Source organism: Aedes aegypti, chromosome 3 (genome assembly GCF_002204515.2).
Source record: "Aedes aegypti strain LVP_AGWG chromosome 3, AaegL5.0 Primary Assembly, whole genome shotgun sequence".
Classification (NCBI taxonomy): Eukaryota; Metazoa; Arthropoda; class Insecta; order Diptera; family Culicidae; genus Aedes; species Aedes aegypti.
This window is the reverse complement of record NC_035109.1, coordinates 204,808,737-205,071,746: the sequence shown is the minus strand read 5'-3', so window position 1 is coordinate 205,071,746 and position 263,010 is coordinate 204,808,737. Positions and strand designations below refer to the sequence as shown.

Genomic DNA, 263,010 nt, shown 5'->3' with positions numbered 1-263,010 from the left:
TAGCTGATGAATCTCGAGTTGAAAAAGTTGCAACAATGTTGTACTCTGTAATTGTCATGACAATTTTGCTTTTAATTGTGTCCTTATCCGCAACAGTTGCGACAAACGGTTATGAGCGTGCTTGTTTTGTTGTTTGTTTTTCGTCTATCTTGATGACAATTTGATTCACTGGGCAGGTACGAAGATACTCTATGCCCTGGGAAGTCGAGAAAATTTCCAACCCGAAAAGATCCTCGACTGGTGGGATTCGAACCCACGACCCTCAGCTTGATCTTGCTGAATAGCTGCGCGTTTACCGCTATCTGGGCCTTGAATAATTTTCTTCTTCTTCTTCTTTCTGGCGTTACGTCCCAACTGACAAAGCCTGCTTCTCAGCTTAGTGTTCTTAAGAGCACTTCCACAGTTATTATAATATGTTGAAATGAGAAAATTTATTAGTTATAATATAGTTTTTTGTTAGTAATGAATACTCACAAAAGACAAGCATATTTTAACCACTTATTTTTGTTGGTATCGAGGTCATTTCCAGTGATATGACTTGTAAAATACAATTGTATAACAGCAAGCTATATTAGTTGAAATATAGTTATTTGCAAGTAATTGAACTAACAGAAAACATTTGTATTTCAAACTTTGTATGTTCTCAAATTAGAACGAACCCAACAACATGCCTAGCGTAGTGAACTCTAAAAAAATGACAAACAAAATGTTTGGAATTTATATTGCTACTGAAACCCAAACGAAAATTCCAAGTGATGAAATCGATGATCTCCATAAATATGTCAAATCACAGAAACATTGGGCAAATGCGTTATAATCAGCATTGAGAGTCTTATTTTCAATGCGGCTTAAGGTGAAGATGAATCGAAGCCAAACCTCAAATTTTCAAGAGCACGGATCTGGAAAACCAAACACCCGTTTGAGCTGAAAACCTAATCGATTGGTCACCACCAGCTAGTGACCAATCGATTAAGTTTTCAGCTTAAACGGATGTTTGGTTCTCCTGATCCGTGCTCTTGAAAATTTGAACTTTGGCTTCGATTTATCTTCACCTTAAGATACATGGTGCAATTTTTCGTTTCACCCTCACATAATTCATGCGCCAGTGAAGTAATTAAAAAAGAAAATACTAAATCGTCAGAATTGTAGTTTTTTTCGTTTTATTTGTTTTGGTTTACAAAGAAAACAATATGGCACGAGCATACAGTGCCGTTGAAAAATGTTTAGACAGCTTATATTACCAGCACAAATTTATGTTTCAATAAATAGATACTGGTTCATCGTACGATATAAATCCGAAGTAATAAAAAAAAAAACAAATAACTGAAAATTGCCCTGTTACATTATATTTATAATAATGTCTCTTATTAAGATCACCGAGTTCACATCCATTACCTCAAGTCTTCGCTGCCATAGGTTAATATATTTAACCAGTAGTGTAGTATGTATTTTCTAACTCTACTAGTCCAGCTTTAATTTGAATATTTGTTATCATAACGCTCTATTTATGTCCTGACAACAATCTAATTCGACGTTTATAAAAGAGCTTATAATATACATCAATAATACACCTTATGAGCATGTTTGAAATTTTCTCTCAAATAGGCTATTATTATGTATTGCGATTGCTGTTATAACACGAAAATAACTAAATTAGAGCATACTTACAATGAATAGAAATCAATCATAACATCAAAATAATATTTGTTTGTAAATATTGCAGTTGAAGGACGCAATCATTGCAGTAACTCGTATGTTTTAATGCATTGAGAGCGAGAATAATCAAGCAAGCCATAGATGAATTTGCGGCTTTCAGAAAAATAAATGAAACCAAACACTTAACAAGGCTGCTGGCGGACTGCTGGGAAATAAATGGACCATAGTGATGCGGCTGCAGAAAAACATGATTGAAGCTAAGTTCTATCTTTGAATGTGAGACAAACTGAGAAAGTGCGACTAAAGCAAAACACTTGTATATCAATTAAATGTCGGGGTTTCTGGAAAAATGTTCACGCTAGCCGTCAAGCAACAGTCACTAGAACTTCCATTCACACTCAGCCTGGTTCAATATGTCCGCATCCAGCAGTTCTGGCCAAACGTTAAAACTCCAGCAGGTCATTAGAATGCTTCAAAAAGATGCTGTGTTCTATAAACTGTGGAGTTTTTACCAGCTGATAGTGAGCTTAAATTGTGACCGCAAGATCGTTTATGAAGTGAACATTGGTAGACGGGAGTAAACAACAATTGCGAAGGTCGAAAAGAAAAAAATCGGTCATGACAATGTAGCTTCAAGATGATGTTTGATTTTTGTTGACGATCATTTTAAAATACATCTCTAGAGCTTATTTGTGATTAATATTTAGAAGAAAGAATACAAAACAAATGAAGTTATATAAACGTTCAAGGAGCTATAATTTTACGTAGATAGCTTGTCAATCTTTGATTCAATGTTTGGACATATTATGTTTTGAGAATACTAATTTAAGACTTAAACATCACACAAGCTGTCACGGTATTCGCATATAATACACTTATACAACATCATTTACTATCTGTTGAATAGAAAGATGTTTTTGGTGTTACTTGGGTAACTGAGAGCTTTCTATGCCAATTGACCATTTTTGCATGTGTATATCGTGTGGCAGGTACGATGATACTTTATGCCCTGGGAAGTCGAGAAAATTTCCAACCCGAAAAGATCCTCGACCGGTGGGATTCGAACCCACGACCCTCACAGCTTGGTCTTGCTGAATAGCTGCGCGTTTACCGCTACGGCTATCTGGGCCCCTTGACTAATTTTATGAGTTGTTAATATATCTTGAACATATAGCATCGAAGATGCTGACAAGAAAGTAATAGATTCCAGTTCATCGTTCTTCCAAAGTTAACTGGCACTAAAAAACTTGGCAGCTAACAATATGCACAGAACTGGTTGGAGAAAACAATGCTGGGCATGAGAAAATGGAAAAAAAATCACTCGCCTGTTGGACTTTATGTTTGACTAACTTATTAGCATAAATGTTCATAGATCCCATGTTCTCTTCAAGTAGGCAATAAACACGATTTGCTTGATCTGCTTTGTCATTTTGATGACCAGTTGAACTTAATGGTCTGAACATCACTCAAATAATTTATTACAGTTATATGTTAACGCTCATATAGAATCAAATTCCATGAAGTTGTCAGTGCTAAATTAACACCGTTTTATTATCAGCTAGTTAAAATCCATTTACGATTCCTGCGCTAACAAAGCCGTATTGCTGTTGACAGTCGTCTTTTAATTGAAAATATTTTAAAGCTTCTACCAATAATGGATACATGATTGCATGCATATGTTGTAACCACATTTCATCCCATCCGGGATCAAGGCTGCTTCATACCCTAATTCATGGAACAACTTGATTTGTCATACAGTTATAAAAGTGGTCCGTTGTCGAATGGCCGTCAACGAAGTTTGCTTGATAACTTGCAACGAACTCATTTACTACAGATTATAAACGACAGAAGATGATTTAGTAACACAATTTTCAGCTGTCATTTAGAATGGCGATCGATCGGAAGTTTCAACACTTTTAGGTACCTCGGGGCCTTCCTAAGCCGAGTGGTTAGAGTCCGCGGCTACAAAGCAAAGCCATGCTGAAAGTGTCTAGGTTCAATTCCCGGTCGGTCCAGGATATTTTCGTAATGGAAATTCCCTTGACTTCCCTGGGTGTAGAGTATCATCCTACCTGGCACACATATGTACGAATGCGAAAATGGCAACTTTGGCAAAGATTTGATTGCTTATCGTTCTTAATACTAGCTCACCATCCTGTCACTGAAAACTAATCTTGCACCTTTTCAAATTGTATCACTTTTCGGGGAAAAGGGTCATTCGGGGAAATGACATTTGGGCAAAAGTAGGACAATCCCAAAATTCACATTTTTTCGCGTGACGCAATTAATCGACAACCCGTACGTAATTAATGGATATTGCTTACATACATTCAAAAGATGCGTCCACTTCCACGATGAAGGACTCCTATCTGATGGTTACTGGAATTGCCTAAGCTGTCCGGCAGTGATTAGTTAGCACCGATGGAATGTCGCTCACATGGATAGATTTATCATTGATTTATGTAAATCAACTGCCTCCGTTGATAACGTAACTCGACACCATTTGTTCTGCCGCAATGAGGAGCAAATATGTACAGACAATTGATTACCTTTTGTGGTGATACACTCTACTAGCTTCATTGATATCTCTAAGCCGGTAATTGATTAGAAGGTGTTGCCGGTTAAATAATGCTGAATAATTCATAGCGTGCGCTGAACATGCTCGACACAACGTTGGGTAGATCATGCAATTAACGGATTTCATTGCATTTGTTTAGGGTAATTCATTTCTACCATCCTTAGAATCACAACTATATAAAATTAATTACGTCATAGGATTTCGATGATGCTGTACATTATGGAAGCGTTTGAAGAAGCTTGTCCTTTGCAGTCTATAAAGATCACAAAAAGGACGCCAATGAAGCATTCCGATCTGACTAGACTGGGGTGACCATATCCCGGAGATTCAAATTCAGAACATTTGGCAATTTTACATTATTTCGGTGCAAATTTAATTTTGTCTCAAATTCTGGACATGACTCAAATTCCTAACAGCGATTTCAAACATTTTTTCTCAATTTTTAATGTAGAGGGCTTGAAATGTAGGATCTTAAGAAACTTCTAATTAGCGGATATGAGCATAAGTGCAAATTCTTAAATATAACCAGCCTTTTTCTAAGACTATCTGTTACTTTTCAGAGGACACTAGACTGTGTTGACTTTTGATTTTATTAGGTATCTGACAAGTATTTTTGCAAGATTATTGTTTGCGGATAGTTTTTATTGAACTTTTCGTGATAGTTTGTCAAAGATCTCGCTAGAAATGCGTTGGTGATCCAATGGCTACCGCTTCTGCTTCATAAGCAGAAGGTCATGGGTTCAATCCCAGGCCCGTCCCTTTCCTCGTACTTTTTAGTTGTTATATTTCACTTGCTTCTGTCTTCTACTCCTAATATATCACAGTTGATCTATCACAGTTCATAGCATTTGCTAGAACCCAAGACGGACCAATACAAATCGTTTCCCTACAGTTTCCATTCTTCCATCACTACACTGAAATGAATTTTATTGTAGAAACTACTGAATCCATGGTAAAATTAAGAACTGCACCAACGATTTTCAACCGACTACATTAATCTGTTAACTCTACCAAAACATAGTCAACATCACTACACAAGAAAATTACTTCTGTTGATTTAACCAGAGTGGTAGTATTTTTGACTAGAAACATTCTTAATTTGAGAAGTTTTGACCACACTGTGTTGTACGGTGGGTGTCACGGATTGAAATACAATGCTTTGTAGTGGATTCTACTATAAACATAGTCAAATTTACTGCACAGCTCAGTGATTTTCACCAGATTATAGTAAACTCAACAGATTTTTGTAGTCGGTTGAAAATCGTTGGTGCAGTTCTTAATTCTACCATGGATTCGGTAGATTATACAACAAAATTTGTTTGCGTGTATTGCACGCTTTTCCTTACGCCTGATACATAGGCAGTCTGCTAACCAAACCGCAAGCCTCTCTGTCATAAAATTTATACCAGCCCTTACACCTTCCGTCATGAACTGGCGTAGACGCAGTGGTGTATACGGTCTACTGTGGGAGCCAGTTTAATGCATCATCACTCATCATCACTCATTATCATCCCACTTCCTCTCATTGGTCAGTATTCTGACGTGACAGACGCCACACTGAGGGTGTACGTTAGTCCCAAGCAGTCATCTGATTGGTTCCTTGTGTAAGTGCAGTTGATCTGGCGATACTGGAGTAGCAATCACGGGCGGCCAATTAAGCTTAAGCTCAAGCTCATAATTTGTCAAAGATCTCGCTAGAAATTCATTAAGAGTCCTACAAAAAATCAATCAATGTTTTTGGGCAAACAGGAGATCGATAATGTTTTCAAAATGATTATGAGAGGAATTCGTTGAAGATCTTTCCAGAAACTCATGGAGTGCGAGATACTCAGGGGTCGTGCTCTCTTTGTTTAATTTTGTAACAACCAAACAACCAAAGGGTTGCAGTGATAATACGCCCAACATAGGAAAAAAAAAAACACCACTGAAATTAAAAATTGTGCTTTTTGAGAACATCTTCAATGAGTGCAGCAAACGTACTGCTGTGATCAGTAAGATACGCATCCCAAACTTTCTATGCAGCTAAAGCCGGGTTCTGAACCACAAAACTCAATATGGATTTTGAGATAGATACGTTTTGAACATTCTTACTGTGTTTCGATATTAGGATAGCTTTTTCTTATTCGTAATATCTTAGATATTCCAAAGTATTCGTCAAGCACGAAAAAGCAGGACAAATCTTGAAATATCAAAAATATATCAGGACACTTCAAACGAAGCTCATAATCAAGACATGTCCTGCTAAATCAGGACAGATGGTAACCCTAGACTAGACTCAGGAAACAATGCAGAAGTAATTTGGAACAGACGCCGTTTAAATGGATCAGAGTCGTTCAAGCCGTCTCGCAAGGCTCATAAGAATGCTCTTCGTTCTGCTGAATGTTCAGACCTTTGTAGAAATGCTTCCAGTTTGAGTGAAGTTAGTTGGGGGTCGTCCATAAATGACGTAGCTTTTTAGGGGGGAGGGGGGTCTTCGCGAATTTGTGACGATGTGTGACGAGGGGGAGGGAGGGGTCCTAGCTAGTGGACGTAGCATTCTAAATCACTTTGGTGAAATAAGAGGCGCTGAAAAATGACATACAATTATTTTTTATCAAACTTTTTTTTTACCTATCCCTTTCGGGACGGACCATATTTGAGTGATTATTTCAAAATTTACCTTATAAACTCATCATCTCGTAGAACAAAACTTTCTTTATTTTGGCTATTCTATCAATCTATGAACTTTTTAGGGTCAAATTCAGACCAGCACAATTGTGCTGGTCCGTCCCCAAGGCGGTCGATGTTCGAAAAAAATAAAATATTTTTTTATTTTCTTTTTAAATTGTTCCAGTCATACTTTTTTGAAAAATTTTGGACCCGTATTTTTTATTTCGTCATTAGGGTGCTCTTTCGTGGAATAGGGTGAACCAAAAATTCAGAAATAATTTTGTTTTTTTTATGTGCATTAAAATTAAAAAAAAAATACTTTAATTACATGTGATTGATATAGATGATTTTTTTTATAAATGGATCGAAAACAATGTACGAGATATGAAAATACTTCATATTCTCTCTAAGATTCGAAGCATTAGGTGACGATGACGTTTATCGCTTTAATTCAAGAACTAGTCTACGACATAGAAAAATGGGTAAACATACATGTGTGAAAACTTATTGTCTCAACCAAACCATCTTGGTTATGCTATGTTTGTTTATATCCTCAAAAATAGTATACGATTTTTTTCTCAAAAGTAATTTATGGAATAAAAATTAAAATTGAAAATAATTATAAAGCTTCGAATTGTTTAGTGGAATACTTATAAATAAATGAAAACCGAATTTAGTACTGTGCCATTTAATTCCACTAGAGTTTGTATCTTTTGACAGGTACGCGTAATTTGACCTATAAGGACTATAAGGCCGTTATCAGAGTCATGTACTAGACTCGAAAAGTAAGTTTATTTTTTTAGAGACACTTGGACCCTTGCCCGACAGCTTGGAAGTTGATTACCAAGACGCATTTTTAAGCGCAAATAATTTCCATCAAATTTCTTCTTCTTTATGACGTTACAGAAGCCTGCTTCTCAACTACTCATGAGAACTTCCACAGTTATTAACTGACAGCTCTCTTTGTCAATCGACCAATTTTGCATGTGTATATCGTGTGACAGGTACGATCATACTCTTCGCTCAGGGGAGTCGAGAAAATTTCCTTAGCGAAAAGATCCTCGACCGTCTGGACTCTAACCTACGACCCTCAGCATGGTCTTGCTGAGTTTACTATTATGGCTACCTAGCCTCAATATCAAATTTACTTAATTTTATTTTTTGCTTGCAATTTAATTTACGTCATTATAATATTAGTTTTAAGTACTTGGTAGGAGTGATAGAACTAAAACGGATAGCTAACATATAACAAGGGAATTCAAAAACCCTTTTAAAAACGCATTGTCAAAATCAGGTCATTAACCATATTAAAGCATGAATTTGCTCTTTGAAATTGTTACATATATTTCAGATATTTGAAAAATTACATGAAACAATCAATTTTTTTTTTCGAATGTATTCTATTATTTGGAAATTATCAGATTTGAAAATAAATAAACTGACAATGCTTTTAATAAGACAATCCATACGACAGCTGCGATCAGCAGGCTTTTTTGTTTGCCATGAATTTTTAAAGTTGCACAATCGGTGTGACCGTTAGATTACAAAGGAAAATGTAAAGCTCTGAGGGACGATTCAAATATGACGTCCATTGCTTTTCGGGATTTCTAGACACCCCCCCCTCCCCCATCTTTCACGCTTTTTGAATACCTATTTTTTTAACACCTAATCACACTTTCATTGACCCCCCCCCCCTCCTCTAAATGATGAACGTAATTTTTTAATTACCCCTGACCATACTCGTAAGTTTTGTTTTCCTTTTCGTTTCGGTTACATGGGTACTTCTAGCTGTCAACCCTACCATGGAAAGTTTCCTGGTAAGCATTATGTACGATTATGACCTTCGAAGGGAGCATCAAACGAATCAACGAACTAGCATGCAACGCCAAATGGCACAGTTCCTGACAAAAAAAAAACCGAGCTGAAGCGGGAATTTAGCCCACACTTCTTTGATCGATGCAGCTAGTTATTTTGCAACACTATACACACGGCAATGAAGTCCAGATTTTGTTGTTTTTTATTTATCTTTACCGCCTGAGGCGGAATTCAATTAAGTGCAGATTTTAATTTTTAATATATCAGTCTCAACAATAATCTAGGCTCGAGAACTTCATGTATTGCTTTATAGTTTAGTTGAGTATTTCATAGTACTGCAAAAGCTTAAAGTTTGCCAGTTTAAAACGCATTTCGTAAATCAACATAATAAACAATATTTTTGCAAGTAAGCATGGGCTGCATACAACAATAGTACGCCATTTAAAAGACTCTGCAGTTCAGAAGCAAATAGTAAGTAAAGGTTTTAAGCTCCAACTTCATAAATATTATAGCAGATATTGAACCAGCATGCATTGTAGAACACCGAAATGGATTATCGATTCAACATGGTATTGACAGATTATCAAAGCAAAAGGACATTCAAATATTACGTCCATTGTTTTTAAGTCTATCTAAATCCTTCTTATGCTCACTATCACGCTTTTTCCCAAGCCCTTAGTACATGCACTGTCACACATTCGTACACCCCCACTCCCCAAAATGATAGACGTAATTTTTGAACGTTCCCCAAAAATTTTACTGCTTCTTAAACTTTGCTATAGGCGATTTAAGACAATAAATGTGATTCCCAATCTATTTCAAATATGGACTTATAAAAAAAAGGTTTTAAACCAAAGCTATGGTTTTCTGTTACATAGTTTTTGTACGGTACATATTTTTTATAATTTGTATGTAATCACTCATTCATGTTCCAATACTATATTATGCACTATTGTGGACATTAGAACCAGATTCAACCACTTAACTTGATCATAATACTGAAAATGAAAATTGGTAGTCCTCAACGAACATCGACCGGGTAAGGGCCGGCACCAGCACAGTTGTGCTGGTCTCACTTTGTCTCTCCAGAAATTTTTGCTGTGTGAATCAATTCACATTTGGTCTTCACCATTTCAAAGAATGACTCTTTCACTCTCGATTAGTATCTGTGCATACCTAGAAAAAACGAATAGTTGAAAAGTTGCGACAGATAAAACTTTTTCAATTCTTACGATGTTTGTTTACATTTTGTTTACCCTGAGCTGGTGTTTTCTAAACAAGATGTAAACAAAAGTTTTTGCGCTTAATTACAAGTATCAATGATAATTCAATAATCGAAATCAAAAAAGTTTGGTAAAACAATAATTTATTGGCTTAAAGAATCATTCAATGTCATGTCAATGTCGATTCAGCTTCATAACATTCATATGACAAGATTGAAGAAAATCTAAGAAATTTTAGATTTTCTTGATGAATGCCATCAACTTACTTTTACTTTTGCTGGCTCTATGTCCTTCAAGACATGACCTGCGCCACAATGTTTCGCTAACTAACTCGGTCCATAGCTGCTATGATGAAATGCGATCAAACAAATTTCTTTAAAGCTTCAAATAATCATGTAAACATTATATTTTATTTATGTCCTTTTAAATTAATTTATAAATAAATAAATTAAAAGTTAAATAAATTAATTAAAAATCAATGCTTTTACGACTTGGATCACTTTGTTATTTTTTTATTCAGATTTTCTGACAAAGCTTTAAGAAACATATGTTCGTTCTTGCTAATATAACATTAAAACAAGATACAGTGAATCCACAATTAAGAATCACCCACAATTTATGAATCAGCTGCCTTTAAATGACAAAATAACAGTAAAAAATAGCACAAAACATCACGGAAACATTTTCGCTTATAATTTATTTTGAGTAAAATTGTTTAAGTGATGTTTTGTGTTGATTTTTGTTGTTATTTTGTCATTTAAAGGCAGCTGATTCATAAATTGTGGACGATTCTTAATTGTGGATCCACTGTATTTATTCCGTGATTTTTGCTTTGAATGTTGCAGAAGATCTTCACCCTATCAACTCATCAATTTGTTTTGATCAATCAATAATCAATAATCTTGATGAAATAGCCTGGACAATAGATTCGAGTGTTATCGAAATTGTTCTATCATTCAATTTTCTTAAAAACTCGGTAATTTGAAGAAAGATTAGTTTCATTATATAATTTTTTCATATAGGTTGTGCAAGATTATTTCAGTATGGGGAACGATAATGAAGTTTAGCTGACATATTAATAAAGATGAATAACTTGTATAATAATCGCTAAGCTTCCAAATATTATAAGTGTAATATTTTAGATATCTGGCCACTGATTGCTGAATCGAATTGCATTTGGATAATAATGATGAATATCCATTTCAAATTAAGATGTTTCAATAATGTTGATCATTTTCCATACAATCTATTTCCTAACAAAGAATAATTTAAAAACAATCTATTTTATTCGTTATTGGTAGGTTCATCAAACCAATTAGAGATTATTTTTTTTTTCTACATTTTCAGTTGTAAACTAGTTTTTTGTGGTAACAACAGCAAAAGTAGTACAATTCAGCCAACATCTTTAGTTTATTCAAAACTATTTTGCAAATTACTCTTGAGCGCTACTGTATATCAAACAATTATCCGTTAGATTATCCTTACGTTTCAGTCAGTAATTAATATCAAATTTTGTATTGAACTTCTGAATTCCAATTTTTTGTTTTGACCCAATTGTTAAGGAAAACAAATTAATAAATGAGAGGGGGGGGGGTTGCTTGATATGCTACGTATTTTCCAAGGGGGGTATCAGCATTTGTGACGAAATGCTACGAGGGGGGAGGGGGGGTGTAAAAATCAGTGAAAAAATGCTACGTCATTTATGGACGGCCCCTTGGTTGAATTAAATCATTCCAAAACCTAAGGCCTTTTTGAGGCGCTTTTCGAACACATTGTGGTATGGAGCTACATGCTCTCATTTCGTTTATGCAATTTTCGCTCTTCAAGGGAACTATTTCATCACATTTTCCTCCCAGTTGACGAGGATCGTACCTCAGGAGCCGGCCTTCTGCTATCTGATACATGAAACAAATCTCAAGGATAATCACAGATAAATGAAATAAGCTTATTTGTATTATGTTTTTAATAACACCAATTCCAGGGACTACAATGAGGCATTATGCGTAGTCATTCATTACGACCAATTACATTGTATAGTCTGAACGCAAGCCTTCATTTTTCGTCGGAATTTCCGTTCGATACCTATCGGTGGCATTGAAGCAGACAAGAAGTGGTGGCTTCTTTCATTGAATGCTTCATAATAATACGCGGACCTACATTAGCGCCAATCGAAACGTGAGTACACATTGAATGGCCAATTGGCGGTTAAACAAACAGATCAGCGGGTGGTAATTTGTCGCACGTAAATGATTCTGATTTTATGGCCAGTTTATATGGCATACCTCTTGCCTGCGCAGTGCCAACGCCATAAAAATAGTCTTATATTAATAAAAATATCAATTTACATATGAATGTTTCCGTACACGGACTTGGAGTCATTGGTGCTTGTTCGGTTGTACTTTCTGTCGAAATAAATTCAGCGGGAGAGCTTCCTCCAAACAACACCTCAACTGCAGTTAGCTCCAGATGATGCCTTTCTTAAATGCGTTTGCTGTTGATGTCTATTTGGACAAATAAATTACAGTTCAAACGAATATATTTAATAATAATGTACTTAAGGTATTCAATGGTATCTTTGGTACTGAGTGGTGTTCTAAAAAATAAATCTAGGCTTCCGGAAATGTTCCCATGTCATATGGACACAATAGCTTCAATATTATTTGGATTATTTAAATTGAACTTATTTTTTTTAGAAAGGCTTCAGATAATTGCCAAAAAAAAACATTTATTATAATTTGAATTTTTTCCTTCCCTAAAAAGTGGTTTTTATTATTTATTCTTTATTCTTTATTTGGTATAATTCAACTGACTTGATGTAAGTCTTATTGAATAACTTAATCTAATGATGAAACAAAACGTATATAAATCGAACAACTACAAATCTTTTCACTGCACAAAACTAAAAACAATCGTTTAAACCGAATTACAACAAATACAAACAATCGGAGATTAATTTGAGCTACTACATACAGAGAAATAAGGAACGAATGATTTGCTAGGCTTCCAGGTATTATTCCTACGTACAAATTCTCTATATCGTACATTTCTAGGTCACGTTGTAGGGGTTAAAGCGCGCAATTTCAATTCCGAAGGTAATATAACTTTGAATGAAATGATGTCCAAATTCAAATGCGATTTCCATTTTGACACCAACTTTGTAACGTTAATGCGTTCGGGATCCAATAAACCAAGCGCACGAGCTACCATCCATTGTATGTCACGCTCTGTGCAACTGCTGTTGATGTTTGTTAGCAGAAGAGAGAAATTATCTCCGTCATCTGAGTATCGACTTCCATCCTCTTTCGTAGTAGTATCTTCTTCTTCGCATGCTGTTCCGTTGAATATCGTTGAACGTGACGTACGTAGACTGTAGACACTCAGAGTTGGTGGCTGATCTCGCAGGTACAGTTTTTGTAATCGTAGCAATAGTGTCGATGATACTGGCTACTGCAATTTTCAACTCATTCACTTCTTCGTCGATCGTTTTTGTTTGCGTCGTAGCGACAATTTCTGATGAATGATCATTTTTTCTTAGCATGAAATCATCCATACAACCGTCGCACATCCAAAGAACGTTGCGTGAAAGATCCTTGATAGTCTTCCAGTGAATACCGCGTAGTCCAACACAGATGCAATGGAATGAGCCGGCACAATTTCCTTTGCAAACAACGAAGCAGTCGTCATTTGATTCGATTCTCTGAGAGCATTTCAGACAATTGTTTTCATCCTCCATGGCGAAAAAGCGAGAACGTTTCTTAGTTAGGAAATATTACTGATAATTCCAACGATTTTTAGTTATTATTGTGTTGATTGATACGTTCCAAAAATGCAACAAACTCTAACGAATCAACTAATATACACGAGAACATTTAAACCGACGTATGAACACATCAATTTCGCAATTAAAGCAGAGCAACAACAACAGCAACGATAAGGTGCCAACAACCAAAAACTGATTTGGTTGTTGGCACCTTATCGTTGGTTGGTATGGTTTTAAATCTGTCACTAAACGTGGCAAAAATAGCAGAAAGGACGTTTCTCCGGAATTCATCGCTTTCTTCCATTTCACCGGCTAATGATGATAAATGCATCGAAATGAGCAATCAGTTCGATGCTTTAGACAAATTTTACGAACACCAAATCGAAGCAGCCTCTAGCCCAGGCTCTATGGTTCAAGTGAGGAAACAAAGAGTGCCGCCTATCGTAGTTAGTTGTTCCGAATTTGGGGGATTTAGGCAGGAGATCTTGATCTCCATTAGGGGAATCAAGGTTTCCTTCCAAAGCGCAAAGAAAGGAGACTATCGCGTTTTGCCGGAAACTCTTAAAGATAGCGAACTTCTTCTCAAACATCTTGAAGAGAAGAAACACATTTTTTACATATGGCGACAATACTGCACGTTTGTTCAAGGTCATCTTGCAAGATCTCTCAAGGTGACTCAAGTCCAAGTACCTAATCATTATGAAGAAGACATCCCAATCAGGCATTCGTCGGAAATGACCTTCTCAAAAATATTGTTTATTTCGCTTTACCAAAAGTGATCTAAATAATATTAACATTTCCAGAAACCTGGATAAAATTTCCAGAACCCCACTCAGTGCCGTCGGTGCCAAAAGTAGGGTCATGGTACCAACAATTTCCGCATAGATGCTAAATGCATGATTTGTGGAGGTTCATCTCAAGCTAAAGACGTCTGTCCTGTGAAGGAAAATATCAACAAATTTGTATGCGCAAATTTCGGGGGCAATCATAAGTCTAACTTTTGGGATTGCCTTTCGCGTAAACGAATCGTAGAGGCGCGTACCAGATAAACGGCAACTTTTTGCGTAGCCAGAATTTCCCAGGCAGAATCTCCAACAATTCTCATTTTTTAGTTAACCCACCGTCAGTCGCCCTAGTGTACTGAGTAAACGCACTTTGCGAAAAGCCAAAAAATACGTTGAAAATCCCTTCAAATTGATCAGGATCACGATTACCTAGAAAGTTGACGTCTGTGTTGAGTAGGTGAGTAAGTGAAATTCTACTACCAGATGGCGCTAGTGAGCATGCTGTATTCTAATCGCGGCAATCTCAGGATAGCGATATTATAGCAAGATGGTGTTTTCAGCAAAACTGTTCAGTAGATCAAGGATTAAACATGTGATGTGCCGTTTGATTAGGAATTCTTCCACAACACAGTGCTAGTGATTATGCATTTTTTTCAAAAGCAGATATTTCAGTATCCTGATTAAGAAAATAAAATAAGATTAGAAAGATGATGTGTTTGATGAAGTTGTTTTGTACATCGTGGGCCAACGTGTGAGGGGTGAAATATACTTAAAATTCTTTCACATTCAATTTAAAATGCAGTGGGCTGCTAGATTTCAAATACTTCCATCAGGCTGCACTAGAGGTCCTGATTCAATTTTTTTTAGTACAGAACCTCGAATTCCCGATTATATTAAAACTTTACGTCTCCGTCAAAATTATGCAGTAAGCAAAGTGCTGACATGTTATGAGGAATTATATTTGAAATTACGTAATTCGGCGCCAGTGAGCATTTTATTTTCTGAACATCTTATGATGCTGATCATATCGGCTATGAGTGCACGTTTTCTCATATGTTAAAATATTTCGCTACCAGTGAATTAATAGGCAAGCACAACATAAAATGAGAGATATAAGGTTCATTCTCGTTCAAAGTCTAGTGTCAAATTTATATTTTATTATTTAGCCCATTAAACGAACTTCTGATTAATACATTAATTATGTTTGCGCGAAAAGACTTTGTAAAACGCACAGCAGTTCTCCTCACATAAGACGCACTATATCTACGCGGTTTACAGGTAGAATGATCTCGGAAATTCTCATGATACGGTGAACCGGGTAAATGGAGATCCGTACACACTAACATTATGTCTCCGACCTCAGCGAAACATTTCGCCAGGAACCCAAAAACTAATTTTTAAAATCGAATCTCGGAACATATTCTACCGAGATGTCGGCAAACCGAATTCTTCACAACATAAGTACTGTTCGATTTTGATAACATTCGTTTTCGACCCCAATGCAAAGGATTTCCTAAATATATTATGATATAGCATTAATTATGAACAATATATATATATATATATATATATATATATATATATAACAAAACAAATGTTGTAGGATGATGTTCTATTTCAATATCTAAATAATTTGACTACAAGATCAAAAAGATCGTTCAATTTCGGCATTGTTTGGGAGTAACGTGGCTCACCCTGAACTACACCCCTGAAATCGTTTGATGAGCGGGAGCCTTCGTTATTCTCTCATTTTAGCATTGGCAATTAAAAACTGTATTTCTTTTTTTTACACAAGCGAGAGTAATAATTGGTTATTCGGTCCAAACGGGTGTCTATCCCATATCATATTTTAACATGTTAATTTAAGAGTCCTGTAGATATGTTTCGGTTACAAATAAATGTAGATATGTGTATAGTTTCCGTAAAATATATGTTACGTGTATTACTGGAATTTAAGGAATATGGTCCTAAACGCTGGAATCAACGGGTAGGAACCATGGCTTCTATGGAATCGAAACGAAGTCTTCCCCCACCTCCTACGATCACCTAATCCCATTCGTGTTGGGGGATTGACTGCCCTACTACAATCCACTTCAAGGAAACGCCAACCCATTGGCTCTCCCCCAACACTAGGTAATCGGGATCCTGAGATATCTGTGTTCGAAAAATGTCATGCTCACTAGCGCCACCTGATGAAAGGATTTCGAATTGAATAGATCATGACATATTAGTCCTTAAACTACTAAACAACTTTGCCGAAAACACAATCTTTCTAAAAAATCGGGATCCTGAGATATTCATGATTGATATATTTTATACTCACTTGCGCCATCTGATGGCAAAATTTCAAGTTAGATGTTAGTCCATGACTTACTAAACAACTTTGTCGAAGACCGCATCTTTCTAGGTAGTCAGGATCCTGCGAGATATCTGTGTTTGAAAAATTACATGCTCACTAGCGCCAACTGGTGACAGAACTCCGAAACAAGCGGCCTATTACATGTTAGTCCTTGACCTATTGAACAACTTTGCCGAAGACACCATCTTGCTAAAATTTCTAGATCCTGAGATATTTGTGCTCGAGTTGTTGCATTGCGAAATGTCCACTTCATCGGTTCCCCCGGGGCACAATCCGATGGCCACTGGAAGGTGAGGCTGTTTTCAACGTTTCATTTGTCCACTGACCAATTGGTACAGTTGAACTGAAGAAATTTGCCGAAGACATCAATACTCTATCTTGCCTAATTTAAGATTTACAATCAAAATTGTTCCGCGTGTACTCAGTACACGATGCGACCGCTGGTGTAACTTGTTTTTGAGCGACTGACGGAAGGTTAATGAACGTTATCTTAACCTTTCGGTTGTCGCGCGAATGTTTGTAATACGAGTAGTCACGCGTTGTAGATTGTACAACACCCTTGGTTTTCATGTTCAACATGAAATATCTCGCGTTCTAGTTTAAATATAGAAAAATCATCTTTGGCAAAGTTTTTAAGACGATCAGGAGGTTGTCATTTAGATACGGAATTCCGTTACCAGGCAGCGCTAATGTGCATGAAAGTTTCAGTTTGTAAATATCTCAGGAGCCTGACCACTTAGAAAGATGGCGTCTTCGGCAAAGTTGTTCAGTAGCTCAAGGGCTATCATTGTTTGAGCTAGTTGATTCAAAATTTTGCCACAAGGTGCTGCTAGTGAGCATGAAACTTTTGCTTTGCAGATATCTCAGGAGCCTGAACACTTAGTAAGATGTCGTTTTCGGCAGAGTTATCATTATTCTAGCTAATGTTGCCACCAGGCATGCTCACAAGCATCACCTGGTCTCGAATTTCTTGGCTCAAATAATGATAGCCCTTGAGCTACTGAACAACTTTACCGAAGACGCCATCTTTCAAAGTGGTCAGGAGACTGAGATATCCGTTCGATAGCTTCACGCTCACTAGCGCCGCCTGGCGGCAACATCTCGAATTTTTTGGTTCAAATAATGATAGGCCTTGAGGTATTGAACAACTTTGTCGAAGACGCCAACTTTCTAAATGGACAAGCTTCTGAGATATCGGTAAAACGAAAGTGAAAGTTTCATGCTCCTAGTGCCACCTAGTGGTCAAATCAGGTTGCAATCTACGATAGCAAATTACCATAAAATAATAATTACCTAAAGAACTAATAATGTGAATTTCAACCCATTTTTTGCCACTAGTTGGAAGTGTTGCGAGTAGATCAATTGTAGTAACCTACGACACTTCAATACTAGCAACGGTTAGACCTAGCAACGATTGTTTAGTTGATGTAATTAGAAAATAAATGTTTCTTACCTCTTCAGACTACAGCCAATACAGACGTGTTTTTCTACAACTCTCAACTGGTTATGGGCCCAGGATTTTGGCCATAGCCTGAAGAAAAGTTAACAAGCGTGAAGAGTTCTGAAGTGTCCGAAAATGGTTCTTCCGAGGGATGATCCAAATTCTCAAGGCGGCGGTAGAAGTACTGGCGGAGGAACGGCAGGGACCGGTCAAGGTGATGGAGCAACTACCAGTGGAGGCAGTGTGCGGCCAGCAGCTCCGGTTCGATCGTTTGGGAACATCCAAATTCTCAAGGCGGCGGTAGAAGTACTGGCGGAGGAACGGCAGGGACCGGTCAAGGTGATGGAGCAACTACCAGTGGAGGCAGTGTGCGGCCAGCAGCTCCGGTTCGATCGTTTGGGAACGCAGTAAGTCTTCCGGCCATGGAGAAATTAAAAGGACGTCAGAATTACGCTTCGTGGTCCTTCGCAATGAAGATGATCCTGATACGTGAAGGTACATGGCGCGCAGTGAAGCCTGCTGAAGACCAGAACGTGGATCCAGAGATGTGCGAACGGGCGTTTGCGACCATATGTTTAGCCCTGGAAAAGCAGAACTACAGTTTGGTCAAGACAGCGAAGACAGCCCGAGAAGCCTGGGAGAAGCTGCAGCAAGCTTTCCAAGACAACGGACTGATCCGAAGGTTTGGACTTCTCGACAAGCTAACATCCGTCAAGCTAGAAGAGTGTGAAACTGTTGAAGATTACGTGGACCAGCTGGTGACAACATCGAACGATTTGTGCGAGATTGGATTTGAAGTCAACGACCAGTGGCTTGCGTCCTTGCTGCTCAAAGGACTTCCTGAGTACTATAATCCGATGATCATGGGACTGCAGGCATCCGGGATCAACCTCACAGCTGACGTAGTCAAGACGAAGATCATTCAAGACGTAAAGTGGCCGTTGAAAAGTTCCGGTGTGGGTGGCGCTCTGTACACGAAACCGAAATCGAAGCATTCAAAGGTGGACAAGAAGAGCGGATTGTGTTTCACCTGCAACAAGCCTGGACATTTCGCTTCAAATTGTCCTCAGAAGTCATCAAAACCCAAAGGTAAGGCATTGTGTGCAACATTGGTCGTTGGAACTGGTAGCGAAGACTGCTGGTATTTTGACTCTGGAGCGACGGCACATATGACGAGATCAAAAGATGGATTTGTGAAGCAAGTGGATTGGGTACATCCAATTGACACCGCTAGCAGCCATAGCATCAAGTCTGTTGCAAAAGGTACGGTCCAACTGGAGTTGGATGAAGGCCCGATTGAAGTTAAAGAAGTCTTGATGGTTCCGGAGTTTTCGGCGAATCTTCTGTCTATCAGCAAAATCTGTGAGAAGGATATGACGGTATTATTCAAGGCCGGTGGATGCAAGGTACGCGACGAGAACGGCGACATCGTTGTAACCGGAATTCAGCAAGATGGCATGTACAAGCTGATTACGAAGAAATCCCCGAAAGCGTTCTTGATGACCGATATGGAACTGTGGCATCGTAGACTTGGACATCTGAATAAGCAGTTCATGGGCAAGCTAACAACGTTGGTCGATGGATTGGAGATACGAATAACGGACATGGACGATTGCATCGCGTGTGCGCAAGGTAAGCACTGCCGAGATTCTTTTCATTCTAGTGCTTCACGTGCGACCGATCAACTGGACTTGGTGCACTCCGACGTGTGCGGTCCGATTGAGGTGCCATCGATCGGCGGAAGTCGTTATTTCGTTACGTTCGTTGACGACGCGAGCCACAAGGTGTTCCTGTATTTCATCGAGTCCAAGAGCCAAGTGAAGGAGGTTTACGAGCAGTTCAAAGCAATGGTCGAGCGACAGTCCGGACGAAAACTCAAAGTTTTGTGCACGGACAACGGAACCGAGTATGTGAATTCGTCATTGGAGAAGGTCATGCAACGGGATGGCGTGGTTCACCAAACAACGTGTCCATATTCTCCAGAACAAAATGGGACAGCCGAGCGTATGAACCGTACGCTGGTCGAGAAAGCGAGATCGATGCTGAACGACGCAGGACTTTCGAAGAAGTTCTGGGCGGAAGCCGTATCAACCGCGGCGTATCTGGTGAACAGAAGTTTTACTCGAGCCGTAGATGGAAAGACACCAGAGGAAGCTTGGAGCCAAAAGAAGCCGAACTTGAAGCATCTACGTGTGTTTGGTTCCCGAGTAATGGTGCACTGTCCGAAGCAGAAACGACAAAAGTTTGACCCGAAATCCGTTGAAGGCATCTTTGTGGGATACGGTGAACGTTCAAAAGGATTCCGAGTATTCAATCCAGCAAGAAATGATGTGATCGTTAGTCGTGACGTGGTGTTCATCAACGAAGGGCGTCCGATAACCTCGACAGCAACTGAGGACCGAAGCCAACCGGTAGAATTCATGGAGCTACATTCTTGGTTGGACATGGAGGAGAATCAAGCCAACGACGCTGGTGAATCCGATGATGTAGTGCTACCTGGTCCCAGCACCGAAGAATCGCCCGTGCTTGCCATCGCGCTCCCACCGCAATCAGAAAGATCAGCTGCAGAGCAGCAAGGATTGAGGCGCAGCGGTCGGGAGCGCCAACCCACAGGCAAGTATACAGATTTTGTTTGTCTTAGTTCGACTTCTGGTTCCGATGATCTTACAGAACCAATTGAGGCGTTTCCCGGTCAAGCACAACCCGGATCAACTGATGACCCGATCAGCTACGCGGAGGTTCTACAACGGTCGGATCGAAATCGATGGCTGGAAGCTATGCGAGAGGAACTAGAGGCGCTGGACAAGAACGAGACGTGGGAGCTGACAGAATTACCAAAGGGCAAGAAGGCGATACGAAACAAGTGGATCTTCAAAACAAAGTACGGGTCCGACGGAAATGTGGATCGATTCAAGGCTCGATTGGTGGTGAAGGGCTGTTCCCAACGTTATGGTATCGATTACGAGGAGGTGTACGCGCCAGTGGTTCGTTACTCAACAATAAGATACCTCATGGCCCTAGCAGTGGAACACGATTTGGAGATAGAACAAATGGACGCCGTAACCGCTTTCCTTCAAGGGAAGTTGAAAGACGAGGAAATCTACATGGATCAACCTGAAGGCTTCATCAAGGATCCATCGAAGGTGTGCAAGTTGAAAAAGGCACTATACGGTTTGAAGCAATCAAGCCGCATATGGAATCTTCAACTAGACGAAGCATTGCGAAAATTTGGTTTGCAGCGGTCGGAAATTGATCCCTGTTTGTACTTCAAGAAAGAAGGCGGACGAATGATGTTTGTGACGATATATGTGGACGATTTTCTCCTGTTCACAAATGATCAAGCTTTGAAGAAGAAATTGAAGGCATTTCTGAATAGTCGCTTCAAGATGAAGGATTTGGGAGAAGCGAAGCTGTGCCTAGGACTCCGGATAACTCGCGACCGGAAGAATGGAAAGCTCTGGCTGGATCAGAAGCAGTACCTGAAAGATGTTTTGGAACGATTTAGCATGGCAAACTGTAATTCTGTATCAACCCCGGCCTATCCTTCAGCAAAATTGGACAAGACTATGTGCCCATCTGACCCAGAAGAAGTACGAGAGATGCAGACGGTTCCTTACAAAGAAGCGGTAGGTTCCCTGATGTACGCGGCGTACGCTACAAGGCCGGATATAGCGTTTGCTGTGAATACGGTGAGCAAGTTCAGCAACAACCCTGGACGTCGACACTGGGAGGCGGTGAAACGCATAATACGGTACCTGAAGGGGACAATGGACCATCGTTTGCAGTTTTCGAAGCAGAGCAATCCGGATTTGACAGGTTACTCGGATGCGGATTGGGGAGGAGATGCGGAAGAGCGAAAATCGACTACTGGTTACGTTTTTACCAAGATGGGAGGAGCCATATCCTGGAACTCCAAGCGGCAAGACGTTGTGGCTTTGTCTACGTGCGAGGCCGAATATATTGCGCTATCGAGGACGGCGCAGGAAGCACTCTGGTGGCAGCAGCTACTCAAGCAGCTGGACGATCAACAGGTGGTGCCGATCATGTGCGACAACCAGTCGGCGATCTGTGTAGCGAAAAACCAAGGCTTCAACCCGAAGACGAAACATATTGCGATTCGTTACCATTTTGTCCGAGACACGCTCAATCGAGGAGAAGTTACATTGGATTACGTTCCCACGAAGCAGCAACCGGCAGATGGACTAACAAAACCTTTAACTAAGCAGAATCACGAACAGTTCAAGAAGATGCTTGGTGTCGTATCGTAGGTTAAGGAGGAGTGTTGCGAGTAGATCAATTGTAGTAACCTACGACACTTCAATACTAGCAACGGTTAGACCTAGCAACGGTTGTTTAGTTGATGTAATTAGAAAATAAATGTTTCTTACCTCTTCAGACTACAGCCAATACAGACGTGTTTTTCTACAACTCTCAACTGGAAGAAATACGTGAATTGTAGGTAGTATTGAATTCTTATTACACCATGCATTAATTTCTAAATATGAATTTCCTAATCAGATCCTAAAACACAAGCATACCCACTTCATCCGAATAGTTTGGTTAATTTGAGAAATGTACCGAGTTTTAAATTTTAACACCCATTGGTATGAAACCAAAACTAACTTACACAAATAAATTCCAGCTTTGAAGCTTCCTTTGATGCCAGCAAAGAGGTGTTATACTCTATCCCAAACGAAGATTTCCCATCAACAATTCTTCAAAGAATTCAAGGTGCAGTTGGAGTACGTGTTATAACAAACATTCTGCTGAGGAATGAATCCCACACCTGTGTGTGATCGACCTAACAACGCCGACAACTTAGTGCAGTGCGATCGATACGATGGCCACTTTTCCTGTGCGGATGTGGGCGATTCGATTGCCGACCCATGTCGGAGTTTCACCTGTGCGAGGTGCATCGAAAACGACGAAGCCCGGCTGACACTCAAGCACCAGCAACTAGAGTCCGAGAAGCAAAACCGTTTAAAACAGCCTGAGGATGCGGAGAGATTTCTGAGATTTAGACGAGAAGTTGAAGCTGATTTTGCTAAGCTAAGATTCGCAGCCTTCGAAGCTTATCTGCAAAAAGAGGAAAAGAACCGCTCTACACGAAGCAGAGCGAGCTCTAGGGTGAGTTCCATAGTAATTTGTGCAAATACCAGAAAGTGGATTGGTTCCATTGTCCCGGACGAAGGAGTAGCCACTGACGTCAACTCGCTTCCGTGTGGCATCGATGCAATATCCAGAGAACCTACCCAGTTCGCAGTTGGGACAAGTAGATCCCATATCGACAAGTCTTGGAGACGGTTTCTTCCCACGCAAACGTCGTAATTGGAGAAGAAGGATTACGATCCGAAGCAGTAATTTACGAATCTACATGCAGCGTTCAGATCCAGAGTGAGATGCCAGGAAATCCAATCAACACGATACTGGATGCACAAAGAACCAGTTCTAAGGCGATGCGAGCGTTTTTTTTCTGTTCGGGACATAAACCACTGCGACCAATATTTGATCTATTGTATATATCCCGTGTCCTTTGTATAGTGCATGTCGTGTTACTTTGTCACTATTGAGAAGTGATAAAGTACCTATTTGGTTTTTTTTACAGTTGTCATTCCTATCTTGATCACAGGAAAGGATTATAATTGAAAGTTTCCGCTTTTTAAACTCTTCGAAGAATGTGGTGGGGACACTCTCCGCAGGCGCGCCCCTTTATCAGTCAAAATCGGATCCCTTGATAAAGTCAAGAAGTGACACCGATATTGTCCATGCATCAGAATCCTAGTCCTTGCTTCTTCAAACTAGAGAACTAAATAAATAAAAGATTAGAAAACAAATTGTTGATTTCGATTCATTTTTCCCTAGTCTCAAGGTCATTCTCGGCCACAGGAAAACCGAGACTTGTCGCTTTTAACAAGGTTTAAAATGTAACAAAGACTAATAGTGTTCCTTTGATTACTATAGCATCCTGTCCTCTTCGTTTGAAGCAATCATAACTAGGATTCATTGGTAGATCTTTACCCGATAACGCACTCGCGTTATGGGCCGATGGCGAGCGTAGTACACAGTCAAATGCAGAATCCGGCGCTTACATCGACCGAGGTTGGATCTGCTGTCCAGCCCGAATTTGTATACCATTCGTACTGGCGATGTCCATGCTGTTGCATCCAGTAGTGCCGTTAAATCTACGAGCACCCAGGTGAGCGATAATATTAGCGTCTCAAATGTAAGATAAAACCGATTTCCGAAGGCGCCGAAACAACAAACTGAAAATGTATCTGACTCTGTGACTCAGCTAGGAGCCAGATTCAGGGACAACAGTTTAATTCAGTGAGTATATCAGAGTCAGGTATCCCAACACCTTCTTCCCTGTAGAGTTCCACGAATAAATGAACTGCCTCCACTGTCGAATGTATCGAAACAATTAGGGCAAGTGCAGTGGTATAAGTCAAAATTGTGAAACCAAATCCTAGGTATCAGCTCGAAGTGAATACGTTTGAGTGTGGTTCGCCAAGAGCAGCAATCGTTCGCAAGAAGAAAATCGCCAAAACTTCAGCCGGCGTCACAGCACCAGTTTGTCGGAAGGAGCGACTCTGAAGCAGCAGCCATTCGTTGGAGGAAATCCGTCGTATTGTACCAGAAAAAGCACGTTACAATGCGGACCACCACAGCAGCAGCAGCTTGCGAACCCACCTGTATTGCTAGCAACGCAGAGATTGATGTAAACTTTAAAGCCAAATACGTTCCAATCAACAGAAAGAGTCCCAAGGTTTCGAAAGCTTTACCTTCAACCCATTAGCCTATTCCAAACAGCTGGGGTAACAGTTGTGGATACAATGATGCTGATAATTTAGCTAGACTTCAAAAACGTCTCCTCGGTCATGCCACTATGCGGCGGCAACATACAAAATGGTGATCAAAAATTTGTTTTTTGGTTTTCTGCATTGATAGTAGTCTAGTAAGTTTAGCATAACATTAGTCGTATTTATGTATTTTCATCGCATCCGGAGAGTGTAGCTAGTGTTTAACCAGTAATGAACTACGTATTCCTGAACAATGGACTGATGCACGAGTTCATAAATTTGACGTTAGAGCGGAGCCGAATTCACTCGTTGCCATGGTCACGTAAATAACACGGCACCGCTCAAACGTCAGATAGTGAACTCGTGCACTGGTCCATAAACTAGACTGTTTGTTTTCAATGGACGAATGCACGAGCTCATTAATTTGACGCTTAATCGGTGCCAAATTCATTCGTTTCCATGGTCACGTAAATAACACGGCACCGCTCAAACGTCAACCAGTGACCTCGTGCATCGGTCCAGTGTAGGCAGAGGACTGGCACGGCTGTCATCCTGCATACATTTCGGCTCTTCCTCACATCGTTTTTGGTACTTCGCGTTTTGGTACCCACATTCTGGTCGGTTTGCCCTAATTTGCTCCTGATTTTCGAGTATACGGCTCATGCGCTGCTAGTGCTAGTTTCTGGCAATTAAATATATTACGTTGAATCGTCGTATTTGACGACGCATTTCCTCTTTTAGACATTTTGTTGCATGTTTTACGCATCAGTGAAGTATCATTGATGGCTCCTTTCCAAAATATCATATGTTTTGTAAGTCCCAAAAGCATCAACACAAAGACACTGCACGTTGAATCAATGTTGGGTAGCTGATTATTGGCTCATTTCACCCCCCTGATTGTAGGGGCAGTTCAAATGCAAATCAAAATTAGAATACACGGGAAAAAATTATGTGGTAAAAATTACTATTTTAGCTGACTACGCCCATTCTTGAAACTACCATGGAATTTCAGACCAATTTACTATGTTTACGGTACATCCCACCAATTACTGGTAAATTTGACAGAAATAATTTGCAACAATCTGATTTCGACAACAGACATGGTAAAAACAAGCGCATTTCTGGTCTGCTGAAAATTGCCGGTGCGAGTGCTTAAGTTAACCCCCTAAAATGGTAGTTTTTACCGCACTTTTTTTTTTGCGTGTAGGGTTGCTGTGCATAAAATCAAATAGGAGAGGTGAAGTTGGAAGCCCCCCCTCCCCTTCTAGCCAAGATTAAGTGGTCTTTTTTTTTTTGGCTTGGAAATATAAACAAGGTTATCGTGAAACAGTGATGCATTTTGAACTGAACGTGAGTCAAAAGTGAACTGAACGCGTTCTAATTTTGCACGAGAACTTAGTAAGCATTGAATCCTCGTGCAAGATTCTGCACCTGCTCATGAACGGCTCTCGTTCACTTCAAAATGCACAATGAAGCTGAAAAAAAAACTATCAGAAAAAAACTTCCGCATTGAAATATGTCGTGTATCTACCATGACGACAGTTTTCATTTCACGTTCAATTTTCAGCTCGCACGGGTTCAAATTTTTAAATAGGGTCCTAAAGCCCTGTCCCAATTTTAGTGCCAAACACATAAGTTTAGGTCAAAAACATATGTTTACTCAATTTTCTAATGTTTTCCGATGGTTTAAGCCCAAAAAACATTTTTTAAGTTTTTTCTAAATTTTGTCACACCCTTTGGTTTAAACTCAAATTTTGGGTGTATTTTGTTTTCCGTGTCCCTTCCGAAATGTCAGAAAAGAACAACCCCGGTGTTAAAAAGTTGAGCCCCTGTAGTATTTTTGTCGACTAAGCGAACGTCAAACATGATCTCAAGTGTCAAGCTTCATTTATGGATCCAATTTTTAAATTAAAGTTTCAATATGATTTATCCGATATTTGAGCGGGAAAAAAATGCTAAAATAGTTGCAGTAACATGCTCTTTCGTAATATTAAATGAAAACAAGATTTCATTAAACATTTTAGGACCCTATTGTTCATTTTTCAAGCCTACTTGATCAATGAGAATATATATCAAGGTGTGGAAGAAGAAGCGATGGCTATGTATTAGTAAAGAGAAAAAACGTAAACAAAAATAACTACGTCATTATTTTACACGGCATTTTATGGGAGCTCACTCGCTTGTAGTAGTGAAACATTTTGCACCGTACATGGATGTCACGCACACTAAATGTCTTTTCCACACCTCGGTATATATTCTCATTGCCACTTGATCCCTCGTTCAAACGTTTGAACTGGAACGCAAACTGAACGCGTTCAAATGCAACACTGTCGTGAAATCATTGAAAACTTTTTAGTTCAGTTGGGTAGATACATTTTCTATTAGTCTATTAGTCCATCTTTACCACGCGTAATGAGTTAATTAATTTAATAACCATGCGGATTGGATTACCAAATAGCTCAATATAAACGTCAATTTATATGTAATAAAATTGCATGCACTATCATGGTATTATAAGAAAATAATACGTTTGTTCCAGAAATGTTAAAAACAACATCGAACTTGGTCTGTCCCACGTTACTAATTAACGCATGTCAGTCTCGCGCCTTGTGTGATAAGGTTTTGTGACAAATAGTGTTGATAAGGAAGTCAAGTAAGGGGAATATACTTATCCACAATTGTTGCCGTAACCCAGAGTGTTCAGAAAATAAAATCTCCGATACACTTTGACGGACCGTTCTATTCAGCCAAATGAGCTATTAGATATCCTTGGATCGTCTTCCTCGTACTTGCAGCGACGTCGACTTTCCACGCTTTGGCGAATATAGCCGGTTTGCTCTCGTGAATCCAATGCCCAGAGCATCGTGTTAAGACGAATTCGATCTTTTTTTTAGAGATTTTGAGCCCGCAGTTCATTATACACAAACAATCCACAATCGACAAGCTTTACTTGGTGCGATAAGAAATGCTTGTTGGCGTTGTATCTCGCATTCAATTCTTTTTTTGTTCTCTTGCGTTTTTTGACGAATTCATCAACGGCCGTATAACTCCCGTCTGAATCCATTTCATCAGCATCCGTCGCATATTCAGTGTCCTCCAACGATTTCAAATAGCTTACCCAATACTACGTCTTCGGTGGAAACTGAAATCTGCTGTCGCCACCAGCATTGCGGTCACAGCCGTCCTTCTCGTCGAAGCCAGCGAAGTTGTTTTCAGGACCCGCGTCATTGTCCAATGGGTCGCCATCGGCCAAATTCCACTCATCCTCGGAACTATCAGAAGTACCATAATTTTTCAAATTATAAAGAGCAGACAAATGTCTAAATTTAGCGACTTTGAATGCGGACACTAAACTGTCAAAACAACAATTTAAATGTGAAGACTGATGCATCATTGTAAGCACTGATACTGTTATGCGTTTATTCTCGCAAATTCAAGAGCAAATAAACGCATATCAGTCACGCGTACATTTCCCCGTATATTAACTAAATATTAGAGAAAATAATACACAAAATGTATGTAATACAGTAATCAATAGTTCATCGCACCATTTGAGTGCAAATTTGGGTGTGAAAACATTGCATTTTTAATTTAATTGGAGTAAATAAAGCATAAAAGTGTTCACGACTTCTATCGCGTTTTTCTTAGGTTCGCTGTTTTGCTAGTGGGACTGGTATGCATTTATGGGCAGTAAGCGTGTCTTTTGAACGCCAAAATATCATCTAGTCCGGTCTGTCTAAACACCGACTATAAGAAATGATAGTTTTCGGTCTGTTTTAATCCATTTTGACAAAAATAATAATTAAGTGTGTAACACTTTTAAGACTTTGACATTTAACAGTTCCATCTTTCAAGCAGTGTCTGATATGTACTTTTGACGTTGGATAACGTCCTTCGGCAACATATGGGGGTACAATTTCAAAAAACGAAAAATTGAGCATGTAACGAAAAATGGTCAGGTTTTGACCGCTAATAACTCAGTCAGTTGTCGATAGATTTTCAATATTTATACATCAATCGATCGGAAATTTATCTACGCATCGATTCAAATGGAGGACACTATCGATTATTGGCAACAAACTATTGAAAAATCGTAAAATGTTGACCCCTTTCTTATCTAACCAATCACGTTCAAGCACATTTTTGGGTTCCGCTTCCCACTATAAAAGCGCACCGGTCCTGCTTCTTCCCTCAGTCTTCTTTTTGCGGTCGGACTGTTTACACGGTCGGGCGAGTCATTTTCGCTTTGCGTTTGCTCCCGCCGTCACAGTTCAATTTGTGTCGTCGGAAGAGGAAGACGCAAGGTTGATTTGCGGCGGCGATGACGATGGCTTGGGCGCTTCTCCGAGCAGCGAACTACTGCCGCTTGGAAAAACGTCCAAGCCGTCGTCATCGCCGCCGCAAATTTATCCGCGCTTGCAGATTTCGACTTTGAATTCAGCATCGGTGGTCAAGAAGCAAGCCCGCTAGGAACGAAATACCACAGGCCCTCTGAGTTGCTGATCCGAGGAGCTGCTTCTAATCGAGCGTCGGACTTGTGAAATCGCTCAAGATTTTAAAAGTAAGCATCGTTTGCAGATTTGGACTTATGCCCGGTAATCAACAATCCGTTGCTCTTGTGCGCCATCCACGTCACGTCATTTAGCTGGTTCGTCGTATAAGCAAAGCGGCGCTTTTCAGGGCCATCAAATGTGTTGAAAAGAGTTGAAAGAATAATATTTTCGACCTTTTTACATCTTATATTTCTCAATCAATCTCACAGCTTCATACAAAATTTAATTTGTCAGGAATAATTGATGGGGCCCAGATAGCCGTAGCGGTAAACGCGCAGCTATTCAGCAAGACCAAGCTGAGGGTCGTGGGTTCGAATCCCACCGGTCGAGGATCTTTTCGGGTTGGAAATTTTCTCGACTTCCCAGGGCATAGAGTATCTTCGTACCTGCCACACGATATACGCATGTAAAAATGGTCATTGGCATAGTAAGCTCTCAGTTAATAACTGTGGAAGTGCTCATAAGAACACTAAGCTGAGAAGCAGGCTTTGTCCCAGTGGGGACGTAACGCCAGAAAGAAGAAGAAGAAGAATTGATGGCACGACAATTTGATATTGTATTCGTGGACGCTGCTGCAGTGCCGTCACAACATTTCACAACGATTGTAAAATAGAGTGGCATTTCCAACAGCTTCTTAGACTTGCCATATTTTATGAGAACATATGTAACAAAATTGCGACATATTTAGAATGCTTCTGAAAAGAAATTCTCATTGAACAATTTTCATCATTTTGGCACCCATGGATCAGAAATTTTCCTTCATACAAAAGAAAACTATTGATTATCAATAGCTAACCATTGAATATTAGGAATTTTTCTACGAATCGACTCCAATAATTAAAACTATTGATTTTCATGAATAAACTATTGAAAAATCGATAAATATCAAGGCATGTCTTTTTTTCCATAGAAAATTTTTCTTGTGTATTCCTAGCACAGACATCATTGCTCGATATCTTAGCCACTTTAGTCATGCAAAGGGAAACGCCCCTTTCGGCCTTCTTCTTACTCCTCTTTATTCTATCGTGTTCAGTCGAAACTAACCAAGCTTCAATGAGCCCCGCGCACATCAGTCAATCGTCGACCAGCAACCGGAGAAGGACTCCTATCGGAATAAATTTTACACATTCGTCGCTGCCGCTGCTTCTGCTCTTGTTTATTCCCAACCCAAGCTAAATGCTGCGGGTTCCGTGGAATCGCTCATCATGGCCATGGGCATCCAGCTAGACCATCAAATTCGTGGAGAACTCGTCTAGAAACCTTGAAAATTGCCGTTGGAGGAGTGAGCAAACCAACGAAAACAACGAAGCACAAAATTACCGACCGCATTTCGATTTAATCGTCTTCGGTAATCTTTTGCTGTGTTTCTGTCTAACAATGGATTGACAACCCAGTACGATCGACGGTGACTAGCCCCAACCGTCCTTTTCAGGACGACCATTTCATTTTGAAAGAGTTGTGAGAATTTTCTACCGTGAAGAGTGACATTACTGGTGATTGGATGTGATTGATTCAGATTTTGGTCAATAATTTGCATGTAATTATTTATCACGGCTAAATAATGCTTCTCAAGAATCACAGTGTCAAGAAATAAAATTCCCATTGTGCGCGCAGTCAAGTAAATCGCGAACGGCACTTGAATCACGGTTTGCCTCGCAATTAGTGATGATTGAATGATGCCGTTGTCGTCGTCGCATGCTAGAGCGATCAGTATCAACTTGGCGAACAAAGAGCTAAAACTTATCAGCAACAGCTTTGTTGACGTTTTGATTTGGTAAGAAATTGTCGATCGAATCGAAATACACACACAGAGAAGACTGCAAAAATGCTACCGCCGGCCGACCCGAGCGACGGGAACCTAGATAAAACTTTGTTTGCCATTTATCTCCGTTGAAAACTTATCATTCGAAATTACAATTAATAACTAAATATTAATTATTCAATAGTGGCCCTGTAAAGGGTTGTTGTTTGAAATTGTGCTTAAATGCAATTTAAGCGCCTTCGCCACGGATACGACGAGTCAGCTGGATGTACTTCGGCATAATGGTGACACGCTTGGCGTGGATCGCGTACAGGTTGGTATCCTCAAACAAACCTCTGGAATCGCAGATCGGTCTGAAGGTGACACGGGAGACCGTGTTATTTTCCCTATCTTTTGTCTCACTCTAACAATTATCATCAAAATTTGCAGAAGCAAATCTCTAGTTTCAGTGAACCGATGAAGGTAATTTCAACATCGATTTGAGCAAAGAGGAGAACACAGAGTTAGCGGACTTCATGGACAAGAGCCTCAACCTCAAACTGGCTTCGGAATCCACTAAAGCAACCAATCTTAGTGGATCATGAATGGACCTAACGTTCAACCGGTATATTTGTTTGGAGAGCAAAAGTTACCGCTTCATCTTCCATCGACCGGTTCTATCGGTGTTGAAGTGTTAACCGGACCAACCAAATAATAACACTCAATGTCCATAATAGATCAGAATTGACATGCAAGAAATAGTTTGAAAATTGATTAGATTTTTTGTCAGTACCTAGAAATCTTTCATAAGTTTGTGACGGTCCTAAATCAGGAAATAGAAGAAGCTAACGTTATCCAACGTCAACTTGGCGGTCGTATCTCGAAAACAACCTCTTACTTTTTTCAACTGCGTACTGCGATCAAAGAAAAATGCTTTTCTTGAGCATTTCTTGCAAGAAATTTCCCACGCATCGAGATAGGCGATTACTTACTCTGTGTTCCCATTGCATAGAATATCCAATGTAGAAACATTGAAACAAATGTCGACTGAAATTATTATTAATTTTTGACAAAAATCGTTGAAATCTTCTATTGCTTCGATTGATGCGTTTTACATCTAGGTTATGTTGGGATAAGTTGTGATATATTGTAAGCGTTTATTTTTTATAGAAGCAGATCAAATTAACTCAACAGTAAACATTCTGAAGGCAAATGAAAAGTAATATGTTGTTAACAAAATGCTAAAAAAAGCTTAATTTAGTTTTATCAAATAACTATGATACTGTTATCTAGCATATAACACCTAGATATAAAAAATAATGTAATGTTTGAAATGATACTAATAAAGGAATTAAAAAAAAAATCAAACTTAATTCGCTCTCTTCCCCTGCTAGCCAAGTCGACCACATGGCCTATGTCTTATGTGACCCTTAAAATGTCATGTAACGTAGTAGTAATATGCACATACAGTACAGGTTTATAATGCATGAAGCAGCTGAAACAATAAAATAGGAGTTGTAAATCCACACGGTCAGCTGTTTTTTTTTGCTCAAATTAAGCTTTAATTAGGAACACGCCCTACATTTAGGATTTTATTGAATGGTAAGCCCTCGGAAGCACGAGCCATTTTGCGGCTAAATAGGTACGGACCGAATCGTCACATCTATCATTATTGCACAAAAGCATGAATAGCATCACTCAGGGCGGAATTCCTTCCGCCCGAAAGGACAAACACTGCGGCAAAGGCCAAGAAATGAAGCTTGACGAATTTAAGCAGACAATAGAATATTCATGTCCCGAGAAGGGACTCCGTTATTTTTTGCTAGACAGGAGAAAAATAGGAACAGAAAGCAATGCCGACAACAATTGCGCCAGGCGGCAGAGATAGACGATTCATACCGGTTGACTTTTGTCCGGTCAGAGGCAATCGGAAGCTGTAAATTAAGTTGTACCGAGCGAGAGCGCTTGTCTCTGTACTAATCGGCGTTAAACATTGGCGTATTACAAATGGAACATAGAAGTATTGCGAATGGCGAACATGAAAATGATTAAACATGAAAATGATAAAATGCAAGAGAAGAAATGTTATTGCAACCAACATTTTATTATTGCTTTCCGCTACTGAGTACAAAGTGAGCAGCCTAACCTGGAATTTTCAAGAGCACAAATCTAGAGAACCATACAACCGTTTGTGTTGAAAATTTCACTCACTGGTCACTCGCTGATGGTGACCAATAGATCACATTTTCAGCGTGAACGATTGTTAGGTTCGGTTGATCTGTGTTCTAGAAAAATCGATATTTGGCTTCGATGCATCTTCACTATTTACTTTCGGCTAATGCACAAAGTTAAAATACAAAATTCACAGTCGTTTGATGCTTCTTTCGTGAGATTTGCGCCTTCAAACTTTGGGCACCCATTATTGAATTTGTGTTCCAATCTGTTTCACCTTAAACGCCTATGGTTATACTACATGTACGTAGGTGGCCTTGTAGATAGCTTCTCTTAGCCAGAACAGACAAATAAAAGCTGAATAGTTTTGTGAGCCTGATTGAGTAGCGTATACAGTAGCCAGCCAGCCACCTCAGTCAGTTGGACGTTTTATCACATCTGCGCTCTTAATTGATTTATCACAGCCGGGCAATAAAAACAGTATAAGAGTCACGCTCGGTGGTCGGTTGATGTGATGAAGAGAACTACCAAAAGCGATACACATTTTATCACTCGTTAAATAGTGATTATCGCTTAGTTCCGCTTGTCGTCCTTGGTCTAATATCCGACATGGAATTGATTTTGGCATTAGCAAAAGAGACAAACGGCAAAATTGAAGACCATGCTAATCAAATCCGTCACGATGGTGCTGTCATGCCAGACGCTGAGCAAATTTGTGGGGTTTATTTATCGAAGCATCTGCATTTTGGAACGTGTTCCATCGGTGGGGGTGACAATTTATTGAAACTACATACATATATCCAATTCGCTAGTGGTTTCAGTCGTTTGGTATTTGGAAATCCTTCATATTTCTTCGAATGGGCTAATACATACTCTGAACATATCTTAGCAAATACAAATTTAAAATGACATTAAAATTAGGGATTTGGAAAAAGTAGCTAATTATAAATAGAGCATTAAAAGAGCATAACATAGGGTCGGTGTTCCCTTAGTGGACAGTCCTCTATAGTCGCACTAGTGGCTTTTTAAGGCCGTTTTGCTATAAATCTTTTCAAAATAATTTTTGACATGATGGTCAGGAGCAATCTATCTAAGTACCATTGATACACAGCTTGATTTTGTTCAGAAAATGATCGAAAAAATTAGTTTTGCTTAAAATTTTAGCTCCCTTGAGCCTATAGTAAACCTATTGTTCCTATAGTAGCACTACTGAGAGAAACTATTTTTTATTATACGAAATAATTGATGAATTAATAACTTTTTTTACGTCAAACGAAAGCTTTTTATACACATATTGTAGGAAAAATATAAAAATTTTATAAAAATATGGTTTTGATTAGTATTTTGCCAACGCCGTGATGCTTGTGCTACTATAGGAACAGAAATTAGAAATAGTGCTACTATAGGTACATGTATTCCTATAGTGGCACAAGCGATAATAAATACAAACATATGAGTTTTCGTAGTTTTCATATTTTTCCCACAAAACCAAGATAAAAAGCTTTCAGATGATGTAAAAATAATTATGCTAGCTTTATTTTTCGATTTTATATGAATATTTGTTCTTAGCTATGCGGCTAATGGTACATCGACCCTAACACCTTTTTAATTGATTATTGTATTGGACTAGCACAGTGGTCCTCAGCCTTACTGATTACACGGGCCATCTTAACGCTTTCAAAATAAGTCGCGGGCCGCAAGATTTATAAGGATTAATTTTCACAGCTTTCAATGGGATTGCAAAAAAGAATACTATTTCTATGAAAACGGATAATACATTTCTGGGAACTTTATGATCAAAGCAGAGGGGTATGGACGCAAAGATTTAAGTGACAATGCTAAGTTGTTAATGAATTATGTTAGCTAATGTAAAAGAATTAATGATGAAAAAACTCACCTTAAAATACTTTTTAAAAGCTAGCAACAGAGCTTTCAAATTCGATCAACATGTCACTTACCGTATTGGACAATGCATTTGCAATTTTTTTCGATTATTAATACAATATGGTCTACTGTAGAGGTTTTCATGTAAATTTTGTATGGATCGATTAATATCAAATTTAAATATAACTTGAATTTCAACATTTATTTGTAAGTTTTTTTTTCTTTTACAAGTTAAAAGCAATAACGGTAAATTTTTCGACAAATTTCAATATTTACACAAATCAAAATATTGACGGAATAGATTGATAGTATCTTCAACAAAGTTGTACTTATAGATGAGTTTAACAATTATGCTGAAGATACTTGTATAGGTTTCTTATATTTTTAGACACATCGTTTGAACTTTTCACGAAACTCACTTCAATCGTATTGATATTATTTTTGATATCTTTGTATTCAATTTTTAAATGCTTAAAAATATACGTTGACACTTACACATGCTGTGTAAATTTTATGCATAGCGGGCTATAAATAACTGAGATTTATCCCACAAAAGTAGACAATTTTGTATGGTAGATTGAAAAAGTTGCAAATGTATTGTTCAATACTGTACATTTCTTTGCGTTTGGGATCCTCAACCATTCAAAAAGCAATCCATATTTAAATATTTTGAATTACATAATTTTCAAAGATTTACAGAAATAGGAGACATTTTTGAAGTCAAAAAAAAAATATTTCTTTGAAAAAAAAAAACCCGCGTTCCGCGGTTACCTCTGCAAGACCAAGATCCTGGTTCAATTTTGTGAACTTAAATATGTTCAGCACAAAGATTTGCAGAGATTTGAAGACTTTTTGCAGGCCCTTAGCCTTCCTTTCAAGATTCTAAAAAAAATAGTTGATCCTTTCAAAGTCAATTTCATATTACTCCTTATGCCATGAAGATGGATGAACGCAGAAACATTTTGCATGATTTCAATGACTGACTTTCCAAGAACAAAGTTGCAAGAGCAAAGAATTAAACACCAGCATTAATAAAAATTATAACATGCGGGCCACATCACATTAACATTCAAAATCCATTCGCGGGCCGCACAAAACCTTCTTGAGGGCCGCATGCGGCCCGCGGGCCGCAGTTTGGTGACCACTGGACTAGCATATCCATCGTTGCTAGCCTTTACAGCACTGGGTGCCGACATCGAAGTTTGAAAATTTTGTATCTGATTGGGAAGTTCGATCGATTTTGACAAAATTTTCAGGACAAATCACAAATAAGTTATAGTTTTGATTCATGCATTGAAAATTTCTGATTCGGTGATGGTTTTGGACTTAGGTCCGAATTTCTTGGGTTACCTAGGGGTATTTTGAAATGGATATGATGTGGAAATTCAAGAAACCGTATCAATAATATTAATCGAACGATTGCGGAGTAACAGATCATGAGCATAGATGACCGTACAATTCCTAGTTGTTACTCCGTGATTGACCACAACAATCGAAGTTGCACAGAAATTTAATGAATGGGGCTTGGGATTAGCTTACCATTCTTCAATGTGCACAAATCGAGAGCTCAAATTTAAAAGTCAATAACGGCGCCGGCCACGTCCTTGGGATCATCGGGGAAAGGAAGGAATGTTAGTTAGACAACCGTTGTTACTAGAGACCGAGCATACCTCTGTATCTTCACAGTTGTTATGGAAAGGATATTGGGTTAGTGGGATAAGGAAGATCTGGGAGTCACCATATATACCATATATATAATCACACCTAACCGGCTTCGCGATATAATTTGATAATCGCATTGTACGCATAACAAATGTTCATCACTCGTCCACGCGGGAGCAAGTGACGCGATCAATAGATCAATCACTACTAACGATTCGCGGCGCTTTTTCATTTCGCTACTCGACCGACGCGCGACATGTTTGATCCTGCCTTCATCACTCGCCCCCGCAGGAGCAAGCGTCAAGGTTGAAGGGTCAAACAGAACTCCGAACGATTGCGGGGTAACAGAGTTTTGAAACTTCGAAGTCGACACCCAGTAGTGTAAAGGATAGCCACGTAAGGCATCGTACACAAATTACGTAACACACGAAGGGGAGAGAGGGAGTTCAAGATTCCGTTACTTATTTTTACAATAGGGGAAGGGGGGTTCTGGCTACCGTTACGTAACAAATTTTCGTGATTGAAAAAAATCAAACTTTCATACCGGAGAAAACGCTTTTACTGGACGAGGAAAGGAGATTTGTTATATTAAACAAAACATAATGTTTTCGCAGGGCAAGATTCTGTTTCCATCACGCCAATCAGTCATGAAACGGCCTACTTTCCTGCACTGAAGTATGCAGTTCGGGAATAGCCATTATGCAACTGAAAACAGTGCTGTAATGATTCATTACGCAACGCTTATTATTAAAAGTTGTTGCATCTGAGAACCAGAACAAATCAAATGTGAATTTACAATATTATTTTTTTTATAATTTTAATACCAGAGAAAATTTCAAAAAACTTTTCGGTGGAATAATTAAACTTTTCTCTGGCCATTTTGACAAGTGTAAGCTAGGAATGGAAAAAAGTTAAAGGAAAACAACATTTGAGGATATTGAAACTTTATCAAATTCGCATAAGCAGTCTGCCAATATACGATAGTAATGCATGATCCACTTACCCCATCCCATAAGGGGGAAGTGTACCATGGCCAACATACAGGTCGGACTCGATTATCCGGAGTATCGTTTTTTTTTTCACTCCGGGTAATCAAATCCTCCGGATAATCGAATCACAAAAAGATAATTTAAAATTTGCGATAAAATAACTTGAATTTTTTTTTTCGTTGTTTTATTTATATGATGCAGTGGCGTAGCCAGAAAAAAAATTCTAGGAGCATAAGGGATCTTTAAAAGAACAAATCTCGAAAACTTATTCTAACAGACTCAAGTCAAAAAAGTATACAAACTTACTTTATCGATTCTACGTGTTTCGCAGACGAAATTCTACACGTCGCGCTCTGAACCAACTCGATTTTTCACTTTTAAAACGTTTAATTTCCGGATTTACAAAACGACGAAAGTAAGATTCTCAACTTTCGCAACCTAACCACTACTTTCGCCGCCCCGCTGTATGGAGAGACAAAGTGACTTAACCACGAATCAAAACAAAACACTACTTGAGCCGATTTTACACTGGTAGAAAAACGTCGAAAGTAACTGAATAAATCGGCTTATCATTTTGTAATATTTTTTTTTGTGGGAAATAACAGGAACTCCCTAGTATTTGAACGCGAGCTTAATGTATGCAAAATTTAAGCGATGTACACGGCGAAAAAAATTTAAAAAGTTGATTAATTTTAAAACAGTTTTAAAAGACAGGTTGTGATTCTTCTGAATTAATTTTCTCAAAACCATATGAAAGTTACTTACGTCGATTTGAAAAAGTAATCGAGAAATGTTTTTGACCTTTTTCAAACCCCCGCTTTTCTACCTACGTCAAAAACTGCTAAGTCATTCATATTGTATATTGCAATACTTAATTATTTCAAATTTATGCATTAAAACTGAAAAAAAGAATATCAAAAAACATATTCCAGATTATCGAGTCTATGGTTACCATCCGTCCTGATTTAGCAGGACATGTCCTGATTTTGAGTTTCTTTTGAGGTGTCCTGATTTATTTTTTATATTTAAAGATTTGTCCTGCTTTTTCTGCTTGGCGAATAACGTGAGATGTTACAGATATTTCGAAAAAAAATCTTAATACCAAAAAATAGTAATAATTTTTAAATTGCATCTATCAAAATAATTATGTTGAATTTTGTGGTTAATAAACCGGCTTCAGCTGCATAAAAATTTTGGGATGCGTTTCATACACCTTCGGGTTCTGTCGACGTTTGACGATTCTGATGTTGTTCATATTAACATAAGCTATCGGTTTTTGTGTTTTCACAGAATTCTGTCACTACCAGAATAAAGAGATCTTCTTCGAAACTCCGATTATTCTTTTAAGCGCAAATGGTAGCAATCATGAGAGCATAAAACCGTATCCTACCTTTGTGAAATATTTTAATGCATCGCAACGAGGCATGCTCTCATTATTTTGCCATTTTTTTTATTATGCTTGGCGCGAAAAATTCTCGCGCCGACTTTCTTAAAAAATCGCTTGTAGATCGCCGCAGGTACTTCAAATCGTTTTGATGTCATCTGCGTGATCATGCCTTGGACAATCAGGAATAATCGCGCAGAATGCACCCCACAGACGCTCAGACGGTATAACCAACATTGACTGCGCCCCCAAGTTAGTCAAACCGATTTATGTTGCTGCAACCGTTTGACCGACTATCAAAGTTCGTTGCAGCAACACCATAATTCTTCTCATGTTTGAATGCTCTCAGCAAGTGAATATTTGATTGTTATTATTTTCGATTTCTGTGGCTGTGGGGGTGAATATTTCTACCTCAATAATCGTAGTGAGGAAGAGCAAAACTTTTGTACTATGTATTCCACCAGATTTTTTTTTTCCTGGGATTCTACCAGGAATTTTATCAACAATTCGTCTAGAAATTTATGCACAGATTTACCCTGAAATTCCTCCGGGGAAAATTCTTAAGGCAGATGGCTTTCTTCCAGAGATTCCTTCAAAGGTTCCTCTATTAATTATTCAGGATTTTCTCCACTGATTCCTTCAAAGATCAACAAAATCCTCAAGTGCATTCTTTAGTAATTTTTCAGAGTTTAATCAAAGGCTGGCTCCAAGAATTCTTCCAGAGATTGATAGAAGAAATTCTTCAAAGATTCCTTAAGGAATTCCACTTAAAGTTAAATCCAAGGATTCTATCATTATTCGGGAATCACATAACGAATTCTTTCAGATATTTCTTAATAAATATATCACCAATAATTCTCACAAGGATTTCACCAGAACTTTTTTCAGGACATCTCCTTAAATTCTACCAGCAGTTGCTTTAGAAATTCCAAAAGGAATTTCTTCAGCGATTCTTTATTTTTTCTAAAGGGATTAATGCAAAAACTTTCCAAGGGATTTAATCAGTGATTCATCCAATGCTTCTTACAAGAATTCCACCAAAATATCCTCCAAAGATTTCCAGGAATTCATCTAGCTAAACTTCAAGAATTTCCATTTAGATTCTATAAGGTTTTTTTTTCCGCGATTCCACCAGGAATATCTCTAGAAATTCTTAGAGAGATTAGTCAGTGAACTTCTTCAGGGAATACCCTGATGATTCCTTCAAGGATTTCACAGTAAATTGTTCACAAATTTTTCAAAAAAAAAAAAAAAAAAAAATAAGAATCTTCAAGGGATTTAACCTGAAGACATTTAGAGAAATGCTTTGTTTAATCCTCTTTGGAAATATCAGTGGAATCCCTGGAAGAATAATCTTTTGGAATTTTGTAGCTGCCTTCATAATGGAATACCTAGAGTAGAAAAGGGAAGAATTTATAGTTCAATCCTTCGTCGAATTCCTGGTCGATTATCTCGCGGAAATATTGGTGGTTTTTTAGAAAAAAAAAACTTGTTAGCTTGTGGAATTTATTTGGTTAATACCCTGCATGAATTTCTGATAAACCTAAAAAATTCTAAGAAGGGAAATCCTAGTCAAACCATTGAAGTATTTTCTGGTAGAAGTTCTGACGAAGCTGTAGTAGATTTTTCTGGTGGAAATTCTAGCTAAACTCTGGTGACATTCCCAGTGTTCACCTTGGAAGAACTCTTGACGAAATTCATTTAAAAATGGTGAAATAATTAGAGAAATTACTGATGAAGTCTATGAAGAAACTACTGATGGAGTTTTTATAGGATCATTAGAGATTATCATAATGGAACCTTTGGCGGATTTTTTTCCAGAATGTTTTGGAAGAACCTCTAGAGGATTTTTTGAATTCCCGGTAAAATCACTGGAACATATTGGTGAATTCTTAGTGAAATCCCCATGAGAATTTCAGCTGAAATCCTGCCGAATTTTCCAGAAGAAAATCATGGAAAATTACCTGGGCAAATTCCAGATGCAATCCATGGATGAACCTCTGATAGTATTCTTAGAGAAATCCCTGAAGGATTTTTAGTTGGAATCCTTAGAGATAATCCTAGCGGAATTTTCGAAGGAATTCCTGGTGGAATCAATGGAGGAATCCCTGAAGTAGATCCTTTTTTGACTCCTAGGAGGAACTCCTCATAGAGTCACTGGAGGATGTACTGGGGGGTTCCCAAATTACTTGGGAAATCTTTGGGACATTTTTGGTAAAATTGCTGGATGAAATCCTGAAAATCCCCAAGAATCCCTGGAGATGTTCCGCGAGAAATTTTCATGAGATATTCCGGAAGGAATTTCTAGAGTAATTCTGGTGATAGAATCCTTATATGAAATTTCTGGTAAAATCTCATGAGGAATTCCTGATAACCCATGACGATTCTAGGAGATATTAATTTCTTGAGGCATCCCTTGAATAATTCCGGGAGGACTCATTTGAAGAATTCCTGGACGAATCCCTTGAAGAATTCTCTCAAAAAAAAAAAAAAAAGCCCTGAAGGAAAATTCTGATACAATCCATTCATAAATTCCGGGAGGAATCCGTAGCAAATAGCCTGTTGAAAACTAGAGTAACCATAGAGATATTCCTGAAGGAAGCTTTAGAAGAATTCCTGATAGAATTTCTAACAGAACTTCTGATGGAATCTCAGAAGCTGTTCGTGATGGAGTCCCAGGAGGATTTTGTAATGGAATCTAAGAAGTATTTCAAAAGGAATCCATGGAAGAACTTCTGATGGAATCCCTGTGAAACTTCTTATGGAATTTATTGAAAAACTCCTGATGAAATCCAAAGAGAAACTTTTGATGGAATCCTCGGAAGAACTACTGACGTAATCCCTGGTGTAATTTATCATAGAATCCCCAGAGAAGCTTTTGATAGAATTCCTGTAGCAATACCAGGTAGACTTACTGAAGGATCTCCAAAAGGAATTATATAGAAACAACTCAAGAGCGTGCATTTAATAGATCACTATGGCACCGATACTGCGTAAATTCAAGCATTTTGACTTTCCACCCATCTCCATCGGCAGTTCATGGGACGTCGAAGCTTCAATTTGACATGATGACGTCGGTGTTCGTGCAACATCCCTACAGACGGTACGATCGGTTCGTCGAACATTTGGCTCCACCCACCGGTGGTTTGAGCAAAATCAAACTCGTTTGATTTTGGCCAACCGATTCGTCAACCGTTAAATTGGTTTCACAAACTGTCAAATTGGTTCGTCAAACAGCATCACACACGGTCAAACATAACACCAACATGAGCATCAACCTGGGGGGCGGAGTCAATGTTGGTCAAACCGTCTGAGCGTCTGTGGGGTGGGACACCAAAACGATTTGAAGTACCTGCGGCGATCTACACGCATTTTATTGTGCATTCAGATTAACTTTAGACCGAAGTTCATAAGAGAAATGAAATATCACCGAAAGTTCGCCGAAGTTCGGCGTCGGCATTCTACCGAAGTGCTACGCCGACAAAGGCAATCCTTATGCGTCGGCGAAGCACCAAATTAGAATGCCGACGCCGAACTTCGCCGAAGTTTTGACTGCCGAACTTTTAATTGTCACTCGAATTGTCAATAAAAGGGTTTTTAAGATCGCCGTCGCGATAAATAATCGCGCAATGCACAGTAACTCAATGAAATTTCAAATCGATTGCTGCCATCATTGAAGACGTTCTGGAAAGGCACAATCTACACTACAATTTCAGTGAAGTTTTTTCCTGTGTTGGGTGTTTACTAAAGAGATTTTCAGCAGATTCTATGTGAAAACATGATTCAAAGAATTCAAGTGGAATTTTTTTGAACGGTCTTTAATAAATCTATGAAATATACTTTTGACATTCTTAGGCTTTTGTTTTTTGGCATTCTTTGTGATTTCCTAGCGGGATCTTGACCAGACCTTGAGCAGTTTACTGTTAGAATCATCGGGAAACTTCTGGCGAGATTGTTGCAGGATTTCCTAGACTGAATGTTGTGGGACCCTCGATAGATTCTTAAAGGATTCCTGCCCAGGTAACCAATAAGCATTTGAATAAGCCACAGATCAGACTGCAAATAACATTTGATATGCTTAATGCCCTATTGAAGCAGTTTGACTGCATAGCTCTACAAAATTCTACATAGGAACTGAGAAACTATGTTTACAGCTATTATTTCTAATTAGTAGCAATATTTCTGATTTGAGTGTAATAATTATCCTGCTCCAGAGGTTTACACAGGAGAAATTAACAAAATGATGGTTTAAATACGGCATCAAATCAGCGCTGCTCATCATATCACATATGGCACATACTGGAGCGCGGTAGAACAAAATAATGATGCCGTCGGGTTTACGTACGAATCGCAGTCGTTATTCGAAGCAAAAGATATACAATCAAATGATTGACAGCGTGCACAAGAAAACCTTTTTACCTAATTTTTGAGTTGACTTTACCCAATATTAAGTATATCGATTATTCTCTCAACCCAAAATCTCTCGGTATTCTCTCTCTTCCAATGTTGTCAAAAATAGAGAGAGCTGCACCTACTCAATGGGGGTAGTTTGGCCCAATAAGCCAAATTTGGGAAAAATGCATTATTCTCAAGCTTGGGTTGAATTAACTCAATTTTGCGTTGAATCAAACCAAATTTAAGTAAATTTTGCTTATGGCTTTAAAGGCAAAGTACCTAATGGAGGCCATGGAAATTTAGTCAAATTTGGGTTGTTGGGCTCAACTACGGCTTTGCGTTGAAACAACTCAAATTTGAGTAGATCTGCGTTGCCGTGTGCGGACGCGGGAGAAGCAATGTAGAAATGGGAGAAGTGGTGAAACTAGCTTAGAGATGACTTCTTCAAAATACCTTGTCAACATGTAATATGTTTCAGAAATACATTTGAGAAATATAAATTCATGAAAAGTTTCACAAATATAAGCATTTTTTAACATATTTTCGTCAAATTTTCAAACCACAACAACAAAAAAGCCCCACGTGGCCCCACTTTTCTTTCTTCGGGACAATGAAACTTATGTTCTTGACTAGTCGTATACAAAAAATTAGCTGCTACCATCTGCCGTTTCATGAGTTATCCTGGATTTTGTAAAACACTATTTTTAGACTGTTTTTATTAAAAACATAATTAAATCTGAAAATTTTGCTAGTGAATGATGTAAATTTACTTTGTTACAGTTAAGCCTTTGATACTTGATGACAAAATATTTTTTAACATTTTTTTGTATGAAAAAATGGTCAAAATCGATTTTTTGACTGTTTTTACTAAATTGTCATATATCGTAATCCACGTCAGTGATAGAAAGTAAGTGTCTTCTGAAGAAATGTCAAAAATGCCTCAATGAACAACTTTACAGAAGAAAGTTTTTTTTTTGCTAGGACGCTCCTATCAAAAGATAAAACTGATCTAGATCAGTTTTCACTTATCTAGATCAAATCTGAATGTGTCGAAATATAGTACAAGTTATTCTAAAACACTTTGTCGAAGACACCAAACCTCTAGGGTGCATATCTAGAGTACTAGAGGTTTTGGCCGTCGAAAACAGCGATCTGCCCCAGTGTACCTCGTGGCTTGCAAGCGCACGGGCGCACTGTACATTTTTCTTGAGATGTGTCTCAATGCGGTCTCATGCACTTCGTCACATGTGCTGTTTAAAATTCAGCGCAATAATTGAAATGATGACAACATTTTTCAACAAGGATCGAAGTTGTAACTCTCGGATCGCGAACCTTCGACCATATTATGACCTGCAAAAAGAGGCGAAAATAGTTCTAGAGGCTCTTCGTGGGGCCCAGATAGCCGTAGCGGTAAACGCGCAGCTATTCAGCAAGACCAAGCTGAGGGTCGTGAGTTCGAATCCCACCGGTCGAGGACCTTTTCGGGTTGTAAATTTTCTCGACTTCCCAGGGCATAGAGTATCTTCGTACCTGCCACACGATATACGCATGCAAAAATGGTCATTGGCATAGTAAACTCTCAGTTAATAACTGTGGAAGTGCTCATTAGAACACTAAGCTGAGAAGCAGGCTATTTTAAATAATTTTAAAACTATTTTTCACCATGGACCGATGCACGAGTTCACTAATTTGACGTTTGAGCGGTGCCGAATTCACTGGTTTCCATGGTCACATAAATAACACGGCACTGTTTAAACGTCAAGTAGTGAACCCGTGCATAGGTCCATTGGTACACTGGTCCTTTAGTTGAGGTAAATTTTTAATGTGTGTTCTTTTAGTTGCGGTATCCGTTGTTTTCTTATGGGACTTCCATTATAGGAACCCTTTGCCGCAACTATTGATACAAGTGAGAAAAGTTTAAGCAGTTTTGGTGGTATATCATTAATTTTGAAGCAATTTAAACGATGTTTTCAGCTATTTCGTGTTCCGGTAAATGGTCCTACAGGGTAATGGTTTTCCAGTAAATGGTTCATTCTGGTAAATGGTTTTCCGGTAAATGGTCTTCCGGTAAATTGCATTCCGAGTAATGTCGGAGTCATACCTTTGACAACGAGAATCATAATATTTTTGAATCTTCGGTAGTGTCATCTATAATCATGGACCTATGCAAGGGTTCACTATTTGACGTTTTAGCGGTACCGTGTTATTTATGTTACCATGGAAACCAGTGAATTCGGCACCGCTCAAACGTCAAATTAGTGAACTCGTGCATCGGCCTATAGGAATCATTGTTTCGGAAAGTTGAGCAATTTATGTTAGAATAAAAAACAAATTTTGGCAAAAACTTAAGTTCTTGTATATAAGAAAGGGATGGTACACAAATTATGTCACGCCAAATTTCGACATCTTCGACCACCTCCCCCCTCCCTTGTCACGCTTTTTGTATGAGTCCTCTAAAAATTTTGTAAGGCTTGTCGCGCTATGCCGGACTCTCTCCCCCCCTCCTTGGAGCGTGACATAATTTGTGTACGAGTGAATCACAATTCATGCATAGGAAATATGTCAACGAAAAATGTTGATTCGATCTTTCTACCACAAGGGTCATTCCGAAAAATGCTACCTTGGTTTACGGTAAAACAATGGAAGATATGGTCGAGATCTGTTTCTATGACATTCGGATAAATAATGAATAGCAATTGATTTTTTTTTTGAGTTATTGTCGTTCATATTATAATTTATTGTTAAATAATCTTGTTATTTTCAAGTGTACTCATAAATTAAAATTAAACCTTTAATCAGTTTATTTTGATACATTTTATTAAAAAAAATATAATGTTTTGTCATTTTGTTCAAATACTACCTTCCGTACTTACCAAGAACTTACTCGCTAAAATCGATATCAACCGTATTTATTTATTAATTATCAAAAGAAACCGAAGATTTTGTTCTTAACCGAATGCTTCATATAATGATATACATTTATAACAATGCAAATTCTATAAGAGCTCGTTTCCTCACAACACAGTGCTTGTCTCTATTGCCATCTTTCGCACGTATAAACAAAGCCGGTGGAAAATACACGGAAAACAAAAGCCCGGTTGCGCTTCGAGGAAACTTAGAATAATTAGCCTATGTATAGGAGAAATGTCAGAAACTGACGGCTCTACATACTGAATTTCGAAAAAGTTAAAACTGGCTATTCCACTGCTGCTGTTGGACCGTTTCCGGAAAAGAAATGATGAGAACATGCTGCTATGATACAACTAATGACAAAATGGATACAGCTCATTTATTTTTTGTACATACATGGCAAAATTAGGATTAGTTTGATTTCCGTTCGATCCGGCGATTACAAATTTTTACAACGATGCAGCGTTTCCGAAGTGCTTCAGATAGTGGCGCTTAACTGAATAACTGTACAAATCTTAAACAAATGACTTATTTCGTTACGTCTAGCGGAATGTGTTGAAACAAAAATATACTGCAATTTTTGCTGGCATAGATTGACTGAATAGTTAGAATAGTTTAATGAAGTTTGAATCGTTCACGAAAACACACATGATGAAGAAAACGTTTAACGATTGTGGTTATAACGGTGGTTTCATTCTGCGGATGGTGTCAAAGATGTAGAAGATGCAAAACGATTGAGGGTGACTCACAGAAATCTTAGAGCATCTCCAGCAGCGCTCTGCTGGAGATACTCTTAGTAACGCAATTTGTGAAGTACGCAAAACGTTTTGCTTCTCCTAATCTTCGTTCACACGCTTGCCAAACATTTACTAAAAATGGGTATATCCTAACGGAGAGTATTGTGTTTTTTGAGGGGTTTCTTTTTCTATACTTTTGGCAGTTTAATGTTTAACGTAAACAACATTCACTATTGTCGGTTATATTCCTAACTTTGTGCTTCGTGATTGGGACCGTGATTTACGGTGAAACGGGTTGGCCGATCGGGTAGTTTTAAAACTAATTTTTAATACTTTTACAGTTGCGTCGACTTTCAATACGGGATAGAACAACACATGCTTCAGAACATACAAATTTTGCGTTTCATTTAGGATAGGATATACTTATTGGTTCACTAGACTTCTTTTCCTGACAATCAAGTAGCTATACGGTTCCAAATGTTTACGGTGGCTATAATTTTATATGGGGGCGTTAATAAATTATGTTTTCCAGGATTACGGCGTTTCACTGGAGCTTTTAGCGAGATTCATATTTTATTTGAGATTTGGGTATGCTCAGTATTTTTGCGGTTCGACTTTATGCAGTGGATTTGCGTATTAATTTTTGTTTTTGTATTTTATGAAACTTGAGTCTATTGAGTTTACGATTTTTGTGTGTTATGATAATTGTAAATAGCGTTTTTGTTGGTTTGCGCTCTAAACATGTTCGCATAAATACACATACTAACGTTCATTATTAAGTCACATTTTTTTGTGCAAGTTTTCATTAACAAGGATTATTGTTGAAGTTATCGTTAGTTTTTTGCTGGCTTTTTCAAGAACTCTTCAAAACGCAATTGCGTTAAATTATGCATGATTCGCACAAAATATGGGTTTTCAGCCTTATTTTGTATGAATCGTACTAAATTTTGCGCAACCTCGTTTGAGAGTAAATTGATGGAATGAAATCGATTTTGGAAAATTCAAAAATCAAGCCTCAATAACTGTTGGTAAATGGCACGATGATGATTGGTTAAACTAGAACTCATTTTGTTAACGCCAATCAATAGAATATTTACAATCAAAGACCCGAAAACAAAGTTTGTAAACATTTTGCGCTTAAAAGTTTTCAAATGCCGATGAACATTTCGACACCTATCTGCATACAATTTCTCCAAAATGCAACGTAGTCAAACATGTTTTAACGAATTTTAAAATACTTAAAAGTGGTCGTTCTTATACCTCAAGCTATTCGCAAATGAAGCTGTCGGAGATAATTCCAAAATGTTAATAATAAAACGTAATCAAGTCGTGGATCCGTAGTCTAAAATGTTGCCGAAATAATATTTTTTGGATAATTAAGGCCGGTGTCAGGGATTTTGAACATCCAAAAAAATCGAATTAACAAAATAGGGCGTAGCGGAAAAGGTACAGAGGTTTTACGTAATATTTCATCGAATCCTTCTTGAAAACCGTTTTGACTTTTTTTTCAGAAGGTTAAATTTTTGCCACTTCTTTTCTGATATTTCAAAAGGTAGACGGAAAACATATTTGAGTTTAAGTCTTTGAATGCGGTACGAACTCAAAAAAAAAAAACGAAAGGAAATGTTATTGGATGAACCAATACAAAACATGTTTTCGTTCAGAAAATGAAATAGGGACTTAGAACCCTACAGGTTCTGCCTCCTTGGTGGAAATCCTGGCTACGCCCTTGGCGTTTATTGCAATTTGCAGTCAGGGTTCTTCGAATTGCTCATCATGAAACATAAAAAGGACAACTTAAAAAATAACATTACAGAATCGCAAACATCCGTTTGATGCTTGGGACTTTTGTTGGGCAAGAAACAATGGGGATTGCATCAAAAGTATCGTCTGTTACTCAACGTTTTGGCTTTGGATTCCTATGATGTATTTGTTTTGCTAAATGTTTCTACAATGTTGTACAAATATACACTGATTAAGGCATCTAAAAGCTCAGCGATTCCTAATCCATGTTCATGTGATCTACGGTTCCTAAATGCGGTTTCGCGATTCTCTGCAATGTGCGCTTTGCGAACACGAACACATTGCTGCCATTGTTATGTTTGCGCTATTAGCGGCTCCTAACTGCGTTCTGCTTGTATGTGTTTGTGTGTATGTTGTCAGTCATTTCACAATTAATACTTTTGAGACAATTAGCGGCAACATTAAAGAAAAATGTTTGGCAATTGCATTTGATATATAATTGTTTAATAAACCTCTAGGATGCATTGATGCTTAGTTTCAATTTAATTCTAATAAAGCTTTCCCGGTTTTGTAACATTCTAATACAAAAGTAATCCATCTCAAGCAATCTGTCACGGACACACACGGCTAATTGAGATGACAGAGAGAGATAAAGGTGACCCGGAGCCTGGAATGTGCAGGGTCGATGCTGCGAGCGATCTAGTTGGCCGTGCACATCCCGTGGCTTCCGGTTTCACGATAGAGAGAGAGAGTGAGGGGGGTATTTTTTGCACAAAGTCGTTTTGTAGCAGTCGTTAAAAACTGGACGCAGTAGGCGTTGTCCTTCCGTAGCCCAGCTTGCTATTCCTATTATCGTGATGATGACGATGAGGGTGTCTGTTGCTGCTATTGTTGCTACTGCTGCCGCCGCTACTGCTAGTATTGCTACTCCCATTCAAGATAAGCTTCTGTTTGTTAGTTTTCCCGTGTCGCTTCGATGGCTTCACTTGCTTCTTTGTGCTTGCGACTTTGGTTGGTTTTTGGGTTGTAGTGTGCACATCGTTGCTCATAGATGGCGTGGAGGCGGCTGCCCTGTGGGATGGCACCGATGCAAGCAGGAACGGTCGCAATTGGCGCCCGTTTTGGCCCGTTGTTGAAGAAGGAGGTAGCTGCGAAGGTGAAGCTCCCTGATCGGCGAGATTCTGTGATCGATGTGAGTTGAATTTGCCACCACGTGCCCGTTTCTGGTCACCCATGCCGTGTTTGTGCCGGTGCGGATGGGGAGCAGCTTTCGCCGAACCGGTGCCTTTGCTAGTATTGTTGCTGCTACTGCTGTTGCTTTCGAAAAAGTCGGACGCGTTGGAACGTTGGAAATTGTAGCACTTTTCGTCTATGTGACGCTTCTGCTTGTAGTTGATTGGCTTACCGCTGCCGACAAAACCGAGGTACTTTGTCTGACTGATAACCGATTGGTAACGAAAGTATCCTCGCTTGAGGGATTCGGAGAAGTGGCAACGTGGACGATTTGCAATTGTATTGTTTTTGATTTTCTGGAAAGAGAAGGAAAAAACAAAGAAATCGCATATAATTCAATGCATTGTACCTTATTCTTCATATGAAATCATCTCGCCTACACAGCGTGAAACGTTTTCACACTCATTTTTACAACTTGGTTGGTCCTCGCACACATCCAGTTGAATGCAATTCGCAACATTGTGTCATTTTTACCTGCAAAGGCCTTGATGGGACAGGAAAGAATGTCCTTTTTTTGTTTCAATTTGGTTTTGTCTGTCTTTCTACGAGGGCTGCTACTAATTACGCTCCTAGCCCAAGTGACACGTTATCTATCACAAAAGATTAATACCGAAGCGAGAGTCGTCGGGCCTGGTCTAGAGTGACATCAGATTTATGACCTAATTTCTAGAAAAATAGTGATCCTTTTTGTCTTTCAGTGGAATCGGCTGCCATGGAGACAAAGGGGAAGTCATGTTTTGCGTCATTAGAGGCATTCGTGCTTGATGGCAGCGAAATCTTATAAACTTTAAAGTAGTTTATTTAACTAAATTATTTGTGCTTATCAAATCGAAAAAAAAACAGTTACATGTTCTTTCAAACTACCGTCAAAAGGGTAGGGTTACCTTCCAAAAACGTGAAAATAGTTATGCTTATCATCATCATACTTGTTTACGGCGGATAGAACCTTCGATCGAATATATTCGTTCGAATATATTCGATTTTGGCCCACTCGATTTTGCTGGCGTAAACAGGAATGCAAAACGGTTTTCGATCGTAAAAGCATTCGAATGCAATCCAGAATAGAGGTGTATATTGCTGTGTGCGTTTGAAATGCAAATATCAAATGCGGGAACACCAAATGCGGTAAGATTTTTCATAAGCAATGCGATGCCAAGGATTGATTTTTCTTGCTAGGGTGGCGGTGATTTATATAATCGTTGCTAGGTGTCCTTTGATTGTTTTGTGTTACCGCATTTGAAGGACGTTTAGTCAAAATTTGCATCTCAAATGCAAACAGCAATATTTCTACCATTTCTACCGATTCAAAAAGTTTCATTTCAATGATGATTTGCTGTTAACTAGATAAGAATGAATTTCCATACAGGCATATAAAGATATCAAAGTGTGCTTTGCTAGCACCGTATGCTTGCTGTGTTTTAAAAACGATTCCAGGGTACGGAAAATTTTGAAACTTCAGATTCTGGCTCAAATTTTAACGTGGAATTAGGATATGTTAAAACCTGACATTTTTATAACGCCATCGAAAATTTCGTTTATATATGGCAGATTGATTTTTTTTTTTATAATTTGAACCATTCTAATCGACATACTAAAGAATTTATTATTTTTGACAGGTAAGACATAAATATTAGTTGAATATGGAGCAAAAGGCTAAGCAATTTGTTGTAGTCAGAACGTCTGCCAAACGTATCCCATGGCGCAACACCTATGAGAGGTCGTAGAGTTCTCTGCACCTTTCTTAAGTATAGGTGTTCAATTTATCATTCCTTCCCATTCCTCAGCATTCGTAAGGACGTGGCCATGACAGCTCTCAACTGTTGGATGATGCGTCAATCTTGTCTAAGAGTCAAGGTAAGTCCTAAATCTTTGACTTTGGTAACGGACGGGGAGGAGGCAACCCTCATACAACGGTTTAGTACTGTACAACCAACGAATTTGTGCGAATTGCATAATGCTAATACTAAAAGGTAAGCAATTTGTTGTGTAACTTTGGCCGAAGCTTGTCAAATCTACCACTTTAGCAACGTAATGTTAGTTTTACATCTTCTCATAAGTACTATTTTATTCATTCATTCATTTATTCAAGTTTTGTAAAAGGTATTGGAGCTTTTTGAATACAGTGGGATTCCGATTTTGGTATGCCCCATATTTGGCACTCCCCGATTTATGCAACAAAATGGATCCGTTTTTATCAACATATATGAATACGACCAACTTTTTTTTGTAAATATCATAGTGTCTTTTGTTTTAGTCATTTGTAGCGAGTCGTGAAGTTAACGCTTACTGCATTCTAGAGCTCAATCTTCGTAGAAATTTCCCCAAATTGTACTGCGCATTCGAGATGTTCATGTGTTCACAACGCTTCATAAAGCCATTAATCTTCATAAGTACCTCAACAAGAGTTCCAACATCTTTTCTCGAGCATTTACGCTGTTTGCCCAGCTCACTAGAGTCTGCCGGTAAGTTTTAACTTTAATAAAACATTTTTTCCTAAAGTTAGGAACAGCTCGTTTGAACAAAGCACAAAGCAGTCTATGACTCACACAGAGTTTCAATCATAAATTTAGTCTCGCTATTCTTATTATTGTGGAATTACATGCATTGCGTATGTAACTTTATGAGAAATGTTAAGTTGTTTCATGTCATTCACATAAGTTTTAAAAGTTTCAATATATAATCAATAACTTTGACAATAGCTAAAGAACTGGATGACCAACCAGCTAATTCTATGCGACCGGTTTATAACGCCACCATGTTAAATGCGAGCAAAGTTTGAACTACACTTTGTTCTCAATAAGATCATTAAATATTCAGATCAATCATTGCGATGAAGATGATTGTTGGCCACATAATATAATCAAAATGTTATTTACGAAATCCTGGTGATCTGGGTATAGGAGTTTTCTAACTGGATTCAGGTGCCTCTGCACGGTATCGTATATTATTATACTGGGCTTTTGTGAGTTTTCAGCTGATTATTGAGGATACTGCGCGGAAGCTGGGTATTCCCTGGGAGGGAGAAACCAATACAATATTTCTGTACGTCATAGTGAGCCGGGATTCCGCTGTCACGAACTGTCACTGTGAGCCCAGAACTCAAACATTGGACTAACATGGAAAAAGCGCGTAACTGATTAAAACACATTTTCGCATTTCATCAAAAGTGACAAAAATTGAATGAAAATCAATTCATGCACATAATGCATGTAATGTCACGTGAGCACCTTTCATCTGATTGAATATAAAGTATTGAAAAACGCATGGTTTTACTTTTTCCAATGAAAATTAATATTTGGTGCATAGAAAACTGTGGCCCTTTTTCCATGTTTGTCAGGAAAGATCGAAAGTACACAACAAAAGAAAACTAGCGATTTTCCCCAAGCCTGCCTTGATTGTTGTTGGCAAGCTGGACTTATCTTGCAGTTCAAACAAACATTGTTCTATATTTCGTGTGTAGTATCGGTGCCTCCCTCCCAGGGTATTCCTATAGGGTATTATGGATTTTTGCGAGATCCTGAGAGTGTACAATTAATTATTGGTTATGCTGCGCGAAATTTGGCGATTCCTGGTCAACTCCTAAGATTTCAAAGGCGTCCTGTAAATTTCTAGAGGAATACTGTAGATTTCTCATTGTATGTTGAGTGTTTCTGGCAGAATCTTGAGAATTCTGAATAAGTGTCCAGCTGAATTCAGAAATTGTTAGCGGTAGTCTGGCAAGTGCTGTAAGACTTTAAGAATTTCCATCGGAGACTTGAGAACTTTCAGCAATATATTGCAGCGGATTTTAAAAACTCCAAGTGATATCCTCAAAATTCCTCGAGAGCTTTTGGGCAGATGTCAATTCTCATTTTAATCCAAAGCAAAATCTTGAGAACTTATTGACAAGATCCTTGTAAGTTACTTTAGAGCTCTAGTGGGCTTTTGTGGACTCCTTACAAACACCTGAAGATTTTTATCGGGCTCTTTGAGTTTTATAGCGGGATCCAGTGAATTTCCGTTGAATTTATGTAGTTGACATAAGATTAACTTCTTACATACAAATAAAATCGATTCAAATTGAATTGATAGGAACTTTGTTTATGTGTTGTACAAAATTACGGGCTACAGTCATTAATACGGCTTGCGACATGTTTTTTTTTCTATCTTTATTAACGAGATTTTTAGCCCTGGGCTAGTTCATCTCGGGACCAACGGCTTTACTTCCCTTCCGAAGGAAGTCGTCACTCTAACTTGTTTGTCAATGACTATCTTGGGGATGGGATTCGATCCCAGGTCCTCGGCGTGAGAGGCGTGTGTTCTAACTACTACACCAGGTCCGTCCCCTTGCGACATGTTGAGTACCACGGTTCTATACCAAAATTTATTCTTGATTTAGGGTTGGGAGACTTTATTTTGGGTGTAGTCACAATTTTTAGGTTGTCATAGGGCGAAATTCTAACAAAAATGCTGTTTTTCATATGTTTTTGGATCTCAACTTTTTCGAACAACTATCGTTTAGGCATCGATTTCTTAGTCTTGAACGCGCGTTTGAGCAAGATATCTCCACGGGGAGTGGCGGGGAGCGATTTGTACGGTATAAAGAAGCTCTTCTTCAAATATTTGAAGTACCTACGACAATAAGTAATAATTAAATAAGGTTAACGGCACTTGAATATAAATTTGCATCTGAAGATGTTGAATCTATATGAGAATAAATTATTGACGAGAAAAAATATGCTGAAACCAAAATTTGCACGGGTTTTGGTGAAAATTGATTAGTTGAGTTTTAGAGCAAAAAATTAGGTTTTTGGACATGTGCAGCTATATAATGTCTGAACATGTAGAAAAACATGTTTATTTTTAACTTCTCGTACGTATTCTCAATTATCTGACATAGTAGATGATTGTTTGACTATGTTTTTCAACTAGAAACTAAGTTTAGAAATGGGGTTTTTGCCAGTTATTTGAAAATCTGGACCAATGTGCCCCGTAGACTTCTAGTTCAGCATAGAATGTGCCGATCAACCCCCACATGCCCTACTTCCGGCCGGCCGCATCGATACACCACACTTTACACCCACACCACACTCAGTAAGTTAAATAAAAAAATAAAAGAAATTAAGTGCGTGTTACTTGAACCCTTGACGAGCTTAAGCCGACCCTAAGATCCAGGTCCCTCCGACCGGCCGGGTAACAGAGAAATCTTCCGTTTTTGCAAGTATGAAGAAAAAATATCCAAACTTTTTTGCAATCTACTACAGATGACACGCAGCGCAGGCGAAAAGGCGACTGTAACGTATTTTTAGCACTATGGGGCCAGCGCAGACAGATGTTCAAGTTAGAATCAGTAACTTGTGTAAAAAACATGGCCGTCACAAATCTCCAAGTGGCAATAAACTAACAGAATGGTTTATTTTAAGTACATTTACTCAGATCAGGTGAAATATTTACAATCCTTTGATGTTTATACAAATTACCCACTAAAATCAAACCTCATTTAAGAACTCCTCAAGACGATTTATTTTTTTTGAACAAACCCACAAACATATTCACTTACCATGCCTCTGATTTTCCAGTTTTTGTCGAAACATAAGTACATATTGGTTTCGTTGCGACGTATGGCTACTCCTATAGTAAAATTGCTTTGCTTTAATAGAAACGGCTCTATGACATAAGTTTCTGAAATAAAAAGAGAGAAAGAGAGGAAATTTATGAAAAGTCTGAAAATTACAATCCGAAAGAATATCATATGCTCTGCAGTTGCAGTGGGAATGTCTGTCTCCTTCGTCACTGACACTCTTTGCCCCAGCTCATTAAGTTGTCTAAAATAATAAATCCTAGAACTAATCACCCTAGAGTTCTCGTAAATCTGTAGCATTAAGCTCAAATGCCCAGTTCAGTCGGTTCAATGCAAAACCTATGCACCAGTCGTTTGTACATTTTACGATTTCCATGTTTCCATAATGCCAAAAGGTTTTCCAAACGCGGCGATCGAAGGAAGCCGCAAAGCCCCGTCAGAGGGCGATGATTGGTGGTAATAAAGCCTAATACGCAATCGCACGTGATTGTTTCATAAAAGCGCACATTTGAAGCCCGTAGTAGAGTTGGTGATTTGGTGAAATACCTGCTGCACACATAAAACAAAACAAACAAACACAAAAACGTTGAAACCCCCATCGCCAATAGGTTGCCTTTTGAGGTTATTTATAGTTATTTATTGTTGTTTGCCAATGCCATAAACCACGCCTTTCGAGGGGACAACCGCGCGATCGCGCCCGAAGAGCGTAGCCAAGCCTGCTGCGATGCGTCTTCCGCCTTCGCCTCGGTTTGCATCCACATGCAGGGAGGTAATTTGGTCGCAGTGTGCATTGATAAGTGCGAGCTCTAATAGGCGCTGCTGCCAAAGTGAGCGAGGGGTTCCCACCTTTCGAGAGCTGTGGACAATACAAGCGCCGCAGGTATAAGGTTTGTTTGGAGAAAGATTACCCGGACTGTTCTAGCTGAGAAAGTGGCGAGACATGTTTCACTAAAACGAAAAGATGAACTATTGCTGTCGGAAGGAATGTTTAGAACGGCTTATTTCGCAACACGTGTGGAGCATCAAAGATAACATAATGGTAAAGTTTAACGATGAGCATACCTAATACAGCATGTTCCTGCTTTTAAAGAAAAACCATGCATGATTTGCTCTAAATAATATTATGTGCAGTATTAGAATGGGTAGAGTTAATAGCTGTAACATATTTTTTTTTTATTTTACAGTGCAATACAATGATGGCTTGGTTTGAAACGTCTCTTCTCTAGATCTCCTTGTTCTCCTATAAGAACGTGTGATTTATACGTATTTCGCAGAGGACTTTCCTTCTGCAAACATGGAGCGTCTCCGAAACAGCGTCTGTTCGTCGTGTTAGGGGCGGCTGATCATCGTCCGAGTGGCCATTCGAACATTTAGGGAGAATGGTCCTCCGGAAATCTATGGGGTTGGTGTCAGGCTCTGCAAGCCAACCATAAAAATACTTCAGCACAGAAACGTACAACGGAACAGAATAATCGGCAATAACACCACTGCGACGAAAGTGGCCTAGCGATTGGAAACTCGGTATGTGGAATTGCAAATCTCTCAACTTCATCGGAAGTACACGCATACTCTCCGATGTACTGATGGTTCGCGATTTCCGAATCGTAGCGCTGCAAGAGGTGTGCTGGACAGGAGCAATGGTACAAACGTTTTATACCACTACCAGGGCTGTGGGAACACATGTGAGCTGGGAACAGCTTTTGAAGTGATGGGTAATATGCAAAGGCGCGTGATGCAGACGCCCGCTTTGGTACAATCTAGTGCAACTGAAACAACCAGGTGTCGCCAATGCGTATGGGCAGCATCTTAAGGCAGCGTTGCCGGATGGGAGCAAGCTCGATTGAGTCCCTCTTGAGGACGGCTAGAGGACAGTCAAAGCAGCCATTAATGACGCTGCCCAAAGCATTGCTGAATTCGTGGGACGAAATTAAAAAAAAAAACGATTGGTTGGACGAGGAGTGCCAGGAGGTTTTGGAGGAGAAGAATGCAGTTCAGGCTGCAATGCTATTCCTGGACGAAAAGCGCCGCCTGAAAGAAGTGTAATGTCAAGAGATGAAGTTTCTGTACCGTACTAAAGAAACGCGGAAGTTCTATCAGAAGCTTAACGTATCCCGCAAAAGCTTCATGCCGTGAACTGAAATGTGCAGGGATAAGGATGGGAGCACCTTGACGGGCGGATGCGAGGTGATCGAAAGATGAAAGCAGCACTATGATGAACAACTGAATGGCACAGAGAATAGGCGGTCAGGACAGCGAAGGTTATTGCTACGTCAGCGGACTGTAGAAACCAACCAGTTCCCACGATGGGAGAAGTTAAAGATGCAAAAGAACAACAAGGCCGAATGGTTTCGAAGCCGAACTCATCAAGATGAGCCCGGAGAGGTTGGCCGCTTGTCTGCATCGGCTGATAGTCAGAATCTGGGAACAGCTGCCGGAGAAGTGGAAGCAAGGCGTTATATGCCCTATCTACAAAAAGGGCGACATACTGGAATGTGAAAACTATCGTGCAATCACTATCCTAAACGCCACCTACAATGTGCTATTCCAGATTATCTTTCGTCGTCTATCATCTATAGCAAACGAGTTCATAGGAAGTTATCAAGCAGATTTTATTGACTGCCGCTCGACAACGGACCAGATCTTTTCGCACCAGTTCTACATCGATTTCTATGCGGCATACGACAGTATTGATCATGTAGAGCTATGGAAAATCATGGACGAGAACAGCTTCCCTGGGAAGCTCACAAGATTGATTAGAGCAACGATAGGCGGTGTGCAAAACTGCGTGAAGATCTCGGGCGAACTCTTTAGTTCGTTCGAGTGTCGCCGGGGACTACGACAGGGCGTTGGACTTTTGTGCCTGCTGTTCAATATTGCGCTTGAAGACTAGGCTCATTGTTTGAAGGCAATTTGATACAGAAAGCGAACAAAGTTTTGGAATTCTGGTGAAGGTGGTTCAACACCTGCTTCAATCTTGAAAGCCTCTCATTACAGTTGAGTTATTAATTCATACGACGATGCGGAAAAGTAGGCATTTGCGTGATGAAAATATCTTACTACGATGAATAGCAAAACATATATTTTAAAGGTGTAAATGGCTGACGAGTTGACCTAAAAGGACAGTTCACTGAGGACAACCATTCTCCAGGCGGGAGAATAATTAAAATGTGAATCTCACAGGAAATGATATAATTTCCGCTTAGTGTACGGGAGTGATTGTCATCATTGCCTATCAAAGCCCGGACGACATGCCAGGTGAGATCCGTCATTCATTCGCACCGGCAGTTGATTGGATTGAGCAAGTGAGTGAAGGTACTGACCGAAGTGTAACGCAATCAGTCGTGCGCGCGCTCTGCGGAAGCCGAGATCCCTGTCTTAATGATGATGTTCGATATACAAATTAATTATGTTGAAATTGATATTGCTGATTTTAATCTGCGTTTCGAAATTGCTGAGAAATGTAGTAAATTATATTCCAATTAAAATAACTGAGAGAGTCGAGCGGGAGATTGTACGCGTGTGCTTAAGTCAACGCAACAGGCAATGGCAAGCGCCTCAAGAGGAGCCGCAGACGGGGACACGTGCCATTAAAAGATATGCAATCAAATGATGCTTTAAATTGAGTATTGATAATCTCTTCCCATATATGCGGCTGTTGCGGATTGAATACATTAAGAAGCCGGGAAAGAATAGGAGAAGGCAAAGATACGAAAAAAGACGGAGCTGTCGCAAGTCGTTGCCGCCGACTGCCGCATCAGCTGCCTTGAGAGCGGAACGTCTTCTTGGGAGCCTTTTAACGATTTACTGTGATATTCATATTAAATTTGAATGTCGTAAACCTTACGAAACATTATCAGCAAGTCGTATTATGATGTAGTTGGGGCATTCCCAACTGAAATAGAGCTTAGTGTTCCGATGGGCATTTCCACAGCTTGCTAAGAGCTTTTTTCGCCAATGACACGATTTTGGCTTCCATACACTATGTGGCAGGTGCGATTTCTGTGATGATATATTTTCTCTGAAAATCAATGCCTACTAATTTATGATCAATTGAAATTTCATGCTCCAGGCTTACTTTGATGTCGAAATATGTTCGCTGTCAATGTTGATCTTGACTCGAGTTTTACACGCAGGGGCTTGTCTGTCCACGATGTACAATTCTCTATAAAACATTAAATTTGTACGAATTGACCACATTGCTATCTCAACATGCCAGCCACACAATCCTCTTCAACCATCGCTCCATCCGTATGACAAGTAGGAATGAAGTTTTTTATATTGGCTTCACCTATTGTTTGACATATTCTCCATATAATCTGGCCTAACAGCATTATGAGCCTGAGCAGCTACAAATGATAATCTGCAAATTGATGCTAATTGTTTAATTTATTGGAAATTTTAATGGATGTTTGATTTTATCTGCCTCACGCGGAACGGTAAGCTGGCTGGATGCGGTTTTGCACGCTAGGCCACGTTTTTGCTGTTTTATTCTCCATGCTGGTTGGATGGACGACGACGACAACGATCCGTCCTCTCTCGTCTGGGATTTGTGCAGCAGTTCTGGGATTTTGATGCGGTGCGCGAGATGTGGTCAAGATTGTTATCTCTGTTTTTCCTCCCGCTGAGTTTTCCCAACCGGCATATCCTGTATCGATGGTGCAGCAGACGTCCGATGGGCCGTTGTCGTTGTCGTCATTTTGCCGGCCGCTGCAACGGAACGTCGATAGTCTATATAATCATAGTGCACCGGGAAGAATGAGCGGGAAGGCATACCAAGATTGGATGGGTGCATTCCTCCAGTCGTGAGACCTCTTTTGAGGCTGTGTATGATAAATTCAACATTATGGTATCTCTAAAATTTGTGGAATGCAAAGCAATAAACCGAACACTGTGGAACAGGTTCATTTGAACTGAATTTAGTCAACGGAACGGTTTCTTCTTTATTGATTTCCAATACAAAATGAAAGGAGCAATTAATAGTGGGAAATTTGAACCTTTTATGAATCATAAGGATCAATTGCTTAGTACCGATAGAATATGGAGAGGATATTTCTAAATAAATCAAATTTATTTTTCAGTGTTGCCTCAATCGAAAGTTTCCTTTGTCATCTTGAGCATTTGCTCTACTATTCATTGAAAGCTACTATATTAAACATAAATTTAGACAAAAACAAAATTTAAATCCTTAAGGCTCTCTCAGCCTTCTATTTCCAGCAACCAGGGATAAATGAATCTTGTCCAACTGAGTATGGACCCTTAGTAAGGAACGCCATAGGGATGGTACACAAATTATGTCACGCTAAATTTCAACTTTTTCGACCCCCTCCCCCCCTTTATCACACTTTTTGTATGAGTCCTCCGGCTAAGGCTTGTCACGCTTGGCTCAACCCCCTCCCCCCTTTGGAGCGTGACGTCATTTGTGCATGACCCCATATTATTTCGTACCATAAGTGTCTATTAAAATCCTTGGATTTCAAACTTGATATTTAATCATTTATTCTTAGCTTGATAATTATTGTTCCAGAGAGGGAAAGGTAAACTTCTACGAGATGACTTGATTGTATTCGAATAATTCTTGTATTATCTATGATATTTTCATAGATTCTTAGCAAATCTTACAAGAAACTCTTCAGTAACCAAGTATTCAATTAGAAACTAATATTTAATTACAAATTCACAAAAATCTGCAAAGAATGCATCAATACTTATTTCAGCACGATCTCTCAAGATCAAACTGAACATTTCTTTGAAGAATCGCTTAGGATCTTACAAGGGTTACGCCAAGGTTGTTACCAAGAAATCGTCGAGGATCTCATTAGAATTTTACAAGGTTGTTGAGATACACGAAGGTTCTCCCACCAGCTAACTTGATACTTGATGGGCACAATTCACTACACACAATCTTCATTAGAGCCAGTACCCAATCATGCTAAGACCTCCTCTACTGCAAACAGTCACCGTGTGCGTAGCCTGCTTCATGCCTGTCATGAAGTCTACATGGACTTGCCTGGTCTATCAATATAATTGTAAGACTGACATTATCTAGCTCTTGACATACTTATTACAACCCATGATTCGTACTACCCGGTAGATATCAATTTATTTATTTTTTACCATCGAGTAATGTTCTCAGCACCTTACACTCAAAAACCTAAAACGCTTTCCGATTGACCTCCAACGTCTAGAGCAATCGAAGTCTTAGTGGTTTCAACTTGATGAAGATAATTCTACATATTTTGTAAGCCCTGTAGCCAGTTAGCAGCCAGTTCTCCAGTATAGAATTTAATGTAGGCTAAAATATTAACGTCCCATAAAAAAATATAAAATTTCCATAAAAAATGCAAAATTTGCCAGTAAAGTAACAAGGGTAAAATCAACATAAAAGTTAAAAATTTACATAAAAAAATAAAGAAGTACATAGAAAAAACAAAATTTTCCATAAATAAAAAAATTTTGAGCAATAAATAGATTCAAAAATGCAGTAGAATCGACAATAATCTCACTAAAAAATATCGAATTTTACATTTAAAAACCTCAAAATGTCCCTATTTTCTTTACAAAAAGCAAGAAATAATTATAAATTTTCCACAAAAAAAGCCAAAATTTGCAATAAATAAATAATAATTCGCCCACAATAAATTAAAAATTTCCATTCAAAAAATCAAAAAGAGCAATAGAAGTAAATGCAAAGTTTCATTAAACAAACCCAACCGAGCAATTGCATTTTAGAGTTCGATAATTAATTACGTAAGAATTTAGGGGAGGGGAGAGTGGGGAGATTGGCCGGGTTTGAAAAAATATTTCTTGCAATATAGAAAAAAATAATGTTTCATACAAAAAATCATACATGGGGGGGAGGCGAGGTTTCGAAAAATCACAAAAAAAGGTTTTTTAATACACCCCTTCGTTAGGGGCTACAATTTTAATTATTTCGGCAAAGTTTATAAATTATCGAACTCTAAAATGCAATTACTACATCTACATACGACGACTAATTAGCTCCAATTGTGAAAACAATGCTTCAGATTGACTGAAAATTTATGAAATCCATTACACACATTATTACTCATTATTGGAAAATTACGTTATTTTTATGGAAAGTTTTACTTAAATATTGGAATTTTCTAAAACATTTTCATGTATTGATTGTCATTTTGAATTGCTCAGTTGGGTTTGTTTATTGCAAATTTGCATTTATTGCTATTGCCTTTTTTGATTTTTTGAATGGAAATTTTTGATTTATTGTGGGCGAATTATTATTTATTTATTGCAAATTTTGGCTTTTTTTGTGGAAAATTTATAATTATTTCTTGCTTTTTGTGAAAAAATAGGGACATTTTGAGGTTTTTATATGTAAAATTCGATATTTTTTAGTGAGATTATTGTCAATTCTACTGCATTTTTGAATCTATTTATTGCTCAAATTTTTTTTATATATGGAAAATTTTGTTTTTTCTATGCACTTTTTAATATTTTTATGTAAATTTTTAACTTTTCTGTTGATTTTACCCTTGTTTCTTTACTGGCAAATTTTGCATTTTTTATGGAAATTTTATATTTTTTATGGAACGATTAATTGTCTGCCATTTAATGTAGCTGCAAACTTGTGTGCTTGTGAAAATCGGCCGGTAGCTGTATAGTTACAATGTAGTCTGTTAGCATGTTACCTCCACGATCATTGCACATGACGGAAGACGGCGCTGTTTCTTTCCGCACGTCATTGGCAGTTTCGTACAATTTTCACATATCACTCTGTTCCTTTCTGTTTTACCCTGCAATGACATCATCTACCTTCCTTCTGATCGAGCTCGTTAACGCGCACTGTCACAAGGTCTCATTCATTTCAGAAAACGTAGCCCTTTGTGATGAAGTAGTGATCGTGGGCGACTTTAATCTGTCGAACATTATTTGGAAACAAACACATAGTGGATTCTGCTGTCCCGATCATGAAGCTTCTTCGTTTCATACCGGAACCATGAGGCGACTCGATGGCTACAGCAACTCGAGTTTGTTTCAAATCGCTCACTAAATAGTGAAACTCGTTCTTCATCATCCTTCCCTTCTGGTCATGTTCGAAAAAAAAGACGCACCATGATTACGTCGTTGCTCCAACCGCTGTATTGTACGACTTCCGAAGAGCAGATCAACGTGGAATCGAAGAAGTGCTTTCACAGTTGAACTAGGAGCATATTGTGCAGCATTTGTGGGCTTCATGGCCGTGCGGTTAGTGTCGTCAGGCAATGAGCGCATTGTGTCATGGGGTGTGGGTTCGATTTCCGCTGCAGCCATTGAAACTTTTCGTCAGGAATGTTTCACGGCTGTACCATTGGAGCATGCTTGTCCGTTGTCCAGTGTTAAGTTACAGTCTGTGCAGCTAAATGGCTGAAGACGGTGTCCGTGTCTTTTTATTCTGGACGCTGAAGATGTAAATATCGCTTCACAAACTCTATCACATGCCTTGGCTTATGTTATCTACAGGCACGTTATGAAGAAGACAATCCGGGAAAGTTCTCGTATTCCATGGATGTCAAGAGAACTGCGGTCATTAAAAATTGCCAAAAAAATACGCTTTCAAGAAATTTGTACTACGCACGCTTCCACTAAAACAACACTGCGTGAGGCGCAGGAGTACAAGCGCCTTAGTCAATTTATCTACCAGAGAGGAATCTAACGCAGGGGGGTGAAATGAGCCAATAATTAGCTACCCATCATTGATTCAACATGGCGTCCAGTGTATTTGTTTTGATTCTTTTGGGACAGGCAAAACATATGATTTTTTGGATAGGAGACATCAATGATACCTAACTGATGCATAAAACATTCAACAAAATGTTGAAACGAGGAAGAGCGTTATTAAATACGACGATTCAACGTAATATATTTAATAGCGTTAGCGTAGTTTACGACGATTCAACGTAATATATTTAATTGCCAGAAACTAGCACTAGCAGCACATGAGCCGTATACTCGACAATCAGGAGCAAGTTAGGGCAAACCGACCAGAAAGTGGGTACCAAAACGCAAAGTACCAAAAACGATGTGAGGCAGAGCAGAAAATGTATGCAGGATGACAGTCGGGTCAGTCCTCTGATCTAACGCAAAATCAAAACGCATCCGAAGTTGTTCTGGAATTACGTCCAGTGCTGGGAATGGTAATAGTAGTAGGCTTGAGTTTTTGCAAAAATCACGTGGCTCTTCTAATACAGTAGTTCAAAATAGTGAATCTCATCAAGTAGTCTATGTTGGGTACATGAATTTTCTAAATCATTAGTATCATTGAAGGCTGGAAATGCAGCGGGAAATAGAACATTTTTCTACAGTAGTTTTGAGTCGCCTTTAGCAACGGGTGTTCTGATGATCAAATCTCGCTTGCTGCAAAGAATGTTTCGCTATCGAGTCAGACGCTCGGTATTGTGAAAATGACCGATGATACGATATCTCAAGCCGCTTTGCGACTTAGGACCACATTTAATCCGGGACCCGACGGAGTTCCGGCAGCCTTTCTCAAAAATCATATAGCAGTGCTTCTCCCTGCATTACGTCGTGTTTTCCAGCTCTCTATTTTGAGCGGGACATTTCCGACTTACTGGTAATGTTCTCAAATGCTTCCAGTTTACAAGAAGGGAAATAAACGCGATATCAACAATTACCGTGGCATCACCTCACTTAGCGCTGTTCCGGTATTGCTCAAGCTAATTGTGATGGAACCGATGATGTCACACTGCAAACAACTTCTAAGCGTTGGCCAGCATGGGTTCACCGAAGGTCGTTCTACAACAACCAACCTGCTATTTTTGACATCATTTATCACCGACACCATGGCTGAGCGGCTCCAGATTGATGTAAACTACACCAACCTCTCTGCTGTTTTCGACAACATGAACCATGCCATCGCTATTGCAAAACTCTACAGGTTTGGTATTGGCGGTAACCTCCTTAACTGGTTCCGCTCATATCTCACCGATCAACAACTCGTGGTTACTATAGGAGATTGTCAATCAACCAGTTTTTGTGTGTCATCCGAAATCCCACAGGGCAGTCATCTTGGACCTCTTGTATTTTTGCTCTATTTTGATGATGTGAATACGCTAGTTAAAAGCTCACGTTTAATCTTATGTAGATTACCTTGAGATCTAACTGAAAATTCGATCTGCAACGACTGTTCATTTCTTCAGACTTGATGCTTTGGCTAGTTGGTGTACGTTAAATCGGATGGTGATCAACCCGGCAAAATGTTCCATCCTAACATTCATGCAAAAGAAACAGCCTTCAATTATGAATTCCTTGGAACGACTCTCAAACTTGTAAACCACGTGAAAGCTTCCAGAGCACTCGGTATTATGTACAGAATCGCCAAAAACTTTTCGGATGTGTATTGCCTGAAGTCGCTATATTGCTCGATCAAGAGATCTACGCTAGAGTATTGCTCTACCGTTTACAGTCTACGGTATAACAACGGGGTAGACCGAATAGAGTCAATCCAACGCCGTTTTCTTCGCTTTGCTTTACGTAGTCTGCCTTGAGTAGAGCCGTATCGACTTCCAAGCCGTTGTCAACTATTCAACCTCGAACCTCGATTTGCGAGTTCGTAGGAATGTCGGTAGAGGCTTGGTAATTACCGATGTAATACTAGGCAGGATCAAATGTAAAGTGAATACTCGAGATTGTTAACCTGAATGCCCGTCCTCGACTCCTGTGAAACAATGGAATGTTAAGATTTCCTCAACGCCATACTAATTATGGATCGGACAACGCTCTTAGTGGATTGCAGCTTGGTTAAACACGCATGTGGCTTGTGAATTTGACTTCCATCTGTCCCGCAATGTCCTTCGACGAAAATTTTCTGTTGTGTACGCTGACGAAGATGCCTGATTTATCCTGTTTTTTTTTAATTTCCAACCTTTTTGGGGCAATATTATGCCTGTTGATGTAGGGGAAGGGGTGGTAAAATTAACACCTTAAGGATATCATCTTGTTTCTGATAGAAAAATGAGGAATATGTATGGTTTTATCGCACAAGATCAAAAACAGGGATGTTAGCTAAAGCAGGAACATGAATCCAGACCAAAATAGCTAAATTTTAACATATTTTTATCGCTAGCAAAAAACAATTGAAATGTTAATTTTACCTGCACTATGTGGGTAAAATGAACAGCTGTTGGTGGTAAAATGAACATCATGCAAAAAACGTGAGCAAAACTAATATTTTTAACAATTTTCGCTGCATTCCCGAAAATATATCTATAAATAATTGTAACCCATTCTAAAAAAAAAATGTAAAACTTTCAGATTTGACATCACATCACAACGATATTCACATCACTGAAAAACCTCAAGACCTCCGCGCCAATAGTTACGTCCGCTCCAATTTTCAAACGTGGTTTTCTAAAATCTTAGTTTTCGTTGATATTTTCACTTCAATTGACCTCCGTATCAATCCGAACACTCGGATTTATGCTCTAAATCGTCCGTGCGTGATAAAAAATCATTGAAATTTAATTTTTCTCGGTAAAAGGCACGGTGTTCATTTTGCAACCCCTGTTCATTTTACCACCACTTCCCCTATATATCCAACAAACAATCATCCTTATACTGATTGTTTTTTTTTTCTGAAGTGAGTTCTTGATTCGTCTGCTCTCGCCTCTTTGTGCCACAACACTATTCTGAAAGAACAGAATTCTTTCATAATTAAATTTTTTTCTTTGACTTCGCTGAGTATATGCTGATATTGACGCCGGAAACGCCAAACCCAACTTCACTAGAAGTTTCAGAGCCATCCGTGTAGATGAGCTCGTTGCCATTCAGTTTAGTTTTTATGAGTTCGTTAAAGCGCGGTACGACTGTATGGGGATTCAAGTTTTCTTCAGTTGGTCTGTTCAGTGACCATAAGATTCTAGGTGGAGAAAAATCCCACACTTTGTCTTCGACTTAGTGGACTGTGGGTACCGGAGGAAAGATTTGGTTGGCAACCTGCTGAAGGAGTTTGTTTGCCTCTTTGATGAGGAACACTTTCACGTCATCCCCGGTAATCTTTTCTGAAAACTAACTGCTTTAGAGCACACAGTTATTGCGTAAATGTATCGAAGGGAGCATGTCGGCCACGGCATACGTGAATACCGATGGTATACAAGGAAGGAGCCTAAGGACGCTTCGGATGCAACGGTTGAAGACTAATGATAGTTCGTTGATTACGCTGTCAGAGCTTCTACATAGTAGTTCGGGGCTGTAGAGTAATCTACTGCAAACGATTGCTTATGGGACACGCAATCCCATATCTCGGTTCGTTGTAGTGTGTTTCCTGGTCATGATTCGTAACAGGTTGAGCCTACTTTTGCATTGCTTTTTAATCAGGTTGCAGTAAAACTTAAATTCAGATGCCGGTTTCAATATATTGCAAGTACGCGGATCGTAGCTTCGTAAGGAATATTTACTCCGTCGATGTTATGAGGATGCTTTATAGCGAGATAGTTTCCTGAACACATATGACACAACTGATTCTTGAATGATGATAGTTCAAAACCATTTGATACTGCCTAGGCATGCACATCCTCGATTGCGCTTTGAAGTTTCCCACGGACCTAGGTGGGTTTATGTTCTGCTATCATCCGCAAATACGAAAATGAAGACATCTTTTGACTCCGTTCATTGCGATGAGGAAAAGAGTTACTTCCAGCATGGATTCCAATTTCCTTTGGGAAAATCCGAGAAAGTTTCGGATGAAGGTAAATGTGTTACCCGTAAATGTAAACGCCAATACCCCAGCTGACCAGTGTTCTCAGCATCCCCGGGGTCTAAGTGCGATTGTACGCCTTTGAAAGATCCAGCGTCGCCAGGTACACGTGGAGATGATTCGAGGGCGTCGTCTAAAACTTGACCCAGAGTAGCGAAGTAAGTCCTTATACCACAACCTTGACGAAATGCATAATGCCGGTGGAGGTCGTTATCTCGAATGAATTGAGTTAGTCTTTGGTGACCATACGCTCCATTAATTTACTGCCACAATTTGTCAGGGGAATGGGTCGATATCCACTCGGTTCAGTACGAATTGAATCCTTTTTGGGAACAGAGATGACTAGACTGTGACGCCATGGAGCAGGAAAGGTTCCGTCTATCCAAATTTGATTCTAATTTTTCAGCAAGATCTTTTTGTCGATGGGCGGAACGTAATGAAGAAGTGGATATCCAATTTCGTCAGGTCCCGTCGATAAGTGCTGGATATTGAAACGCATCGGTTTTCCAGCCAAGTTCAAATTTTACTGGCATACGACCCACGAAAATTCACCAAGGACCTGACCAGGAAGCAGAATTCAATCACATCTGCATCTAGGGTTCAACAAGGACTAGGAAATCTGTCAGAAAATCAAGGAACATTGCTAAATGTCAGCCATCGAAAATCCGTTCACATTAGAATCTTAGTATGTAGAAGGTTACATTAGAAATATACTAAGCATTATAGCCCTTTGAAACTGTCCGTCGTATGTAAACTGAATTTGATTATCCCCGAAAGTATATTCCTTAATGTACGCTTACGTCCTTATTGATCTCTTTTGGAGGCGTGTGGGTTTGATTCCCGGTCGGTCCAGGATCTTTTAGTAATGGAATTTTCCTTGACTCCCAGGGAAGTCATAAAGTATCATCGATCTACGAATGCAAAAATGGCAACTTTGGCAAAGAAAACTCCCAGTTAATAACTGTGGAAGTGCTCTCTGAACTGAACATTAAGCAGAGTAAAATGCTTTATTCCATCGAGGACGTAATGCCAAGAAGAAGAAGAAGAAGTTAGCCAAAAATAAATTGATTTAAAAAAGTGCAATAAAGATGGTTAGATCTGACAGGTATGAGTGATTGTCTGTTACTAGCGTTGTATGGAAAACAATTTCAGGACACAATTTGTCATTCCAAATGCTTACCGAACTCGACGAGACTGTAAACTAGTACGGTTCACCAATCACTGCATGAGTAAGTGGATGTTTTTCAGAATTTGTCCCAATGCAGAGTCTGCCCACGTATTTGCCCTCGTTGCATCAGCTTTGGAAAGCTCGTATGGCTCGGGTTTGAGTTTCACATAATTAACCAGAAATCCCGCCGTTTCCAGCATGATGTCTCTCTTCTCGGGCATGCGAGCACGGCATATTTATGAACGTTTCACGTAGTTGTCGTAAAAATCGTACACACATCTCCGATTAGCTTACACACTGGGCCACGAAGGTCCCCTCTCTCTCGTAATCCCACTGAGTCGGTCTTTATAAAAATTAAATTCAATTAAATCGAGAACTGAAATTCATAAATACAACTGAGAATAAATGAAGTGCCGCGCAGGAGGGAGCTTTTAATGCCTTCCAATGTTATTATTACTTGTTGTTATTATCGCATCCTTGTCGACGTCATGTTCGCATTCCATGCTCCATCATCTCATTGCATTTATGAAGACCGGGTAAAAAGCGTCGTCCGCACAAAGCACGTTCACGCCTGAGCTTATGCGCCCAGTCAGTCAACCGCCCAACAATCATTTTTACGGCTTGTTATATGCAACGTAGCAACCCTGGGTGGAAAAGTTGCTCACTTTCACACAGCCCCAATTACTCTCCGCGTGTAAGAAAAGGAGGCGTTGAGCGAATTAATTGATGTCTAAATCTGGACAAAAAATGTTGCAGCTTAAAGGTCAATCAAAGCAACCAATTAAACCGGTTGATTTTTATTGTATGAATGCAAGCCTACTGCGATCCGAGATTGACTTCTCCCGTGGCTCTTCTTCCGTGTTCCTTTAGCTTACAATATTTGTATAAAACCTTGTGGTAAGCAATGAATGAAGAACTACCAAAAGGAAGATACAAATATATCTACGTAGCTATTCTATTTGTACATGTTGGAAGTTAATATCCGCTTTCAAAAAGGGCTTCCTCCTTCCTCTAGCTCTAGAAGGATGATTAGGTGCTGTCGAATTGGAAAAGGATTTTCGAAGGAAATGAACTTTGCTTGCCATGGTTGACAAACTGAGCGTCAGACCTTTGACACGACGTATTATGTAGAATCAATCGTTTGCCCCGGGATTATTTATTCATTGAGGATACGACACAAAAGTGGGAAGTTGTTCGCTTGAGCGTTTAGCCTTCAACCTATTTCACTCCGATGAGCCTGCTGGGGACCTTGGTAGAGCTCAAATTCCGCGATGACTGTTGCAATTTGACTTGTAATTGCAGATAAATGCTTCATCCAGAAGCATGTGCTGTGAATGCAACAATGCACCAACCCGAACCGAAACAGCTCCGTTAGAAGCACACACCACAATACCAATGATCGGCGGCTGTGAAGATGACTTCAGCTTCCTCTTGGCCTTGCATCGTCATCATAGAAATACCGTTGAAGGCTACCCCACACCGCATGGGCGATTGACATAAAAGCCCTCATCCTTTAATTACACTTCTAATCGCATATTCAAGATGAGCATCACATACTCACTACTTGGACTGGCACTTGGGACCGCATGTGCACTAGGGCGGTTCAAATTTCAAAAATGTTTGAAAAATCTATCTTCCATATATTTTGTTACATTCGTTATGGTGTAAATAGAGCTTCACAAAATGTTAAGGCATTTTGGTGAAGGTTTGAAGGTGGATCATAGCCTTTGAAAATATATAAAAATATTTATATGAGAAAATAAAAAAAAATGCTCCATATTTTAACTGATGTTATCACACCAATAAAAATATGGGACTTTTGTCTATTGGTGTAACGAAAGTATTGAAAAACATATCACAAAAAAAAATATAAATTGATAATCTGGCCACATTTTTTTTCTCAGGCTCAAGCGCCATTAGGTATAACAGAGCCGAATGCATTTGTTTTTTGCTTACAAAATCACATTTGCTATTTAACGTTCGATGTTAGTTTTGGGAAATCGTAAAACTCGTGGTTTGGTCGAGGCTAGGGAGTACAATGATTTTCGGGGAAGGATAGGATTTAGAGGATGCTCGTTGACGTTCAGCAGCGTAATGTAGTGTTTCGTGTTGTTGCTGCAGGTCAACTGTAAGGTGGACATGACAACCTGTACAATCAACCGTATTCCGAGAACACAGACAGACATAGGCGGACAGACGAAAACCAAAGGGAGGACGTGGCAACATTGTTGCGATTTTGTCATTGTCCATCGTTTGTTTAGTTTCTAACCTGACCAGAATACCTTTTTTTACATTGAACAATGCGAGATTAATTAGGATTTTATAAGGAAAATCCGGACTTTTTAACTTGAAATGCAATTTCTCAGGATTGACACAAAACACCGTGGGGAGTTAAGTATTTTGACGATGCAAATATTTTATTTTTATAAAAAAAACGCTCATTCGACGAAAAATAGAGTTTTAAAATTAAAAATATGTATAGTTCGCAACACTGTATCAAACAAATATATTTTTTAGGCTTTTTTAACGACTTCTTTCAAAAACGCCGAAGGTTATGTCTTACTATGTCTTTAAAATCCTACCCTGAACCATCCTAATGGTCACATATGCATGTAGCCTCCTTGCAGGCCAGATGAATGAGATGAGTGTAGTAGCGAGTAAAGGGTGAGTAGAAAAATGTGCGAGATGATCTTCTCTTCTCGTTGCGTTGAGTAAGACCACCACCGGGTTCAATGGCCCTTGAAATCTGATAAAAAGCCGCGCGATACGAGTGCTTTGGAAACAACACTTTAACACCATCCACCGTAGCCCTCCTCGGTGAATGCCGCGCGGTGAAGTATTATTACCTACTTTATTATTATGTGCATCGCCATGATTTTTATCACTATGTGTGTTATGAGTTCGATCCGACGCGAGCTGCACATTGATTGTCCCATATTAAGTTTATTTGAATACTTGTCGATAACTAACTGTACAATGGTATCGGAGATCTGAGAATTTATGACGTTCAATGAATGCAAGTTTAAATAATTATTTGATACTAGTTGTCCCGGCATACTTTGTACTGCCCAGTAGGATTTGTAGTAGGCCATGGAAAATCTCTACACAAAATGTCAAATTTGTGTTTCTGGTTTTCCAACTTTCCCGGTAAGTTTTTCGCATATATTATTTCATACAAACATGTCAAAAACCTTGAGGAACGCAACTGCGAAAAAATCTCGAGCCATTTCGTGACATACAAACACAATTCCAGTTTTATTTATATAGATAATTATTCACGATTTGGGTCCATTAGCAGTCGTTTTCCGGTAAAAGTTTTTGTAATAAGTACAACAGTAAAGCCCTGGGAGAGAGAAACCAATACAAAATTTCTGTACGTCACAGTGAGCCGAGATTTTGCTGTCATGAAATGTCACTGTGAGCCCGGATCTCAAACAATGGGCAAACATGATAAAAGCGCGTAATTAGCCAAATATATATTTTGGCATTTCATCAAAAGTAACAAAAATCGAATCAGAATCAATTAATGTACATTCAATAGTAACGTCACGAGAGCACCGTTTATTCTAATTGAATGTAACGTACTGGAATGAGGCTCTTTTCACTGTTTTAAATAAAACTGAAAATTAAACTCATAGAAAACTGTGGCCCTTTTTCAATGTTTGTCCAGAGAGATCGAAGGTACACAACAAATGAAAACTACCGATTTTCACCAAGCCTGCCTTGATTGTCGTTGGCAAACCGGAGTTCTCTTGCAGTTTGGAAAAAAAATGTATCAAATTTTATGTGTAGTATCTGTGCCTCTCTCACAGGTAAAGCCCTTCCCTTCCTTCCTTTCCCTTCATTTACAACGAGGCTTGCTTATCGGTTTAGAAATTTTACGCCAAAAAGCAGATTTTCGATATTTTTGAAATATCTATTGTTTTTTTTATACTTTTATACTACGAAGATCTGATATGTGCAACATCATTTTTTGTGGATATTTAAGAAATGTAATCATATTTACGTGTTAAAGAAGCCTCAATCCTTTGGAAATGAAATGAGGCGCATTATCCCGATTTACCCAAATTGTTGTACACGCCATAAGGAATACTCGGACTGTTCAACGATAGGTGAGGTTTTTAGCCGTTCAACATTAGGCGAATTGCCCTATATATTTAGTTCCCATTCATAAACTTGAGATTTGCTTCCGCAATGTCTTGATGACACTTGTTAAAATGAGACTAAAAATAGGCAATGGTCTTATCCACTGGTGTACTAAACTTACTCGGTCGAAGAATTTTGACACTAGAGCGGGTCCAGATCACGTGGCGATCATACGGGAGCGTGCCCCGCTCAAGTGTCACAATTCTCAGACCGAGTGAATTTAGTACATCGGTGGATTAGACCATCCCGCATGGCCTCAGGGTTCAGCTTAACACAAAAAAAAATCAATTCCGAAACAATGATAACAAGAAAACACAGGCCAGAATTGACTTATCCATCGGTGTACTAAATTCACTCGGTCCAATAATTGTGAATTGTGCTTAACACTTTAGTGGAGCACGCTTCAATATGCTCTCCACGCGTTCTGACATCGTTCTAGTAAAACGATTATTGGACCGAGAGAATTTAGTACATCGGTGGATGAGACCATAGTCGACGAAGACCACTTATACGCAAACGAACTTGCAATCTGAAACTTGGGACGCTTACTGCAGGTTATCTTCATTGGAGACATTAGAATTCCCTCTGATGTACTAAAGATCCGCGGGATCGGTATACTACACAGCTAAAAATATGTTGTAAATTTAAGTTTATTTTCATGCACATATTTGGAGCATCAAAATAAACCTAAATTTCAACGACCAATCAATTATTTTTCGATCAAATTCACTTCAAATTTACACGATCATGTAATATTCAGCCATTTCTAGTTGAAAATTGAATGTATATTCATTTAAATTTACATGATGCTGTAACAACACACAAATTTGATTTATTTTTACTGCAAATGGTGTGTCTGTGTGATCATGAAAAGATCTTCGATCTGTGGGTTGGAGCCCACGACCTTCACCTGAATTGCTGCGCGTTTACCGCTACGGCTGTCTGGGTCCCAAGCGCGAAGTATTCAATCAACAACAAAAAACTCAGTTCTGCTTATGGAACCTCTGCGTAACCTACTATAATTTACAATACATATTATCTACATTGAATTGAGTTTAGTATCATCTACCATACACACTAAGCTCTTACGGTGAATTTCACCGTAATCTCAACAGCTAAACAGTTCGGTGAAATAAAACACCATAACTTCGTCGGAATTTAACGGATTACGGTGATTTTTTACCGAATACTGTAAAAATTTACCATTAATTTATTTTACCGAACTGTTCAGCTGTTGAAATTTCACAGGAATCCGTAAAATAAATTAAGTGTGTAGGGAACCAAATTTTTACTCAATACGGTCCTTAAGCCATGTCCTAATTTTAGTACCAAACGCTTTATTTGAGGTCAGAAACACATGTTTACTCCATTTTCAAATGGTTTTCGTTAGTTTAAGTCCAAAAACATTTTTAACATTTTATGTGAGATTTTTTTACACACTTTGGTTTAAACTCAAAATTTGGTTATATTTTGTTTTCCGTGCCCTTCCCGAAATGTCAACCCCAGTGTTACGCGAAGAAATCAGACTACCCAAAAATAAGTTCTTTTTACTTAAATTTGGGTAAACTGGAGACGCACCGACCCAGCGTCGAAGCTCAATAGAATAAGCCAAATTTGGGTTCTTTCGAGTTTACCTAACGTGAAGTTGTTTTAACGATCAACGCTCCGTCATCGTAATCATCGTCATCATCGAAACTTCAAAAGCAGTTTTTATGTTCAAAACTGAAAATTATTCGATGAACATGTGTTCACTGTGTTGCAGTTGGAGAATTGAATACAGTGAACACATTTTCCAGTAAATTTACTTGATTTTGAACGAAAAAACTGCTTTTGAAAATTCCAAAATTGATGACGGATCCTGCCCCCTTAACCCATCACGGACACTTCGAAAGCTAACGCTGGGTAGATTTTTTTGGACTGAGTTGTTTGTTTTGCGCTGTCCAATGGAAACAACCTAATGATAGGTATATATATGTTAACCCAAATTTGGGTTATCCCACGGAAGAGCCGAATTGCGTCAAAAGAAGTCAAAGTTGGGTTGATTTGCGGCTCGGTGCTGTGGCATTTTTGTCGACAAAGTGAATGTCAAACACGATCAAAAGTGTCAAGGTTCATATTTGGAAACATTTTCTAAAATTAAAGTTTTAAAATGTTACAGCTTGAAAAATGCTAAAGTAGTTGCAAGAACATGCTCTTTAGTATTATCAAATAAAAAGAAGAATTCATCAAACATTTAGGACCCAAAAGGCCAAGAATTAGTACTTTCCTCCTATAAAAAACGAACAAATCAAATAAAAGAAAAGTGCACACACCCACTCGTGTATCGAAAAAGCAGCGGCAGGTCAAATCATTGACATAATTCCAATGTGAAGGCCCTCTACGGTTTCAGATCACCCGATATCCATCCCTCTCTCAGTGAAATCTCGCTGACGCATTTAAGCTACCCGGCTACACTCACTCCCGAACGAACATCAGACGCATTGACAGCCGGGACAAGTCCATCCACTAACCTAACCGAACCGACTCGGCACGGCACTCGCTCATTGATATCGTCCGAGCGAGACTAATTGGCTTGATTTGACGCAAGATTTCCAATTCACGCCGACAAACGGACACGTATATGGGCAGACACCTTGCTTCCTTTCAACTCGAGCCTCAGGGTAGCTCAGATCGTAGATCTTGGGAGTTTTTATTGCCCTCCTTAGATCATTCACATAGTGACAGTATCAATGAGTTTGTTTATTGAAGTGTCAATTCGAGCCGGGGATTATGGTTCATTATGAGAAAAATGTAACACATTTGTAGCTGTTGATTTCGGTGAGCGGGAGCATAACCCGATGCGGATTACAATTTGATGACGCTGATCAAGTGATTGCATGGATAGGGAAGAGATTTGAACGCGTAATAATGGCGTAAGTTTGGGAGATGTTCATTAGCAGAAGCGTTAAACGCCGCCTACTACGACTTTCACTTTTGTCTACAGAAAATTTAATTAATTCCAAATCATCGCCTGCTAAGCACGTTTCAATGACCGAATAGGTACGAATGAGACATCTTCGTTTAAGGTTTTGTGCTCATATAACCTCTCATAAGACTCGGGGAGCCGATAGTCCATCACGCACCTCCACTGCATTACTACACCATTATTTTGTTTATTTATGGACAAAGTCGTCGTGTTTATTTGCTCGTTTTTTATTGACTTTAGTTCTCCGATTTGGTGTATGACCGAACTTTTTTTCCTTTGATAAAGTGTGTTTTCCTTTTATTTAGACTGTTTCGTCTCACGAATGACCGTCTAAGCATGTGAAGCCTTGCCCTCTGCAATGGATGTTCATTTTTTGTGGCGATTGTAAACACATTCTAAAGTAGTCGTGGAACAGGTTGTCGCAGTGATTGAACCGACAGAAGCAATCACATCGCACCTGCCCCTCTTCAGCGTCTTCGTACGTTCATATATCGGAGGAGACGTAACTTGAACCGGTGCCCCAGCTTGGTGCCAGACCACTCGAGTTTCTTCTGTGATGGCCAATTCGCTTCTTTATCCGATATCAGCGAAGCTAATTTTATTAATTAATGTCATTTTATGGGATCCGCTACACGGAAAGTTCCATACCCACTGTCGGTACTCTCGTTTAGGTGTATGAATTATTATATCGGCTTTTTAACGGCCAACCGGGAATGCTTGCACAGCGGTAAAAGGATTTCACACGAGTTTACATGAAATAAGAATGCCGACCGAGCGACGCGATCAATGAGCAGTTGGTTAGCAAAAGCGTTGCCGCTACCTTTACAGAAGCGCCCAGCACACGATCCGGTTTGCATCCGTGCCGCGTCATCCGAAGCGTAATCAATTTGGGCTTCGAGTTTTCCCATTAACAACGCTTGATAATGCACGGGACTAAATTTTCAACGGTCGCTTAGTAGGCTAAAACTGTTTTTATATGGCTTACTTCGATCCGTCCGCCTGGGTTAACATTCTCCTCGTCCGCGTAAAGTTTGTTGCGTTTGCTCACTAAATGGAGTCATAACAAACATGATGGAACTCAACTGATAACGACAATTGTAAATTAGATTTTGGCCTAAGAATGTGAGAAAAGAAAGGAATAGCGTATCTCACCGCTGCCAATTATGATATCTTAACAATTAACGTCCACTACGAATGGAGTATGAAGGTTCACAACTATGTAAGTTGTTTTACTGTACGTGACCGTTGGGTAAATATGGGTGGCACTGAACCGTTTGCAGGCCAATGAACAATATTAATTACTATTGGGTAGCAATCCCTTTCACGACGAATGCCTGGATCCGTACAAGTTCAAACCATACTACAAACCTAAAGCTTATAAATGCAAACAAACACACATTTCGTTTCGTCGAAGCTTCCCAAGATTTACGATTCTTGTCGTGGACCCATAACATCGCTTTAGGATAGATATCGATCGGTCCAAAGAACAAATGGTTTTCTGTATTGTTGCGACGCGATCCAGATAGTCAGCGATCTATAAGCAGATCGAATGTTCAGATCGATCTAATTTTGAGCAGCAATGTAAGAAATCATGCTGCAAAATACGCTTATCTGATCGACTCATCTAGTATGCCATGGGTTTCTCCGCACGAATCGAACACGGTGATGGCCTACTGCCTCAGCCGCCTTCTTCGGTTTCTGTCACTCTTGGCTTGAAAGGTTTTCGATGTCAATGTGTGAGAAATTCGAAAGACAAAAAAAAAAAAACATTATTTATCGAACTCAATGACTCAGTGGGGATTGTGGGATGCATGCTCCTTCCCAACCCCCCCCCGTTGCGACGTGACAACGACGGTGTCGCATTAATGCATACATGAGCATTTCTTTTTCGGAAGGGCCAAACCAACATATCTTCCCTGTGTCACAGTATTCCAATTCGGTATGGTGTGTCGTCGTCGCCGCGTTAGCAATCGTGATGGAAATTTATTGACGTAGGTGGAATGATGGATCAAGTAAGGGGTTAAAGCGATTTGTTTTCAATGTGTGACAATTCTAAGCCGAGCCGAAACTAATGCTCGTTTGATTTCACTTTCGATGTGGAAAAATCTTCGTAATCCACAAATTGGTGGAGATCGACCGGAATAGTCGACTTTTCGATATTGATTTCGAGCAGTTTAACAGCAGTCATGGGAATAATTGTTCGGTGTTGGGTCATTAAGCCAAATTTCGTCAGACCGAATGGGTCATTAGGCTGCATGTGTTATTGGAATGAATGGATTAAAAACAAAGAAAGAATCGCCTATAAGAAAAGAAGGAAACATAATTGTTAATTCCTAAAAGTTTCGGCCTAATATTTCATTCGGTCTAACGAACTTTGGCCTAACAAATATGGGCCCAACGAACTTTGGCCTATGTCGGTTATTGGTGGTCAATTACGATCTGCAGATAGACTAGATGGGGACCATCAACGCGTTTTTTCAGGACTAGCTATAGGAGCCGGAGGATGACAGCTCATACTCCTGAACAATCACAATCAAGGAAGTCGATTCTGAAATGCCAACATGGACACCGCACCGAAGAAGCTTGGACTTATCCAATTGAAGGACGATCCATGTATATACTACTGGATCTGAGCAAGAAAGATCTTATTCGTCGCGATCAAGATGGACGTTTGTATTTTCTGGTTCAGACTCAAGTAATTATGGCGGTAATTCCGCATTTTATTATTTTACTAATTTTAGCCATTAAAATTGTTTTGATCATAGATCATTCCAATAAAATAACTGTTTTCCGTACATTTGTTGGCCCTCAACTTTTGAAACAAAAATTATCATTCAGGAAAATTTGGGCAGGTAGAATCTCCTTCCATTGATTCCTTAGTCTTGAGAACGCGTTTGAGCAAGATATCTCTGCTAGGAGTGACAGGGAGTGATTTTTAGGGTGTGAACCGTTTCACCGATCCGTTCAACTTTTAGTTAAAATTTGACAGCTTGATAGTTATTTCCCCTCCGGTTAAAAATAACCCTGCTCTGGAGCATGGTCAACCTTGACAGTTCGAAAGTTAGTTTCTGCTCCCGTGAATTTGAGAATAACTAACCATCAGTCAACTTTTTTCTGAAATAACTACTCGACTGTCAAAGCTCAAATGGGTCGACCGCGAAGTTCTGTTTAACCATTTAAGGGGAAAATAACTACTATCGAAGTGTCAAATTTTAATTAAAAGTTACACGAATCGGTGAAACGGTTCACACCCTTAGAGTATAAAGAAGATCTTCTGTAATTATTCGAAGTTCTTAATGCTAAATTCATTTCAAAGCTTACTACAAAATAGATTGCTTTTCATGTTTACACTAAATCAAATCAGATTTTTCCGAATGTTTTTCTCTTAAATTAAGGGTAGCCACACATCATACGAAAACTCTCAGGTTATCTCATAGAGCACTAAACTGAAAAGCAGGCTCTGTCCCAGTGGAGACATAATGCCAAGAAAAAAAAAGAAGACGCTCAAAAACCTGTAAATTTCATTGACGGTTTTATGTTATAGATTTTACACAAACCATAATATCTTTCAATCAAGAATTAATACATTTTATCAAATACATCCCTGTCAGATTTCTGTTCGACAAAAATAATCCTGTGGTTTCTTGGATTGTTGCAGGTCAAGCCTTTCCTCGCCGTTCGCTGCATCGAAAGCGTTATGAAGCATACTCTTAGTTAAGGCTTACATAATATTACAATATGTCAACCAAGAGATGCAAGAGATACCTCCAAGCAGGACCTGCATCAATGGAGAACATAATTAATATCGTATAATTTTATAATTCAATTTACTAAACACCAAACGATCATAAATCAAAAAAACTGTGTGCCGATACATTGTGTAGGTTAATTGGATGGAAAAGCAAACACCGAAATGTGAATGCCACTGCGCCCATTCGCCATGAGAGATGACTTACGACGGCAGCCTAACTTTGGCTCCAAATATTGAACACAATTTGATGAATGATTAATGACAACATTTCTTTCCTATCGTCTTCGAACGAGAAAATTACCAGATCTCTACGGACGAGTGTGGAACCCGTACCGCTCTGTACGTCAACCCGTTAAGCGTAATGTATTTAAATGTATTCAATATTTTAATATCGCCTGGTATGTCAAAGAGATGGCGCCAAAATAAATAAAAAAGATAAATAAAATTTGCCCCTTCCCGTGTCATCCCGTGCTGCTTTGGGCCCCACACGAGCTCACGAGAATGTGTCAGTCAGCCCCGATGGATGCGCGCACTTTACCCTGTCCACAGACACCTGGTCCAGAGCGTCAGCTTCATCCGACGTCCACTTTGGTCCAAGCAAGCGGTTTGTGCACATGCTTTCCGTTGACTGACCTGCTCGGCTCATCACGCATCACAGCAGGCTTTGAATATTCAATAGCCAACACAAACTATGGACGCTAGATTTGTGTGATGATCGATTCTCATCCTCCTTCACACATGCTCCTTTTCTTCATTTACATCTTTTTCAATAAAATAGGTGATAATGAAATTATTATTACACTATCATCGAACACAAGCAGTGCACTGCTTCCTACGGGTTAGTCCACGACAGGCACAGAACAGGTTGAAATTCCTGGGATACCTACGGACAGCCGAAGCTCATATTTCAAAATATTTATCAATGTTATTATTTACGAACCGGTTCCGGATGAACTCTGAAATCCCTACGTAGTCAGCTTGCCCAGAGGTGAGAAATATTCCTGAGATTGGCAGAGATGGCTACTTTGTTTGCTCAGACAATGTATGGGTTTTTCATAAAGTTTTCTGAACAAACTCTCAGGTTATCCTTTGCCAAACTGTCATAACTCGAATCTGGAACAATTCGAACATGTTCTTTCCAATCATATTTTCATGACAACTGTTTTCTTTTTCTCTTTTTATCAATACATTAAGTAATGATAAGAGAAGTCATGAAACAGATCGTGCTCCTTCTAAGGAAGTTAACCCAGACTCCTACAAAACTCAAGAGTCATGAGGTAATATTAGCGACTATAAAATAAAGCCATGTTGTGGTCAGACTTATTATACCGATTATTTTAGAAAACCACTCATGTTTCTACACAGGACGATCAATTCGTCTATGTTATAGATTCTCTACAATTAAAAGCTGTGAAAATATGAATTCTTACTTTTCAAAAAGCCACTGTTCGGAATATGAGTCATTTTCGGAATTTGAAACCAAACTGTATTACCGTGCCTGCCTCATGACACACGAATGAAAGAAATTGCAACTTTGGCTTAGAAACTAGACATTAAATCGATCTATAGCTTGCCTCTAAATAGGGGGTTTGAAAAAGTTCATGCTAGTCCAAGTTGAAGGTGGTGGAGGTTAATAAAATGTCAACGTGAGATCTAATTAGTCATTTGAGCTTTAAGCAATCAATCAAGCGTTCAACCATATAATTATTCATGAGCTCTGGTATCTGTTCTTCCTTTAAATAGATCTTTTGAAAAATAAACAAAATATATTCAGAATCATTATGTTTGCATAGATTTTTTTTTTGTTTCAATTAGATACCGACGTTTTTTTTTAAATATAAAAATTGGTCTTTTGTTTTCCTGCTACAAGTTTGATTGTTTGCAGATGACTTTTTTTTCAGAAATTACGATTTGTATAAAGGCATTTGGTGGGTATTTTGCGTTACGTTGCGTGGAAACGGGGTGTTTCATAGATTGCAAGTTATAGAGAGTTTGTTGGATAATGTTAGAGCGAAAAGACGCACTTTTCGTAATTAAAGAGTTTTTGTAAGCCAGCATTTCTTTTGATTCGGCGGCCAAACACCATTAGCGTCACGACACCAGCCACGGGCTGAAAATCTCCCTAATAAAGCTAATAAAAATAATAATAATAGATTGCAAACTAAAAACTGGCATGTTAGTCACTTTATCATTTTTTCCAATTGTTCATGAAAACTTTTTTTGATCTAATAGCTATCCAATTGGGAGTCAGAAATGAAAAGTCATGACAATTTTTGAAATGACATTTTATTTTTCAACTGCGTACTACGATCAAAGAAAAATGCCCTTATTGACCATTTCTTGCAAGAAATTTCCCACGCATCGAGGTAGGCTATCAGCGGCTCACTGACACCTAGAGGACTGGCACGGCTGTCATCCTGCATACATTTCGGCTCTTCCTCACATCGTTTTTGGTACTTCGCGTTTTGGTACCCGCTTTCTGGTCGGTTTGCTCTAACTTGCTCCTGATTTTCGAGTACACGGCTCATCAGCTGCTAGTGCTAGTTTCTGGCAATTAAATATATTGCGTTGAATCATCGTATATGATGACGCTTTTCCTCTTTTCGACATTTTGTTGAATGTTTTACGCAAATCTTTTACCCAAAAAATCATGTTTTGTCAGTCCCAAAAGAAACAAAACAAAGACACTGGACATCATGTTGAATCAATGTTGGGTAGCTAATTATTGGCTCATTTCACTTCCCTGCTGACGCCCTCATAGATGTCAAGGAGTTGGTTTAGGATTATAAGCGAGTGATGCGATTGAATTGAAATTTAGTGTATATTTTGTAATTGGTTGTAAGTGTGAATGTGATGTTTCTATCATCGTTGGGACTGACCCAGCTAAGAAAGTTGATGTCACTCCATGGGCGTTTGTCATTCAGTAATGGGGTACAATGAGCTTTGATTTGAGCGCCATCACCTGCTCTCATTTACAGTATACACAGAGCCCAGAGAATAAGCAGTGTGATTGGAACAAACTCACCAAATCCGTTCATTTGCCTTAACGTCCAGTAATGTTACATTTCTAATGTATCATGAAATTCACCAAGTAAAAATAAACCATACATAGATTACACTAGAAGTTAAATTTATTATTTCGGAAAAACTTGCCTATCAACACGCCGTCGAAAAAAAAACCATTTAATTCCACTACAGTTTGTATCCTTTGACAGATACTCGTATTTCGACCTCATCTGCCATCTTCAGTGTTGTGTACTAGTTCAAAAACCACTTATACAAACTTAAAATAGGGAATGCAACTGTATTGGCATTGTCCAATCTGGTGGAATCTTCAGCTAATATTGGCAGGACTCCATTTAAATTCGTCGAGTTTTCCTTCCATTGACGGTATTGTATGGCAAAGAACGAAAATCTCTGTAATTATTAACGATATGAATAAAAATAGGCATGATAAACATCTACAAACCTCTTGTTCATGCTAAGAATGATTCAGTATTTTTGAATGAATTACAAAATGTTCGACTGTAATTGAATAAGAATCTCAAGAAGTTGAAAAAATCTGTTTGCTAAGTAAAATTAAGGGATAATTTAGAACACATTTATTAGAGAAAATCAAAAATCACTATCACCAAATTTTCTTAAAATGCACTTTAAGATATGCTTATTCAAGTAACGGGAAAAGTTTTTGATTTCACTTGCGCCATTTTGAAATATTACGCTTGGAAAAGTGGGTGAAAAAACTACAAAAACGCTCATATCTTTTCATATGAAAATTTTAGAGGTATGACGTCTTCAGAGAAAATGTGTATTTTGCTCATATTTAGTAGGCCTGAAAAATTGATATTTTCGTTAGTATTGAGGAAAAACCATAAAGTTCTAAAGTGACATTTATCAGATTTAGAGTGACCTATCAGATATAGAAAAAAAAATGAAAAATGATGTACTACAAAGTTTTCATATTTTCTATAATCTTCAATATTGTAGAACATTTTGCTGCGCTATCTTTTGAAATAAACAAAGTTTGAGAGCGAATTTCGAAAGCTATAAAATTTGGCGCTTAGGACACTTTTGCATATAACGCGTCTTGACCAGACAAACAAATGTTCAGAAGACACCAAAACCCTATCTCTTATGTTTTTCAAGTTATTAATTTATTCCACTTAATTTCGTTCCGTGGACCAATGTGCACTGGGTGCACATCGAGATAGGGAGATAAGAAGAATACCGACATATGGGGAGGGAAATTGTATGCAGAATGAAGGGACTGAAGAAATCACCGACATAGGGAGAGATATTGAGATACAGCACATCGAGATGTGGAGAATCGACTGTCCTTCAAAAATATATTTTGAAAAGTCCACGTTGACATTTAGTGGAGGGAGGTAAGGGTTAACTAAATGTTAACACTTGTTCACGTGAATGGGAGAGGAGGTCCGAAAACGAAGTTATGTCCTTTTGGTACTGGAAGGCTCTTTACTTAATTTGAGAAAATGACATAAAATTTAACATAAAAACTTAAAAAATAATTTGAAGAGTTGTTTGTGAATATAGAACAACGATCATATATCCATTAGAACTAAAGCTCCTCTGAAACCTTCAAAGAGGCTCAATTAAATTTATCTTAGTTTTACTAACTTCTCACGCTTTAACCTACCAAAGTGTGGTTATCAGTAACAGTTTGACAGGTTCGTGTCTACTTTGAAAACACTATTTTTTTTACTGATTTTCAGCAATTAGGTTTGCTTAACAAATCTTAACAAAACATTGCTGAATCTGTTTAGTATGTATAGTTAACTTTTCTGTACATGATATTCTCTATCTCGATATTTCCCCTAACGGAATGCGCGGTTTCTTCAATCTAGCATACCTTGATTCCTCTGTAAGTTGATATCTGTCTAACTTGATCTTCCCTCGATGCTATCTGTTTCAGTTGTCCATGCCTCTGTTCCTCGATATTTTCTTTAAAAGTTGCAAATATTCATTTTCATTCAAATTTCATTAATTTGATTATTTATTTTTTTTCATAATGAGGAAAAAGTGATGCCTAGGTAAATGTGTTAAAATTTTACTTTTTTCACGTTAAAAATACTAATTCAAAAGTATTTTGTCAAAATAATGAAAAGTTAAAAAATTGAAAAATATGTGTTCTGTATCTTGATACCTCGAGGGCCCCGAGTTAGGGAGAGTTGGCTGTATCAAAACTCTTGAACGGAGAAAAACGCCAAAGTTCGAGTTTCCATAGCAACTCACACAAAAAGCATTTTGAAAGAGTAAAATATGACGATATTTTTCCATAATTCAAACTCATCAAAGAACCTTTAACAAAAACCACGCATTGAATTTCCAAGAACACAAATCTGGTGAACCAAAAAGTGTTTTGCTCTGAAAATATGATCGATTGGTTGCCAAAAGAGAGTGAGGCTAAGGCATGTATGGTTTTCATGAATTAATGATCTTAAAAATTCAGAATGTAATTACAATGAATCACCTCTTAACCATAAGTATAAGCGAGAGACAGACATAAATAGAAAATTCTAGTAGTAACGTTACAATTCCTTCGGAAATAATCATAGATTTTCAATTACATTAAGAGATTCTATTTGAATTCGAGCAATAAACATTGGCACTAGTAAATTGTCATTGAATCAAGCGAAAGCATCATATCCATATGTAATCATTGATACTTAGTCTGATACATTAAGCTAATCATATCTGAAGGTCACCGCTCTGATCTTGCGTCAGAGAAATTTCTCTGCTGATTGTCCTGCGTGTACATGCAATAAAGTACAATTATTATTGCGCATTAAGCGCCACAATGAGAACAGAGATTTTCAGTACCACCCATGAATATTCATGGTCGCCGTTCTTGCTTCCCATGTTCAATTAAGTCAACAACATCTAATTCCTCCAACGCACTCCGACCCGAGTGAACATTTTTTCGTGTGTTTATTCGCTACTTGTGTTGACTCAATTCATTTTATAGAAGCACTCTCTTCAATAAAGAAAATGCATCGCAGTAGGCACCGGACTTGTATGTTCCGGACAATCTTCGCCGCCTGCTCTGACCCTGATGATGATGGCTCTGAATATGAAAAGGAGATATTATTTATGCCTCCTAGATGTGGCACTCGTGCGTCGTTGGAAAGTCATTCATGATGGCTATGGGGCATAATGGTAATATCGAATCCGACAGCTCACCGCATATTTTGCCACCCAGCTAGCTGTGTGGCCAAAGCGGAGCGACCAGTAAGCATTTGGAACGATTTCAAAGGAATATTACCAAAGCGCCATCAAAACTATGTTAAAAATCAATTTCTATCAGCTTAATAATCTATAAAAGTCACATATATCAAAGATTTTATAGGAATTTCATTTAGAAGCACATTGTATGAGTTTTCGCTGCTTGTGAGCAGTAGAAAAAAGAATAATCGATTTCGTCCCGTTTCGACGACCTGACGACTGTCTGCTCTGCGGCATCTTTCGTTGGAAAATGAGAAAAGAATTCTGATGATGTGATAGACATGAGGAGTGCAGCAGCCGCCGCCGTTGCAGCATATGGTTCCCCACTAATTCGAGAACCGAGAATAATCCGTTGCAGACCATTAGCTGCATCACCGCCAGCAGTCCGTATCGTAGATGAGTCACATCGTCTCCGAGCTAGAATTTCAGTGGTCCTTCGCACCAACCATCGAACTATCGACAGCAGCAAAAAGGTATGGTGCCTATCGGTCATAGAAAAAGTCGTCGAACCGGTATGCTGTCATAACACCTTGCACGATTGGACTTTTTGGATGATACTATGTACATATATACGAGTTGCGACGCGCTTCCCAAGCTGGCTTACTGGCTGGCCTGGTGGGAAATTCAGCTTGTTTTTTCCTTGCCCACTATGCTGTTGAAATGCCTAATGTATGCACATTCATGTAAATATGTACGAGCTGTACATGCTGCGCAAACGGTTCGAGATTCGAGTTCCTCATCTACGGCCCAGCAAACAGCGGGAAACTCTTCGCTTAGACGAATTGTATACGCGAACTGGAACCAGAGTTGCAGTCGCAGTCTTGTTTGGCTCATGAAAAGATAGCAGAAACGCCTACGAGTGAAAAATAAACACCAATTAAAACGCGTTTTATTTTGTAAAATCCATCCCACTTTTCAGTTTTCGCGAATGGCAGTAAGCGACGACGACAATCACGGTCCACGACGACGCAAAAGGGGGGTGTAGCGCAGCAAGCTATGAGAAACTGGCAATAAGCTAGAGCTGCGCGCGCCGTAAACGAAAGTTGAAACTGTCTATGTAAGCGCATTGGACATGTGAGGTTATGATATGCGAAACAAGTAGGAGAAAATAAGATAAACAGCGAAAATCGAGCCGACTTTCCATCATAAGAGCTGCGTGAACAATGTTCAACATGCCTTCTGAAATGTGCGCCCAGTTATCCAGTAATGCCCATTGCAAGCAATGGCTGACATGAGGCAGAGGTCAGGCCCTCTGTGCGCGAATCAGGCTGCCTGTCAGTTGGCTACCACGCGTGATGATGCGCACGCTGCTTGCAATGCGGGGCGTCTTGGGAAAATTTCACGCGATCATGCACAGCAAATTGCGCTTCGTGTTTGATTTAACACGTGAGCGGTAGGGCAGGATTAATTAAATATTGGGAATAGCAGGCCACGCAATCTCGCACTCACTTGCTGCTGTGGGAATGCGATTGCGATGACATTGATTTTTCTTCGGCTACGGTTGAATAATCGGTATGGTCTTTGGATTTATTGGATGAGATAATACGTTTTAATGATCATTAATTTATATAACAAATTTTGAATTGTAGATTTGTGAGATTGGCATGATCTACTTTGATTTTTGGCGATGATAAACCCGTTATAAACCATCGTCATAGCCTACTGAGTTCACAGCATTTCAATAACCGTTTCGGAAACATCTTGAAACGATGTTCCTGAATCAGTCAGGAAACATAATAAATCAAAAAAAGGCAGCTGATGGTGAACTTTTCAATTAGAGCTTTGTGGTCGGAGTTATCATTGATCACAAACCGAACATTTTAGATTGCATCTGCGTGTTTTAGAGTTCACGTTTGGGTGCATCCTTTTGACTCGCTTTGCGTCCGGTGATGGGTATCTGCACTATGGAATGTTGTACGGTTCTTCCGAAATATGTTTGTACCAGCAGTGCGCTTGCTGTTACGGCATCGCGCGTCTGCGAGGGTGCGGGATCCATTTTAATTTATCATTAAGGTCATTAAATTAATTGAAACTGCTTCCACTAACCGTTTCTTTATAGAAAAAGAATGCGCTTCGCGTTATGGTCGATGCGCGGCGATTTGCTTGTGTGGTGAGCAGACGGCGGTGGCGACATTTCGTCGCACATTTTCGGGTTTTATGGTGGCCTGACCCTAGCGCCTTGAAAAAATAAGGAGGCAATGAAGACATTTGGGTGTTTTATAGTTCGCTTGCTCCAAGATGGACAAACATATGCGGCCAAATTAGGTCTAGGGCAATTCACACGGCGTTTAATTGATTTTGGGTTCGGGATCGACAATTATCTTCACTCGTTGATCTCTCACGGTGGTTTTGGTCGTAAATCATCACTCGGCGCATGTTGAGCTCTTTCGTTTCCTAGGGTTCGTTTCCTTGGATTATGCTGGTGAACTCTTTGGCTTTGAACCACCGAGAATTGCAAGACTCGCTCTTTACTGGGGAAAGAGCATTGGCTTTTTAGTTAAAAGACATCATTTCACCCGATCAAATGCCCATCTCCAATGTTTCAATCATCTGCTTGGTACCGTAAATCGGGGTAGCATTGATCATTTTCTTTTATTTTATCTCTCATTTGTAAATGTTATCATTGCTTGTTTTATATACAGAAAATATCGAAAATACATCGATATAGTACTTTTTTTAACAGTTTGTTAAGGACCATGAACCTGGAACTGCATAGGGATGACGTGAACGATCCATCCAGCTTCCTTTTTACTAACGCCAAGGGCCGTCCAAAGTTAGTTCACTTTCTGGTAGAGATCACATCACCCTTTTGCTCTTTATTATTTTTTTTTTCTTTTAAGCTAAGTATGATGTTCCGCTCAAGAAAAGTAAACATTTCTGCTCAAGAAATTGTCAAGAAATTTTCTACAGTGAGCTCCATTTGAATTGACGTTTCTTTTCAACTGCATACTGCGAACAAAGAAAAATGCTTTACTTGAGCATTTCTTGCAAGAAATTTCACATGCATCTAGATAGGCCATTACTTTTCTGTTGAAGTGCATACTTCACTTTAGTCTGCATGACGGGGTTGGTGAACTTATGGCTATCGCTTCTGCTTCATGAGCAGAAGCTCATAGGTTTAATGTCAGTCCCGTCCCTTTTCTCGTACTTTGTAGTTGTATCTTTCACTTGCTTCTATCTTCCACTCTTAATCTATTATTATTCATTCATAGCAAACGCTAGAACCACAGATGGACAAGAAACCATTTCCCTATGGACCGATGCACGAGTTCACTATTTGACGTTTTAGCAGTGCCGTGTTAACCATAGGAACAAGTGAATTCGGCACCGCTTAAACATCAAATTAGTGAACTCGTGCATTGATCTATGCTTCCATGGACCAATGCATGCGTTCACTCGTTGACGTTTGAGCGGTGCTGTTATTTACGTGACCATGGAAACAAGTGAATTCGGCACCGCTCAAGCGTCAAAATAGTGAACTCGTGCATTGGTTCACAGCCCATTGTACTGTGACGTCATCAGAAATTTGCTCTCGGACGAGTGAAAGTTCGGAAAAACTGAAAACAACGGTACCTGCACCTGTTAATGCTAGCAGGTAGTGGTACCGCTGTTTTCAGATTTTCTCGAAGAACAAAAGAGAGAGAGAGAATTTAGCTGTGAAATGAAAATTATAACACGCCTTTCCTTAAGCCTGATACACATAGGCAGTCTGCTAACACAAATAAAAACATCTTTGCCACACAGTTAAACATAATGAATAATACACGTCATGTAAACTTGATTTATGCGATGTAAACATGACGTCATGTAAATTTAACCCTCTAATACCCAACCCCGCCTTTAGACGGGGTACACTTTGGAATTTTGTGTATTTTTTCGTAGCTCGGAAATTACAATGATTTTATTTTTGGCCAAAACTCTGACTCATAACACGCATATAAGAAAAGTGTTTTTATGATTTTTGAAACTTTTTTGTATTATTGAAAATTGTTTGAAACATTGTATTCTTATATAACCTACAAATGCCTGGGATTCATTTAACGTGTATTATAAAAAATCGTACCTTTTATATTTTTCTACGATCAACCTATCACAGAAGAAGAGCCTGATGGTATTGAAATGATTTCAAATCTGTTTTTCCGTTAGTTACACGGAAAATAAAAAATGTTTCAGAAAAAAATTAAAAAAATCATATTTTCAAAAGTATAGTAAAAACTCAAATTTTTATTATTGTCAAAAATCAGTCACCAAAAGGGGCTTCAAGAAAAAATTGAAAAGGATAGGGATGTTCAAAAATAAAAATAATAAAAATCAAAAACCAAAATTCATAAATTTGCGAAGAAAAATAAATCATTGCCCAAATCGTGTTTAGAATGATTTTAGATAACGAAAAATAATATTTAGATCGAAAACAAAAATTTGGGTATTAGAGGGTTAAGTCTGAAATCATGCAAAAATGTGTTATGTGTCATGTAATCACACAGAACCCAGCTGGATTACATGACATATAATTGAAGTGTACATGACATATCATGGAAGTGCATGATGCATGATATTCCACGCTCCAATTATGTGCATTATATATCTCAAAAATTTACACGTTTCGTTCGAACTGTGCATGTCTTTCCCCCAACCCATACACTCCCGCATGAACTGTCCTAGATGCAGTCGGACTCCACAGTCTCATTGGTCTGTATTCTGACGTGGCAGGCGCCATTGTTGCCAAAAATAGTAGATCATCACCACTTATACACTGAAGGTGTCTGATAGTCCTAAGTAGTCATCTGGTTGGTTCCTTGTGTAAGTGCAGCTGATCTGGCGATACTGGAATAGCAACCGCGGGCGGTCAATCAAGCTCAAGCTCTCTCTTTGAGAACCTTTGATGCTTTATGGTTAACCGGCGCATGGAAAGGTTGGCAGCATATGACCGAATAGTTGGAGTCACTACATGAAGAGTTGAGACGTGTGTTCCAAAAACCGATATTATTCCTGGTAAATTGTGTTATGTTCTTCGTCTCCAAAACTCTGCAACGTCAACAGGTTATGGGCGACCAAAGTTAAGAAGTTGCGGCTCACGGAATTTAGAAATTGGCAGGTAAAGGCCACGATGTATGGCAATTCCGCGTTCAAGCCTCTTGGGAGTTGGTGAACGTATGGAACGCTATCGTAAAGAATGTACCCGAAACGCCTGCTGCAACGAACGAGGCTGTTCCATGAGACGGGCAGGAAGGCTAAAGCGATGGGCTTCGCAGCAGACGAGTACCTAGGCTGCATTTGGCACACGGGTACAGAGAAAACAATGTGGAAAAATCTCGAGGATACCTTTGCGAAGAAATCAGCAGGTAGGCAGACCCCTATCAGGAAGCAAATTGCAATATTACACCTAGACGATAGCGCCTCGTGTTTTCGGACTTATCTGCTGGAGTTTGAAGATAGATTTATCAGTTACGCATGGCGGGATCGAAGTTGGAAGAAAGTGACGTCTGCTCGTCTCTGGCACTTCCGGAATCATACGAAATTATCAATGGTAAATGACATTCTTGTAGAAAAAGAGAGCATCTGAAGAAAGATTACAAGAAAGTAAGAAAAATGCAAATGCGACAAGTACTTCTAGACCATTGATGTTCATGAAGGACCGTGCAGTTGCTAAGCGAGACAGCGTCGGGAAGATCGTGTTCAAGTTGGACTCTGGATCGATTGACCATCTCGTGAACCAGAAATCGTATTTAGAATCTGTTTAGTCAGTACAATTGCAATTCCTTGAAGCCATACAGGTAAGAGAAATCGTCAGATAAAGTAATCTTGGTCCGTTGCATGTGAAGGACGTTTTGTATGTGCCAAATCTACGGGATAATTCTATGTCAGTAAAGTTGTTAGCAAAAGCAGGAGTCAAGGTGGTGTTTAACTGGCAATTGGCAACGTTGAAGCTAAATGGGAAATCCTTTGCGACAGCATAGGCAACTTGTATGAACTTGGAATTGAAGTTCCGGAGAAAGAAGCGAATTTGTGCAGTTCAGAAGCAGCAAATCTGTTCATCGATGGTTTAGGTCATCTGTCTGACAATGGTATGAAGATGAGGTGCGAGAAGATTTGGCCAAAGGACTGAACTTTAAGCCTCAAAAGTTCCAATTATGTGAAGCTTGCATTCAAGGAAAGATGTGCCAAGAATCATTTGACGGAAAGCGCGAAAGAGCAACGAGGCCACTTGGAAGAATCCATTCGGATGTCTGTGGATCGATAGAGCCTGCGTCGTGGGATGGTCACCGATATTTTATCAGTTTTATCGACAACTAGTCACACTTTGCGATGAACTTACCGAAGAAGAAGTCTTAAGTTATTGAAAAATTTCAAGAGTACGAAGCGATAGTAAAAGCTCTGCTTATTGACCTGAGGATACCTACTTTGATGTGGGGAGTAGCAGTTCGGGAGCGCAAGTTTCCGAGTAAGTTGCTGGATAATTTAACTGGTTTTGATTCAACTTCTGTTGGCTCTCCACAGTGTATCAAGAATATCGCAAGGAGAGTTAATCTCGATCATTGGGTGGACGCTGTACACAACAAACTGAAATCGATGAAGGCAAATCGTGTGTGGCAACTGATGGAACGACAACCAGGTGTCAGGCTCTTGAAATCCAAATGGTTATTCCGATTGAAAGAAAACGAATCAATTCGACACAAAGCAAGGTTAGTGGTGAAAGATTTTCTGCGACGTACTGGCATCGATTATGAAGAAACGTTTACTCCTGTGGCTCGTTTGGCAACGTTACGTGTGATGCTCGCCGTGGTCGTACGATATGGTGTCATCTACATCAAATGGATGTGAAGACGGCCTTTCTCCATGGCAAACTGAAGGAAGAGCTGTACATGAAGGTACCGGATGGAGCGAATGCAGCGCCAGGAACAGTATGCAAGCTACTGAGGTCAATGTACGGTCTGAAATAGTATCCACGATGCTGAAACTCAATACGGAGTTTCTGAAGCTACGTTTTTCAAAATCCAAAAAATATGATTGCGTGTACACTTCAACAAACGAGAACGACGAAGTCGATTTGGTACTATATGTATACGATTTACTTATCATTGGCAGAAACATTCGAATCATTGAAAACTTGAAGCAACAATTGTCCGGTGAGTTCAAAATGTCGAATTGCGACCAAGCGAAGTTTTTCCTTGGTATTAGATTGGATTACGACCTCAGAGATGTCAGAGAGTTTTACCGTAAGTTACCTTGGACGTTACCAGCAGAACCCTGTGGATCATCATTGGCAGGCCTAAAAGCGCGTTGTGAGATACCTGAAGGGCACTAGCGAGCTAGGTTTGCTCTACAAACGAAACGAATCATCAACTCCGTAAGATCGAAAATTCGTATCTGGCTTTGTCTTCAAGGTGTTCGAATTAACCATATCGTGGGCAAGCAGAAAACAAGTGACCGTATCTACTTCTTCGAATGAAGCAGAATATGTTGCTCTCAGCTCTGCAGTAAGGGAAGAGATTTGGTTGGGCAATCTCCTGGCAGATTTGAAATGCAAATCAACAGCAGCAGCAATACCAATATTTTCAGATAATCGTGGCTGTATCGGAGTGGCAAGTATCATGGAGTAAGTTGTACCTAGCAACTAGGTTTGTTACAACATTTTCTTATTCTTGTTTCAACCATCAATCGCATCAGACGTGAGACGTGTGTTCCAATAAACGTTATTGTTCCTGGTAAATCGTGTCTTGTTCTTCGTCTCCAAAGCTCTGAAACATCAACATGAAGGTTGAAACTGCTTCTGACCCCGGAAGACCCCGTGCCTAAGTTCCAAGCTGCTGGTATTAGCCAACGGCAGCTTCCGGAGTGGGCACCAAACGTCTCTTTTGTTTCCGGGATTCAGGGCGTTATTGGATGGGGGAATTTTCGGCGGGAAGTCCTAAAACAAAGTTTGTCAGCAATTACCTTGTATTGTCTCTTCTGGGGGTCGTCGCACAGTGGAGTGAGGGTACACGGCGGGCGGATGATGACAGACGACCCTGGGGGTGTGGCTGAAGAGTGGCCGATAATGTTGTCAGACGCTGGCCGAGTGAACACTCTGCGAAGCACTATCAAGGCCGTCCAGGTTGACCGTGGAGCGATAAAAAAATGGTTGGAGAGCCGAATAACGTTACGGACTTGATCGGGGAGCACAGTCCAACGGAGATCCGTCCACGTGTCTTGGAGCTGCTTTCCGAAAACGGCCGAAGGGTGGCCAGGTAATTCCCACGGAAACTGGCAAAAAATCCGTTGATAGTGTCGGTGAACGGCTTGGAAGATGCCGGGATAATACCCAAGAGTGGTTAATGACGGCACACGACGAAGCCACTGGAAGCGTGGAACGGCTTAACGTCGGTAATTGGCCCGCCTTCAAACCGTAACAAACGTGGTGCAGTTTCGATCGAAAATGAACGGTCCTTCCTTCTTCTAGCCTTTTCGAGGAGGCTTTACGGGCTTGGAGGAAACTCGAAGCACTAACGCACCGGATATGTGCGATTCTATTCGTCACTACTTCTTAAAACGCGCAACATTTGGGATTGTCTTATATCTCCTTCTGTAGGCTGGAACAAGCTTTTGACGACTGATCCCGAGCCATCTCACACATCGCACTCTTAGCCCCAATCGTCCGATCTTCTCTTCCAAAACGCTCATTCTCAGTATTTCCGCCCATTTCACCACCCACTTCAGACGATTGCTTAAATTCATCACCCAAGATGTCCAACGGGTGGCATGAGGTCAACTCGCCGACGCCCTATCATTTAAATTGAACGTTAATATTTGGTTCTCTATCCCCATTCTTTTCATTAAGTTACCATTCGGTAACAAGGTTATTATCAACTTGATGGAAATTTTTGGATTACATGATATTAAATGTCTCGCGGTCTAGGCCTAAGAGAGCTCTTTCGATGTTGCGTATGCCACAAACCCCTCTATCTTCCATACGTCCCGCTTCATCGCTGCTCCTTGTTATTCACATCCGTATAGTTATGAACTCCCATACCAAGCCACATGTTGTAGTTCTAATGTAGGGCCCCCAACCAGCTATATTGTTTTAGTAAAGAACGACGAACTGATCGCAACAATCTTTAACGTTGCTGTGAAAGCAGAAGTCCGAGAAAATTCAGATATGTTTAGGACCGCGCTATAGAAATGTATCGACGATCAGGCAAGCCAAGATATTCTACAGCCTGTTCGGTACAGTCAGCAAAGTGTTACAACGAGTAACTTCTGAAGAGTTGGGGGGGTCCGTAGCCTTGAGGTTACGCTTTCGCTTCATAAGCGGAAGGTCATGGATTCAATTCCCAGCCCCTCCACAAAAAAACCCGTCCAGCCACCAGAAGACGCCGCACGGAGGACCGTGCTTAGGGGGAGCACAACCATCCTCCGTCAGTATCAGATGATGACTGAGACAAACTGACCCTCTTCGTAGGCAGCTAGCCTCAAATGACTTAGGAACACAGCAAAAGAACCACCGCAAGAGCAAAGGACTTATGGCTTATGGAAATCGATTGGACTTGAACAGCAGAGCTCTCTCCTACCTGATCGGTGTGAGAGTAAGAGAGTAGAAGAGAGTGAAAGCAGATGTAAAAATAGATAAGTTTAAAATAGATCTGTATCGGTATAGTAGATACAGATGAACTGATTCCGGCACAGTAGTGGCCACAAGCACGGAGTGCCTTAAAAAAAAAAAAAAAAAAAAAACTTCTGAAGCCAGCAAGCGGTAATTGATACTTGGGGCGCCCGACTTTTAGTAATGCTTCTCCCGGATTTGCAGGATCGACTTTGGCACTTGACCGACCAATATCGAGTCAACTATTGGTACAGTCTGCACAAAATTGATCAGCGACCACAAACGAAGAGAGGAAGATATGTGCTTGAGCTTCAGATGTAAATAGATCATATGCAGCAAGGTGGTCAAGAGGAAGTGCTTGATAGCACAATAGCCTCTTCGACGAAGTTATACCAAGAGGTAGTTCCGGAAGGAATGGCAGAGGCTCTGTCTTTATTAGGATGTTAAGCCGGATAAATGAAGAAATATATATATATATATATATTTTTCTATCTTTATTAACGAGATTTTTAGCCCTGGGCTAGTTCATCTCGGGACCAACGGCTTTACTTTCCTTCCGAAGGAAGTCGTCACTGAAATTTTTTATGTGACTATCTCGGGATGGGATTCGATCCCAGGTCCTCGGCGTGAGAGGCGTGTGTTCTAACCACTACACCAGGTCCGTCCCCAAAGAAATATATGCTCCTCCTAGAATATCAATGTCGCAGCTTTGATAATGTAATTCAATAGACAAAAAGAAGAATGGCTTTTTTGATTACAATTTTCAGCAGCCAAGTGGCGAAATTAATTGAAGTCTCATCTGCTACGGATCATCATACATGCGGTTACCATCAAAACGCCATATATAGGTGTCATACAAATATGAATGGCAGTTTGTATACGTAAGTTATCATATGAATATATACTTCCATTTGTCAGAATATTAAACTTGCCATGCCCTACATACATCCAGTAATGGGAAGTACGTCTCCCATCTCAAAATCAGATCTCATAAATCTTCTCGCTCTACGAATACCGCCAAAGCGTCAAAGATCGTTTTTTTATTGTTACCAATATCTGAAATTCATATCCTATTGCTACACCGATGATAGATCAACATAACATGTTTTCCTCTGACCACCAAATTAAGTCATAAAAAGCTAGCCCCAAGCTGGGAGAAGATCTCAAAAGGCGTCAAAAATGTGTTATGGTAGCGAAATGTGGCGGAGAAAGCCTCTCTGGATGTAGTTGATGATGCTGATGATGATGCGTGGGTCTTCCTATGGACTTCGGCAGGCACATTGTCTCTACAAAAATGACCTTGCCGGCGGAAATTTCGGGTTTTGAAACCAACCTGGAAGATGAATCTCTCCCTAACACGTATGCTCCAAATAACAGCACGGTTTGTTTACTGTGCGTGGGCACTTCATAGCATCGCGCGTTTCTGTTTTGTGACATTTTGGACAAGATAAATGCATTTTATAGCTATTGAAGGAATGCTGCTGCGTTGGTTGATGCGTACGCGCGCGCAGACTTGGCCATTACAGCATACCGCAGTCAGCGTTTGACGATCAAACTACCGAACGACGATTTATCCCTCAATCTAAGATGTAACGTGTCGTCGTCGCACACAGAACCCGATCCCGCAAATGCGGAAGAAAAGTGTTAAACATTTCGTCTTTATTTAATTGCCGGTTTGTCGTATCTCGCGTACCACCGGCAGAATAATGACAGGGAGAAAGGTGTAGGCGAGAAACCGAGAAGCCATTATCTGAGTTTTATCTGTTTATAATTGATTTCGTTAAGAAACTACCTCCTACGTCAATCTCTCTGACTGATGTCTTAATTTCTTTCACCACTTATTGTCTTCTTCTCACAGAACGTTGTGAGGCCATGGTAGATTGCCCATTTCGTCACGGGATGATTTTATGCCGCAGCAGCAGAGGTGTGAAGAAAAGGCAGTCTGGATTTACACTCTTCCTCATAGTTTTGCTACATGCTGTAAAACAACCAATTTGTAGCGAAGAAAAACCACAAACAACAGCAACAGCAGCAGTGCTTTGAAGATCGGCCGAACTGCAAACTGATTTGCATATTTCACATAATTAGACCTGCCCCGAACCAGCTGAGAGGTTCCGGTGCAAATATGATTTGTTTTTGTAGAACGATTCCTAGAAACCTGTTATTGGGAAGGGATCAGGGCGAATGGTGTGAGAATGGCTAGGTACGCACTTGTCTTTTGCATTTTAAGGTCTGACTTTTCGTTTTTATTTCACACCTGTTTCAACTTTTTTTTACAGTAAAAATAAATAATAGGAAGGTCCGAAGAATGAGATTTTTTGCATATATCGCAAATTCTGTTTAGTTCATTGAGCCAGCTCAATGGAGCTGTTTCTATTTCAAAACAGGTACCAAACACCTAATGAAAACATCATTAACTTTGGTAAAAATTTTAGAGATTTTTCATCTTCTTTCTGGCGTAACGTTCCAACTAGGACAGAGACTGCTTCACTGTGTAATTTTTGCTCTTTTTCCCCATCATGAACCGGAAGGGATATATGAGTTCATTAATGCTGTTTTGCATCATATTTTGAATTTTCACAATATTTCGATTCCTTTTCGAAAATGTATTTGCTCTCATGAATCCAGTGCGATAAATTGATTAAATATCAATTTAACGTAACATTTTTGGAAAATTTTAAAAGCAATCACTTCATTACTTATTAGCATAGCATTATCATTCGCTCTGTATAGCATTTGAGTTCTTTTCGATAGTCCATAATTGGTACCGTTAAGTTGATCACTTTTAAGCGATTCTGTTGTATAAAATCGGATGGGATGTAATTACTAACATCCAGATAGTTTTTAAACCAGCACTGGTCGAAAAAAGAAAATTTTGGCAAAATCCTATAATAATATCAAAAATAATTGTTAGAAATCAAAAATTTAAGTTTTTGATTCCGGGGTGAAGTTGATCAACTACTATACATAAAAGCATAACTGTCCCATATGGGTTTTCGAACCAACATCTTTTTTCGTCCCAACATTTATGTTTTAATATATACTTTACTGTGCATATAAAAATTAACACACTTTGTTTGAAAATATTGTGGAAAAATATGAAGTTGGTGTAGTCCCATATTGGAAAAATAAAGGCATAACAGTCTCTATATGAACTTCCAACCCCAATAGCAACCACGAAACATGATTTATGTTCAAGTTTATATTTTTTGCTGATCAATAGAAGCAAAAGTAGTTATCTGTGTGGTGATGCTAAATGAATACAGCATGCAGAAATGTACTGGAAAATTATAAACATTTGTATGAGAAGACGCAACATGAAACTTTGAATGCTATTTTCTCAATGCCTACTAATTCCATATGGGACAGTTATGCTTTTATGGGCAGTGTGATAGGTTTCTAAAACCAAAGAGATATGCTATTCACTAAATATGGGATTACTGAATCTAAATCAAGTGTCAAAAATCTTGCATCTTGTTGATTGATTGGTAAATTGTAAAATTTAATTTTGTGTTTTACAGAATACACCACATTTAACGCCATTGAAAATGGCAATCTGTTCCCGAAAAGAACTTATTTTTTCTTTGTAATTGTCTTTTTAACCTCAATTAAATTTGGAAATGATTCAAGAAAACAAATCTGAAATGAATGAGACAGTTTATGTGTGAGAACATGGTGTGTTGGATTGTGATACTTTTCCCCGAATGTCGTTTCCCCGAACGCCAGTTCCCCGAACGGCCCTTTTCCCCGAAAGTCATTTCTCCGAATGAACCGTTTCCCCAAAAAGTTCAAAAAGATACAAGAATAGTTTTCAGTGTTAGGGTGGCGAACTAGTAAGAGCGATGAGCAAATAAAAGAAGGATATTCTGTTATTCTTGACACAAATAATTATGGAAAAAGCCAACCTTTCGTCTTCATCCCTCTAAATCTTTTAGTAAAGAAACCCCGATTGAGTGTTATTTACGTTCCAAAATTTCATATTTAAACTTGCCCCGGTGTACCCTAGCCCGTTTTAACTCGTCTTAGGATGAACCAAGCGAATAAATTTTCCCTCCCAAAACCGAAATAAGCGTAGTTAACGGGATTAAACTAATAACTAGAAGCGATGAATACGGCACCATAAGCTGATTTCGGATGAATACATAATGGGTGCGGTTTTGTTTAGACAAACACTTTTGAGCAGGACACCATTCTCCGTTCGAAAATATTTGGCCCTTATGTTGTGTTGATTTCCTGCCTTTGTGAGTTTATCAAGCTGCCATGAAGATTGTTATACCTGGCACTTTCCCTAACGCTTCTATTTGGGACTGATCACGTTCCGACTGTCGAAAAATGAACAGTAACAGTTTGATTTTAGCTACGGGATTCGGGAAGCCAGAAGCAAACTGTATGGTGGTACATTCCCTCAGGTAGAAGAAGAAAGTTCTACTGATTGTGAAAAAAGTGCTTAGCATGCCGAAGCCTGACCGTAAGCCAAAAACAAAACCGGAACACCACCGGAGCGGAGCTGGAAAGGAGCACGCAAATTAATCCTCCGGGATTTTGTCGGGCAAATTGAATTATAATGTGGAAAATCGCTTTCACCACCTTGGGAGTTGAATGTAGTCGGCCGTAGTCGGATAGGCACTCGTCTTGGTGAATTGTTAACAGGGTGCCCCATTGTAATATGCACAATTCTCAGTTACTGCTTAATTGGAGTTTTTATGTTTTTTTTCTGGATGGCATTTGTTATGCCAAATTGGCAGACATTTGAAGTAATACTCTAATCAATTCATCCATAGATTCCTATTCTGATTGGTTGTGAAATATTTTTCAGTAATTCATATGGGTTTTTTTCAACAAACTTAGAAAAATCGATATAATTTACATTACATATGTTCGACATATTAAAGCGAGTAAAACAACGTAAATTAAAGGTGCAAATGATTATCTATCACATTGATCACATATATTTTTAAATTTATGTCATTTTATTTTTAAGGCTGGTTTGCTACTGACAAAAAAATGGTCCAGAAAGTCATATTTTTCTGATCGCAGTACGCAGTTTAGAAGAAATGTCATTTCCAAGGGGGATCTAAGTAGGTAATTTCTTGACCCGTTCAGTCAAGGAATTTCTTTAAACATGAAATTTACGTCATGTGTACTTAATATTAGTTTTTTCATAGTGTATAGGAATTCATACAAAAAAAAAATCATCTTTAGATTCTTCTATGAGTATTTCCTACTGAAATTTTTCATTCTTGGAAATGCTTCCAAAAAACGTTCAAGAATTCATTCAGGATTTTCAAGTTTTTCTTCAAGAGTCACGTCACGAGTTTTGAGCAGTGTTTTTAGGATATCTTCAACATACACATCTGGGAATTCTTCCGAAGATTACTCCTAAACCCCCAAATAATTTTCACCGGTGATTTCTGGAATCTACTCAAGGATTCGAAAATAGACAATTTTTGCGAGAACTACTTAATTTATGTTCCCAAATAAAATTGAGAAAAACAAACAGAGGAATTCTTATCGGATATGTTAAATAAATTCTCAGAGATATCCATGGATATTTTTTTTATCGAGAATTATTGAAGAAAACCATTGTATTAATATTGATGTTATTCAGCCCTAAAGAAATTTCAAACAATCAATGGATCGGGTTTTACTTGAACAGTGAGAGGGGTACCAGTACTCTTTGTATTCAAATTTTGTTTAACTTTATCGCTTGTTAGATTTTTTTTCAGGTTGGGAACCACTATTGTTCCCAACCACCCAGGGTTTGTCCTGGGCCTCAGGGTCGATTTGCTGGCTCCAAGAGGAAATTGAGGTGATGGTCGGAGTAACTTCCTTTTTAAAAACTCAAAACGTAGTCCTACGTCAAAATCCTTTGTCAAGGTGGACCAAATACAAAAGAAAAGGAGGCGAAAATAGGGCTCAGCTCTAAAATTAAATGAGGTAGAAATTTCTTAAAGCATAATTTCGATTTCTATAATTTCGGTATTTCTTTTATAAAGGAAATAATGTTTGGGAATCTGGAATAAAGATATCACACACCTTTAGCATCTCGACGCAGCGGTTGCTCTTCTTCGGTCGGCTTGCTTCGGCGCCTACCAGCGCGGACGGAACCTTGTCCATGAACCCGTCAACTCCTCTTCACTCCAGGAAAAGGTGGCATGTCCGTCGGGGCGTATAGGGGCCATGTGGGGAATAGATTTCGGGACCTTCTCTGGGCTAGGGTGGCCGCCTGTCGTGCAGCGATGGGAGGGAGTGATTCACTGGACCGGGGTGAAAACCAGTCGGCCGGATCAGCTTCTTCAATCACCAAATCAATTTGCGAGAGATCTGGAGCCACGATCGGGTCTGGCCAGCAGGATTGCGCTAGCACGCCAGCGTTTTCACCAGGTACTCCTTTTTTCAGATCAGCACCACTTAGAGGTCTTCGACACTGAACACTTAACTAAAGTGCATTCTATGTTTTTTTTTTTTCAATTCAGTTTTGATTACAGTTAAGTTCCTTTTTTCGCTTATTAATAAATTCAAATTCCTATTTCCTAATTTAAACTACCGTAATCCGGGGTAACATTGATCAGTTTTTATGATATTTCTTAAATATCCAATTCAAAAATGCAAATGTTCTGAGTTTTATATTTTTAAAACAAGTACTGCCACCCATAGCTCGTGACTATATACTGTATTTTGTTTTTTGAAAGATTTAAGCATGTTTACAAAACTGTTTTATGTGATTTTTTTGTTTAGCTGATATGGGGTAACATTGATCATCCATGTAAACAACGTTCGGTAATATTGAAAATGTCGTTACTTACTCAAATCATGGCCCCTGAAGCCGAATATGATGTCCAAACACTTACATCTCATTTAAATTTTGAGTTATTTTAAAATTAAAAACACCTCGAACAGCGGAATACGCCTAAAGGTAGGTAATTTCCTAAGGGAATTCTACATTCTTAACAGTAATTCGTTAATGTTGCCTAATTGAACATACTTATAAAAGTTTCGACAGCAGAATCGTTTTTGGCGATGCCATTTTTAGTAAGAACCGCATTTTTCTTGCTCATATCGCTTGTAGAACTTATGTGAGACATGAATCTTCGGTAGTGTCATCCTTAACCATGGAAATCATTGTTTCGCAAACTTGACAAATTTACGCATATAATTAATGCAATTTTTGCAAAAATCCTAATTTTTAATAGCTCATAAATATAATAAAGAGAAGCAACATTCATGCTTTGGACACGTTTCATCAATAAATGATGATACCAACTTATTACGAGATGAGTCATTTCGATCAATGTTACCCCGCTGATCAATGATACCCCGGATTACGGTACCTTAATTATTTTCAAGAGAACAACAGAGTACTATTTACAAGAAAAAAATATTTACAAAAAAAATGTATCCTTTTTGGGAGGTAACACGCTGATTAAAACACACAACGAATATCAACAGAACCAAATTTTATTAAAATAATCGCAGAAATGATAACTTTCCAAAGTTCCTTGGGGGAGCGACGCATATCCATAACCCACGTTAATTTCTCAGGCTATAACATTTTTATCGTATTCTTATATTAACTCTTCGGAACAATACATTAATGAGAGTAGGTTATCTAAAAATGAAGCAATTTGCTGCAGCCGTCTTTGAGTATTTAGGTTCCTGGTACTATGGCGAAACTTCAAAAACCATCATATCGAAATTTTCAAATAACTCCAAGAATATTTAACCGATTTGTATGATTTTTTCAGAGTAGCTTCTTATTTCCTGGTATTTTACAATCTTAATTTTATTTTTATTTTGATAAATTATATAAAAAAGGCCGTTAAAGAGTTTTTATATGTAGAGAATATCGGCCCCCAAAGCTCATTGGAATATCTACAAAACCAGATCACCAATGATTAATATATACACGGATCCTTAAACTTAAATTTTTTTTTTGCAAAACGGGTTTAGAAATGACGTAAAAGTATTGAGAAACAAAAAAGTTATCGCGATTTGGATGCGGTAAAAATGAAGCTGCTGGTAGAATGGTTAAGAGATGTTTGCAAGACTCATAAAAAAATCATCAATTAAAATCTCTGTGAGTTTTTATGAAAATTCTTTCAACAATCCCTGGATAAAGACTAAGAATTGTTCTAAATAAAATCTTCTAAAACGTCATAGAAGAGCTTCGCTGAAAAACACTATATATGTTTGAAGAAATTTCGGGTGAAACCTCTGAACATCACAAGAATTCTAGCTGGGATTGCATCAATGAAAAGCCTAGTAAGCATAACATGAATTATTTCTGAAGGAATTTTCAAAAAAATCTTAGTAGAAATTCAAGAAAAATTGGCTGTCAGAATTTCTTAAGAAATCCCCTGAAGGATTCCATGAAGGAAGACTTGGAACATCTTTTGTAGAAATAGATAGGCGTCATGTTTGTAGTGTACTTGAGAGGTGAAGGGGTTCCCGGAGACATAGCTGCAGGAATTCTGAAAGTGCCATAATGGAATTGCCACAAGAATTCGTAAAAATAAATACTAAAAAAATAATGAGAAATTTCTTGAAGGAAGCTTGGAAGAAATTTTTAGAAATATCTCTAAGAGAATCCAATTAGACGAATAGTTAAAGGATTTTCCTTGCAAAAGTTCTGAAACAAATATCTGTTAGAACAATGGACAATTACTTGCAATTGCAATTCTGATGCGAATCATAGGAGAAATTCATGAAAGAAACCTTCAAGAGTTATCAGAAGAAAACCTTCGAGAATTCCTTATCACTTTGAACTCTTGAAGAAATTCAAGTAGGACCTAGAAAAAATTAACATGAAACTCCGGAGTAATCCCCGCAGATGTTCCTGGCAGAATTTTTGGAGAAATCTTTAAAGGAACTCCTAAAAAAATATTAGAAGAATTACTGAAGGGATTCCTAACGAAATTCCTCAATGAATCCTGAATGATTTCTTATAAAAACCGAGGTCAAAGGCGAATCCTGTGAGGAACACCTGGAAAACTATTGCGTACTTCGCTCAATATGAACAAAAGTTCTAGAGTGCAGAAAAAGTGTGGTGAAAGAACACGTTTGCATCGGATCATATTTCGGACATGTTCGGTGCACTTGTTCCTTGAACTACAAGGAACAAGTGCAACGAAGACACAATCTCGATTCGACGAAACCCTGAGCTGCTATCATACTTTGAAGAAGCGTGCACACTTTTGTGACGGTCCAACTTTGGTTGAAATCGACAATACATCAAGGCCTTTTATGATTGTGATTCATTTTATGAATATGAGTCACTATTTTTGTTAATTTGACGTTTGAGCGGTGCCGAATTCACGGAAACCAGGTCACATAAATAACACGGCACCGCTAAAAAATCAAATAGTGAACCCGTGCATAGGTCCATAGAACCAGCTAAAATTTATAGCACATTCGAATAATATACCTGGTTGTTACAATTATCCTAATCCTTTCTGATAGGGATTAGATTTTGGAAGGGCCTTGCATGAAACCAATAGGAATTTCACCACGATCTCTTAGTGTGCTCTCATTAAAGAATCTTCCAAGTATACGTTGAAGTCATTTTCAAGTTTTTTTTTTGCAAATTATTAAGGTTTGTTTGAAAATTTACCTAAAAGAAGCTACTCGCCAGAAATTTATCAAAAGTTTTTTAATTATTAATCAAAGTGCTTCACTATCGATACCTACATGAATTTCTTTAGATATAAAGACTGGAACGCGCAAAAATTGGACAACTTCAAATTGATGTGTTTCTATTAAAAAATCATTTAAGGTTCAAGAATCCATCTTTCAATCATCAGCAATCATCAAAAATGAAAAACCATTTTTTTTGTTCAAATGTAAAGAAATCATCGTAAAATCTATCATTGCAATCCAGATAGCAAGTATAATGCAATGATAGATTTTCTTGAACATTGCTTGGGTTTTGAGAAAAAAAACCTAACCTGTAAAACGATGATGGTTATTTTCCTCTTGAACAAAGCCTGAAATGCTGCATGCAAAGTTGAGCGTATGTATATTATACGCTATGGTTGCTATGATGAGTTTTCACCTTTTGCTCTTTAGTTACTAAAATGACGTCCAAATAAGAAGAACATCGTGTCAAATTTTGCTCGCGCTGCGTAAAAATCCGACGTTCTTGCACACAACGTATGTGATGACGGATTTCAAGAAGCTTCCAGGACAGGAGTTTTAAACCACATCAAAAAAGGGAAAGCGGTCAAAATTTTCAAAACCATCAAAATTTCGAAATTCCCGAAACAATAACTCGTCCGGCATGCCATATGCTCGTGTGGCTTAAAAAGTGACATTTTCATCACTGCGGGAACCATCAATCAATGGGATCTACGTCTAGGAGTGCCTCAAAAAGTGGCTACTACCATTCCTGAAGCAACATAACCTGTGGTGTTCTGGCCAGATTTCGCGTGCTCCCACTATGGGAAAAAACGCAATCGAGTGGGACGAAGCGAAAAACGTGACTTTGGAACCCAAAGACCACAACCCTTTTAACAGCCCAGAACTCCATCTAATCGAACGGAATTGAGCCTTGGTCAGATGGAGTTTCAAAACAACAAATAGATACATGGAAAACGAGCAGCAGTTCAAATCACACTGGCATTCGGCGGCGAATAAGGTCGATGAGACCACTGTCGAAATTTTATGAAAAGGGTTCACCTCAAGGCACAGCAGTTCGGATTAGGCAAACCAAAAAAATAAACGATCATTTTTGCTTTAAATATATGAGTTAAGTTACCAAAAAAAAAAAAAAAAAAATATAGGAAGGTTTTTGTATTATGAATTTTGACTATAGGATACGATTTTTTGTCGATCAATTTTTGCATGTTCCAGTCTTTACTGGAGACATGTCTTTAGAATTTACACGACGAATTCACCTAGAAATTGTTCCAGAAACGAATGGATAAATATGTTCCTCAAAAAATTGGAGAGTTAGGAAATCAAAAGAATATCTGGAAAAAATTGATGAATGCAGATATTCTTGGATTTTTCCTAAAAAAAAATATCAGGAGAAGTACTAGAATGAATCATAAGTGGAATTTATGGAATGAGTTCCTCTAAAGTTAGCTCTAAATGGTTTATTTGCAATATATAGTTGTTTTGCTTGTAAGATCGTCGAAACCTTGAAGAACTCTGGAGTATTAATTGACACCAAGAATAATCGAAGAAGCTGCTCATGCCGCAATTATATCATTATTAAATTTGAGTTTTCTTCGCATATCACAAAATTATTTTTTTCGTCGGCCAGGAGGAGCAGTGGCCGCTTGTTTACGCTGTGTTTACGCTTGAGCATAGAACAGGAATGCAACGTGACAAACATACTAAATGGAACCTGGGAGGGAGAAACCAATACTAAATTTCTGTACGTCATAGTGAGCCGAGATTCCGCTGTCACGAACTGTCACTGTGAGCCCAGATCTCAAACATTGGACTAACATGGAAAAAGCGCGTAACTGATTAAAACACATTTTCGCATTTCATCAAAAGTGACAAAAATTGAATGAAAATCAATTCATGCACAAAATGTAAGTAATGTCACGTGAGCATCTTCCAACTGATTGAATATAAAGCATTGAAAAACGCATCGTTTTACTTTTTCCAATGAAAATTATTATTTATTGCATAGAAAACTGTGGCCCTTTTTCCATGTTTGCGGTTTTCCCCAGGCCTGCCTTGATTGTTGTTGGCAAGCTGGAGTTATCTTGCAGTTCAAACAAACGTTGTTCTATATTTCGTGTGTAGTATCGGTGCCTCCCTCCCAGAATGGAACCATTAGCTAGTTAGCCTACTTTGATCTCTGAGTAACCTTTGTAATTATAAATTAAAACTATGTAAAAGTAAGTTGTTCAAAATGGAATATTGCCTAAACTTATTCCATTTATTTTATTTTTTTTTTCTGCCGGCACAGCCTGTAGAGGTGTCCTCAGATGCAGCAGAAAAGCATTCTCCTCCCCTCGAATGTCCCCGACCCGATGAACCGAACCATTAGACATCCATAGAACGAGCTTCGACTGTCAGGTTAAGTATGATTAATTTAAAATATGACGAGAGTGCGGCCGAGTTGTAAGTGAGGAAATCAGTGTGAGGTGCCCTTTTCCGTACGAAAGCAACAGAAGACGCGCAAAAGAATGTTTGCGGTTTAGGAGTTTAACAGTCAGTCAATTTGTTTATGAGATGATGATGTTGGGGTGTTAATTTTTTCCCTTTTCTCGTGCTGTTCGCTTTTGCCATCGGTAGGAAGCCGTTGAAATCTTTCGCACCACAGAAGTACAATAGATTCACCCATCATCGCCCGGAGGAAAAGGTTATAACTTAATCTCTGGAAGCTGTGGTGATGTTTCTATTTCTCATAATAAATAACCTAGCGATGGCGTTTTGCTTTACTGGTTTTGAGCCTGTTGTACAATTACTTTCCAATTCTGTCGTGTCTGCGAGCAGGCAGCATGGTTTGCCTCTTGCCGGTAGAGAAAAGCGATAAAAAGACACAATTTATTTCTCTTAATACCTATTCACGTACTGTCAGACGATGACCTTTCTTGCTAGCGACGTGACATCCATGTAGGCTGTGAAATGATTAATGGACTTATTGCGTCAAGTGGCGGTTAGAGAATCCGTTCCAATTATCGAAAATCGTTTTGTTGGGCACAAATTAATGGATGTCATCCAAATCCATTTCTAATAGGGCATCTCACACACGTAACAACACACGGAGGCACAGAAGGCCTAAGTGCTTTGCATATGTGAGACAAACCATCTGCTCGGTAGGTGAGGTTGAAAAATGAGCTCTATTTTATGGTATGTGCACGTGACAACGTTGAATGTCATCTTCGGTGTGACTCGGGGCTACCGATTATGGGTTTGGAAAAGGGGATCCACAGAACAAATCATAAGCTTTTATAATGAAAGTATATAGTAAAAAGACTATCTGACATAGTTGATGTTAGGATAATTGAGAAATTTGCCCTTCTCTTCTCAGTTACATTTGACCGTAATAATTAGTCGCCTGTCCTACAGATTGAGAGTCCCAGTCCTGGTTTTTGCAACTCCAGGCATCACTTCCAGACTTCCTCCAGAGCGCATTCCTGTTGCAATATAATTTGTATTAATTGGTAGGCGTTCGAGTTTGGCCAATTTTCAACCAGCGATGCCTCCTCTGGACTTCATCATCTCGCATATTTCATCAAACATGCCCTGTGAAGTTGAGCCGGCAGCATCCACTACCACACGCTAGCGAAAAATCTACACGGGAGTTACCCTAAAATATGCCCTTTGAGAAAGCAGCGAGGAACCCAAGCAGGCCGCCGCATAACAACAAGAATAATAAAATTATTGAGATGGCATGATCTGCGATGATCTTTCGGAATGAACGGAGAAAATTAAGAGGTTAAACTGTTCGAGCTTTGATCAAGATTTTAGATACGTGACCGGTGCATCATGCATATATGTATGCAGCACGCCTTGGCTCGATTGCAACCAATGATGACGATGCATGTCTGCTGCTGCCTCCGACGTATCCATCTACGCTGCACGTTGATTTCATTAGTCTCCATTAACCCTCACCGCCGCCCGTTAGACTTGGGGCGTTCGAAGAACAACCTTCTCTCTAGCCAAAAGTAGCCTTTTACGATGCATTTTTACCGTTCCCGCAAATGTACACAATCGTCCGACAGTAATTCGATGAACAGCGATCTCAGTAGGCCTTGGCTAGACTTGTGTAGTGCCGCGTTCGGTCCCATCGCAGTAATCGGCGACTTATCAAAGTCTATTTCATCTTTTTTATTATTATAACTCAACCTGTAGTCTGTGTTGTAAGCCCCTCCGACTTCGTAAATATAACTGCACGGTATTTGTTTTTTACCTTTTTTCAGCTGATTGTAAAAAAGGCTGGAATGCTATAAACAAACATGGCACCGTACATCACCGGCCGACAAACACCTACCCCCACTTCAACCAAAGCAGGCGGTCATTTTTTTTTGCCTGCTGCTTCTTTAGAGTCCAGACCTGTTCTCCACTTCAATCTTGCCTTAGAACTGCGTCAACCAAAGCTTCCAATGTTTGACTTTCGTCGAAAACAATTACTAGGAAAACATAATTTTGCTAAACGATCAAACAGAACAGGCCATGCGGTCCCGATCGTGTGTGTGGCGATCAAACGTGGATCCATGTCGTAATTTAAAACTTTTCTTTTCGATTTGGTGCTCAGCCATAACTAATAACTGCAGGTGCCGAGTCATTCACGCCCTTTCAAGCGGAACCAGGTAAAAGGATATCCAGCAGAATGATCGGCCTCGCCATGTTTATGGAAAACATTATTCCCTAGAAGAGCTTCACCGTCTTCCGAATGTTTGTCTTTTCACTGGTTGCTTTGATCACCGGACCAAAATGACCACCAAATCACCATGGCTGACGATGATGACTGAACACTTTCGAGGGTGTCCTAGGAAATCGAACGTATCGATCATACTTTGGCGTGGCTATTGATTGGAGTTCGAGAGGAATGTCAAAATTTTATTGTTTGATTTGGAAGAAAACAAAAAATGACCATAGCTAATGGGAATAAGTGGCGCCTGGTAGTCAAGTGTTGGTTGTTGGTTGAATCCGTGAAAAAATAGCAGTCAGCCGTTAACTGTGAAGAGTTTTTGTTAGTGAAGTGATTTAATTGAGACCTGAAGGTTTTCTGGGATCTGGAAGAATTTGTTGCTGGTATAAATTTATACAGTCAAACCATCATAAGTCGTTATCTGAAGGGATCATCGACTCATGAAAATAGCGAGTCATGGAACAGGAATCCTTCGGAAAGCTGTTTCACGGGACCATCATAGTAATCATGATTTTTTTAGTATGAGTCAATATCGAGTCATGGAACATCGACTCATGGAGGTTATACTGTAGTTCGGTATACTGTACTAGTTGGCATACAAAAGTGTTTAACTCGCGAAGGAAGTCACTCTAGTCGATGTAAGAAGAACTCAAATGATGGCATTGGAAATCGCACTGAAAGTTACGCTTTCTGACCACCGTCAGAACCACCATGCCTGTTGTGATCGAAAAGCGAGGTTTTTTCACCAGTGTTGTACAAAATACAACAGCGCGATGACTGAAGTGTTAAATTTGGTTTTCATGGCTACCTTGATGGTCCCTTGGATCGCAGTTGCACTGGTTTTGTGTTTTCTTTAACTCAATATCAATATTCAATATCGAGCTATGGAGAATTTACTGTACAATGATAAAGTTACACCTTCAGCATGGTTTTGCTTTATAGCCGCGGACTCTAACCACTCGACTAAGGAAGTCTCCTTTTCTCCTTCAGTGCGTTCAATTCACGCCTCGTTCTGATGTGGACTGCCGTGTTTCAACCTTCAAAGATCTTGAAACGTATCGGAAATCGAACTCATACACCTTCAGCATCACTTTGCTTTTTTGTCGCAGATGTTACCACATGGCTAAGAAAAACCCCAAACAACAACTCACCGTCATCATTTTCACATATATCACGGTCACGTACACGTGCCACTGCACTCCAAACACAGCAGCGATAATAAACTAATTAATGCGTTTCTTCTCCTATCTGGATGGGATAATAAACTTCACTAATAGTGCTGATGATGACAATGATATAGCCTACTGGTAGCTCAATCCGCCCGCGGCTTAATTAGATGCTGTCTGGGAGTTAAAATTTGATCACTTTCATGCGTGCTAAAGGTAAACATCTCTATCTCGCTCACTCCCGTCGCTGTTGTAGGAACTGGTGCTCGCACGGAGTTGCCATAGAGACCACTAATTTGTATGCTATCTTAGATGGAAAACCACGTGATAAATGCTTCCCACCCGTAAAGTGTTTTATTGCCGTGAAGTGACGCGTACGAAAACAAACAATCCAAGCAAGCCGTGACTGTGATTCAATCCCAGTAGGCAGCGGTCCCAGCGCTTCCTCTGTCTGTCGCCGAAAAGGGAGTCTCGTGTATTGCGCAAGAATCAGACCGATTTGGAACGACGCTCTCAAGACCACCAAGTATGTCTCCCAGCAGCGAACATCTCATCGGCGATGAATAACACAATTAACGCCAATACTTTGATTGCAATACGGGCCCGAAGGATGTTTTTTCTCACGCAACGCGTGGTGATCGGCAACACTCTCCGGGATCGCGTGTCAAAATTGGCACAGACTACACCGACCAGGCCGACAAAGCCGACGCTGCTGCAGCTGTGTGGGGCTCTCGTTTTCGGCAAAACTTCCCAGAAAGTGCGGATTCCCAAAATTGCAGACATTTCATTAGACACACATCCCGGCACGGAGGTTTCACGGAGCAGGTGGCCGTCGTGGTGTTCGGCCGAAAACTGTTGGGTCGAATGAGTTTGAGGGATTACAAGCTCTTTTGAAAATAGGGTATTAAAACCCAATCTTTTGCACCAAATGGTTTAAATTACGCCTGTAATAAATATTTACTTAGTTTTTAAATGTTGTGTATTAGCTAATGTTGGAAGAACATATTCTTTTGTTTTTTTTTCGAAATAATTCCACAACCCTAGACGTAAAATCATGTTTTGTGGAATGGTTTTATTGTTTATTATTGTTATTAATTTTATTGTAAATCATCGGACTTATGAGTTTAAATGATAATTACCTGAGACGAGACTCGCGAAGACGGTCTTCTTTTTCTGTGATTGCTGAGTTTGTTTCTTATTCCACTTTGTGTTTATATCAATTATGCGCATGCTGTTCAAATCCTCATATGAACTTCTCAGCAAAAAATGATTGAGTTTGCATCACATCGAATCATAGATAGCCGTTTGAGTGAAATTTCATGCCAGCAAACGTAGCAGCCATTAGAAATAATTAATCTTCTGCTTAGATTTATCAGCAACTTTGGAAAAAACTGCTCCGCCGACTGAGGTTTTTAATAACAGTTTACTTTGAACACAATACTTTTCACTTTTTCAGCCATAAAAACGGTGGGCTGCATTTGACGTTTCGTGAGAGGTGAAACTGGGCTGCATATGACGTTGATATTTTTCCTCTTTGCGAGTCTCTCTCAGATAATTACAACTAACAATACATTATCGCCCACAGTCAAAAAGTGAGTATCATACAAGTCGTAATAGCTTAAGCCCAAGTAAAAATGGCACAAAAGTCAAAACTAAAAGAAGCAGTTTTCTCCTTTTAAAACAACAAATAGAATAAAATAAAAACACACATCCGTTCTATTTGGCAAATAAAAGAGCTATATGTTTTTATTTTCTTTGATTGGTCTATTCAGTTTTGACTTTTGCACCATTTTTACTTGGGTCTTAATTTAATTGATGAACCGTTGAGCGGTACAAGTAACATTGGTAGCTGAAGAACAGTTTATTCAGCTAAAAAGAGGCTGTAAAAACTGCATCTTAGCTGAATAAGCTGTTACTCAGCTACCAATGTTACTTGGGAGGTTTACCGCATTCGTATTCCTCTCCTGCTATTGAAAAAGTCCTTGACATGGCAGAAATAGGCTCGTTGCAACCTGAGACGAGACTCGCGAAGACGGTCTTCTTTTTCTGTGATTGCTGAGTTTTTTTCTTATTCCACTTTGTGTTTATACCAATTATGCGCAAGCCGTTCAAACCCTCACATGAAGCTCTCAGCAAAAAATGAATGAGTTTGCATCACATCGAATCTTAAAAAGCCGTTTGAGTGAAATTTCATGCCAGCAAACGTAGCAGACATTAGAAATAATTAATCTTCTGCTTAGATTTATCAGCAACTTTGGAAAAATCTACTCCACCGATTGAGGTTTTCAATAACAGTTTACTTTGAACACAATACTTTTCACTTTTTCAGCCATAAAAACGGTGGGCTGCATTTGACGTTTCGTGAGAGGGGAATCTGGGCTGCATATGACGTTGATATTTTTCGTCTTCGCGAGTCTCTCTCAGGTTGCAACTGAAGGTGGTGTGATGAAATCGATGTTGGATCACAGCAGTGCAGTGTTGCTAGTCCATTTGGAGACGCAAAAATCGATTCGGGATAGCAACCTGGAGTGTTAAGCTCGTTGCCGATAATTATAGCTGCAGTTGTAACCTGTGCAATTTGAAGCCGGCGTTCCAACGTATCCAGCTTACGTAATTCACACCTATTCGGATAGGGAGGTAGATTTACAGGGTCACGCCATGATACTTCTCAGCGTAAGCTGGATGAACCGTTTCTGTACACTCTCAATTTTCAAACTCCAAATGAGTGGATTTAATCAAACCATGCCTTAAGTGAAGGTAAGCGAACACGTGTCGAAGTTCGATCCAAGAGCGCTAAAGCCGTGATAATACGGGAACCACACTATGGGTGGTGGGTGGATCTTTCGCTACACATTGATCATCATTGATCCATACACGTGCGTCGACGACTAGCATTAGTGAAGTGCCCTTTCGTCGCCACGTGCATGATCGCATGAATCGTAAAGGTCCACAAGTCTCCGATCCTGAGCCAGAAGGCTTGGAGCTCAAACTTGCGTCGTTAGTGTGTACCATCACTTGTCGATCGACCCATCAGAAGTCGTCCAGCTCGTTAAGCATCAACGACCCGTAGTCGAAATTCGGCACCACAGAAGTCGACGAGGTTCCTGCTGCCGGTCTGTAGCCGTGGTCCAAGTTCCAAACCACTTCCTGGCACTCCAGCAGTCGACAAGGGTCCTGCTGCCAGTCAGAAACCACAACCAATAGTCGAGCCAGCAGTATTCCGGCAACACAGCAGTCGACGAGGTTCCTGCTGCCGACCGGTGCTGGTACCAAGCGTTTCGACCCGTCCCACCCTATCAGTGGTTGACGACAGTGCCAGAACCGGTGCTCCCTTCTGGCATCCCGATCGGCGAACCGGGTGTATCAGTTCAGAGCCTTCAGTTGCCAACGATTTTTAGTTTTTATTCATTGATGATTGAGTTAGCTGGGTCAACTCCTTTGTTGGTGCTTAAGCGGAAATTGTTTAAGGTATCGGTCAAACCGGTTCGAACATGCAAGCTGGGGTGTTTTCTGCATACTTTAGGGATCAAAACTTCCATTTCGTCAATCAGCTTAGTGAGCAACGCTCTTTTTTGTTTTGGAATGTAATGTAACGGAACCTGGCCGTCTGATTTTGACAAATTGTGATCTCGTATAATATCGATTGGTATCGTATCGGCCGGATGAGGGCTCTTACGTTAAGTTCTCATTATGTCACTTCTTCTTGAAGTGCAGATCGGAGCGGATTTACAACTAAGCTAATTATCACGTATGGCGAAATAGGGAACCATTATGTCCATAACTGGTACACCTATCCTAGATGTTGATTTTCACAAAAAGCTTGAGTACGTTACTAGGGATTCCCAACAACTAGGAGTTACATGGTTACAAAGGCGATTGCTTACTATTCCAACACCCTCTCTTAATTGACCAATCCTACCCCTTTGTACAACTTCGTATGAATCAAATCGCCGGATAGCGTTGTACAAGAGCAAGTCCTTCACATGGTTGGTCGACTACATATCTCACACCAGCTCGTTCGCATGATGTTTGGTCGCATCCTTTGGTCGAAACACTCACAGCGGATTCACTCCACTTGAAATACCTCCAGTTCATGTTCATCTCATCCAAACGCAGCTCGTCAACTATATTTGCCATACCCAAACAAAACAGGGAGATCTGCAGAAACGAATTCGCCAAAAAATTGTCTGTAATCGATGAGATAATTGTAAAACTTACCGAGGTGCTGGCGCTTCCGTCCGCTATGCCTCTACGACAATTCACTAGGTATTTTGCGTCTTTCTTTGCGAAGGGATAGAATCTTTTTTTTTTCGGTACTTCATTTTTTTCACTATCGCCTTCGTTGGTGTCATCTACGCTACATTGTTGGTAATTTTCCCCTCTTGCTCGAAAGTACGCTCCAAATATCGCTTCAAGCTTGCGAGCACCAACCAAAGGGTCTGCACACTCCATAATAAGCTCGCTTCAATTGCCGGCTGTCCCTCACTTGCATTACTTTGAACGGTTCGGGACTCTGCCTCACCTCACAACTTTTGCTTCGATTTCTCCAAACAACAGCTTGAGCTCATACCAATTTCTTCGGAGTTGGCCATCCTTCTTCAACATAGCCACGCTACCAGAAAACAGCACATCAATTCCGGCATTGGTCATCTTTTTCGCAGATATCTGGTTTTCGTTCTTATCAGGAATGAAGAGCACTTTCTCGGCAACTTCTATTTCCACTTTACGTCGCAACTTCTTCAAAACGGAAAATACAGTCTTGTCGCACACAAGATGGTCACTGCATCTAGAATCCAGCTGGAATACAATGTTTCTTTGCCTCTGCTCCGCATCATTTGCGTCAGCCATGAAACTGACGACGTCCTTTATCGCTGAATCGGCTTTATGCACACGGCAATCCTTTTTCATGTGTCCACAACATTTGTGACACTTACTGTTGAACTTCGGGAATTTCTTCCTAATTATTGTTTGGCTCGTAACGGACTTCTTCGCATACGTCACTTCTTAACTGGTCCACATCTCCTTAGCGGTCGAACAATTTCGAGACACTTGTCCGATAGGCATCCTACCAGGAGTGCTTTTGAGATCCGGTTCTTTTCTTGAAACTTGATTTTCTCGGTTTCTGCTTCCGGAGCCACTCCGGAGAGAATTTACTGCAAGGTCTTTATTTCGCCTTGCTTGTCGCAAACCACGTGACAATTAGTAGGTTTATAATCTAAAACATTGTAAATCGCTCTATTACAGATATATAGACCCACCCAGAATAAATAGGAAGGCAAATTTAAATAGAAGTCTTATTTACTACAATTGTAAATTTTGCACCTTATCGGACGCGACGATTTGTAATTGTCGCCGGTGAAACTAACGCCAAAATCGCCGCCAGCCAACCAGCCACTGCGAATTTGCCGTTTCACCAGTCTTACCAACACAGAATAATTGGGAATGTACATCTAAATAGAAATAATTTTCACTAATAACGAGCTCTGTACTAAGCTCGATAATGTAATTAAATGTGGAACCAACTGAAAACAAGCCGCAGCCACCTGCGTGCACCGCCTGCTACGAGCTTCATAATATTTGGATATTAAAAATTGGTATACATTTTGTAACTTTGAAATGCATCTTAAATAATTTCCTTTTAACAAGGTATAAATTAAGAATTGTATGTGTTTGAGTAAGATTGTACATTGTTCGTCGGTTCAGAAAAATAATTTTCGTTGCAATTCCCACTCGACCCAAACGGCCCAAACCCCTGAGCACAATGGATCGCCGCACGCGATGCTTTCGTAAACATACACAGCCAACGACACGGATCACTTTCCGAACTTAATGACTTAATGTTTTAACACCATTTCCTTATCACTACCGCGGCAAATTAAAATGTTTCAGTGCTACGTTATACGCTCCTAGCCGAGAGGACGGGATTTCTTCGGTATGGGCGACGTTGTGTGGCGCGCTACAGATTTTTGGTTTTTATCGAATGCCCCGTATTTAGAGTGTCAATCGTTATTTTCATAATCGGTCCACTCCATTTGATATTTTCCATTTTCCTAATGACGGTTATATTATAATCCTCCTGAGTGACGAACATCAATTCTGATGCAACGCCTTCGTTGAGCTAATAAGTGAATCATCTTCTAAATGGTTTCAAACGCAATGATAGCGGTGACGCTATGCATACGGCAAGTAATATGGGACTTGAGTGAAACTTTTTTCTTGATTGCTAGATCAAGAAGATTACAGTACTACTGCATTTCAAACTTATAGAAACCACGAACCTTCCTGTCCATGGATTGGCATCCGACCATTGAAAAAGAAAAGGAGACTAAACCATATCGGAAGCAGCATACGGTTCATAAAAAACTTTTTATGTGGATTTTGCTATACTATACGCTTTCTTTCATATTTTATCCGGCGGCGATGCTCTTTTGCATCTCCTCCCCGCCGGTTGACACTCTCTGTCTGGACTACGAACTGGGAAGCATCGTGTGGAAAAGCAAGCCATGCTAAATGCAGAGAGCAAAGGCAACAAGCCAATATTGATAATGATAGTTATAACACCCCGAGACCGGGCGAAGTGAGCGGAACTTCTCATCGCTCTTTCGGACCACCGGAGAAGGAACCTTTTTTGCTCCCATAAAATTTCATATCTTAATTGGTTTGAACTTGATAACTTCTTTTTCGGACTTGGCGGTGGTTAAATTTCCATAAAATTTCGTATGGTAGACCCATTCCTAGGAACTTGCAAAGTGTTGTTTGCGCCGTCTAGCACGTGAGATACGATTCGATTGAGTGAAGAGAGCGAAAAAAAAATGATTTGTCATCTACACAGATATCAGGTACCTAAACGACACGCTTAGTGTCATTAACATTTATATGTGCAGTCATGCGTTTGATTGATGTCAGGAGCGTGCATCTGCTATCATTTCGTACCTGGTATCAAAAGCGAAGTGCCTTCCAAAAATATTCGAAAACATGATTACAATACTTACGTGGAGGACCACTTTGTCCGTTGTCGTCGGCAGAGACAGTGCCATTTTTTGCTGTTCGGACAAACTTTGATGAGCAGGCCGATTGAAGATATACGTTTCCGGGTGTTGCTCCCGCAATCATCACCACCTGAGAAGTAGAGCAAAAGAAGGAAATACGATATTACATTAGAGCTGATAAGCGATTTGACAATTTTTTGAGCTACCTAGTGTGAGTATCAGAACTAGCTATCTTCAAAATCTATACTTCGATGTTAACTAGCTACATCGCCAACAAAAAACAACGCCTGCTATGACGTCAATCTCAGCCAATGGAATCCCCGCTGAGCATTTGTTTACAATAACTTTGAAAACTTCACCTCGCTGTCGAAGGACATTAAACTTGGTGTCACCAAATTGCGCCTTCAAAGATAGATAGCATATCGTTACAGAAAAAGATTGACATCCGACAAGCCTCGAAGCGCTTTGTATCTTTTATTTTTATTGTCCGGAGACTCGGTGGTCAGAATGTTACCGGTCAACTCCTGTCATCATTGATTTATTTAATTTACCATTTTGCTATAATTGCTGGAGATTTCCAGGTGAATCACCGGAGAATGAGAACCTATTCATTCACAGTCATGCCGTCATGGGCATGAGCAATTTGTAGGGGGAACATTTTGAGGCTTATTTATCAGAAGTTCCTATCATGTGAACACTTCCACAATTATTAGCTTAGAGCTTTTATGCCGAAGTTACAATTTTTGCATGCGTATATCGTGCGATGGACACGATTATTCTATGCCACGGAAAATCAAGAAAATTTCCATTACGAGAAGATCCTGGACCGACCAGAAATGCTCAAGGGACAGACTTGATGGTGCAATCACATACTGAGACAGGTGCATTTTACTTAGACTTGCGGTTGTTAACCATCACTACCTCAGTCTGATTGAAGGTGACTTCAATGCTAGGCCAATGCCAGAGGTTACAACCTACTGGAGGTTGTGCAACGAGGGTTCCGTTAGCACATTTTGGAAAGACGGACGGGAGTCAATTATAGACCTAAAATTTTTTAGCCATCACTGGCGGGCAAAATGAACTGGAGGTTAAGCGAAGAGTTCACCCAAAGCGATCACCTGGGGATACTCTACAGGATTGGCCAGCGGATATATGAAAGATGTAACTGTATGAAATGTTAAAGATCGCTCTTGTTTTATAGCTTGCTGTGCTGTTTTTCATAAATGCTTTATTAGCCCTAAAGCCCAAAAGGGGAACTAATTGGCTAGTAGTCCACTAGCTCATGTCCTCTTTTATCCTAGATTGCTGCTATCTCATGGATTGCCTTGCAAAATCCTACGCTAGAGAAAATAAACTACAGTCATCTCTCCCTTACTCGATATTGAAGGGATCATCGAGCTAGGGAGGTATCGACTTACAGAACACAAAACCAGTGCATCTGCAATCCAAGGGACCATCGAGTTAGCCATGAAAACCAAATTTTACTATGGTTCTCTAACTCGATATCGAGATACGGAATATCGAGTAAGGGAGAGTTAACTGTATTTCTTCTTCTTCTTCTTTCTGGCGTTACGTCCCAACTGGGACAAAGCCTGCTTCTCAGATTAGTGTTCTTATGAGCACTTCCAAAGTTATTAACTGAGAGCCGATTGACCATTTTTGCATGTGTATATCGTGTGGCAGGTACGAAGATACTCTATGCCCTGGGAATCGAGAAAATTTCTTTTACGAAAAGATCCTCGACCAGCGGGATTCGAACCCACGACCCTCAGCATGGTCATGCTGAATAGCTGCGCGTTTACCGCTACGGCTATCTGGGCCCCAAGTTGACTGTATATCCATTCATGAAATCGGGCGGAAGTGAGTACGAACAATAATCACCAAACGCGTCCATCGGAAAAATCACCAACATTCGACGACAATATCGTTAACACACAGTAGGCATCGAGAGCTAAAATGCGAATGAAAATCAGATGTAGGAAGGCACCCAGACGACCACCGGCCACATTATTGCCACTCTTGGCAGCCCTTGGGCAGCAAATGTACACAACTTGGCGGTGGCGGCGGCGGAGTAAATAAAAATACAGTATGTAACTGTTATATTTCACACATCCCTCGTTGTTTCTGGTGCCGCGTGGTACACTGAAACCGAACGAGCCATCCACATCCCCTGATGGATGTTCAGAGCGAGATGTGATGATGTGTTTCTGGATGTGTTTATGGAGTGCAATTGGTGGTTATTAGGGGCCTGGTCAGATGCTGGAATTTGTCCATGCATTTGTTTCTTTTCTGCTTTATTGTGAATTTGGGTAGAACAGTATCAAAAGCAACCAACCAAATTAATTGCTAAATTTTTATGATGTATCCTGCAACATTGACTAGGGAAGCAAAACTATCAAAGAAGGCTTAATGACTGTTGTTCTGTGTTGTACAACTGCAGATTAGTGGCCGAAATCTAGTTTGCTGTGACTGGTATTGATATAAGGTAAAAAGGTGTAATACGGAAAAACTGCTCTATCGCAGTAGCAAATGCAGCACTTCTAAAGTTTTCTATGTCAATGTGTTGCTTACTTAGTTGGCCATGCTCTGCACGCAACTTTCTCTTTCCAAGTTGCTTCAAAAAAGTGTACACGATTTTTTTTGTGAACGGTCCCAATGCTTACGTTTCAAAACAACCCGGGTAATATGCCCCTCCCATAGGAAAAAGGTCCACGGCATTGTAGAAATGTTTCCAAGAAAATTCCACCACCTACAAATCTTAAAAGGGTCCATTAGCAGTCGTCTTCCGGTAAAAGTTTTTGTATCAAGTACAATAGTAAAGAATGGGCTTCATCCCCCCTGAGGCTTGTTTATCAAAAGCAAAATTTTAAACCAAGAACCTGATTTTCGATATTTTTAGAATTTCTATTGATTGTTCGTACTTCTCAAAGAACATATATGCGCAACATCATTTTTTCGCGAATATTTAAGATATGTAATCATATTTACGTGTGAAAGAAGCCTCAATCCCGTGAAAATGAAGAGGGGCGTATTGCACCGTTGGGGCTTATTACACCGAGTTACCCTACGTTTATGTCAATTATAACAGTGATCTAGACTTTTATGTTTACCAGAACAGACCAAAACTAGTAAAAGTCAATACGCTACATTAAAAATGACAAAGATAATTTATAATTAAAAATGATATTGAAAATACTAGCACAAAATATTAATATTATATAGTCAACAAAACCCATGCAATTTTTGAGATGTTCCTCTGATTTATTTTTAATGTTGTGCGTTTATTGTACTACCAAAATTGATTGTATTTCACTTTTCAACAGTCACATACTTAGATTAGACAGTGCTATTTGACAATTTACTGACTCCGAACAACAAAAGTTTAGTATTCATATTCCATTACTCTAGAAATAATGGAAGAATAATGCACTTACTAGACCCCTTTGGTTGAGAGGATTTACCCATAAAAATCGCCAACAAAAGTGAAATAGTTTGTAGCTATGGTTGGTAGGTACTCGTGTCGCGAATAACCGACAGCTTAACGACAGCGACGACGGTTGGTGGAAACTCAAACAAGATATTTATTTGCCAAGCTTTAACTTCGGCGCCACAATCGATCAGTTCCAATGGTCTGCGTTATGTTTTTATGTATATTTTCTTACTCATTAAATTGACGATTTGTTTGCTAATCACATCAAACACGTTCTTGCACTCCCGACCTGTTCTGTATTCTCACCTTAGCAGCCTAAGGCCGACTGCATGGACGACGAACGAACGATCGAAGGAGGCTGGTTGCTGCTCGGCGTTGGTGGGCTTCTCAGTCAAAGTCAAACAGCGACAGGCATCGATGGCAAGTGTCAAAATGGTTGCCTTCGTCCACCTATTTATGTACAAAAGGTCAACTCATTCATTTAACGCGAGTTTGAAAGCGAAAAGTCAACACGTTTGTTTCTGAACATTCCAAGGAACGCCATTCGTATATACGCATGCTGCTGCAGAAGGCAACGATATACGATTGCGAGCTCTACTGCTGCCAAAGTGCTCCTGAATGCTGCCTTCTTGGTGCATTAGGGACACCTCGCTTTGCAACAGATACACTCGGGTGAAAGATTTGTGGTCAGCGTGTGGTTTTAATTTATTCGAACAAGATCACCATCAGCTATGAATAAAGCGTGTTGGTAGAGGAGTAACATTTTCATACAAAACTAAAAATATTCTTAATTGGGTAATCATTCCAATAGAATAATATCTATTGTCAGGTTTTCATATAAACGATCAAATTATGCAATGCATTTATAAATATCCAAACGTCAGAACTATTTTTCTTTATTCTAAATTACATAAATTGTCTACTACACAGAAAAAAATCCGTTCTCGTATCCGTGAACAACAGACGTGGACTCGTCAACAAGCAAAAATACACCGTGAACTAGATCATGTTTATGCGTAAACATGATGGTAGTTCATGGTGTATTTTTGACAGTTCACGTTTTCCAGTACTCTTTTTTGGGTGTGTAAATATGTATTGTCAATTCAACTACACACCCTAAGAGTTTAGAATCGAAAAGGATCTTAGTAAGCGTTTGCAGGTGGTTCCAAGGAATCGAGAGTTTGAGGTGAAGCTCAGCATGTGCCTCGTCTTACAGAAACACACCGAAGTGCATTCACGCTAACATCAAAGTACCCTTTAAATAGGTACCATGTACCATTACTATAATCTCTATGAAAATGTCAGAAAAAGAGTATTTTACAATGACATTTAAAAGGGTACTTTAGCCTCATCATAGAGTATTCTCTCTCGTAAAAATAATGGGTAAATAGTATACATGGTAACTTGGTTCCATGAACATCGCCATTTTAAGATTTTGTTTCGCTTCTCGTTAGGAATTAATGAAAAAATGTTGCAAAGTGGAAGACACACTGTTTTACTGTACAAATACGTAAATAATATTGATGCTTTTTTCCGAAATGATGATTTTTACAAATCACTTCTTTTTTGCAGATCACTGTCATACTGTCCGTTTCAGGAATTCCCGTGGGCAAAGTTGTCATCTTCCGGCCGGTTCCAAGGAGCAAGTTTGGTGTATACCAACATCTTCAGTTGGCTTTTGGTGAATCGCGCAATTAGAACATATTTTGTAATTCGTGGATAATAAATGTATTATATAGTATTTACAAATATTCTATATAAGTATATTTTCTTTTTTTCTCTCTGAATTCCTAATCTCAATCTGCGGATATATTCATTAAAAAGTGAGGTTTTAAAACCCATTTTCATTTTGAAGACCAAAAGTGAAAAATACCCATTATTTGAAGTTCGAAGCGAATACTCTTTAATGAGTAAGTCGACTTTACTCTTTTAATGGGTTAAGCCACTTTTCTCGAAAATGGGTACTTTTTTACTCATTAATGGGTACTTTGATGCTAGCGTGTTGAAAGTGCCTAAAATTGGATCCATCTCCATGTGGAACCGTCCATATACCACGTAAAGACTGAACATTCCACGCTAGTCCACGAAGAAAGGGGAAATTGAATGTCCACCTGGACATTGTTTATTGGACAGACGATAAACTCAAATCATTTCAAGCATAGACATAGACATAGACTAACTATGCTATGGAACACTAAATTAAGTAACCATGCGTCTCCACCACTTTAGAACACTACACATACTTGTGTTGCATTTTACGTCAAATCAAATAAAAAAAATCTGCATCGTTTGTAAGTCTGAGAAAAACTGTGATGTGGATTATTTGTTTAATAAACTTCGCTAAGCTTCAGCTAAGTTAATTTGTGGCGTTGTGTACAAATCACCAGATGTCAGTGTTTCAATGCTGCCGTGTTATTTTTGTGACCATGGTAACGAGTGGATTCGGCATCACTGAAACGTCAAATTAGTGAACTCGGTGTCGGTTCATAGGTAATTGCGTTGCATTGCATAGTAAAGCCTGATTTGCTGCTGATAAGGAATCGCTGTAGATACTTCTCGCCGATTCCTTGTAGAAATTTTCTACAGCGAATCCCGGTTGAACTGAAATTTCTTTTCAACTGCGTACTGCGATCAGAAAAAAGAGTGCTTCCTTGATCGATTCCTCACAGGAATTTTCCCTGCATCAAGATAGGCCAAAAATTACTTTTCAGCAATGAATCATGCTTAAAGGCCGGTTTGCTACTGACAAGAAAAGGAATCGCCTATCTCGATGCGTGGAAAATTTCTCCCAAGAAATGGTCAAGAAAATCACTTTTTTCTGATCGCAGTACGCAGTTGAGAAGAAATGTCGATTGTGCGATATTTGCCAGAAAACCATTCGCCAGAAAACTATTCGCCAGAATGACATCTGCCAGAAAACCATTCGCCAGAATGTACCATTTGCCAGAAAACCATTTGCCAGAATGTACCATTCGCCAGAAAGTACCATTCCCCAGAATAATTTTTCTTGTCGATTTTGATCATGAAATATCTTGGAATCCAGAGATTGCCGTCACAATATTCGACTTGTGCCACTTTTCACATGTTCAAAAGCACTAAAATGAACGAATAGTATGGTAACTATCTCGTTCTTCTCATTTTAAAATTTCTGCTAGTGCACAGAGCGAAGACAATATAACACTGTTATTCTACATCTCTTGCGAGATTTTTTGGCTATGAGGTTTTAATACAATATTCTAAGCTGTTTTACCTAGTTTTAAGAATATTTCACCGCGAGCTGTTCTTTATCAGAATATTGTATTGTACAGAATTTCTCCTACAACTACCTGATAGTTTTTGATTTTCAATGGACAGTTTATTGGGGTTGTGCTACTTTGTCCCGAATATCGATACCCCGAATGTCGTTTCCCTGAAAACCACTTCCCTGAATACCCCGTTTTCTCAAGGAAATAGGTTCCTCGAAAATGTTATGGCACTCATAATTATCAGAACTTATTGATTATTTCAGACTGATGAACGGTTTATATGAAATGCACCCTTCTTTTTTGATCAGCGGTTCTTTAAAGTTTCTCCGAACTCAGCATTTTTTCTTGTTTTCTTTATCGTTCTTTCTAGTTCACCACTCTGTCTCTGAAGATTGTTCCTTATCCGTTTTGAACTGCATCTATTTTGGGGCCGTCCATGAACCACGTGGTCGTTCAAGAGGGAGTAGAAGTGGGTGATTCTATCATAATACCACGATCCATACAAATTTTGGGTCATTTCGGGAGAATGGATTGCAGGAAAAATTGTAATTCGGGTATCTGGCGTTCGGGGAAATGATATTTGTGGGAACAACATTCGGGTAAAAATAGACCAAAAGGTTTTTATTAATAATGGTCACCTAAATATCAGTACATGAAAAAATATTCAAAAATGTGTATTTGCTTACCGCTACTTGACATAGTTTTTGGCAAATAAGAATTCTTCATTCCCCATACATAGAATGTTCTTCTTGATTTTACAACTGTCTTATTTGTCTAAAAGCTCCTGAAAGTTGTTATAGTAAATGTAACTTTGGTTTGCGAATGGAGGCATTCATTACTTCATCGAACGGACGGCACAAATAGATGCAACGTATATCGAAATCTTGTAAATATCCAATAAACTAGCTCTTAAGAAGCAACAACACTTTTAAGAACAGCTTATGATGAATAGAAGGGAGCACCACTTGTGAAATATTCCAAACCATAATCCCTTAAAACTTAATAATAATAAAAAAAAACATTTAATTGAAACTGATAAAACAGAGAGATGGAATTTAATAATTATAAAATAGCATAATCTCATGCTATAACATCTGTAGAATGATAGTTGTAACGTATATTGAAAAGAAGCAACAAAACTTTGAAGAACAGCTTATACTGAAAAGAAGGGCGAACCGCTTGTGAAGCCTTTCAAACCATAATAACATTTTACAGGGACAACATACATTAAAAAAACTTACTTTACTATCCGTCATGCTAAATATCCATTCTTTACATCAGTAAGCAGTATCTTTCATACATAGAGTAAAGTGGGGCAAAAGTTCGAGTGGGGTAAGAGTTTCTTTTTAAGATTTCTAGCTCAATTCGAAACAAATTTTATAAATGTCATGGTGGTTCGAATGCTATTTAAGTAAGAGACTTTCAATCCAAATATCATAAAAATCGATTGAGATTTGGAAAAGTTATTGCTATTTGTTGTTTTTCGACGTGAACATTGTAATTTTTGGTCAAACTTTCGTTGCATGGAACCAATTGAAGATAAAATCTTTTTCAATATTTTATGTAAGGGCGTTTCTAGGCCTATCATAAGGTTGCTTTGAGGTGTATTAGTTTTTGCATAATTGCTTGAAAACAATTTTTGGCCCATAGTGGGGCAAAAGTTCGAATCAGCGGGGTAAAAGTTCGACCCATGTGTAAAATCACGGAAAAAAATTTCAAATTGCCTAAAATCCACATATGATCTTCAAATTTAGTTAAATTTGTCTGATCATGTGAAAACTGTCTCCAAAATTTTACATTTCCACTTAGTTTTGCGAAAAACTGCTATTTTTGAGTATATTACAATCAACCCGATTTTGGGCAATTTTTTGATGAAAATTTAGTGTGTATTTTTCGTCAAACTTAAGTTTACGGCTGGTGTAAAGTATGCCTGTCATAAAAGGATCTATATTTTGTGTTTTAGCCAGCGAACTTTTGCCCCACACTAGATTCGAACTCTTGCCCCACCGGTGGGGCAAAAGTTCGAATAAGACAATCAATTTTGAAACTGTTATAACTAAAAATGGGTAAATATTTTGACACAAGTTTGTTCAGCAAAATTATAGCCAATATGTTGAAAGTTCACTGTATGGTATTTGTTTTGTTATAACTGCTATTGTTTTCCTGGAAACTTTGATTATACCACTAAGGTCGAACTTTTGCCCCACCTTACTCTAGTGAAGCAGCTTTTAATGAATGCAATAGTTATTCTACTGTATATTTTTTTCTTTCTAGTTCCACGGGCCCCCAGTATTAAGTGTTGCTTTTTCAATTCATATTCATAAAACTTCAAATATTGCTGTTGATCGCGTTGAATGCTCAAGAAATCAATGTTTTTTTTATTATATGTACCTAGCCCAACAATTAGAATATGGATATTCAAAGCTGGCTCACTAAGTCAACGGTAGGCTATGTCCAAGAGACCCTGTACTTTTTTGAGTATATTAACCAAAATAATCTCACACATTTTTTTTAATGTTCTACAATTGCAAACTTGTTTCAACTGAAAAAAAAAAATAAAAAATAATCTAGGGGATGGTCAATTCTGGGGAATGGTACATTCTGGCGAATGGTTTTCTGGCGAATGGTACTTTCTGGCAAATGGTTTTCTGGCATATGGTACTTTCTGGCGAATGTCATTCTGGCGAATAGTTTTCTAGCGAATGGTTTTCTGGCAAATATCGCACAATCGAAATGTCACTTCAAAGGGGGCTCTCTGTAGGAAATTTCTTGACCCTTTCAGTCAAGTTGACTGAATTGGTCAAGAAATTTCCTACAGGGAGCTCCATTTGAAATGACATTTCTTCTCAACTGCGTACTGCGATCAGAAAAATGTGATTTTCTGGACCATTTCTGGGAAGAAATTTCCCACGCATCGAGATAGGCGATTTCTTTTCTTGTCAGTAGCAAACCAGCCTTAAAGCCGGAGTTTTTGTAGATTACTTACTGAAAGCTATCATGTTGGTTGCTTTACCACTCTTATTCCAATTGCTCATGGAAGCCTATTTTGGAAGGAATAGCTGTCCACAGGACCAACTAACAATTTTAGCGCTATAAGCCAAGATTATTTGCTTTCGGCTGTATAACAGTTGAATTGAAGCAGCGAACGCAGCAACAAATGAAAGGGCCGAAAATATAGCCATTAGCGTAATACAGCTGTAACGCAAATGTTTTGCAGCAACAAATCTCAGCTGAATAAATTTCACTAAGCTGTAATTCAACATTGTCAAAGGTAGCAACCTAATGTTGTGGAATCATCAATAAGTGACAATATGATTTTTTATGCTGTTCAATGAATAATTAAGAAGCGCTTTGTCGTTTGTTATACAGCGAATGTACAGCAGTAAGCTGAAAACCAACAACTTGTGTTTCAGCAGTTTTCAACGAGAAACACCAAAACATCATGTTTTTCGTGTGGGCAAACGGGACATTTCTCCAATTCTCGTGAATGTGTCCTGCTCGAGGTCGTCCATGTCGTCGATGTCAACAGCTGGGCCATTACGAGGTTGTCTGCAGAAAACGTAATGAGGCGTAGCGTGTAATTGAAGTAACCTAAGATAGTTCCTACCAACAAAGATTGTTAATAGCTTGTAAATAGATAAAAAATAAATTCATTACATGTTCAGACATTGCAAACTCAACACGCAGTTATCTCCACTGCAAGTGGTTATGGGCCCAGGCAGTTAGAAATCTGAAGATCTGAAGTTAACGAGAAGTTACATAAGAAAATGGTTCTCCCAAGAGACAACGAACGCAACCCAAGTGGACGGAAGTGAAAGTACAAGGACGACATCTGTGTATCCCGGAGCAGCTGCAGGAGGCAGTGGGCGTTCTGGTGCGAATGGGCGTGCCTTTGGAAACCCAGTGAACCTACCGACCATTGAAAGATTGCGAGGGCGTCAAAACTACACATCATGGGCGTTGTTCACGAAACAAAAACCACGGCAACCCAAGACAGAGAAGAAGTATGGAGCGTGTTTTACGTGCAAGAAAGTCGGACACTTTGCTGCGAATTGTCCCCAGAAGTCGGGTGCTTCTAAGTTCAAGAGAAGTGCTCTGTGTGCAATGCTGACCGTAGAAAGCGGTAAAGAAGATGCTTGGTACTTCGACGCAGCAAGTTCGCATATGACGAGGAGTTGGGACATTTTTTCAATGCAAGAAGGCCTGGTGCACTCGATTAGCACAGCCAACAACCAATCGATCGCGTCAGTTGCCAAAGGTAAGGTGGAACTCGAACTTGAAGAAGGGCCATTTTTTTCTGTAAATAAAATCTGCAGAAAAGGCCAAACGATGGTTTTCAATGCGGAAAGGTGTGAAGTCCGGGATAACGGAGGTAATGCCATCACGTCTGGAACCGCAGTAGATGGACTGTATTGTTTGAACCAAAAGAAACCCCATAAATCCTTCCTGACGGTTGAAGCAGCAATATGGCACAAGAGACTCGGTCATTTGAATCAACAAGGTATGTACAAATTGTCAACGATGGTAGATGGAATTGAGCTCAAGAAAGAAGCTAAGCTGGAATGCGTATCGTGTATCAAAGGTAAACAGGCGAGAGATTCGTTTTCTTCAAGTTCCTCTAGAGCAAAAGGCCTGCTGCATCTCGTACATGCGGACGTGTGTGGACCCGTTGAAATACCTTCAATTGGAGGAAGCCGTTATTTTCCTACTTTTACGGACGATGCAAGTAGAAAGGTATTCGTGTACTTCTTGGAAGCGAAAGGTCGAAGCGTACGAGGATTTCAAATCGATGGCGGAGCGTCAATCTGGTCGAAAACTGAAAATCCTGCGGACCGACAACGGAACAACGTTCGTAAATTCGAGAATGAGAAGCAGTATGAAGCGTGATGGAGTTGTTCATCAGACATCGTGTTCGTACACGCCCGAACAAAACGGAGCCGCGAATCAAATGAACCGGACTCTCGTTGAACAAGCAAGATCGATGTTATCCGATGCCAGACTACCGAAGAAAATTTGGGCGGAGGCTGTTTCGACGGCAGCTTATTTAATCAACCGATGTCCAACTAGATCGCTGGAAGCAATTACACCAGAAGAGGCGTGGTCCCAAAGGAAGCCGAATCTTCAACACCTCAAAGTATTCGGATCGAAGGCAATGTGTCATGTTCCAAAACAGAAGCGGAGGAAATTCGACTACAAATCAGCAGAAGGAATCTTCATCGGATATGCCAAGAATTCAAAAGAATACAGAATATATGACCTTAAGCTGAAAGATGTTATCATTAGTCGAGATGTGGTAATAGTGAGCAAAGGGCAGTTTGCAACGTTTTCTTCGTTGGCGTGTGAGCAGCAACCATTTGAGTTCATGGAACTTTACACTTGGATCGAGCAAGAAGAGCAGATTGAAGTTGAAGCCAACGGAACTACCTCCGAGGTTCAACACGACGATCAGGCAAGCTGTATCGACTTCGTTGGTCATCAAGATGGAACGCCTGATCTTGCGCTCCCACCGCAATTTACAAGACCAGCTGAACAGCAGCAAGGGGTGAGGCGTAGCGGTCGGGAGCGCTCATTTCCATGTTTGTTATAGTCAAAATGCTGCCCCAGATTTTTACCAACAGTTGGATATGGCGACTGATTATGATGACCCAAAAACAGTGGCTGAGGCGTTAGAGCGAGATGACCACATGTTCTGGGTGGAAGCAATGAAGGAAGAAATTAAAGCTCTGAAGCAGAATGAAACTTAGGAATTGACCGATTTACCACCTGGCAGGAAGGCAATTCGATCAAAATGGATTTTTAAAACCAATCGTGGAGCTTATGGCAAGGTTGATAGGCACAAGGCGCGGCTCTTAGTAAAGGGATGTTCGCAACAGCCCGGAGTCGACTTCACCGAAGTCTCTTCTCCGGTTGTACGGTATTCCACAGTACGTTGCCTTCTAGCTTTGACAGTGCAGTTCAACTTGGACATCGATCAAGGAGGACGAATGACGTTTGTAACTGTATATGTAGATGATTTTTTGATATTTACAAATGATGCTGAGATGAAGAGTAACCTGAAATCTTTCTTGAACAGTCGATTCAAAATGAAGGATATAGGCGAAGCAACATTGTGTTTGGGACTTAGAATAACAAGAGATCGAAAAAGAAGCAAGATTTTCGTAGACCAGCAAAATTATATTGAAGACATTTTGAACCGTTTCAACATGATAAATTGTAATCCCGTGACAACCCCTGCGGACTCAAGTTTGAAGCTTGATAAAACCATGAGCCCCAATAATCCCGAAGAAGGAAAAGCGATGAAAGATGTTCCGTTCAAGGAGGCAGTTGGTTCCCTTTTGTACGCGGCTCAAGCAACTAGGCCGGATATTGCGTATGCGGTCAATATGGTAAGCCAATATTGCAGTGATCCAGGACAATGACACTGGGAAGCTGTGAAACGTATTCTGAGGTATCGCACTTGAAAAAGGATGCGACTGCAGCAACATCATATAAACCAAAAATGAGGAACAGAGTCATGAAGCAGAGGTTATACAAGAGAAGATTTATGGAAATAAAACGTGTTTAGAAAAATCTGTAGATGTCGGAAGAAATATGGAAATTAAGAGGTAAGAATGACAGGTAGAATATAAGCAGAATTAAAAACGCACAAAGCGAGTGACAACTGAACGGAAGATATACCGAGATAATATTGCTCATTGAAATCATTAAAGTAAGAGACGATTGTAGGATAATGAAGCGTTGTAGGTAATGAAGCGAGTATGATCGAGGTAGGCGAAGACTTAGTTTAGTTAGTTAGTGACTGTTATTGCGGCGCTCATTTTAAATCCACATCCAGCGGCGGTGGTAACGCGCAGAAGATATGCGCGCAATTCAAACGCAATGTCAAAATTCAAGTAGGCTTGGATTTTTTCGTTCCTCAAGGACGCAAATCTTTCAAATTTGCTAAATCTGAAACAATTGGTGGTTTTCATTATCACTGCGACGGCATATCGGGTATCTGGGTGGCATAGTACCGGCCGAGCCAGCTACGGAATCACGTAAAAATCTAACACGCAGAACAACAAAAGCCATATTTATCTAGTTTTCGCAATAACAAAACACTTTTACCACTTTGAAAAACCTTTGCAAGAATATTTGGAATTGCTATAACAAAATCAGCCTATTTTATTTTTCACCAGCCGAATTTAAAATTCGAGGAACCCAAGGAAGAACCGATATCAATGTGACAGAAAATTCAAAACGCAGCCGCCCGCGCACGGCTTGCTGCGATCTGCATCGATCCATAGGTAACTGCACTTATAAAATCAATAATGCTTACCAATCGTCTGTTGGAGCGCATTAGTGATCACGATTTTATCTGTGTATTTGAAGTATTCTCCTCTAAAGCAAGATAATTCTTAGATGAGAAGTTTAAATTTCTGCTTTTTTCGGCCTTACGTCACAACTGGACTAATGTTTTTGAGGAGCACTTTCACAACTATTAATAGAATGTCTGCTTTGCCAACTAAACTTTGTAGAAAAATCAATAATTCAACAATTTGCCATGCCATTTAAGCTGAAGTTCATACATACAGCAGTTAATTGTAAACAGCTAATAGGTTTGACATGCCAAATGACCCTCAAAATGACGCCGCAAGTGTTCAATTTAGAATTGCCCCTTTAAGGCAATCTTCCTTCAAGCACTAGCGGCAATCGCCGACCCTTCATATCGATCATAATTTACTGTCAGCAGCACCGGGGCAGTTAAGCTTTTCCAGGAATTTTATGTTAAAGATATTGACAACTGTTTGGAAGAACCATGCACGCTTAGACAACTTGCAGATGATGCTGTGGTCTCTATGAAGGGTCCACGAGCGGAAATCCTGCAAAGACCATTGCAAAATTCCCTTGATAATCTATCCACTTGGGCTAGAAACTTAGGGATCGAGTTTGCTCCGCAAAAAACTCAACTGGTTGTATTTTCTAGGAAGCGGAATCCTGCCCAACTGAAGCTTAAGCTTTTGGGAACAGACATCGACCAGTCTTTGACTTCAAAATACCTTGGGGTCTGGTTTGATTCAAAAGGCACTTGGCGAACCCATATTAGGCATTTAACGGAAAAATGCCAACAAAGGATCAATTTTCTACGAACAATTACCGGAACATGGTGGGGTGCTCACCCGGAAGACCTCATAAAACTCTATAAAACAACAATTCTCTCTGTTCTAGAGTATGGCTCTTTCTGTTTTCTCTCAGCAGCAAACTGCCACCTGATTAAATTGGAACGAATTCAATATCGTTGTTTGCGTATCGCCTTAGGGTGTATGCACTCAACACATAATGCGAGCCTAGAGGTTCTGGCAGGGGTTTTACCGCTACAGAACCGATTCTGGGAGCTCTCGCTAAGAATACTGATTAAGTGTGGAGTGAGCAACACACTCGTTATCGAAAATTTCGAAGAATTGCTCAAACTGAATGCTCAGTCAAAATTCATGAGAGTTTATCTCTACTACATGTCATCTGACATTAGCCTTCCATGTTACAACCCCCCACGTGTACGCTTCACCAATGACAGTTCCTCTGTTGAATATGATCTATCCATGAAACAAGCTATTCATGGAATTCCAGATCAACTTCGATGTATTACTATCCCACGTATTTTTAACGCAAAGTACCAGAATGTCGATTCCTACAGGAGATATTTCACTGACGGGTCCCGTATAAATGGATCCACTGGCTTCGGTGTCTTCAATGAAAACTCTTCCGCCTTCCGAAAACTTCAGGAACCTTGCACGGTTTATGTTGCTGAGCTGGCAGCAATCAACTTCGCTTTGGGGATGATCTCAAACATGCCCGCAGACCACTTCTTCATCTTCTCGGATAGTCTCAGTTCTATTGAGGCTCTCCGATCGATGAAACCTGTAAAGCATGCATCTTACTTTCTTACAAAAATAAGAGAGCAGATGTGTGCACTGGTCGAAAGATCATATAAGATTACCTTTGTATGGGTCCCCTCACATTGCTTAATTTATGGCAATGAGAAGGCGGACTCTCTCGCAAAGGTGGGCGCTGAGGAAGGTGAGATTTATGATAGACGAATTTCACACGATGAATTTTTTCATTTAGTACGTCAAAATTCTCTTCACGGTTGGCAAAGCGATTGGCTAAATGACCAACTGGGACGGTGGTTACATTCCATAATTCCTAGAGTTTCCTTGCGAGCCTGGTGGAAAGGTTTGGACATAAGTCGAGATTTCATTCGCGTGATGTCAAGACTTATGGCCAACCATTACTCGCTAGATGCACATCTACATAGGATTAACCTCGCGCTGAGCAATATTTGTAGTAGGTGTGGTTCCGGTTATGATGACATCGATCACGTAGTTTGGCAGTGCCCGGATATGGACGCCTCCAGAGCGCAACTTTTGGATACCCTTGCGGCCCGAGGTAGACAACCCTATGTTCCAGTTAGAGATGTGTTGGGCACCCGCGATTTCACTTATATGGTCGCAATTTACGATTTCCTTCGCTTGTCTTGTATAAAAGTTTAATTCTCTTGTGTTCTCTTCTCCAGTTTTTTTTTCTCTGTGTTGTCCCTTTTGTGTTGGATTGAGGATCCTGGCCATCCGGCAGACGAATACCGGCAAGAAATTGGTACCAACGCCATGACACGATAATAGAGCTACCACGCTATACCTCCCGGATGAGCTGCAGAGAACCCTAAACCCAATCCTTACCATGTCCTTCCCTTTCAAAATTGTGACCATTAACCTCGAGTTGCCACGAGTACCCTGGCTCCATCCCATACTAACTTTGGTAATGAAAATGTAAATAAATTGTAAATAGTACAAAAATGAACTTCGGCTCCGTAAAGCGTTACGCGCATTTGAGCCCCAAATAAACGAACTAGTAAAAAAAAAAAAGCTTTTCCAGGAACGAGAGTAATGTTACATTGTGGTTGCGCTTTTTGAAATTCAAGATAAGTTCAAATCGGTTGCGCCATCATTGGGTTCAGGTTCTGTCGTTCTGCTGCTCGCGGTCATTCGAGGCCAAACTACACCTTAACCAGCGAGTGCACACAGACGGGTAACTAGAACGAATTCGTGGCCAAAATTTCGAATTTGGAAAAGTTAGATTTCTAATTTTGCTCTAATTTTGATCATAGTTGATAGTATATCGCAACTTGTGTCACCAATTTCCGAAAACCAAAACTATTTCTCATCTGTTGCAAGCAAATCCATAATCATCAAAAATGAACTCAATCCATTGATCATCAAAAATGAACTCAAAAACAGATTGTCTGTAACGGCAAATAACTTTGGCAATGATTGATTTAAATTACTCCTGTGTGAAGCGCCCCAATAGCCCGATATGTGTGCCGTGTGCTGTCGTCGATCGCCGCTCTTTACTCCTTTTCCACGGCATATTTAGAGTGTGTAAATCACATTTTCAAATACATTTCCTCCATTCCTCCGTTCGGTTCTGTTTATGCATGATGTTTTGTAAAACAAAACGACAGTTAGGGTTCATTCAAATATTACGTAACGCAAAATTTGTCAATTTTATACCCCCTCCCACCCCCACGTAACAGCTTTTGTATGGAAAATTTTAAATTTTTGTATGGACCGTAACACTATGTAAGACCCCCTCCCTCCCCCTGTTGCGTTACGTAATATTTGAACGGCCCCTTATATGTTCCGATTCTTCCAATCGCGCTAAAAGCGAAACCATCTTGCTCGACGACAACTTGCTGGAAGCCCGAGAGCGCAAGCAAAGTTGCAATCTCACTTGGCAAAGGTTTATTTATGTTTATAGAAAGGTGTTTAGACTTTTGCCGACCGCATCGGTGCCCACCTCATCACCTCTTCGTATCCTAATTTGCCATACAACTTCGAACAGATGTATTGTTGTATTGAACACTGCATCACAGACAAACTGATGTAACACTGATGAAATTTGCATCGACCATGCGTTTAACGATCAATTCGCGTATCGTTTGAGTTTGACGTTTAACACTAGCGCCTCCTTCACGCCCTCTTGCGCATAACGCTATGAAGTGGGCGATGGATTTTAAAGGAAAATGTTCCAAGTGTTAAGTCTGTTTATCTGTGACTACATGTTATGAGATCAAAATAATCCAAATTGGATAAACTTTGCCCGACACATGTTCGAGGCCTACTGTGATTAGAGGTTGTCGAGTGAGGCCGCACTAAGGCTACTTTGTCACTCTCAAAGAAGCTTTGTTCCTCTTCGAGTGCTAAAAGCGCATTTCTTAGAAAGGGTTGGCATTCCGGCCGATCATGACACGGCATATTTCTATTTTCATTAATAAAATATATTCACGTTGGGCCCGTTGTTAAATATTTTATCACCTTGCCCCTGGACAGAAGTTGGCAAACACATCAGTGCGACAACACACACGTTCATCAGAGTAAGCGGCGTGGTGTCGCGTCAGTAGCAATAGCCTGCTTGGCACGAACCACTCTCCGGCTGTTTGACCGATCGAGTGTAGGTTAGGTATTGATGAGCGCTTGCGAAATCACACACTGTCCGTCTACTAAAGAGTGTATTAATTTAATATTACCTCACAAACGATCGTCTCCGATGGGCTGTTTAATTAGTGCCGCATGATTCCATAAATAAGTTGGTTAATTAAGCTGACGTTCAACTATCTATCAAGAAACAGCTTCTCGTTTGCACATTCGGTAAACTACGCAGCCTGAAGATAACTCATTCATTCAAATCATGTTGGTTATTGGTATTTTACAGAACTAATCTGGGGCAAGTATTTGCCATTCACCTTCAATGACAGTTATCGCCAAACTGGTGACAATTCAGCTGATTGCTTATCGAATTGGGTTTCTTCCATTCATGCTACTGAAACGGTAGCTTAAAAGGGTCAGTGAACAGAAATGATCAGGAGAACATGAAGACAATTGAATAACGAATTATCTAATCGCGTGTAGCACGTTGCTTATAGGTTTCGAACGATATTTTGGGGCTTACTGAGTGTGCGGAATTCTGTGATTCCAAAACAAACAAATCGTGAATGATTGATGTTGGCTTCAATGCCGATTTTGATTTTGACGTCGTTTAAAATTGTATTTTCCACAATATATTATCTCTTTTTGAACGTTTTTTTAAGTGCGATTACCCATTGAACTATAAACAGCCAAACCGCATTGACTTAATATTAGAAAGGTGAGTGACCCATATGGAAAGATAATAACGGATTAGAAACCTTCTGCGAAACATAACCTTTAGTTTTGCAGAATCAACTTCGCTCAGTACCATACATGATTCACTAATATCCGGCAACTCATTTTAGGACTGTTTTCCCATGATCCCTATAGGTATTGCTCTAAAAGGTCGATCCATTTGGCTCACCGCACTTATGTATGTCTTGTATCAGTCGTATTTAACTCTGGAGTTGACACATCGTCCTTGCCTGGCGAACTGATGTAGCTGTCTTCCGCTTCTACGCTTTGTTCATCGTAGTGCTTGTCTTACCTTTCAATAATCTTCCGCACGTCCGTTTGGAAACCGCCATCCTTATGTGCAAAATTGTTATCTGTATCTCTGCGCCTTTCATCCCCTCACGCTTCCACTCGCTTTTTTCGTTGCTGCTATTTTTTACCAGTTAAGTGCCGAAGTGGATACACATTTTTTTTCAAATCGACTGTTAGTTTGCGGCTCTAGAGTCTAGCTTGACAATCCATTGCACGTTTCTAGACTTTTTCCACAGATAATACTCAACATATTTGGCAAGGGTGATGCATATAGGAGTTCCCAACCAATGCGCATACTCCCTCAGATGTAACGCGCTTATCACGCACTTGTGATTTGCTGCCTTCGCTTCTGTTTGTATCGTTCCACATTTTGATTGGTACCTTGCTGCAGCATCATCGCCCGCGCTGCATTCTTCTCGTCCAACCAACCGTTTCGTCGATTTCCTTCCACGAACCCAATGGCACCTTCCGATGCGTTGTTAATGGCTGCTTTGACACTACTCCAGCAGTCCTCAAGAGGAGCTTCGGTGAGCTCTCATCATCCGGCAACGCTGCTTCAAGGCTTTGCGTGTAATCAGTTGCGACTTCGGGTAGCTTGAGTCGCTCCAGATTGTACCGTGAGGGGCGCCGGTACCGAATGTTGCTCACAACGGAAAGTCTTTGGCGGACTTTAACCATTAAAAGGTAGTAGTCAATGTTGGCGCTTCGATAGGTTCTATAGGCACGATATAGTTCGTCGATTATATCCGAGAAGTGTTGTCCATCAATCGATTTATGATTGCGATGATCTCCAGGTATACCGATACAGGAGACTGTGCTGGAAATAGGTACTACGTATGACCATGTTCTTGGAGGCGGCGAAATCAATTAGTCTAAGGCCTTTTTTGATCGTAAGTTGGTGAGTGCTGAAGTTTCCTATGATCGGTCTGAATTCCTCCTCCTGACCAACCTGAGCATTGAGATCTCTGATAACGATTTTGACGTCATGGCTTGGGCAGTTGTCGTATTTACGTTCCAGTTGCGCGTAGAAAGCGTCCTTATCGTCATCGTCACTTGCTAGGTAAGGGCTGTACACGTTGATTATATTAATATTAAAGAAACGGCCTTTGATCCTCAAGTTGCATATTCTATTGCCGAATGGCCACCACCCAATCACGCGCCTTTGCTTTTCGCCTATCACGATAAAAGCTGTGCCCAGTTTGTGTATGTTGCTGCTGCTCTGGTAGATAAAGTAACCATTCCTATACGTATGTACCGTCGACCCTTTCCAGCAAACCTCCAGTATCGCTACGATGCCCTTCTTGCGGACCCTCAATAAGTCGGAAAGAATGCGGATGCTTCCTAAGAAATTGAGAGACTCACAGTTCCATGATCCGAGTTACCAATCGTTAGTTCGTTTTCGATGCTTGGATCTATGCCGATTGTTCTGGTGCGAAGTTACATTGCATGCTTCCTGTGCTGATTTTTTACGGCTGGCTTGTAAGGTATGCATCAGCCCTCAGTAGGCAGCAGGACGATGATCAGTTGCTCCTAACTGAAGGACAGACGCTGTTTTCAGCCACCCCAAACATGGAAAAGAGACGCTCTGATGAGCTACACCGTCCGAAGAAGATGACGACAAGTAGCATTAGTTAACAATGTTAGAAATGTTACTTTTTTGCCACCTGGCGAATAATTGGTCGTAGTCAGTGCCAAACTTCTGACTAAAGTCTTGCGCTACCGGTCTCCCTTTGTAATACGTCACTAGTTCATGTTCATCTAGCTTCCATTTATATAGCCACTTGGAAACAACAACCTTTCGTCCTCCAACGGTCTTGGTTGAATTCTGACGATGTGATTCCATCTCCTTCTCCATGGCTGTGGACTATTCACCGACTCATTGTACGTGGTCGGTTCAGCAACCAGGTTCACGTTGCCGTTTCACGGTACCACTGTGGCACCATTATTGGACCGGTCGGATCTCCGTACAATGGTTTCATTCAAGTCTTCCTGAACGGACACGGGGCAAGAAATGAAATCGTTATCACCCGACATTCCGTTCTCATCGTCTTCATCTTCAGGATGTTGCTTCTACGGACTCTTGATGCACTGTTGCCATAGTGCAGTGGAAGCGTGCTGGGCTTATAAACTGATAGCAGAGTTTATAATTGAAACTACGCTACGGTTAGTAATGCTACCTTCAGACTAGAGTTGATATTACATAATATAGGCTCTCTTGATATCAGAAACCTACATCTAGTTTTCACTGAAAATAAAAAGTACGGCGTTTGATATCAAGGTAGCCTATATTACGTAATATCAGCTCTAGTCTGAACCTGAGAGAGACTCGCGAAGAGGAAAAATATCAACGTCATATGCAGCTCGCCGTTTTTATGGCTGAAAAAGTGAAAAGTATTGTATTCAAAATAAACTGTTATTAAAAATCTCAGTCGACGGAGCAGTTTTTGCCAAAGTTGCTAATAAATCTAAACACAAGATAAGTTATTGCTAATGTCTGCTAAGTTAGCTGGCATGAAATTTCACTTAAAAGGCTGTTTATGATTCGGTGTGATGCATACGCAATCATTTTTTGCTGAGAGTTTCATGTGACGGTATGAACGGCTTGCGCATGATTGGTATAAACCTGGGAGGGAGAAACCAATACAAAATTTCTGTACGTCATAGTGAGCCGGGATTCCGCTGTCACGAACTGTCACTGTGAGCCCAGATCTCAAACATTGGACTAACATTGAAAAAGCGCGTAACTGATTAAAACACATTTTCGCATTTCATCAAAAGTGACAAAAATTGAATGAAAATCAATTCATGCACATAATGCAAGTAATGTCACGTGAGCACCTTTCAACTGATTGAATATAAAGTATTGAAAAACGCATGGTTTTACTTTTTTCCAATGAAAATAATATTTGGTGCATAGAAAACTGTGGCCCTTTTTCCATGTTTGTCAGGAAAGATCGAAAATACACAACAAAAGAAAACTAGCGATTTTCCCCAAGCCTGCCTTGATTGTTGTTGGCAAGCTGGAGTTATCTTGCAGTTCAAACAAACTTTGTTCTATATTTCGTGTGTAGTATCGGTGCCTCCCTCCCAGGTATAAACACAAAGTGGAATATGAAAAAACTCAGCAATTACAGGAAAAGAAGACCGTCTTCGCGAGTCTCGTCTCAGCGGACCTGCAGCAAACTGTGTTTGCATGTTTGCAGTGGCGCGCAAAACACGACACGTGTCAAGCGTTGTAATAAAGCGGAGAAACAAACGAAGAAGAAAAGAGGAAAAGAATCGGTTCATTCAAGATCTTTCCTAGAGAGGCATATGGGCGTGCAAAATGCAGAGTCTCCCGACAGTTCTCAAGGTTTAGACAGCGCAGCAGCTTCCAAACCTTTTAGGAAGTGGTTATCTTCCAAAGAAAATTGCAACACTATTCCGAACATATCTGGGTACAACAGTTTGAATCAGGACATTGAGAATCCCATCTGAACCAAGAACTACTCCAAGAAGCAGCCAGTATCGTACTTAATTTACAACGTATTATAGTCTCTGATCCAGATCTAAGTTAGCGCCACGATAGATTCTAACGTCTGTTATATCCGAGATAATTGAAGTCCCAATCATTTGCCAGAAAACTTCAATTCTGAAAGTCATCCAAAACCCATTAACTAGCATCATCTGCTTCAATCGTGTTGATCGAGTGATTACCGGAAGCTTCTATTTGCAGAGCTTAGGAGCTACATTGTATGGCTCCATTTGTCGATTATGAGTGCCTGCCCATTATTTGTGCAAGGGAGCTGACACTTCATAAACCTAATGAAAATGATATCTACTTCATATCCGGCTTTCAAAAATGTCGAAATCTCGATGACATTTCGCTTTCCGAGAAAGAGCGTCCACAATAAATATTTGACCATGTATAAGTATTCCGATTGATTCTCTGGCGCAATAAAAATAAACATTCCACGATTGGCTAAATCCACCTCATATAAATTAATCCACCACTTAGGAAGACCAGACCACACCCCGCACTCATGATCGCGAAATCGAGTCATCGAAATTATTCCGGACGGTAGCCCGAATGCGATAAAAAAATCTTTTTCGCACATATTTTAGCATATGTCATCATCCGAATTTTTATCTCAACGGGGAGTAATTTAGAAACAGTTTATCGCCTTAGGTGTCCGATTGCTTGTGGTCATCATCGACTTGTGCCAAACAACAACAGAAGAAAAAAAAATTAAACACCTCAGCATAAGATATCTGCTGGAGATCACAGGGAGGCACAGCCTAAGATTCTCACACATACCGAGGGTACCCGAAACAGAAAGCGCGCGCGCCCCGATGGTCCGTTGTTTCTTGATTAACATTATTTATTATCGCAATATTTATCAATGGCGGCAAGAAATTTCTCACAAAATAATAAAATTGTTTGACAAATAATAAATCTTTCGGGTCTCTCCCTTGTCCACCATCTATCCATCCATCCAAGTAACCTTCGTTTGCGCTCGGCTTGCTGAGGTTTCTCTGGGCTCTCGTGTGCCACCATCCAAGCAACCGAGTCGTCTTCGTCCAAGGTAGATAAGCAGCGTGTCACACACAGACACTCTTGGAGTGGTGAAATATTTAAAATATTTCGCGCATATATCATCGATTGAACCTGCGAGTGCCCCTGAGATTGGACGAGTGGCGTGTGTGGTTCATTGTTTCTGCGTAGCTTAGCGCCTCACACCGAGGATGGGCAGACCTGTTTTGGTTTGTTTACAGTTTTATATCATAAATTGGTCACACAAGGAAGAGGACCAAATTGTTTTCACATATCGTGATGCAAAGATTAAAACCCTGAATAACTGCTTTAAAAAGCTTAATTTAAGTAAGTGAGTTACTCTTAGTTGGGTAGTTTTACTACTTTAGAAAAATCAAAGTTGACAAAAACAAAGGCAGATGGTTCGGTTTTGGGTTGTTGCATTTGGTTTAAAAAATGTGAGTCAACCGATATTGATCCATATTTATATCTAAACAGATTTTTTTCACTGTGAGCAAACGAAAATTACCTGCCAAGTAACCATGATGCAGAAGCTGCAATTTTTGCATGTAAACCAGAGAAAAATAGAGACATAGTAGTCGGATTCATATTGAGTACCACTTCTAGTACTGCAAAAGGTGCCCAAGTTTGACAGATCGCAGTACACTTTTCACGGCATTCTCGATTTTGCTCTATTACCTTATGTGCCATAATATTTTGGGCAACTGAAAGGTGTATGGAGTTCTTTATTTGGTCTTTGGGTAAACGGTATACAGAAAACTAGCATTAATATATAAATTCAAATTCAATATAGCTCAAGTGAGGCCCTTATCCGCTTTAACTTTACTTATACAGTAATGCTAGCCTCAAATACGCAATTTTTATATGCATGGTTATTTGGGCACTCACTATGCTCAACGTCGGCGGACTTCAAGAACTAATTCGTGCATGCGATGCAACTATGTCAAGAGTTGGGAAACCAGCCAATGGTCACCGTCCAGCCTACAGGTGGAACTCGACAATTGCCGATCTACGCGAAAGCTGCCTCCGAGCCAGAAGGAAGATGTAGCGGGCTTGCAACAACGCTGAAAGAGAGGAACGTAGACTCGGTTGCAGAGCGGCAAGATCTGCACTTAGAAGCGAATTCAGGCTCAGCAAAAAATCTTGTTTCCTAGAACTTTAAGACAAAACAAACGTTGGGGCGATGCGTACAGAGTAGCTATGGCGAAGTTAAAAGGAGAAGCCATGCCACCAGAAAGTTGCCTGGAGAGAATTAGGCTCATTAGTGACGGACCTTTCCCGCAGCACCAAGCTAAAACCTAGCCGTTTACTTCTTCTGGAGTGAAGGATGGAATCTCGAGCAACAAATGAGGAGTTGATCGGTGTGGCGAAAGCCTTGGGCACAAATAAAGCTCGACAGAATCCCAAATCTGGCTATGAAAACAGCGATCCTCGAGAACCCCGATATGTTCCGGACCACCTTGTGTAGTGACCAGTCTTTTCACATACCGTAATCCGGGGTAACATTGATCATTTTTCTGAATGTTTCTTTAATATTTCGTTTGAAAATGCAAATGTTGCAAAGTATATATTTTTAAAACAAGTACTGCCACCCATAGCTCGAGACTATATACTGTATTTTGTTTGTTGAAAGATTTAAGCACGTTAAAAATCACGTTTTAGACGATATTTTTATTAAGCTGATATGGGGTAACATTGATCACTTATGTAAACAACGTTCGGTAATACTGAATATGTCATTACTTACTTAAATCATGGCCCCTGAATCCGAATATGAAGGCCAAACGCTTACAAGTCATTTACTTTTTGAGTTATTCTAAAATTAAAAGCACCTCGAACCACGGAATACGCCTAAAGGTAGGCAATTTCCTAAGGAAATTTTACATTCTTAACAGTAATTCGGTAATATTGCCTAAATGAGCATACTTATAAAAGATTTGACAACGGAATCGTTTTCGGCGATGCCATTTTTAGTAAAAATCATATTTTCCTTGCTTATATCGTTTGCACAGCTTTGTGAGACATGAATCTTTGGTAGTGTCATCCTTAACAATAAAAATCATTTTTTCAAAAAGTTGACAAATTAACGAATAAAGTAAACTCAATTTTCGCAAAATATTAACTTTTATTAGCTCATGGATATAAGAAAGAGAAGCACTACTCATGATTTGGAAATATTTCATCAATAATTTTTAATACGTTCTTTTGATGAGAGGAGTCATTCCGATCAATGTTACCCCGCTGATCAATGATACCCCGGATTACGGTAGCCGGTTTTACATATTTCCCAATCAATCTTTCTTTCGATTTTCTAACGAGTTAAACTAGAATTAACACAATTCTTCCATCATTATAAGAGCACGTTTATTCTTCCCAAAATACATCAACAAACTGATCTCTATTTTTTTTCGTCAAGCTGTGCCTTCTACGATCTCGATTGCACACTGGTCCAGGAAGCTAATTTAGGCGGACATGAGGTTTTCGTCAAGATTTATTGATTTCAGAGCCATAGTTTCTTCTGAGAATATGTTCAGAATTTTTAGTACTACAAAATGTACGGATCAAAATTTTGTTTACGGTGATCGCAAAAGTGACGTATACGCCAACTTTTTTTATTTTAACGAATCGTAAGTTGGTATGTTCAGCAAAGTTGTAGCAAATGATCATAGAAACAACTTTGCCGAACAAACTTTTTCTCGGTTTTGCTTAAGAGCCGAGATAATTAAGTATTTTTAATAAAAAATCGTTTTTTGCTCTTAAGTGTTTTATTTTTTAGTTTTATTGGCCTACTATGTTCTACAAAGTTTTTATGCTTATCATTTGCTACAACTTTGCTGAACATACCAAAGTTGTATTTCTTATGGTTTTCATGTTATATGAGTTTTTCATCTAAAAATTAGCTATTTTGTATGCCTTGTATCTCAACTATGAGCACCTCAAAAAAATATATCTTTCCACCAAATGATTTGGCAGTCTTTCAAGTACCTGTGAGCAAAATTTGGAGAAGATGATATTTTTCTAACTCGTTTAAAAGCGATTTTACCAATAGACGATATGAGATAAATCCATATTTATTGAATATTCATACATGTTCAACTCACAAAAGTCATGGCTACCTAAGCATATCAAACCAAAGGTAACACGTGTATTTATATAGCAATATAACGAACATCGTTTTTCAGTTGTTTTCGATTAACTTAGAAGCTTCTGCAAGAAATTCATCGTCTTTTTCTCTACCAGTATTTAATCTATTCCTAAGCAAGGTTATCGGGTTGGAAGTCAACATAAGCCGTATAAAACACATACCGTCAAGCTACCATTAAAAAAATCTGCACCTCAAAATATTTGTTTCCATATCACTAGAAACCATAAATATTGAAAAGGGTCCACTCACCGTGCATATGTGTTTCGACTGAAACACAATAAAAAAATCTTATTTGCATGAAATCTCATGGTTCATACGATGAAATACATCTTCCTAGAAGTATCTACAGCGAAAACTTGTTGAAGTTATGAAAAGTTTGATACTCTAACGTTAAAATAAAAAATGTTAATTTCTGGCGTTTCTACTAAGAGTCTACTAAAATCCCATTATTAAACAGAATTCACATGATTTTGACTACATAAACTAGGTTTTTCAAAATGTTTTGTGATAAGAACTACTTCATTTCATCAGATTTATTTTATTTTGCTGACAAAAGAATGATTTGTGGAAATTGTATGAATATTCTGTAGGAATTTGTAGAGGTGCACGGTGAATGGAGGCCGTACGGTGACTGGTGACTTAACGGTATTCAAAATTTACAGTCCGATTTAATTCTGTGGCATGATTTTTCCAAAATCTTCTGATGGATTTATTCCGCATTTCTTATGTTTTTTTGGCGGCATGCCGGACAACATCACTCCATGCTAAAGTAGTTTTTGCACCGTTGGAAAGAGTACGTACCAATCGTAGAATTGGCGATACTAACAGTATGTTTCTGACAAAAACTGTTCAAATGCCTCCTCGTCAATCTCCCAATTAAAGTTGACTACTTTTAAAATGAATGAGATCCATAAAAAGAAGGTTTTACAAGTGCGTAATCGCTAACAAAAGTGCGCGATTGAATCAAATCGGGTAGGTGTCTTCGGGGGACTTATTCTTCGATAATCCAAGATAAAGTGCTCTGAAGACACCAACAGGATTCAATGAAATCCAGCATTTTTCCTTACTTATGTAGATGTATTTTGTATGGCTTATGTTGACTTCCAACCCGGTGATCTTACCTAGGAATAGATTAAATACTGGTAGAGGAAAAGACGACGAATTTCTTTCAGAAGCTTCCAAGTTAGTCGAAAACAACTGAAAAACGATGTACTTTATCTTTCTACATAAATACACGTGTTACCTTTGATTTGATATGCTTAGGTAGCCATGACTTTTGTGAGTTGAACATGTATGAATATTCAATAAATAAGGAAATATCTCATATCGTCTATTGGTAAAATCGCTTTTAAACGAGTTAGAAAAATATCATCTTCTCCAAATTTTGCTTACAGGTACTTGAAAGACTGCCAAATCATTTGGTGGAAAGATATATTTTTTTGAGGTGCTCATAGTTGAGATACAAGGCATACAAAATAGCTAATTTTTAGATTAAAAACTCATATAACATGAAAACCATAAGAAATACAACTTTGGTATGTTCAGCAAAGTTGTAGCAAATGATAAGCATAAAAACTTTGTAGAACATAGTAGGCCAATAAAACTAAAAAATAAAACACTTAAGAGCAAAAAACGATTTTTTATTAAAAATACTTAATTATCTCGGCTCTTAAGCAAAACCGAGAAAAAGTTTGTTCGGCAAAGTTGTTTCTATGATCATTTGCTACAACTTTGCTGAACATACCAACTTACGATTCGTTAAAATAAAAAAAGTTGGCGTATACGTCACTTTTGCGATCACCGTAAACAAAATTTTGATCCGTACATTTTGTAGTACTAAAAATTCTGAACATATTCTCAGAAGAAACTATGGCTCTGAAATCAATAAATCTTGACGAAAACCTCATGTCCGCCTAAATTAGCTTCCTGGACCAGTGTGGATTGATTTCATTTTGAGTACTAGCTAAACAGTTCATTAGCTCACGGACCTATCTTGTTTTTACTATACTCTGTTTCCAGCCTCTCATAATCCCTACACCTTGCAGAACTGTATTGACATCCCAGATTCCTGAAAACGACAAGCTGGTACTGCTGCCATAGCCTGGTAAACCACCTGACGAATCTTCAGAGTATAGGCCGATATACTTGCTGGATACCTCCAGCAAACTGCTCGAGAGAGTAATCCTGAAAAGACTTATAAAGCGAGAACGATCTGTCAAATATGCAGTTCGGCAAACTGTTGTAGAAACCATGGAGACAGCTCAGAAGCAAAAAGAAGAGGAAATCGTAATTGCACGGTGATCACACTAGACGTTAAAAACGCTTTCAACTATGCTAGCTGAAAAGTTAAGCATCTGGGGTGATGATTGATGATCGACTTAATTTCAACAGACATATCCACTGTGTCTGTGAAAAGGCGGCGGAGGTGATATTGGCGTTATCTCAGATCATTTGCAAACGACAACATCGATCATCAGATATGAAGGTCCAGCATCCTGACCTGATCGAACGGAATCGATCTCATCTGAGCAGTACGTACAGGTTGATGGCTAAGCGGGATTCAAATTTGTACCGCACCATTTCGTCGGAGGCGGTCTGTGTGACCTATCAGCAGGTCTTTCTTCTCGAGGAAGATAGCGAGTGCTACAGGGATCGTCACACAAGGGTAGTCCGAGAAAGAGTATGTGCTGACACCACTAAGAAATGGCAATACCAGTGGGATCAAGCTGTGACTGGCATATGGACACATCGTCTTATCAAAAAAAAATTAAAGACCTCGATGTCGCTTGCAGTTGCCCAAAATTTTATGGCTCGTAAGGCAATCTAGAATGCCGTGAAAAGTGTACTGCGATCTGTCAAACTTGGGTACCTTTTGTACTACCGAGGGTCCAAATGCAGTACTAGAAGTTTTACACAATCTGAGCCCGAGTGTGACGGACCTGGTCTTATCCCAAGTCTGTCGCTGTTGATAAGAATGACAGTGGCACAGATAATGTCAGCACTACCGCGGAGGTAGATAGTAGAGCAGCAACGTGAAGCGTGGAGATCATTGCTTGGTTTCGGGTCGTCGGAGCGCCCACGAAACGGAAGTCATCCTCCAACTTGGACGAAGAAAGAAGAAGGAATGAGTGCGGTATTACCTTCGGTCTTCGGGGCGTCCATGAACCGGAAGTCATTCCCCAACCGAAATCGTTGGATTGACCTCGACACTCGCCAGCCGACGAAGAATGAAGAGGAGCTTCGGGTATGTAGGGCACCGACAGTGCGGACGTCATCCTCAAACCGGAACTGTCGGACCACGTCTGCAACCCGGAGACGATTTTGGCTGTTTTAGGCTGGACGCCCGCTGGCTAGTTACTTCTGCTTGAATTTTCATCTTTGCCTTCAATGGAATCATCAATCTGCCAAAACCTGGGGGCGTGAAGATCAAGGCGACAATTCGAACGACTAAGATCACTATCTCGAAATCGCGGGTGCGTTCAAGTTTTGCATTCTTGAAACCGACAATCGATAAGTTTCAATACACAACGCCTGATTACCATGAGAAGCTGATGGGACAACAACTACAGTGATCTTTGGGAGTCAACCCATAGAACGGTAAGCACAGTAGCGCGAGAAGTGTTAGGTTGCTCTAGGAAGTCAATGAGTACGACGATGAGTGCCAGAAGGTGACGAATGAATGTGGCACAGAGCAACACGATGGCCCGTCAGAACACAGGCGTTGAATGAAGTGCATCAATTGCCGAGGAGTAACATTCCTCAGTTCGGCGTATAAAAGTATGTCTGTAATTGTGTTTACCAGATTGAGATCACGAGTCCTTCGTCGGTGAATTGAATACTAAGCTCGTTTTCGAGAGGACCTATTTACCACGGTTCAAATTTCCACCTCCCGACAAATTCTGGATGAATTCCGGAAATACAGCTTGCGAACTCATAATCTGTTTGTAGATTCAGTGAAGAGCAATGAATTGTTGATTAGACTGATTTGCGAAGCTTGAAGGATCAAAATCGTGAGTATGGGTGTTGGACGAAATTTTGTATGCAGTAGCATTAAAGTAAGCCGGTGTGCAAAAAAAAAAACGATACCATTAATACATTAATACACGTCTTATTTTCTTTGGATTTGCGGACGATATCGACACCATCAGGACACCACCTTTTAAAATGCACTTGGATTGAAATATCTAAGTTTCTAGAGCTGCTGGGTGTTAAAGAATGCCCGTTGAACTCAACTAAGCAATCAGTTTGCAGTCAACTCTCACTAACTCGATATTGAAGGTACTATTGAGTTAGGAAGGTATCGAGTTACAGAATACAAAACTAGTGCAACATCGATCCAAGGGACCATCGAGTTAGCCATGAAAACCAACTTTTACTCTAACTCAACATCGAGATACAGAATATCAAGTAAGGGAGAGTTGACTGTATATTAACGAGTCTACAAAACAGAACAAACAATTAATTATTGCTCTAGTATAGCCTGCTTCCATAAAATTGTAATTAGTAACTAGTTAATGTCCAAAAAAACATCTTCAATAGGTAAGGAATTTATAGCTCGAAAAAACATCTGATCGATGTGGTCAATCATGCCACCATATACGCTGTATCGGCGTCGTTATTGTTCGCCTGCTGAGCAGAAAATTTTTCACCTACTTTGATCGAGTATTGTTTTCCATCAGGTAGGTATGTCGCTCTACAATCGCAATTAAATGTTTCAAGTGCTTCCGATTAGCGGCTGTCGTTCGACTTCGTTCGATAGCGATCAGAAACTTCCCCTTCTCGAGCTGCTCGCATGCGGACGCATGGTTGCGTGTGTGTCGACTTCCACTTGCCTTTTCCTACCAGCTGAGCGTAAATAGGCTCTACACCTCCGATAACAGATTGCCACGGACTACGGGAGATAACAAGTTGAGGCGCAGTATCTAGCCACAAGGGTCATTACGAAGCAAATGTCCAATTCCATTGATGAGTCTCTACTGTGTTCGGCGCGCTCTCGACAAGATGCGGAACAGTACGGAAAATACTACTTTTGAGCATTGGATGGATATACGATGTGCCACTTTCCCAGCACCTCCCAGCTAGGCGCGTGTTGAAGCTCTTTCTCTCTGTGGCATCAAATGGATAAGCTCGAACTTCCTGTTTAACAGTTATTTGAATACATAAGCGCAAGCATATTTAATGCAAACATTCGGGGTAATGTTTCATCATTCCGTTGCACCGTCGGTTGGCCGCTGCAGTCCGTCGACAATCACAGTCACAACCAACGACAGGGGAAAAAAAGCGTCGTGAAAGTGCATGTTGTGCATTTTTACCACCACTTTGTTTCCCGGCTCTTCTCTCGGGGCAAGACGAGCAATGCTGATTTGTTGTTAGTTAGAGGAGGATGTCTGTCTGCCGGAATTGTGGCACGCTATGCTATGAGAGCGAGCGCGCAAAGTGTGACTGTCAAACTCAGGTCAATAATCGCTAGTGAAAGAAAATCCCTGACAAACATTTTGTGATATATTGTGTCTAAGCAAAGTAGGCTGAAAACGATTACGAGCATGTTGATTAGGCTGGCCCATCTCAGTATGGGAGAAAAATAAAGTTGTTAAATTCCGCGGGGCACCCCCCCAGAATTATTCCTTAGGATTAGAAGAAGACTTCCTGAAAATTTCAGCACAATTGGTCGTTCTATGAGCTGGCGCATTTGAATTGAAGTTAATATGAGATTTCTAATTCAAACATATGGGAAACAGCATATCATCTACTGTTAGGTTCAGTGAAATTGTTGATCACGTTCTATTGAACCCAGAATATCAAAAACAGTACTTGACACCATAACGAACAATATTGTAGAAGGTTGTATCAGGATTAAAATTGATAAAGTTGGTGTTTTAATCAACTGAAGTAGATCTGCAATACTGCTCTGTATTTCTTCAACATACCATGATGGTTATTACTAGGCGCATCATAGCCACCTATGACGCTGGGCGAGCTGCTGCGTAAGGCGCATGCATATATGTGATTGTACAGGAGTGCTGATCTAAGCTTAACTTTCAACAACTGAAATGGAAATTTAAATGAACTTATAGCCAGATACAACCTTCTGCAATTATGTTCAGTAGGGTATCAACTAGTGTTTTTGTCAATCTGGGCTCAATTGAACACGATCAACTAGTGTTCAGATCGAAACAGTGACAAAGGGTCAATTTTCAATATATTTAAAACAAATATCCCATACAAACTTCAAATTGAATGCGCCAGCTGATGGCGCAACCAATTGAGTTGAAATTTTAACAGACCTTTTTTCTTACCATAAGGCACTTATCTAGCGGTTGCTCCGTTGAGTTTTACAATTTTTTTGTTTAAGGACCAGTCTAATGTTGATTACTATCGCTAACGTAAATAAACATTTGTAGCGTTCGGCAAAACAGAAGCTCAGCTTCTTATTATTTGGAATAAAAATAAATCTATGACATTTGTTGAATTCTATAACAGTCAATGACGTAGACCATAAATTCTAATCTAACACACCGTTCGTACAATAATAAACGTGGTTGAACCATTGCTGTTTTCTCACATCATCATTATGCGTGGCGTGGCAGATAATAAACAAATTACCTCTTTAAAACCGTATATATTTCCATTTAAATTGGAGTAATTTAGTACCGACCTGCGAGGCGAGGTTGGCCATTCATTGATCGTCGTCCACGTTGCCGCTGCCGATCGATCTTATCCACCCGGAGCGCCCTTTTGCCGGTAAGTAGTAGGCCGTGCCGTCAGTCAGTCAGTCAGTCACTGGCGACAACCTTCATTCGACGTCAGATTGCGGCAAATTCCATCTCTATTAAACGCCCCGCCAACTGCGACCGACTCCTGTCCAGTTATCATCATTATCAGCCTCGGAGGCGACGTTGTTTCATTATCATCATCGTCAGCAACATCTTCATAACGAACAAAACGAAAAACGTAACGCGCCCTTAAGATGAGAGGAGTAAGATTGTAACCCAAAACCTACTAAAAGCACCAAATTACCAGCCTCTCATTTGCGCTAAAGAGGCATTCATTTGCATAAGGTTACCGTCACTTATCGAATCTGTGGCAACGCGGGCCAAAATCGTCGTTCCGCTAACTAGCACTTTCCATCAAGATGGAGGCGAAATTTGATGCGCTCTTTATTTTATAATTTGATCAAATGGGAAACCCATAGCAGCTAGCAGCTGTTATGGTCCGCCGCCACCGAAGCGAACGTATCCTTATATATCCATTACATGCATCGAGAACTCCTCAACAAGGGGCTACCGCTACTGATTTGCCATCAACAGCGACCCGGCTCAAAAACGTGGGAATAATGAAGCGGGAATGAAATCATTGTAAATTGGATGAATCGCTCGCGGCTCCACGACGCGTGTTTTATATTTATATGATGCAGTTGGGAAATCAACGATCTGTCTTACAACCACACTACTCATGCTCATTTCGATACGAAGAGCCTTCTTACAGCCGCACGAGCACTAACAATGTGTGAATTTCGCGCATAAAACAAGCCGACGGACCAAAGTGGAACCGTGTGGCCAGCGATCATTCACCTTTTGACTGACAGTTTTTGATTTTTCATAAATTTAAGTACACCCTATTCTGTTTTTGCACGGGGGATGCGTACCGTGAAAAAAAAGTTTTCAGTTCAAAATTTTAAAAACCGTACAAAAAAAAGTAACATCATTTCTCGACGCTTCATGCAAAAACACGGCCGTGTAAAAAAAATCCGTGCAAAACCAGAATCGGGTGTATACTGTTCCACTCAAACAAAAAATTATATGGAAGAAATGGTCATTTAGTTCTCTATTTGAATTGACATTTCTTTTCAACTGCGTACTGCGGTTAAAGAAAAAGCTTTTCTTGACCATTTCATTGTTATTTAGTACCTGATGAACAGAAGTAACTCTGCCCAAGTTCTGAGCTATAGAACATCGCGCTTCAATAGTGAGGTATTCATTAAAGTCCTGAAGTGCGAAAAGATCATTCTTGTCCTAGACTGCCTAGACTGTGAAACAAGTTGCTATGAAACCGCGAGCATGTAATGCTTCTAGCCCTTCCAGAGAGGGCAGGCCGCTGATGTAATGTTGCTGGGATGCTATGATTGCATCCCTCCTCGTAAGGGAGGAGCTTTGGCATGTCGTGTCCGAAGCGAAATCGGATCCGTTGACACCGAAATGGACAAAAGCGAATACCAAGGCTCGAATCACCATTGATCTATGCATAGACGGCAGTCAAACGAGCTTGGTACGGCGGTGTACTTCGGCAAAGGACGCTTGGAAATCCCTCAAAGACTATCACGACAAGGGATCGGAGGACATTCCGAATTGGCGGAAGGAGGTGACACGGAAAAGCACTTGCAGGAGTTCACTGAGGTGCTGCAGCGCATTGCTGACATCGGAGATGAAATTCCCAGAAAATGGCAAGTAGCGGTTTTGTACCGGAATCATACTAAGCACTCGGAGACTTCGAACGTCGGGTGCTTAGGACAATCTTTGGCGGTGTGTTTGAATCGGTGTTTGGCGGCGAAGTATGAACCACGAGCTCGCTGCACTCCACGGCGAACCTAGGATCCTGGAGGTAGCAAAAGCTGGAAGAATGCGTTAGACGGGCATGTTGTAAGCTGCTGGCTGCGGAGAACCATCAACATTCGAAGAAGCTGCGACTTGCGCAGAGAAGGACAAATGTCTAGAGGCGATCAACGAGGAGCACAAGTCTCTCATTACTAATGCAACATGGGATTTTGCCGATCCCCCAGAAGACTGAACGTAATCGGTTGTAGGTAGATATTTAAAGAGAAGTTTGATGCCGCTGATAACATCGACCTGTTTAAAGCAAAACTAGTTGCTCATTAAACCTTCCGTCAGGCAAATAAATAAGTATTCGGAAACACCGAGATCGTTGTCTTTAACGCTACGTTGGAAATACCATTTAGCATTTGTATCATTCGGGTCAGAAACTTTAACTGTACTGCTTAAACAGCTATCAGCACTTCTTTGAAAACTTGAATATCACCGGAATTACCTACATCTTCGCCAACGTACGGACAGTTACATGGTTGGGAAGAATGTAATTTAGAGAATGTCTGGCAATATACAGTGCTGGACTGCAGTATATATAAATGTAGCTCAGATTGTATTGATATATATAGAAGGTTACTTCTAATTTATGATGTTTTTTTTAAACTAGAGCTTTGAAACCACTGTTATATGAACAGTAGACATTAGAACAAGCAGATTTATTTAAATTTGTTTTGTTATTTTGCATCTTAAGCTTGAGAATGTGAATGTTTGAACAGTTACTGCTAGTAGTTCCATTTAAGTTTTAAGTCATTGCCAATAAATTTAAAAATATTAAAAAAATATGTTTGAATGTAAACATGTTCATTCTAAATGATCTGTTTAAACGCTGCGTTTCACTGTACTTTAATTTTCACTGCTTTGAATAACATTTTTAATATAAATAATTTAGGTAATTCAGAAACCGAATTTAGTATTATACCATTGAATTCCACTAATGAGTGTATCCTTTGACAGATACACGTATTTCGACCTCAACTCTAAGGCCGTCTTCAGTGTCGTGTATTTGACTCGATTTAATTAGGAATAATTTATTTTTTCCCTCTATTCAAAAAGTCGGCAGTTAGTTCCAAACGAGATTAATCACCATATTTCTAAATAACATGACGTATTATCGATCAAACTTACAAATTACTATACACAGACTTTTGAAATGCATCTGGCAACCCTGACCAGATGCAGCGCACCAGTGTTGGCTGTCGAGAGCAAGATATCTCGCCGAACATTTACTACCCCTCGACGGGTTGTTATCGGAATCAGAATGTGTTTATCTCCTGTTCGGTTGCAAATTACGCTTCAGGATATGCACAAAAACGATCATTTACGCGAATTTATGGGAAGCATTATCACGATGGCAGGGTGCATAAGTGGTACTTACGGTGTAACTACGGTTACCATTCGCTCTCTTTCTTCTGATCCGCGCAGCCTGCTACGCGGTTGCGATTGATATGATGATAATTTTCGCGCTTTCTGCTACTCTCGCTATCAAATTATCACTTGCGATTTTCGCGCAGTAGGCCGATATCGCACACCGTGATCAGCGTTTAGCAGAGTGAGAACCAGCCAATCATTTTTTTTTCTACTAACCTTTTCAAGAAATAGCACAACCACCATTCTACAGCACCAATGGTATTTCTTCTGCGCTAGGACTGGCGAACGGCTCATCGCTGTTCCCATCATCATCATTGTCTTTGATTACTGCTCACTATAAAAATCACACCTTTCGCGTTCGATTACCGATTTACGATTGCAACCTTAAAACGCCCACCAAAACATTTGCGGCCCTGATCAAGAGCTTTGCAATTCAGAGGCAGAAACAGAGGAGAGATACATTATCAATCTTCAAACCTTGCGATCAGATTGCTCGGAAATGGCAGGAAGGAATTTTTGCTGTGTTTTAATCTGCTTGGCATTTTTATTGGGCGGCTGATAAAATTCTTTTCGGCAGACCCCTTCCGTCGCCCCATTGGAATCCGGTAACGGCAATCTAGGTGGTGGCACCATACTCTGGATAAGCCTTTATCTGTCAGCAATTGTAGCGGATTGTCTGCGCTATTCAGACGTTGCAAACGACGCGACGCCTGCAGCTGACACGTTGTTTTGATTAGCCGAATTCCTGGCATATATATGGTATCGACAGACTCAGAACCGGAAAACACCACCTAATACGTTTTGTAAATCTGATAAGCGAATAGATATGGGAGGGTTACAGCTGGATTAAACAGCAACAAGAAAAGCGGTTTTATAACCGATAGTGGCGTCCACTGAAAACAACAGGGTCCGGTCTGGTGTTTAAATTACGTCGGAGATCCAATGAAGCAAATTATTGAACGAAATTAAGCGCAACATCGCAACTGATTGCTTTCAGGCCGAGGAGTGGTCCATTAAGCAGGCGGTGCAAGAGCACCTGCATAGTTACAAGGGATGGCTCCTCTATTTCAGCGGTTCCCGAATGAATGGAGAGGACTAGAATTTTCGTTCATTACAATCTATTCTTTGTAACTTAGTATTGAAGGGACCATTGAGATAGTTAATGAAACTGCGTTTCAAGGGACCATCAAGGTTGCCATGAATACCAACTTTTACTATGGCTCTAGCACGCAGTTGAAAAGATATGTCATTTCAAATGGAGCTCTCTGTAAAATTATTGACCATATTTCTTCCTCAGATGCAAGGTTAATTCTTCCAATAATTACTTTACACCCCTTTGTTTCTAGCCTCCTCATTTTCATGCCAGTCGTAACAACAAGACTAAAAAGGCTTTTGGTCTTTACAGGGCTGGTAGCGACTGAGTGCTTTAAAAATAGGAAACAAAAAAAAAAAAGAGGATAAAAATAGACCAGAAGGGAACAAAAATGAGGCCGAAAATAGACCAAACAGAAACCAAAAAAAAAAAAAAAATAAAACGAAACCTTATAGGAGCCAGGATATAAGAGTTTGATTCTTTTAGCATCAGAGCAGGAGTTTCTCTAAGATCTATATATATTTTTTTTTAAATTCCTCGTGACATTATGACAAGTACTACTGTTTGTGTTTTTCATGATTTTCACTAGGAATTTCATCACAAATTTATTCAGGTATTTGCCCAAGTGTTCAGATTTTTTTTTATATCTTTATTTAGGAGATTTTTTACCCTAGGCTAGGTCATCTCGGAACCAACGGGTTTACTTCCCTATAACATTTTACGTCATAAGTGACTATTCGGGGGATGGGATTCGATCCCAGGTCCTCGGCGTGAGAGGCGTGTGTTCTAATCACTACACCAGGTCCGCCCCTTAGTGTTCAGATATTTTACAGGAAATTTTTAAAGAAGTTTATTTAGTGACTGAATATCTCCACGATTTTTTGTAGGGAATTTCTTCAAAAATTTTGATTAGAATTCAAGAATTCAGTCAGGATTTTACCAAGGACACAGAACCACAGAAATGAATTTCTCCAATGATTATTTCAGAAATCATCTGAAATCCTCCAAAAATTCTGTGAAAGTCCAAATTCCTCCAAGATTTTTCTTAGATTTTAAGCATCCATCGATTCTCATGGGACATACTCCAAAATGAAAATACTTTCTAAAATTCATTTTTTAGGAAATTCCTTGAAAATTGTATTTTAAGATTTATATAAGACTAGTGGTCCCGGCAAACTTCGTCTTGCCATCAAGTAGGCTGTTGAAAAACGCAAAGGATCGTCCCATACAAAATGACAGTTCCATTCACGCTCGTTTTTCCGACTTTCCCGGTGAACATCCTGGGATTTTTATACACACAAACACTTCGGAACCCTTGATGAATAAAATGGAGAAAGAATCATTCAAATCCGTTAACCCGTTCGCAAGCCATTTCGTGACAAACACCATTCCATTTTTATTTATATAGATTTCAACTAGAGATAACTCTAAAAATACCTTCAGCAATTACTCTTTCTAAAATTTCTACAGAAATTCCTCCTGTAATTCTTTAATATTTTCTGAAGTAGAGTCTGATTTTTTTCCAGGAATTCTTCCATGAATGTCTCCAGGGAAATGTAAAAGAATTTATTCTTAAAAAGTAATCCAGAAGGCATTTTAAAGAAAATCTTAGCGTAACATCTGATAAAACTTTTATAAGTTTCTTAGTCACATCCGGATCTCTCAAATAACTTGTTGACTCTTGAAGAAGTTTTATAAGATTACCTTGATTATTTGCTACGATAAATCGAAATCGATCGAAAAAAAAAATGAATCGCAGTTAAAGATAGAATTCCGCAGGATTTTCAAAAGAAATTTTTCTGAAAGCTTTGATCAGAATCTCTGTAGATATTTATTTAGGAATGATCGGAGGAATTACTGAACTGGTGAGGAAACTTCAATAAACTTTTGAAGATTGTACGGACATTTTTTGAGAAATTTTTTTAGAAATGTTTGGTAAAACTGCAGAAGAGAGGAAATCACGAAAAAAAAAAATCATTGAAAAAAATAAATAGATTTGTTCGCAGAACCCCTCAAAGAATTCTGAATTTCTAGGAGGAAACTTGGAAGAATTCTTGAAGAAATCCACATAAACAGGCGGAGGAATTCTTGCAGTCTTGTGAAATAACATTTTAGTTTTTTTTTTTCAAACACTTTTGAATAAAGCTTTGTGGATTTCCTCGGAAGAAATTGGGTTGTTTAGAGATTAAAAATTTCTTTGTAGCTTGATCAAAAGAGCACATTTTTCTAAGTAAAACACGATTTTATTGCGCTTCAATATCTTAATTTTGATATTATAAATGATTTTCATAAGCTCACGAGTACAAAAGAAAGCACCATTCGTAAATTAAAATGCTACATCTAACGACAAGGGTAATTCCTGGGGGGGGGGGTCTTGTGCGAAATAGACATCAACAAGCAGCCAGGCTGCTGTCAAGCTAAAATTTTCATAAAAATGATCAGAGTATGCCTATGAGTGTGCGATTATTACTTAGTCACGCTAAAAATATTATACATTTTATGTGACAAAAAAACTGCCAACATTCAGAAACATTATAGTTAGTCTTATTGTTGCCTAAGTTGTTAAAAGCTTTTATAAAATATATTTGTTACTAATTTACGTTCAGAAACTATCTGATTCAACCAATTTATTGCATTTATTGCCTGCATCAAATTGCATATACTTTGTGTGGAGCATTTTAAATGTTCACCTTGAAATTGATTTCCTGCGAGACAAGCAAACAAACAACGGTTAGCACTGGTGGAAACTATTGTGTTCAAATTGAATAACTGAAACTTTCGAGTCCGCAACCCTTAGGGTAATTCTAAACCATGAAATCTACGATTTGTTCTACACATTTTTTTTTATATTTTCTCAACCTAATGAAATGAGATTTTCAGAGATTAGTATAACGCCTCCAAACTATCATTTAATTTTATTCATTTTGAAAATACAGACACGTTAATGCTTCCAGTGGACGATTTGTTCTTTGAATGAAGCGCCACACTAGACAACGGACTAACATGCAACGCCCAGTGGCACAGTCGGAAAACATTCCTCACGAAAAGTTTTCATGCCTGAGGCGGGAATCAAACCCACACTCCTTAACACGATGCGGCTAAATGCCTTGGTGACACTAACCGCACGGCTACGAAGCCCACAAATTCCTGATTTTGGGCCGGTCTAATATACACTAGTCCATTGCGAGAAAGATATTTTTAGCGCGGTGAGGCGTGATACACAAGTTGAGAACCCCTGCTTTCCCATCAGGAGCAAAATGCTTTCCATTAACTCCAGATTCGCTCTATCAGCTTAATAAGAATACGATATATTGACTAGATAGAATCATATTACCCAGAACGAATCCATGTATATACATTACAGTCCTGCCAGAGTGAACATCTACGTCAACGTGGTGTGGAGGTTCTTCGAGATAGAGGAAGTCGTACAGCGGAAAGTAAGACAGAAAGATTGCAAAAAGTGAGATAAAAACGGATTATTAATGAACAGCAAATATGATATCAGGGGCAGCTGGGTAGGCAATGAGAGTGGCCCACAGCCATTGAACGCAATCATCGCCATCGTCACCGTTGTCATCATTGTCGTCATCATCATCATCATCATCATCGGTTCGGTGCAGTCTGGTCAAGTCAAGACTCTAGAATGTTACCCTGCCACTTTACGCCAAGCGTATTATCAGCACTTGTCCAGCTCTCCTACCCGGGCTGTATCAGTGCCATACCAGACCGCGGAGCCGGCCGGAGTGAGAGAGAGGCCCGACCCGCCTCACATTTGCTTCAGATTAATAAATTGTAGCTTTTGCGTGGCGGCACGAGGGATGCAAAACGTAATAATAACAAGAATCATTGACAGTAATTAGTATCTGGCGCCTGTCATAATGAGTGCCTTTGGTAAACGGCTCCAATATAGCAATAATAGGACCATCCAAGTTGCCGTCACCCAATGACTCCATGCGGTGTTGAAATGCTCACTGAGTTATGTTAAGTGTACCAACAAGGGATCACGTGTCAGCTTGCTTTGATCATGTCATTAGGCATTCTTTGATGTCCTAATAGATAGCGAAGAGCCAAATATGACGTCCATCGTTTTTCGGGTTTTCTAGTCCACCCCCTCCCTCCTCTGTCCCACATTTTCCAATACCTTATACACGCACTGCCAGATCTTCGTAAACTCTCCCTCCTCCCCCAAATGATGGACGTCATGTTGGAATGATCCCGTATCGAGAATTTAGAAGATTCAAAGATTTTCCAATTGCCAAATGTATCCTGTTTCCTAGAGAATTTTTCGATGCTAAGTGCTACAGGGGGAAGCTTGTGTCACCCGCTGGCATACAGACATAAATCACCAACTTACTCCAAATCGCCCATGTACGACACAGTTGTTAACATTGCTCGGTGCTAATCTAAGCGCTTCAGCAAAGGCTGCTTTTAAAATGTATACACCATACACAATTTTAACACGTCACTCTACCCCCATGAATACTAAACACTCGACGCCCAGAGTCAGAAATGTCGACCCCATATCTGCCGGCACTAATCAGGCCTTACAGGCGAGAATGAAGTACGTTTGTTCAAATGATGGCGACATAATTTTCGGCGCAAAATTTGCATTTCCACCGCGTACGACCAAGGCGACGGACGACGACTGACGACAATTCCAACCAACCACGCGATACGCAAAATAAAAGAACGAAAACATTCACACGATACGTCTTGAGAAAATCGTTCGCTACCGTACTTAGTCAAGAGCATGGCGTTTTCTGTTGATTGGAAAAATTGTTTGGTGATTCACAAGAAAAAAATCCCTTTTCGAGTAAAACAGTGGACCGATTCTACTGTTTGTAAGTGCAAAAAAACATTCATTGCCAAGCATGACAACCGAGGTGGACGCGTTGAATACCAAATAAATGTGTACTTTGCGACTGATTAAAGTTCGCCAATGCCGGTAATCATTCCATCTTCCGCAGCTACAGCAACATACGTGTGTTGATCAGCGGAAATATGCGTAAGACGAGGATGAATGGTTGGTTCTGTACCTTTAGCATAATGAACTTGCTCAGCCCTGACTCCGGAAGCACGGATGATGAGAAGGACGAATTCTATGTTCAACTCGAACGCAAGTATACCCGCTGTCAAGGCTATGAGGTCGTCATGAGGAAATTCCAATGCTCAGGCTCTCCAGGTGAAGAGATTCAGATGATGATTGGACAGTTCAGATTTACCGTTTTCGATGCGAAAGTGAAATCAATACTAAGATAAACACCTGAACGATGCTGGAGACATATGAAAAAATGATCAGAGTAGCGAGGGTGAACGAACGATATCGCTTCCAAGAGCACAACAATTCATAGCATTTGGATCTTACTCTAACATTCTTCTTCCGTATTGGTACTACTGGATATCACCAACCTATGAAGTCACAACTTGATTTCTTCGATATATTTGGCATCAGCACTAACCGTGACGCTAATCTAGTTTCCGAACACCATCCGGTCATCCCAGACTACCAAAGTAAGGTATCGATGGTTTCCATACGTCTTAGCTTTATGGAAGCAATCAACGATCACGACTACACAAAGGAAAGCCCAGGCAGCAGTAACTAAATAGAGTGGTCAAGTGAAAGCTCCTGGCGATGATGGAATTTTCTACATCCTCATCAAGAAACTTCCAGAAAGTAGCTTATCATTTTTAGTTGATATATTTAACAAATGTTTTCAATTAGCATATTTTCCTGACAAATGGAAAAATGCTAAGGTGGTTCCAATTTTAAAACCAGACAAAAATCCTGCAGAAGCTTCTAGCTATCGTCCAATCAGTTTGCTTTCCTCCATCAGTAAACTTTTTAAAAAGGTTATTTTGAACAGAATGATGGCCCACATCAACGAAAATTCAATTTTTGCCAATGAACAGTTCGGATTCCGCCATGGACATTCGACCACTCATCAACTTTTACGTGTAACAAATTTGATCCGTTCCAACAAATCTGAAGGCTATTCTACTGGTCTTGCTCTTCTAGACATAGAAAAAGCATTCGACAGTGTTTGGCATGAAGGTTTGATTGTAAAATTAAAAAACTTTAATTTTCCAACATACATTGTTAGAATAATTCAAAGTTATCTGTCAAATCGTACACTTCAGGTTAATTATCAGAACTCCAGATCTGAAAGACTTCCTGTAAGAGCTGGTGTTCCTCAAGGCAGCATTTTGGGACCAATATTATACAATATTTTCACATCTGACTTACCTGAGCTACCTCAGGGATGTCAAAAATCTTTGTTTGCGGATGACACAGGCCGCTCTGCCAAAGGACAAAGCCTGCGTGTCATCTGTAGTCGATTGCAAAAAAGTTTGGATATTTTTTCTTCATACTTGCAAAAATGGAAGATTTCTCCTAATGCTTCCAACACTCAACTAATAATATTCCCACATAAACCAAAAGCTCTTTATTTGAAACCTTCAAGTAGACATGTTGTCACGATGAGAGGGGTTCCAATAAATTGTTCAGATGAAGTTAAGTATCTAGGGCTCATGCTAGATAAGAATTTAACTTTCAAAAATCACATTGAGGGCATTCAAGCCAAATGTAATAAATATGTAAAATGTCTCTATCCCCTATTAATAGAAAATCAAAACTTTGTCTTAAGAACAAGCTTTTGATATTCAAACAAATTTTCAGGCCAGCCATGTTGTATGCTGTACCAACATGGACTAGCTGTTGTAATACCAGGAAGAAAGCTCTGCAGAGAATTCAAAATAAAATTTTGAAAATGATTCTGAGGCTTCCTACCTGGTATAGTACCAATGAGTTACATAGAATATCCAATGTTGAAACATTGGAACAAATGTCAAATACAATCATTAATAATTTCAGGCAAAAATCGTTACAATCTTCTATTGCCACGATTAATGCGTTATATGTTTAGGTTAAGTTAGGTTAAGTATATTAAAAAAGTTTTTTTTCTCTTATAAGCAGGTGAAATCAACTTACCTGTAAAAAAACTGAACTGCTACGGCAAATGAAATGTAATATGTTGTTAACAAAATGTTAATAAAATCTTAGATTTGTTTTACCAAATTAGAATGATAGTGTTGTCTAATAACACAGAACACCTAGAAGAAATGCATCTGTAAGAAATGAATGTAATGTTTGGAATGATACTAATAAAGAAATTAAAAAAAAAAAAGAGTGGTCAAGTGCGCTTTCACATCACTATAACAAGCCGATACTGCAGGAGAATTTAATGTCTGTGCTGTGGTGTGGGGAAGCAGAGTGACCAACGCAAGAAATTATATCCTGAGCAGCCTGTACGATTGTGCAATGAGTGCTCCGTTTGCACATTTCGACAACGGAACCCTCAGGCAACAACGGGTAGAATAACTAGTAGGCGGAAGTGGAAGACGAGAAGTGACTAACGGCGAGCTTGCTGCGAAAATCCTAAAATCGAAGAATGCCCCTGGTGCAGGCAGAATACTGAACGTGACGCAGAAAGCTGCCATCCTGGAATATCCGGACATGTTCAGAAAGGTGTTGCAGAAGTGTCTTGACGAAGGTAACATTCCAGGAATATAGAAGATCCAGAAGCTGGTACTGCTGCCAAAGTCATGTAAGCCACAGGGAGATCCATGCTTGTTTAGGCCCATTTGCCTACTGTATACACTCGAAAAACTCCTAGAAATAATTATCCTTAACAGGCTGACGACGTGTACGGAGAATAAGCGCGGGTTGTCGTAAATGCAGTTTGGATTCCGCAAAGGCGTATCGACGGTAGACGCGATTCTAACAGTACTCGAATATGCCATCGCAGCATCACTGCACAGAATGCAGTTTCCTGACTATATGTGCGAGATCCTGAAGAGCTATTTCCAGAGCAAAATCTTGGTGTACGAAACAAATGAAGCGCAGAAGTCAATGCAAGTGACAGCGAGCGTCGTTCAAAGTTCCGTTCTTGGCCCAACTGTTTGGAACGGGATGTACGATGGAGTTTGCACACTGTGGCTACCCAGGAAGGTGAAGATTGTGGGTTTTGCGGATGGTGGGTCACTAACGGTGATGGGTGAGATGTTGGAAGAAGTGAAGATGTCGGCGATGGAAACAATTGACGCAATCGAGGGCTGGATAAGCGGAATCAAATTGTAGTTTCCTCTCCAGAAGTTTCCTCCGCCGAAATCACAAGACCGAACTCGGCATCTGCCCGGCCAGCTTCGGAGAGGCTATGTCCACCGTCGGGAACTAGCTGACTAGATCGCGTAGTAGCACCGGCAAATGATCGTCGGGGCACCTGTGAACCGGAAGCTTCCTTCCACCACAATCGCAGGACCGACCTCGGCATCTGCCCGAATAGCATCGGTTCGGGTGATCTTCCGCTGCCAGGGAAATCTTCGTCGGAGTAGGATAGATCAACTGTCTGGGGCTGTTCTGAGTAGAACGAGCGTACCACCGGCTTGAGTCTTCGAAGCGCCAGTAAGCCGGAAGCCATCCTCCAACTGGAATCGCTGGACCGACTTCAACACTCTACCGGCCAACAACGGAGTAAGAACAACGCATAACGTTACCGGTTTCGGGAGATATCCCTCCATCGGGGAACCCTCCATCGAACTAGGCTAGCTTTATCGTCGAGAACTACACCGAGTAGTATCGATCACGACGAACCGCCGACTTTGGGTCGTCGGCAGATTTGTGAAAAAATCTTGAAATTCACTCTACAGTAGCCAAGTAGAGCAAATCACAGTCAGCGAAGCCAGTGAAATTCACGCCCATCGCTGCTGTAGGCAAAAAGCCTTGAAAATAGCAAAAAACCCGTTGCTAAGGGCAACCTAAAATTACTGTAGAAAAATGTTCTATTTCCCGCATTTAGAGCCTTCAATGACACTAATGATTTAGAAAACTCATGTACCCAACAAAGGGTACTTGATGAGATCCACGTTTTTGAACTACTGCACTGGGAGAGCCACGTGATTTTCACGAAATTCAAGCCAACTACCATTACCATTCCCAGCTCTGGTCGTCGGTCGCTTGTGAACCGGAAGTCATCCCTCAACCGGAATTGCAAAACCGATCACGGCATCATTCCTCCCGAAGAGTATGAGGAGCAGAGCAGTGAAGTCAAGCGCAGAGACAAATTGCAGCCATAGCAAAATAAGCAAGCGGTGGTGAAATGGCGTAAGGGCATTAACAAGCCCTCAGCCAAACCATGAGATAGTTCCGTGCGAAAATTCTAGAAAAAAAAATATAAGATAAAAACATCTATATCAACTTCTAAAAGCATGCGATGCTATGTGTGCTCATCCGTTAGCAGGCCTCGTAGGATAAGTTGGCTTCTACAATCCTTGTATGTAGGAAGCAGTCCGAAAACGTGTTGAGACCGTAGATAAGGTCTCACAGAAATGCCACAGAAACTGCCCAAAGAAGATGAGACTGTTGGTTTCGTGAAGCACGTTGTCTTGAAAATACCTGAAAAAAATCTTGGAAGGGATGTTGACGACGGTGACTATTGACACCTACCAAAAACGAAATAAAGACCTCCATGTTCCTTGCAGTTGCCCAAAATTCTATGGCACAATTTTGCCAATGATAAGACTGCAAAGCTCAATGTAATAGCAGGATGCCGAATGCCGTTGGACCGAGAAACAATAGACGTCTTCTGGTGAGCGTATCATCGTCAATTTTGAGGTATAGACTATCAGCCTAGGTCGCATTAGTTAAAAGTAATCAATATCGAGTGGAGATTAACGGACTGTAAAAGTGGACTCGTGGCAGCAAAGTGTGATAGCTCCGAGAGATAAAGGAAGACGCACCGGCTCGTCTACAATGCATTGACGTGAGAAACTAGAAAACATAAAGCGTTACATCCACTTGATGTAGTTTCTTTCTAGACTCAGCTGTTTCCGGTATTGCCTGTAGATTCGAAGATGTACTTCTTTGAAAGTTCCCAGATTGAATGTCATCGTAGAGAAGTGCCTATAGAAGTCACATGAAACGCCGTGGACAGATAAATAGAACAAATACTTTCCAAGATGCATAAAAAATAGCAAAATGATCAGCCTATTGAAGATATCGGTAAAAAGTGTGAACCAACGATCAGCGTAGGACCAACGTGACTTCGAGTCCAAAAAAAGACGCTATGCTACACCCGGAATCACTATAATATAAAATCACTATAATCGCCCAGTCAGTCTATCGGAAAAATGTATAATGGAAAAGAAAGAATAGGTGCCGGGAGAAGTTCCATCGTGGGGAACACTTCTACAGAGAGGATTCGATCCATCATCTGAGATTAGTTGAATAGTACGCGATGAAACACTGGTTTAGTGTCGTTGGGTTTTGGTGAACCGGATCCTACCGGTATCGCTAGGATAATAGGTTTCGGAAGACCTTCCTTCGTCATGCAACTATCCACTATAGTAGAGAAGGTTCACAGAGGGCACTAGACAAGTAGTTTGCGATTAACTGGTTGTAGGTCGTCTGGACCAACCTCTGCACATAATCGGGCAGGACTTAAAGGTAACGAAGAGAGCAAGTGGTGGCATTAGGCCATGAAATGCGCAGGTACACAGACAAGCACCTTTCCTTCCGAAGTTAAATCATGGGGGAATTGCGTGATGATCACCCAAACCGTGATTCTTGATTAATTCGCCCTGACATGCCCTGTATTAACCTATAAACCCAAAAGACCCATCCATGCAAATTCTTGTTACTTTAAGGTGCACCCTTACCATAAATGTCCATATCGCATTGTCATAGCTTTGTAATCAGTCCTTTAGTATAGAGTTACTGTGCACGTGCTGCAGCCTTAGGTGCAGGAGCCTCTTTGCTTGCAAGCACACGGGCGCGCTATACATTGTGAGACCTTTTTTGGTGCGCCTCATTTTTCTTGCGATGTGTCTCACTGCGGTCTCATGCGCTCCGTCACATGTGCTGTTTATTACGCTTATTAAGAAAATTTTCCGGTTTACGGTAGACGCAGAGTTCTACCGCAGCTATCAAAGTTCTACCGCAGACTTCGAAATCATTCTATCATTGAAGCAAACGATTCAATCATAGTATGCTTGAAAGAGAAAATGCTATGAAAAATAGCAACAAACAACAATCATCAAGACGGTATCCAAGGTATCATTGAAGCCTGCTGATGATTTACAAGTGCAAATCAGTGATGTGACTGCTGCGGTAGCTTTTCGTTGAACCGTAAAACGGAAAATTTTCCCTAAAATTGCAATATAATTCAGCGCAATAATTGAAGTGATTACAAAAGTTTTCAACGAGAATCGAAATTGTAGCTCTTGGATCGTGAGTCTTCGATCATATCATGTAGGCCATTTAGACACCTGCATGATGAGGCGAAAATAGATGTAGAGACTCTTCGTTACTAAGCAGTTGTTTCACAACTTGGATACCGATGGCGAGCCGTAGCGCCGAGCAGCGCATGAGACGAGTCTCCCCGAGAGCACATCACCTAGCGTGCGCTTTTAGAATTTTCGTGAGCCTCCGTCTAGCGCAGCACACTAGGATTCCGATGAGCTAAGAGACGGTTTGGTTGGAGGCTCGTCAGTACATTAAGAGGAAAATAACCATCATCGTTTTACAAATTTTCAAAACCAGTTTTTTCGCTCAAAATTGAAGCAATGCTCAAGAAAATCTATCATTGCATTGAACTTATTATGTGTAATGCAATGATAGATCTTCATGGGAATTTTTTAAAATTTGAACGTAAAAACTGGTTTTTCATTTTTGATGATTGCTGATGATTGAATGATGGAGTCTTGAGCCTTAACGATCAACGCTCCGTCATCGTAATCATCGTCATCATCGAAACTTCAAAAGCAGTTTTTCTGTTCAAAACTGAAAATTATTCGATGAAAATGTGTTCACTGTGTTGCGGTTGGAGAATTGAATACAGTGAACACATTTTCTAGTATTTTTTTTTTGATTTTGAACGAAAAAACTGATTTTGAAAATTCCGAAATTGATGACGGATCCTGCCCCCTTAATGTGCTCCTGAGAAATAAGTAACTCTACTTTAGTAGATAGATTGTGTCTTTGTATCACATTAAAAAATACTTGGAACTTTATCAATGCTCTATAGTGTTTGTCCGGGAAAAACATTTCTCGATTATTTTATCAAATCTACATAAGTAATTTCCATATGGTTTTGAGAAAAATAATTAAGAAGAATCACAACCTGTCTTCTAAAACGGTTTTAAAATGAATTCCCTTTTTAACTATGTTTCGCAGTGTATATCGCTTAAATTTGGCATGCAATCAGCTCGCGTTAAAATACTAGGTAGTTTTTATCGTTTCCCACAAAAATTGTATGGCAAAATGATAAGCCATTTCATTCAGTTAGTTACGACGTTTTTGTACCTGTTTAAAATTGACTCAAGTAGTGTTTTGTTTTGATTAAACTTTAAAAAAGTCAAAACCTTATAACAGTTTGATTCGTGGTTAAGTCACCTTTTGTTTCTCCATTCAACAAAGCGGTGAAAGTCATGGTTAGGTTGCGAAAGTTGAGAATCTTACTTACGCCGTTTTGTAAATCATGAAATAAAACGTTTTAAAAGTGAAAAATCGAGTTGGGAAAGAGCGGAACGTGTAGAATTTCGTCTGCGAAACACGTAGGATTGATAAAGTGTGTTTGTTTACTTTTCTGACTTGAGTCTGTTTGAATAAGTTTTCGAGATTTTCTGAAATGCGATAACTAATCATTTTACACACTCTGATCCTTGTGAGTTTAGACTCAATCTAGTCATGAAGAGTAATTGAGTTATTCAGTGATAACTGCTCTCCTCCAAGGTGTACAAAGTAGCATAATAAAATCCCACACGTGATACTATTGTATTTCCCGTTTTGGCGTTTAAGATGATACCCTATTGATGCAAACACTTCCAACAGGAGGCGCTAGTCTGAATAATAGATTTAATCGCCCGGCCAAGGCATTCGAATTATGGCAGTAACGGAGTACAAATCATGTGATAATGTGTCATATAGCGATGTAATGGTTCTCTAGGCCGTCCATCGCTATTCTCTCCATCCTGATTCCTGAAACGGCAGCAGCAGAAGGTGGCATGCTCCACCAGCCACCAACAGCGATGATGAGGGAAAGCACCCCTCATGCATATGCAAATGCAGTCGTAACCAATGAAGAGCACACATTGCCTACATACGTGTGAGCCAATCGTCAACTGTACTGTTAGTACCTATGGCTAACAACACCTTTCGATCTACTACAGCGCAAAGGGGCTGTCCATAAACCACGTGATCATTTATGGTGGGAGGGGAGTCTGGTCGAAGATCAGGGTCCCAAATAATTACAACAAAAATGAATAGAAAATACCGCGAGGGGGAACGGGGGTTCTGGAAATCGAAAAAAAAAACTACGTGATTCCTGAACAGCACTTAGCCCACCGCTGCCGGCTGACGATAGTTCAGGTTAGTGTTTGCTAATAAAGCTATCGGGATGGAGAGAGAGACACATTCCTCGGGCATTTCAGATGCGCAGCTTCAGTCACGTACCGGAGCTGTGGTGTGAATAAAACAGATTCACTTTACGATGCCGACCCGTCATCGTCGTCAGCCGGTAGGTTACTAGCTACTCTGGCCAAAAACGAGCCGCAGAGCTGAGCGCACTTTACCTATCATCGATTAGTTTGAAATGCGGAAAAAACCTTGGTCAATGCCGCTACCGAGCCACAGATTAAACGACAAGGATGAATTAATCTTTTTTAGAATATACATAAATATTTTTCGCACAAAATCGAACGCATTACGTAAACCTTACAGGGTGCTGCATACCTTTGGGCGTTTTACGTTATATGGAAATTACTTCACAAAACTTGTTTCCTACTAAATTGTCGATTCTAACCATTGTGCAGTAATTCATTTACTAATAGAAAGTTTGCTGATCTCGTAAGCCTTGAAACCATATGCGATGCCATACAAATCTAGGGATCCAGATTCATCCACTAAATACAAAATCCAAAACAAAGGATCATAATCCTCAAGGTTCCCCAGGAAAACCCTAGCAATCATAGACATTTCCACTTAGCAGTTAAGAAGGTGCTGGAATTACCACAATTTAATTAAAATTAAATTATGGAAACCACATATTTTCATTTCATATCTATCATAAAAGCCTCTTATGACCTCGTTCAGCCGGGTGTGCTGCGTTTCGTGATTGCAACAGCAGCGGCGTGCATTAACCAAGGCTCATAAGGCAATCGTCCAGGGATGTAGCCATAAACGAAGGGAACCACTTAGTAGTTGCAATATATGTACCCATCCAGTAGAGTCGGCGAGCGGAGCGTGGCTTAGTAATACATCTCTACGTGGAATGCACGATTGGTGCAAAAAACCAGAAGAAAAAAAAACTTGAATGTAACTCACCATCAGGAGGCACAAAATCTTGGCATAGACGGTAAGCTGTGGTAACCTGTAAAAAAGAATAAAAAGAGAAGTGGTTAATTCAACATGAAATAAACTGAAAAGTTTGTTTTAACAGCAACCACCGGTGGAAGTGTGGGGCTCCATCAGTGGATTTGCCGTGTGGTTTATTCACACGTATCGGCACTGCCCCGTGTGCTTTCGAAGCCAATGGCGTGCATGAGATGTCCTGAATGTTAACCCCTCTACCGGCAGCTTCATTTTTTACCACAAAATAAATATTCAAATCGTTATAACTTTTTTGTTTTTCAATATTTTTGCACCATATTTTCACAAGTTCTCGAAAAACTCTTCTAGTTTTAGGATCTGCGTCGATATTGATCATTGGTCATCTGGTTTTGAGGATATTCCAAAATTCCTGGGGGGACCGACCCGTAACCAGAACCCCTCGTTGATTTCTTGGGCTACAGAATTTTAATCGTATTCGGAAATTCACTCTTCGGAACAATACATTAATGATAGTATGTTGTGAAAAAATGAAGCAATTTGGTGCAGCCGTCTTTAAGTGATGAACATTTAGGTTTCTGGAACCATGCTGGCCAAATAAAGATCTTAAAAACTTCATAAAACATCACATCGTAATTTTCGGATATCTCCAAGAATTCTTAATTGATTTGTATGATTTTTTCAGAGTAGCTCCTTATTACCTGGCATAATAAAGCCCACATTTTATTTTTTTGATAAATTGATCAAAAACAAAATGGCCGCCAAATACATTTTATATGGAGAATGTCGGTCCCCCAAGGAACATCGGAATATCTTTAAAACCAGATTACCAATGATTAACATCGACACAGATCCCTAAACTAGAAGAGTTGTTTGAGAACTTGTGAAAAAATGGTGCAAAAATATTGAAAAACAAAAAAGTTATAACGATTTGAATATTTATTTTGCGGTAAAAAATGAAGCTGCCGGTAGAGGGGTTAATACCTTGCGTTCCATTTTAAGTAATTATGTGATATTGGTTAAGTTTAAATTTCTAAATTTGATAAAATACATAGAACCTTTCCAGCTAAAAACTGTTAAAATTCTTCTTCTTCTTCTTTCTGGCGTTACGTCCCTACTGGGACAGAGCCTGCTTCTCAGCTTAGTGTTCTTATGAGCACTTCCACATTTATTAACTGAGAGCTTACTATGCCAATGACCATTTTTGCATGCGTATATCGTGTGGCAGGTACGAAGATACTCTATGCCCTGGGAAGTCGAGAAAATTTCCAACCCGAAAAGATCCTCGACCGGTGGGATTCGAACCCACGACCCTCAGCTTGGTCTTGCTGAATAGCTGCGCGTTTACCGCTACGGCTATCTGGGCCCCTAAAAAAACTGTTAAAATACTAATGACGAATTCCGCCTCTTTATCAAGTTGCTATCCAATATCCAACATTCTAATTTTGATGATTTCTTGACTTTGTTTTAAAAAGACTTATCTATGCAAACTATTTAAAAATTGTATAACTTGAAATGATTCATTTGAATGAAAACACGTCTTTGAAAAAGTTTGAAGCAGGTACAAGGAATATTATTGAAATATTGCCCTTAATTTAGCTTTAAAGGTTAGGATGAAATGCTCAAATACATTATTTTCACGATTTTTTTTTCAGATTTACGAAACAAGCCTTAATAGCCAGTTGTTTTTTTTTACTATCTTCAACCGTTTCCATGTTATCACGGAATTAAGATTTAAAATTATATTGAAATATTTTAGCCCATTGCGAATGTTAAGCAAGGTTTGTTGCATCATGCTTTAAATATCACTTAAATATCTCAGTCTGAATGCCAACATTAGGAACCAGCTCTATTTATTGAAAAATAAATGAAAAAAAAACCTCAGTTCAAAAATATGAACCCGTGCGAGCCAAAAAATCAACCCAATAAATATTGATTGATTTACGACAAAAATCTATACCAAAGCTATGCCTTTGATATGCATAATGTCAAGAACTTTATCTTTTTCCCATCATGAAAGTTTACGGTGATTTGTTCCTTTATTTCCCAAGCGAGAGCTCTGATCATAATTGCCAACTAAACGGACCGTTCTTGAGCAACGGTAGGCTCTTCATCGCAGGTTCATTGACTACTGCGTTCTCGTGCAAATTTGGCTCGGGATCACGGTAAAAAGAAGCAAGGTATTATACTCCGAAAAAAGACATTTGGCAGTGACGTCATTCCTATCGCAAACTCGAACGAGTGCAAAAGAAAAGAAAGACCTGCTCTCCTTTATTATCCTCAAGGCCTCATGTTTGACGATAGGAATGACGACACATGTTTTGATGGAAAATCGTTGTTTACACGTGGGAATAGCCTACCTTGTGTATACTGTGGCTCGGGATCTGTTCCCTTTAAGCTCGCTTTCAGTTCAAAATGCATCACTGCTTAAAGGGATTCAAGAGTAGTAATCAATGATTAGTATAACACATTGAAATATGAAAACTAAAATTTATATTTCAAAACGAGCTTCTAGACACATTTCGAAGACTGTTCTGGTAGAAAAGAGTTCCAAGGAAAGAGTTCCTGGAAGTATTTCTGAAAAAAATCCCATTAGGACACCTGCAGAAATTCCAGTAGGAAATTGTAAACGAATTACAGCAGGAACTCAAGAGGAAATGCTGGGCTAACTTAAATTGTGGAAGACGCCCAGAAAAAAAAACAGGAGCTTTTTCGAAAGAAGGTGAACTTCCTGGAAAAGTTCCAGGATGAATTACTGAAGAAACATCCATTGACAACCAGGGAAAATTACAATAGAGCGTTTGAAATAAGTTTATCAGAAAGGGTTAAGATATTATTGAGGAATTCCAAAAAGGACTCCAGGTAGAAATATGTATGAATGCCAAAAACTAAACTGCTGGAGGAATTCCCTAAAAATTCCCCCAGAAATAAAAAAAAAATGATGAACGAATGGAAGCGTAAGGAAATAGTATATTTCTGTCCGCCTCAGGTTCTAACAAATACTATGAACTGTGATAGATACATCAACTGTGAAATATTAGGAGTGGTAGATAGAAGCAAGTGAAAGATACAACTACAAAGTACAAAGAAAGGGACGGGCCTGGGATTGAACCGATGACCACCAACCCCGTCTTGAAATGCTGCATTTGAAAGTTGAGTGCATATACAATGGTTGCTGTGATGAGTTTTCACCTTTTGCTATTCAGGAATCTATTTTTTTATGGTAGCTCTAGATAACTGCAAGGAATAGTACACTAAAATTTTATATTAATTTTCCTAATATTAGATATTTCAAATTACGCTTTGGCATAATGTTACCCCCTAGGCCCAATGTCACCCACAACGATGGTACTGCAAATACACCAAATTAAAGCTTTCAATCCATATTATAGGCTGGATTGCTACTGACAAGAAAAGGAATCGCCTATCTTGATGCGTGGAAAATTTCTTCCCAGAAATGGTCCAGAACATCACATTTTCTGATCGCAGTACGAAGTTCAGAAGAAATGTCATTTCAAAGGGGGTTCTCTGTAGAAAATTTCTTGACCCATTCAGTCAAGGAATTTCTTTACTTTTCTTGAGCGAAACAGCATACTTAGCGAATGTATGAAAAATATCGGCACTGAGCATAAAATTTAATTTTGCATTGAAAATCGCGTTGGTTAATATAGGCCACCAGATCCAGTTTCAGACACATGGTTAACTTCAATTCCTAAATTAGTCAATTACAGTCGAAGCTTGTTATAACGACATCGCAAGGGACCATCGTAATAAAGAAATGTCACTATAGAGAACAGTTATAACATCAAAATATTTTTCAAGGGGCCGAAAAATGTCGCTATAGGGAGCTTTTGTCGCAATAAAAGTTGTCGTTATAACGAGCTTCGACTGTACATCAATTTGTTATGAGAGTGTCCAAAATAGGTGTAAAGAATGTAAAGCTATAATGAAAATTAAAATTTTCTTTTAATTTTTAGACCAATTTGGACAAATAAGTGAATATGGCTTTCTCATGTGAATGTGCTCTACTGAACTATTTCATGTCAATTTTGTGTGTGAAACGGTGTATAATCCACCACAATTGAAGCGATAGTCAAAACCGGTGCTTTTACCCTAAAGTGTTTGAAAATTATGCATCTTTGAGAATTACAACATCTTTCATAAATTCACAAATTGAAGATATTATCCCTTCGATTAAAATCTAGGACTATCAAACCCAAAATAACAGTAATTTCCACGAAAATAGTCTAAATTCAAGGGAATCTGGGGTTAAATTCACCCTTGAGGAAAAACGACCCACGGTGTCTTTTTTGATTATTGTAAATTGGAACATTTTTTTATCAGGGATCGATTAGATACCCAAAATTAGACAAGAAAAATGAATATTTTTTCCTAATTATTCGTAGAAATCCTAAAAAGTCATTTGCCCTAGGGGTGAATATTACCCCAATAGGTCCAACTATGTTTTGATGTCTAATATTAATTATTATTTTTCGAATCGATATGATGCAATTCATATTTCCAACATTTTAGTGGTCACGCTTAGAGTGTCCATCCCGGGACAAATTATTATTATTATCTTTATTTGAGAGATTTTCAGCCCGGGGCCGGTTTATGTTAAAGGCCGGGAAAAAAACCATGGGATTTGAGAAATTTTGGGATTTCCCGTTTCTTGGGATATAAGATCCACTAAAAGCTGTCGTCTCGGGAATCTTGGAATTCCCCAAATGAACGTGACATATGACAAAAATCACTGAATTTTAGAGCAAACAATGAAATATTTTTCAGATTCAAAAAATATTAAAAACAATCGAAAATAAAGAAACACATTATAGAAGAAATAGAATAAATAGATCATAATTTTCATGAAGAGACCAAATTACCAAAAGGATAAAATACATTAATATTTATCTAGTTGTGAATATTATTGTCGTTTCTTTTCAACACTACACGTTTTAATAAACCTATGCTGAGAAAACCAAACTGAAAGTACAGCTTTAGCATCCTTCTTCTTCTTGATATTACGTCCTCACTGGGACAGAGCCTGCTTCTCAGCGTAGTGTTCTATGAGAACTTTCACAGTTATTATCTGAGAGCTTTCATTGTCAAAGTTTGCCATTTTCGCATTCGTATGTCGTGTGGCAGGTATGATAATACTCTATGCCCAGGGAAGTCAAGGACATTTCCATTACGAAAAGATCCTGGACCGACCGGGAATCGAACCCAGTAAGCTATTTTTTTCGAATCGAAATTATGCAACTCCTATTTCTCACATTTTAGTGGCCTTGCAGTTGTAGTACAACACTAGTAAAATAACTTCGCTTGTCGTACACAATATCATCGTGGTTGTGCTGGTGGTGGAAAATAGCGGAAATTTTCTTTCAGAAATTGCCTATCTATCTTCCTTATATAAGGGAGTTAACTTGAAATCCGAGAACTTCTAGGAAAAGAGAGCGATAGAATGACCCATTGCCAAAGGATTAAACGATATTTTAAAGAAAAAAAAACTAGAAAATCTTAAGTCTTAACTTTTAGAATCATTGCTTTTGATTTTTATAAACTTGAGTGAAAATTTAGCAGTTCAGTCAGCTGTTGATATAACTCCTTTTAATAGATTTGTTCCTGAAATACACCTATGTCATAACTCAATATGTGAAAAGGCGTAAGGAGTAGCAGCGAAATCTCGGTTGAATTTTCAGAAAACCAATAACCACAATATGCAATCGGTTCAAACGATGCATTCGTGGTGTACCGTTAAGTCACCAGTCACCGTGCGGTCTCCATTCACCGTGCACATATACAAATTGCTACAGAATATTCATACAACTTTCACAAATTATTCTTTTGCCAGCAAAATACGATTAAACTGATGAAACTAAGTAGTTTTTGTTTATGTAGTCAAAATCATGTGAATTCTGTTTGATAATGAGATGTTTCAACACTCTTAGTAGAAACGTTAAAAATTCACATTTTTCATTTTAACGTTAGAGTATAAAATTTTTCTAATTTTCAAAAAGTTTTCACTGTGGATACCATAAGTAAGATGTATTTCATCGTACGAGCAATGAGATATTATGCAAATTAGAATTTTTTATTGTGTTTTAGTCGAAACCCAAATGCACGGTGAATGAACCCTTTTCACTATATATGGTTCCTATTACCGTGCATTAGTGTAAAAGGCATGAACTTATTCGGTAATATTTGATTTATTGTTTTGTTGTGATTAAACATCTTCATATTTAGTTTTTGAGTGATTATGGAATGGTTTGGACAACACAGTCAAACTCCCTATAACGATTTTTATAAAAAAATAATTATTTATCCAATTTTTAAACTTATTGTGATTTTAATTGCAAATGAAGATTTGAAAACTTTTTTAAATGAGTGCGCACACTATTAGCAACATAGTTGCTCCATCAACAGCGTTTCTTCAAGATACAAAATTAAATCATGACGAAAACTATACGCACGGTGAATGGTGCACTAGAGTGCACGGTAAATGGTGGCATAGAACGGTACGAGGCGACCTTAACATGACATTTCCAAACATAATTTTTGAGTAATTTTTTGTTATGCATCACTAGTTTTAGATTTTTCCCTGAGTTATGATACCGTTTTGGCTCATATTCCGAGCACTTAAGGTCAACTGTGACTTCAAATGCATCTGATAGGCATAAATTAGCTGATATTTGTGAAAATTGTAATTTCTTCACGAAGCCTAACCGTTAGCTGTTGGGTGTGTCGATAAAAATGTTTATTCAAACTTGTTTAGTATTGTTTTTACATAAAAGTATGCAACAACATTTTGATTCAAATGCCGAACACTGTGTTCATTCTGTCTCATATTCCAAACACCTTGATTCAAATTCCAAACAGCACGAGTAAATCGTATTCAAATGAATGATTTTGCAAACAAATTTATCTGAGCTAGTTCTAGTGGTCTCGAACTAGAGAATCATCACTACTCCTGAGGTATAAAATATATTGGAGACGTTAAAATTGAATTGCAATTGACTGCCATTTCCTGGTAATATCACGACATATTTCAGCGAAATATTTCAACCCAGTTGCCATACAAAAACGGAGTGTTCGGAATATGAGTCTGTTCGGAATTTGAGACAAAACGGTATAATTGCACGCTACGTAGTGATATTCTAGTAGGCTTAAAATTATTTAGAAAAGTTATATAATATTTCGAAGTGATTTTTTTTCTTAAATGCACGGTGAATGGTAGCTTGACGGTATATATGTACATACTTTTTTTGCGGGGAAATATCAAACAACCTTTAATAAATTTAATCAAACCAACTCGCATTCGCTGTTTGTGCTCGCGGAGGGGAAGAGTCATATCGCTCGCATGAAATCATACATTTCCCCCTTGACTGTTGCAGTGGAAGTTATTCACAGCTTCAATCTGCCCCATGCACTCAGCAAACAGCCAATTCCACCAACGAGCAGCGATCCAGTCAAAACTATGAATCACATATCCAGCCAAAGTGGAGCAGGAAATATGATACTGGAGCTAGCCGATCATCATGAAATGAACTTCTAACCCAGTAGATATGTTCAACACCACACTCCGACCGGTCGGATTCTGTATGTTCAAAGAATTTCTTGCAGCAAAAAAAAAAAAACGCAATGTGTGGCAGTTAACCCCGTGCAGTGTGTGGTTGAAGGATAGAGTTACACCCCAATTGCACTTGATGTCAGCCCCGTTGCGCCAGGTTTGCCCACTATGGGCGATCGTGGAGGCGAAAAAAAAGCTTATTCTGATAGGGTTTTCTTATTAGCTATTCCATTATTATATATTTTTATTACGATATGTAAACTTTACTACCATATCGATTATTAACCATAAAACAAATTTGTTTTCGTGTAGCAACAAATGATAATTCACAAGTTGAAAAGTTCACGACAATGTTGCCTTGAGGTTGTGTCCCTATCACCGAAAATTGGGACAATGGATTGTGAGAGCGCTTACTTTGTTGTTTGTTTTGCGTTTATTTTAATGACCGTTTGATTTACTGACCTAATTGCATTGCAATTGTTACTTTGGTGTGTCAAAGTCGAAATTGGCAAGGGAAATAAAAAATCAAAGGAGGCACATGGTATTTGTTGAATAAAATATACTATTTTATTTTAAAAATCTATCCCAGAAAAACGAAATGCTATTAAAATTCGTACTTTCGTGCGGTTTCATGGAAGGACTACACTGCAAAAAATATGTTTATTTTTTTATCGATACTTAATACATCCCATACTTTTTCGTCCCACGTTTTCCAAGGATGAAATTTGCATACGATGGTAGTTTTTGATGTAACCAAAATTGTCACACACATCTGCACTTTTTTATTTAGGGCTTCTTGAACATTAAATGTGTATCACTAAAGTCATAAATATGACTGAAGACAGCAACCATATTTTGGCCGCCGGACAATACGAAAACTGCCCATAGTGTTGCCGTGTGCGGGGTCCGACTTGGCTAGAGCTACCTTACCTACTAACTAATAACCACCGTCGATTGCTAAACGTTATGAAAGCGAGCCAGTGTCAGTGTGCTTCTGCATGCAAACAACTGCGATATCAGTTATGAGGCAGCCTTAGCCAATAATTCCTCGTTGGAATGGCGTTGAATTGGTCGTCTACATGACAGCAGGGGCTAGCAGACATGAAGCAGACGCATAGTGCTTTACGAGCTTTAACAGCCCATTGAGGTTGGTGTGGATACAAACTTTCACTGCATTACTGCTTATCGGTGATTAGAATCATTTGATTTTATGTACTATTCGACGTTTCGACGGGTCAAGGGTTTGCTGAAGATCCTTCGCATCTAGTGCATTTCAAATCCCAATCCAAATCCAAGCGAATCCTAAAACTTTTTTTTTTGTTTATTTTTTGTTTATAAGCGGATACACACACTTAAATCAAAAATACCGATATCAGCTGTACAAATCTCGGTTAAAGTTCATTAGCTAACATCTCAGCAAAAGTGACGTTTGATGTCAGTGGCACCCAAAGATGCTGCTTTAAAAAAGCTAGATATTTTGCTGATCCTTTTGCTGTTAAATTCAGTTGTAGTTTGGCAGGTAGATGCGTTTTTTCATGATTTCTTGTGGTGAATTGTCATAGGATCGCAGCAGGCTGTGCGCGCGAGCGGCTGCGGGTTTGAAGTCGCTGTCACGTTTTTCTTGTTCCACGTTGTTTTCGATTCGGCTGATGAAACACCAAACTGGCTGATGGTGATTTGACACTTGACACACATTTAGAAGAAAGGTGCTGCATTGTTGAGTGATGACAGCGTGTTCCGTATGAAGATGGTCAATATGTTATGTTTTTAGTGTTCAAGCTCCAATATTGCGATGAACTAATTTACAATGACGTCACGCTGCTTCTTCCACCGGGAAGAAAACCTTTTACTGCGGGCCGTGTTTACAAAAAATGAACGATTTCGTTATGCATTCATCCACTTCGTGTTCATCCGGTGAACATTCGTTTTCCGGATGTTGGTCCGGATGTCATTTTATGTAAACATTGCCCGCATTTAGAGCAGAAAAGAAAAACGAGGATAAAAGAAGACCGTGGATAAGTCCATTGCGGCATGTGATTTGGATTGTACTAAGCCACCCGAATCCGATGCATGAGTTTTCTTTGGTAAATTATTTCTATTCAGAAGTTGAAAAATGGGGGTTGACCGTAACAGAATTTGAACAGTTATACCGTTTGGGCATGTGGTTTAGCGATGACCGAGGGTAACTAAGTGAAAAGATGAAGGAAGTGCTTCGAATTGATTGGTCGACATCGTCTTGGATTTGGTGAGATAGTTCTGATCTTTATTGTTACCTTAATAAACTAAATACGTGTCAATTCAAAAAAAAAAAGGAAATATCTTTGGATTCGGAAGTGTGTTTGTCCATTGGATAACGGTAATGCACACATTTGAATAAGCCCCACATTGTTGGTTGGTGAAAGTCAATGTGCTTTAATATGATTCGAGGAGGAGGGAAAAGTAGTTTATTACGCGAATTTATTTCCAAGAAATATTAATTCTGGAATTTATTTGAACGAGTTTTACGTCTAGCTGTAGTTTTTTTTCGGTGTGATTTCAACTTTTACCACGCTATGGAGGCTTCTTAAGTCACTCACAGTCTTCCATTGAAACCGTATGACGTCATCCATTTCCCCTCAATGTTTGTTTTGGCTTTACACTGTACTAATACAAGCACACAACGACTTCCTCCTCACCTCCTTTATACCACATTGGGTGAAAGTGACATTTGAATGGACATGTCCCTCCAGCTATTCTGATATGGGCCACTAGATCTTCAATAGAGCTATACCTTATAACTCCTGGACTATAGCTATCTACAATAGCATCAAAAACTTCAGACTTACATTCAACTAGTGACCACATCTTCAATAAGAAACCTGCTGGCAACCCTGAAATTGATAAACTAATTCATTGTCAAAACACGTAAGCTTTAAAACTAATTGAACACAAAACATTACGACAAACTTAACAGCAAACTTTTACTTGCATTCAGTCTTAAGGTTTCTAATAAAACACCCGCCATCAGCGATTCCCAAAGCCGTTTCAATATTTCACCGACCGAATCTGAAACAAAGTAAACCGAGCTAAAACGCGACAGAAAATTAAAAAACGCAGTCAGCCACTCGCATGGCCTGCTGTGATGCCATTAACAATCCTTTTTTTATGTTCGACGTTATTTATGGCTGTTGCATATCGAGATGCGACACATGTTACCAAAAGGCCTACTGTGCTGCGTTTACGCCAAGAATCAAAATCGGATATCTTTGGGTTAAAAGTTTCCTGGGCTATTCGGCCAATAAGGTATTATTATCAGGTTTTCGTTCTGAGAATGAGTTTGAGGAATTACATATTGGATAAACAATGAGAGTTTTTCATAAACTAAGAACAGCAAAACCTAACACCAGCACCGCACCGACCGCAGTTCGACAAATCGATGCTCTAATTTTCAACTGCATGTTGACGAAGCTACGGCAAAAACAAATATATCAAATTGATTTCCAAGCCACACTCGTACGAATCAATTATGCATGTCGCTCGAGGAATTGGGCAACGGACGGGGATTCCATCGTTGCACCTTAACCAGCAGCGATGCCAATGCAGCAAACCCATCGCACTACTGCTCTTCCAAGAAGCCTTTGCTGGCAACGTGTCGGTCGGGCTGGTTCAATGATCCCTTTCCATCGAAACAATAATGTCATGAATTTTATATAGGTCACCTCGAGGAACGACCTTTAAAACATATGGCCATACGTGTGTCTGTTCGCTTCCCAGCGAACTAATCACAGAGAAGGATTCCAGGTTATGTCATAGAAGAGGGCCGAACACTTCCACTCATTTTTAGAACCATCCGCATTATAACTGTGGAGATATATCATATGACAAAATTAAACATATCGATTTCTTTTAAAAACCTGTACATAATAAGCAATCAGGTTGCTGGGCTGAAACCGATATCGGGAAGAGGAATGAGAACCAGGGGGTCACTCAGCTGTGACATGGCAGATAGAGGAATCTACCCAAGTGGCACGTTACGTTTGCCGTTGGCGTTCGTTACCGAGAAAGAGATCCGTATCAGATACCCCTTCAGAAGGCATTTCTCCACAATGTCTACTTTGGTTCCTCTTCTGCTTTCAGCTGACCACTGCTGCCGATGATGATGCCTTGAACCCCACACTTTGCTATCATCATTGTCATGCTCATCATAGTGCAGTGGTTCCCAAACTTTTCGAAGTGGTGAACCCGAAGTGGTGCAGTTTTTCAAAGATGGTGCGAACTCCTTAAAAATTATGTGATTGAAATTTGAGTTTTTGGAAAGATCTTTTATTGAAAGAACACCAGTTTCTAGTATGTACATCCAAAAAAAAAGTACGCAATCAACAACAGATTATGTAAGAACTCTGCCATGATTCTTTGAAGTTCACTAAAAATTTAGCTATGAGTCCAAGAAACATCATTCCAAGAGTCTGATATGTAGCTTGTTAAATTTTGTTGTTGTTTTACAACTATTAGTTTTTTTAAGTGAACTATGCTAATGATGCTTTCTTACAAGTCAATCGAAGTAATAGATTCTTCACATTTATTCATCAATCAAGAAAAAGTACACCTATTTTCAAACGACTTCACGGATCCCTTGGGAAGTCGTTACGAACTTCTAGGGGTCCGCGGACTACCAGTTGGGAAACCTTGTCCTAGTAATCGGTGCGATGCTGTGGTAATGCCGATATGGCACGGACGGGTGCGCTTCGTCTTCTGTTTCGGTTATGCTTTCACTGTCACACGACTAGTGACAAGGTGTCGTTTTTTTAAGTTAACATCAAAGGTGCAAACACTGATTTTCAACCTCAACCGTTTGTCTTTGAGACATGGTAACATCCTTAGACGACCATCGGTGCACGTACCCTAACCTCGTATCAAGCGCCCATCCACCGCGCGACATTCGGCTAACCGACCGGTAGACCTGACACTTCAACTATGCTGTATCAGATGAACATCACAAAGATAAATTGATTTGATTTGCTGGTGCTAGGTGCATGATACACCGAAATATAGGAGAGAAAGCCCCAGAAGACATGGAGACAGGTGAACAAAACCCACAAATTTTCGAATCATGCACCACAGAGGTCGATTATCGTTTCTTGGTACAAAGATAAGTGGGCGATCGGGTGTGTTACTCAATAGGCACAACATAGACACATGTCTTCTCAAGTGGGCTTTTTTGGCAGTCTCGATCGATTAGATAGATGCTTATTTTTTGTCCCAACAGCTGAAAGGCAGAAGAACAAGCAACGTGGTGGGAAATTATCAGTGCGCATTGTACTATCGAGCTGTGCGAGATTTTATGCTAGTTAAAACTCTTCTTGGACACAGTTCTGAAAAACATCGTCAAAGTCTTTTATTCTAGATATAATCCAACTAGAACGGCATTTTTTGTTATTGCAAAAATTGTTGTATGCAACGCGTGACAAAACTCGATTTTTACAGCACTCGTCGTATTTATCCAAATCGGCAAGCCTCGTTGAATAAATGTACTCGTGTTGAAAAAATCTTTATTTTGCTACTTGTTGCACAAAAACAATGCTGAAAAGTGCTACTTTTCAGCACCTATTTCGGTGCTGAAAAGTAGCACTTTTCAGTTCTGTTTTGAGAGTTACCAACTTTGCGTCTCTCCATACTCATCATATTCCACTAAACAGCTCGAAGATTTATCGTCTCTTCATTCGCCTGTGTCTCACGGGTTTGACCATGGTCATGTTTCTGCTTCTGCAACAATTGGTGTTGTAAAGGTTGCTGTAGGGTATCCCAAAATATCCGGATCCTAACTTCACGCTTCTTCACGGTTTGTGCAGGCAGCTTGGTACATGAGGAAAAAAAAGTCGAAAATTGCATGCGGCTTCTAGCCTGGTCCCTCGTCGAAATCAGATCAATAGAATCTTGATTGAAGTGTGAATATTTGTGACTGTCATAATTTAGATCAGGCTGCTGTGTCACAGCCTACCTGATTGAAAACTACTGAGTCTATGCGTCGCATGGAAGGCCTTGTGGATACTCTTGAAATAGGAATGTGCTGTTAGAAATAATTCAATAGAACGGCATATTTCGTAAGAGCAAAAAATGTTGTATGCAACTCGTTGCAAAACTCGATTTTTTCAGCTCTCGTTGTATTTATCCAACTCGGCGAGCCTCGTTGGATAAATGTACAACTCGTGCTGAAAAAATCATCATTTTGCATTTTGTTGCATAAATAACTATTTTAACAGAATAATGATTCAATTCAATTTCTTGGCCGTATTTACTACATCAAGCATTATTATTATCCTTACCTAGAATGATGAATCATCGATTGAATTTCTTTATCGCGAAAGCTTACGGTTCGTCGAACACTTGGTGCGCCATGGCAAGGTCGTAAACCTGTAACGTTCGCCCGCCTGGTGAAGTGGATTGCACATTTCCAAACGCCACGGTCCACTTTTACAGCACCGTCGGCTACTGTCGCGGCGAATTCCAGCGGAAAACAAATCGTTCAACCATGTTCAAGAACCCTTCTAGGTGGCAGCTTTTACGATTTGAATATCTGGTCACAATGCAGGCCAGGGCAGCCATCGAGGTGGTCCGGTCACGACGATTAGCTGGCCTGGCAGTCATCCACTCCAATCCTGCGAAGCGAAAACGTCGCATTCCTTTGGCTCAAGAGAGTGCTTCGCCGCTGCCCTCTGTCTGGGGCCTGGTCCTCGATTGGTCAGTTAGTGGTCGCCGCCCGGTTGGAATGAAAGGCGGCATCTTAAGCTTTTAGTCAAGAACCCAAGTGCCGCAGCAGTAGGTATTCATAACAGCAGCAGCAGCCGGATTTTGTTACAACTTATCAACCGATTTGTCATACTCATTATGTCTTCTGATAAGAGCGAGTAAACTCTTGTGGCAAGCCGTTGATCGCCTCAAGCCCGAGGCACCGTGGCTTATACCAAACCGCGCAAAATATTTCAATTAGTCCTGGTTGAACAGACTTCAAGGCTCAATCCGGCACTCAAATGGCTCGGCGAGAAAATGGAACAAACACTTTGGGATATTTATTTTTCATGCAGTTTATTGCACAAACCTGACCTAACGCAACCGAGGCACCAGTGGCGTGTTTCGTATTTCGTCGCAGCACGATTTGGGTTTAAATCCCGCGGAATCTTAACACGATCGCCGCTTCAGATTGGGACGGGGGCCAAGTTCAGTTGCGAGGAAAGTATGACACACATTTACACAGCCGGTGCATGCGTTCGCCGTGTCACTTAATGAAATTCCAATTAAATCATTCAGGAGAATTATTTCCTTATCGCTGTTTACAGCGCAGACATTGGTTTTCGTTTTATGGAACCTGATTGGTGCCAGATAGACTTTCGTAGAATGGCAGACATATTGTTGATATTGGAAAGAGAAAATCAATCCAATTAGCTTTCGACGGACAGTGGAAAATATTTTTGTGTGATGTATTTTGTCAAGTATTCTCAAGTGTGTTAGCCTAGTATATCTCAATCTTATTACAGTTATTATTGATTTTTTTTTATAGTTTTACAGTTATTACTTTTTTTTTTTTTTTGAAACCTGGATTCAAACTCAAAAAAGATCCCAACTTTCTTGTTAATCGTAATGATTGACTGGATGGGGCATATGGTGGAGTTGTAACTAACATCTAACAAGAAAATAACACTAGTACGACGATTCACGCAAACCACTGTAAAATATAGGCGTTATTATACCATATTCTACCAAGAGTTTAGAGGGGGTTCATCATGCACCACTACCCCCCCATATAAACAGAGCTGTAGACGCAAATCATGATTGTTACAGAAGCGATAATCTTGAATCTCTCAGGATTCCATCCCTGAGACAGACAGATATATTTAAAAGACATGACGACAGATTGCGGAAATTAGCTGTATAGATTAATTTAGTGGTCTTATTTAAACAGCAATAGAAAATATTTCAAATGAATGAAGCACTTTCAGTAAACTTCTAAATATCAGTAAGTTGTCAGCTTCCTAATGTGCTTATTTAACTCTTTTGCTTTAACCAATCCGCCAAACAGCGACTGGTGTTCGGTTATTTTGACGGAAATGCTTTTGACGTGGCAATGACCGCCAGAATTCCTAACCAGATTAGCGGGCCTGTTCCGTCGGTTCCTGCCGTCTTGTGGTGTGAAGTAGATACAAGCATAATCTCCTCATAATCTCTCCATCATTAAAATAGAACATCGCCTCCCACTTATGATCCCTTCCTGAAGTACACAGTTATCAATTAGCGGTAAACTCAACGGAAAGCATGCTTTTTCCTAGCTATTCGCTCTAAATATGTCTTCAAGCGGGACTTGAAAGCGCAGTCAACGATTACTCACGCCGATCAATGTTTGTTACTGCAGTCCAATATTTTTCGAATGCTGAAAACCGGATTTGGGCTTTGTGTCAATCATTTTTACACCTTGAATTTTACGCGCTGCCGGACGACATTCACCGGCAGAACATTCTCCTGTAGCATGCCGCCGTCGTCTTTGTCGTCCCGAACCGATGAAAAAGGAAGAAGACGACAGTTAACCAACCTCAACCGAGACACCAAAAAAAAAAGGTGAAGCAATCGAAAAGTATCAAATATCATAATCTTTGCTACGTCGTCCCATAAAATACGCATCGGGCGTCGTTCATTCATAAATTATTTATTACAAACTTTGGCGGTTGCATTTCATTGGGCTTGACGAGCGCATCTTTGTTGACGGTCTCCTGATGCGGCAGCACCTCAAGGAAACCACCCCGTGACCAATCCACGTTCGGTGAGAGTGAAACTTTGTTGGGTGTCTAATATGTAAATTTAGGAGAATAATGAGATCATTAAACTTTACAAAAACCATTGTCGCTATTATTCATGTTTTTTTTGTTAGAAATTAAAAAAACGTTGTTTATGGATGTAATATAACATTTGCTAACTAAGACAATACTAAATTGCTTGAAAAAACTTTAATTGTGTCCATATATGTAAAAAAATACATTTTTTTCTGATTAAAAAAATACATACGAAAAAAAACCACTGTCGGTAACCTCGAAAATGTTGCACAGTATAATAGATGAATAATGTATCACTAAAAACATCTCCACGACGAGTCCATACGTTTTGAGTACATATTTGCGCATGAAGAAAAACCACATGACTTTAACCATATTACTTTCCTACATAGGTACTACGAACAACTGCGTCGCTTCGTTCTTCGTTCTATACTCATTTGTTTCGTTATCCGACGTTAACCGTTAAGACAAGTGAAATGAAAGAGTAAGAATTTCGTTTCATCTAATTTCATTGAAATCCATCAAAATTTAAGTTAACCTATTTTTTGCAATAGTAATGTATGCAACTTATAAGGTAATAAGTTAAGATAGAGAAACTATGCGGGTCACCACGTCGTTCATTTGAATTAATCAGATCCTAAAGTTAGAGACTACCGATTGAAAGACCAGATCGCTGCGGTGAGGCTCTAAATTATAACGCGCGATGCACAAGCTGCGCGAAACAAATGAGAGACTACGCTTGCTGCGATGAAAGGAAAAGTTTGTCGGATTGAAACGAAACAGTAGAGTTTCAATTGAAAGGCAATAGCTTGAGTTTCAAGTTTAGCTTGAGTCAGTTGGGGACTGAAAATGCTTTCAATGAAATGAAAATTTACGGCCCTGACTACTAGTACTGCATTTGATCCCTTGGTACTGCAAAAGGTACCCAAGTTTGACAGATCGCAGTACGGCATGGCACTCTAGATTTTGCTCTTTTACCTTATGTGCCATAACATTTTGGACAACTGGAAGGAACATGGAGGTTTTTTTTCGTCTTTGGTTTGGCTATCATATCATATTAAGATATTTAACTGTTAAAAATGTGAAATAATTAAAAAATACTTTGAAATTTAAATAATGTTGATGACCTTGTCTTTTGGAAGATCGCAATCTAAGCCAGCTGTCTCCTCTCTCTCAGGTGTTGATATTGCAATATCGTGGAGGTCTTAGCAAGCAGTGCGCACGAGTAGCTGTGTTTTGAATTTTCTGTCACGTTCATTTCGGTTCCGAGTTATTTTCAAATCGGCTGATGTAAAATGGATTTGGCTGATGATGCTTGCATCAAAGTATCTAGAAGGGAGGTAGTCCAATGTGTCAGATTTCCCATTTCACCATTTTTAAATGCCAAGTGACAGCTGGTGAGTTTGTTTTGGTTCTTTGGATATCAGATGCATGGCGTGACATAGTAGGTATAGAATGTTTCTTTTACACCCACATCTGTGTGGTATGCGCGGCAAAGTATCTGAATTTACTTCATTGTGTAATGCACTGGTAGTAGAATGACATAACTTACGAGATAAAGTTACAAGAATACAACCGTCATCGTCAGTCGGTGACACCGTGGCGCATCCTCTCTTTCATCGTAGACCATCGGTGGTGGGTGGCTTTCACCCGCTGCACTATTCGAAATTTCCACATTTACATGCATTACATGCAATTGTAAACCAATTTTTCAAGTAATCTGATTTTCTTCGACACAAAACACCGGAATACATTAAAGACGAAAATTTGATTCACGACAAAATGCTGGAGAAAATTTTCACTTCACTGTGTTTATGTTTGTTGGAGTAAACATTCCCTAACAACCCCATGGAAACGGTTGAGTACACAAACCCGCCAGCTAGCCAAATCGCCAGCTGTCACTTCCGCCTTCCCCGCAGCTCACCACACCGCGCACCCACTGACTGCTAAGATCGGTAAACCTGTCAATATAATAATCTTGGCTTGCATATGCTCTAAGAAGTGTTTTGTTAAATGATAAGTGTATTTTTTCTCACAAAAAATAAATTTAAAGATGAGGTGCAACAAGCGGTTGTGTTTTGAACTATATATTTCGTCTATTAGCTTTTCAAATCCAAGATTTTCATTTTTTTTCGCTGATGGTTCGACCAGTTCTACGCTACTCGAAAAGTTTTTTTTCGTTTGTATGAAGTGCGATTTTGATAGATTTCATACCAGTTATTTTTTTAGTTTGATTTTGAAATTCTTCCTTGAGTTTTTTAAGATTGTTTGAAAAAAAAAATATCCAGATGATTCCTTGTAATATTTCACAAAAATTTCATGAGCAATTAAAAAACATTCAATTGGAAAAAAGTTTTTCATGATTTTTCAAAAAAGTTCTCCGCATATCTATCTGCATTTTTTCACAGATAATTTTTTTTTTATTTCTTTAAAATCAAGGAGCAGCATCCCCCATTCCTTCAAATCCTTCTCTCGATTTTTTTATTTGTTCTAAAATTCCTTACTAAGAAATGTTGGAAGATTTCTAACATTCTTATAAAGTTTCTATTGCAATACACTAGAAACTTTCTTTCAAGTTTCAAGTAATAAAAACTCGAATTCAACACTGCCTTACTATAAAGAGTAAAAAAGAAGCATGTTATCCTTTCGGTCGTCGTGCGAATTTTTGTAACGCAAGTTGTCGCGCGTTGTACTTTGCACAACACCCTTGGTTTTGCGAATATCTCAGGAGTCTGACCACTTAGATAGATGACGTCTTCGGCAAAATTGTTCAATGTCTCAAGGCCTATTATTATTTTAGCTAAGAAATTCGGGATTTTGCCGCTAGGCGACGCTAGTGAGCATGAAACTTTTCGGGGCCCATATAGCCGTAGCGGTAAACGCGCAGCTATTCAGCAAGACCAAGCTGAGGGTCGTGGGTTCGAATCCCACCGGTCGAGGATCTTTTCGGATTGGAAATTTTCTCGACTTCCCAGGGCATAGAGTATCTTCGTACCTGCCACACGATATACACATGCAAAAATGGTCATTGGCATAGTAAGCTCTCAGTTAATAACTGTGGAAGTGCTCATAAGAACACTAATCTGAGAAGCAGGCTCTGCCCCAGTGGGGACGTAACGCCAGAAAGAAGAATAAGAAGAAGAAGTGCCGCCTGGTGGCAAAATATCCTATTTCTTGGCCCAAATAATGATAGCCCTGGAGCTACTGAACAAATTTGTCGAAGACACTGTCTTTCTAAGTAGTCAGGCTCCTGAGATATCTGCAAAAAAAGTTTCATGCTCACTAGCGCTGCCTAGTGACAAAATTTTGAATCGACCAGCTCGAACAATGATCGTCTTTAACTTACTAAACAACTCTGCCAAAGACGCCATCCATCTAAATGGTCAGGATCCTGAAATATCTACAAAACAAAAGTAAAACTTCCATTCCCACTAGTGCCACCTAGCGGTCAAATTCTGAATTAAATGAGGTGACATCAGATAGCGCTTTACCTCCATAACAACTATATTCAAGACCCCAAATTTCTAAATTATCTGGATTTTGAGATATACCGATTGCAAACTGTGGTTTACTCGAACCTTATATAGTGCGTTCATTATTATGCGACTTTTATGTACATTTATTGATTTTACCCCATTATTAAGGGTCATACTGTAAAAACAAACTGCCGAGTATTGTTCTGAAGAAGATTCTTGAGGAATACATTTTAGTTTGGTGTCGATAGATATCTTTGTTGCAAAATGATAGCATATAAATCACAACTGCTGTACAAAGTACAACAGCGCGACAGCCCGAAGGTTAAGTGACCAGGATTGGTCCAATATTTTATACCAACAAGCTTCTGTTAAGGTATTGTGAGATGTTTTAAATATTTTCAATAAAATGCGACACAATAAACTAGTGATATTCAGACTTGAGAGACAATAGAAGGAAGTGGAAAGCATATTTAACAAAATTCTAGTTTTTTGTCAACAAAACTGTAACGAACATACGGGAAACCCAGAATACTAATTGTAAAAATGACTTCTATTGGATTCTTAATAACATATTTCGGATACTGTTTTCTAAAACTATTAGAAATGTTAAAAGGATTGCTGGATAAGCAAATGAGATGATTTATCTCATTGAGAAGTGTTAGGCGAAATATACATAGAGTTCTTTCTACTATTAATATTCATATTCCATTAAATTCCATTCGCAACCGATCAGTTGTTCGAGAGCTGAATTTTGGTGGGCTATGATGTGCTGGTTTGACAATCTTTCAACTCCAGTAGAGTGCAGTTTCTTACAAAGGACAAAACAAAATACTAAGCAACGATTCCGCGATTTTCGTGAAATTTCATTAAAGACTTTGAAATTATTCAAATATGTTGATCATTCGAAAATTTCAAAAAAGTCCTCCTATCATGAAAAGGAGAAATAAACTTGATTGATTGATTTACCATGGGGATATTCAGCACGAGGCTGCTTCATCCCCGAAAAAGAACTTTAATTTATTCATATTGCAAATTTTCATATGTAACCTTCCATGTAGGAAAATTTTATTATAAAAATAAGATTTCGTTATCAGAAAGGTATTTTTATACTGAAATAATGGAATGGTGAAATGGAACTTAGTTATAGTTCTAAAATCAACTCATATCGATTAAGGTTAAAATATCTGTGATTGTGGAATAGATTTTTCAGAAACTAATGCATGTAGGTCGCCATTTTTTTTTTACTTTTTGGAGTGAAAAAACTCTGTTAAGATTTCAGATTTCACGCTGTTGTGTTTTGTACAACACTGGTAGAGCAACCTGGCTTTTCGTACACAACAGCAGCGTGGTGGGTTTCAAGATGACATACCACCCAACAACTGGAAGGTTTACCTATGTCAAATAATAATAAAAAAAAAAACAGGTCGGGTTTTCAACATTTCAGTAATTGTTACTAGAACGTTGGCACATAATTACCACATTCGGTGGATAACAATACCATTTCTCCACTGAGAGTGATTATGATACCCATAAGAGGGAGGTGGTGAACCATTTAAACGCTTCAATGAAGGCTGCTATAGAGACCCATTATGACATGTATCGGACTTCTCCTCCCGGTGGTGTGCCATCATCAACCGAGTGAACAACCGAAAGCTCGTGTTTATTTTTGTATCGTGTCGGATTAAATTTCAAAAAAAAAAACCCTAAAGGACTTATGATGAGCCGTTCGTTTGTCCGTTCGACCATCCGCAATGCTGGGTCACTTTCGATTTTGTCGTATTAATGCGGTTGGGTCAATAGCCCTTGAGAGTTCTGTTTGATCTTTCGACCTTGACACTTGCTTTTGCCGGGGCGAGCGACGAGGGCAGGATCAAACATGTCGCGCGTCGGTCTCGTAAGTGAAAAAGTGGCGTGATCGATGAGTTCGGTTGGAGTAACTGAAAAAGTGCCGCGATCGGTTAGTTCTGTTTGATCCTTCGACCTTGACGCTTGCTCCTGGGCAGTGCGTCAAGAAAGCCCGAACAGTTTTTTTTTATTCTTTTTGGGTCGCGCGCTTATTTTTTTTCCTGAGTGCTTTTTTATAGCCGAGCAAACGAATGAAGCCGAAAGTGGATTGTGGCTGCTCAGTCAAGGATAACGGATCAATTGGTGAGCTCGTTTCATGCTACTATTTCTAATCTATAAAATATGTATGACTGCACATTCAATCGTTACAATGGTGGGATGTAAATATGATTTTTCAACAAACTATGGATGGTTCGTCACTGTGAGTGTCGACACAAACTCTGATTCATGATTTATTTATGTTTAACTTTTTTTTTTCAGAACACCTCTTATATACCTTTATTTTTGTAATTAAAAAAACTTTGAATGGTTCGACACTACAAGTGTAGACTTGCGAAAGGTTCACTTTATTCAACAAACTTTGGATGGTTCGCCACTGTAAGTGTCGGCATAAGAATAAGAGTGTTCCATGATGTCCCAACCAATCGAGTTTTTTGTTTCTTTTCAAATGAGTAAAATATAATAACACATGCTTTCGTCCTGACAGCTGTAGGAATGTTACATTTAGGTATTTGTTCAACAAACTTTGAATGGTTCGTCACCTCAAGTGTCGGCATAATTTTTCTCTACATAGAAATTGTTCATATCAAATGAAAATATTATATTTACGTATAAGCATGTATATATCTCACAAATCATTGTTTATCATGGTCTAATCGCTTATCAAAGTGAATCCTATGACCCAACGATCCTCCCCATTAACAAACACCCCTCCCTGTAACCTTTGTGGAGATGCAGAGGCAAACACGGTCTCCAAAAAGCAAAGGTTACACACTAACATTCCTTCCCCCAATCCCACCTGACTGCAAGGACGTGGCCGGCGCCGTTATTGACCCTGTATAAATAGAGGCACTGAATTATGCACACTGAAGAAGATTATGGCCAATCCCAGCCGAACTTCTAGTTGATTCTTTGTGCATTTTCACTGACTTCGGTCAATCACGGAATAGCAACCATTGATATGTGTAGTCAGTCTAAGCTAAGCTAAGCTTAATGCGGTTGGGTCAATAGCCCTTGATTGCTACAAATCCAAAAAGTCGGACGAGTTACTCCCACCCTGTGAAGTGCGTTTTTTGAATGATGTGAGTGTTATGAAGTCAAAATAATTGAACCCGGTAAATCTTATGTGTCCGATGTCTTCTTCTTGTTGGCATCACGTTCTCACTGGGACAGAGCCTGCTCCTCAGCTTATGAGTTATTAAGAGAGCTTTCTTTGCCAACGTGTGGCAGGGTACGATGATACTCTATGCTCAGGGAAGTCAAGTAAATTGTCAAAACTAAAAGATCCTGGACCGACCGGAAATCGAACCCAGACACCTTTAGCATAGCTTTGCGTTGCAGTCGTAGACTTTACCACTAGGCTAAGGATTTCCCCTAAAAGTAAATAGACAAAACAACGAAACACTTTATTGCGTTACGCATCGCGTGCAATCATGATAGTAGCAGATACAGTTCTATGTCGGAAGTGGACACCTGCGAAGCCAAGACGTATCGTAATGCAAAGACATGTATGTATATTCTTCCTACTAGACCACAATAGCCCTCCTCCACGAGCGATAAGCCCGTGTGCCAAAATCCGCCCATTTGACAACGGCACTTTATCAATCCAGTTTTGAGTTATATTTTTTATTTTTAGTCCAAAAGTTAAATCAATACTCGGAATTCGGCGCTGCGTGGGGGTTTGATATGTATGGATGTATGTACGTACATATCACACCTTGTACGAGTGGCGACCGATGATGAGTGATTATAGGGACCATTCGTTCACCGCCAATTTACAATGGGGTAGAGGCGTTAGGCAGCACGAACGGGTGTTGTGTTTTTGATAATCAATGAAAATTTGCCCTGTTTCAGTATGAATGGGAAATATGAACATGTTTTTGTTTTTCAATTATTTGGCTGATCTTTCGATTTTTGATCAGTAGCTAAGTAATCTTAGCAGGATTTGACGTTAGTTGCTGCGTAGCTAAACTGATTTTTGTAGAATGTTTTTGGAAAACATTGTAAAGTTCGGACATTACATCTTATCTCTACAGTAATTTATTGTTTTACCTCTGTTTTGACATATTTTACTTCGCAGAAAATAGGATTGCGGTAAAATCAACACAAGCCTGTTTACAAAGTCGAAATTGTTTTGTGTGATAGATGAACGAGCCAAAAAATAAAACCAATTTCAATCACAGCGCCTGGCGTTACGCCCCAACTGGGGCAGAGTCTACTCATGAGCTTGGTGTTCAATGAGCACTTCCACAGTTATTAACTGAGAGGTTTCTTTACCTAAGTTGCCATTTACGCATTCGTATATCGTGTAGCATACTGTATGCCCAGGAAAGTCAAAGAAATATCCATTACTTAAAGATCCTGGACCGACCGAGAATCGAACCCAGACACCTTCAGCATGGCTTTGCTTTATAGCCGCGGACTCTAACCACTCGGCTAAGGAAGGCCTTTTAATAATGCGGTAAAACCGACAATTTATAATTTGTAATTCATTGTTTTATTGATTACGTTAGCCTGTTAGTATATCAGGTCAATTGCACAAAGAAGTCGCATAATAATGAACGCACTATATTTAGTTCTAGTAGACTACGATTTGAAACCGGTATATTCTAAAATTCAGATAATTTCGAAACTTGAGGTCCTCAGTGATGTTGTTCTGAAGATCGAGCGCTATCTAATGGTAACCCAATTAATTCGAAATTTGACAGCTAGGTGAGTATCATTGTTCGAGTAAATTGATGCAAAATTTTGCCATCAGTCGGCACTAGTGAGCATGCAACTATTGTTTTGCAGATACTTCAGGAGACTAACTATTTAGAAAGATGGCGTCTTTGTTAAATTTGTTCAGCAGCTCAAGGGGTATCATTATTTTAGCCAAGAGATTCCAGATTTTGAGATCAGGTGACGCAGTGAGAACATGCATTGGGAGTCAAATGAACACCATTCAAATTGAACGGGTACGCGATCAACGCTGATCTCACAGACATTCCGCAATCGATGAAAAATTTAGCCGCGGTCATTCACATAGCTGTCCATGTCTGTCTATGTATTCTTCTTCATGAAAACTTTTCTCAGAATGTCTTTTCCCCGAATGTCAGTTCTCCGTTTGATCCGTTTTCCAGAAAAGTGCAAGAATGGTGCAAAAATAGTCTTTAGCAATATGGTGCTGACCTATAACTAGAAAGAACTAAGAGCATACAATAGAAGGAAATATTTGATTCTCGACTAAACACATATTGCCAAAAAATATGAGTACGGTGAAATTTGACAGAACCGTCAATCAAAAAAAGAAGGGTGCATATGATGACCGGTTTGTTCAGCACCTTGAATTCAAAAAGAAATATTATTTTTAGTGCTAAAAACTTTTTGGGGAACTGGGCTATTCAGGAAAACGAGGTATTTGGGAGAACTGGCGTTCGGGGAAACGGCATTCAGGGAACGGACATTCGGCGAAAAGTAGCACAACCGAACTCCCGGCATGTGTAATAATTCGATAGTATTTTCCCTGCAAAAGTATTCTTATTACCCCCATCTCGAGTGGTTCATTCTACCCCAAAAACATTATCATTTTCGAATCATTAGTTTTGAGACTTTAGAAGATAAAAATACTTTCAATTTCCGTCTACTATTCATAAATACTTTAAAAGATATCACGTACCATATCACGCAGTTCAATCGATTTTTGATCATAAAACCTTACATTGCACGAGTGAAAATTTACATCATATGGGAAAACGGAAAGCCGTACTTAGTTTTTGTTTAACTAGAGCTGTTGAAATAGCTCCGCATTCAGAGAATTGAAAATGGTGCTATGTTTTGCATAGATTTATAACATAATTACCGTACAACACAAACCTGTTCATCTTACTAATCACTCCTCTCCCCCCTGTTCATTTTACCACAGTTCCTCTACCCAATCCGGCCTAAGGCAACCTTTTAGGAACTTTTTGTTTGTGTTTTTCTTAGGTCAGAAACCCACAATAAATTTAGAAGTTTAGAAGAAAAGCCTCGTGGTATTGAATTTACTGTTAGATGGTTAGATGGTTATATGGAAAACCAATTTTTAATATGGTAGTGTAACTCAATATCGAGAAACAAAACATTGAGTAAGGGAGAGTTGACTGTATGGTGAAATTTTCTCATCTATTGTAGCAAAGCAACAATCCAAAGTAATGGAATAATCTGAAAAACGATTTGATCAATGGTGCTTGTAAGTATTCAGTTTTCTGTACAAAGAGCACCAGAAGGGTCAAAATGTATTGATGATAATCCAATCCAAATTTTCCGTCATTGAACAAAGCAAAATCCTAAAAAAAAACTTAGTCACATGGACATTTGGTCGAAATGTTCTAAAAAAAACTATGTAGAATGGCGTTTGGTAGATCGGTCATTTAAGCCGGATTTGCTGCTGAAAAGGAATCACTAAAGAAATTTCTCGCTGATGCCTTGCAAAAATTTTCTACAGTGACTCCCGTTTGAACTGACATTTCTTTTTGACTGCGTGCTGCGATCAGAAAAAAAAACGCTTCCTTGCTTGATTCCTTGCAGGAATTTCCTATGCATGCCAATAAACTACTTTTCAGCAGCAAATCAGGCTTTGGTCGGAAGTTTAATTTTAGATGGATAAATAATTCGGTGGCATGGATATATGTATAATTGAGTTTGTATGTATTTTGTTCTAATGATTTTTCTTCTTTTTGATTGTAGAATTGAGTTTGTATGTATTTTGTTCTAATGAATTTTCTTCTTTCAATAGAATTCTTGTGAAATTTCAGAATACCTGGTAAAAAGTTTATTTTTGGCAAAGGTCAATAATGAATCATTTAATCATAAATGCACACGTTTCATGAAGATGGTATCATGTGTACAGATCTCTTGATATGACTTTTTTTAGTTTTTCGCACAATAACTGATATATTTATCATATTATTCTTTTAAAACATCATCTTACTTTTTTAATTATCATTCTTTACTATACCCTGGAACAAGGGGTGGATCACTTCTGATGCATCTGATTTTCCGAGAAAATTTGTTGCATTTAAATGCATTTAAATGTACACTTGTAGCAAATTTGCAAATCATGGCTTGCTCAAAGCTTTGTTTTTGTCAAAGAGACAAACTTGTCATTTCACGAACTCGAGAAGACTGCTACCTCATCCAAAACTTATTGAACTAAAAGCTTTATAGCGCTTCCTGATGATCGGCAATTGGACTTCGAATACATAGATAACGATGTTCCAAACCTTTTAGTGGACAGTTAAGCCCGAGAACATATTGAACTGGAGGAGCGAGTGTCTAAAGTGATATGTAAAGTACTTCTATTATTTTTTGTTAGACTAATTCCCCGTATTCCTTTTGTTAGCGCAGTGCTTAGTTTAAGAGTCATCAGCCATGTTGTTCTGGTTTGCCATCCTTTCGAGATCTAGGACCTCGGGGTTACTGTAGGTACGAAATTGGACAAGGAGGATTTCTGTAACAAGATGAAGTTTAAGATAGTCGTGGTTGTGGGCTGTATGTGTGCTCGAGGAAGAAAAATTTGTCCAGAACAGTGGAATGGTGGATTGAGCTCACTTGGTTTTCGTGAGGTGGATTGAGTTGAGTTTTCGTTATCACGTTAAAAAGTAACGCCCTTCAGTGACAGTATTAGTGCTTCTCATTCTAATCCCTAGTGGCCCATTTTGGTATCCCTGAAGTCTGGAGACCCTGAAGGCTGGCCAGTATCGTTATATGAATAACCATACACTAATTCCAGTGAAAAATCTTTTCCACTGACAGTAGTACAATAACTGCGTTGACTTAACAAAGGAATATATGTGACAAGTTCAAGGCATGGCTCGATCCGGAAAGATTACTACCATTATAGAAAATAAAATGAATTATTTATTTGGTAAAAACAATTCCATGTTTTTGTCTTGTTCTTTGAAAATTAACATAAATGTGAGATTTACAACCCGATCCGCTTCTTTAGATGTTCCGGCCCACCTCTACTAAGCCGCATTACTGAATAAGGGTTTACCACAAAAGAGTTTCAATTTGGCGCATTGACTACTCCTGCTCCCAAGTAGTTCCGTTTCCATATACATGCATTAAAATGCTTATAATTACAATATTTCTTAATGCAATGCCTCAAACATCCGATGAAAATACTTGCTCGATTATCTAAAATAAATAATTATTAGTAACTAGTAGTCCCGGAAAACTTCGTCTTGCACTCAAGTAGGCTGTTGAAAAACGCCATGAAATGCCCCGTGCAAAATGGAAGTTCTGGTCACACTTAAAAAAAATTACGGATTACGGTGAAATTTCACCGTAATCTCAACAGCTGAAGGTACGGTGAAAAATTATCGAACAATCTGTAAAATCATTGAACAAAATAATAAAGAAAAAACAAGAAAATGTTTCGACTGGGAATCGAACTCGTGACCTACCGATCAGGAACCAGGCTTGCTACCACTAAGCCAGCTTTCACCGCTTGATAGTGGTGTGCAAAAACTGATACAAAAGGAAGCTCATGTCTGCCAGAGCGACTGTCACACGATTTCACAGGAGTTCGGTGAAAATAATGCTGTTACCGAACTGTCCGTTATTATTTCACAGGGTTACAGTTAAACTGTTTGTTTCACGGTGTTTGTCGGTAAAATAGTAGATTTCACAGGAAAATCCGTATTTTTGTTGTTTACCGTTCAAATTCGGTGATTTATTTTACAGGATACTGCGATTTATTTTAAGTATGTTCACTCCTGTTTTTCCAACTTTCCCGTTAAATATCCTTTGCTTTTCATATACACGAATACGTTGGAACCCTTAACGAATTCAACTGTGAAGGATTCATGAAAATCCGTTGGCCCGTTCTTGAGCCATTTCGTGACATACAAACACCGTTCCATTTTTTTTATATAGATAGATGGATCATAATAATGAAGAACAAACATTGAGAAAAATGCACAACAAACAAATACGCGTTGCTATATAAGGCTACGTTGATAAGGTGGTGTTGCTAACACCAATGCTAAGTTGATCCGAATGTCGAATAAATGCATTTGATGCACATTGAACAAGTGATCCACCCCCTTGCCCTGGAAGCACTTCTGTAGCAATTGTCTCGTACACTTGTTTGCCTGTTAAAATTGGTGGGCTATCTGATCTGTTGTCGATTGACATTGACAAAATTGCAATCGACATCGACAGAAAAACAATTAGAAACGTTTTCACGACGTGTTCGAACTTACTTGTTTTTATATTATCGGCTTTTCTGAAACAGCTTCTTCTTGAGCCTTATTTATTTCATGTAATTATAGATTTTGCAGTTTGTTCATTCATTTAAATCTTATCAGAGTGAAGCTGACAGAACAAAGAATCATCTGCTTGTATTCATATGGGTGTTTTGATGGAAACATCTTGTGAATATATCTTTTCAATTTTAACTTTTTTTTTAATTTCGGGTCTTGATGCGTACCCAAGCAAAGTCCTACATCAAAACGAAAGCGAACTGAAAACATGTGTTGTTTTCAGCATTAAGTTTAAATCATAATGTGGTATCAATTCACCTTGATTATATTCGATATCATATTTTGTTTTTATTTTGATCTCGTTTAAAATTTTAGCTTGAGTTATAATTTAATATAATAATAAAAAATAGCTACTTGCATAAAATCTATTGTATTCGACCAATTGTCCAAACGACGAAATGCCCGTCGACCAAAAGTTGCTTACTATTTAAACTGTGCATTTGAACCCGGTCAATTTGCGTTCCAGTTCAAACTTTTAAACAAGGGATAAAGTAGGCTTGGACATTGATCAGTTCAAAAATTTGAACCCGAAAGAGCTGAAAATGAACGCGATTGGAAAATAGTTTCCATGGCAGATTTAAGGTGAAGGTTCATTGAGCACGTAAACATAATGTTGCCACCCACTCGAGCCACCCGCTAAAGCACCCTCTCGAGCCACCCAACAAGGCGGAGCACAATGTTATGTGCGTCGGCCAAAAATGAATCATCATGTTTCATGTATACCTCCACCAACAAAATTATGTAGGTAGTGTTACTTGCACACGTTTCATACAAAGGTATTATTGTCGATATGAATTCATCAACAACTTCATAAAAACTCAAAATCACAATTTATTTCATTTGGTAGTTGTTGGGGCTTAGATCCACCGACCCGCAACATCGTAGGGGGTTAAGGCCTCCGAAAGAACAATCCGTGAGTAGATAGGGATTATCCAACGCCATCTCCATTCCTGGGATCCAGATTTATGGGTTTCTCTCTCTTAGAGTTCTTGCACCTTATACACTTTATATTCGTCAAGTTTATTCACAAGTACACAACATTTACTTTACTTTAAGTACAATTTCACAATACTACATTTATTTCTACGTTACAAATAGTTCCACAATTCTACATTCATTTTAATAGTTAAGTATTCACATATATACAGGACTGTTCTTAGATAAAATTTGGTGACCGTTCACCTTATTGCTTGCAGTAGCACTAGATTGCAATTTTTAATCTCCTACCGATCGACCCGTCGCGATCGTGTAGTGACGTAATAACCCTCGCTCTCTGATCGTAATCCTTACATTTCTCATTCGACCTAATGATTCTAACAGAGGTGTATTTCAGGGTGGGTAAAATCCTCATGCTACTCCTAAACAGTAGTGAAAACATGTTTTTTGACCAAAATTATAAGCATTTTTCACACCATGCGTGTGTTGTTTACTATTTTTGGCAGTTTTCTCCTCTCTTCTCTAGCTTCTCACGGACGGAGAAAGTTGCCATCAGTATGCATTTGAATTCTACAGTCAATTGTACTGTATAATATCTTATATTCATTTTGCTGTTAAATTGCGTCGTACATTGTTTTTCTCACGCATAAAAATGTTTTGCAACACTTGCGACATTGTACACCTTTTGAGTATTATGAAATTGTAAAATACGTGGTTGTAGCAAGTGTATGAATATCCAAACCATTCTAATTGCAAACATAAAAACTGACATCACTTCCAATCAGTGAGAGCGGCGCATCCGAATCATAAACAATGTTGGCTCAGTGAATTCGCGTTCCGGTGCTGTTTTCGAGCACAAATTGACTAATATAAGTGATTTATTGCTCCCAGGAGCATCGTGCGTGAATAATCAAAGTTTTTTTTTTTTTTTTTTAAATCTTTATTTGAGTGTATTTTAACGCACGAGGGCTAGTTCTACACTAATAATCAAAGTGTTTCAAGTATCGCATTAGATTTTTGAATTGCTACGGTACGAAATACGATTAAAAGTGAGTTTTAGAACGGGCACCGAAAAGCAAGCAAACAATATCTCGGTGCGTGAAGAAGAAGTGATTCAGAAGTGCGTGGTATTTTATAACACAAATCACAGCAATAACTACGTATTTGCATTCAAAAACTGGTGATTTGTGAAAAACGCATTATGGAATGCTTGCAGTTAAGAAACCACCGCTCTACAATAAGGTTAGTAACTTCAAATAATCATGTTTTGTGATCGCTCTCCAAAACACTGTGAGAAGCGTGGAGGAGGGAGCGGAAAGCGAAGGGGGAAGTAAGGTGCCATATTAGAGGCTATTTTGGAACTCATGGGGATATGTCCTTAAAAGATATTTCAATGCAGAAAGATTTACAAAATATGTCAAGCAACCTCTGAAGGTTCTATACATTGTGTGGGATATGAGTTCAATGAAGTTGCGTCCGAATAGCGTGAGTAGCGTCCGAATCTTGCACGAGAGTTCAATGTTTACTGTGCGTTCCGTTCACTTTTGGCTCGCGTTCAGTTCAGAATGCCTCACTGACTGAATCTATGACGTTTGGTCGAATGACATTTGATTGAAATGAATTTTATTGCTTTAAGAAACATATGATATTTGGTAGAAAGGTTTTTTAGTCTAAAATTTAGTTTAATTGGGATTATTCAGATTTTTTACAGATTCAATACGTCGAAATGACACGTTAATACACAGTGATTGAATCATTGAAAAATGGGAATGGGTAGGTCCTATTACTGGAGGTTGTATCTGCTAGAACAACATGACAGAGTGCAAGAAATCTGGATTGGTGTACTGGTATTTCTTGAACAATCTTCATGCCTTCTATATGATGATGACCGATATTACCCTAACTCCCACACATAACCGATTGACTCGTTGGGTTGTTGACGTTGCTTAAAGTAATTGTATGGCGCGTAAGAAATCTCAAACCTCCCCTCCCCCCATAAACCCTTACGTAATTAATGGACGGCCCCTTTGTACAACACCCTTGGTTTTGCAAATATCCCAGGAGACTGACTACTTAGAAAGATGGCGTCTTCGGCAAAGTTGTTCAGTAGCTCAAGGGCTATCATTTACCGAGTTAGTTGATTCCTAATGTTGCCACCAGGTGAAGCTAGTGAGCATGAAACATTTGTTTTGCAGATTTCAGGATCTTGACCACTTAGAAAAATGGCATCTTCGGCAAAGTTGTTCAGTAGCTCAAATGCTTTCTATGTTTAATCCTTGAAGTTCGAGATTAGCTAAAAAAAATGATAGCCCTTGAGCTACGCATCAACTTTGTCGAAGATACCATCTTTTTAAAAGATCAAAATCCTGAAGTATCCGCAAAACAAAAGTTTCATGATCGTTAGCGCCGGCTGGTAGCAAAATTTTGAATCAGCTAGCTCAAACAATGATAGTCTTTTATTTACTGTGGTGTACACATTTAGAGTGTAAGCGAATGGGCGAATTACCGAGCAAAAATCGTTTAACGGAATACGATGTATTCGGCAGTCGATCGGTTGATCTGCCATAGATAAATTAATCGAAAATACAACCATGAGTCAGTCTTGGCTAAAACCTCAACCTGTCAACACCTTTATTTAAAACTCTTACCACAAGTGACCATTCCCCGAAGTTCTGGTGTGTTCTCATCGGCAAACACAAAATTTACTGAACAACTTTGCCGAAGATGCCATCCTTCTAAATGGCCAGGATCCTGAAATATCTGCAGAACAAAAGTAAAAGTTCCATGCCCACTAGTGACACCTAGCGGTCAAATTTCGGACTAAATGAGGAACCATCAGGTAGCGCTTTACCTCCAGAACAACTCAAAACTCCATGTTTCGAAATTATCTGGATTTTGAGATATACCTATTTCAAATTGTGGTCTACCCGAGTGCGTTCATTATTATACGACTTCTATGTATATTTGTTGATTTTAGCGCATTATAAAGAGCCATACTGTAAACAAAAACTATCGAGTGTTGTCCTTAAGAAGATTCTTGAGGAATACATTTTAATTTGGTGTCGATAGATATCTTTGCTACAAAATAATAGCATATTTATAAATCACAACTGTTGTACAAAGTACAACAGCGCGATAGCCCGAAGGTTAAGGCGATAAAACTAGGTTTGGTCAAACTTCATTTTTTTTTCCGACCATTGTGCCACGGTTACGCTGTACAGGGTGACCAGCGCACCGGGAAATCGGGAAAACCGGGAAAAAGCCGGGAATTTCGAATCACCGGGAGAAAATCGGGAAATATACGGGAATTTCAATTAGTACCGGGAAAATTTTGCATACCAAGTAATGTTTTAACCAGCACGCTCTATACCAGTGCTTCCCAAACTTTTTCAACTTTCGCCCCCTTGAGGCCCCCTAATATGTGATACACATATTTTAATTAAGCGCTGTACGCCAGAAAATTTCCCTGACTCGCATATCCATAGAATCATAATACAATAACTTTTATGTACACTTAAAAATGTTTTCTTAAATATCGATAACCCACAGTTACTATGAATGATTTATTGGACTGTAATTTATAATATCGATTTTAACAATATCTTGCGTGCATTACAGGCTACTGAATTAGTCATTTCATCATCTGCCGTTTCTAAAATTACTGCAATAATTTTCAGAAATTGTGAATAATAAATGTTTGATGTTTCTGGGAACGCATTTTTATCCAATCCAAATACCCTGAAACATATATGAAAATCCAGAATGTTTTTCAACTCATTGTTCAATGCAATTTTTCTAACACCAAGAAAACTCGATTTTTTCGGAAGTTCTGAAAGTTCAAATCTAACGCATCTCCGAAAATTCTTCAAATGTTTTTTTAAAACACTTTTTAAAAATACATTTGAAGAAATTACGTCTTTGGAATTGTTGGAACTCGATTTTTGTTTGCTAAATTTTTCAAAATTTGTTTCTAAAATGATTTGTACTATAATAACTAATGAAAAAGAGTGCAGCCGGAACATCAAAATGGGCACATTAGATTTTTTTGTCCGTTCTAAAAACTCATGATATTAAAAAACCTGAATGCATCACACAATCATCAAGTGTTGTCTATCATAATTTGAAAATGATCATGATTAGAGATATAACGGTTTAAGGTAAAATAGTCCTGGAAATTGTTAAGTTTGGAATTGATTAACCATCAGATATGTGTCCTCCAAAGGTTATGAGTAATTATTTTCAAATGCTCCCGTGTTAGCTTTTTAGCCCCCTTTCTAGATTTTTCGCCACCCAAATTCTGTTTTACAAATTTTCGCCCACTTGAGCCTGAAAATTGCCCCAGGGGGTGAATTCGCCCACTTTGGGAATCACTATACTTTAGTGGATTTTTACTAAAGTTTTTGAATTCGAATCCCAAGTTAATCAATAAAGCCAAGAACATATTCTTTATTTTTTATCAGAAATAATTGCCCCGAGAAAATGTTCTAGATTTGTGGGGATAAAACGTAACATAAAATTATATGCTGATGACTATGGAACGAAATGTTGAACAATTGATATATTCATTTTTATGTCTACCAAACCTGTGACCGTTTAAAATTTAAACTATGATTCATTCAAAGATTGACTCGATCCCATAATATAAGCAAGGGTCAATCTTTTTTTAGCACTGAACTTTTTCATAACAAATTTTACGATTACCTAAAATGACCGTCGTAAAATATTGTTTCATAGATCAAACTGAAATTTAGCAGAATCAGTATAAGCCCAGAAAATTTGAATGCGCAGCAAAATATCTGATTTCCGTCTACCCCTAATAGAAATGCTTTGGTTTAAACAAAAAACTCGTACTTAAAAATCGTTTGAAATAGTAAAAAAATTCGCAATAATGTTTCTTAGCATATCATTTAACCGGGAATATTTTTGAAATATCGGGAAAAAACCGGGAGAAAACCGGGAATTTGAAATTGACTTTTCACTGGCCACCCTGGCTGTAAAACTTGATAGGTAATAAAGTTTCCGAGCACTCGTTCTGGAAGTTTTTATTGGATAAAGATCAAATAAAGATAAAGAGTGATGTCATTTTGAAAGAATAATAAATTCAACAATGTTTAAATTCTAATAACTGATCGAGGATTTGTTATCCATTGTTGTTTGGTGATATCCAAAAATTGCTGAAGAATAAAAACATTATCAAGATGAACGATTTTTCAATCAACCATTATGAAATAATCGTTCGAAGGAATGTTCTAGTCATTCGACCAAATGACATACAACATTCACATGTGTTTGATATACCAGTCCATCTTCAGGATTTTGAGTTTTGAAGGAAATCTCAGTCCTGAGAATATCGCAAAATGATAATGGCAACCTAAAGGATCAGCTGTACCGAAGTGGATAATTTATGTTGAACAACATAAGTTGTGAGCTACCGGGCGTAAATCTATTCACGTTGACTTGTTTCAGCAGTTTTCGCGATTTTAAAGACTCTGTCGCGAGTTTTCTTCTAGTTTTGTAATAATTCTAAATGCTAAATTTCTGTGTTGTTAAAATAGCAATTGGACTTTTCAATGCAGCAGTATGTTGTAGACTGTCTGAAAATTGTGTGATGTGGTAAAAAAAGAACGTCTTCGTGAAGTGTTGTGGAGAGTGTTTATTTGGGAACTTGAAAAAAGAGTAGTATAGTGCGATAAAAATTTAAAGTTTATCATTTGAATATTGTGAAAAATCAATGCTATTCGGACTGTATGGTGAGGTAAGTGATATATTATTTCGCTGACAGGAATAACTATTCCGCCAGGAATCTGAATAGACGGTCTTGTCCCTGGAATGCCGGGACAAAAATCCCGGGAAATCCCGGGATCTAAAAAATCCCGAATCCCCGGATATTTTCGAAAATCCCGGGATTTCCAAAAATTGTATGTTGAACTAGAAAATATTGTTGTATTATTTTCAAATATTGACACAAAACAAGCTGCATGTTTTTCTGGTGATTGTTGATGCAAAAATGTATTTAAGTTATCGCATTTGGCTCACCCAATAAACTTTTTTTTATTGAGGTTAAGGTGACACATCTCGGATTTCAAACATGGCAGGCACAATGGCCGGCTTGTTCCCCTACTCACGATTTCAAAGGCACTAATCTGCTGAAATAATGAACGTTCAAAGTCAATCTTCTTATTTTAAGCTTTCTGCTAGTGCACAAAGCTGAAATAGAAATTGCACTGTTGTTTGATCCTTCTTTCGCAAGATTTGTGCTTTCAAAGTTTTGGTTCTTTGTTGAATTCGGATTCCAAGCTGTTTCACCTTAAAGGCCACTATGCTTAACCATTTGGTTTTTTTTTCTGGTATGTTAGTAACGTAATTTTCAATAAACTATTGCAGGTTTTTCTACGGCTTATTCTATTTGGTGGTTGACTTTTTCATCATACTAAAAGTTATCGATGCCATTTTATCTTCCCGTAACTGTTTTAGTTTGCCCGATGTACCTTACATTTTCCACGACCAACATGCCTGTGGCTGTCATGCCCATAATTCAAAAGCATGAAGATTCCGTATGACACAACAACGTAAAGTTGCATAATCATGAGTGTAGATTTTGAAAGATTTGGTAAAATTTGAGAGTGATTGGTATTGCCTATACCTTATGCATCACGATTGATTTTCGTTTCAAATTAACTATAATAAATGCCCATTGACTTCAACTGCAGATAGGTGAAATATTGATGCATTAAATCTTAGATAATATTGTTTTTGTCTATTATAGTTCAACTTAACCTTCAAAAACAGGTTCGGTTGTTATGAAACTGCTCTAAACATTGCTTCAATATCTGCTCCGGCCGTTCTATAGTCGTTTTGGAAGCATTTGATTTGTATCCCGGGATTTTAAAAAACAAAATCCCGAATCCCGGGATTTTTTCCAGTCCGGGAAACAAGACCCTCTAAATCTGAATACATAAAAAAAGTTATTGTTTTCAAAATTCAAGTGTGATTTCATTGTTAGCTCAAAGACTTCATATATCAATATGGCATAGTTCCAATTAAACGCTTTGAAAATATTATAAATGTTTAGACCTAATTTTGAAACGTAGTAGTTGCCGTTTTTCACTCATTGATAATCGTAGATCACTTCTCATCGAGCAAACAAGCGTCGTTAAAACTAGTTATTCATTAGCTTCTATATCGCAATCGAAACAGTCAATAGAGTTGCCGTTGACATTCTTGATCGTTTATTCAAATATGCTCCATCTAATCATATCCTGCAGTATATCTTCCTCCCTAATGCGCCCTAACAGCCAGAAACGCGACGCCAAGTGAATGAGTTGTTAAACTTCATGAGGCTCGTGCATGGGCGACGAATGTCACCTTAAATATGGCTGCTAAAAGGAACATTTATCTTGGAAATTATTGCTCATTAGCAGCTCTCGGCAAGTGAAGTTTATGCGACTGTTTGATTTCTCGTTCGATCTCACTGGAGCGGATCAGTTTCTATTGCGTATGTACGCTTTAGTTAAAAAGGTTCTGCGATGCAAAATGCCGGCCAAATGGCCTTAAAACTTCGCCATACTGCCGTACGTGTTCTGTCTGCTGTGATGTATGGCAGTAATTAGAAAGTGTGATTTGTATATTGTTTGTGAGAAGGATTAAATCAAAGGGGAAAAGGATTCACGTTCCACTTCATATGGTGACGATGGTTGACATCATTTGCAGTCGGGTGAAAGAAAGGATGACAATTCAATTTGCCAGGACTTCAATCCAGGGGGTTTGATTCATTTGGACGCATAATCCGAATAATCCCTTTTGAAGATGGAACCGTTTTCACTCGTTGACAGTCGACGGCCAAATAAGTTCTTCTAAGGACTGTATTGGAAAATAAATGCAAGACTTTTTTGTATATTATTTTTATTTTACGATAATAAAGTTCAAGACAAACAAGAGAGGTCGTCATAAACGACAAGGATTTGAAGAAAAAGTTGATGAAAGTGTGGAAAAAAGATGGCGCAAGTGTTGTACTTAATTTGATGGTCAACGTTAAATGCAAAATGCGTGCATTTAGCCTTGGGGAGGAGATTCAATAAACCAATTTTGCAAAAAACATAACGATGGTAGATTTTTTCCTCAAGAGTGTCAAATATATCTGACCTAAAATGATTTTTGCTGATAATTTTTGTCTGTTGTCTGCAATTTTTTTCGAGTACAGTCCTTAGGTACGCACGACCAACGGAATCATAACTGGTCGATTAATTTATAATGATTGTTACAAATAACTGCCAGTGGAGAAATTTCAAGGCACGCGATTCCAGTCTGCTTTCATTGACGGTTCGCAAAAAAAATCACATCCGTTCCAGACTGATGACACCACTCACTGTCGGCGTTGTGATAGGGGATGCAATGCAGTAAAGAGCAACCCTCCGCACGCGGGAAGAACATTGTTTATTTATACCACGATGATCGGCACTCTCAAACAGGATGAGAGCAGTGTGGCAGTGGGAAAATGAAACAGTGTAGAAGTAACTATACCTAAGTACCTACACCATACACCATGCTCTCTAAAAACAACGGATATGAACGCAGCTTCTGCTGGAGACGATACCGATGCTTGCACGGTGTGTCCGATAAAGGGATGGTTTTGAAGAATAATATGGATGAAACTAACTGAGATAATCCTGAATCGCTGGAGTTATTGTCAGGAGTAATCAAAGGATCTCTTTCTGAAACATAATTAAATGGAGGAACCACGAGCAGGCAAATCATTCTAAACATAATTTGGAACTCTAGAGGCAGCATAATGTTAAACGGACTAAACCAATCAACAAATCTATATAAATAAAAATGGAGTGGTGTTTGTATGTCACGAAATAACTTCAGAACGGGACACCCGATTTGCACAATTCTTTCACTGTTGTCTTCTTGAAGGGTTCCGACGTGCTCGTGTGACGAAAAAGTCTAGGAAAGTTGTCGGAAAATTTGGTAAAACGGGGGAGTACTAATATGTCATTTTGAGAGATTCCATGACATTTTGCAACAGCCTACTTGATGGCAAGACGAAGTTTGCCGGGACCACTAGTAAATAATATTTATGATTCGTTTTTATTTTCAATATGAAAATTTCCAGAGAACATGACATGAATAATAGAATAGAATAATTCTTATTCTTATCATATCATGTTCTCTGGTAATTTTCATATTGAAAATAAAAACGAATCATAAATATTATTTATTTGTTGATTGGTTTAATCAGTTTGTAATCTAGTTTTCATTTTGGATATGATTTATATCTGTCCAATTCCCCTTACGAGAGATGATTTGAAAGCATGCTTTCTAATTCTGTCGTTCAATAATCAAGTTGATTAACTTTGTGATGAAAGCTTTTAAACGCCAACGGTGAGGTGAGATTCTCTACAGATCTTATATGGAACATTACCACTTGTCAATTGATACAAATTGTTGTCATATGCAGCAAATCGAAAATCGTGGGATTTCCCGCGATCTAAAAAACCCCGAATCCCGGGAATTCCCGAACCATCAATTAAAACATTATGCTTATAACAACAACGTACAAATTACTACTGCTGCTTACTTTCCATTTGTTTACCCAACGTCAGTGATTTAAAGTGACACAACTTTTTGACGAGAGCTTCTTTGACACTTATTTATGATTGCTGAGAAATGGGAACATGATTGGTTGAATCGGCTTTTTAATACCTTACATGCATTGAGAAATTTTAAATATTGTTCGTGTGAAAGTAGGTGTCCTAAGATGAATGAACTAACAGAAGTTTCGCTCGACATATTAATCAAAACTATGGATTCAGATAACCTGAAGTCGCATAACAATTTACGTAAAAAGTCATTTACTTGTGCAAATTGCATCACAACCTTGCAACATGGTGAATGAAATCGTTTGATTTATTAATTTCCTCGCATAGAACGCTATTTTCTATTTTCGCTGATCAGTGCATTTTGTTTTGTTCCGTATACGCGTACAAAGGAAGTCAAATCAATCCATAGCAGCTGTCAAATCAATTTTGTTATCATAAAATAAGTCGTGTAAGGTTACAGATTAATTCGTAATAAAATCTGTAAACTCGCATTGTATGTCAATTTTCATCATATAGAATATGCACATATATCGCCTCCACTTTTGTATGCATAAGGCCTTTCGATGACATCTTATACGGAATCTTTGCACATACAGTCATCTCGCTCTTACTCGATATTGAAGGGACCATCGAGTTAGGGAGGAATCGAGTTACAGCACATAAAAAATTTCTTGTAAACCGCTCTCAATTCTCAAATTGTGAAAAAATAAACGCAAATAAAACTTTAAATTTGTATTTGATATTCTATAAACGAGTTTATAAATAAATTGATCTTTTGTGAGGGAACCCGGAAAAGTGAAAAAAATAACTCGTAATATTCAACCGTACATAAAAGGGCTTTTTTTGCAAAACTAAGATACACCCGATTTTTTGAGTGATAAAGCAAATTCTGCTGAACTTTACATTGAAGGAAATATTCAATTTCTTCATTAGCTTCTAAGGGGTGTTGGGATGATTTCATTTGCAAATTCATTATTCAAAATTAATTCCAAAACCAAATATTTAATAAGTTCTGAGCCCCGTAACTACTTTGAAAATATAATAAAGACAAATGTTAATCCAGGCAACAGCATCATGATCGTCTAGGCCACGGTGTACTATATTGAGAAGGTGATATATACCGAAAACTGACAGCTACTTCACGGCGTCATTTCTATCCATCTCGAACAAATTTGTAAAAAAAATGATCTAGTCGTCCGGATGGTATATGGTACGATAGGAGTGACGTCACATGTTTACAATCAAATTCGATGTTTACACCAGTAAAGAGCCTGCCTTGTTGATTTGATCTTTTGTTATTCTCGAACCATGGCCTTCTTTGCAATTCGTTGACAAACGAATGTGCACGTTAAACCGAATCCACCCAAATTTTTGGTAAAAAGCTGTCAATAGAGTAAGGTGGCGTTAGTTCGACCTTAGTGGAAAAATTAATATTTATAAAAAAAACCTATACCAAATCTAGTACGCTGTGTTTTAAGCCTGATTCGCTGCTGACAAGAATTTCTTGGCCTATCTTGATGCATGGGAAATTTCTGCAAGAAATTGATCAAGGAAGCGTTTTTTTCTTATAGCAGTATGCAGTTGAAAAGAGATGTCAGTTCAAACGGGAGTCGCTGTAGAAAATTTCTGCAGGGAATCGGCAAGAACATTCTTTAGCAATTCCTGCTCTGCAGCAAATCAGGCATTAGCAAAAAAAAAACGATACTTTCATGAAAGGCATACTTCATACCAGCCGTAAACTTATGTTTATAGAAAAATACACACTATATTTTCATCAAAAAAATTACCAAAAACAGGGTTAACTGAGATATACCCGAAAATAGCAGGTTTTTGCAGAATTAAGCAAAAACGGAAAATGTGTGTGCCTTTTTTTACACGATCAGGCATGTTTCGCTAAAATTAAAAGCAATTTGTGGATTTTAAGCAATTTGAAGGATTTTCTGCGAGATAATTATTAGTTCGTACTTTTCGAAATGGTTTCGAAGCATTTATGCAAAAATTAATACACAGTCAATCATCCAATACGCCCTTGCAAAACAAGTTGAATAAAAAAAAAACATTAATTTTGCTCAATCGATTTTCAAAATTTTTGGAGCGAATGTTCCTTACTTGAACTCTATTCGAACCACCATGGAATATTTCCACATTAGTTTTGAATTGAGCAAGAAATCTTTAAAAAAAAATCTTGCCCCATTTTACTCTATCTTATCCGTTTTTCAATCAGCAAAATTTTATTTTTGCAATTTTTACTGATAATTCGCGATTTGGAGGTACAAAAACTCAGAAAAAATATCCAGAAAACGTTGAATGGTAGCTTAGAAAAAACATGGTGGCAAATTTTAAAAAGTTAAAAATTACTATAGAGATTTTAGCTAATGCCCCACTATAGGCCAAGTACGTTTTCTAAGCATTCATGCAAAAATTACTACTCCTTAAAGCACCTAAGGCAATTACATAATAAATAAGTTTGTATTTTTGATTTGTTCCATGCGATAGAAGTGAGATAAAAATATTACATTTTTAGCGTAAAAACCCGTAGATATCCGTACCTTTTACAAATTTTAATTGATTTTAATTATGTTTCGAGTGAAAGTCGCTTACATGAACAACATTCAAACCACCGTGGCATTATTGTGTATTGAATTGAAAATAAACTTTTGTCCCACATTATTCTACACAAGAAACGCTAAGGTCTTAATGTTACTCAAAGCAAGGTTTTAATATTCTAGGGGAATTGAACTTTCTCTAAGATGGGCTTTGAGTTTAAACCCTTCTAGTCCCCCCTCCCTTAGTTACGCCAATGACTTAGACATTAAATTTAGCAACAAACCGATATAAAACTCAATAAGAAAGCTTCAATGACTTTGAAATAATATCGATAATAGTCGATGCTATCCAGGTGCCGACGGCAAATTCATTAAATAAGTTTTTTTTTTTCAAATATTTTTACATCGAGTTTCTAATTTTGCTATTAGGAAATTATTCAATTGAATAGAATCGTTGCTAAAAATTATTTAAAAATAATTTTAAATGGTTTAACATTTCAACACTTCATATTTGAACATATTTTCCCAAACCATTTCCCGGCCCAACACACCGTGCAAAAGCGGCGCCCTTTCCTGGACCGGCTTTCTCCCATTCTATTGTATAAGAATTTACACCATTCTCGATAAATTTTACCCTCTCTATGCGCTTTAATTAAAATTTCATCGGGGTCGGTAGGATAGGATATTCATTGCTTTCGTTGCTGACTGCCAACTTGGTTGGTTATTCTTTTTTCCCTGTGCCCATCGCAGTATGCGACGGCCGCGTGAGGCAGGAACAATAATGTAACGATACTAGTTTTAGTATAAATGCTAGTCAAATTAACGTACAAATTTTCGAACAGCGATAATCAGTTAACGCAACTTAATTTAACAATTTATCCTTGTTTTTGAATGAGAAAGATAAAGAATAGGAACCCGTGTCAAGCGACAGATTTGGATCATATAGGAAAATCCAGCCTACTACGTTGATGAATAGTGGCACCTTCGGTGAGAGGGGTTGCCGTTGAGTACGCACTTGAATTGACTGAGTGTTGGGTATACTTACATCGTATTTATTTGGCCTCATTGTACCTTTTTATTTTTTATTATGAAAATGTCACATTCGTTAATGCTACTACTGAACAGATAGCCACCGATCCGGATTGCGGGAGTTACTTCCGAACAAGTTGATACACACATATAAAAATCTTTGTAATCACAACACTCGAAGCAATAATGGGGAGAAATTGATTACGAAAGAATTCGTTTTCTTATTATTTTTTTTTTGTGTTTTGCAATGTTAACAGCTCTTGCTTCTTGCCACTTTTTTATATATTTTTTGCAATCTTCTGTTATCGCTGATTTCTTTTCTATTAGACGGTCACTAGTACAGCAGTCCTCGGCGCGTGACAAGGGGTTGATTAATTGTATCTTCTGAATGATTGTTTTTATTCACTTGACACTGATTCAGCAGCTTGCCGTATTGTTGCACATTTCATCAAAGGATCCCAATCAGTGGAAATTCATGAACGGCAAAGTGCATCGCCAACACGGTTGAAATATTCGTTCAGCGTTAAAGTCCGCAACTTGTAATCTTCCACTACACAGCAAGTTTTCTAAATCAAGACACAACACAAAAAAATGCTTCACGCTACAGCAAAACTAAAAAATGCATCATAACATTTCAACATTACCTTAATGCACATTTATTTGAGTTTAACTCTGCCATCGGCATCGGCCACATGGATCACTAGCATGCGCTTGTCGTCTAGAAACTCATCATCTTCAGTACACATCATAATCTTTTTGCATTCACTCAATGATATCTTCCTGTAGGTTTCGTCGCTTAGATACGCTGTCGTGAGCTATCGTTAGTAATTTTCCTCACTATCCTGGCCTACTACGGCTACTACGCCTACTTCGAATTCACACACTTGTTTTTTTTTCGCCTAATCAATCAATTATCTCACAGGTATCTAGATAAACACCCAAAACAGTATGGTAAGCCTTCACAAACTCACGTGTAACCAACACTGAAATCTCCTCCGGGTTGAACACAATTCGAAAATAAATCGTTATCAGGAAGCTGATAATATTCGTTTCTCGATTAACTGATTGCGCGCATCACATACAACCAGAGATATTATTCTTCACCCGCGATTAACACACACCTTGTACAGAAGGTAAATGGTTACGATCAAATCAATTACGAAAACCAATACCGAACGTCAAACCGAACAAAACTTCTTTCGGAACAACGGCAGGGCGTGCGGCACCTTTCTTCATCCAAAGCAGTCAACGAGAGCGCTTCAATCACAACCGTCAGGAAGCTTCAACCCCTTCTTTATGCAAGTATCCTTTTTTCCTAGTCCTTAGTTAGGTCACACAGACGGTTTCCACACACTACTGTCAGCAAGATGCCACACACGAGCGAGAGTTGATCACCGTACGAGGCGCAAAACAGTACTAAATGCTTGCACCAGGCTGGATGTGTTTGCAACCCCGTCTCTTTCTTCGCTGCAACGTTAGCCGTCGCTTTTGCTGCCGTTGTTGGTTGGCGTGCTCTCGAGTAGGCTGTGCCACAGCTCGCTCCGCTTTTGAGAAGTTCCACTGTTTAAACGATTGTCGCGCGAGGTTCCATCGAGATGCGGCGCAGTATGTCATGTGACAAAGCGAACGGCGGCATTCTGGTGGTGTGCGACATTCGTTGGGGGTGAGCAACGGAAATCGGTTGCATTCCACACCGTCGGGATGTTGCGGCGGGTAAATTATGCTACATGGACGGAGAACACGCGGGTGCATCGTCATGTCTCCGCGTGGTGGTGGAATATGTAGACGCATTCGAAATATGTAACGTTTTCTGCTGTTCGCATGGCGAGGCGCCAATACGAGGTGAGAGGTTTAACGTTAATTGATTCTTTGTTCGGAAAGACAATAATATGAATAATTCTGCAAATCATTGATAACAGATTGTTAAAATTATAAAACATCTTTACGAGATTGCTTACTGGTTGTTTAACAAAGAAGTTGAGAATAGTATTAGAACGACCTCAAAGGCATTATTTGCCAATTTCTTACAATATTCGACCCTTTTCGTGTGTTTGTTCTGATCTTTTGCATATAGCATAACACCATGGAGCAGGGTTTACGATACTTATTCGGTTACAGTGAGCAAAATGAGCATGATTTCAATTTTTCGATAAGTCAACGGATTTGAGTGGATTTGAAAATGTCAGAAATTATTACCAATGGCGCAAGAGTCTAGAAAACAACCTAATTAACTCTCAATGATAAATTCCTTTTAGCTGATTACCTTTCAAGAATCAATAAGGGAATGTATTCCAAAATTTGTGTAACACTTGTTTTAAGAAGTTTGCAGTATAATTCTTCAGATATATATTTTATTTAGATTCCGCTGTTCATCACTCCATGAATTCCTCATCTGATCCCTTTCTTGAGGATTTTCTCAAAAGATTCTCAGTAAAATGCAACCAAGGATATATCCTAATAGTTGATGCAAAGAAAGAATCTGAGCACACCAATGGTGGAAAACGGTGAACAGAGTCTGTTCATGCACTACGGAAAAATGCAACCGCAATGGTAATTTCTTTTGTGCGATTGCGTTCTTGCTTTCTTTGCTCATGATCGAACGCAAATACATCAAATCGCATCATTTTATTTTGACATGCACTCATCCCTGTGATATTTCTTCAATAACACCACAAATCGCTATTTTTTCAATACTGTCGTACCTTAGTTTGTAATCTATCTATTATTATCATAATCCAGCCCATTATTTACAAAAAAAATAGCTATGATCGAGAAAAGAACGGCTGCGAAAAAAATTTGCTCATCCAGCAATCACGCTCTTTTAACATTTGGATTTGTTCAGGTTCTCCGATGCATGAATCTGTGAGCGAATCGATCGCTGTTGGTTCGTGAGTGCGTGAGCGTAGATCCTGCTCAACATTGGTTCATTTTGCGTAGACGGCATGATGCTTTACACCACTGGAGCACACATTCAAGAAATCATTTAGGTTTAGTTTTTTTTTATAGATTCTTTCAGAATTAACACCAGCAACTACTTCAGTAGTCTAAATACTTTTTCCAGATTCCTAAAAATCTATTCAAGAATTGCTCTAAAGATCGATTTAGAAACTCGTGCTAACAGCAATTTATTTAGAAGACTTAGGAGCAGCGTTGTGAAAAACTCAATTTCTCACAACTCACGCTTGAGATTTTTCATGCGTGAGTTGTCAATCACGCAACTCAGTAGTCAAAAAATCATGGATGAGTTGGCTCACCTTGTTGACTCATTGTCTCGTATTTCCACAGTTTACTCAGACACGGCAATAATTTCTTGTTAGTCTGGTAAAATTATAGTAATCCTTTCTAACGTAAACAACAACATTCGGGTTTCACGAGTTTTTGCCGGGTATTGCGACTGAATCATTTTTACGGTTTGAGTTGATCGAGTTGATTTTGCATCAAAATCTCAAGCGTGATATTTGCGAAGCAGATCTCTAATGAGTTTTCTCTTACTGGAGAACGTATTGATTGAGATTTGAGTGTGATTTTATCAATACTGCTTGGGAGTATGTTTCTTCAAGCATATTTCCAGGAATTGTATCAAAAGATCATTAATTTTTCTTCTTTTTCATTCTACATGAAGTTTCCCGAAATCTATCTAAAAAAACTCCCAGGGTTTTCTTCAAAAATTCATTAGGAATCTTTTCAGAATTCCTTACAGTTATTATTCTTCAGAACATTTTATGTAATTAAATATTGAGAGTCCTTATCTTTGCCTAACTCTGATGTACTGTTTAAGAAATTCCTTGTTATATTCTTTGTAGGATCTTGTCAAAAAGCAACAAATGGCATAATTTCTTTTGCGCTGATTCAATTCATGAAGAAAATTTTGTATTGAATAAAATTGTATGAATCCTGAACGAAATCATGACAAAATACATGAAGAAAGGAACATTTAAGCAAGTAACTGGTTTGTTTTTAAAAGAAACTTTTTGAAATAAACGATGGAAAAAATTAAACAAAATAAGCCTTGTAAATTCCACGAAAAAGACAAGATGTTACCAGTTCCGTCCCACTCGAGCTCAGATTGGGTACCACTTCTAGTACTGCATTTGGTCCCTCGGTAATGCAAAAGGTGCCCAAGTTTGACACATCGCAGTACACTTTTCACGGCATTCTAGATTACCTTACCAGATTGGCGTGATGCAATTCAGCCTAGTACGATGAGAAGTTACAAAAACAGTTATTTATGCAACAAGTTGCAAAATGATGATTTTTTCAACGAGTTGAATACTAGAGTAAGGTGGGGCTAAAGTTCGACCTTAGTAGTATAATCAAAGTTTCCAGGAAAACAATAGCAGTTAAAACTAAACAAATGCCATACAGTGAAGCTTCAACATATTGGCTATAATTTTGCTGAACAAACTTGTGTCAAAATATTTACCCATTTTTACTTATAACAGTTTCAAAATTGATTGTCTTAAACGAACTTTTGCCCCACCGGTGGGGCAAGAGTTCGAATCTAGTGTGGGGCAAAAGTTCGCTGGCTAAAACACAAAATATCGATCCTTTTATGACAAGCAAACTGAGTGGAAATGCAACATTTTGGTGACAGATTTCTCACGATCAGACAAATTTAACTAAATTTGAAGATAATATGTGGATTTTAGGCAATTTGCAAATTTTTCCGTGATTTTATACTTGGGTCGAACTTTTGCCCCGCCGATTCGAACTTTTGCCCCACTATGGGCCAAAAATTGTTTTCAAGCATTCATGCAAAAACTAATACACCTCAAAGCAACATTGTGATAGGCCTAGAAACGCCCTTACATAAAATATTGAAAAAAATAAAATAAAATAAAATATCTTCAATTGGTTCCATGCAACGAAAGTTTGACCAAAAATTACAATATTCATGTCGAAAAACAACAAATAGCCATAACTTTTCCAAATCTCAATCGATTTTTATGAGATTTGGAGTGAACGTCTCTTACTTGAATAGCATTCGAACCACAAAGACATTTATGAGATTTGTTTTGAATTGAGCTAAAAATCTTAAAAAGAAGCTCTTACCCCACTCGAATTTTTGCCCCACTTTACTCTACATTTTTTTGCAATTACGAAAAATACTATTTTGTTTCTAGAATCACAAACATATTACAAGAAAACTTACGTGGATGTCCATGCCTAAGACAAGACGTGCCAGGTCAAAGTGCAAAAATGAAACCGCCTGTCAGAAAAGATCACTTCTTATTGGTCGTTTTGGCAAAAGCCTACTTGCACATCGTTGAGCTAGATTGCAACAGGGCACTTTGTTGCTAGCACGGCTGTGTTACTAGTTCATAAATCGGAGTTTTTATCAAAGTTTGGAAATGTTTCATGATATATTTTTGTTACAAATCTATTCATATTCGATGTTAAGTTTATGGCATGTTCTCCTACAATGCTGAAAAGGTTCTATACCATTTCCCGGAAAGACGTTTCCCGGAAATCATTTCCCGGAAAGACGTTTCCCGGAAATCATTTCCCGGATACCCTTTTTCCCGGAAAGACATTTCCCGGAATGACCCATTTCCCGGAAAATCATTTCCCGGAATAACCCGTTTCCCGGAAAGCTACTCAATGTTAAATAAAATAAGTTATTTCCGGTTCTATACCATTTTTTAAAGCAAAGTAATATGAGAACCACGAAAAGAATGGGCTAATTCCTAAGAATACTTTATAAATAGTCACTAGATTGTCACGAAATGTATCGAAAAGAATGAACAAAGTCACCCCGCACGGCGGTAACATTTCATTGATGTTCCAATGCTTGATTGCATCCTTGTTTTTCATGTTGAATACAACTATTTAAAAATTTAATAATTTAGCAACAGACAACATGCTTTTAGCTTTATTAATAAATATTTTGAAATAAAAATATATATTAATGATTTTATCCAACATATTCTTAGTTTTTTTTATATGTCGAGGATTTATAATAGATCTAAAATTTTTAACAGCTAGGATTTTTTTTTCAAACAATCTGATTCCAAGCTTAGTTAAGTCTATTTATGATGTAGACCAATTTTCTAGATCTTTCATCCCTTTGAAAGGTTTCCAACTGTAGACCTACTTCAAGACTAAATAATCTCAAGGCATTTAAGACCTCACCACCATTTTTGAGCAGCCTGTGAGAAAATTTTTGCCCGGTACAAGTTATTCTAGTATTATTATTATTATTTTTGTCCCACTGTTTACATTTTCATTGGATAATTGCCCTTCTTCCATACATACGCTGTTCTTTCGAGTTTTTCTGTTTGAACAATTAATAATGTTCAAACTGATGAATAAACCCATCAACATACATTCCTGTTATAGCTATTGCATTTTCATAAAGAATCACCCTTCTTTTAGAAGTTTGCCGTTCTTCCGAATTATACCGACAGAAACATTTTTGGCGAGGAGACTGCTAATATTGAACATCAGAAAATTTCCCTTCATTCAAACTAAGATTATTCTATTGATTAAATGGATTATATCAGGGCTGCGAATGGTAATAGTAGTAAGCTTGAATGACGCGAAACTCACGTGGCACTTCTTACTACAGTAGTTTGAAAACGTGTATCTCATAAAGTAACCTATTTTTGGTTCATGAATTTTCTAAATCATTAGTGTCATCGAAGGCTATAAATGGGGGAAATATGCTCCGGAAAATAGAACATTTTCCTACAGAAGTATTGGGTTGCCTTTAGCAACGGGTGTTTTACTACATTCTAGGCATTTTGCCTACAGCACCTTAAGCTTTCGGTTTCACTGGCTTCGCTGACTGCGATTAACTCTGCTTGGTAGCTTGAATTTCATGACTTTTTGCAACCCTGGATTACACACAAATTATGTCACGCACATTTTTTACATATTGGACCAACTCCTTTCTTGTCAATTTTATAAGGCCTGTGCCGCTTCCTTCAACTCCTTCCGCACCTTTGGAATGAAACACTAGCTTGAACTTTATGCTGTGATAGTGTTTCAATTGGTATCAACGTCTTCTATTTTTTCTTTCTGGCATGACGTTTCAACTGCTTCTCGACTCTATGTTCATATTAGCACTCCCAAAGTTATTAACTGAGAATATTCTTCGCCAATTGACAAATATACTCTATGCCATCAAAAGTAGAAGAATGTTTCATTCCTAAAAATACTCGACAGGCGGGATTGGAACCTGCGATGCTTAGCTAGGGTCTTGCTGAACAGCTGCTCGTTAATCGCTACGAATATTGGGGTTCCGTGAAAGTTTATTTTTAGTGCATTCCGGGAAGTGGCATTCCGGGAAATGATTTCCGGGAAATGGCATTCCGGGAAATGGTTTTCCGGGAAATGTCATAGAATCGCTGAAAAAAGTAAATATTCACAATTGAGAACAATATAACGGAAATTAAGTCAATTTTCGCTAAACATGACGGCGGGTTTGAATATGAACATGATTTAAAAAAAATGCATTCTCTATTGCACTACACGAATGAAACGTTAAATGAACACGTAATTATGAACACTGATATTTGAATTTGTTCACAAGATTCGTTTAATAAGGATACTGGTAGCACTGGCTTTTGTATCGTCAAAGTTATAACTGGTCTTAGTTGAGCTGTCACGTCCTGTCCTAGATCCATGCGTAGTTTAGGTTCAGTACTTTTCAATCAGGTAGGTTGTGATACTTATTTATTTATTTATTTATTTCGTCTAGCATAGGTAGACTACATACAATAATTACAATCTAAGGGGTGCGGACTCGAACATTTTGATCTTTCAATTTGAACACAATATTTTCTTCCAGTGGCTAACCATTGTTTGTTTGCTTGTCACGCAGGAAACCACCCGACACATGATATAATTGAAGCAGAATACTTATATGATCAGATCTGGTCATATAAGAGTTATTCTGCATCAATAATAACATGTGTGCTACTAGGGCATTTTCAAGGTGCACACTTAAAATACTTCACACAAAGCATTAGAGTTTGATGTTAGTTATAAAACCAAAAAATCGGCTGACCGTACATTAGTAAGAAATTTGTTTTACAAGAGTTATGATACTTGATGCATAAATAAAACCATGTATAACGTTTCTTCAAAAATTGAACACTTTTGTGTCACATAAAATACATTACAGTTTTTAGCGTGACTAAGTAATGACCGCAGATCGCTAGGCATACTCGGATCATTTTTATGAAAAATTTAGCTTGACAATCACAATCATATAATAAAACATCGAATCGTGGGCCCACTATATCGAAATATATTTGCTTGTACAGCATTTCGGAGTTGGCCACTTCCGTCAGGACATTAAAAACTTGGCTGGTGTGACCAGGTCCATCCTGATTGGTCGTTGAACTTTCTAACGACTAATTCCACTCATTATTTGATAAATCATGAAGCTTGATATGTCGCATGATCAGTTTATACAGCATCGTGGAATTGGCCACTTCCGCCAGCAAATCAGAGCTTCAAAACACATTATAAAAAGTGATTTTTGAAATTAGAACTTTATCAATAAATGAGCTTTACGGGAGTAATAATTGAAATTAAGCAATAATGGGTTTTGAGTGGTGTATGAAGTGCACATATTCAGCGATAAAATAACTTTTTCTTATTTTTTCGTGTGACAAATATTTTGTTCACTATAAATCATCTAATCCTCAGAAAAACTTTAATAATACCATTTTGTGCATGATTTGGTTTGCAATGTTTGATATATAGTTTTGTATTCATATTGACACTGCATATTTTTTCAATATATCTTTAGTTCCTTCAACACTTGATGACATAATGAAGATTTGCTTGAAGAATGATTTGAAAACGATCAACTGTGCTCAGAAATATTTTTTTGTAAACATGGCTATTCAGGACACAAGGTCATGTGCAACCTATTTTTGAAATAACTGATACGGCAGCTCAAATTCAATTATTTGCATTCCGATTTGCCAGAGCTTAAAATAATGAGCGATTGGATTCCGGAATATTTCAAAACCGATTGCGGCAAGGCGTGATGCGGATACTTTCGAATCATCATATAGTACCATCATTTAACAACTCAATTTCATTATTTTTGGTCTAGTTTCAAAAAGATGCCATGCCCTAGGTATCCTTGGTTTTTTCGTGTTGGTGGTGCGATGGGTTCTTTCTTCTCCATTTTCTTCCATTCTGCTGGACAGTCGAGGATACATTGCCAAGTGGCCATGCCAAGCTCGTTTCATGCTTATGGTAACACATGTCTATCGTTATCATTATCAAACAAACTATGGATGGTTCGTTACTACAAGTGTCGACATAAACCCTTACTCATGGTTCATATAATTTCAATATACGAATCTATGACATTTGGTCGAATGACATTTAGTCGAATGACGTTTGGTCGAATGACGTTTGGTCGAAAGTACATTTGGTCGAATAGACATTTCGTCGAATGGACATTTGGTCGAAAAGAATTTGATTGCTTTAAGAAATATATGACATTTGGTCGAAAGGACATTTAGTCGAAAATTTAGTCGAATAGGGATTTTTCAGATTATTTTAAAGAGGGACATATTGACGTAAATTCACAGACATTTTGTCATTGAAAAGGGGACAGCATGTTGGCAGATATTGATACTGGAGGTTATAAACGCTAGAAAAACATTATAATATGCAAGAAATCTGCATTGGTACTGGTAATAGCAGTACTGCTTGAAAAAAACTTCAAGCTTTCTATATGCGACGAGCGATATTTCAGGATTTAGTTAATCACCCAGACTCATCCACAGTATCGATTGAGCCCTTGCGTTGTTGCGTTGATGTCATATTTCTTATTACGGTTGATTCTGCAGATCGGATGAATCGTGACAAAATGATCTCAAATGTTAGCAAGTCAACTTTGAACAGCCATGTTGATTCTTTTGATCTCACATGATACATTATAAATATAATTCTCTAGTTGGATTAGTTTCGATTTAATCAATTACGAATCGAAGTCATTGACACTACTAAGCTAAATATTTTCCCAAGAAATGTAATTTAGTTGGAAGTCACATTCACAAAAAAAGTTCGCCATGAGTAGGAAACCGTATCCTACAGGCGGAAGTTTTGATGCACTTCATCAAAAACTTTTATTAAAAGCCACTCACAATGGCCCTTTTATTTTACGTTTTAAAGTGCATTACATGTAGACAATGCGTAGTTGTTCTATGTTCAACTGTATCAGGTCTGGTCTCCACACTTCAAATTCTTACCCACAGTCGTATGCTGTAAAACTTGATACTTAATAAAAATTCCGAGCACTCAAACAGGAAGTTGCCGTTGGATGAAGATCAGCAGTTATTTATAAAGAAAATGTCATTTTGAAAGAATAATGAATTCAACAATATTCAATATTCCAATAACTGAGCTAAATTGTGTTTTTCAAAGAATGATGATATTTTGAAAGAATAATAAATTCCATAAATTATATTCCCAACTTTAAGCAAAAAATGGACACAATTACCTTTGAACATCTTTTCGTCTTCCAATTCAAAAATTACTGATGAATAAGTGCATTTACATGAAAAATTTATCCTTTGTAGACACTAGCACACATATTGATTACCATGTAGAGTGTAGATGACAATCATCATGTAATCAGATTCGTCATTGACTTCTGATGAAGAGTATGTTTGCTCAAAATAAACGAAAGATTATCCATGGTGCAAAAAATCTGGTTCGATTTTTTATCTGTTGAATAATACAATTTTTCGACCAAATTCGACCAAATGTCCATTCGACCAAATGTCCCTTCGACCAAATGTACTTTCGACCAAATGTCATTCGACCAAACGTCATTCGACCAAATGTCTTTCGACGAAATGTCCTAAAGCCTCAATATACATATACCACAGACAAACGGACGTAACACTTAGAACAAATTTTGATCAAAATCATAGTCACGCGGAAATGACGCCCAATGCAAAAATCGGTGTGATTGGTCGACGGGCCAACAGATGGCGGTAAAGTGTAAACGTCAAACACGAACAAAAACAATGCGAGCATTGCGGGTGACGGATTAACCACCTTTAACCACCGTTAAAATGGTGGTCGATAGACAATGATGAGCGTGTGACGTCTGCTTGTCTGTTCACATACCTCTCATTTTTCGTAATTATTATAAATAACTTTTGAAAAGGTCTTCTTTGACATTCATCGACGTACTTTTTTAATCTTCAACCAATAACTTTTCACCGCGTCAAAAGAATGAAAATCCAGCTTTAAGTAAGAGCCGTATTCTTACCTATCACCGAGTTTGGGTGACTTCCAGATCTTTTTCCTTCCTCACTAAACAATACCCTTCCCGTGGTGATTGTGGAGATGCAGTGGCATTATCGGTCTCTTGAAGCAACAATCATTACACACTAATATTCCTTCCCTGTCCCAAATGACTGTAAGGATTTTGGGTCCCTTAAAAGGAGCATTTGTTCCGCTGGGACATCACACCATGTAATTCTATTTAAATTAATTAAAATTTAGTTTAACGTTAATTTCAATCTCAGCTCATGTTTTGCTTGTTTTTTCATTAGTTTTTTTTTGTTCACGTGCTGCACAGAGTGAGCTGAGATAGTTGCGTCCACTACCAGGAAGCTACACGTGAGCTTTTTGGTGTGGGGGATAGTGGCGAGTACTAAAAAAAAAGGATTTGGCCGGCGACGTTATTGATCAACAATATAAGAGACTAAAGGGTGGTAAATGACTGGACAATGCGTACCATTGGTACTTCGCGTACCTGCAGGTATATAATAGACCCCATTTGTGGTCCTTAGCCTCTTGTCCAGTAACTCCTATCCCTACCTCCCCGTGGTGCCGCCAGGGATACGAGTAACCGTAGGGAAGATCGGGTAACCAACCCTGGTGGAACCTTGGTCGTATGCTGACAGGGAAGGGGGGCTCCTCTCCTCTCTTCTGAGGGTGTAGCTTATCAGAGCGTCTGTTCTCCATGTTAGGGGCGGCTCAAAACAGCGTCTGTTCTCCATGTTAGGAGCGGCTGATCATCGTCCTAGTGCCAGCGTGGGACTCTAAACAGTGCTGTGCACGATGATCCTCGGGCGAGACAGGGGGTTGGTGCAGGCCTTACAAGCCAGCCATAAAAATCATCAGTACAGGAAGCATACAATGTAAATTCGGACCGGAACAATCGGCATAGACCCCATAAGAGACTAAATGTTCACTTCAAGAGTAAGCAGAAACTCGCATCTCTCATATTCATTTGGATCAAAGTGCAATTTTTACCAGTTTCGATCAAACAAGGAATGTATAGTCAGTATGTGCTATGCTATGCTATTCAAATAGACGCCATGCCCTGGATCAATAATAAAAAAAGGTTTTATTTAGATGCCTAAAACCGGTTTTGATCTTTCCAAATCAGGAATGATTTTAATAGTATCGCATATAAACATGATTTGACAGGAACTTTTGACCACTATCGGATTCTTTAAATAGATTAAGATAGGACTTAGGGTTACATCCAGGAGTGCCTTAAAGATTTTTTTCAAAGCTTGTTCCAGAAATTCTAACAGGGAATTTCCCCAGGGATTTTTTTAGCAGTTGCATTACCCTTGAAATATATTGTATACACTCCCGTGCATAAGTTTGGGTTCACCCCCTTAAAAACATACAAAAGTGTTCCGTCCATATCTCTGTGACTACACGTCCAATTGAATTTTTAGTTATTCTTGCTTCGTATGTATTTTTCCAAAAACAATATTTTGAATTTTGTGTGTTGAATTTTTACTTAAAGTTGTGACATTTTTAAAAAAACGTAGCTAATTTCCTCAGCATTGGATCGACCAAAATTTTATAACAAGATGCCGTTACAATCGCAATCTTATATACTTTGAAGACCACTCACGAAATTTTTGCGGAAAAATCTGAAAACTAGTTAAAATCCATGAAACAGTCATTCAAGTCATCGTGAAAAAGTATGGGTTCACCCTGGGAGGGAGGCACTGATACTACACACGAAATATTGAACAACACTTTTCCAAATTGCAAGATAACTTCCGCTCACCGACGACAATCAAGGCAGGCTTGGGAAAAATCTCTAGTTTTCTTTTGATGTGTAGCTGGAAAAGAAGAAAAAGGGCCACAGTTTTATGTGAATTTAATTTTAATTTTGATTGGAAAAGAGTAAAAAGATGCGTGTTTCAGTACTTTATATTCGATCAAATTAAAAGGTGCTATCGTGGCATTGCTTTCGGGTGTGCAGGAATTGATTTTCAACCGATTGTTGTCAACTTTGTTGAAATGCAAAAACATGTTTTGATCAATTACGCGCTTTTTTCATGTTTGTCCATTCTTTAAGATCTGGGCTCACAGTGACAGTTCGTAACAGCAGAATCTCGGCTCACTATGACGTACATAAATTTTGTATCGGTTTCTCCCTCCCAGGGTTCACCCCTCAGTATGGTGTATTGTGCAAAAGTTTGGGTTCACCTGAACTTACTTGAAAAACGAAAATTCAATGAAATCTCAAACCAGTCATGTACGCGCCATTATTTGCGTTTGAAAAAGCTATGAATTATTAAAATTGGTTGAAAAACGGCAGAGATGTTGACAAAAATGATTTGTGTGTGGCTCAGGTGAACCCAAACTTTTGCACAATTTGCATCATACTAAGGGGTGAACCCAAACTTTTGCACGACGACTTGAATGACTGTTTCCTTGATTTTGAGTAGTTTTTAGATTTTTCCGCAAAAATTTCGTAAGTGCACTTCAAAGAATATAAGATTACGATTCTAATGATACCTTTTTTTTTAAATTTTGGTCGAACCAATGCTGAAGAAATTAGCTATGTATGTAGTGTGTTTTTTTGAAAAATGTCACAACTCAAAGTAAAAATTCAAAAAAATGTTATACATACGAAGTAAGAATATTTCTTTGCCTTTCGAATGCGGCTTAGAGAGTTTCAATAAGACGTGTAATCACAGAGATATGGACAGAACACTTTTGTATGTTTTTGAGGGGGTGAACCCAAACTTTTGCACGGGAGTGCACTTGGACAATAAAACTCCTCTAAATTTCTTTGGAACACAACGTTCACATTTACTATAATGTATATAAAAGAACATAGAAAGGAAGCGAAACCCTCCCCCTACTTAGCTTAAGTGTAACCGACATTCAAACTCAACACGTGCTCATCCAATCCCTGGCAGCGGCCACCTTCTTTCAAATGAATTGGGCTCGCCGCCCGTAAGCGACTTAAATCAAACTCACTGTCAGTCAATCATCGTGTGGTAACTGACCTGACAAGTCTGCCCAAGTGAAGAAATACGATAGCGATACGATTGAATGCAGACCCGTCTAGAAGTCAAATTCTCCAAAACAATATGCGGGTGAAAATTATCTCATTGGCGTGGATGACTGATGGCAGTTTTATGGACATTGTATAGTTATAATTAGTTTGGTAATCGATTATTGGCCCAACATTAACGCCGTTATCGGCATGGCAATCAATCGGCGCCAGGGCTGGATGCGTTTGCCGTTTATCAGCCATGTGTCTGCGATTTCTTTCTTGACGCCCACGATTTCTTTGAAGCCATGTATATGTGTGTCAGCTTCAGCAACGCACCTTACGGCGAAGTTACCTTACATTGCCATTGTGCCACAGAGGGGCCAGATAAGAAAGAAGGTGTAAAAGTTTACAATTTGGCACCGCGGGCTGATTTATCAAGGCGGGTTTCTCCGACTCCACGGTTTCCTGTGTACCTGTGAGTCTAGGAACTAGAGAGGAAGCGTAGTACTCTCCATTGAAATATTATTATACTAATCTTATCGGAAACGTTTTTGTATCGGTGGAAGTGATAATTGAACGATACGGAAAAGGGGCCAACGATTTTCAATCAAAACAAGTCAACACTTGAGAGAATACCTTTGATGAAACGAAACGCAGGAAATGTGATAATTTAAATATAACGCTACTCGATTACAATTGCTTAAATTGATCCACATTGCATGAAGAATTGAATTTAACCGAAATTGTTTGGACCAATTGTAGACAACGTGGCTTGATCAAAGTACATATTACCCATAATTTCTTAAGGCGAAGTAGGCCATCATTGAAATTTGTACGGGTCGCTAATTCATCTCACGATTTCGAATCAAAGAAAATCAGTTGGTTTTGAACTGACTCAGCTGAAAAAGTATCAGCGTACTTCATGCATGTTAGCGCGTACAGTGATACTTTTTCAAGTCAATATAAACTATCAAGGCTGAGTATTATCACATTGAAATGCAAGCTGAAAAGTCATCATTGTTGACAAAACGAATGACGGGCTACTTAGCCTTAAACGGATGGGTCACAGAACCGACCACCTTTTTTAACTATATGTTTAGTTCTTCTTCTTCTTCTTAATCATATGTTTAGTTCTTGATCTACTAAACAGCTTTGCCGAAGACACCATCTTGCTATAATATCGCTATCCTGAGATAGCCGCGATCAATATACAGCATGCTCATTAGCGCCATCTAGTGGTAAAATTTCTAGTTGGGTGGCCTATCACATGCTAGACCTTGACCTACTCAACAATTTTGTCGAAGACGTCAACTTTCTAGGTAATCGGGATCCTGAGATATACGTGATTGAAATATTGCATACTCACTAGTGCCATCTGATGGTAGAATTTAAAGTTAGATAATCTATAATATGTTAGACCATGACCTACTAAACAACTTTGTCGAAGACCGCATCTTTCTAGGTAATCAGGATTCTGAGATATCTGTGTTTGAAAAATTACATACTCACTAGCGCCAACTGGTGGCAGAATTCCGAAACAAGCGGCCTATCACATGTTAGTCCTTGACCTACTGAACAACTTTGCCGAAGACATCATCTTACTAAAATATCTAGATCCTGAGATATTTGTGTTCGAGATGTTCCATTGCGAAATGACCATTTCATCGGTTCCTCCGGGGCACAATCCGATGGCCACTGCACAATGGTCGGAAAAAAGTGAAGTTTGGCCAAAACTATTTTTATCGCCTTAATCGATGAAATATGTAATCTGAATATGTTATTTGACGTTTTTGTTGTTTCAGAAGGGGTTATTTACAAATTACGTAACTTAAAAAAAAATTAAAAAAAATATAATTGTTATCAAACTGGGCTGAAAGTACAAATTTTGTTTAAATTTGATCGAGTTTGATCAAAATGTGTATAAATAGTGGATAAATATATTTTAAATAAACTTTTTATGAAAAATATGGTCAAAATATATGTAAAATATTGAGTTATTCAAATAGCTCTAACTTGCAAATCAGCAAATTTCTGCAAAAATTTTAAAGGTTTTTTGTAAGATCTAAGGATGCTTTTTGATGTGCAATATTCGAAATGGCGGCGACATGACGCGGCAAGAGTTGTTTTTCATGTTCAAAATCATCAAAATTACTAAAGTGTGATATTGAATAGTATTAAAACTTCAACCAAATATTTTTTTCCATCCTCATGCTCGATAAAAGTGTTGAACCACAAGCTTTCAGATAGTGGGTAACTTTGGGGAAATATTGCATTCCTTAATTATAAATTTTGTGCTTTATTTTATTGTTACATTTTTCAATTTTTTGACTTCAGCCGGTTTGCCGTCATAGAAGTCATATAAATTTAAATTTTAGTTCAATTTTAATTAAGGATCATAATAATATAACACATGAGGTATATTTAAAAATTAAAAAAATCATAAAAATCTCAAAATAGCTTTTGGTAGTTTTGGCCGCCCCTTTATATGGAGCCCGACCATTGTGCATTGGAAGGTGAGGATGTTTTCAAAGTTTCATTTGTCTACTGACCAATTGGTACCGTTGAACTGAACAAATTTGCCGAAAACATCAATATTCTATCTTGCCTAGTTTTAGATTGACAATCAAAATTTCTCCGCGTGTACTCAGTACACGATGCGACCGCTGCACTGTGTATTATTTTCGCAATTTCATGTGCTTTTTGAATAGCGCCCAAACCGTTAATTTTAGCGATATAGTTTGTTCGGAGAAGTTTCTTGGTGTATTAATGCGCAACTTTTGCCGAAAAAAGTTTTGTGATCAATCCACCTAGCAGTGAGATAGAAAAACTATTTTTTTAAAACATTTAGATAGACATATGGTGTATTCGGCAAAGTTGTAGAATTGGCAATTTGAAACAATTTTGTCGAAGACACGATTTTTCTATCTCTTATACTTTTTGCGATATATGCCGTTGTATGTGAATGGTCCCTAAAAATAATACTTTTTATCATAACATTTTTCCAAGATTTTTAACATTTTTTGTGTTTTTTAGAAAGTTCTTCTTCTTCTTCTTTCTGGCGTTACGTCCCCACTGGGACAGAGCCTGCTTCTCAGATTAGTGTTCTTATGAGCACTTCCACAGTTATTAACTGAGAGCTTTCTTTGCCGATTGACCATTTTTGCATGTGTATATCGTGTGGCAGGTACGAAGATACTCTATGCCCTGGGAATCGAGAAAATTTCCTTTACGAAAAGATCCTTGACCAGCGGGATTCGAACCCACGACCCTCAGCATGGTCTTGCTGAATAGCTGCGCGTTTACCGCTACGGCTATCTGGGCCCCAAAGTTATTTGTCATGAAAAAACCCATGTTTTTGCTGAACATATCATCACTATATCTTTTAAAGTAACAAAGTTATTCATGAATTACTCTTTTTTCAAGGGGTAGTTCAGGCCTCTATAACTGGCTTCGGCGCAAAATGGCGCAAACAACTCTTACAAATGATAAAAGTACCATATATTCCCTTTCGACATTTGATAAAAACTTTTGTCTATGAGCGTCTTTGCTTGGGTTTTTACTATCAAACAAATAAGCTTTATTAAAACGAATTCGACTGATAATTCTTTTACATTAGGAGATAGAGATGTGCGATGTTCAGCAAAAACACGCGTTTCAAGATGTTTAATAACTTTGTAGAAGACATGAAAAATGTTAAAAATTTAAGTAAAAAATTATGAGAAAAAATGATTTTGAACGAGTTTTTTCATACAAATTTGTGTACTTTGTGTTAAAAACTCGTAACTCTTTTACAAGATTTTTAACATGTTTCATGTCTTCTACAAATTTATTTAACATCTTGAAACGCGTGTTTTTGCTGAACATCGCACATCTCTTTCTCTTAAATTAGAAGAATTATCAATCGAATTCGTTTTAATAAAGCTTATTTTTTGATAGTAAAAACCCAAGCAAAGACGCTTATAGACAAAAGTTTTTATCAAATACCGAAAGGGAAGATATGGTACTTTCATCATTTGTAAGAGTTGTCTGCGCCATTTTGCGCCGAAGCCAGTTATAGAGGCCTAAACTACCCCTTGAAAAAAGAGTAATTCATGAATAACTTTGTTACGTTAAAAGATAGAGTGATGATATGTTCAGCAAAAACACGGGTTTTTTCATGACAAATAACTTTGTAGAAAACGCAAAAAATGTTAAAAATTCTGGAAAAATGTTATGATAAAAAGCATGATTTTTAGGGGCTAATACAACGGCATATATCTCAAAAAATATAAGAGATAGAAAAATCGTGTCTTGGACAAAGTTGTTTCAAATTGCCAATTCTACAACTTTGCCGAAGACACCATATGTCTATCTAAATGTTTTGAAAAAATACTCAACTAGGGTTGTCATGTCTATTACGGCTTAACCAGCCGACGGTGTTTTGAAAATACCTGGAGGTCGTAGACACAAAAGTCAATTTGGACAAATTGAGATGTAAGATTGTGAAAAATAATAGAATCGTTCTGGTGGGCTTCGATCCCACGACTCCCAATACGCTAGACTGGGCGCGTTAACCAACTACGCCACAGAACGGGTAACGATTCTGCAGCGCAATCGGCCAACCTGAAACCAAAGTCCGTCACGACCCCATTTTCTCCTTCACAACCCTACACCTCCTTCGGCTCTCTGAGATGCCCAATTCGACTCTCCTAAGCGTGCCTACGAACAACAGTGAGAGATTTTATTTTTAGCGTCGCACTGTTGCCTTGTTTGTGCCACACTACTCATTAGCCAACGTTGGCTCAATGAGATGGTTAGTATGGGTCCGGCTTTCGACGTGGTCGTATCTCGTCATATCGACCCCTTTTGCGATAGAGAGATCGCCGCTCAATTTTACTCAACTAGGGTTGTCATGTCTATTACGGCTTAACCAGCCGACGGTGTTTTGAAAATACCTGGAGGTCGTAGACACAAAAGTCAATTTGGACAAATTGAGATGTAAGATTGTGAAAAATAATAGAATCGTTCTGGTGGGCTTCGATCCCACGACTCCCAATACGCTAGACTGGGCGCGTTAACCAACTAGGAGGAGAAAATGGGGTCGTGACGGACTTTGGTTTCAGGTTGGCCGATTGCGCTGCAGAATCGTTACCCGTTCTGTGGCGTAGTTGGTTAACGCGCCCAGTCTAGCGTATTGGGAGTCGTGGGATCGAAGCCCACCAGAACGATTCTATTATTTTTCACAATCTTACATCTCAATTTGTCCAAATTGACTTTTGTGTCTACGACCTCCAGGTATTTTCAAAACACCGTCGGCTGGTTAAGCCGTAATAGACATGACAACCCTAGTTGAGTAAAATTGAGCGGCGATCTCTCTATCGCAAAAGGGGTCGATATGACGAGATACGACCACGTCGAAAGCCGGACCCATACTAACCATCTCATTGAGCCAACGTTGGCTAATGAGTAGTGTGGCACAAACAAGGCAACAGTGCGACGCTAAAAATAAAATCTCTCACTGTTGTTCGTAGGCACGCTTAGGAGAGTCGAATTGGGCATCTCAGAGAGCCGAAGGAGGTGTAGGGTTGTGAAGGAGAAAATGGGGTCGTGACGGACTTTGGTTTCAGGTTGGCCGATTGCGCTGCAGAATCGTTACCCGTTCTGTGGCGTAGTTGGTTAACGCGCCCAGTCTAGCGTATTGGGAGTCGTGGGATCGAAGCCCACCAGAACGATTCTATTATTTTTCACAATCTTACATCTCAATTTGTCCAAATTGACTTTTGTGTCTACGACCTCCAGGTTTTTTGAAAAAATAGTTTTTCTATCTCACTGCTAGGTGGATTGATCACAAAACTTTTTTCGTCAAAAGTTGCGCTTTAATACACCAAGAAACTTCTCCGAACAAACTATATCGCTAAAATTAACGGTTTGGGCGCTATTAAAAAAGCGCATGAAATCGAGAAAATAGTACACAGTGCGCTGGTGTAACTTTTTTTTTTGAGCGACTGACGGAAGGTTAATTGATTTATCGTTCTTCTAGTCAAAGGCTCCAATATATCACTTAATCCGGCTGATCTCGATGCCACATCCTGACAACGATACAGATTTTTTTAACCCTCTAATACCCAAATTTTTATTTTCGATTTAAGTATTATTTTTCGTTATTTAAAATCGTTCTAAACACGTTTTGGGCATTTATTTATTTTTATCCGCAAATTTTTAAATTTTGGTTTTTGATTTTTATAATTTTTATTTTTGAACATCCCTAGCTTTTTTCATTTTTTCTTGAAGCCTTTTCTAGTTGTTGATTTTCGGCAATAATAAAAATTTTAATTGTTACGGTATTTTGAAAAATATTAAATTTTTAATTTTTTTTCGGAGCTTATTTTATTTTCCATGTAACTAACGGAAAAACAGGTTTGAAATGATTTTAATACCACCAGGCTCTTCGTTTGTGATAGGTTAATCGTAGAAAATATAAAAGGTACAATTTTTTATATTACACGTTAAATGAAGCCCAGGCATGTATAGGTTATATAAGAATGCAATTTTTCAAACAATTTCTAAAAATACAAAAAAGTTTCGAAAGTCATAAAAAACTTTTCTCATATGTGTGTTATGAGTCAAGGTATAAGCCAAAAATAAAATCATTTTGATTTCCGAGCTACGAAAAAATACACAAAATTCCAAAGTGTACCCCGTCTAAAGGCGGGGTTCGGTATTAGAGGGTTAAATTTCTAACAGCAAAATCCCGAAGTCCAGTTCTTCTGGATGAATTATGATTTCCGGTTAGTTGAGCCCCAAACGACTCACGCCGGTATCTCGTTACGGACTACTCAGAATAGTTTGCTATGGTTGATCTATCGCATTTCGCCTTTTTGTACTAACCGGATTCGAAGCGAAAACCATCTTTGCAGGGTTGATGTCCGGCATTCTTGCAACATGCCCATCGTATCCTCCCAGCTTTGGCCACCTTCTGGATACTGGGTTCATCGTAGAGATGGGCGCGCTCGTGTTTTATCCTTCGCCGCCTCACAGGCGTGTTCTTCTTGCACACCGCCAAAGATCGTATTATCAGCCATCAGACGAAGTCGTCGACCATCTCGAACGTATCCTATTGTTACACTGCTTTTTATGCGAGCCCTGTCGCGCTCGGCTCCTTCTACTAGCATGTTCTTTGTCTTGGACGCATTCACAACCAGTCCAACTTTAGCTGTCTCGCGTATCAGGTGGGTGTGCAATTAGGGTGCGGCTTATTTTTCAAAAGTTCTCAAAACCAAAAATTCGTGTGCTCTACTGAATTCAAATCACATTAAAAGAGAAACCTCAAAATCTGAGCCAAAAATATTAACATTTTGAAGGTGACTTTTCAGGTTATGAAAAATGACCTTCAGTGAAGTAAACATAACTTTGTTATTTTTCAACCAATTTTAAAACTTTTAACACCATTATCTTCCAGATTAAATATATGAAAATTTCGTAGATCATCAAAGTTGTCTAAAATCAAAACTAGTCTTAGTTAAAACTTACTCTATTTTTCCTGCAGTCCTTTATATAGTACATGAGACAAGTAGGTGTAGAAGGTCACTACAGGTGTGCCACCTTTTCAAATGGTCGGCCGACAATGTAAATATCATCCGCGAAGCAAACAAATTGACTGAACCTCGTGAAAATCGTACCCCGGCTGTTAAGTTCGGCTTACCGCATAACACCATCTAGTGCGATATTGAACAACAGGCACGAAAGTCCATCACCTTGCCGCAGTCCCCAGCGGGATTCAAACGAACTAAAATATTCACCTGAACCCTTCACACAATTTTGCACACCTATCATCGTTGTTCTTCACATATACAAATATTTAAATTTCAATGTAGCGTAAACAGAAGGGAATAGTAAGAGTAATTCAATTTCATTTATTGTTACAGCATCACGTTTAATTTTCAACTAAAGCTGCTTAAATGTTACATGATCATGAAAATTTAAAGTGCATGCGATTGAAAAATAAGCGATTTGTCGTTGACATTTCAGTTTATTTTGATGCTCCAAATATGTGCATGATATGATATATGATATATGATGACCTCACCTGAAAGATATTTGCTCCGTTATGGATCTACTCCATAACGCCTTTAATTATGTATTTTTGATTTTATAACGTATTTTTGAATAGATGAAGAGGTTTTGTGCCTTTTTGATAAAGATTTCAAATGGAAATCACTCAAAGGGGTTTTCCCTATGGACCAATGCACGAGTTCACTAATTTGACGTTTGAGCGGTGTCATATTCACTCGTTACCATGGCCCCATAAATAACACGGCACCGCTCAAACTTCAAACAGTGAACTCGTGCACTGGTCCATTCCAAAATTTTTATGTTAATAAACAATGATGATAATAATAATAATAATCATAATCTCAAGAAATCTCAAGGGATACTGAGATCCGAAAAGCTTTTTTTGCTATTCCGTTGCTTATTAGCCTACTTTTCATCAATTAAATGAGCAACATAACGGCCTACTTTTCCTAACAAAAAAAAAAACAGAACTGAAAAGTGCTACTTTTCAGCACTGTTTTGGGTACTGAAAAGTAACACTTTTCAGCACTGTTTTGAGAATCGCCAATTGAATATCTGAATGGCTTATACAGCCATCCTTCGAATTGTTTTGTATTCACCAATGACAATCTACTTGCCCTACATCCATTAGACGATCCGAATACCATTCGTGTGTGCGATTCTGATTCGGCATCGAGTCGTCTAGCAAAAGTACGATGAGGTAGTAGAGTTATCTAGTTCATAGTTTCCCAAACTTGAATTTTGCGACCCCCCAACGTCTCACAAGTTCGATTTATATTGATAAAACGAGCGAGGTGACGAGAGGTCGGAGGGTCGCGAATGTCAAGTTTTGGAAACAATGATCTAGTTAATTCCCAAAAAATCCGATACGTGCAGACAACTTAGCACATGAATAGTGAGTGTACAATTTGGCATAAAATTCCATGCAGCGTCTTACCTGGCCTTTCCCGAGTATCTGTTAAATCTTGATCACCTCCACGCTTCAATCAATAAAGCGTGAAACTGTGTGACAGTCATATAGTATGTATGTATCACAGCCTACCTGATTAAAAAAAAATGTTGAGCCTGTACGACGCATGGATGGCCACGTGGGTTCTTTTGAAATATGATTGTGATCCTAGATACAATCCGATTAAACGGTTTTCTCGTAATAGCAAAAAATGTTGTATGCAACTCGTTGTAAAACTAGATTTTTTCAGCACTCGTCGTATTTATCCAACTCGGCGAGCCTCGTTGGATAAATGTACGACTCGTGCTGAAAAAATCATCATTTTCCAACTTGTTGCATAAATAACTATTATGGTTTGGTAGATTAAAATATTATGGGAATAGGTTGCCTAATGAATATCTACCAAGAGTTAATTATAAGATGATTCAGATATACACCAAATCAATCCGAATTCATAAGAAAATAAACATGTTTGATACGTTACATAATGATAAGAAAGTGACTAATGATTACAAATTGACATAATGTAAACATAAACATCCAAACGCCTCTTGATGACTTATCCTCACGAATGATGACTCCGGTCACCTCTAAGGTCAGGCCGCCATTACAAGAACGAGTTGAGCAGCACGCAACGTTCAGACAGAGCCCTCAATCGAATTCCGATCATCGTAATCGACTCCACGCATCATTCCATTCCGGGAAACTGTATCAACGTTTGGCGTCAGGGCGACACACATGATTGAACGGTTGGAATTCGTATCGCACCTAACGAGTCTGGCGACTTTTGTTTGGCCTGAAGAAGGTATCCAGCCGATAAGGAATTGCTCTAGTGTGATAATGCTGCTTGGTGACGTACAGAAAAACGCAGAAAGCTTTGGCGAGGAATTATCCAGTGGTGGATTATTTATAGCTCCGATTTGCAATTAATTTGGGATTGGGACATTGAGTAAAGGCGGACATTGGGTAAAACTGATTTAAGGGATTTTCCTATCTCTAATCAGAAGATTCAGACACCAATGACACATAGTTTGCTAAATACTTAAGGTGTGATGGTTAAGATGCAAAAACTTAGGTGAAATCTGCATCTTCTTCTATGCTATTTTTTGGCATGACTTCATATAGATCAAAGCGAAAAGCTCCAGTGCGTATCATGCCTTCGTACTGTGTGTACACAAATTATCTCTGCTTTTTGGAAGTTTTTAAAAACTACCTAAAGCAATAAAACAGTACTTCCCAGCGCTTCAAAAACTTTTCAGTACTATTTTTCGTGCCTTCGATTTTTCGTTGGACCCGTTGGCGAAAGCTAGCGGTGGTAATCCTTTTTAGACACCGTCTTGGGAAAAAAAACCTCTTAGTCTTCTTTCGTTTATTAACTAAACATGGTTGCAACTACAAACAAAAGGAAATCTCTGAATTCACAACTTCCTTCCAAAAAAGTGGGATTTAAAACTGTCACTAAACGTGACAAGAATGGAAGAAAGGACGTTTCTCTGGGATGCTCGCTCTCTTCCAAGAGTGAAATGGATAATGTTGATAATTGCATCGAAATGAGCAATCAGTTCGATGCTCTAGACAAATTTTCCGAACACCAAATCGAAGCAGCCTCTAGCCTAGGCGCTTTGATTCAAGTGAGGAAGCAAAGAGTGCCGCCTATCGTGGTCAGTTGATCCGAGGTTAGAGATTTAAGGCAGGAGATCTTGAATTCCATAAGGGCGAAACGACCGTTTGTTCAAAGTTGTGTTAGAAGTTCTCTCAAGTGACTATAAGTCAGCTAAAGTCTTGATCAAATATGGAATAAAAGATTTACTTGAATTTTCCCCAGTCCAAGTAATCATTATGAAAATGATAATCCGATCTGGCATTCTTCGAAAAGAGCTTGCTTAAGAATATTATTTATTTCACTTAGAGAAATGGACCTAAATAATATAAAAGCTGTAATATAAAAAGTAACCTAAATATATATAAAAGCAAGACTTATGTTCAATGTCCGTGTGATATGGGAACATTTCAAGAAACCTGGAGGAAGTTTCCAGAACCGGTCGGTGCCAAAAGTGGGGTCAGGAAACAAATGCTAAATGCATGATTTGCGGATGTTCTTCTCACGCTAAGGACGTATGTCTTGTGAACCCGGGTAGAGGAAAATAGCAAAAGAATAACAAAATTTACCATTAAAATAGAATGTTTGAATAGCAAAATTTGTTCTTTGTTTGTTTGAAATAAGAGATAAAATAGCAAAAATAATAACTAAGTTTGTATGGCATAAAAACTAAATAATAGCATATTTTGCCATTGTAATAACAAAATAAGATCAAAAGTATGGGCAACAGTAAATAACAAAATATGTTATTATTAAGATATTGATAACAAAATAATAGCAAAATAAGCTATTCACGAGTAGATCAAAATAATGGTAATTAATATCTTTAATATCTAAATTTAGCATGATTGAAAAACAAACTTTTTGCTTTCCTGCAAAAAATAATTGCTTTTCAAATCTTCAATGAACATCATACGAATAGTAAAAAAAAAGCTATTAAGGCAAAATTTGATATTGGTTTGTTCTCATGAATTATTTAAATAAAGTTTTCAAATATCAAAATAATGACATATTTTACTGTGATGGCGATGTTTGTTATTCTTTAGATATTTAATGTTTTTTTAGTATTTTTGCATAAATAGCAAATTTTACCATGACAGTATATTTTGTTATTGATTAGTTATTACATTAATTTCAAGTATAACATACCAATGACAAATTTTGCTATGATTGTATGTTTTGCTATTTATGAGATATTTAATGTCATGTATCAATAACATAATAATGGTTAAACTAGATATGATTGCAAAATATGTTGTTATTTTACCATTATTTTGTTATTCACCTCTACCCGGGAAGGAAGATACCAAAAAGTTTGTATATGCGAATTTCGGGGGCAACCATAAGTCTAACTTTTGGGATTGCTCTTTGCGTAAGCAAATAGTCGAGGCTCTTACAAGGCAGATGAACGGTGGCGTTTTCTGTTCCTGGAATAATCCAAGTTGAATCTCCAAAAATACTCATTTTTCATACCCATCAGGTAAATTATAATCATGCTCATTCACAAACAAATTTTGTTCTTTTGGGTAGCCAGTCCAATCTATTCATTACTAATGGATTTATCCAATGAAAATCCTACGCCGATATCGTAGTAGGAAATATGAACTTGAATTTGAATATTTCGCCTCTTCGTCTACCGAAAATCCTAACGGAAAATCATCAAATAATGTGCCTACTTGAAATAATAGGATTTTACTTTTCTAACTGAACAATTGATCCTAATGATTGATGCAATGTTCAAAACAACCACTATGCCTGAAGCAATCCAAGTAGGTGTAAAATTCACAAATCAAATTGTTATTGGATTACGTTTCACTAATGGATCCGAATAATATTTAAAATTGGAATGCTCGTTCTTTGAATGGTAAAGAGGACGAGCTATTTAATTTTCTAACAGCTAATCACATATATATAGTAGTTACTACTGAAACTTATTTGAAACCTGAATCCAAACTAAATAAATCTCAACTCTTTTGTTTATCGTAATGATGAGTTGTAATGAGGAGTTGCAATCATCATTCATAGGCGTATAAAACATCAACTGTTTTCGTCAATTGAAACTTAAGTTTTTGAATCTTTAGGTGTTTCTGTTGAAACACAGCTTGGTAAATATGCTTTCATAGCTGCCTATTTGCTTTTTCAATGCTCTGGGCAGCAAGTTAATTTGCTCCAAACTGACTTGCGAAAATTGACTCGCAATAAATAAAAAAAAATTGTCTTTGGTGGCTTTAATGTCAAACATCGGGCATGGAATAATTCTCAAAGTAATTCCAACGGCAGAATTTTATTTGATGAGTGCTCTTTAGGACATTTCTCAATTTAATACCCTGATAGCCCTACGATTGATTTGGTCTTAACCGACTCTAGACTGCTAGACTGGTTATTCATACTGATTTTGATTCTGAGCATTACCCTGTCACATTTGAAATATCCAATGAGACGATTCTCAATTCTATCAGCTCCCATTTCAATAATTTTCGAGCTGACTGGAATACGTATGAAACTTACATTGATCTTCTTTTTTTTTGGCACAACGTCCTCACTAGGACAGAGCCTACTTCTCAGCTTAGTGTTCTTATGAGCACTTCCACAGTTATTAACTGAGAGCTTTCTTTGCCAAAGTTGCCATTTTTGCATTCGTATATCGTGTGGCAAGTACGGCAATACTCTATACCCAGGGAAGTCAAGGAAATTTCCATATCAAAAAGATCCTCGATTGACCGGGAATCGAACCCAGACACCTTCAGCATGGCTTTGTTTTGTAGCCGTGGACTCTAACCACTAGGCTAAGGAAAGACATACATTGATAGTAATCTTGACGTTAGCATTTCTTTGCAAACAAAACTTGATATTGACAATGCTCTCGAAACTTTAACTAATTTTATTGTTGAAGCAACAATACTAAAATGTGAATCCTTGATTATAGACGATGATTCTGAACTCTTAATAGGTCTTAAAACGACATGAGAAGACAATTTCAACGCACTCGCGATTCTGCTATGAAAATGATATGGCATAATCTGCAGAAAGAAAACGATTTTCTCAATTAAGAAACAAAAATTTTGAAAATCCAATTTCCCAGTTGGACCTTGCCTCTTAGCCCTTTTGGAAGTTATCTAAAATTATGAAAACCCCCCAGCAGCCAATTGCGGCATTGAAAAATGAAAACAAATTATTGCTAACTAATTGCGAAAAAGCTCAAAAACTTGCAATGCAGTTTGAAAGCGCGCACAATTTTAATTTTTAATAAAGTCCAATAGAAAATCAAGTTACTCAGGATTTCGAAAACATTCTCAATCAAGAGAACGTTTTCCAAATTCCTGGGCTATTCCTTATTTGGAAGATGTGAGAATTATAATTAAAAAAAAAAATCAAAAATAATGTTTTACATACTTACCTTACCACCAGTCAGACTAAGGCCTGGGTGGCCTATGCTGTACATAGAAGACGTCTCCATTCGACTCGGTCCATGACTGCTTGTCGCCAGCCACGCATTCTGCGAAGGGTCAGCAGATCGTTCTCAATTTGATCGACCCACCTTGCCCGCTGCGTACCACGTCGTCTTGTGCCGGTCAGATTGTTTTTGGGGACCGTTTTCACCGAATTATTATCTGGCATTCTGGTGACATGCCCGGCCCGCCGCAACCTCCCAATTCTTGCGAGGTGGGCGATGGTTGGTTCTCCCAGCAGCTGGTGCAATTCATGGTTCATCCGCATTCTCCACGTTCCGTCGTTCATTTGCACTCCGCCATAGGCTCCATGTTTCGTTCCCATTGAGAAGTACTGGTCTAATCAGCGTCTTGTAGATGGCGAACTTTACTCGAACTTTACTCGATCTGCGGAGTCCAAAGTAGGCACGATTTCCAGCAACGATGCTTCTCTGCTGGTGTCAATCACCAGTGAGCCCAAGTACACGAATTCTTCGACCACCTCGATTTCATCACCGTCAATCCCAAGTAACAAATCCGATTCTATTTGGATTTGTTCAATTTTTATGGTGGTTTTATAATAGCATGATCATTGTTTGCAGTTTCATAGCATCTTTTCACAAGTTGAAGTAATCTCCTCCAGTTCTTTCGCTTCAAACCATCTTAACAAATACTTGAAGTGTGCTCTATAAAACCTTGATTTTATAAGAATATTTTATCTAGAAGTAAGTTTTACAAGGCTCTCCATAAATTCTTCAGTATAACACATTCAGTTGTTTTGTGGATTATTTATGCTGATCACAGTAAAACCCAATGTATTTACTAAGCTCATTCTTGAATCACCCTTAAAACTCCTTGTTCTCGAACAAAAATCAGAACTCTTTCTCAAATACTGATTCCAATAACAAGTCCCAGTGAACCACGTATCGTATAAGAATGTGCATCAAAAATCACATATTCATGCGTCCAAAATCAGAATTGCACAGGATGCCATATTAAGCGTTATCAATGTCAATACAAGTTGTATATAAATCCCCAATACGATTCATAAACAACAATCTGTGTTGAAAACAAAACATGTTGTAAATAGTGCAACAGAGAATCACGTTATGTTACAGTGGCCCAATTTCATATTCGTACAGGATACTGATTCCACATCAAGTTAGTAAAAAACTATTAAATGAAGTATTGAGCTACAAATACTTTATCCATATTAAAGGTATTAGGTGTCATCTATTGTTTGCCAATCACAAAATGTTTCCATTTACATTCATCTTTGGATTAATAGAAAAGTATTGAATTGATGTCTAAAATTCACCCAATTCCATATTCGTACACCTACCAAAATTCAAACGCACAACGTTCAAAACTAAATTTAGAAGCTCTATTTAATTACTGAAGGGCTTTATTATAATGTTCAGATGTAGTGAAATACATTTGGACAATTTATTAGAGGACATATATAAAATTTAGGCAAAATTATGATAAATGCCAGTTTTCCAATGATTTTTGCTATAAAATCCAATAATTCGAACAATATCGTTTATTTTTGTCATTGGATCCAATCTATAGATTATACTCGTAAGCTCTGATAGAAATTTAGTTAAAATATATATACTTTACAGAAATCATAAACAGTTTTTATCCCTTTTGAGTTCAGAAAATTGTTGTGCCATAAGTTCAAAACTCTTCTAAAATGATATTTTTAATCAATGTAAACCAAATTTTCATTCTAAACAATAGGTAAATGATAATTTTGAATTTGTCTGTAAAAATAATTTGAACTACGAACTTCGTTTTACAATAAAGTACCCTAAACTACGCTGTACATACCTCCACATAATTGATGTCATCGTAATATTCAATTATCTTTGAAATAATATTTAAATTATATTCAAAATAGCATTCTATTTTGCAATTTATTGATTTTATAAGAAAAATACAAAATTACTTGAATGAGCCGAGAGCATTGATACACTATTTAATAGAATATATCCTGTTGTTTTCATCATTTTAAAAACACGTTTGTTTTGCGGTTATGGCAATAATATTTATTCTATAAATCTCTATAATCATGTTTGGTAGTAAAATGTAAATTAAAATGATAACTACGCAATGTTCTGATAGGAACATTAACTATGGATTATGTATATACATTTAGGAGCCAAACATAAAGAAATTGACTAAAATTTTTGGTTTTGGATTTGTTATAAATATTATATTACCTAAGATTCAAAAGTATAAGTTGTCGATATCCACTCTTAGCTACTCTAAAACTGATTATAATTTTTTGAAACTTGTGCAATATTCGCAGTCATCATTCTTAAGGAAGTGATGTTGAAAAAAATGCAATTTATTGTTCGACTTACCGAATATTTTAGCATAAAACATGGGAAAACTGGTATTTTCCTTAAATTTACTTAAGTTTCAAATATATCCGTTTATAAATTTTCCAAATGTATTCTATTGCATCTGAACAACACAACGAAGTGCTTAAGTAGTCATCTAGTCCATTAAAAATAAGTTTTGAATGCTGTATATTTCTTTTTTGTTAGGTGTACGAATATGGAATTGGGTCAATTATAGACACAATCTCAATACTTTTCCATTATTCCAAAGATTTAAGCAAATGAATACAGTTTGTCATTGCCAAACAATAGATGACACCTATAACCTTCATTATTGATAAAGTATATCGAAGTCCATGCACCATTTAATAGTTTATACCAACTTGATATGAAAACAGTGCCCCGTACGAAAATGAAATCGAGCCACTGTATATAATTTGACAGATCATATATCAATCCAGTAAGCATCGTATGAAATCGCAATAACTTAGCAAAAATTGCCACCCAAACTTTGTCTATCTGCTGACGATGGGCCTCAAAGAACAACAAAGTATGTGTCGCTGTACATGAAACATGTATTAATATTGGCAAATAATCGCTCTTCGGGATAAGTAATCCTTGGTGGTACAGTGGTAAGGTGCACGATTCCGGATTCAGAGGTCCCGTGTTCGAGACTCGCTGCAAACTTTTTTTTTATTTTCTTCTAAATTTTGTGGCATCGTATATCTGATCGCAGAAAGTCCGAAAAAGTCGTGCCAAGTACGTATATAGCCTCCACTTTGGTAGGTATATAGCCTTTTCGTGCATTCTATACGATTGAATTGATTCGTATAGAATGATGTACAGCAAAAGTTATACCAACCAAAATGTTCACTGGGGTTGTAGCACTAATTTTCAATCATGTTCTTTTCAATATTTCCATATTCCAACATTGTTTTATATTTGATTGAAATTAAATGAATTCTCAACAGCTTAAAGTAATATAAACGGCCAAACAACTGATGTATATATACGTATAGGGAAGGTGAAAAAATGGTACCTTATATTGCCAGTGTAATCCGTCTCCCACTCAAAATACAAAACAGCACCGCCGTGTTCATTGACTAGAATTCCTTAATCGGTACTTACTTGAAGCTTTTGCCACTTTATTACATTTAATATTTTTTAAGTTCAGAAATGATTTTAATCGCTATACCAAACGAAATCTGATTGTAAAACAACACTTTCCGAACGATAAGTGATGTAAATAAACAAATGTCAAACTTTATGAAACTGTATGAAACCTCTGAGTTTTATATAAGAGTGGATCAAGATCAACTGTTCTTTACCGAAGCGTTCATGAATCTAAATAGTCTCCTTTGAACTGCATTGGATTTGTAAAAGATGTAGTGGATTTGATAGTGTCTAATGCTGCACTTAATCGAAAACATCAATGAAATATGGCGTTTATATGATAATTGTATCACTGAGTTGGAGGCCATGTTGAAAAAATGCAGAAATGTTTGCTTCAAAATGGAAAATGCTGTATTAATTTCTTAAAATTTATGGGATGTTTCTCAATATAAGCGTGGCGCATTTTAATTTTCGATAGTATCATGCACGATAATTACGATATACTGAGAATAGCAGCTTAAATTCGTGGTGTAGGGTGATTATGTAGCAATGAATTAATTTGCGTGAAGATAATAATAACGTTTCAAAGGATTCATTTATTTTTTGTTGTTGTCATATTTATCCCCCATCTCAATCAAATACAAATAAAAAGCATAATAATGATTATGATTTATTGTTACCTGCAAGTATTTTTGAAACAGATTATCACAAGATCGATAGGTTTAGAGATATTCTCATCATAGTTTTATGATGCTCCCATTATCGATGATAGGCTTTCGGTCACAAGAGCATCAATATTTAAAAGAATCTTAAAAAATAGTCTTGAAAACCTACTGAAGCGTGGGCCAGATTAGCTTTATGAGATTTTCATCGTGTTTTTATGCTGGTTTTGCAGGATAAATCGATTTATTCTTGAGTTTTATGATTTGTTCTTGTAAAAATTCTGAAGAAAATCATGAAACTAATTTTGTTACTTGGGATATGAACTCGAGGTGGGGGGCGAGCCGTGCCTTCTCTTGAGCTCCTCGCTATCATGTACTTTATCTTCGACACATTGATGTTCAGTCCGATTTCTCTAGCTTCAGCCCTTAGTCGGATGTACGTACCCGCCATCATCTCAAAGTTCCGTCCTAAGATGTCTATGTCGTTAGCGAAGCCAAGTACACACGCTCTTCTAATTACACCCTCTAACGCAATGTTGAACAGTAAGCACGAAAGGCCATCACCTTTCCGTAACCCTCTTGGAGATTCGAAGGGACTCGAGAGTGTCGCTGATAGGGGAGGTGTACCAGTTTTGGCCACCGTAAGGAAAGATATTGTTTATACATAAATCAAAAGACCTTTGATTACTGTCAATACGTTGAACGAAAGCTTTCAATCCATGCTCAGCAGGAAAAAATATAAAAACTAATCAGAAACTTGTTTTTGTATTAAAAATTGGGGTGGCGAATACTGGACCACTTGCACCAGTATTCGTCACGTTTTTTATTTCTGTTCCTGAATTCGACACCTACGTTGATTTTTTTATGGATTGTGGCAAATCGACAAGGTGCAAAGGAGCAAAAATTTTAAGGAAAACTATTTTTTTCTATTATTTTTTGAGCAAATTTTGAGGTTGCTAAGAATGTTTCCGTATTACCTTAAAGCAATTTAGCGAACACTGGATAATTGACAACCATATATGTCGTAAAATGGTATATAATCTAGGGTGGTGAACAACTGATACATGGCGAACACCGGTACACCTTCCCTACTCGGACTACGCACATCACTCGTTCCATCGTCGCCTTAATCAATCTTAGCAGTTTGTCCGGGAAACCGTATTCGTGCATGATCTGCCATAGCTGATCTTGATCGATTGTATCATAGGCTGATTTAAAAACGATCAACAAATGATGCGTGGGTACATTGTGTTACACTTGGTGGATGGCGAATATTTGGTCCGTTGTAGCTCGTTCGCCCATAAATCCTGCCTGATATTGCTCAACGACCTCTCTAGCAATTGGTGATAGACGGCAGCATAAAATTTGGGAGAGTACCTTGTAGGCGGCGCTCAAAATTGTGATCGCACGATAATTAGCGCAATTCAACTTGTCGTCCTTTTTGTAGATGGGACACACGACACCCTCCATCCACTCTTCCGGTAATACTTCCTCCTCCCAAATCTTGGAAATGAACCAATGCTGCGCTCTTGCCAGTGCATCACCATCGTATTTTAGCAGCTCGCTTGGTAGTACTGGCCACATCATCATAAAGGTGCTCATCGTAGTGCTGCCGCCACCATTTGAGTACCTCGCGTTCGTTCGTAAGAAGATTTCCTTCACAGTTTCTGCATATGACGGCTTGTGGTACAAAGCCTTTGCGCGAACGGTTCAGCATCTCGTAGAACTACCGTGTACCGTGTGTCTTCAGCGCGGAATAACTCTTCCATCGCTTCGCAATCTCGTTCTTCTTGTTGGCGTTTCTTTCTCCGGAAGATCAAGTTTTGTCTGTTCCTTGCCTATTTGCTGCGTTCTTCTCATCCTTCAACCGCTCGCATTCGCCGTCGTTGCTATGATTCGGGGCCGTTGAACCTAGTGCTACTGTTGCTGTGCCACCTATGGCAGATCGTATGTGCCTCCAGCCATCTTCAGCGCCAAGCTGCTTTTCCATTGGTAGGGCCACTTCCAACTGCTTCGCGTAATCTTGGGCTACTTCTGAGTCCCGTAGCCGCTCGATGTTAAGCCGCGGCTTCGGCTTCGACGCAAATTGATCACCGTCGAAAGTTTTGAGCGCATACATACAGCAACTATGTAATGATCCGAATCAATATTCGCACTGCAGGATGTGCGGACATTGGTGATGTCGGAGAAGAACTTTCCGTCGACTAGAACGTAGTCGATTTGGTTATCGGATGATCACCAGGTGGCCTTGCGCGGGTAGAAGGTGCTTCGGACTACCATACCATGAGAGGCTGCAAAGTTGACGCATCGTTGGTCATTGTCGTTCGATACGGCGTGCAGGTTGTTCCGCCAGATCACCGGTCTGTACATCTCGTCATACCTGTGCGTTCATGTCACCAACAACGATTTTCACGTCACGCGGCGAGCATCCGTCATATGTCTGCTCCAGCTGCGCGTAAAACGTCTCCTTCTCGTCGTTGGGTCTCCCTTCGTGTGGACAGTGTACGTTGATAATGATGTAGTTGAAGAAACGGTCCTCATCTTGCACATCCTTGTGTAGATCCGCTGCCACCCGATAATGCGTTGCCACATCTTGTTCAACACTATGAAGCCAGTTCCTAGCTCATTTGTGGAGCCACAGCTTTGGAAAAAGATAGCCGCTCGATGCCCACTTTTCCACACCTTCTGTCCAGTCCATCAAAGTTCCTGCAGCGCTATGATATCCAAGTTGTAAGGATGTAGTTCGTCAAAGATTATCCTGTCGCAAACTGCGAAACCAAGTGACTTGCAGTTCCATGTTCCATGTTGCCAATCGTAGTCCTTATTGCGTCGCGTGGGTCTTTGCCAATTGTTCCGAGTAGTATTACCTCCTATGTTATTCAAAATAAGGGTTTTTACGGGTGGCTTATTGGGCTTACGCCAACACACTTAACTCACCGGAGCGCCATCGTGCAGCTCTGTTTAACATCCCAACTGAGGGATGGTACACAAATTATGTCACGCTAAATTTCAACTTTTTCGACCATCTCCCACCCCCCTTTGTCACACTTTTTGTATGAGTCCTCCGAAAAATTTGTAAGGCTTGTCACGCTTGGCTCGACCACCTCGTGACGTAATTTGTGCATGACCCCTAACACTAGGGTGATCGCGCTGATGTGTCTATCACCTTGGATGTAGTTGGGCGACTACTCGGCTGTGCAAATCTCGGTTAAAATAAGCCGATATTCGGCATTTTAAACTAAATGTGCGGGCTGCACTACCAGCTAAGTACACAACCCTGACGGTTTTTGTAATCGTTTTACCCGAGAAAACGTGTCATCTGCAGTAGATTGCAAAAAAGTTTGGATATTTTTTCTTCATATTTGCAAAACTGGAAGATTTCACCTAATGCTTCCAAAACTCAACTAATAATATTCCCACATAAACCAAAAGCTTTCAAGTAGACAAGTTGTCACGATGAGTGGGGTTCCAATAAATTGGCCAGATGAAGTTAACTATCTAGGACTCATGCTAGATAGAAATTTAACTTTCGAAAATCACATTGAAGGCATTCAAGCCAAATGTAACAAATATATAGAATGTCTGTATCCACTATTATTCAAAAATCAAAACTTTGTCTTAAGAACAAGCTTTTGATATTCAAATAAGTTTTCTGGCCATCCATGTTGTATGCTGTACCAATATTGACTAGCTGTTGTAATACCAGGAAGTAAGCTCTGCAGAGGATTCAAAATAAAATAAAGTACTAATGAGTTACATAGAATATCCAATGTTGAAACATTGGAACAAATGTCGAATAAAATTATCAATAATTTTAGACTAAAATCGTTGCACTCTTCCATTGCCACGATAAATGCGTTAAATATCCAGGTTAAGTTAGGTTAAGTAAATTGAAAGCATTTTTTCCCTTATTAGCAGGTGAAATCAACTCACCTGTAAAACAATTCTGGACTGCTACGGCAAATGTTGTTAACAAAATGTTAATAGATGTTCAATTTTGTATTACCAAATCAAGATGATAGTGTTGCCAAACACAGAACACCAAGATACAAGAGATGAATGTAATGTGCGAAATTATACTAATAAGGAAATAAAAATATAAAAAAAGCAGTGCAAACATACCTATATTATTCCATTAAGAATACGATTCGCTATGAAAATTTAATTGACTATATTGAAGACAGAAATAAATAAATGAATTTGATACTCTACAATTAAATTCCACTAGAGCTTGTGCCCTTTGACAGATACACGTATTTTAATCTCAACTATATGGCCGTCTAAGTATCATGTACTAGACTTGACATTTTTTAAATTTATTCATATCTACCGTTCCAAGGCATGTTCATTGATAGAATTTGTGTACGTACATATGTTGGAAGTATATGTTAAATAGAAATCATTCAAGATAACTCATTGATAACAAAACCATCGGTTCCCGTCAAACCAAATGGCATTGAAAATGTATTTAATTAAAGAAAGCGATCTGAAGAAGGGTACTCACGAAGATAAATCAACCACCTTGACAATCGACACCGGAAGCCACCTGAGATGTCATATTCACACAAATATACACACTACAATCACTTTACCAAACAACGGCTTTAAGAGCTCGAGAGAACGCTTTTCAAAAAAAACTGACCAATCAATCAAACCAGCTCAGAAGTTTGTTTGCATTCACACCCATCTATCATTTATTTCTTCTAGCAATGGCCAGACCAGACCAAGCACGAGCGACATGAAGTCTGTGGTCTCCTCGCGACTAGTCTAGTGGGATGAAATCTGTGGTGGAAAAGCAACAGGTTGCATAAGGCTTTTTAGCGGGGCTCGGAGTGCTTTTTTATCACGAGACCATTGACCGTTTCGATTGTCTTTGGAAACTGGTAGGCGAACGGATGTCTCAATCTCCCAGTCCGAAACTGCACTCCAGTGGGATAACAACGAGTTGTCATTGAAGGCGATGTGGGTTTAAATGAGCCGACTAATAAGATTAACATCAGTAGTGCGCACCGTACCCTGGGGATGTGTGTACACAAATTCTTTATGATGACGGAAGATATGATTCAAAATTGTGGTAGAGTAGAAAAAATAGAGAAACTAAAAAGTAGATTGAAGTACCTTGTACTTTTAAATTCCGCCCTGAATGCTTATCTTTGACAGATACGCGAATTTCGACTACCACTGGAGTGGATACGAGTAACTAACACTGAAGAGGACTGCAAGTGGTAGTCGGAATACGCGTATCTGTCAAAGATAAGCATTTAGGGCGGAATTAAAAGGTACAAGGTACTCAAATCTACTTTTTAGATTCTCTATTGAGATTCTGGTAGTTAAATAGAGATTTGAATACATTAAAAAGAGTGTGGTAGAGTATTTAAACATGGATAGAGAAAACTCGTAGGTCATATAGGAAAAGTCACCGCAAATCTCGAAAGCAATAAAACAGTGCTTCTGCATAGCAAAAATAGAGGTTTTCAGTGGTACTATCGACACATATACCCATTTCAATTATTGTTGGGATACGTTTACTGAAAACGTAGTGAATAACGTTGTAAATTACACACTAAAAAAACTTCTTCTTCTTCTTCTTCTTGGCATCAACGTCCGAACTGGGACAGAGCCTACTTCTCAGTGTTCTTATGAGCACTTCTACAGTTTTTAAATGAGAGCTTCCTTTGCCAAATCTGTCATTTTCGCATTCGTATATCGTGTGGCTGGCACGATTTTACTGTATGCCTATAGAAGTCAAGGAAATTTCCATTACGAAAAGATCCTGGATCGACCGGGAATCGAACCCAGACACCTTCAGCATGGCTTTGCTTTGTAGCCGCGGACTCTAACCACTCGGCTAAGGAAGACCCCCAAATAAACTTATATTACTTATATTATGACGTAAACTTAATGGTAAGCAAAATACTCGATGTAAAAAATAAAATGACGTGAAATGAAAACATCCGTATAAATCTGTGAAATACTTCCGTTTAATTAAAAACCATCAGGTTTACAGGGCTTTAGAACATCTCGTCGAATGACGTTTGGTCGAATGACATTTGGTCGAAAGTACATTTGGTCGAAAGGACATTTGGTCCAATGGACATTTGGTCGAATTGCTTTGGAACATTTATTTTGGTCGAATGGAGTTTAGTTGAACGGAAATTTGGTTGAAAGCTTATGGCTTATAACCATTTTAAAGTTTATTGAAAGATCGTGTGGTAAAATTGATTATTGTTTTCTAAGTTTTGCAAAGTTGATAAGATAATGTATCCTTTTGAATAATCTGAATCCTTAATTTAAAGTTATGCCAAAATCTAGAATTTCGATGATTATGCAAATGAACTTTTTAGAAGAAGTTTGTTTGTACATTTACTGAAATATTTAGCTCTAGTGAATTTGTTATTCTTTATATATATTATATATCATCATTCATTGAAAAACTGCTCAACAAGTTATTATATTACTCAGCGATGCGAACATAATGTTTTACTATTAATTATTATTTTGAAATGTCATCATTCTTCGTTATGAACTGCTGATCTCCATCTGATGGAAGCATTTGGAGAGAAGCGCACGGACGTAACTAAGATTTTTGAATGAGAAAATCAGAATTGAAACGGCAGGAAAAAATGCTTTAAGGAAAACCTTTATGGCGAAGTAAATTTTAGATGTCGGTAACTCTTCTTATGGCTTATTATGACTTCCAGCTTAATTACATTCCTCAAGCAAATATATGGCTTTACTGACAGTGTTGATGACCTAGGGTGAATAACAGAGTTTGCAGTAGAAGCTTGGAATTATTAAAAATGAAAATTGCGCTAATTGTATGTATCGGGAAAAGGAAGACGATTTGACTGAGGCGACAAAAGTTGGCTTGCTTCCGTTTGAAATCAGCTTATCTCGAACCGCAGAACATGCCTGAACGAAATAGTAGCATGAAACGTCAAAAACGCAAGAGGTTGATTAATATTTTGGGAGAGCGTCCATCAATTAATACCATAAATGCATAACTGTCTGGCCTTTATTTTTTCAATATGGGACTGCATCAACTTCATGTTTTTCGACAACATTTTCAAACAAAGTGTGGTAATTTTTATATGCATAGTAAAATATACTTTAAAACATGGATATTGCGACGATAATAGGTGTTGTCTTGAAAATTAATATGGGACAGTTATTCATTTATGGGCAGTATAGATTGTTGGTACAATGGCTGATACTTTTTCAATTATTCAATCACTCTTGTATTAGCGGGTAGTGCTTTGTGAAGCCCAAGCAGGACAGTTCGGTTTTGCGTCGTCCGATTGATTTAGCTGACGGATTCGCGCGTTTTCGTTGCCGGAGAATTTTTTTCCCCCTGTTTTGGAGCGTCTTGCTGGGTAGTGCTTTGTGAAGCCCAAGCAGGACAGTTCGGTTTTGCGTCGTCCGATTGATTTAGCTGACGGATTCGCGCGTTTTCGTTGCCGGAGAATTTGTTTCCCCCTGTTTTGGAGCGTCTTGCTGGGTAGTGCTTTGTGAAGCCCAAGCAGGACAGTTCGGTTTTGCGTCGTCCGATTGATTTAGCTGACGGATTCGCGCGTTTTCGTTGCCGGAGAATTTTTTTCCCCCTGTTTTGGAGCGTCTTGCTGGGTAGTGCTTTGTGAAGCCCAAGCAGGACAGTTCGGTTTTGCGTCGTCCGATTGATTTAGCTGACGGATTCGCGCGTTTTCGTTGCCGGAGAATTTTTTCCCCCTGTTTTGGAGCGTCTTGCTGGGTAGTGCTTCGAGAAGCCCAAGCAGGACGGTTCGGTTTTGCGTCGTCCGATAGAGTTTGTTGACGGTTTCGCGCGTGTTTTCGTCGCCGGAGATTTTTTTTTTTTTTTTCCCTTTGTTTTGGAGCGTCTTGCTGGGTACGTATTTGGGAAGGCCCAAGCAAGACGGTTTATTTTCGGGACGCCAAGAAGTTTTGCTGTCAGTGTCAGTTTTGTGTTCAGTCGAGAATGGATGGCCAACTGGTGAGTTCGTTTCATGCTTATGATAACACATATTTTCTTGAAAGCGTAACTTTTATGTAATATTAAAACAAACTTTGTATGGTTTGTCACTATAGGTGTCGGCATTATGCTTTTTTCTTATACAATTTGAATATACATATATTTTTCTCTTTTTGACATTATTAAAAATTATCCTTTGAATTGTTCGACATTGTGAATGTTGACGTATTTTCTAAAACTTCTACCATATCGAGACAAAATGCACAGTAATACTCATATGTAATTTTCAAACAAACTATGTATGGTTCGTCACTACAAGTGTCGGCATTATTCCTGTTTCATATAAGTTAAAATATATACATGTAATTTTCAGTTTTCGTCATTAATAAAAACGTCTTTTGAATTGTTCGACATTATAGATGTTGACGTAATTTTTCCAAAAACTTCTCGAGACAAAAATACAAAACTAGCTTTAAATACAAGTCGTATATTTCCCCCTTGTCCATGGATCGCATCACCGACCAGAGGTGACTCCCAGATCTTTTCCTTCCTCACTAATAAACACCCTTCCCGTGGTGATTGTGGAGATGCAGAGGTATTCTCGGTCTCTAGAAGCAACAATCATTACACCCTAACATTCCTTCCCCATCCCAACTGACTGTAAGGACTTGGCCGGCGCCGTTATTGATCAATAATATTAGATCTGCTAAAATTGCACTTCGAGAGTAAGCGGAAACTCCCATCCCTTATTCATTTGGATCGTAGTGCAATTCTTACCAGTTCCGATCAATCACGGAGTAGCAACCATTGACATGTACAGTCAGTTTATGCTATGCTATGCTATGCTATGCAAAACACCCCTTTCTTTTTACCTTTATTTTTGTAATAAAAAAAACTTTGAATGGTTGGACACTACAAGTGTAGACTTCCGGAAGGTTCACTTTATTCAACAAACTTTGGATGGTTCGTCACTGTAAGTGTCGGCATAAGAATAGGAGTGTTAGGAATGTTTCATTTAGGTATTTGTTCAACAAACTTTGAATGGTTCGTCACCCCAAGTGTCGGCATAATCATGTTTATATCTCACAAATAATTATTTATCATGGTCTAATTGCTTATCAAAGTGAATCCTGTGACCCAACGATCCTCCCCATTAACAAACATCCCTCCCAGTAACCTTTGTGGAGATGCAGAGGCAAACACGGTCTCCAAATAGCAAAGGTTACACACTAACATTCCTTCCCTCAATCCCACCTGACTGCAAGGACGTGGCCGGCGCCGTTATTGACCCTGTATAAATAGAGGCACTGAATTATGCACACTGAAGAAGATTATGGCCAATCCCAGTCAAACTTCTAGTTGATTCTTTGTGCATTTTCACTGACTTCGGTCAATCACGGAATAGCAACCATTGATATGTGTAGTCAGTCTAAGCTAAGCTAAGCTATTCAATCACTCTTGTATTAGCGACAAAATGCTACTCTAGCCAGACTATACGTAAAACTTTGTTTCCATACTTTTTAGATTCGACCACTATCATTCGACGGTTCGACCAATTATCATATGCTTTCTGTTGCAACTAAACTTTTTCGACCAAATGTCCATTTGACGAAATGTCCCATCGACCAAATGTACTTTCGACCAAACGTCATTCGACTAAATGTCATTCGACCAAATTTCTTTCGACCAAATGTCATAGATTCCTTTAAAACATGGATATTGCGACGTAAATAGGTGTTGTTTCGAAAATTAATATGGGACAGTTATTCATTTATGGGCAGTATAGATTGTTGGTACAATGGCTGATACTTTTTCAATTATTCAATCACTCTTGTATTAGCGACAAAATGCTACTCTAGCCAGACTAAACGTAAAACTTTGTTTCCATACTTTTTAGATTCGACCACTATCATTCGACGGTTCGACCAAATATCATATGCTTTCTGTTGCAACTAAACTTTTTCGACCAAATGTCCATTCGACGAAATGTCCCTTCGACCAAATGTACTTTCGACCAAACGTCATTCGACTAAATGTCATTCGACCAAATGTCTTTCGACCAAATGTCATAGATTCGGTTTACAGATACCTAAGAAATGTATCTAAATCCGTCCACTTCATACAAAACGCCTACTATATGTATGAAGTGTACGGATATTGAGCCTGTACGGATTTCGGTTCCCACTATATACGACTACTCATGCTTTTAGGTCCTTTGGCATATGTACCATAGAGTCCATGGAGGTTCTAGAAAATCGTATCTTATTTATAAAATACTCCGTTTACTTTTATGAATGGTTGAGGGTCTCAACCATATTGAAAGGAGCCGTATTATACGTTTTACCTTATATGAGTGTTTTAGCAAAACAAAAATAGATTTGACGTTCTAAAACAGTCCCAATGATGAATGCAGTATGTCAAGATATAAACAAGTATAAATTCAATTGAACCGCCATCAATCCAACACTTACACCGATAGGTGATAAATCAATAAAATATGCTTTGAATGTGATTGCACCGTTATCAGTGGGGGTACGTATCATAAATAAATCACCAAACCGTTCCTAAGAAAGCTACTCACATTTGATTATTTGTCTCTCTATATCCGCTTCACTTGCACTCCACTTGATCCCGTACGATTTACTGAGGTGACGGTTGTTACATTTCGTAGTGATGGGATTATTATCTTTGTTCTCTAGATGAATAAGGCAAGGTTATCCACAAAGGGTGCATTGCATCGAAGGGAGAACGATTCGAGGGTGGTTGCTTTCTCCACGACGACACCACCCACTAGCGCCAATCCGGTCTACCACGGTGAAGGTAAATAGCTCATGCATTATTTAAAATTCCTTTGCGAAGGTATCATCGTTGCGACAGGGGAAAGGAAAAACAACAATCCACCAACCGACCAACCGTCCAACTGGGGGCGCCTTCCTTCTACGGCACAGACATCTGTCTGAAACCACGCATACAAAGAAATTTCACGGAAAGTGTTTATCGAAGCTGCAGTTGTTTTTCTTTTTCCGCCCGGGAAACGTGATTGAGGGTGAAGAAGAAGCTGCTGCTGCAACAAAGATTCAGATCCACACAAAAGAGCGGACGTCCTTCTGCGGTGTAGCATACCTTCAGATGACTTTGAAGCGTCTCAATGTTGCAGGATTGGGGCTTCTGAAAGGAATAAGAATATTTGAAAAAAAAAAAACAGGTTCATTTACGTGGTTCATAAAATAAGTGTATAACTAATGCAGGCACATGTGATTATTTATAGTATTAATGTTATTATATTGTTATTACTTCATCATTCTTCTTCTTTTCCTTCCTCTTCTTCTTCTTCTTCTTCTATTTCTTCTGTTTCTTATAATTTCTTTTCCTTCTTATTTTTGTCATCTTTCATTCTTTTTTTCCTTTTTCGTTTTCTTCTTCAACATGACATTACATCTCAACTGCTAAGAGCCTAATTTTCAGCCCCATGTTCTTTTTAGGCTCATTCATGGTTTGGTGTGGCTTCAAGACTGTATCGGAAATAAGGTGGACTAATTCAAATGGAATCAATGAATCTTTACATAAGGTCTTCCTGGCCATTGCTGCTTGAGCGCGCCAGGAGTTAATCATCAATATTGTTGGGCACCCCTAGCGCCGATACTGACATTCTTCTACACTATCGCCTATCGGCAGTGCCAACTGCTAGGTCACCGAAGAAGACTGTCATCAGTTCGTACAATACGAGTAGCTGTATACTTGTGTGTACATTTATAGAGACGAATGCCCTTTCTGAGTAAAGTCTCTCTAAACATTTTAATTCGTTTAATTGTTAATTACTAAAAAAAAGTTATTGTTTGTTACGAGTCATAATTCTCCGCCTTATTTCCCATCGTAACAAATATTAACTTACCTGTCCCGATCAACCTAGGTAGCCGTGTAGTTGCGGTAGTGGTTGTATCAATTATCTTAGACTGAACCCGTACAGACCTGAGTGAAAGCAAAACAATACCAAAGCTCTCACCGTTTAGCGAATACCTAACGGATTTCAATAATGTTCAATACTTGTACAGAAATCTTGCATCTAAAATTCGCCAGAGCAACTAGGTGACTAGTAAACCTTCGAGTTGTTGAATGAACTTCGAATGTCGATTCTAGCACCCGACACTGAAGATGCCCTTGTAGTTGAAGTTGAAATACACGTATCTTATAAGAGATACAACGAACTCTTGTGGAATTAAATGGTATAGTACATAATTCGGTTTTCATTCACTTAACTCGGTAATGTTCCTAAGGATTCATTCCGGAAGGTCACTGAGTCAGGTCTGGTGAAAAGGGATTTTTTTGGTGTGCTTTCGTACCCCTATAGGTAGGCTATTTTCAAGTCACTGGCTGCTTTTGGAATTGGCTATGAAATGACCCCTTAATTAAAAGAATTTAAGAAAAACACATCTGTGTGAAACTTCTGAGAAACGATTAAATTGAATAACCATATTGCATGCATTTGGTTGATCTGACAAACGGATATGATTTAAATTCTCTAGGGCAGCTTAAATATATGTGGATAATTAGTCTCTAAACATCTAAGCCTCCAAGCCAACTTCAAGGTGCTTCAAAGACTTTCTGTTGTGAACAACATTCAGTAGCGACGGCTCAAGCTACTTGAAGTCGCAACTGATTACGCGCAAATCATTGATGGAATAGTGTCAAAGCAGCACAACACAGCGGAAGATGCTATTGGGTTCGTGGAAGGAAATCAGGGGAACGGTTGGTTCGACGAGGAGTGTCAGACGGTTTTGGACGAGAAGAATGCAGCGCGGGCGATGATCCAGAAAAGTACCCGTCAAAATGTAGAACGATACAAGTAGAATCGAGGACAGCAAACCCATCTAATCGAAGTGCGACGAGATGGAGCAGCTGTATCGTTCTCAAGAAACGAGTAAGTTCTACTAGAATCCCAATGCATACCACAAAGGCTTTGTGCCGCGAGCCGGGATAAGAATGGAAGTATCTTGAAGGACTAACGTGAGATGACTGAAAGGTGGAAGCAGAACTACGATGAACATCTGAATGACACAGAGGCGGAAAAGGAATGGCTTCATCAGAACGGCGGATAAGGGAGATGTGCCAACTCCCACAATAGGTGTAGTTAATGATGCTATCAAACAGCTCAAGAACAACAAAGCAGCTCTAAATGATGGTATCGGAGCGGAACTTATTAAAATGGACCCGAACAGGTTGGCTACTTGTCTGCACCGATTGATACCCTGGATCTGGGATACAGAACAGCTACCGGAGGAGTGAAAGGAGGGAGTAATATACGATTGTACCCCGTTTGGCATAAAGTCGTTTGGCATAAGGTCGTTTGGCATAAATCCGTTTGGCATGAAGTCGTTTGGCATAATGGTCGTTTGGCATAATGGTCGTTTGGTATGATGATTGACTTAGAATGAATTTTGGCATTTTCGAATCTTTGTTGGCTGCTTGGGCACGTCAGGAGTTAATCATCAATATTAACCTCCTTTTCCCGAGCAGCCTAGATAGCCGCGTAGTGTCGGTAGCGGTTGTTTCAACTGGCTAAGAATTAACACTACGGACTGCCTGTTCCGGTGGTAAAAGTCCACCTCACAGGTGACCCCTAATTTATGGTGTGATGCGTACCGTGCCTAAGAATGAATGGTTAGGGGGGTCTAAATAAAACCTAACCGCAAACGGAGCCTGTGGGGTACCAGGGCGCCCTCCACAGTATTGAGTCCTTCCTGTGCTACCCGGAGCAATGGTGCAGGTGACCTTGTGTTTCTCCGAGATAATCGGCTGCCCTTCTTCAGTCTCTATCCTGAGGCTTAATAAGGGTGGGATTATGAATATGTTGACATTTAATTTAAATCATCACCTATATGGATTCGCATTATGCGTTTTACACAGTGTATTCTGTGCTCTTTCGCCTTTGGCGACTTTAAATAGATACCGATCTGGTTTTTTCGTTGCTGGTCTTTTTCGTACTGAGATTGCAAAAAGCTTAATCCTGCCTAGTTTGGGTAGTGGCTACGGTTAGGTTAGCTCAGATCAATCTTCAGCATAAAAGAACAGCAACGATCAATCTTTGCAGACTCATGCAAAATGGTGCAGCCCAAGTGGCGCTAGTTCAAGAACCCTACTTTCGTAGAGGGAACTTCTATCTAGGTAACCTTGTGGACCCAGTTTTTGCTACTTTTAGCAAACTTGAAATGGCAAACTCGCGCTCCATGCCCCGCGCATGCGTGCTCGTTAATAAAGCAATCGTTGCTACATTCATTTCTGAGTTAACTACCAGAGATGTATGTGCTGTCACAATCGATGTTTCTGTTGGTTACCTCAACAGGAAATACGTCTATTGTTCGGTATATTTACCACATGATGAACCATCCCCAACGGATGACTTCAAACGAGTTGTCGTACACTGCGTAACAAAAGGCCTTCCGCTGATTGTGGGCAGTGATGCCAATGCTCATCACATCATCTGGGGCAGCTCAGATATCAATTTGAGAGGCTCCAGTCTGATGGAATACTTAAGTAGTACAGACCTTGGATTACTTAACATAGGCAATCGCCCAACCTTCATGGTTTCTAATAGAGAAGAAGTGTTAGACATAACGCTCTGCTCGAATAGAATCAGTCACGAGTTGACGAATTGGCATGTATCAGATGAGGAATCATTATCTGATCATCGCTACATCTTCTTTGAACATTCAAATGTAACTGCGCAGACTTTGCGTTTTAGGAATCCCCGGTCAACAAACTGGGAACTCTACATTGAATTGGTTGCGACCAAATTTCATGGATATTCTCCGTCCATTGAAAATCCAAGTGATCTGGATGATGCCGTTGATACTACAACATCCTACATTATGGAAGCTTTTGAAGAAGCATGTCCTCTGCGGTCTGTAAAGACTACAAGAGGGACCCCATGGTGGAATTCCGATCTGACTAGACTCAGGAAACAATGTAGAAGGAGTTGGAACAGACGCCGTTCAGCTGGATCAGAGTCGTTCAAGTCAGCTCGCAAGGCTTACAAGAAGGCTCTTCGTTCTGCTGAACGATCCGGCTGGAAAAACCTTTGTACAAATGTTTCCAGTTTGAGTGAAGTCAGTCGGTTGAACAAAATTCTTGCAAAATCTAAGGATTTCCAAGTGAACGAAATTCGCTTACCTAATGGTGACTTTACTTCTTCCGATGAAGAAGTTTTAGAATGTTTATTCAATACACACTTCCCCGGATGTGTGGACATAGCATCTACGGATGAACCAAATGTCTTTTCATGTAGTTACGAGTCTCTGGCCTCGGCTCGCAGTATCGTAACTACTGAATCGATTCAATGGGCACTTAATAGTTTTGCTCCTTTTAAATCTCCAGGAGCGGATGGGATTTATCCTGTTCTGCTCCAAAAGGGATTTGAGTTTATCAAACATGTTTTGAAAAAGCTACTTGTAAGCAGTTTTGCTACCGGGTACATTCCCAAATCCTGGCGTGATATTACTGTAAAGTTTATCCCAAAAGGAGGACGTGCGTCGTATGAGGAAGCGAAGAGTTTTAGACCAATCAGTCTGACCTCTTTTCTTCTGAAATGTCTGGAACGCATTATCGATCATCACATCCGTGATGTTTATTTGGCAAACATGCCTCTTCATGTGAATCAACATGCTTACCAATCTGGAAAGTCCACTGTGACTCTTTTACACAAAGTTGTATACGATATCGAGAAAGCATTCGCTCAGAAGCAATCCTGCTTGGGTGTTTTCTTGGATATTGAGGGTGCCTTTGATAACGTGTCTTTCGATGCCATATTGGAAGCCGCACGAAACCATGGGCTACCTACAATGATTACCAATTGGATTCATCAAATGCTCAAAAACCGACATCTCTTCTCGACATTGCGTCAAGCAGCGATTCGAAAATTGAGTGTTTGCGGATGCCCCCAAGGGGGAGTCTTATCA

At 38.9% G+C, this 263,010-nt stretch overlaps 1 protein-coding gene across 2 annotated transcripts; it reads right to left on the bottom strand.

The window, feature by feature from the left end:
- Positions 1 to 46,886: 46,886 nt before the first annotated feature.
- LOC110679302 lies at positions 46,887 to 216,123 on the bottom strand. 2 transcript variants are annotated; one of them, XM_021853619.1, is made up of 5 exons: positions 214,709 to 216,123; positions 171,383 to 171,428; positions 119,106 to 119,232; positions 56,009 to 56,130; positions 46,887 to 50,765 (listed from the first exon to the last, which is right to left on the bottom strand). In XM_021853619.1, coding segments are annotated over exons 1-5 (1,032 nt in total). In that variant the 5' UTR covers positions 214,711 to 216,123; the 3' UTR covers positions 46,887 to 50,030. The 2 variants fall into 2 exon arrangements, with proteins under 2 accessions (XP_021709311.1, XP_021709310.1); XM_021853618.1 differs by having other exon boundaries at positions 215,337 to 216,123.
- Positions 216,124 to 263,010: the final 46,887 nt, after the last annotated feature.

Bases quoted from the DNA above. Each gene is read 5' to 3' on its own strand.
- LOC110679302 (XM_021853618.1), bottom strand. From the start codon at position 215,386: ATGTGGCCGATGCCGATGGCAGAGTTAAACTCAAATAAATGTGCATTA. The intron at 171,429-215,336 runs GTAATGTTGAAA...TCTTTTTTACAG, and splicing joins TCAAATAAATGTGCATTAAG to GTTACCACAGCTTACCGTCT. The intron at 119,233-171,382 runs GTGAGTTACATT...TCTACTTCTCAG, and splicing joins AGATTTTGTGCCTCCTGATG to GTGGTGATGATTGCGGGAGC.